The 288,358-nt window shown below is 38.8% G+C and overlaps 6 protein-coding genes and 2 long non-coding RNA genes across 29 annotated transcripts in view; 4 read left to right on the top strand and 4 right to left on the bottom strand.

The window, feature by feature from the left end:
- LOC122568765 (protein groucho) overlaps positions 1-94,884 on the top strand; it is a 112,764-nt gene extending 17,880 nt beyond the window's left edge. Inside the window, exons 3-16 of one of the 7 annotated variants that reach the window (XM_043728905.1) lie at positions 8,047-8,153; positions 11,984-12,059; positions 23,295-23,339; positions 35,048-35,110; positions 35,189-35,275; positions 35,452-35,484; positions 38,076-38,435; positions 86,015-86,068; positions 86,859-87,047; positions 88,070-88,288; positions 89,616-89,683; positions 90,644-90,919; positions 92,246-92,849; positions 93,569-94,884. In XM_043728905.1, the coding sequence (XP_043584840.1) occupies positions 8,047-8,153; positions 11,984-12,059; positions 23,295-23,339; positions 35,048-35,110; positions 35,189-35,275; positions 35,452-35,484; positions 38,076-38,435; positions 86,015-86,068; positions 86,859-87,047; positions 88,070-88,288; positions 89,616-89,683; positions 90,644-90,919; positions 92,246-92,849; positions 93,569-93,676 (2,289 nt within the window). In that variant the 3' untranslated portion in view covers positions 93,677-94,884. Of the gene's footprint in view, positions 1-8,046; positions 8,154-8,591; positions 8,673-11,983; positions 12,060-23,294; positions 23,340-35,047; positions 35,111-35,188; positions 35,276-35,451; positions 35,485-38,075; positions 38,436-86,014; positions 86,069-86,858; positions 87,048-88,069; positions 88,289-89,615; positions 89,684-90,643; positions 90,920-92,245; positions 92,850-93,568 lie in introns of those variants that run through there. The other 6 variants (XM_043728907.1, XM_043728906.1, XM_043728908.1 and 3 more) reach the window with 6 other exon arrangements.
- A 2,720-nt stretch (positions 94,885-97,604) lies between these two features.
- Positions 97,605-105,075, bottom strand: LOC122568764 (integrator complex subunit 3). 2 transcript variants are annotated; one of them, XM_043728903.1, is made up of 10 exons: positions 104,750-105,075; positions 103,694-104,292; positions 103,051-103,612; positions 102,789-102,984; positions 102,209-102,374; positions 101,571-102,116; positions 101,405-101,498; positions 100,916-101,283; positions 100,258-100,834; positions 97,605-100,167 (listed from the first exon to the last, which is right to left on the bottom strand). In XM_043728903.1, the coding sequence occupies exons 1-10, from the start codon at positions 104,822-104,824 to the stop codon at positions 100,093-100,095; spliced, it is 3,258 nt and encodes a 1,085-aa protein (XP_043584838.1). In that variant the 5' UTR covers positions 104,825-105,075; the 3' UTR covers positions 97,605-100,092. The 2 variants fall into 2 exon arrangements, with proteins under 2 accessions (XP_043584838.1, XP_043584839.1); XM_043728904.1 differs by having other exon boundaries at positions 102,209-102,347; positions 104,750-105,074.
- Positions 105,076-105,239: 164 nt separating this feature from the next.
- LOC122568772 lies at positions 105,240-109,501 on the top strand. Its single transcript, XR_006317196.1, has 2 exons — positions 105,240-105,579; positions 105,659-109,501. It is a non-coding gene; the product is annotated as an uncharacterized LOC122568772 (long non-coding RNA).
- LOC122568767 (tetratricopeptide repeat protein 31-like) lies at positions 109,419-110,997 on the bottom strand. Of its 2 annotated transcripts, none has more exons than XM_043728915.1 (5): positions 110,760-110,997; positions 110,346-110,555; positions 110,121-110,274; positions 109,942-110,042; positions 109,419-109,855 (listed from the first exon to the last, which is right to left on the bottom strand). In XM_043728915.1, exons 2-5 carry the CDS (start codon positions 110,493-110,495, stop codon positions 109,613-109,615), a joined length of 648 nt encoding a protein of 215 aa, XP_043584850.1. In that variant the 5' UTR covers positions 110,496-110,555; positions 110,760-110,997; the 3' UTR covers positions 109,419-109,612. The 2 variants fall into 2 exon arrangements, with proteins under 2 accessions (XP_043584850.1, XP_043584849.1); XM_043728914.1 differs by having other exon boundaries at positions 110,770-110,992.
- Positions 110,998-122,897: 11,900 nt separating this feature from the next.
- On the bottom strand, positions 122,898-269,561 carry LOC122568766 (RNA polymerase II elongation factor Ell). The gene is made up of 10 exons (XM_043728913.1): positions 268,678-269,561; positions 221,266-221,313; positions 135,361-135,485; positions 133,816-133,932; positions 130,611-130,853; positions 129,988-130,058; positions 129,697-129,903; positions 127,837-128,740; positions 127,284-127,461; positions 122,898-127,171 (listed from the first exon to the last, which is right to left on the bottom strand). The coding sequence occupies exons 1-10, from the start codon at positions 268,807-268,809 to the stop codon at positions 126,953-126,955; spliced, it is 2,244 nt and encodes a 747-aa protein (XP_043584848.1). The 5' UTR covers positions 268,810-269,561; the 3' UTR covers positions 122,898-126,952.
- Positions 145,108-150,891, top strand: LOC122568770. The gene is made up of 2 exons (XM_043728919.1): positions 145,108-145,358; positions 150,594-150,891. Exons 1-2 carry the CDS (start codon positions 145,160-145,162, stop codon positions 150,716-150,718), a joined length of 324 nt encoding a protein of 107 aa, XP_043584854.1. The 5' UTR covers positions 145,108-145,159; the 3' UTR covers positions 150,719-150,891.
- On the top strand, positions 210,897-216,706 carry LOC122568771. 2 transcript variants are annotated; one of them, XR_006317195.1, is made up of 5 exons: positions 210,897-211,044; positions 215,334-215,559; positions 215,625-215,803; positions 215,898-216,323; positions 216,410-216,706. It is a non-coding gene; the product is annotated as an uncharacterized LOC122568771 (long non-coding RNA). The 2 variants fall into 2 exon arrangements; XR_006317194.1 differs by having other exon boundaries at positions 215,625-216,323.
- Positions 269,562-275,035: 5,474 nt separating the features above from the next.
- LOC122568763 (protein unc-13 homolog B) overlaps positions 275,036-288,358 on the bottom strand; it is a 377,765-nt gene continuing 364,442 nt past the window's right edge. For 10 of the 13 annotated variants that reach the window (XM_043728897.1, XM_043728898.1, XM_043728901.1 and 7 more), the window contains 9 exons: positions 286,428-287,162; positions 285,888-286,109; positions 285,314-285,757; positions 285,107-285,238; positions 284,764-284,989; positions 283,878-284,030; positions 281,969-282,073; positions 281,549-281,711; positions 275,036-281,345 (listed from right to left, as the gene is read on the bottom strand). In XM_043728897.1, coding sequence (XP_043584832.1) covers positions 281,048-281,345; positions 281,549-281,711; positions 281,969-282,073; positions 283,878-284,030; positions 284,764-284,989; positions 285,107-285,238; positions 285,314-285,757; positions 285,888-286,109; positions 286,428-287,162 — 2,478 coding nt within the window. In that variant the 3' untranslated portion in view covers positions 275,036-281,047. The remainder of the gene's footprint in view (positions 281,346-281,548; positions 281,712-281,968; positions 282,074-283,877; positions 284,031-284,763; positions 284,990-285,106; positions 285,239-285,313; positions 285,758-285,887; positions 286,110-286,427; positions 287,163-288,358) is intronic. The other 3 variants (XM_043728894.1, XM_043728896.1, XM_043728895.1) reach the window with 1 other exon arrangement.

Here is a 288,358-nt window from a genome sequence, read left to right as displayed (position 1 = left end):
GTCGGTCCTCTACTCCGCTGCATTGTGCGCACTGCCATGAAACGTCTAACCTATAATAATCATACCGATATACAAGACGAGCTCCGTGATGCTCGTCCCTCGTACATGCTGCACACGGTTGTTTCGCGTGTGTACATGTGCGACCTGAGCGGTAACGCGGCCGTCAATCCGCCATTGCGACATGGACGTGAGGTTACGCGCGTGAACGAGTGAAGCGAGCTTCAACTCTCTCGTCTCTCTTGGCCTCGTCTCTCTGCCACCCAGAATGCATCACGGGTCTTGCAAGAAATGGTAGCAAAAGCCGGCTTAACGTTCGATCGCTTGCATATCTTCGATGGATTCTCCGAGGTTCGTTGGAATAGTTCCAGTAATACAGTTCGTTAATGGACGAGGAACAGGCATTCGCGTTCGAACCGAAGGCTTAGATTCATTGTCGAGACTTGCTTGGATGGGTTATCTAGTCGTATATGTATCTTCGAATCTGACGTTTGACACTGTTCGTTATTCTTAAACCGTAACTGGTAAGGCGAGGTCCTGTGAAACTTCTGGAACTTTTCGAATTTTCTCGTAATTTCCAAGGTACACGTTTCGCGGTGTTGTATCGTTAACCGGTGTATAGCTTAATGACTATCGGTGTATTCGTAAGCCACAGTACCAGCTTTTGTAAACTTCTGAACATTTATGTCTACGTGATAAAGTTATGATGCAAGGTACATGCATATTGTACCTATCTTCTATTAATTGGATACAAAGCGTTCGTTGGAAGATTCTACCGCGGAGATTGGTCGCTGAATCGACGCTTTCACGCGAGCCTACGTATACGCGACATTGGTGATTTATCAATTAACTAGATGTATTCATTTTTGCTAGAATTGTCCTCAAATTTTAGCGCATTGTAGCTTCTTCACAAAACTGCTCGCAAACGTATTTCTGTTATTAATAACTAATAAAAAAAAAAAAAGAGAAAAAAAAGAGAAAGAAAGAAAAGCACAATTTTCTTCATAGACAAAAAAAAGAGGAGTTGTTCTGAAGAGGTTAACGACACGTTGAGATTATTTTCCACAAAGCAGCAGTTATATATAGAATGCTTTAATAGCTTTAACCACGAGAGCTCTTTACCTGTAACAGCTTTAAGAATTTTGGCGATTTGTATAAAACTCTTCGTTGTTTTAAATATGGATGCAACGAATGGGTATAGCTACATCGGATCATTTCTGTAATTAATTAAATTAATTACTAGGAACTAGGACTTTCTTTCATTCTTCGATTGCTTTTATTTGTCCGGATATAAACGAGAAGTGTTCTCGCAATTAACGCGTTTTTATTTCTGTTTACTGTACAACGTTCTCGTTTACCCAGCATTGTTTACCGTTCAGAGCAATTTACAAACGTATACAATTTGAGCGTAGCTCACCTACGCCAGTGTTACAATTACAAGTCTCGTTTAATCGATAACTTTGCCAATAAGGAGACGTCAGTCAATTCACTGCTGTTAATGGACCGCTCGCTGTGTGCCGAAAACTACTGATATGTATTTACACTGCACGTGACAGTACTAAACCATACAAATCTTCGTGGCAAGCGTAATTCCAAGTACGGTAATAAAAAAAGAAAAAAGAAGAAGAAGGAACAACGGTTATTCGTTATAATTCATCGCGTAATTTAACGCGTAGATGCGAGAAAAAATTATGTAAAATGTGTTACCCCTTTTTATCAGTTGCTCGCTATCGCAACGAAGATTTACGTATTCTAACTGCGCACCTCTGAACGGCAGGAATTTCACCACGTGTTCTCCCTCTCTCCCTTTCACCTTGGTCTTCTTCTACGAGCAGTCTCCCTCCTACTCATCCACCCTCTAAATTCAGTCTAGGTTCCCCTTACAAAGCGTGCCGGTATTTGTTAGCACATTTTATGTCTCGACATTGATTGAGCATACGTTTTCCTTCAAGCCGTTTCGCAGGCAGACATTTCAAAATGTGTTCCGTTTTATTATAACGAAGTTGCCTTCTTTTTCCCTCTGTGAAACGTATCCTAAAATAAATTGTTTACATAGGAATAGAACGGCGATGATCGAACAACGTTTCAAGATAACTTGTTAATTTCTTAATATTTATATTCTTGGAAATTGAGATCGATCGCCGCTACTTATTTCAGTATAAACGATTATCTCGCACAGTATTTTTTTTATACTTACAGTGATTTGCATTATATAGGTATAATTTTTAGTTTATTATTCTCCTTGATAAAACAATCTCTTCGGAATGATTATAGAGAATGATATTATGATTCGATTTGGTAGGCTTTCCTCTCCAGTTCTTACTTCTATTCGCAGTCTCAAACACGACCAGCTAGTATCATTTCGCAAATCGCCTATATTATCTTCCCGACAATGCAATTCTATTCGCATGTATAAAATCACGAAAAGAAATCACCCATAGCTTGGAAATTATTTACGACTTCTTATGACGTTACTTTCCGCGAGCTTTACGCGTTCGATATCGTCAAACGTTTATTTTCGTTTCAGAGAATTTCCTTTCAACTAACGCGATGAAATATCATTTCAAAAACGGAAAAAGAAAGAAAGAAGAGGAAGTAGGGAAGAGGAAACGAGAGGAGGACAAGAGAAAAGGGAGGGAGTCTCGATTCTTTTTCGACCGTTATCTTAAGCTTTCTCAAATCCCACGTAACTAGCCACTTTGATCCTCGTTTCCTTTATTTATCGTTTTATTGATGAACCACATGTGTAATTCAAAGACGCGCTAGGTGCTTCGAATGGCCTGGCCTGTTATTCGTACCGATATACATTGACTATGTGGCCGTGTACGTATAGAAAAGTTGCGCTTATTCGTCAGTGTTCACTGCATATCGATACATCGATGTTTATTCAAGTGCAGCTACATCGGCTTCGTACGTCTGACTTTCAACAGCCTCGGAACACGATTTGAATAATTCCCAATAGCGTTGCCTCATCCAATTAGAATCCTTTCCGCGATATAAAATAAGGGAACCGAGGAGCAAATTCGCGCGAATAAGATGAAATAATGAAAAACAAATTTCAGCATAGCCCCTCCCATCAGCTCTATTTCCATATAGATCTATAGATGTTGAGGCGAATTTTTTTTCGGCTGCAGTAACTCGAATCCTTCCAGGTTTGTTTTTCATCGTTAATCTCTTATTTCGTGATATTTTTTGTAGACACGAATATTGTCGAATATATCTGGTCAATTCATAAATTCGTGTATCCCTTGTAAAACTCATTCTACGAAGGAACTATGTGGTAGATCGAAACAAATCGTGAAATTTCGTATTTCTTTATGAATTTTTCCTACTTAGAAACGCACACGAATTTGTAAAAACGTGTGCAGTGTATTAACACTGTACATAAACTATACGCAATGAATCTCGCTTTATAAACAAGATCGATTTGAAATTAAGTTCATAAATTCGTGTATCTCTTGTAAGACTCATTCTACGAAGGAACTATGTGGTAGATCGAAACAAATCGTGAAATTTCATATTTCTTTATGAATTTTTCCTACTTAGAAACGCACACGAATTTGTAAAAACGTGTGCAGTGTATTAACACTGTACATAAACTATACGCAATGAATCTCGCTTTATAAATAAGATCGATTTGAAATTAAGATTAAAACACTCCGCATTCGTTACGACTCAAGCACGTTGTATCCACTCTGAGTCTACAGTTTCTAATTGTAATGCCTATTCTTACGAAGTATAATCTACATAATGGAGATGCGATAAGAGGAAAGACAAGATTTATATTTTATAAAGCAGAAAGTTAAAACAAACTTCTGGAAACTTTATAATCGCAGAATTTGACACTCTTTTAACGCTACAATTGCCCATTTTTTAATACGTACTTTGGTACGATGACTACGTAGGAAAAATGACTGAAAGAAAGTCTTTTTTTTAATTTCATGTTTTCATACGACTTTATAATATGCGATTGAATTTTAAAATCGTTCTCGTGAAAAGTGCGACTTTCGCTGAATAGTATAGTTGAATAGGATCAAAGCGATGAAAATAAGCAAGTCTGTGTAATCAATCACGTTTCCGTTTCGATAAAACGATGAACTTTAACGCTACCAGAAACGCTTCCGTGTTTCTTTTTTTCCTAATCGAACAAACGAAAAATATCCGATATCAATAACGTTAACCATACAGTCCCGTAATTCTAACGTTAAATTTATTCCAAACCCATGTAACCTTAATGCACGACTTTCTTGAAAGTTGTGAACGGGCCCTTAGGGGGTTTCTCGCTTACGTCATTCGATCTTTGGTCTATCCTCGGCCCTGCGAAGACCTATTACCTTATTTACGATTCGCATGGCCATTATCTCTTGGCAACAAAGTGAACCAGCCGGTTTTTCGATACGATCCTCCGTATACACCACACACACGACACGCTATACCATGCCGTGCCACACACATTTACACGCGTGTGCGCACGCTTACACGTATATAGATGCGCTCACGCGTGCTTCTTCATTGATTTCGCTGGTGTGAAAGGGGAATCGGGCAGACAATGAATACAAAGGCCCGTGGTATATAGAGGCTGGGCAAAAGCGTGCTCTTGTCGAGCCGCCCCGAGAACGGAAGACTTTTGTCTTCGCTCGTTAATAACAGTTTTGACATAGTGGGAAAGGCATGGATGATTGGACGGCTTATGGGAGGCAAAGAAAATTATTGAAAAATTGATTTTTGCCATTCGAATCCGTTCTCTTTTGATCAGGGACCGAAGCATCGGTGCGTGACTCATCCTGTGCGCGCGAGCACACCGTGAACATTCGATTGCGTTGCTTTACGTGAACCTATATATCTATATATACGTGTACATACATACATACATACATATGAGTATGTATATGTATATATGTATTTGATTCGTTAAGCTGAAAGAACTAAATCCGATGGCCGCGTGAAAGAACGGTCGAAAAAGTAGGGAAGAAGGGAAAGTAATTAAAAAAAATAAAGAAACGAAAGGGACGAAAATTGATGTCCTCGCCGTGTGTCGCGATACGCGCCCGATATCCAATATTGCGTTAATGCGTAAAACTCCCACGAATCGTTGTCGTTAATTAATGTCTTCATGTCGAAGGGGATTATTCGACGATGGCAATAGTCGATATATTGGCTGCGTTAAGGTATCTTTGAATAGGTAAATTTTTTTGCTTTCTTATCGCTGCACAATATTCCAGTTTCGGAGTATAAGGTAAATTTAATTTCGTCCAACGATTTGTCATTTGTACTATATCGCATTCGATTATAGGACTGTAATTTGGTATATCGTGTCTAAGATTGCGTATCAGAAAATACGAATCGAGTATATTTAAACTCGTAGCAGAATATTCGCAATAGTTTTCAATGATCCTTTGCGAAACACGCTAGAAATAAAAATTGATTTCTTCGAATATCACGTATTTTGAGAAAAATACATTACAGCGAGCTCGCGCTAATAATGTCATTTACAAATTAATTTTAATGTCGAATATGACAGCAATAGAAAGCCACGAAGGGATACGTTTAATATCGATGTCGGGAATTATCGCGGATGGTGAGAGCACGTTGGTCAGATCGTACGAAAATTTTCATGAAAACGAATTGTCGTCCACCGTATCACATATCCGTTATGTGTACGCTGGCGGGTTAACCATCGGAACAACAACCTGTTCGATGACTGTTCCGTTTGATGATTGCAACAAGTGAGGACCACCGTCGTCCTCTTCCCCAGCTTGTTCCCAAACCATTTTACCACCGACAGCCACTCCCCGTTTCGAATTCAACAAGTGGCCAAATCATTCTACGCGAGACTACGTAGCGTCGAAAAACTGGAATTTTCCAGCCGGCGGACAGTCATTGACCATTTAACGTCGTGTCGGAATATTTCTCTCTATCGAGAGATTTTGTCATTCAGCCCGAAATTCTACTCTCTCCCTCTCTCTATTCCCCGCTCCCAGCCATTCTCTCTTTCTCTGTCTCCCATTTTCTCTTCGACGCACAATATCGATGTTCAATGATGCTACCGTAATCGTATCGGATTAATGATTTGATTGGAAAATGGAATTCCGTCCATTCTCCCGACCAAACTTCTCTCTTTGCACAGTAATAAACAAATCGTTTTATATCGAATTTCAATAAAGAGAACACCGGCGGATGTGTATTATAAGAATGTAAATGAACGAAAATAGGTATTGAATGATTGTAATGCTATTTAAATGTTAAAACAGTGTACGGCATCGATATTGCTTTGAGCAAATGTATTTCTGTATCGGGTGTCAATAAAGAAGATGTTATTGTATCGGTAGAATATGACGAGAACACAAATGAACAAATAATTAAAGGAATCGTAAAAAAAATATTCAACTTCGACGATTGTGATTCTACAATACGCTCTATTTAAAGTTATTAGAAGATTAGTTTTTCTTAATAATCCCTTCAGCGCTTTTGGACTGTACTTACGAAATTAGACTGACATTGTATATTTATATGTATATTTAAACACATAATGTATATATATATGTATGCACACGTATACTCTACGTAAAAATGCGTGTGTATGTGTAACGTAATCATTACTGTCATCGGAAAGCCTGATCCTTTCCTTCGTAATTTCAACCGGTAGAGCGGCGTTGGTATACGTGGCTGAAGAACCCGTAGACACAGACCTCGCGCTACCTGGTGGAATGGGTCTCATTAAGGACGCCTTCATGGTCCTTCATCCTTGGCTCTTCAGGCCTCGTTTCTCCCTCTTAGGCAACGGAGTCGCTCGTCTTTTATACCTGGATGCCCTCTGCTCGCGTTTCTGAGCTCGGTTTCTGTGTTTGCGTGCGCCTTATGCGGTCGAAGGCCATTTGATAGTGGTTGCTTGTCATCTTCGACTTTAACCTCGTTACCATTTTACAGGCGTTTCTGGAACGAACGAACGAACGAACGCGTATACCGCACGGTTTTCCTTTAAATTCGGATTTGTTAAGATTTATTTCGGATTTATTCTACGGTCTCACCGATCTAAGGACCAGGCGTAATGTCGACTTCTCTTTTGCTTTCTTTTCCTCTTGCCCCCTCTCTTTCACCGTGTATACACGATTTCCGGCGTAACGAGATTCCTTCGTTGCCTTTGCACCCTTTAACGAGTTTTTTCCCTGTGTATTTCGCAAATAGAGTTCCATCGTTGCGGCAAGACTGTTATCGTATCGTCTGTTTGAATTGTGCGAGTCGATAGAAATCTTGCTTGTTAACTCGTCCAGTTTTCTTACTCTCGATGAAGGGAACGCGTTTTTCTATACCACGAGTTGCGCGTAACAACGTTACTTGTGAAAAAATGTTGTACCATACTTTAGGCTACAAAGCTTTACGACGATTGACAACGGGATCGAGATACGAGGTATATTTTAAACGTCAGATAATTCTGATAATATAAGATTCAATTACAGCGGTTCTTGGCAATATTTTTCTTCTCTTTTTAATACCTCGAAAACATTGTTCTTATAAATCTTATCGTAGAACAAGATTAAATTTCAGTTTACGATCGACTAAATTTTTACTCGCATACCTCCGTAATACGATTTTCCAAATATAAATTTTTAAAACGAGCGAGTGTTTCACATCTCTTCTTACTTCTTTCCTTTATTTTCCTTAGAATATAAAAAATGAAATATCTCGTCGAATGACACGAGGGCTCACGTTATCGTTTTCGAATGTACATATCTTTTTCGTTACAGCAAGCTACTATGAATGAATAACTACGTTTTAACAAACACCACTATATTATATATCTAAATAAAAGCACCTTGTTGCTTCAAATTACGCGTCGATTAATCACCATATAGAAAAAGTGGACAGTAACTTTTCTACAGATCGAAGCGTCTTCTCAGCGTGTACACGCCCGTACGACCATAACGCTTCGCCGTTTTAGCTGATCTATTTTTCGTTCTTTGTCGCGGCTGCTTTGTCGTGTATGCTAATCGAATTCCCTCCTCTTATTTTCTCTTTCATTTTCTTTCTTCTTTTTTTTTTATGTTGCAGGGTGGCGGAGGAAGCGGTGGGGCTGCGGGAGGTCTGAAATTCACGGTGGCTGACACTTGCGAGAGGATCAAAGAGGAATTCAATTTCATCCAGCAACAGAACCACTCGTGAGTCTTTCTCTTTTCTTTGACTCTCCTCGTCCTCGTTCTCTCTCTCTCTCTCTCTCTCTCTATCTCGCTTACTCTTTGTTTTTCTTTCTCCACCACCTCCGCCCAACTCCCCCTTTCCAGTTTTCTCGTCTATTCATCCCTTCCGTCTCGCGTTCGCGTTTCTCGAAGATCCACGATTATTGACGCCGATGCTTGCCTCGGCTGTCTTCTACCCATCTTTCCTCGCCTTTCCTCCTTCGTCCCGCTGCTCCCTGTTTCGAGGTTGTTTCAGAACCCACCCCGTTGAGGCTGTTGCACGCCGATCGCTTCGAAGTCTCTTATCCGAGAGAGGAAAGTTGGAATTGTTTGCTCACGACGTCCTCTCCTCTCCCGGCTCCTAATAACGCGTCGAACGTTTCGAACGCTCGCGGGCTTCAGTCGCAAACCGGATACGCGGATAACAGGACGATCTCCAGTTGAAAATCTAACGCAAAGATCCGCACTGAGTTCGCGGCGAATCTACAGTGGCTGACAAACGTATATTTCGACGCTTATCACAGAACATTTTCACGTATATGTTACGCGTATCGTATAAAACATTTTGAAACTTTATTTAATACCGTAACAAGATTCAAAAGTAACGATTATATTGATAAAAATTGAAAGCAGCGTGGAAATGTACATAGAAGTTACGAGATGTTTACTACATGTTATATATATGTTTGGTAGAAAATTGGTATACAGTGTAAATAGTCCTTTCAAACGTACGTTCCGATGATTATGAAAGTGGCCTTAGTCAAGGATCTAAAACAAACGAGTTTGTTATTATTTTGCGTTGCGTCTGTCTCGCATTACGTAACATTACGATAATCCGAAAACATGTTTGTAAAGTAGTGGAAAGTGAACCGTCGAATCGAATTGGCTGTGACGTCGTTAAATAGGATTCAGTTCAAACGCAAAACTTTAAATATCTTGTAACGATAAATACGACGTATGACTTGGACCTCTTTCATAATCATCGGTACATACAAGTGTTGAAGATGATTCCACTGAGTTTCCTATCGCGGTTTACCAATGCGAATGGATAACTGGCTGTTTAAATTCTTTTATCATCTCTGCAAAATATACTTGCGCTAAATATCTTGTAGTTTCTATGTTACATTTGCAGATTCGTTTCCAATACCTTACCAGCATAATCACGACATTGTATATTTCATTGTATTGTTAGTATTATCTCAAAATGTTTCTTATAACGCGCGTAATTTATTCGCAGGAAATTTCTACAACTGTTGGAGTACTTTCGCGAGCATACGTAGTACACGTAGAACGTTCGTTATTTATATATCAGCTTCTCGGAAGCTAAACCGATCGACACCACTTTTCATTCGTTTCTCGATTCAATTACACGAGAACACAGTTTAATATTCAATTCTGAAGAAACGAGTGATTTATTTTCTTTCGATTCGTTATCCCCACAGATTTATCGCAAGCAGATGACATAAACAATAGTAAATCCTACGGTAAATTGTAAAAGGCGATATTCGCAACAACGCTGGTTCTCCGTACTTTGCAACGGAGTTTCGATCGCGTACCGGGCTAACTTTTAAACTCAGTTTTTCTCAAAAAAACGAAAGCTCGCGCGTCCAAACATTACCCTACATTTCGCGCTTTTTCTTTCTTTTTTCCCACGAGAAACCACGCATTCCCTGCTTTTATCATCGGTTACCGGTTCACGTGCTGTATGCGTATCTTCGGATTAACCGGTGATTTCGTTTGTCTCGTCGGAGGTTCGCTTGTACGAGGGCCGGTTAAGCGACAGTCTTCCGTACTTCGAATCACGAAAGTGACAAAACCGTATACGGTTTCGATCGCCGAGAAAGAACTCGCGCGACATCGCGTGCATGTCGACGATTTATGGTAATTGATAATCGAGGCCCGGACACGGTAATTAATCGACGTTCCGGCAAGTAGTATCCAGATGCAGGCGATGCTATAACCGTTAACGTTATTGGAACAGTGCTCACTTTCGGGCGGACGCCCGTGTAATGGGACCGTGTGTACAAATGTCTGCGTTTACGTATCATTAATTATCTCGCATGCCGCACTTGCGATACCGTTGAAACCGTCGGATGGACGGTTAAATTTGCGTTTCGTTGTTAACGCCCAGCTAGTACGTGCAACGCGTACTCGCCGCTAGTCGCCACCCAGTGCGCGTATGTCTGCCCCGGGACGTTCTGGCCTCGACGAAATTTTCCCGGTAATTCACGAACTTTCTGCCTTTGGCAATTTTTTTTTATGACCTCGCGGAATTGGCCGCCCGCGAAAATTCAGCGACGTGCTTCCTTTTCCTGAGAAAAGCCACGGCTTTACAAAGCGTACGTTCTACTCCTAGACGGAGTCTTATTGTTGCACGGTCCTTCGCAATCTACGTTCTACAGTCTCGACCATTCTCGCCGTGAATCGTACTTCTTTTATTTCGACTTCGAAACGCTTGCAATTTTTATCGCCGCGTGGTTTATTGTATCATTTTTGACAGTTTTATGAATTTTGACCGATGATATTAACTTTCTTGTAAGATACAAGCGTCGCATTACGAAGTGACGAAAATTCATGTGGAATCGTACTGCGATGGCTGCAGAAAGTATTTACGTTCCATTGTTTCTGTTATACTTTATACTAGTTTTCGGTCGAATCGCGTTAAATTCCACGTCACTCGCAGGTATCTTCATATGGTTACAAAAATACAATAAAAATGAAACGTAGAATTCGATAAACGAAACGATTCGTTGGAAATAGAGATAGACACGCGCAAATATCTTCCACGGCTATTGTGCGTGGCGTAAATGAATTTTCTTAATAATCATTTTCATACCAATTTACATAACGATTCGTACAATCGGCGGCTGAATTTCATTATGCGAACAGTATTTGTAAACGTATGGGTTTCTGGAGTCACGTTGATTAGCTCAAACAATTGAAACGTAGAGAAAAATGACCATCAGGAACATTATTTTTTTCACTTACCTGAAAATACGCGATTACTTACGTCATCTCCTGGCAAGAATTGTTTAAAAAGCGAAGGTGATCGATTCTTTCCGAGAAGCTCGTAAAGTACCTACATACACAGGCCATGAAAATTCGATCACAGCCAATGATTAAGATCCACTTTTGATATTCGAATAACTCTAGTTATAAATAGTATATCAATTTCGAGCGAATCAACGTGGACCTTATTTTCAAATTTAACTCATAATGGCTACCGCGTAAAATTTATTTCTTTAATAAAAGTAGGAGATACGTCGCGTTAAAATTGCACGCGAGCGACGTTAAAACGATTCCAAGAGCAACTTTATACCATACGTTCCGATCGATTTTCCTCGGTAAATAACGCGTAGAACGATCGGATATTTGCCAAAATGTCCCCGGCAGGTTCCTCTTCCTTTATTCATAGCCGAGCTTCTTTTTTTTAGATTTCCAGTGGTCGGGTCGCCCGCCGCAACCGCTAACACCGCCATAATCTCATTTCTTCTTATTCCTTCAGCTTTTTCGCCGGAGAACTCGATCTTACTTTCTAGAGACATACTGCGTTCTCTTCCTCCTCGAATTCAAGATGCTGCAAATCCCAAAGGGAGAGGAAGCGGTCTTGCCCTATGCGCTTGCACGTATTTACACGTACACACACAAGCGCCCGCACACGCACATTATACAATATATATATATATGCGTTTAGGCACACATATACGCGCGTACAAACACACGCATACAAAATGGTCCTGAACGAGTGCGCGCGATTTCTGCTTTAACGCATGTCTGACTGGTTCTGTCCTCAATCGTTTTTCACTTTTCAGACTGAAGATCGAATGCGAGAAACTGGCCAGCGAGAAGACCGAGATGCAGAGGCATTACGTTATGGTAAGGCACTTTGTAAGTTCATCTTCATGTCTTTTTATCTTTGTATCGAGTACAGCTTATTCGCGGCAGTTGAAAACATCGCTTTGGTGATACTCGGACGAACTCGAGCGGATTCGATGAATCGTCGCACTGTTATCGCGCGTGGTTACGCGTTTCTTCGGAGTACAACGTCTCGTGTGACGAAAGTCGCGAAAATTAGCAAAATTCTAGGATGTAGAAGTTAGAAAGATCGAAGGCTCTGTCCATCGGAAGAGAAAGAAAGATATAGACTTTATATTCGAAAGCGCAAAAGTTACTACGAATATTAGTCGACTGTGAATCCACAGCAGGTTTGGGGAAGTGATTTGATTCTGATCAACTTTCAGGTGGTTTTTCTTCGTCTGTTCGAACGACTGAAAGCCGAGTTTCTTTCTTACCGCAGCTGCCTCTTCGATTATTAAGATTCCTACGATTGTCAAAGTTGTTGAAATTATCGAGGTTAACGAAATTGCCAGGACGTAAATCGAAGGCGTGTTAACTTTTGCGAATGCAGAATTGGTTCAACGTTATTATGTTTCTATACGTACAAATCGAAACAAGGATCGAATAAAAACGAAATATTGCGATTACACATTACGGTACTGCGATACATCCTCCGTTAGTGTATATCTTTTGTTGTTATCTTAGTTATAATGTACAGACTGGAACTGTCGAAAGTTCTGTGCCGGTGCACGTGCTTCTATTGTTGAAATTATCGATAGAGAGGGTAATCGTAGCCACGGAATCGGGTTTTATAAGCAACGAGGTTACAGGGCCATTATTGAACTCGGTAATCTTTGTCGCAACCCTCCCCGACACGGGGCAATGGAGAAAAACGATCGATATTGTTCTCGCTTCATATTGCCGGCTCTTCGATTCAGTTCCCATCAGCACGAAGGCAATTAGCTCAACCAACCGTACTAATCGTATCGTCATCGGTAAGGAGCTTAACTTGGACTTACCTATATTAAAGTGCGGCATTAACGTGGACCAAAGTATTTGCCACGGGAGTCCATTTCATTTCTCGCTTCTTTATTAAATATTTATTATCGAACAGTTCAGAAATTCGTTGCTCTTTCGTACATCTGACCAATCGATGCGAGAGGATCAAAGGAGAAGTGGTGCGGGTAACAAAGTCTTTGAAAAATGAGGGAATCGCGAGCAAAGTTAAACTTCGATGGGAAGATGTAACAAAGGGGAAGCTTAGAAATTCGTAGTACAATTTTTGAAATAAATTTCTCAGTTTTACATCGATGATTCTCGTTTTCCGTGTTTACATCTTCTTTTTTTTTGAAAAAAAGTACTCTTGCGTGATTTTTCCCTCGTATCGAGCCCTTTCCATCGCTTTGAAAGTCGCTCAGGGGAATTTCTAATTTTTCATAGGTCGCGTTTTCACGGGTCACACATTGGATAAAAAGCGATATTTTGTTCATTAAAGAAATAGTTTATCATAATGTTAGGAATACTAAAATTTCTTTAAATTTCATAAAACTGTGGAATCTAAACGGAGGAAGTAACAACGGAAAGAACGCTACACGGATCCTTGGAATGTTCTTTCACAGACACGCTGTTACAAAATAACGTTTGGTAACGTAAAATGGTTGCAAATATAGTTTGCGGCCCAGTATACACTACGTGTAAATGTATACACTACGCAAGTGTACAAAATATTCAGAGCAAAGTACTAGATATAATCTTCCATAGCTGAAATAAATTTCCATCGCGGGTTTCTTTAAAAATATGGATATGTACGAAGATATGAATTTGTATAAACATTCATGTATTAACTATTATAGCCCAGTACTGTATCGGAACAACTTGGAGAAAAAGAAAGAAAGAAAGGGATAGACGAGCTAAAAGATTCGACCGTTTGAAATGTTCAAACACGTTGCACATCTTTATTTATTTTATTTTACCTTTTAGTCAGTAATTTGCTCTTGTAATCCGCGCTTTCACCTCGTAATTACGATTGTACCAGGCAAAATATTTGCCTATATCTTTATTTAAGTTGCACGCTAAGCCGGCAGTTCCTTTGGAAAGTAATTTTCGCGTGTTTTGATAGTTCGTGGGACGCACAGAGGGAAGTGGAGGTTTTCGTGTAACAGGCAGGCGAATAGGCGGGCGAAAGAAAAAGAAATCGGGTCGTCTGCTTTATTCGCGTGTATAAATTCACCGATATTTGAGAACGTGCTTTTACGCTGGCTGTTATGCTGTTCTGTAAACTGCTCCCTCCCTTCTGGTATACGAAAACGTATACGTTCCCCAGCGGAGTAGGGTCAACAGCCCTGTTACGATCCTCGGTCCTGGATTTATTTTCACCTCTGCCCTTCTCTTTTTTCAAAAAAAAAAAAAAAAAAAAAAAAAAAAGGAAAAAAGAGAGAAAAAGAAAAAATTCACCAATGGAGAAACCCCCTATTATTTTAAACGCGTCTGCGAAACACCGTCTGCGAGCGTTATCTCGCAACGCGATCGTTTGGCGGAACCCCTTCGTTTCTCCTCTTCTCACCTGTATTATTTCGATATATCGCAATAACACGTTCATTTTGTCTCCGAGAGAAACATAGAAAAGATGAGGCGAAAAACAAGAGATAGGAAGGAGAGGAGAGAAAGAAAAGGGAGCGGAAAAAATGACGCCGGATGAGCGTGTGCGGCATGCAATGATCGATCCGAAAGCACGGAGCAGTTAGGCGACACGACTTCCATCGCAATCCCTCATCCCCGGGTCGCGAGATCGTACGCCGATGTTAACTGTACGTTTGATCGTAATTGTCGCGAACTGTACCATCTCTGTAAACTGCTACACCGATGTGACACCGTGCAAGCAACCAAGCAGCAAGCTGGGCCGAGTGGTTGGGGCTTGGGTTGAGGGGGAGGGGGTGTCAGTGGGAGTGGATAAGGGGTGGGGGGTTGGAGGTGACAGAGGGGTTGATGGGGGTTGAGAGTTGAGCCGGTAATCGATATCTCCAAAGTAAACGAAGAGAGGAAGCGAGAGAGAGAGACGAAGAGCCGAGTGACAGGGTGAAAGAGAGAAAGATAGGGGAGGGTTGTTGGGAAGAGTAGAAAGGGAGAGGACGCGACAGAGAGAAGGACAGAGTCGGAAGGCAACAGAGGAAGGGGATGGGGCGTAGGGTGGCAAAGGGAAAAGGGGAAGGGAAAGAGACGGGGGGAATTAGAGACGGAGAGAGAAATTGATGTCGAGGGTTTGTCAACTACCGACAAGTATTATATACGTACAGCTTGACGAGAAGGAGTATTGGTGTAACGTATGTACAGACTGCGAACGTGTCTCTGATATTCTAATTCCACCCCTGTGTATTCCAACCAGCCACCTTTCCATCCCTCCTACAATTCATCCTCCGCGATTTTCATTAGGGTAACGTGCCGCGTAAATCCGAGCGCCGCGGCCGCTTCAACTTTTTCTCCCTCCCTCATCCCTCTCTCTCCCTTTTTTCTCTTTCTCACGCTATCTGTTTTCCTCTTTCTCTTTCGCTCCTTGTCGTTCATCTTCTTCTCGGAATTTCTCTTCCTGTTTCTCTTCTTTTCGCTACGCCACCCCATACATTCCGTGCTCCCGTCCTTTTCAGAACTTTAGCGCACGGATCATCGCCTCGCGACATCTCCTTATCCGATGCATTCTTCTCCAATAGACGCGACTCGTTACGTTTGCGGATTTTTTTTTTTTTTTTGTTAAATCGCATCAGCTCTGAATCGATGCACGAATCGTCATAGTTCGTGCAGTATATCAAACACTTTAATAAATGACTATGTCTAATATATGGTAATATGACTATGATCGATACTATCTGCCAGTGTATGTGTACCATAGAAAGATAATAATTTTGTTGTACGTTTCATTAACTGCGAAAACGGAAGAAACACTCGATTATCTCCCTCGGAAAAGGTTTCCGGTAGCTCCTTCTCTTTCTCCTCTCCCCCCTCCCCCCTTTTTTTGGCATCATCAGAAACGATCCTGTGTGCCCATTCGAAGGTATCGCGAAGAATCCATTTAGTTTTATCGTGCAATAACCTTTCCGCCGCGCGCGTTGTTCCATTTTTATCGCGAAACGATGGAGTACCGTTAAATTAATTCCCTGAAAAGTATCTGGCGGAGAAAGCGGGGTCGTGCGCGCTCGGATTTATTTCCTCGTTCCTCTTCATTTTATTTGACACTTTAGAAAAAGTTGTTAAATCGATAAGAAATTAATTCGATTTTTATTATGAAAGCGGAACGATTCGCACCGATGAAACGCGCGCGGGACCGAGAGTTCGGGGGAAGAGGGACGGCCGGTAAAGACGTGAAAAATATTCTTATGAAAGCAGGTTGCCGTCGGTGCGCGGCACGTTTTTCACCCTTTAAAAACGCAGACTTCCCGATTACCCGCGTTTTCCCTCTCTTTTTCTCGCTCCTCTGCTACTTCCCTCCCTCTCCCCCTCCCCTACGCCGTTTCTCCTCCGCGTCCTCTCTTTATCTCTATTTCGTTTTTCCGCAGCGTAACAAATTAAACATAACCCACATCCTCCGGGCACGTTTCTTGATTACTTCTTGTTTTTCCCGTTTGCGTTCACCGTCTGCTTCTTTTTACAGATTTTATTTCCGCCTTTGAAGTTTCTACCGTGCAATTTAGTGTTTTTGTTTTTCCACCCTCCCCTTTTCACCGACGTTTACGAAGTTTCATAACGGTGCACCAACGTCCGTGGGGTTAACTGTTTTCACGAATTTACCGACCCTTCCTTTTCCCCACCACGATGCTTCTCACCCGGGTCTCTCTCTCTCTCTCTCTTCCTTTTTTTGTTTTTTCCACCAAAACCCTTCCCACCCTTTTCTCTTCTTTTTCCCCTCTCCTGTCTTCTCTCCTTTTTCCTTTTTTCTTCCTTTCTTTGTGGCAACCGTGTCTTTCGCTATTCAATTTTCTTAACGCTGCCAACGTCGTAACCGTTCTTTCCTGCGAACTTTGTGACTTCTCCCTTTACGTAGCTATCGATCTCACTTAGGTCGACGCGCATCCCTTTCCGTCGCTTTACGATCCCGTCGCCCTGCGAACAGGACAAGAATTAACCGCAAGAGCAAATAAATTTTTTCCTTCGCTCGTCTCTTCTCATCTCCTGTCCTTCTGTTCCACCCCCGCCTCGTCATATTCAACCCTCCCTTTTTTGCCATCTGACAAAGGTAACGACCCGTATCTCGGATTATCGCCGCGTTTCTCGCATCGTCGCGGTCGAGTTTGGCTGATTAATTGTCCATTAATTGTACGGAAGCGCGAGGCGCGAGCACTCGCGGAAAACATTCGGGAAAGGATGAAAAGGAGAAACAAAGGTAAAACGGGGAGCGACGAGGTGGAAGGAAAGTGCGCGCTGAGTGGTTACGTGGAGTTGAAAAAGAGAGGAAATGGGAAGAGACGAAGAATATATATGGTAGACAGAAAGATATAGACGAGAGTATAGGGGATGCTGGAAAAGAGAGTAGGCGGTTCAATCACCCTAGCAAAGGCTCGCTACTAAAAGATCCATATCGAATAACCGGAGGGGGTGAAATTATCGGTACAACCCCTATTATTGGGTTCCGAACCACGTGAAAATAGAAAAGGAAAGGTTGCCAGATGAGATCGATACGACCCCCCCTCCCCATACCTCTGTCGACCACCGACAGTTTCTCTTCATCCGATTATCGACTTGGCCCGGCGAACTCTTTTCTTCGTGTTTCGGACTTTCCAACGAACCCAATATACGTTCCGCGATGCGGCCAAGAAGCATTTTATTACGTCACGAATCGAATTAATTCCCGTCCAGGATGTCGATAACGCGCAATTTAGGATGGCTTTCCTCTCTCTCTCTCTTTCTTTCTCTCTCTCTATCACTCTCTTTCATCGATAATCGCTTCGAAGGATACGATTTTCTGTCTTTTATATTCTATACGATCGACCGATCTATTCCGTGTTACATAGTGTATATATAGGGTGTTTCGAAAAGGTTGGCTGACGGTTTGCGTACGAGTTCTGTGCGTCGCGATAAGCGAGTTAAGTTTCGGATGAACATATGTTTTATAACAAATCTTCATTGAAATATACAAGGGACGTATAAGCAGAGTATGCTCGGCCGTACATTCAACTAACTGTATCACGGAATGTCTTACGTCTGTTTCTCGTCTTATAATGCGAAATTTCAAAATATATCTCGCGTAATTCGACGCGATGTAAATGTAGAGTGGTTTTGAAATGTTGATCACGCGGAATAAATAAAATATATTTGCATATTTATCGAACGTTGCTTTCGTTGTGATAAGTATAACAATATCATTTTGATATAACAGTTGAACAAACATGGCAGTAAAATATGTTTCGCGATAAGTGTAAGTTGCTTTATAAAATGGACATTTTTAATCGGTACGATATCGATTCGAACCGATTAACTCGGTCGAGAAGCGATTTGTTAATTCCTATTTGAACGTTCTATCGCGAACGAACGTGGAATAAGTTATATTTAATCTGGCTATGTTTTTTTCCACGGTGTTCTTCCGTTTCTACCGTCACATAATACGCCAGCAGGTTAATTGATTGCGTTCATTTAAAATTCATCTGCCTTCCGGCGGATGATCGGTCTCGTTAATAATTAATCGCCAAGAAGTCATTTAGTCTATTTTGCAATTTCTTCGCGCACGTGTTTGTGTAACGATATTTACGTTCCGTCGCTGATGTCACGATTGTATCAGTTTTATCACATATTAATTTCCGTACTCGCTAATGATAAAATGCGGAGAATGAATAACGTTAATCTTAAACTGCTATAATGCAGGCTGATAACCAAGAAGAAAGAAAGTATCAATTACCAAAGACCTCGGCTAAGAATCGTTGCCGCATTAAAAGACAGCTAGCGACGAACGTAATACTCGGTTAGGAAGAATGGAAAATGATGGTCAATGAAAGTTTCACATCTTTTTTATCCACGTGTTCGTATGATAGTGCGATACGTGTATTATATCTAGCATCCTGAAATTTGCGTTTCAGGCGAGTCTCTTGCTATAGTCTTACGCTCTTCTAAAAATCGCTGGGTCATAAGAAACCAGAGACCCGACACATTCTCACAAATCATAAATATTTCAAGTAACTTCTAATCAACGATCGAACGCATTTTTGTCGTTTCTGCCGCTCCTGTCGTTTATTACGCGATATATTTAACTTTTCACTTAATGTTTCCGCCCCAACGTTCAACAACGACCAATACGTAATGCGATTGTTACGCTCGCAACATAGATCCAATATCGAAACGGATCACGTGTCGCGTTCCACTTAGCTATCGCTTGTATAATAATCGTAACCGTTCGCATATTGTCGATCTACTTAGATAATGGACGACGAGAGGGCGGCATCCAGCTCACCGACAAAACTGATATTACGATAAAGCGGGTTGCAGAGGAAGGAAGGCAAGGTCTCTGTGAAAACACGCGTTAGAAGTCGTACTTAGCGACCGACCGATTTCTCTTACCGTTACTTCTGCCATCGTCATCGTGCTCTTTCATCGTGATTATCGGCTGCATTATTAAGTCGGTGTATTTCCGTGGTCGATGTTATCGATCTCCCTGGAGTATTATCTCTCGACCTACGTGTATGCTTTCTCTCGACGGCCAAAGCCAACCCCCTTACCCCCTGAAGCCATTCGTCCTGGAACGAGGGGCTAAAGGCGGACACGCAGCGCTAAGCGACAGTCACTAACCGATTTACGATCGCGCAAGCGCGCTCACGAATCGTATGATACGATGCACTTTAGCGGAACACCGACCGGATCGAACCCCCGTCCAGCCTTTGGACGTGACCCTTGCTTTCTCTTCGTGCTTACCAGCTTACCTCTGTTCCAACCTACCTAGGGATTATCGCTTTTGACTTGTGCCTCCTTCCCGTAATGTTTATAAAAGGCATCGTTCTCGTTCGATACCGTTCGTTATATTCGACACCACGATACGATCTAGATTTTTATGCGAGACGATCGCGCAGGCCAGATTATTCGTTCTTTCATTTCGAAATTTTGCTTCAAAGCTCGCTTCGTTCGCGTGAATGTTTTCCGCAAAGGAATACGTTTGAATAATTTGTATCGAGAATATTTTACCGAACTTCGATAGAAGGAACCGAAGAAGCACGAGAGAGAAAGGGGGACAAGAGATAGGAAGAAATGAATGCGCGGAAGAAGAAAGGAGGGAAGAAACGCAGGACAGAAATAAAGAAGAAATTAGAGGAAAGAATGTAAAGAAGCGTAAAGTATAAGAAAAGCGGAGAGAGAGAGAAACCCGTTAGGTATTTAGGAATTTTTTAAAAGTATTTTTGAGCAGATACACGTTTCTGCATAAAGCGCTCAGCTTCTTGAAACAGCATCTTTGAAAGCCTGCAAGTAGCATCGGGAAACGTTCGATGATAATCTATACAAGTATTTCGCAAAACACGTGGCCGTAAATTAATTACGTAACAGTTATAAATCGAAGAATTTGCATATCTGTGTAGTTCGCTTCGTTTCTGTCGATCCTCGTTCCATGCGCCTTCTACTCAAACATTTTTACGAGCGTGCTACATATAACGCGTCACGGAATCATCGTGCCGGTGCTGTAATGCGTCCCAGAGCGGGTGGCTGGTACTCGAGTGACTTCAGCTACTAACCAATTTACGATCAGGCGGCCGTACCCACGAATTGTATGTAGTTAACCCAATTGAAGACGTTCGAGTTGCAAGGAGAATCTTGTCGCGAGTTTACTCGTCTGGTGAAAAATCTCTTCTCGCTTCTGCTGCTGTTTATACTTGGAAATTAACAGGGCTCGCTTAACGTTCAACGAACGATCTCGACGGCGTTGGTTTCACGCGACAAATAAAACCAAGTTTTTCGTAGACATCGACGATGAAACCTTAGCTCGATCGATCGTGTCGCGGCAGAGAAACACAGGGTAATTTATTCGGTCGTTGGCGTCGTCGATAATCAATTTTAGCCCTCAACCGGTGGGGTGAAATACTTGTTACATAACTAGCCGGCTGAAGTTAATTCTCCCTCCATTACAAAGCACGCTGGAATATGCCCGATTTATCTGATTAAATACGCAACTGCCGCTTGACGCGGATTAAGTTGTTATAGAAGCATCGGCTGTAAAATCCGATGTGGAAAGTATTTGGCAAATGGTGGATTAATTTTATTGCTTTCGTTCGTGTATTACGTGGGCGATATACGATCGTTAACGTTGCGTTATTTCAAACGGGCACAATTCGAAGAACCGCAGATAAGATAATACGCCAAATTTTGCAACGATGCTAATGTAACCTCTCTCGTTAGGGCGGACAAGATTTTATATCGGGCCGAGTTGAAAAATAGTTTTAGGATTTACGGGGTACGCATAATTTCGAATCTAGAGATTATTAATAAACGATAAACGATAAAGATTCGATACAGCGGATATCCAATAATAATTTTTTTATCGTAAAAAAAGGAAGGATGGCTGATTCTAAACGAACGTTGGAAAGAAGTGGACTTGTATGAAATTTTAATTTTGGAAAAAGGTAGAACCGTTGACCCAGGTAAAGTTGATCGCGATATAACTTCGGTCTACGCTTTGCGATTAATTAATTCCTACTTAAAAATTCAAATGGCGCAATATCTTGTCGATACTTGAAAATTTCACTACTCTTATCGCTGCAACGATCGCGTTACGCTGCACCGTGTATATTCAGGGCATTGTCAATACGACGATCGTATAATCGAAGATCGGCAAAACTCGCTCGATGACATTTCGCTATCGATCGAATAGCACCACGAAACAGCAACTGTTCGCATAAACTCAATAAAATTTCTTTCGAATGGTTGTCAGCTTTCGTCGCTCGATTCGTTCTCTGAATATTCAAAATGATGGAATACTTTTCGGATAATTCTCGTACGTTTCCAAGAACTCAGTTTCTACGTAGAAAGTATCATGACCGAAAAAGAAAAAATATTTTGAAACAAAAATCTCCTCGTCAGTTTCGGTATCAACCTACCGACGAGGGATTAACATTCCAAATTCTACCGCTAAAGTGGTTTTTCTTTTTCGTCTCGACGTTAGGTCAGTTTGAACCTTGGCCAATGCTCGACCGAGGCAGCATGCGAGTCTCGCGCGTTCAAGGGACAAAAGTGGTCGGTTGATCCGACTCGTTCGCAAGAGAAGGTTGTAATGATCCTTTCTTTTGTACGCTACCTCCGTAACAGCGAAGAAAGGAGTGAAAGGGAACAGGAAAGGAAACAGTGGTACGGTGGTTCTCGTTTCGTCGAGATTTACGAGAAGCCTGTTGTATTTATTAAAAGTTTTGTACCAACCGGGTTCCCTGCTTCTCGTGAAAACTCTAGAACGTCTGAAACGATATTGTGAAGAAACAGAAGTTAAGTATCGCTAATGAAAGAAAGGACAAGGAGCCGGTTGGAACTCCGATTTCGCCAACGTTTCGCTCATTCTCCTAACCAGGGCCATCGAACGTTGACAGAATTCACTGTTAATCTATCGTACAACATGATCGGTACAAAAGATCATCGTGATTAACTCTTGCTTTGCTTGATTTTCGATCGATTCGTATTTTCCTATCGTTAGGAAAGTTCTGAGATTTCGATCAGGCCTGAGAGAATGACTATTTTTACTAATATAATTTCTAGTTTCGATCGAATGCCGTAGACTTTCTTAACTAGCGAATGTAGACTTTTTGTCTTTGGTTAAAACTGGAGCGAGATTCAGACGTAAAACGTTCGAAAATCGTGGTAGGATTAAACTTCTTCCGAAGATGAAATGATATTTTTTGTTTGGATTAGAATTTTGAAACAATGGCCGTTTCAGATCGTCGTTGCTACTTGTTTTAAGCAAAACAGACAACGATAACAGTCGTTTGAAAAACAGAAACTGTAATTCTACGTACCCATGTATATCAAATATTTTTTTTTGCAACTTCAGCTTTAAAACTCTTTTCATTCTCTGGAAAAGCAATGCAGCAACCGTTGTATTAAAATTCGACGATCTGTCTCGATTGTACGCTGTATATCTAATGCAACCTCTACTTTTATATATTCACGCGCTATGAAAATAACATATCGTGAAAAAGTGCGGCTATCGAATCAGAATGTCGCGATTTCTCGGTCCAAAACGATCAATCAACAATCGCACGAATATTACCACGTAGCTTGATCACGACTCACGAACGTGCATAAAAAGCGATAATAAAATATCTCTGCTTCTTTCTGTTACAGTACTACGAAATGTCTTACGGCCTAAACGTGGAGATGCACAAGCAGGTAAGCGAAAATTCCGTCGAAACAATTTCTTTCGGCGCTTTATCATTCATATTCACGCAGTTGAGAGGAAGAGCTCTTTATCTCTGGCGTAAGGTAGCCGAAAGCGTATACGGTGAAGTTACCAGACCATCCCCTTTTCCACGAAGTTTCCCGGACGAGAGACGTTAAGCCGGAGCGGCTGCCGCTTAAAGAACGTCGGCCTGATTTCTATCGCGCTACCGCGCCAGCGAGGGTAGGAGTTTAAGGATCAAAAGATTTCTCGTTAATTAAGTTCGGAATATGCCGGCCGATCCTCATGGTGTCTAGCGGCCGCCCCGTAGTCACGGATCACAAAAACGAAAAGGGGGTGACGACGCATCTGGTCCGGGAAATCGTGTAATTTTGGCTAATTAGGGGAAACACTGGGCCACATCCCCCTTCTGTCAGCAATTTTCTTAAAAGCGACCACGACCCCTCGTTGCACGCGAGCTACCTAGATCTCTCTCTCCCTCTCACTCTCTCTCTCTCTCCCTCTCTATCTCTTCCTCTCTCCCTCTGCGTTGTGAAACGGAGGATGGGGAAGAGAGTCCTAAACTCCCAAACAACCCTCCCTGACACGACGAGCTGATATTCATTAGCATTAGCGGCCGATCATTTCTCACCCTTGTACCCAGGGGCGTTGCTTAATGGGGTGCAAGCCTGGGGACAGGGTAGGGATAGGGCCGTCGCGTCGTCGAATAGGCCGGTCCACCATTAAATCGGCGCGAAATTGCGTCCGGTGGCTCAAGTGGCAAACTAGTTAGCTCAGGATGCTTTATAGCCGCGTTGTTATTGCCGTGTACGATTTGCGCTTCGAATTGATACGTAACCGTTAAAACGTGTACCGGTTAATCGACTCGTTAGACGATCAACGATTGTGTTTAACCTTGCGATGGTTGGATGTACGAGCGCAGGATATCGTTACGTCATGTTGGTCCGCGTTACATTGGAAAAGTTTACGCGTATCATCCGTGGAAATACAATTTTATCGACGTAATTGGAACTCGGAACAAGTTGCGATTCGCAACTTTCGATGTTAGGCAATTTACCAGCAAGCATAAATAAGCTTCTGATAGATTGGCTGGTATAGATTATTGACACATACGTTGCACCGAGGAGTTTATTTCATTATCTCGATATACCTCTTCCGAAAGAAATTACCACCATAAGCTTATTTATCATAACGAGACGACAGAAACGCATAAATTTCCTGATAAATTTAAGCGAACGATACTTATGCCTGATCGGTTTTTCTGTGCACCAAGTTGAACAATGTGGACTCCGAACGGCTAATATATTCATAGAAGGTTTGTACAAGTGTTGGAATTCTTTCACGAGCCGCTGTACGCGTTATTACGCGGCTGAACGACGTTAACGCGATAAAAATCGCACGATCGAAAAAATAACGTGCTTCAACGAAGGCCTCCGTTTGTTTCAAGCTTCGTTCGAACGCCTGGAAACGATATACTATTTTGTGTCGGGGGAAATGAGAATAAGTGGTTACTCGATACGCTCGTATAATTGCTAATGAACTCATAGGAGGGCAATAAAAGTAAGAGTAGGAAACGGAAAATCGCTGGTCGCCACGAAATCAATCCCCTTCGGGCGTATCGGCGCGCGACGACAAATTGCAGCGAACGCCGATGTAACACGGTTGGACCGGCTCTCGAGCCTTCTAACGCTAATTAAAGGAGAAATGAAAAGTTATTGGTTCTTGGCGATCGGTTAATTAGCCGTGATAACCGTTGCGCTAGCGTGATTATAGAAGATCGCCGATTTTTCCACCGAATTCACCCTTTCCCTTTCTCTCTTTCCTTTCCTCTTTCTGTTTTTATTTTTTATTAATCGCCAACGTTTAAGCAAACAGATAAACCCGTGGAATTTATCCGAACGTGTCCGATCAATTCATCGTTGTATCGTAAGGGTTCGTTTTTACAGTTATAGTATTTACACTATGCCGGTGAAAATAGAACGAGACGAAAATTGATTTAGATTTTGTCAACCGAACTGTTAGTGTAAATATTCGCGCTCGATCCTCCATCCAGTTATCTACGATTATTCGGATAATTATTTTATACGCGATTCTTGCCAATCCCCTTAACCCTATCGCGTCTTCTCTTTTATTTTCGATCCAATCGTATTTTCTTATTATCCGAAGGCTTTTTTAAGTTCGAGAAAAATATAAAACAGCTGCCGCTAACTTCTAATTGATATATCGTGAGATCTATGAAAGCTTTTAGAAATATTATCAAATTAACAGATAATGAAAAAAAAAAAAAAAAAGAAAAGAGAGGAAACAAACAGTTGTTCATCAAAAGTAGAAATGTAAAGAATATTAGTCATATTACTTTGTCAAACAGATATCGATAATCACAACACTTTATGTCAGATATTTTAATTGCGATAAAAGCAAAAATTGTCACGACGCGATAACGTTCGTCTTGCTATTTATCAGTGAACGCGTGTAATCTGTCGTTTTATTTTTATGCTAAAACTTTGAAACCAAGATTTTCGAAAGCGCGACGATTCTCACCGAGCGAATTTTCTCTCACGATCTATCACCTAACGCGTGTAATTCTTCCTTTCGATCTTACGATGAAAGTTTTTCTCCAGACTGTACGAAAGCTATCGGTTGAAACGCCAGATAGATCGCGACATAAGAATCCGAAAATCATAGCAGGTTCGATTCCTCGACCACTCGCACCCTTCGTTCGCGAATTAAAATGCGTAAAAAAAAAGGAAGAAAAAATTGATTACGTTGCCACTTGTACGAATCTCAAGCTTCCCGTTCTCAGCGCTCCCTCTCTCTGTTTCATCGTTTTAGCGTAAAAGGAAGTTAGGTAGAGGAGTTGGTGGAAAGGACGCGAGAGAGGGAAGAGAGAGAGAGAGAGAGAGAGAGAGAGAATAAATCACCCTCCGTTTGGTTGTCTCCGGCACTTAGCCGGCTTTCGAATCGCGGTCTTCGGTCCTCGTTCCTTTTCAATTTGAGCACCGAATGAAAACAATCTTCCTCTACGAGGTTAGACCTCTCCCTCTTCATCTCTGCCTCTCTCTCTCTCCCTCTCTTTCTCTCTTTCTATCCCTCGTTCTCTCTGACAACCTTCCCCCTTTCGTTTTTACCCTTTTTATCACGGCACCGTTGGCGAGTCTCTCTGATTTCATCCTTCTCGTTCTGTCACTCTCGCTCCCATTAGTCCTGTGACGCTGCTTCCACTCTTTCCCTTCTGTTCTCCACCCTCTTTCGTGTCCATCCCCCATTCCACGTCCCTCTTACCGCCCCAAGTCGACATTTGCCTCCCACTCGGCCCGTTCGAGCCCGCAACCACCACTTTACCACTCGCTACTCGACTAACTCGAATTTGTTGGCAATGTCCCAGTTCTTATGCCCGGCTCTTTCTCTCTTTTCGCCGATCCCTCCCACGCTCTTCGAATAATTGTACAACGCGGCCTATACACGCGCTCACCGACGCCAGCCACCCATGCGATCACGTGCACGGATACTTAGAGGAATCGACCATGGTATACGGTTACGACCGTGCTACAAGCAGGATGGCGTAGTTAGCGAGTTGGGAAATCGATCAGCCGATGATTTTTTGGTTCCACGAGACGATTGTTTTTATCGAATACAGGCTATGAGGGATGATTCATTGGAAATTAGGGACAGACGGGGAGCGAGTGATTTCTTGCGCGATACTGTCGCATCGTTACGCGTTAAACGTGTTTATCGTGTGTCATGCATCGTACGAGATTTATTTGGGAATTATATGAAGAAAGTTGCGTGATGTATACAGAGGACGATAGGATAATAGAAGAGTATTATACAGGATGCGCGGTAGAATTATCTTTAGATATATTTTCTATTATTTTGTACAGCTTGGAATCATTGTGCCGGTAAATTATTAATTCCATCGTATGAAGGTAGGTCGTGATTTAATGGTGGAATTTGATATAATAGATCTCGCTACGTGTTACCCGAGACTTTTACTTTGATGTGATTTCATGTAATTTAATGTTGTACAGAAGGTGTGGGCGACGCGGTTATTTTGTTGATTTACGACTCGTTGAAAATGTGCCAGCATCGCTGCTCACAAGACCGTGTCTCTGTCTGTCGTGTTAAGGGACCATAGATAAATGATATTTCGAATCTAAATACCAGTTTTTCATTTTATTAATTCCGTACGAGATATACCATTATCTTTTTTTTGTTCTTTAATAAAATAAATACTCGTGATTCAATGTAATCAATACAATGTAATCACAAAAATGAGAGAGAAACGTGGCAAGTTGAGAATTTGACAGAACCAGCATCGTTGTATCACGTAGTTTCTTAATAGATCTTACGATAGTTAAATTTATTTATTACTAGTTAGTTTCGAGCGCCGACTAGATCAGATGGCGGAGACGATCAAAAGTCCGCTGTCTTGAAAATAGAAATAGCGCATGGAAAATACTCGCTTTAGAATCCTTACCATTTTAATTAAAAAGATACTCTGCTAAAAATGTATTAACGCTAGTTCAGCGAAGATGGAATCTATTGCGACGCGTGCAGATACTTCACTTCATCGCTTTCTGCATTTGCGTATAATTATTTTATCGAACTATATAGTTAATCGTAATTTTTAAATGGATGTTATTATCTGATATTATCTTTGGTAAAAATTCTTTCCTTTTACCTTTTTATAAAATAAAATATTCGACGTTCATGACGAAGGTAACGAGAAACGTTGTATTACTTTTTAACAGTTAACGTTATTAGGAAATGTAATATTGCTTCGCTTCTATAGTTAAGTAATTTTGTTTTTATTACTTATGCTTGTCCTCGCGAACGAAATATTAATGCTGTACAAACTCTTGAAGTTCGACGCAAATTAATTTAATTTCTGTGCTGAAAATCCAAAAATCCATTGTGAAAGACATTACAATCGCAAGCTTCTTTTCTTTGTGTCTCGTTCATCGTGCTTCTCCTTAATTGTCACCAGCTTCAAAATCAAAGTACTTCGTTTCCAACGGAAATACGGAAAGCATTTTATTAAAATACGTTTTAGCATCGGTAACTAAACGTTACTTTATCGAGTTCCTTAGCGGTCGAACGATAAAACAGCCGGATGAAAAATCCTTTACGCGAGGCCGTGGGGCCGAGGTTACGTCTGTAGCAGAGGTAAAAACTTTTATTAGCACGACGCGAACCACGCGCTCGTAGGCAAGAGAGAGCGGCATTCGATAAAGTTAAAAGTTACCGGAGTCGCGCCTCGAAGAACGGCCACTCCACTGGCTGGAAACACGACGACAATGCCATCGAAACGGGCATTCTTAGCTCTGATTAATCGTTCTCTCTTTCTCGATTCCGTCGATTGTTTTGATTTTCAAGGGTGCTTCGACAACAAGCGACGCCGTGCTTCACGCTATCGTGATTTCCATCGGAAATGAGATTTTTCCGAATGGCGTGGCGCTTAAAAAAAAAAAAGCAAAAAAGAGCGAGAATGAAAAAAAGGAAGATAATAAAAAGCGCAGCCGACTGTGAAAAAGGAAAATATGAAAGAAAGCACGGACTAGGATAAACTGGCTCGCGTTAAGGGGTAGGGGGTTGAGATTTAAAAGGGGTAAGAGGGTAAAGGTTGGCAGAGGGTCGAGAAAGAATGCACAAGCGACGAGACTGGCACGTAACGCTCTTGCTTCGTTCATCCAACGAGAACTCGCTGGATAGGTTCGCAGCACACCTATCCGATAACGCTTATCGCTTAATTGAAAGGCTCGTCCTCGGGGCCGGCTGCGTGCTCGTTGTGTCCTGCTCAATTAAGCCACGATCTATGGCAATATGCCGCGAATCCGTCACGCCGCAGACTTTCCATCGCTACGCAAAACATCGTGCGCTTAACGATACGGCCTTGTATTAGCGCGCGCTGAGCAATTTACTAATAAATTTATTGCCGTTTCTTTGTCAAGGAAATTTCAGTACTTTCGTAGTCGGAGAACGATAAGCGTTTCGTCGTACTCGTGAAATCGTGGTACGATGGTGGACGCTTAAAATTATTCGACTTACGCCCAAAACGGGTCCCCTGTTTTTAATACTCGTTTGGCGCGTTGCGAATTAACACATCGAGTCTCGCATTGTCTCCGAGCTTTAAATAGCTCTAGGTACATACGAGTACCATCGGTGGTGTATCTTGTATATTACTCATCTTGTATATCTCGGAAACGTAGGTAGCTCGAGCAGAAGATTCAACGATAGGATACGCGAGATGTACGCGATATTAAACGCGATATTAAACGCGTTATTAAACGCGTTAAGTAGGGTTAACCGTATATTCTTGGAATTTGGCCTGTTGGAAAACGGAAGGTCGTCCCTCAGCGAGAAGAATATTCGTATCGCCGTCGGCGTTCGTCGATACAAGAGTAACTACCATTTCCCATCGCGGGTGCGCCCGGCGTCCGATAAAAAATGTGCAGGCTGACCAATTGCATATAACTCACCCTGCCTTTCCAGTTCTTCCTGCCTCCATGTATATATACGTCTATCTATCCGCGTGCGTTCGCATCTCTCTCTCTCTCCCTCTCTTACTTTCTCCCTTTTTCTTTTCCTCTTTTTCCTGTCTCTCTTTTTCTCTCTACTTGCTCCCTTCCCCGGGATTCTCACGTTCTCTCTCCCTTTCGGTAGTCGGGGCTCGCTTTTCCAGCACTCGGCCCCGTCCATATATACACATATTCCGGTGATGCGCGCGCGTACACACACGAGCACCTTGGGCGGCACACGCATGTCGACCTACGGACGTGCGCGCGCGCACGTGTGTGTGTGTGCCAGCGTGTGCAGGTTTACACGTATACGATATCCACGGCCACGTACACGTACGCGTTCCAGGGGTCGTGTATTCGAGTTCTTTTATTTAGCCCTGCGGGGGTAGCAGAGGGTTGAGTTGAGCGAGCGAAACGAGGGTGCGGTGGGCTGGGGGCGATGACATCGATTTTTTACCCGTTGCTAATCTCAATGTTACCTCCTCCTCCTCCTCCTCCTCCTCCTCTTCTACTCTCTACCTCCTCTTCCTCTTCCTCTTTCCTCTTGCCGTTCGGCCACCTCCATCTACCCTTTTTTCACCCCTGCTACCACCACCCTCTTCTATATCCACCGCGACCCTCTTCGTTCTTCCCCTTCTCTCTTTCAATCTCTCCCCTGCTTCTCCACCTCCTCTCTCTCTTTTACCACCTCCTACGCCTCCTCCACCCTCGGACCATCCGTTCTGCGGGAAAATGTGCATGTGCATCGGGCACATTCGAGAAGGAATAACCATTTTTTCGTACCGGACAACACTTGCGCCGCGTCGCCCCGCTGCGCCGCGCGTAAATTCTCCTCGTCTCCCGTTCATCGCCGTTCTCTAACCCTCTTTCTCCCTTTCCATCGTTCTCTTCGGGATGTATTCTCCGTCTCGCTTGCGTGTTTCCTGCCTCTCTGTTGTTCGTTGGACTTCCGCCTTTTTCTATCTACGTCTCTCTGCTTCTCTTTGTCTATCGGCTTCTCTTTGTCGGTTTTTTCGTCCAGGCTTTTTTTCACCGCGCACCCTTCTTCTCCGCCACCTCCCGGATTCGGACCCAGGCCGAAATCGAACTGACGTGGACGCGGCAGTTTTCCATCTTTCTGTCCCCCGTGGGAATAATGACATTTTTTCGGATCGAAGCTTTAGACGCGCCCCTGCGACGTCGTCCGCTACTCTCGCGTCATAGGAAAATCATGAATATTTCGAACAGTCGTGGCGCGAGTAAGCCGAAGATCGTTCAGTTCGAGATCGACTTAACGGAACGAAGATAAAAGGAACACGGGTATCGAAATCGTGAGAAATTTCTCGGCAATTCTGTTTTACCGCTTCCTTATCCTTGTCAATGACCAATTCGATCGAAACGATCATTTTGTCGATACACACGATTCGTAATGTTCCGTAGCAATTTGAATTTCATATTTAGAGATTCGTGTGATTCGCGGTAAAATATGTGGATTAAATTGCATTTGTACGTTTCTTTTTCCTGTATCTTTCGTTTCTATTCTTTTCTTCTTTTTCTCTTTTTTTTTTGTGCGTGCTTCTCCATTTGGTCGTCGATATCTTTAAAGTCTAACGATATTTACGATAGAAATTATGATTTCGTTGCGAAGAACGTGAATAGTTTTCGTGGTATCGGACGAACGAGATACATACGTCGTCAATGTAATTTAATCTTAATTTATGAAACTGAAGATAATTAATTAAGTAATAAATTAGTCGACAAATTTCCGAGTTTTTGGCAAGCGCGTTATTGTTATCTAAACGTATGGCACGTGTTTATTCTTGCAAATGGAGATTGAAAACGCCGATTTCGTTGCAGTTTTCATGAAAACGTAATGTTAAGACACGAAACAGCAGGTAATGATGGAACGCAATATAAAAGAAGTGTAATGTATCGCGGATGAAGCACCATTCTGCAAATAGAGTATTAATTTGCGCACGGGTAATGTTATTAGTAAGCTCCGATGCAATTAGGCCGTTATATTGGCGCTTTGCAGTAGATGCTCCGATTGCGTGTCGATCTCCGTAATGTTGATTACTGTACATATTTGATCGCATTCGTTGAATTATTGAAACTAATCTGTTGAAATCGCGTAATAGACGCGTATGCCTGATGCTGCTGTTTGTTAGCTGTGATTCGATATAGGTGTGTCAACTGTTTGCGGTTCGATAAGTGTTCTTGCTGTTTGTCCGTCTCTATGAAATACTTTCGGATATGTAACGTAGGACTGTACGATTAAAATGCTGAAGAAAAAAAAAAAAAAAAAAAAAAACAAAAAGAAGTTGGAAGGTCTTTTCGCTTGAAATTATCGCGGCGCGATACAGCAAGAAAAATTAGAATCAACAAAATCTCAGAAACGGTACGCTTTACGAAAGTATGTGCAAATTTTGATTCATAAACGTTTAAAATATATTCGAAGTAAATTCACATGGAAGCACCGAGAAGAGGTCGTGACTTCGTATCCTGTTAAAAACGTTGCTATTAAAATATTTGAACGAGATACAAGGACACAGGCTCGAAGCAAGCGAGCAATCAGGTTGCAGGATGACGGAAATCAGTAGAATTACGCGGTGAAAAAAGCCCTGTCGAAACAAGGCGCGCTCGATATTTCAGCATCGGATGATTATGAAGCGTTTCAATATCGAAACGAGTTTTATGACGTTTCTCCGGTCGCGTTCGTCCCCTTTCTTTTGTAGTCATTGTGAACGCGTCACGTGGCCATCGATGTAATCGTGAATCGATTTGATCAACGAGCATTAACGAGTGACTCTATTCCGCCTTCGGAAACTGTGGTGCAGGACAAGCCGGGTTCACGTGCCCGCTAAACGCTCGTCACGTGTCGTACGATCGTTGCCGCAACGTTAACCCCGAATTTCATGACGTTTGCAGGATGTTTTCGCGACTCGTTGCTCTGGCCGCTCTTCGATTTTTCAATTAATTCGTCGTGTTATCGGGGATGCGCGCATTGAGATTCTGCATATCGCGATATTAAACTCTATTATTGCTTCCCTTTTTTCCTATCCTGTTTGTCTTTTGTTTTTAGCTTTTTTTTTTGTATTTCATAAACCATAGGAAGCAATAATACCATCGTGTTTGATCGCTAATAGGCTGTGACGGTGTCCCGACATTGTCGCGCTTTATGTCAAACGATTAAAGCGTGAACGTTACAATTTCAGCGATTTAAATGGTTATTAACAATTGACATACCTTGTCCCTATTGTGGATTTATTTATTAAGTCGAGTCAGTGTCGCTGGGCTACTTTTATTTGACGATCTTTGCGTTAACATTTGAAAGTTTGTGAAATTCCGAGAACATGTTTCGTAATACAATGCGTTTCTTTATTTCGTTGTTTCGGTAGACGAGTATTTGTGAAATTGGTGCATGGATACCGAGACATTAAATGGTTATTAAAAATCGATATCCTTTGTCTCTTTTATCGATTTATTCGTTAATTCAGGGATACTGTTACGCAAACGTTTTAAACAAACTCTGCGTTAACCATTTAAAAGTTGACTAAATTCTAGGAACATGTTCGTCGTTTCTTTATTTTATTATCTTGTTACAAAAGTACATATTTGCAGAGTTGTGTGAAAGATTATTTCTTTTGGGTACAAACATCTATTTGTGATATTATTATATCAATATAGATATTATTCAGTAGAAAATTGACTAATTACGTTAAACATACGAAGTATACGCAGCTTCGTAATATCACAGAGATAAATTTTAAAGAGGTTGAATAGTTAATAAAGAAACGGTGGTATTTTTCAGTTTCCACTCTTTTTTACGTAATTTCCTGCAAGCTAAGTTACTAGCGTATCTACGATTCGTTTTAGAGCAAAATGTGTACAGAGATATATATTCGTTGATAATTTATAGAATATTTACTTTGAGAATTAATGGTATAATTTTGTTACGAATGTTATACGCAATACGTATTTATAAAAATATTTTACGACGATACGATAAAATTGATCTGTGTTGTGCGACATTTAAAGTACGATACTACAGCCTCGATTCGTTTAATATGATTAAAAGATATTGATTTTGTAAGCAGTGTACGCATAACGAAATACGTAGAAAGTTTTTGTTTTGTATCCTTGATGATTTTAATGCATACATTTGTCACGTTACAGTTTGCATTTGATTTTTTTACAAAGTCAATCGTTTGCTTTAATCATAGTCGGACTAAACATACTGCCACATATTAGTTTGCCTGTTCAACGTGTGGATTAAACGTTCAAAGGGTTAAATATACATTGTCGGTCAAAAGTAAGGGATAATCTGCTTTAAATGCAGATTATAGTTCAGTAGTACGTGGGCCTCCAATTTAATAATTTAACAATTTAATAATTTTAAATAGGTTTATTGGATTACTGTGATTTCAAATTAATCCTTATTTTCCCAATTAAAATTGCGTTGATATTAACTTAAATCGAAAGAAACAAAGTTCCGTCAATTTCAAGATTATCTAAGGGAGCTACCTCGATCAAAAGAAAAAAAAAGAAGTTTAATACGGTAGAACATTAATCGATCATGCAACCAAGCGTAACCAACCGGTCGTGACACACATTGCTGCGACGATTAAATTTTTTTGATAATTCGACAACTTTATTTTCGTAGAAGAGAAAATCCTGTACTCTAAGTTATTTTACAAATAGTGACATCAAACGAGAGTAGAAAATTTATAATAAAAATGTGACAATTTGTTTCGCTTTTCACGCTTGTCTTTCGTTCTTTCTTTTCATCCCTTGACCTTCCATTAATCGATGTTCTACTGTATTAATCGTGATATCTTTCACTGATACTAAATATAAAGAATATATAGAATATATAGAAATCGGTACTCTCATTGAATAATATGAAAAATGTTCAAACTACCTCTGTTTAAACGTCGAGTGATAGCTAACTTTCGAAAGGTATTGTATCTAAACAATTGCAGAGAGGTTTAATAAAATTGAAAAGTTAGACCCAATGAAGGATCGATTGTAGCGTCACAATGTCAATTTGCAACGTCATCTCGCGCTTCAGACATTTTCCATTTTCCAACGAGCTCTTTAAACGTACTACAATGTTTCACGCGAGAGGAAAGTTGGAAAATGTCAAACGTATTGATCGTAACGCGTTTTCTCTGATGTTGCGTTTCTATTCCATTTTGCAGACCGAGATCGCTAAGAGGTTGAACGCGATAATCGTCCAGCTACTCCCATTCCTGGCACAAGAGGTGAGTCTTTGACTTTCTGTTTGGCACGTGTGCCGTACAATCTCACGATCGAGAGTGACAACGACGCGATAATGATAGCATGGCTTGCAGCATCAGCAGCAGGTGGCCAATGCCGTAGAGAGGGCGAAGCAAGTCACGATGTCCGAGCTGAACGCTATTATTGGGGTGAGCTTCCTTCTTTACAATTGATTCTATTAACTTCGTACTTTTGGCAAGCAGCTGGCCATTGATCTTGGCACGGTGTGCGTTGCATCTCGATCTTCTTGCGTTCCAATTTCACTCTTCCGTCTAATTCACGTACAATCATCGTCCACTAATACTTGTTATATGCTCTTTTACAGCAACAGCAACAACAGGGTTTGCAACAGTTATTGGTAAGTTTATTTTCTTCTTCTTATGGTTGGTTATTCGTACGTTATTCGCACAATAATATCACGCGCGTAGATATCTGAAAAGTGATACAGATTGGGGCAAGCTTTTGAAAAATTTGTCTTGGGAAAAGCAAACAAGATTATTTTGCAAGCTTTCGCAGGAATTATTTCGTGTAAGAAGAAATGAAAGATTAGTAGTGCCACGTGAAGGAAAATACAAGAGATTGACGAAGAAAAAGCAGAAACGTGTACGCGAGTAGCCAGTTTCCAACGGTTAGAGTTAAAAAGGCGTCGAGCGAGATGGAACGATTAAGGGGAATAAACGATTTGAAGGGAATTTCAGTATTTCTCGGAGTCTAACTCGGAACTTCTTAATTTATACCGTGGCAATTAGAAATTAGGTTAACTCGTTTGAAGAGGGTCGCGGCCACTTGGGCAAGCGTGAATGCACAATCATTAAAACATTTATTTCACGTTGATCCGTGTTTCTTATTTCGTAATTGGGTCGCTGCTTTATGCGTATTAATTCAAACGGGTACGAAGATATTCCGAAGTCATTTTGAGAACAGCTGCAGAGGTTCTTTTTCGCCTTGATACTAACGAATTATCTTCGTTTTTACAACGTATTCAGATCAACGTATCGATTGTGTCTGGCTTACGAGTTTTTACGATTCACCGACACGCGACTGCTTTTTAAATCTCAAATTCTTTCTCGCACTCTCTCTGAATGCAATCTCAACGTAATCTGAAAAATAAAAATGGAATATAAGAATTATGCGAGATAAAATTACTTCAACGAATTCAGCGTAATTTTTGTCAAGCTTAGAGAACGCTATATCGAAGTTTAAGAACAAATTCCTAGATTGTAGAATTTCGAAATCCAGAGGTATCTAACGTTATTACGTAATTGGTTGATCAACGCGAAGAATGAAAAAGAATCATTTACAATCATTTTCTGAGTAATGTTACAAGCAAAACGATACGTACGTTTAAATGTGATATTTTAAAAATTATGTACAGAAAATAGGGACATACAGGATACTGAAACATTTTAATCTCAGACGTTTGATCGCCGTTTAACTTTTATCTAAACTCAATCGTGCAAATCGTAAGCTGAAGCATTTTTTAGTTAAAATTAACATTTACCGGTACGGTTTGGTGCATTCACGACAAACTGAACACAATAGCGTTTACGTGTGGGTATTTCGACGATACACAGCCTGCTTCATCAGAATCGGATGAGACATTGATACTAAGGTGTCTATTCTGATGTGTTCCTATTTGTAGTTGAATACAAATACACGGCTCTAGCACGAGTGTCTCGTCTAATCCTGACGAGGCTAGTTTCAATGGTCAGATGCTAGTATACAAATGTTATTGGATGCAGTTTACACCTGGGAGTTTAACATCCTATTGAAACTGCTTGATGACAAATTCGCCAACGAGATCTATTTTATAATTTCGAAAATAATTACCTCGAGCGTAGTTCTCAAATTTATCTCTCTCGCTGATAAAGTTACTATTGCCGAGAAATTATTGGCAAACAGTTGCATCATTTTTGATTTACATATTTTCGAATAGCTGTTTTAGTCACGACTTAGAATCACACTTTTGTTATCTTATGTTGGTGACACGCTTAAATCTGGAGTTACACGTTGGTACTTTAATTTCACATTCGTTCAATATGATTGCAAGGAGGAACCTAGATATACCATATATTGCCAAATATATCAAATTTACGGTCATAATAAAAGTCGTATAACGATAACAAATTGGCATTTATAACCAAATTTCTATCTTGATAAAATTCAACATTAATTTCACCAAACGTATCCGTGTTTTTTCAACAATAGCAAAAGCAAGAAACTGGAACCCTGTCATTTCGACAGGTATGTAAATCTAATCTTTAAAGCTTTTGTTTAACGCTTAACTGGAACGGGAAGAAAATCTAATTAACGAAGTAGCATTATATGAAAGTAGAATCGAATTTTGCTAGGCACAGTCTTTAATTTACATTCTTCTCGTGTGAATTTTCATACATGGTACCAATTAAGGGTCAGCAGGAACCTGAATACGCATGAAAAAAGAAATATTTGCTATTGTTACGAGAAATCACGAGACGTTTATTGTTAGATTTAACGTAAGTTGGAACAGTTACCGATTGCTTTCATTAGAAACTCGTTATACGTAATTACTAAACGATGTTGACGCTTACTAACTACGCATATCATACACAAACATAAATTCCACCCTATGTCGAATACTCTATTACACACGACGCATGTTATTAAACCTTACATCTAAAAGTAACAAATATCCTATGGGATATTATGGGATCAGTTATGACTGATAGACGACACTGTGCATGCCACCGCTAAAACTACGCTTCAACTACGCCCCGCTCGAACGATTAACCTCATCATCCATCTAGAAAGTTTTAATTCCATCCAAACCATCGTCAACCCTCAACAAAAACAGAAAACAAAAAAAGACAAAAAAAAAAAGAAAAATAAACACTACAAAAAAAGCTACACACAAAAAACCACGTAAGTCATGAAGAAAAATGTAAGCGAATCGATTGTCGGTTGTTCTAGCAACAGATTCACGCGCAGCAGCTGCCACATGGTGCGGTCGTCGGCGGTCTTCCACCAGCGGGGCTATTGGGCTTCGCAGGTGCGGCCGCGGCAGCCGCAGCCGCGGGGGTGCCACCTCATCTAGCTCCACCACCGCATCCCGCGGCCGCGGCTGCGGTCCAAGCACAAGCGCAGGCGCTGCTGAAACCTTCAGACCTGCAACAACATCGAGCGGCTGCGGAGACGCCCGAGGATCGTAAACCGATCGCTCTCACCGACGAGAGACTGAGACGATCCGTGTCGCCGCCGGAGAAATTCCGCAGCCGTACGCCTGACCTCGAGAGCGATCCCAAGAGGCGGAAGGAGGAGAAGCTCGGACACGTGAGTTTAATCCTACTACTACCCTCTTACTTACAGTGTGCACCCACGCCACGGAATAGAACCGGCTGCTTTTGTTTTTAAGCGACCGCGCGTACTCTTCGATCCACCTGTTACGCGCCATTTAGGAATCCAAACACCCAGCAAGGATCTCGCGCGCGCGCGCGCCTACGCGCATTACGTATCGTAATGTATAGGCTGGTGGTTACGAGTATTAGGATACGTTCGTCTTAGGATACGTTTATTGGAAAACTGTGAGCCACGAGTCGGCTGACGGTTTAATAAAAAAAGTTTCCGTGAATTATTTCTACAATTAGCGTCTATGATCGGCGAAAGAATTTCCAGTAAATTAACAGATAGGATATATCGTAATCGTAGGTTGCCAGGTGGGAAGCAGGAATTATGGCAAGGCAGGGGAATTTGTCGATGAAGTTGTTGAGGAAGAAGCGTCTGTTGGAAGGAAAGAAGCTGTCTTAATATCAATGACTGGCAACGCCAATCAGAGATCGAGCCTAGTTCAGACAGTTTTTCAAACAGACGTTTAAAATGCTTCCGTCGATTATGACACAACGGAGATTCTCGTAATTACGCGGAACAATCAATATTACTAAAACGGGACAAACTATCCGATGATTCTAAATCGCATTACACTAGCGAGTTTAATCACTCGTAAAGTAGCTTCCATTTTTACGAATCTTTAAATTCTGCTGAATTTCTACGAATGAAAAATTCTCAAAGGCGAAAGAACTCGCGCAAATTTTCTGCGCGCAAAGAACGGCTGGAATAAAACCGCGAAATGCTCGCCGAAGAAGATATCGCCGCGTAGTTTTTATGGTCTCTACTTGGAAACGTCTTCCTCGAATATACATCAACCACGTGGATGCACGATGGGTTACTCGAACGACTCAAAGTCCGGGTAAATAAAATTGGAGCCGCGGTATCGTTTGGCCACGTGTAACGTATCAGTCGAGTATTTCAGCCAGCGCTGCAGCAACGATAAAACTCGAAAACCGTCGGATGGTTGGTGGCTTTCGTGGCCACGAGCAACGACCGTTACAACCGAAAGGAGAATTCATTCCATTCGGGACAACCAAGAAACGGAAGGAACAGAAATTACTATATCTTTTCGTTTCCAAATACGATCTTTCGGTAATTATATAGAGAGGAATATACGTTCTGTTGATTTTATGATTTTGATATACATATACGAATATATATGTTCGTCTCCGAGCTTTAGATTTCGAGATATACACAGATTCAGGAAAATATTCCATTCATATTAATTATAACGTACTATGAAATTCTATATAAATCCTACCTTTTCTTTTTTTTTTCTTTTGATTTTTTTGTTTGCATACTAAATGATGTTGTGGATGAAGAAATGGACGAGCGTGTAATGGCCGAGTCCCTGTACGAAACGCTACCTAAGCTAAACCTGTTTTAAACTTAATCCAAGCATTAAAAGTATTTAAACGTATCTCGATAATTAAAATGGAATTAACCAAGAAGATCTGTATATAAAGATCAACGAAATCGGCGTGTATGATTCTTTCTCTCTGTATAATTACCGATCTCTATATAATTTTTGTCTCATTGAATCACGCAAGTGAATCACCGAAACGAAATAAACCGGTCCCACACTTTCTTCGTGCAAACGTTAAACGAAGAGAGAGAGAGAGAGAGAAGGGAGAGTTGGCTAAAAATTGGATTATTTTTGTCCATCGTAAAATGGAAAACCGGGACCGGATAATACGAGACAAACTCTCAGGTGTAGCATTCGTGGAGTCTGGAGGCTGCAACAAGCTTCGGCGTATTCGGCGAGCGAGTCTCTCCTCGGCATGGCTCCGTGAAATATCCGTGAAAACACGCTCCTTTGTCAGGATCGCGACGACAAAGTGCGCGCGCGAGCTGTGCCCGCGCGGAAGAGGGTGGAGGCGCGAGGAGGCGCGTAATTAAAAACCGTGAAAACAGGCGAACTGCAGGCTGTCGCTTCGCTCTCGCGCTCTCTCGCTAAATTGGATTATTTTTCTCAGCCTGGTTTCTCCGTCCCACTCCCTTCTACTACGTTTCACCCCAAGGGTAGGAGGAAAACACAGAGGAAGAGAGAAAAAGAGAGACGAAGAGAGAGAGAGAATAGAGGAGGTGAAACAGGGGAAGGAATTGCTGCTTCCGGCGCGTTTCCCTCGACCTGGCTCTGCTTCCCGACGATTAAAATACTCCTTCGCTACTACCTCGTTTTCGCGTAATCTCCATCCTCTTCTATCGCTATTCCACTCTCTGCTTGCTTCTTCCACGTTGCGTTTCGTTTCGTTTCGTTTCGTTTGCCTGTGTACCCTTTCGCCGGTCCGGCGTCGTTTTCTCGTTGCCAGCAAAGTGACGCGTCGACGTAATGCGCGTCGTGTCGCGGTCAGGAACGACGCGTCGCGTCGCGAGTCCGTGGAAAGCGCAAAAGCGAAGTCGTCGCTTTCGTTCTAATCCCCTCAACCTTCGTCCCGCTTCTCCGTGTGCCAGCGCGCGAATTCAACACTGTGAAAATCAAAGGAGCTTTACCGCGGTTTCCTCGTTTCCCAGGTTACCCGGATTCTTTAAATTTCGTTGGCTAAGGATATAAATGGTCATTCACGGTCGTACACCCTCCTCGTAGCTCTGATGTTATAATTAGCGCGCTAGGCGAACGATGAATGGACGATATTTCGCGACTGGACTGGTTGCGAGGAATATCTTTTGGCAAACTCGTTTGTCTAATCTAAGACAGCGCACTTGTTTTTCCATGGTTTCGCATCGTCAGCTGGGTGAACCTTTAGGGAAACGAATTGACGACACTTTATACGTAATAAATGGCACGACAGGGTGGAGAGTTTGGCAGGTATTTGTTTAAGAACGATAGCTGTTTGTAATTTTCTTGTAGATTTACAGGGATGTCGCCCAATGGTTAAAATTTCAAGTATTAGGTTGTCTTTCTTTCGCAAACGTTTTTTTTACAACAGTGCACCTTTATACAAACGTGAAATCAAGTCTGTGAAATGTCGCGGTGTTTGTCTCAACAGAACAAAATGCATCGTACGTAATTCGACAAAATAATATAAAACAAAATACGTCGCGCATCTATCGTCTCCTTATAAAACGAAAGAAACTTTTCGAACAACCTAATACGAGCGATATTTTTATCGTTACGATACTTGAAGGTAAAGCTGTTAGGAGAAACGAGTGTTCTCGAAGAAACCAAATCTTTTTGGTATGTTTTAAAAATTTACGCGGATTATATAAAGTTTAAAGAAGATTCGGAGGAAAGAATGATCGCGTCTTCGTTTCAAATTACTCAAATTATACAAATTTGAATATCTTTTTCATATTACTGTATCAACTGCCTGTCGGTACGTACGGATCATCTGCGTATCACGCTATTAAAAAGAAGTAGTTAGGTGCTGGTTTATGCGCGAACATCTCGTATAATACTGAAACGAACATGTTACAGCGTTGCATCTAAATGTAGTAAAAAGGGCATTTTATTAATACAACGTTTTTACTATTATATAATACTCTCTTTGCGCTATATAACGTTAGAAGCAACTTTACCGTTAATTCATTCGTCAATATCGATTTAACGATTCAGACACACTGTTGCATACCATCAATTTTTCCTATTGTATCGTTATATCGTTATTACGTCGATATACGGGGAACATTAATACGTTTTTAACAAACGTATATTTCGCATGTATTTATACGCATATTGTCAAAACACAATATAAAACAATTTGGAAAATCTCTTTGGATCGCGTGCTCGTTTAACAAGATTATATCAAGTGGAGAAAATTAATCGAGACCTTGTTACTCGCTCGACTAAATTTAATATACTCGGAAATACAGTGTAACCTATTTTTTATTCCAAATATTTACAACGCTTGTAGGTTGTTGAACGTTGTTCCCATTTTCTGGACAATCCGCGTGTAAACATTTTACCGCGTACGTCGCGTTGACGTTCCCGGTTGATAGAAATTTTTGAGTTGTTGGAAACGTTTACACTCTCTCATTATTCATATGTTTCTCGCCGCCACTTAGCTTGGGAATCGCGTGCCAGACTCGATAAAAATTAAACGTAGTACTGGTACATTTTATCTGCAATGTAAGGTAGCAACACGGAATTCGCAACGCTCTCTAGTACGTCGGTTTTAGCAAAATAGAACTTAACGAGCCGATGTTAACTACAACGGTAATTGCGAAATAAAAACAACGACTCTGCCGTTTGTTAGACAGTCTATTTCAACAAGCAACAGAGTTCAGTTTCTTTCTCTTTTTCCTTCTCTGCAATTATATAATAATTATAACGCAACTTTAACTTTTCAACGTGAACCGTTGATGAAGAGAAAATTGAATATTTATGATCTTGCGTGTGTATTTATCGAACAACGTTGACATAAGAATTTTCCATTTTGCTATGTTACTGCACCTAGGTAGTCTGTATTACGAAGTATATTTTACGAGTGAAAATCAAGAGCATCGGGGTCCGCTGGTTTTCCCAGTCGACGTTAAAGCATGAATGAAAATGCCGATAGAGTAGTCATTCGGCTATGAAACCAAGTTTTCCTAGAAAATGGAAGCTCTACGAAAGATCGATTCTATGCTTTTACGTTCGTTTCTACGCAAGAATTTTCTCTTTCGCTTGTGTCGTCTTGGCAATAATAAAATTGTCATATAAACATCTTGTGCGACGTTGTTTATAAATTGTAACTACAATTATTAAATTATAACTACTACAATTATTACAATTACAGAGATGGCAATAATTGATTAAAAGAACAAGAATTCGTCATAATGCTACAAGTATTTCAATTTCTTTAAACTTTATACGATTATAGGACCTGGCAGAGAAAATATTGTATACACGGTGTCCAAAGGAATATTAAACAAGTTCTTAGAATTTTACGATACCAGAAGGCAGGACTTAATAATGAAAATTGATCGATGAAACTATTACGAACGAAACGCGTTAACGCAACCTTGTTCCTCGATGAGTTAAATCACTGTACCATAATTTCTCCCCGCTTCTTTTAATTATATTTCTTCTAATTTATATTATACATGTAACCCATAGAAGTTTTCTACATCAGATACAGCGTATGAAAACGCGTATAAAAGCGGTAGAAGTGACAGAGTTAGTACCGGATAATATGTACAATGTATATTTAAATCTGCATGCCCTGCACTCTATATTAATCACTATAATCGTAACAACCCGATAAAATGATACGATACGACATAGAGAGGTAGGTATCGTAATATGATTCCATCTCGATAAAAGTCGACATCGATTCTCGCTAAAAGCGCACGATTTTATATTACGATCGAAAAACTACAATTCCGAAGATGCGTCGTTTTCACCGATTGTTTGATAGTTCCGGTGTTAAATTGAGACCTACTTTCTCTATATTTTCGTAATAATTTCCGTAGAGTTTCCCGCGACAAGATCACAACGTGGCATTGCTCCGCGTTTCACAGTAGAACGTTGAAATTGCTTGTGAGCTGGACACAACCGGATACGCGTATACCTGTCTGGCTCAATTGTCGCGTTGAAGCTCGAAAGTCCCGAAGCACAAACCCTAAGTCACGCTCGTGCGAGTTTGCCCTCTCTTTCTCCCGCTTTTCACTCTTCTTTCCCTCTTTTTCCCTCTAACCTTTCCTGTAACCCGGCCCGGTGTCTTTCTCTATCTGCAGGGAAGTAACGACGCGTCGTTTACACGGGCAATCCCTCGAACCCCAAGGGTGGCTGGAAGTTTGTTTGAAGTTGAGGCACTGACCGGACTCCGTCATCAACTCCATTTACCGTGGCGTAGGTGTACGCGGCCATCGGCGTGTGAGTAGTAACACGAACAAGTGCGATCGACCGGCACCAACCTGTTTCATACACGTGTGTAGTACGGTTGATATAGTAGCAGGCGCGATTGTATCAGCGAAAGGTAATCGAGAATCGAAAATTGAGATTTTCTAACTGGGTCTATGATTTCGGGGTGCTGGCGGGACGCGGATGGAAAATTAGGGAAAAGTGGTTTTGTCGAGGGGATGTAGGTCGTCGGGGTTGAAAGTAACAAGGGACGAAAGTAATAGGCGGAGTGTTTGGAAATGTATCGCAGTTAGCGGTGCGAGCGTTGGTTTTAGGTTTATTATTCTACGATTAAAATTGAAATAAGAACTTTGATATTTTAGCAGTTTACGAATGCTCGATAGACGTTCTAACGAAAGAGACATCGTTTCGATACTGTGAAGTTTCGTTCGCTCGCCGTACAGCTTCCTGCTGTAGATATTGTGTATTTCATAAGGACTAAATGAGGTTCTATATCCGTTGCGTTTTTAATTTATCCTACGTATTCACGTTGTGCATTGATCCTCATCCACTTTTCATTTATCTAATTCACTTCGCTCTTTGATATAAAATTGACTCACGGTGGTGAGCATTGGTATAATATCAACGCAATAGAAAGATACTTCTGTAGGTAAGATAAGATAAACAGATATATTTTTATAGATAGGTTATTATGCAACGAAGGATGTAGTGTTCGTAAGACAATTATGATATGATGAATATGTGAAAGTTAATATCGGTGATTTTATTACGCTGCAAGATTTTTTCTACTTTGGTTTACGGTCTTTTCTATGACTTTATATGTAAAACCGTAAGTCTACTGCACAGGAATCCGCAGAATATTGTGAGAGACAAAGGAGTTCAAGTATTAATACCAATCCCTTTGCCTTCTCGCTGCTTCTCCTTTTCATTGTCTACTTGGAAGTTGCATTTCCTTCCATCTTCCTGTACCTTTTCTTTCTCCATTTTAGAATTCTTACTCTTGTATGCGTGTTCTTGTACGTATTGGTTTGGCAACTAAGTGATTGCGGATTTTGTCATTAGGTGGTATTGACAAAATCCGCAACCATTTAGTTGCCGACCCAATATTACTTATTCTCGAACTTAATTACGCATATATAAATAGATCTTGTCGTAAACAATTAAATTAGAACAGATTAGATTGATACATCGGACGTACGAAAATTTGTACACGCAGTGTCGTATATAATATTCTTTATAAATTTGCGAATCGTTAAGAATATAGTATTCGGTTATTTCTAAATAAGATTCTCGAGTCGCGTTGCATCGAAACACGAGTTGTATACGTGAAGCTTGTAAGCTTCATGAACTTATTTCTCGCATTGTGTTCAGCATAGTATCGACTGAAGTGGCAAATGTAATTTGTTCGTGGAATTCGCGTGCCGTGGCAAATTGTCCCTCTGACACTCTGACTCTTCCAAAAGTTATTACCTATTTCGATGAAAATTTAAAGGAAACATTGGTTCGCCATTCGTTGTTCGTCATTGCGTTATTTTCCCATTGGAAGATCTCGCGAAATAGTTTAATTAGTCGTATTGAAAAAAGAACCTTATACCTTGTAATACGTTTATTACAGTTCTTCGTATTACGAATCTCATTTTAGCAGATTTCAAGCCTAAAGATCGTCAATTTCAGCTAACATAATTCCCTTCTAACGTCACAATTTTCCTTCACAAATTTTCCAATTTATTTACCTTATCGAATACCTATATTTTTCTAATCTCTAAATGCGAATCCGCGATAATCAACGATTAACATTTACGCATTTTGAGAATACTCACGTATTTGCAGAGTAGTCTAGAAATGACATACGATTGCTACTTTCAAGATTTCGCATTGAAGTAACGAATTATATAATTCAATTATACGCGAAAGAAGGTTTGACAATCGCGTATATGGCTTAGTAACTTTCCTACCAGTAGGCAAAATTTTATCGAAACTCTTCGTTTTCGCGTGACAGCGAATCCATCAGTGAGCAAATAAACCGAATCAAAATGATTGGCGACGCTAAACTCACGAGAGAGAGCTTAATATGAAAATTTAAATCTTCCTATTTTCCCTTTCTTCGTGTTATACGCAACATAGAAGCGTGAAACGCGTATCCAAAGATGAAAATTACACGGCAGGCTTAAAGAGAGAGGTAAAACTAGCTTGAACGAGAGGCATTCAAGAAAGATGTTAATAGAATTGTTGGCTCGCGCGGTAAAGTTGCGTGGATGGTTGCATGCGCGCAGGGGCCGCCTACCTCCGTGCTACGTGCAGGCATACGGTATACAAGTGGAATTCTGAGCAGGAAACTGGGTACGTTAATTTTGAACACTCGCGGCATATGACGCGATATGAATGCAAGAGATATGTGAATTACTCTCCATTGTCTTGAGGACACCGCTCAAATCACGGTGTGGGTACGGACAAAGCGCTCGAACTAGAAACTAAACGCTGCAACTTCGCTCGTTCAAACATTTCTTTCGAACGATAAAAGGCGAGCGTGTAAGTTTATCCATACGTATATTCTTATCTTATTAATTATTAGGTCAGCAAGTAGTTTTTTTGTACGGTTACACGCTAGCGTGAGTCACTAGGCAAATGCAAATTTTCTGCTAATGTGGTTTCTAATAAAATGTTTATCGAGGTGTACGATCACAGGGTCCGAAGTTTTAGAAAATAATGCAGTTTGGTTTTCACTTAGTAACATTGAAGCATAGGTCTGTCTTTATTCTTTTAAGCTCATTATGTTTGACGTTGCTTATATGCTCGTATTATATTCGAATTTTAATTAGTCGCGAAATGACTTCACGTACTATTTTTCCGTGATAAAATTAGTCTTAAATCTTAGTGTATTATGTTTTCTTGTAAAATCGTACAAAGCATATGTTTCTGTAATATACGTAATTAACGAAGAACGATTTTTCTCGAAAGCTAGAAAAGAAGATTTGGTTCCTATGGATGAAATTATATCTATATTACGATATTATATCATAACATTACATAAACTGGTCTGTACCGAACAGAGACTATTCGTAAAAAATATATCAAAAACACTGTATAATATTGCAGGCAATATAACGCGTGATATAATAATGTAAGAACATTGTATATTACGACGAAGTACTCATAATCGACCATTGAGAGAGATACGAATGAAATTTTAATTGAAACTTCGACACGAAGGCACGGATATCTAACGATATACGAAATATTGTAATTGTACACACCGTTCAGTGGAGCCGACTTTACTGCGTCTCTCGTGAAAATCAATTCCTCCTACGGTAGACCGTTGACTTAACCCTGCGTCTTCGCGTTAAGTCGGTCGATCCCATTAATCGAAACAGTTCCTCGAAATTAGCTAACAATGGACTCCCGCAATCGATACGGCCACTCGTTCGTCCTGGCCTTTAGAGCGCCGAGTGTTCCGCAAGATTTCAGATTTAACGAGCACACATAGAGCGAGGAAGACAGAAACGAGAGAGAGAGAAACCAACAGCTAAAGTCAAAGAGTACACGATGCAAGTACAAGTGCACATATACAGAGAGAGAAAGAGAGAGAGAGAGAGAGGAAGAGAGCAAGAGGGAGAATCATACAGAGAAACGGCTGAAACACGCCCACATACGCGGGCGCGAGACAGTACGTCACGGATGGTCGCATGCAATTCACAACATTCTACGAGCAGAGCTTAAGTGTGTTCCCCTCGTGGGTAACGTTCCGCCATGGTTCGTGTATTAGTGTCAGAGACACGGACGGGGTTGAAGAGAGAAGGGTATAACCGGAAATGAGTTCTCGCGTGTCCACGCTTGGCTCTTGGAACTACTATTCAGTCCCTCTTTCCTTCTCGGTTCTCCGCTTTGCCCCCTGAGAGGATTAGTCGTAGTTCTCTGCCGCCTCTGCCTTCACCCTTCTCGCGCCGCCACCTCCCACCCTCTCTCTTTCCAACAGAAACCCACCTCCGCATCCCCTTTAACCCCGTAGCACTACCCCTTCTTCGACTCGCAGGAAAGCATTAATCAAAGGAGCAGCGGTGCACCCTGTTACCGGCACGACGAAAGATGGAAATACTGCGCACACGCTCGAGATATCACGGGAGCGGGGTTAGGTTACGTTTTGCTGGGTGTGCGCGCCCATCTAACCGCTGTAACCACCTTTGTGACACCGTGTCTTTCATGCGGCCCTCGCCGCGCTGCTACGAGAATAAAATTCCCGATCTGTTTTACAGTTTGACGCGCTCATAGCGATGCCGCGTTGCGCGAACACGTGCGTGCATACCATCGCGTATCATCGTCGGGGGATTCCAGGCGGGAAAACGAGGAATACGTAGCCTCGTGGGACTACGATTTTGTCGAAACAAGCATTCCGTGAATCTCGCCAAGCACCGGCCATTAGATCGTTTCGGTTGTCTTTCTCTTTTTTTCTTTTCCACGATTGGAATTTGTAGGATTTTATGTAAAAGGGCTTAAATTTTGGTTGCGCCGACGATCTTCTATTTTTAGCATTTGTTTGGAATTTACGCGATTTCGCGTACGAAGAGAAGAGTTTCTTTTTCTTTTTTTTTATTTCCTGTTTTTTAAATCCTACCATGGACCAGGTATTGGACTGTTTGTGTCTCGCTGTTCTTGTGCTTGATACTCGATAGGGATTTATATGATATTACGTAAATTTTGAAATCTCGTCGAGCACCTAGTGTCGTCGAATCGCATGTTTTATGTTCTTTCTTCTTCTTAATCTTTTTCTTTTTCTCATTTCGGTTTATTATTTGAATGGAATTTATAGCGTTATAACGTTACGGCTGCTAGTGGATGTTTCGTTACATCAAAGGCAGGTGTGCTAGAGCCTTTTTAACATGTTTAACGCGTACGTCTCGGAGTTGAGTCGCTATGTAGTTTTACGATGTGCATGTGACACCAACTAGTATGTGGAACGAAAATTAAATCCTTGCCTAACTTCTTGACGGATACCAGTACATACAGGTGTGTAGTATAGATTTATTTTTCTTTCATTTTCAAGCACGATTCTGAAAGTTGTAACAAATATCGTCGCGAGTGAAAAAAAAAGAGAAATAGAAAATTTTTTATTCCGCGATTCTTACTGAAAAAATTGAAGCTGAAAAATCATTATCATAAATACAATCTATCCTTGTTTTTATAAGCCGCAGGGTTAAAAATTATGAAATTCGGCAAACAAATTTTCACGGTACCTAGTCAATATCAAATTTGCCAGTACAAAAATAGATCTTGCGCGTGTTACCGGAATTATTTACTAATGCACGATACTAGTAATTATTTACCAACGCATAACTGTGTTTGCAGCTGTTGAAAATCCTATCAACACGTTAACGAGTTTCATGCTAAATGTCCTACAATGCACAACTAACAATAAAGTAAAAATAACATTTCCATTAATCAATAAATATAATGTTACAAAAAATCTAAAAACCCTGTATGTTGTCTCAAAAATATTCAAAAAACTTTTTTTTATCGTTCAACTTTGAAGTTCGTTCGCAAAACGCTTACTGGCGTTCCCTGGCTACGTGCTTTAACGCGCTGTATAAACGAAACGTTGAGAATGATGATTGGTCCCTAAAACAAAGTTTTCATTGAGGAAATTTGATATTTAGTTGGATGATCCGTAGCCGTATCCAGAGAGAAAAGCACGAACAACGAGCGAAGCGCGCGCCGGAGAAGTCAGGCCGAGTTTCGTGACTTTCGGTCGTGTGCGCGAGTGACCGCCGGTGATTTCATTGACGAGCACGGTGCCCTCGCTCAAAATGCCTGTGGTTGAAAATGGGGATGGGTGGGTTAAGGTCGGTGGTCTGATACACGACCGTCATTACCCTGCTAGTTTATTGGGCTTCCATATCAAAGGGTCGGTTTTTATCGCGCGTTTTCCCCCGATCAACGGCGTTATTCGATGCAATTAGACAAAGAAACCGGATACGTTTCCTGCTTAACGCGTTGTCCAATAAATTTCGCGCTTTTTGCTTACAGTTCTAACGTAGAACTTTAACGTCTAACATATCATACACGTGGTATACGTTATATCTGTATGCAACGTGTAAAAAAGATTTTAAATGATTTTTAAAAATATTTAAACGGAAATTTTCTAACACTTGAATATTATTAACTCGTAACATATGAAATATGTTTTATTAATTTTACTTAATTGATATAAATATGTCCCTGTTTTTCGTTTTTAAACCCAATTTAGGAAACACCAACGACCAACATGCAGCATGTTCGTTACTGAAACCTTTTTCAACAGTATTATCATACGTGATTCTGTCTACAGAACGACAGATTGCGAACGTTGCAAGCACGTACACATACGTTATATCCTTGCAGATAAAACACCAACGAACTTTCAAACATCGTTTCTACATGCTTGATGCAATCTAGACGAAGAATCGGAAACATCGGAACCGGCGTTTCCTACGCTGTGTTACGACTAATGAGAATCGTACAAGCATCGTCATTTGTCCAAACTAAATGCGTGGATGAATTTAGACCATCGGTGACCAGTATGACAGTCTGTGTTACCTATAAATACCAACGCACCGCTTTGAAACTTTCGTTCGTCGGCTTAATCGTTCGAAGGTTCGTCAAAGGCGAGAAAAGTTTTACCAGCGGAAAAAATCGAATCGGCGGTAGGTTCGATCGCGAGCGGAAACGGAACGTGTGTATTAACGGTCTGCTTAATAAACGGCCGGTATTGGAAATTTAGCCGGAAAGCCAGAGCATGGGCCCGATTCGCAATCCGCGAAACGTTAACGAGCATCTATCGTTGGCAAAAACGCGACCTAAGGACGGCCGAAATACTTTGTCCCGGGTTATGTAGCTATAGAGGGTGGAAAAAAAAAAAAGAAAAAAAGACAGTGAAAGAGGAAGAAAGAGAGAGGTAGAGGGAGAAACCCCCATAGACATCTACATGCAGATGCGTAGATTCGTCTGGTGGGAATCCAGCCGGTTCACGAGGACGGTGAAAACGTACTGGTGGTAGTAAGAGTGGGTGGAGGTAGAAGAGGAGCTTGGGTAGGGAGGATGGGGGTGGTTGAATTTTTCATCTGACCACGTCGAACCAATTAAAGCGGACCGCGGTACCCACCTCCACTCCGACCTCTTCCACTTTTTTTCGTTCTCTCTTTATTTCCGCCCCGCGTACTGGCCTTTATCCATTCTATCTTGCTCGCTTCTCCCTTTCGGCTTTCTCTCTTTTTTCAACCTCTCTCTCCTGCTCGATTCTCTCTTCTTCCCATTCGTGGCCTCCCTTCCTTTTTTTTCTCTCTCTCTCTGTCTTTGTCTCTGTCTGTCTGTTTGTCTGTCTCTGTCTCTCTCTCTTTTCTCTTCCGTCGCTCTTGCTCTCTCTTTTGTAACCCCGTACCCCTGCCAGCGACTCCTCATCCTCGGCATCCGCATACTGTACCCTCTTCTCCTCCTCCTCCTTTTTCTCCTCCTCTTCCTCCTCGTCGTCTCTCTTTCCTTTTCTGTTTCCTCGGTGAGGTCGTCTTCGTTGCCGTTCAGCCGCGCTCGTTCACTCTAGCGACTCGTTGGATTTTTTCGCGTCACGAGGCGGTGTAATTTATTTGGCCGAGCTAGGTACGGCCGCGCGGAGGTGGCCGAGGAACGACGACGCCAGGTGGGGTGACTGTGTAGAGTATGAGGCGAAGTGGGACGAGCGGAAGGAGGAATAGCTGGAGGTGGCAGAGGTGAGGCGGCCACGGAGGTGGAGGTGACGCGGCTAGAATGAGAGACCAAGGGATGGGCAACGAACGAACGCTGCCGGACAGGGAAAAGGGAGGTGGTTTCAGTTTATTTTGTGGGTCCTACCTACCCGCTCGTCACTGTCCAACCCCGTTGGTCGGCTGACCAGCCGACGTGTTCTCCTTTCTCTTCCTCCAACGCATGCTTCACGGAAACGCGTTCCTCCTTCGACCAAGTATCCTTTCGCTTTTGCTTGTTTTTAGTTTGATCCTCTTCGTCAACTCTATTGTCTCTCTTGCTTCTTGCTTATCACTTTTCTACTTCCACTTTTGCTTCTTTCTTCGATCCCTTTCTTACTTCTACTCGACCGCTTCTCTTTATGTACCTCCGTATCTCTCCTTCCTTTCTTCTCTCTCTTCTACTCTTCTTCTACTCCGTCTCTTACTTTTACTCTTACTCTTACTCTTACTCTTACTCTTACTCTTACTCTGTACTCCTGTGTACGTTCCATGCTAGCCAGTTAACTGCATTCGCGTATGCACCTGACGTATATCTTGTCCAGTCGATGAGGTAACAGCCGAGCTGATGTAATATTAAAAAAGCCACGGCTTCCTGATAGATTCTCTGCAGCGTATTTTCAATTAGCTTCGCGGAACAATTTTTTCTCTCTGATTATTCGGCCAATCTGTACGGAAACCGATTTTTCGATCTGTTCATCCGATCTACCTATCAACTCGGATGGAGGTCGTCACCTCTTCGCCACAAGAAATTGTACGCTGTCTTGCACGTGCGGATGGAACTCATCATCAGCCCCTTTCTAAATGTTGGGATAAGAGATTGTGGCGCTTAGGCTGGACAGGCTTTAGGCTTTCCCGCTACTTTCGCCTTTAAACGTGATATCCTGCTTGTCGAGAGCTTTTACGTTTTTATGGTTGAACCTGGCGTTAAACGGCATCCCGTGTTCACGCTCGTTTCGAATATTATTCTCGTCTTACTGGAAATATATCTCGTTAAATTCATCGTATGCTTTATTTAAATACATATTGTATTGAAATGCCACGTCGAATAGAGATGTGTCGCGTCTTCTGTACAGACTGAGTTAAGAAATTGCCATCGATGTATTTGTCATGTTCGAAAGGGACGCAGAAATCGAACGAGTTTATACGAATTGATCTCTTTGGCGGAGTATGAGATTTATTTCTGATTAAATCTTTTGTCTTTCCCGTCTTAAGTGCGTGTAGGAAGAATCTACGAAGAAAGTAAAAGTAGTGTCAAATTTTAGTTCCTATAAATCAAGCCTGAACCTGCTATCGCGTCCTTGCGACTCTCTAATATCGCTGAGTGTATCGTGTAATCCAGTGAACAACAACATCCAGTTAGAACAACGACAGAAATTATGTACATGTTGATAGAATCTATCGCAAGTAAAACACAATGCGCCATTGCGCATATAATTTTAGAGTCTTATTCAAGGCGCTAATAACGAAAGGGGAAATTATACTACTTTTCGCTAACTTTACAGACAAACATAGTATCTCGGAATAAAATATGTCGATTTAGACAATCTTACATAATTGTAATAATTTGAAAAGTATTTTAAAAACAGACTAAACGTACGATAATTTTCAACGATTAGAACGGAACGTAAAGTCAACGATTTCTGTACCCAACGATTAAACATTATCTTTAATCCGAAAGAAAATCGAAGAAGAAAATTACGTTGATCTAACATTGATGCGATAACTATGACTATCCCTTATTAACAATCGATTCGCTGAATCGAAAATACAATGTTTTCCTCTAATTGATTTCTGCTCGAGAGTTTAATAGCAGCGTGAAAGCGGTGAAGCGATAAGATCATAATTTTCTCCCAATGTCTGTCATAGACGTCATAAAGCCCGGCTATTCTAAACGGCACCTATCGATTCGCGGCCTCGTATTACCTGCAATCGATTAAATAACGGTAATTCAACGAAACCCGAGCATTAGGCAGCGTCAGCTATGCGATTCTTGCTCAATTATTTTCTGCACTTTCATGCTCGTTCCGTGAAGCTCGAGTGGCTATGGCTCGAGTGGAAGCTTCGTTTACCATGGTTATAATGAAAATTGCTCCTCTAGGATCCTACATCCATCATCTTCACGACTAGATCTTTCAAAATATCTGAAACTAATCGTAAGACATTATCGCTAACCTCGTAACACCGATAATAACTGTACCAAGCGTTAAACGTTGGCTTCGACGAAATTTTCCGGATAAACAGACAATTTAAATATATTACGTGGAAAAGTGATTTATAAACGGCGAATTTTTATGTTTTTCCAGGAAATTTAAGCGTTGAAAAGTGCACATAGCACGTAAAGACATAGTATAGATTATCCAGAGTGGATCGTATTCGACGAAGTAAACGGTACAAGAAAACATCGCAATTTTAGAAAATGGAATTACATTTGAAAAACGGAAGGAAATCGTGAAACTTTGTCGACGTGGTGTAGAAATATCTACCGGAAAGGTTTTTATTAGCGTGGTGTTAGCTTTACGCAAGTCGCAGTTGTAAACCTTTATCTGTCCGTTACTGTAATTTTAGCCTGCTATCTATGCTCATAAAAATATAAATTCGCATAAATATCCGCACTTTGGTGATTTATTACGAGCAAACCGATAATTCCTTCCCTCCTTGAATTCGACGGTGAAGGACAATTTAAAGAGAAACGGATCGTTTCTCCTATCGTGAATATTCTCTTCAATAATTTGATAATTTTTCGAAAATATATTTAAGTTAGTTAGGATAAAATAATTACCGAATTAATTATGGAAAGTAACGCTGACATTCGGAAAACGAAATTATTATTCATCGGCCTTCGAATAATTTTCTACCCATTACGTAAACTCGCTTTCAGAAAGTTTATAAAAAGCTGTCTTGTTCGATGTATTTAGTGGCGTAGTTCTCGATTGCAGGTTGCCAGCGCAAGCTTACTTTCGATTCCGTTTAGTTCGAAGCATAACGCGAGTAGTCTATAACTGGAAGCCGTAGTTTCGAATAAGTGGAGTCATCGCGACTTGATTCCGCTTTGGTTCTTGCCCGATGCCTAGAATAACACGGTAACCTGTCTCCGTTAATATTTGAAGCGCAAGAAAATTCGCGTGTAGGCCAACCAGCTTGCCGGTGCGGCACGGGGCGCTGCGAACAAACAAGTTTCTCATTTCCATGCTATAGAAAAGCCGGCGATCAATTGAATAGGTTAGCCGCGATACCCGTGCAAAATACGATCCGTGTCACGATTGATATCGGTCACATGGCTCGCCACCACTTTCAATCGATAACACCTTGATAATTAATTTAAAAGAAGCTTCGTGCACACGCTTCGCTGTTCTATGCTCTTCTTAACCCTTCTTTCACCCTTCTTCGCCGCTTCCTCGTTCCATTTTTTACTTTTACCACCGTCCCTCTCCTCGTCCTCCTCCTCCTCCTCCTCCCTGTTCCGTTTTGTTATGCATTCATCTTCTATCCACTTTATTATTTTTTCATTCGTAAGGCTGAAACAGTCGATATCCCGGGGCAGGCTCTTGTTAAACGGTCTGTCGAGCTCTCGCAATTGTGCCAAGAGGCGTCGGAGACGTGTCTTCCTTGCCCCAGCGGGCTACTTCCTTCACCCGATCTCCACCTCCTTCTATTCTTCTTTTCTCTTTCTCCATGCTACTCCTTTCTTCCGAATCTCTTCTTCATCCGCCCTTTTCTTCGCGCCTACCTTTCCTCCTCGCCCTTTCTTATTTTTATTCTTCTTTACGCTCCTCTGTCTACTACCCATCTGCCGAGGCGTATATAAAGATCCCAAGAGTAGATCTGTCGCGTTGCAACGGGTGTCTCGGCGACGCTCTTGTTTTCAATCTTCTCGCGTTTCTCTGTAGGACGCGCGGTACAATCGGGGCATAGGTTGTTTGATTGATTTCTTGCGCGAAAATAAATTGAAGAGACGGAATAAAGTTTGTCGCCGCGAGTGTTTGTTTTTCGAAGAGAATCGCGGAGGAAGAAGAAGAAGATGGCTCTCTCGCAAACTATTTTTCGGTACGAGGTTTGTTATCGCATGGTACCGCCTTTCATTATCCTGCTATACTCTTCTATTTGTTTGTTATCTCTTGGCATTTGTTTGATACGATAAATTCGATATATTAGCTTGTCCGAAAAGTGTCTTTCTTTTACAGACACGTCTTTTACAACGACGCATCTTTATACAAACGTGAAGCCTAATCTGTCAAACGTTGTGATCTTTATCTCGATGGAACAAAATCGATCATACGTAATTCGATAAAATAATATAAAACGAGAAACGTTTTTGTTAATTCGGTGTAAACTCTATTGAACCACCCTCTATTATCTTAACAGAAATAAGGGGATCGATCATTTCTCGGCGTCGATTATCTCTAATCGTAACGGGAATTTACGACTCCCGTTGACGCGATCTCTCGCGATCGCGTCTCTCCGCGAATGGTCGACTAAACAGTTGTGCATCCATTATTTCCTTATAAAACGAAAGAAACTTTTCGGACGACCTAATAGTAAGAATTTAGCAGGATTTTTAAACACGATTACGAGGAAAAAGAAAGAAAAGAAATTCACTATCGTGTATTATTTTCGCGGATAGTTACCAAAGGTATTTGTACAAGTAACATATTCTATCTTATACCCACAACCTTCGTGTCGAAAGGTTAAGCCATAAAAATAGCTTGGATTTTCTTTTCCTGCAGCCCGCATGCAAGATGTTGTACAAGAAGTCGATGGAATCTTCGCCTCTGTTGTCAATTTTGAATTTCGATTTTCTCCAAAAACGCAGGCTAGCGTTAAGAAAGTTTGTTCCACGCTGACGATTTATTCTTACGCGGGGCATCGTCCTTTTCCACGCGATGCCGATTAAAGCTGGTTTCCGTTTCCGTTGCTAGAATACAGATGAACGATGCAGCCCGCATATTTCGGCTCGGTATCGTTTATTTAATTCTCGTCGACGTTCTAAAGCGTGAAACGTACACATTGATATTCAATGCATAGAGAATCGTTTTTCAAAGCGGATCTCTCGTTTCCCAGATAATTAAACGACTCTGTCTTATTACCTTACGATCTCTAGCTCGCCGAAAATAAATCTTGAAGATAAGTATTCTGTTTCAACGCTTAAGTATCTTCTCTCTAATACCCACGAATTTAGACCTAAAAATCCGTCCAACCAAACCTCTGACCGTTACCCAGCGATAATTTTTCTTTTAGCAAAAATTACACTTGTATTCTTACGAATCACCGATTCTTTGTATCGAATTTCAGAAAGATTTCCTCCATTTACTGTCGCTCGTTTATAGCGTAATATCGTTGCGTGTTTTCTTTCGTTCGAACGTTGCCAACTCTAGTCCGAATTGCAATAAAGAAAGAAAAACTTGAAATAGCTGGTACTGCACGACCTTGGTAACGTATCGTTGGCATTCTTTTCGGAAATTCGAAGAAGCTCTCTGACGTGTCCATTATGACGGACTCGACGATCGTTAATCAAAAACGATCACTGTAATCGGTTATGCTCTCTGCAGGCACAATTGGACGAGTGTTGGCGGCGCCTCGCCACTTCGCTCCCGCTCGTCGACGATATTCCGTTGATCCATTGTATCGGTCAATCCATTAGTGCATCCGTATTTTACCGGTGCACCAGTTGAGCGTCGTTCGGCGAATGTTCGCAGCTAATTTGGAATGGCGTGCGCTATAGATTACCTTCGAAGTCTGCTAATTAGGTAAAAGGGCGGCGAAGTTTCAGTAGAAACAACTGCGTGAAAAAAAGAATAGCTTTTGCTTCTGTACGTATGTTCGACTGGAAGAGTAAATTCGCGAAATTACGTCGACAAGAATGTAAGATCATTTTTCGTTACATCTCGGAACCGTTATCGCTTCCGAAGCATTTCGTAGTTCGTATTTCTTTCGGAGAATTTTAGATTTAGGCGAGAAGTTTCTAATCTTTCGTAGTAAATTTATAGATTCGTTAGGTTCTCCATCAAATGGCACAATTTTTCGATCGCGTTATTCGATCACATCGCCTTTTCCACGTGTATTTTATTCTGATATGTTCGACTCAAGCTACACGAACTTTAATCGTCGTCGGTAGTTTTATCGTTAATTTGCTCCCACGTTTAGATCGGTATCGTACACGTACGAAAGCACACGAACACCCAGGGCAAACAAGGCATACGCGGCAAACGTGTTAATAGAACTCCCATATTCATACAGGGATCGTTGGAAGTGTTCGTGACCGAATGATTTCCCAGTAAATCTACCTTCGGCTCGGTGGAATCGGTTGCGCGGGCAACGGTAACGCGGCAGATAATTAAACGCTCGGACGGAACGCGATGAATACGAGCGCAAACCTAATGGGTCATAACATTTGGGTCATGAACGAATTTTTGCCCGGTGGGCGATTGCTCGCGAAGCCGCTGTGTATCGTTCTCTGGAGCGCGCGCATATACATCCAGCCAGCTGAACCATAGACAGTTTTCTCGCGCAGTTTCCCAGATACGAAAGAGGTTCCACCCATCCACGGTATACGAGACGAGAGAAATCCCCGACAAGGATCAGCTCACCCACCGACAAGGACGAGTCCTAATTAAAAAGCAAAAGAGTTCTAAAAAAAGAAAGGGGGGAGAAAAAAGAAAAAGAGAGATAGCCAGGCGATCGGTGATTCGAAGCGGGAGTTACTCGTCGACCGCGTCGAAGCGAAGTAATTAATTAATGAATTAATTAATTAATCGGCATCACAGTACCCATCAGAAGTACCAATCAGCGTCACCCCGCCCGCGCCGCTCCATACTTCTGCGGCCGTGTAAAGCGCCTGTCTCTCTGCTCGCCCCCGGAACCGTGTACATACACACGCGTATTTATGCAGGCGGGCCCGTGTGCACACGGACACGACAGAGAGAGAGAGAGAGAGAGAGAGAGAGAGAGAGAGAGAGATAGTCCAGAGAGCTCGTTCGAAAGTCTACTACTATCGGAGATACCTTTCGAAAAAAACTCTCGGCCCCACCTCTCCTCTGGCTCTCTGTTCCACCATCCTCGTAGCATCTCCTATCAACGCCGAAGCCCATCTAGCTGGCCTCTCTGTGCACCTGCCGGTGCACGCGCGAGCGTCCATTCGCAAAAAAGACAGAAAAAGAAGGAAGCGAAAGAGAGAGGTGGAAAGAGAGGGAAAAAAAAGAAACCGACGACCGAACGAGAGCGAGGAGGTAGAGGAGGAGAGATGGCTGAGAGGAACGGGGAGGGAAGAGAGAGAATACCCGTGGTGGTTGGGGTGTAGGGTGGGTGGTGGCACAGAGGCGAAGGAAAAAAAAAGAATACCACCCCTCGTACCTCCCGGTGTTCTGTCGAAGTCGCGGGACAAAGAGAACGCGAGAGAAGGACAGCTGGATAGCAGAACGAAAAGGAAAGAGAGAACCGGGCCGTCCTCGACGCTTTTCGAAACCGTGCGCCGTGACGAGCGGCGTCGCCGGTCACCCCTGAAAGCACGATAGAAAAGGGCAAACACGTTGGCCCACAGAGCGCCGGGCACAGGTAACCAGCAGCTCTCCACGCGCTTACGCTCGCACCACTACTCACCTATCCGTTTGGTTCGTTGTATACCGGTGGTAGTGTGCACTTAGCGTAGGCGCATACGCGAACACACACTGGTATCTCTGCTCGCACCAGGCAGGCTTTCGCTTCTAGAATTTACCTACGCATCGCGTGGTCGTACCAGGCAAGGGGTGTACAGCGTATGTACGTATGGCTGGCAGCGTGCTTTTCCGTAAGTCCGCGTACTCCGTACATACGATCTCGTGCATGTACGTTAAGCGTGTATGCGCGTATACGCGAGATACAAACACGTGCGTAAAAGAGATATACGTGGGTGCGTGCGTACACGCACGAAACAGTTGGCATAGCTAAAGCGGAAATTCGAGGTGTGTACGTGGTCGCAAGTGTATCTGCCGTGGGGCCTTGGGGGCAGAGAGCTGCCTAACGGGGGTGAGTGGCCTGTGGGACGACTGACGGGATCCGAGAGCAAGGGGAATGGAAGGGGGTGGAAAGAGGGGCTGCTGGCGCCCTGGCAGGGCGGTATGATGACAAAACATTCGCTCTGAGCTTCCGTAGAGGGTCGCGGTACAGCGGCTGTGGTGGAGAGAGGAGGATGAGGTGGAGGAGACGGAGGAAGAGAAGGATGGGAAGGAGGGTTAGATGGAAGCTGGGCGTGCGGCGGGAGCGGTAAAGGAGGCGAACGAAGAGGATGAGGATGCAGGGGGTGAAGGGTAGGGGGGTAGGTTAGGTTCGAGGTTGCTCTCGGGGCCTGGGTAGCCCACGGGGGTGTGGGTCGAGCGGCTGGTGTGGGGAAACGTGAGCGCCAGCCGGAAAGAGACTCCCCACCCCCTTTTCTGTAAGCGAGGTGAGGTTGCCGCGTGTTCGTGTGAAACGTATATTCGCCTGTGTGCACGTTTATACGGGGTGTTCCGTTTTAATGTGTGAACGGCTGCGTCTTCCGCGGGGATAATGGGCAGGAGGTGGCGCGCAGCCCGAGAATGCTTCCGAAGGAGACTTCATTGGCTTCGAGGGGATGACCGGTCACGCGTGTTAGACCGCTTTTTAAATCGAGTCCCCCTTTCGTTACAGACACTGCTTTTTTTTCTTTTTCAAGGTTTGCCTCGTCTACGCGCGTCGTTCGCCTTCGTGGAAATCGAAATGATATTATCACGTTGCGTATAGGATCGACGATCGGATTTGCGATTATCGGATCTATATGGATCGGGTAATTATTTCGGGCAAATGTCGCTCTTACCGTATCGCGTAGGGGATATTTTGGGGCGAGTACGAGGTAATAGGAATATTTGTCCGAACGATAGGAACAACGATTTCTTGCTCGAGCACGTTCGAACGTGCGTTCGAAAGTTTCTTGAAACGACAATAGCGAAATTTTGTCTCACGCGATAACGTCTCGAGAGATTATCCCCGATACCCGTCGGACGAAACGTCGGAGAAAGGCGGTCGAGGTAAATACGAGAAGCGGTACGACATCCTTTCTGCGTATCCCTGTTTCTTAAACGCGATCTAAACGATTAAGCGTTTCGCCATTTGCACGATGATTGGTCTACAAACGGCACACCCTGTACACGCGCACACAGAGAGGTGTGCTCTCGCGGAGATCAACGTCGCTGTGCACCGGGTAAACTGTGTACGTCCTATTCGTGAGAGGGTGTACGATGGTGAAAGCGTTGGAGAAAGGGAGAAAGGGAGCAGAGGAAGAGCGAGAAAGTGAGATAGGCGAAAGCGCGGCTGCGAAGAAGAGAGAGTAACGGAGCGGATAGGAGGGGTGATGACGGTGGAGGAGGAAGAGGTGCAGGATGGCGGCGAGGCGAGGAAGGTTTATATCCATCATTTTGTATTTCTCGCAGACATAAAAATCTATACCATCGTACAGACCGCCCACCCGCCCTCCGCGCCACCTCCTCATCCCTTCGACCGACCAACGTTTCGCCACCCACCCGCATCCTCTAAACCTACCCTGTTCCCTCCCCGCTAACCCCGCGGCGTAGACCTCCCGCTTTGCCACCCTGAACGCCACAGCCGCCCTCGTCCTCTAGTGTCGGAGCCAAAGCCTGGCTGCACCAAGCCACCACCTCGCTCTTCTATTCCACGGTGGGTGGGGTGCAAATATCGTATTTATTGTATGACGGGTCCGCGTATCCCAAGCTAACGCCTCCTGTCAGCTCACCCTACCCAACCACCTTCTCTCTCTCTCTCTCTCTCTGTCCCTCTCTCTCTCTCTCTCTTTCTCGCCCATCTCTCTTACTGCATTCCGCGCTTTGGCACACTGTCTCTCTCTTTTTCTCTCTTCTCCCTTCTGTTTTTTTTCTCTATCTCCGTTTGTACCATCCCTTTCTCCCGAACACACTCTGTGTGGCCGCGCTTCTTTTCCGCGCCACGCCGCGTCTCTCCGTCTCCGTTCCACGCGCTTTAGTCATCCTTACGTTTTCTCTCCATATCCCTGCGCGTGCTTCGTCTACCCACCCCAAAGTCTCGTCCGTTCGCACCCTCTTCCCTTTTACCTTGATTCTTTCGCGCTCACCCTGCCGGATTCCTTGCCCACGGCATTCCCACTTCTTCAGGCCACGGTACACAAGCGCACCGTGTCGCACCTTTCGAGAATGCTTCTTTCGCTTTTTGCGACGAGCGTCGCGTGGATACTCGCACCCGCGCGCCAGCAAAGGGCTGTTTAAGGGCGGCGAACGACGGCAAGCGGAGGTGGGTAGGATCGTCTCTCTCGCTAGGCGAGTGCTTTGTCACGAAACCGTTTGAAAACGAGGATCGCAGCCTTCGTAGTCGCGTTCCTTCGTGGCCTGTTGTCGTTCGGTTTCCTCGGTTCTCCACCCACCTTTTCGTTGTTGCGAGCAAAGGATAATTGTGAATAATGTTTGCGTCTCTCGCCACCCGTAACGAAAGCTGGCTCGATCGCAGCTTTTAACGAAAGGCTTTACGATGCTTTGATTAGCACGCTTCGTAGATTCGAGCGCAGATTGGCCATTGTTCGAAACGGATAGATCTCGCACGCAAGATTCCATATTTCGTGTGTCGGATCAACGGATTGTTGTTTTTCGACTGCGGACGGTTAATCGTAAAATTCTTTGTATTTCTATATTTTATAACAAGCTGTAGAAAACGTGTAACGATATATTTATTTCTTAGTATATAAAGCAATAAGAAAGTCGAAAATCTTCTAGTCGTTTTGACACCACAAAAACATTAACTTTGCGGGGAGATTTCGTTTAAAATAAAAGTATTTTGTCGCAGTAAAAATATCTTTTTTATATGGTGTTCGATGACTTTGCTGGATGACTGTATATAGAATTCTATCGCGACAAGTCGGCCAATAACGCGCGATTCGTTGATCTTCTTCGCCTTTGTGCGAGTCCATCGTCTGATGTCTGATCGAACAGCTTTCGAATCGATTTTGTGTGTTTCTGAAATCCCACGCGTCATAAGAGAATTACCATTTTATAGACACCGATCGCTTTCATTCACATACCTCATCCCTGTCTTCAAATATTTATTCTTTTATCTGTTAAAATGTAAAAAATATAGAGCATATCGCGGGTTTTCATAAAATTGTAAAACACGAATAGAATATTGTATTGACTAACATTCTGTTATCGGACACGAGAATGTTAGAAGAGGTAATTGTCTCTGTGAATCTTTCAAATTCAAACATTTTACTCGATATAACTACTTTACCTGGTGAATTTTCGACGAACACGCTGTATATCGCGTCTTTGGTATATATACATTTCTGACTATCTTTTGAGAGATACACTTATCTTGCCAGTTTAATTTTTCCAAGTTTTCCAGTCTCCTAATGCGCATCTTTGCGACGATTTAAAACTCCATTTAATCAAAGAACGTTACGTGCTGTTGAAAGCTCGCGTATCTTAGAGCTTTGGAAATAAACACGCTTATAAAATTAATTCTCAATCGATCTCTAACACGTTATTACGTGAAAGACGTTTCATTTTCTATTAATAAACATAGTCTGTACGTGAGAACGTATGTACCTTTTTTATTATGAAATTGCAGCTTTTTACAGACATGGGAAATTTAAAGATATAAAAATGCACGCAAAAACACGAAATATCGGGCGTAAATTATATTGAACGTTAAAAATTGCTATAATATATGCGAGCGAGATAAGTCTCTGGTTAATATTCCTTTTATTCTTGTATCGACGAAAATATCAATTCGCCTAGAAATCCGCGTTCCACTCGTTTTTGATTTTACATCCTACAAAATTTATTAACGACACGCAAAACCCTTAATAACGGAACCACGAACGATACCACGAGCCATTTGAATAAGCGATCCTCTTAATTGCTTGGAGCGAATATAAAGAAAAAAGGAGCAGCTGTGAAGAAAAAGAAGAGGCTATTTATTTGGTACAGTTAATCGCTGGAATTCGTGGCGCTTTAATGCGTACTCTAATTGAGCGTAGGCGGCACGTGCTCTCGCGTCAAAGTAAAACGTCCGCGCGTGCTTTCGAAACAAATGGAATTCCCCGCGGCAAGTATGGTCGAAGGAGTTTGTAAATTTTCGTTCGTTGTGCAGAGCCGTGACATGATTTACACGAACCTGCAAAGCAAACCTCCATCGTTTCTGCTTTGTCTTTCTCTCGCTTCTGTCTTTTTTCTTGTTTCATCTGCTGTTGAAAACATTTGATACGAATTATGTGAAACGCACTAAAACACTATGATTAACATTAGAACTACCACACCAGTCCAATTGACTTGTTTTACCATTTTATTTTAAAATTCCTACTTCATGTTATATTTTTTCCGCAATGATGTAACAACTTTCGCAACGATAACTAAACGAATAATAGAATAAATTTTATTTTGTTTTTTTATGTATTCAAACTGAGAATAATTTTGTATCAAGACTACTTGTACCAATAGCAGTCAAAATGACTGGTACTTGTCAAAGTGTAAAAGGGTCCTGCAATCTGTTTATCGAACCCCAATTAACCAGTTTCCGCGTTTTGTACAACTTGCCACATGTTTTTATCATTTTTACTGCGTATCATTCGATACGATGATATCAGTCATCAGGAAAATTGCGGATCGATCGCTAGATTACTAGATGCTAACACTGGAATTACCACACCAACTAAATTGACTGGTTCTACAATTTTATAAATATGTCAATCCTCGTTTAGGGATCACCAGATGGATTAACAATACCAAAAATGTACTACATAACATGGAACTTCTTCTTTAAGAAAGTAACAAATCAATGAATATGTTATGTCGCGCAAGACGTCTGCACTGCAAGACTAGTCATTTGCACTGGTTTTGGTAGAAATAGCTTCGTGTTAACTATCGGTAGTTCTAGTGTTAAGATGTGAATCTATGTTGTATTAACAGATGAAATAGTAACGTGGATATCGAAATTCGCTAAAACAGCGATCGATACACGCGTTGTATATGGACAAGGAAGATGATAGCTAATTTTTATAATTTAACGTTTCAAGTAATTCTCAAACATCCTGATAATTTCCCAATGATTCTTCGGGCTTACCAAAGTTTCTCCAAGTGTCTTCAGCGCAACGCGAAGAAAGAGATTCGCAAAGTATAAGAGATCCGCAAACGGAAGCTGTAAAAATGGGGAAAAAGTGGAACAGGAAGTAGAAAAAAGGCAGAAACGTGGAAGTAGTGGATGCATGCGTTCGCCTGTGAACGGATGGAACTTGTCTGTCTTCCACTGAACGATCTTTCTTGAAGAAGCGTCGGTGAAAGAAACAGAAGATGGTTGGATTCGAACGAATTCACTGTGAATAAATGTACTAGTTTGCCCGAAAAGTCTCTGCACTCGGTACGCAGTCCGTTTCCTAGTGTTTTGTTACTTCTATGTCAGATCGCGATAGCATCGACTCAATGTCGACGATACCTTCGAAATGGAAACTGGTCTTAAGCGAACACGAACGTGTCGAATATATTGAGCGCTGTCAAAAAGGTTTCCATTAAGAAAACAATTCAATTTTCATAATTCATTTTCATATTTTGCTTGTACTTCATTGTCGATATCAAGGTACTTTTTTATAATAATTTGACAACTAACAATACCAGTGAATTAACGGGTTACAAATTATAAACAAGTTGCACACTGCACGGTGTTGCATGTGTTGCGCTTGTTGATTCCAAATTTTCAAACTGAAGTAGCCACGAAAGATTCTATTCGATTATTCGTATAAACGAACAATATTGTAACTATAGGCCCTCCATAACGTCTCAGCCCATGAAGGGTAAGGATGGAAAGGTCGATGGGTTTAAATCGTATAATATTTATTGAAAGAAGAAAAAAGATTGTCTGGCGTTCAAGAAATGAAAAGTTTGTCATTACGAATGTTAATCGACTTTGGATTTATAGCCCGTTTGAAAAAAATAATTCCTTTTTGATCGATTTTAAGCTAGTTTTTATTGGTCTACCGAAGCTAGTACGACAGTGGAGCTGCTTCCTTATCGCAGCCATCCCCTCGGTTGTCTACCTGTGCTTCTGTCGTACCAGCTCCAAACAATAGCCGATATATTCCGTTTATCAACCGTAAATCAACAGCCATCGGCATTGAAACACGTTGGTCGATCGAATCTCAAGAAAAACTCGACCAACGAACCTCCTTAAGGGGTCTCGACCCCATCGTTTGGCTTACAAATCGCGTTAGTCATTCCCCGTCAGAAAATTCAGCATCCGACTATAAAAAGCAGCGAGCGTCGAACAATCCTCGCAAGTTATCCCGTTCGCCGACTGGAAGACACGTTTGATGTCGGTGTAACGGAGATCGGGATACGGGGCTCGTGAGGGTGGACAAGAACGAAGGAGGAGATGGTTGCATTCCGTTGCAGAAGCCTGGATAGAAATGACAGGGCGCGTCGTAAAAGTTAAATTGCAAAGACACTTCCACCCGAAACCTTTTCCCCCCTCGTCGTCGTAGTTGTCGTTCGTTCCGGTGGCGCGAGTTTTTCCATCCCTTGAGCTCGTCCGCCACCCCCTGACCACCCGGTTACACGTGTAAAGCATAGAGACGCGAAGAAACTAACTTCGAAGCACCCCCGATGCCGCGAATAATAATTCTCGGCTGGCGGATGAACGCAGCCGGTTCCCAAAGTAAACCGATGATAAAAGTTGCCGACTTGGCCTTCGCCTAATGAAATGCAAATTGCAAACGGTAGTGGTGGTCGCGCGTGTCTGTTATTGAAAGAAATGGAATAACAAGCACGAGCTACGTGGCCGATAGTCCGATTGCTCTTTAAAGCAGGAAAAGAGCAACCGTATCTTTCCTGATGATCCGATGAGTCGCAGTTTGTCGTGTGGCATAAACGTGCGATAGTAGGGAAACGGAAGAATCGACGATCTTGTGAATTTTTATGATTTAGGAGTACAATTGAATTGGATCGCGGCAAGCAGAAACGCACAGGTTTCGTATCTACGCATACGAGTATGCGTAGATCAATCGATTATGAATTTATAGCACGTTTCAAAAGGTAACTTGCATTTGACCGATTTTGGATTGGTTCTTGTTGATCTGCCGAAATTGCTGAAAAGCGAACGGGAGCGAAAAGGCTCGCTCCTTATTGCGGCAATCGTTTTCAAACGATTATTCGATTCTACGTATACGCGTACGTCGGATCATGCTTTTTGGAATATATTTTGAATAACATTTAAGGAGAGTTGTAAATATACGGTGAAACGGTCTGACAGATCAGGATTTATCAGGCGCACAAGTAGGAACAAGAACGATTTTTTGGATTTCGAATGATTAGCAACGTAATCGACTATTGGATTTCGAGTTTGTTTGCGCATCGTGAATAATTTTGAGAAGAAAACTTATAAACGTATTTTATTATACGTAGTCTATTATACGTATTTACACGGGTATATAGAAAAAAATACAAAAAAAAAACGTATAAATGACAATTTACACGAAAAAAGGAGAAAACACAAACGACAACCGAACAAGAACAACGTCTACGCTACATAAAAAAGCACGATAAAATACCGATGAAGAAATTCTGAATCCGTTGGCATAGGAAAAAAGAACGTGCGTTCCCGTTACACAAGGCGTATCGATTAAAAATATACAAGGTGGCAGTGGATTTCGCGATCGTTGGACGTTTCACGGTTAACAAATTATGTCGGTGGCAACAGGAGGAATCCCGCTGAACGGAAGGAGGGCATAGCTAGATAGAGAGATAGAAGAGAAGGAGCTTGGTCGAAGCGGGAAGGAAGAGTGAGAGGGGGTTGAAAAGCGGAGGGTACGAGCGAAAGAGAAGGTGGCGAAGTAAAAGGGTCGAGGCCGCAATGAGCCGAGCTTCCACGCTTCCCCTAATTACATTTTCATACGAACCGTTTTCCCCTTTATTTTCTCCTGCTGTCCTACGACGACCATTTTTCCCGGAGCCAACTCAACTTCCCAGGTTCCCGTTTCCCGTCAACGTGTCTGCCTCTTTCTTCTGTTTCTCTGTTTCTGTCCAATCGTGTTCACCAACTCTCATCCCATTTCCACTTTCTCTCTCTCTCTCTCTCTCTCTCTCTCTCTCCGTTCCTCTCACCCTCTGCTTTCCCCGTCCACTGGAAAAACGCTTTAATACGTTTTTGCTGGTCGTCGTTGCTCGTCGCAGAGGAATATGAGAAAGTGGGTGGGAGCGAGAGAAGGAAACAGCAAACAAAGAAGAAAAAGAGATAGAGGTGAAACGAAACAGGGGGGGGGGGGGAGAGGGAGGAGCGCCAGGTTTCTCGTGGCGGGTCGAAAAGTGCAAGGTGAATTTTTAGTTTGCATCGAGCGGAGCTTGCGATTAAAGTCCAACGAGACCGAAGAAGATCCGAGTTGTTGCAAATTTTTTTCTTTCCCCTTATTCTTTTTCCGTTTTCATTTTCCCTTCTTTCTTTCGTTTTCCTCCTCTTTACTGCCTTGCCTCCTTTCTCTTTTCTAACGTCTGTGTCCGTTTGTTTGTTTGTTTGTTTGTTTGTTTGTTCGTTTGTTTCTTACAATTTCTTCCCGACAGAGCCGCTCGTTCTTGCGGCCTAAATCGTATTACGTTACCTGCCGAAAGTATGCGTTCTGCAAAATATCTCGTGCAGGTCCTTTTTTCCAGCGAGAAATGTCGGTAGACTGGATAAAAGCTTGATAATTCGACTGCAGGGAAGGAGGTTTACACGGGTCTTGATTGCTAGGTTGGCTGCGGAAGAAACTTTTTCTGGGTTAACGAAGAAGAGTAGAATTTTAACGAATATCTACATATGTATCTTTGAATATCTTCTCCTACATTCTGTATATTTCTGGGCAGATTTGCTTAGATGTTTACAACAACTTTACACATTAACGGGTTCTACGAAAAGGAATAAAACATTTACATATTTTAATTCGAAAGGTAACACAATGATAAAAGCGAAATCGAGGCTAAATGATTAAAAGGTAAACTATGAACCGGAGGATCATAAATTTAATGCGCTAATTCTCGTGAAATAGCGATACGTACGCATGTAACTGAAATTAATATCCAATAGCTGCTACCTACGTACGCTTCCGTTATTATCTTAATTCCTTCCTTTTTAATTCTCACGAATAAAAATCGAACGAAACGTAGCGCAGAAATGAAATATAGTAACCGTTAGAGTGGATTGACTTTTAGAAGTTCGTTCTTGAAGATATTTTAATTCCTGTTAAACGAAAAAGATTTCTTTAAAACATGTATGTATGTACTCTGCGAAATAATAAGAGTTTTCAGTTTGCGCTTAACTTCTCTGAATCCCGTAATAAGAATCCTCCGGCTTTTTAAAACCGATTAATCCTCTATACTTGAAACACTTCGTCGCTAACCAACAGGATTACTATCTACCTAATTTCAAATTGAAAATACTTTCCACTATTCCACCATATCGCGATCTACGCTTCGTTATCTCAACAAATTTGGAATATTAAACGAGCGTAATTTTTCTCAGCCTCCCGCTTCTACCTTCGTCTCACAAACACGCGACCTCTTCGTCGCCTCGATTCGCCAATGCGAAATACGAATACAAGCGATTGATCGCGAAAGTAGAAATCCTATGGACGGCAAAGTTTCGCTGTAGATTATCGTTCCATTTCTCAACGATACACTCGGTCGCGGCGAAATCTTTTTTACGCGACTACCTCGGCGATCCCTTTCCAGATACGTGCCACATTTTCCCTCCGTAAAAATCCATTTTCCGGAGCACGATACGTTCGAAGACGCGGCCCGAGCGGCGCATTACCTCTCTCCCTCTCCCTCTCTCTCTCTCTCTCCCTCTCTCTTTCTGTGCTCTCTATCCGCTTCGAGATAGTTAAATTCCATCGTTTCACGAACTATCGATCGCGGTCTCCATTACTGCGCTCAAAAGTCGTATTGGCTACACGGAGCATCCGTAATATTTTTTCACTGTTCCGTTATAAGGAGAGATTGCGATCGGAACGAGCGCCTTTTCATTCTCAGACTTCCACTTAAATCGTACTGGATGATCGCTATGGATGAACTGCGAACAGACTGCCAGAAACATTTCTGACCATTTGCTCTCGTATCATACGAAACTGAAATACGTCTGTGCCGAGAAACGGTGGGACGTTGGACGAACGTTCATGCGTTTGCGAAAATTTTAAGGTTCAAGAACGTACAGCTATATGAAACATTCAGATTGAAGAAAGTAGGCCCTGGTGGATGAAACGAATTTACGTTCCATTCGTTTGGTTACGTTCGTAAAGATACGGAATTGCACGAACGTTTGCAGCCTACGGTTATTACAAGAAATTCTAATTCTGAGCTACATGTACTTTTGTTAGAACTGTTTAACGAAGCATCTGTCATTCACTTTTATATTAATTTTCTTTCTACTGTATAATTAGAGATTTATATTAGATATGTTAACACTGTTTCGTGGAAGGGAATTGGCACACTCTGTACATCCACGGGAAACTTCACTGCCATTTGTGTACAAATGTCCAGAATCGTTGGATATAAATATTTATGAGGAAACTTCAATTGGACGATCAATTATTTCATGGATTGCTGGAAATGAAGGTTTTAGCACACCCGTAGTTTTCATAGAGCGGAGTAAAAATTGCATAATCGACGTAAATTACAAAGTCAATTTTCTCCGATGTAAAATCTGCTTTTATATTTACGAATGTTTGACGTCATGCGCGAGTCTCTTCTCGATGTAGACGGAAAGAACGACTCGAGTTTCTTTTTGCGAGAACTCTTAACCACCAATCGGTATCCTCAATCATAGATAAATCGCTTTTTACCTCGCCAACTCGCTTTCAGCTCTCGATTTATTTTGATAGAAAAATTTCTACGACGATTCGAATTTATTCCCTCTTCGTTCAGGATTCGAATGCCGGATACTTATTTTCGATTCTTTATCCTACATTTATATCTCAAACCTCTCGTCCCGCTTTTATTTTTATTTAATCAACTCAGGAAACGATCTTGCAATTGGAAAAATTATTTCCAAATTTCTATTTAAGTTCGTCGTTTTTTCCGTTTATCCGCGCTTATCGATCAACCGCGATATTTCAAGCTATTTTACTCGTCAAACTAGCTAACCATAATCTCGCTTAATATTCTATAATTCATTTGCACCCGCCAACCATTCTCTCTTCTTCCTCGTTCTTTGCTTACCGTAATACTACAATAAAAAAAAAAAGGAAGATCATCTTTTTCATTCGTTCCATTGTTCCCACTCTAACCTACCCCGTTTCTCTCGATAAAACGGCACAGAAACGTTTCGATTTTACGCGAATGTCAGTTTTATTCCATTCTCACTCCTTCCATTCCGTCAAGGATAATAGCTTTAATACGTATCCAGTCGTGTTCACGGTGCAAGACGCGAAAGCAGTTGTCTCGTAAAAATTGCAAGACCTACGATACTAACCGTGCCCAACCCCTCGACAACGTTTCTCTCGCCCCTTTTTCCGCCGGTAGAAAAAAGCGCAATGTTACTTATCGATCTGTGTTGCCTTTTCAATGTTTCCCTTTTAATTTCGTCCGAGAAACGAGCTCGTGGCTGCGGTATTATTAAGTATCGAGTAAAGTGGTTTCTGGGTGGGATTAATCTTGCAGCAGGGGCCCTTCTCTTGACCATCTTCAGGGTGGCTGCGATGATTATATGACGGATAGGATCGATCGTCGCTTCAATCGAGGCGGAAAGGATGAATAAGCTGATCTGTGTGAGTCATCGAACGTGGTTAGATGGAAAGTGGAGCGAGTTTAACGCCTGTATTACTGTCATTTAGAGATACGTATTCGTATATATCTTCGTCCATGCGGGTATTAAGGATAATCACATTGGTCCCGTGTAAGAGGTAACGATCGATCCAGATTATTAGAGAAACTACTGGTCGATCGAAATTTTGTATTCGCCCGCTGTAACAGATCGGAATGGATCTTTACGATGATGGGGAAAAGTTCGTGGAAATTAGTTTCAAGAGTTATAGAAGAGCGACAAGTTAACGATTCGGAAGCTTGGCGGGAAGAGGGTTCAATAAATTATTTCAATAAGCAATTTTGTAAATTACGCTTTTAATTTCTTTAAATGTTAGCTACGTTCGGTTAATAATCGTAATGGCTCATAAAGTTCAAAATTCGATGGATCGACTAAAAAATACACGCGTACATTTACCATACGTGGTATAAATGTGTACGCATTTATACGAATCGTTCTATGGAATAAATGTAGTTCTGTGGAGAAAGCTGCTCGATTGCTCGTTGAGGGTCGTGACTTATTACGATCTAATTAATTACGATCGAAAAGGTTTGAGGTGAATTAAGCAAGAAATTTATTTTACACTGTGCAAGAATTAGAGACATTACAAGAAAAATTCTTAGAGCAATAGTAAACGCCCCATGGTACGTTAGAAATGAGGATATTCGGAAGGACCTGGGAATATCAATGGTAAAGGAGGAGATTACCAGATGCGCGGAAAAGTACAGAGAAAGAATAACAACACACCCAAACCGCCTGGCTGCGGAAACGATCAACACAAGCATAGAAGAAAGACTGAAAAGGAAACACCCAGCAGATCTCACAAAGGATATAACCTAACAAACAGGAAGATAGTACCCCGCTGGGGGTAACCATCCACATGCTATGTATATTTAAGCTATAATATTTTACCAAATGTCCTACTGGACAAATTGTAAAATTTGAATAAACAATAAAAAAAAAAACTGTGCAAGAAGTTTCCCAAAAATCTGAATTTATTCAACGGAATCATTCGAATCTTATCTTGTACCTGACTTGTTAGAACGAATACGGTAGAAAACGTGGACAAAATGTGCTATGATCAAATATGACAATGACAAAATTGGTAAAAGCTACTTTAGTTAAATTTCATATTTTAATACTAAATTCTGATTCAACCATACAAACGTTGTTACTTTTGTGTTATGTCGCGCAAGACAGCTGCACTCCATCCTGCGCTGCTTCACCGCCGACGGTCTACGCATCGTCCTTCCGATCCTCAATAAATCCAAGGACCCACCGTAAGACGTTAACATTTTAACGTCATTGTTTCGATATGTTTTCGCTTCGCATCTTTGACCCGAAGGAATTCCTCATCCTAGAAATATTTTCGGTACATAGCTGGTACTTAGGACGGTCCTTGGGTTTATCATACGTTCTTACAAAGTACGGAGAAAGCGGGTAGTCACCTAACGGAAATGTGGATAAGTGTCCAACGGGAAAGCCGGGTTTTCCTATGAAAGCCAATTGGATTGGAGGCTTCCTCCTCCAATTGTCATTTATTCACGTTGGCTATAACCAATGACCATCGCGGATAGTTACCCTCACTTTCTAACGAAAAATGTGAACCACGAATCCACGTCCTTAGTTCAAAAGACACACCCACACCGAGCTTTCCTCCGTAATCTCACAAGAACGAAACTTACTTGTTCTCGACGCGAGAGAGCAGTCACTTCTCTCCGCTCTCTTTCTCAAGCTCTTGAACAGTCAAATTCTTTTCCCCGGTTCGCATTCGTCAATCACGCTGTATCTTACATAACGTCTTATACATATTGTATACAAAGTTGTTGGAAATTTATAAAGTTTATAACCCTGCCAATCGCAGTGTTATACTACATCAATCACCTCTATTATCCTAAATAAGGGGATCGATCTATTCGTGGTGTCGATTCTTGCAATCGTAACGGGAATTTGCGACTCCCGTTGACGCGTATTCTCGCGACCGCGTCTCCCCGCGATTGGTCGAAAATACGCTTTTGTACGTACAGAACCTAATCTATGAACAATTTATACATGCGATACGAATCAAACGCTTTTCATTGTTTTTATTTTAGTTAGTCGATGGACTATTCTATTACAAACCCATCGATTCTATACGATTCTACAGAAATTGGAATTCTTTGCGGCTTTCGCTTGTTAACAACCTTCGAAACGTAAAATTGTGTTATATTTGCGTGACGAAGGAAGATAATAATTGTCAATTTGATTAATTTATATTCAAAAATGATGTTTTACGTATGAAATTCGCAGTACCCTGATACGTCGCAACTATAAAATTTACTGTAAGATGCACGAGCGAATTTGAAGTTATTTATCCATTTTTCCTTCTCACGTGTATTTCACAACAGTCGTATTTACAGTCGTTCGCAATTATTTAATCGACTTCATTTTATTCGCAGAGAATATCCACGATCTTCGTCACCGCTTTGACGTATCAGTCCCCTGTCTGTGAAATTATTTCCAAAGAGAAAAAAGACGATACCCGTGGCGTTAAGAAAGAAATCACGCGACACAAGCGAAAAGTAATCGAGCGAAATTGACGCAGCTCTTACATTTGATTATCTATTTTTTGATTATCTAAAATTGTAGATTCGTTGACAATCACCTGTTGCAGCCAGTCAGCCTGTCAATTCCCGGTTCGTATTATATTTCGAGTTTGTTAAAATTTTCAAATAAATGCAACGAGCAGAAGCCCTAATATTTGTAATCGATAGCGTACGTGTACGACAGTTTATTTGTTTTCAACTTGGTCAAATTATATCGTTCAACGTTCGGTGAAAAAAAATTGTATAGCATCGTAGTTGTAGAATTTTTACGTAGACACGATATCAGCAATCTGTTTGATAAAGTTTCCCATTGCTTACAAAGCTAACTTGAACGCCAACTATTACAAGCGAATGGTAGGTACACTTTGTAGTAGATGGTGAGGGATATGGTACAGTGTACCGTGAACATTGTGAATATGTCATCAAATTTAATTTGACTGGAGCGCAACCAGCAGTCGCTTCCAGCAGTAGCTAAGGAGAAATTTTAACAACATGTGCAAACAGAATATTATAAATGGTAAAAGAACCATTTACTCGAGACGGTTATGGAAAGGAAATAACATTCCAACTTCCTGCGTCAAACTACGAATGAGCTACGAACCGAAATAAAACAACAGTTCTTTAACAATAACGTATCTTACGTATCTATGATATTTTTCTCGGTTTTGTCGTATCTATAATTTACATATTTTCTTCTTAGCAGATTTGTATTCAAAATTCCTGGTATTTCCTGGTGTTCCAAAAATTTGATCTTAACGTCGTATAAAAAGAGATCTCGTTTTTTAAAACTATTCTGCGAGTTACGTGCTGAACCGAAGCTCGATAAATTTGACAATTGTGGCTGGTTGTCGAAGCTAATTAGAATTAGCTTTCTTTAAATAATAGTCTGTTAGGTTAATAAATACAGAGCGGAGCGGTAAACGTAGTACGGCCGAGCAGAGGATGATTCTACGTGAAAGAAGAAGAAAAATGTTTGGTACAACGTTTCTTCATCTGAGACTTTGTTCTCGAAAAATTGCGAAAAAAAAAAGCTTGAAGATTTGACAAATATACTTGAATTCTGCTAATTCCGCACTGAACGAGAGCGAATAAACAAAATTTGGAAACAAGGCAAAATGTAGAATAAAAATTGTCCATAAGATGCTTCGTTTTTTAGAAAAATAGATGTAAAAATGTATGGTGCGCGCACGTGTACACGCCAGACCGGTTCGTTTTTAATTAAACACGTTTAAACTTTATTTCTTTGAAAATGAGGCTTTCAACGGGAAAATTTTTATTTTACATTCTTTATTTATTTTCGCATGTATAATAACCTGCTGCTGACTGTTCTTTCATAACCAGTTGGTACTTAGTCGAGTCAACGTATACTTGACAAATTTTTAAACTCGACTTTCTCAGAAACGAAGCGTCACGCGGAAAATTTGTATCGCACATTTTCGACTTATTTTTCCACGTAGTCTCACCCCACGCTCCATTGTGCTACGACTACCGCCCCACCCGCTCTATATGTTGTGTTATATCGTTGGAAAAAATCAAAGCTTAAAAGTATCCAACCCCATCGACATTTTTCTTTAATTTCGATGCAACTTTTCAACAGCCGGATAATTCATCTTCTGGTAGCAACGAACATTTTTACAAATTTTCTTCATTGATTTTTCATCTATAAACATCGCCGTATCAACTTTCCAAATAGTCTTTTAACTAGTTTTACGAAATCCCTGTAGAATCAATTAGCAACGTTTCTATCAAAAGCTTTACAAACTGCGCTTTTAATAAATTTCCTACGGCGAGCTAGATTATACGACGACTCCGAAATTAAATTTACTTTTCAAGATATTTTTTCTATCTGAAAGCTGCAATTCGAAAGGTCAGAAATAACGCGATAACATTGTTGTCGCTCGGTGCTCGCTGGTCAAAACGATCGATCGAATAACCCAAAGAGGCATCGCGAGCGGCCGGTACTTTGAACACAGTCACTGCCTTGACTTCGGCAAAGTTAACGCGGGTAAATGCAGAGATAGGGGGAGAAAGAATGGCCGACCGTTGGGAAACTTTTCGTCGCTTGTTTTGCTCGTTCGCGTTTCCTTAAGAATCGGATCCGGGAAAAGGGAGCCAGAGAGAAGGGTCAATCCTGGTTGCTCGAGCAGAGAAACTCGTCTACAAATTTTAAAGAACCGACCCGCCTTCTCGATCGTCGAATTCCACGTTGGCCGTATTACTGGCGTTGGTGTATTTCGTGCTTCCGGTCCGATCGAATGCACCCTTCGATCAAAATTTCGTAACTAAACTCGCAAAAAGAAGATTCGTTGCATTTTAAAAGAGACACAGCGTATATCTCTGTTTTTGAGCATTTTTCTTTTTTAATTCGTGGCTAGTAAAGCAACGAACCTTTTTGTCAATTGCAAAGATTGCCGGTGCGCGTTACATTTATCGTGATCTCTGCAAGACATTTTTTGTATTTTTCGAAATTTTGTCCGAATACGATCTTTATCTTTGTTATTTGCCATGAATGGGAAAAATATCAGCGACTTTGAAAGTCGCAATTGTTCATCGTTATATTTTTCGTATAAAATTGGAACGCTTCATTTCCCTTACGTTTCTTTGTCAAAATCAAATATCCCGAATAGCCACAATAGATCAACGGGCAATCCTACGCGAAAGGAAAGAGAATTTGGCAAAATTACTGATTCGAACGTCGAATAAAAATTCTATATCGATTATTGACAGAGAGATAAGAAGAGGAAGAAGAGCAAAAGTAACAGACAAGTGAAACGAAACGATCGAGACCGGATCAAGATCACAAATTCTGAATGAAAAGGCAGGAGAAATTTAAAACTATACAAAATTCTATATTAGATCGCGGACTGAATGCCAAACAACTGTTCGCAGCTAATTAAGCTACCCTTTCCTCCAGTTAATTTTATACCCTCGTGTCAAAGTGATCACATCAGTTGGCCGGTCATGTTCCATCGTTTAACTTCGCTGAACTTATCGGGTTGACCAATGAAAGGGGAACGTGAGAGAAGAAACAGACGAGGAAAAAAGAAGAAGAAACGAGGAAAGAGGAAGAGAATGGGAATGGGTGGAAAACCTTCGATTCTTCTTTTGCGCTCGTGCGTTTGTTTACATTGGACCCAAAAGGAGAAGAGTGGTTACGGGATGGGGCGCCGGGAGTTGGAGTAAACCGAAGGGGGTGAGGCAGAGGAGAAGGTGAGCGCCAGGGAAAAATACGCGGAACATTGTATACGTAAGAGAGGAAGAGGTGGAGAGTGTATAGAGGGGTTGGGCGGAAAGGAGAAACTCGTAGGGGTTGGGTGAAAGAGACAGTGAAGCGGGTGAGAGGGATGGAAGGGCAAGCGGAAAAGGGAGATTGGGGAGGAAGGAAAAAAGGATTCGAGGATTCTCGAGACGAAGAGTCGAGTGGTTGGGTGGTCGAATAATAGAGCTGCCCTTAATACCGTCATCCTCGCTATGCTGGGTTAAACGAGGGAAGAAGCCGGCGCGGCGGAGAAAGCGGTTCAGGTTAGACCTCTCCTGTCTCTGTCTCTGTCTCGTCTCTGTCTTTTCGAAGAGAATCGCAAAGTGTGGAAGAAGACGGATATATAGACGAAGGAAGAAAGGAGAAACGAAGGAAAACGGTGAGAAAGGGAAACAAAGAGAATATATACATATACATATATATATAGAGAGAGAGAGAGAAAGAAAGAGAAAGACAAAGACAGAGAGAGAGAGAAGAGAATCGTGGTCGCTGGTGGTTCGTGCCGCAAGGGGCGGATCGGGGGAGGAGGACAGAATAGAAGGGATGATAACATTTGTATCATATTTAACGCTAGAACGAGCAGGTTAAGGGGAGGAAGACACTCTCCACCTCCTTCGTCTCCTTCTTTTACCTTTCTCTCCGTCTTCTACTCCTTCTCTTTTAACCCTCCGCCCTACCCCTTTTCCTCAACCTCTTCGTTTTCTTCCTCCTCCTCCTCCTCCTCCTCCTCCTTCCTCTACTTCATTCTCTTCCATCCTACTCAACCACCTTCCTCCATCTTTGAGCGCCCTCCACCGGCCGAGTAATACCACTGAAATCAATACCACCACACTGGGCTTCTATTTACACACGCTCATCGTCCGTACACAAATTTATTGCGTGTCCCTAGTAGCTGGAACCGCTACTCCGCTCTCTCCTCCGCCGGAAATGGTTCGCGACGAAGTCACCGTTCCGAGCTGAAACACAACGTCGAGCTTGGCTGATTTGCTCCGAACGAAGATCAGGCCGTTGAATTTCCGCGATGTCGCTGTCATTGCGACCTGATGTCGGTCGTATTTTGTTCGAGGAATGCGAATGACGACTCTCCTTTTCGTAGAAATCCTTCGAAGGATGATTTTATATTTACAATCTACTTTATATCTTCCCTTGCAGAAGAACGTATCACGAGAGCAAAAATCTTGCTTTCGATTACTTGAGGTTTAGAGTTTGGCAAATGGAAGGTGAGATTGTCTTTTACGCTGTAATTGTGAAAAAAGTTGTCCCTCTTTGTCTCCTTCTTCAGTGTCGCGGTATAAAGTTGACGCAGATTATTACAAAATTATTAAAACTCTATGGAAAGTATACTAGCGTCTGCAAAGTTAGATTGTAAAAATGTTATTTAACGTAGCGATTACGCGCAATAAAACTATGTTCTTGTTGGTCTGTATCCATCATATTTTACGATTACTTTAAACAATTTTGACGATTATACCACTGCATTTTTTGATAGCACAGTTTATGATACTACAGGTCAGTTACAGATTCAGGTAAACTTCTCGGAGCTCTCTACTTTATTCGTAATTTACGTGTAACCCTTCCAAATAATTTTAAACATTTCTAACATATTTTTCGAATCTTATCAAACAAAATTATCTTACAAAATTATCTTACAAAATTCTATATAACTAATAGTTAACTAACAGGCGTTATAAATAATAGTTGTGAACGAAGTTAATATCTAGGTACATACTTACAATTAGATATTTGCTACTACTTTTAGAGCAGCTGAATTGTTTTCGTGTAAAATTGAAGTTATTGTGTGAATTTTACCGCGATGTCTCTTTTTTTACCGTTTTATTTGATAAAATTTCGCTGTAACACAGGTCGCGTTAATACTCCTACAACTGTAATTCACGTGACCATTAACAGCGTTAATTTTTTACTGACCACAAGTCGGTATTACTTTCCCCATGATCGCAACTCGCATGACCACAAGTCGTACTAATTTCCTTCGTAGCTACGATCAATTCCGGCGCGAGTCTTGCTAATTTGCGTATAGCTACGACTACAGGAATTCGTTCGCAAACCGCAAATTTTCCTGTAAGCAAATCGCACGTCAATTTACTCCATAACCGAAACTTCGATGCCCCTCCAAGTGCATGGAGCAAATTACGTACTACCTTCTGCACTAATCACACGAATCGTATCACAGCATTTTTCTAAACTAGCTTTATTTTTCATTTCAATTTTATAATCTTCGCGTCATCTTCTCGCTTATTTATAATCTTTATATACGTATTATATTTAGTAAAATTAATGAGACATCAACGAGACAAAGAAAGTTTACGTTTTCCTTGACTCGCGTAAGATGCAAAATCTCAATTTCACTCGTTCGACTAATCGTTCTTTCACCGTTTCACTCGAATATCTTTTCACGTAGGGCGACTAGAAATAAAATAAATTATTGTCGAAAATGACAACTCGCCATCCATACGCAGATGCGCTAGTTACAATAAATAGTAACTAGAAGATAGTTCTAAGTATAAACGATAGATTTAATCGACAGGTTTAAAATATTCCCTTTTTTTATCCCTAGTCCATGAAAAATGTAATAAAGGTTTTTCGACTCAGAACGGTGAGATAGATTTATCCAAAGAATAAAATAATAGCTATTGTGATCCTACCTTTAAATACGGAAATAACAATAATTATTATGTAAAAAAAAAAGAAGGAAGAAAAAAGGAAGGAAGTGTCTTCCTTCGAACGTAATGCTTTTTGAACCATTCATCATCTTCCTTTCATATTTTTCTCTAACTTCATTGATATCGGAATTATGACCTCGATCAATTGCGCGAACCAGCCTGTATAAAGCACACAATGTAGGTACGTACGATTCCATGTAAGATCACACACATGACCTTCGTGTGTTCTACGCATCTACTCTGTGAAAAAACTAGTCGTCTTAAATTATATTCCCTCGAAGCTACTCGCCTTTTCTCTACTACGTTTTTCATTTGAAATCGCTACTTAATTACGTCATTAAGATGTAAGTGGTTCCAGATACTTGCTGCTGTACAACCATAAAAGGCTCCTTTAAGCGTTCGCACACTTTTCTCAGTGGCGGTACACGTATGAAAGTCACAGACGAACAACGCGATACACAGATAACTATATTTCTGTTGACTTTCTGATTTTAATGCCTCGCTCTATGATTATACGACAGAATTTTAATAGAGGATTATTGAAAGTGAATACAATCTACGTCGGGTTCGAAGTTTCAAAGATAGCTGATTAATCATTGGAGTTTCGTAAGTACCAAGGGTACAATTACCGAGACGAACGATACCTTGATATTTGAAAAATGTACAAAATAATGAGAAAACACGCGAATTAAACAACTCGAAAATCGTATAAGGGGACAATTTCTTGGTAACGCGTGATCGAGCGATTATTGAATTTTGAAACTACTTTGGAAAATGTCGCTTCTCACGTTCCTCTTCTATAGTCTTCGTACGTATCCGATGATGAGATGCGCGAAGAAATTCCTCTGAATCGTGCAGCAAGTAGCGAATTCTGCGGGATAATTCTCTTTTTTCTCAAGTAGTCTTGGTAAATCATTTTCAGAAGCAGAGACGCACACAGGTGGTTCTCCACGTCGATAAACCGTGCATGTGCACAAACACCTTCGACACGAATACACAGTATATACCGCGTATGTGTGTGTATGTGTGTATATATATATTATATATATATTATATATATATATATGGTCTAGCAGACGCATAATGGATGGATGGGCGTTGTACACGATATTACGTCATTAGGAAGGCAATACTATCGTATGCGCCGCTTTGAACGCGTTGTACGAGGCTCATAAGGCGAGCGGGGCATTACAAAGAACGTGCAACTAGCTACCGGCAGCTCTACGATAATTAGGATATGAACCACAAAACGTTCTTGAATTATTAATCGTCCCTTGACACCTAATCCGTCTTCTTTCGGCGCATCCTCTTGACCCTGCTCGGCTTCCATTTGGAACTAACGTTTCGAATCGTTTTATGGCTACTCCCGCGGAGAAAGAATTAGTAACGAGATACCACGCTACGGTTCAGTTTCGCTCTTTAATCCGATTAAATTGATTAGTTAGGATCGTTTACTCTGCGAGTGATGAGATGGAAGAAAAATATGGAAGAAGCGGTTTTAGCGTGATGTACTTACCGAGATGTAGCTTTCGCTATAATTCTACGTGTTTTATTCAATCCTTTGGTGGAGTAACGCAGCCACGTGAAACGCGGATGAGATTTTTAAAATATCTGCTTTTGACGTCATCGCCAAAATGTCACCTGGAAGATAGAAAGATAACTAACGCGAAACTAGGAAGATCTTGTAAGCGATCAGGCTCGATAAGAGAAACTACGTGCTCAAAACTAAATAGAAGAACGATTTTCGTAATATCAATTGCGAGGATATTTAATTTTGAAAATAATTCTCTCGCAGAAAAACGAAACATATTGAACGTTCTTCCCGTGTAATCTTCGATCGTGTGCGATAGATTTTACTTAGAGAAGCGAAATTTCCTATCTCTGTCGTTGTTTGTGACTTCATCGATGCTAACGATAAGCGAAATAGAGAAAAAGTTTGAAATCTCGCGAGAAGTTTCAGATTTTCTGAAAATCGACTTCGTTTATGCACGTTCGCGTGCGTAACTCTGCAAGAAGTTTCCGTGAAAATTAAATGCCTCTCGATGCATAATTCTTCTTCTTTCTGGCCTTTATTTATAGTTCGGTTAAGCGCACGCCTATCGTAGAATGTTAATGCGATGATAAATATATTACAAAAAGTTGGCAACTGACGTGGCTGCGGCCGCTTTTTTAAACTTTAAATCATTACTTCTTCGAGGTTTCCAACGCTAACTTTCCATCCGCTATCTCGAAAATTTAAACAGCCACGTAGTTCTAAATAAAACCGTAGAATTTATTACGCGAAGACGGACAATTCGACTCCTTACGCTGGCAATCTTTTCTACAAAATCTTATTTGCGATTACAGTTGGCCCGCTGTTAAAATATCCATTTTTTAAACACAGGCTAACAAGCGCTACAAATGTGTTAAAATCGAACTGCAAACAACGAACGTTTCTTTCAAATATAAATCATGCGAGTCCTATTTTCCACGTTAGAACAGACAGGAGGGTAAACACGAGCAATTTGTCTCGCGATCGATCTAATCCACCACTATCCCTGTTACTCGGTTACATACTACCGATCTAATCTACCCATCGATAACAATAAAACGACAACGTGCTGAAACGAAAGCGGTCGAACGTACACGCGACTAACTCGCGATGTATCCGTCGCGATCTTTAGTACTATGTAAGTTTAAGAAAGAAACGAAAGAACGAACAAAAGGAAACATCTTGAATATAACAAATTAAAAACCAGTTTAAGGGACACCTTACCGTTGCAGTCATCTTTTCGTTCCTAACTTAATTTTATCGCCAACGCAACCGAAAAGAAAAATCTCGTTTGCCAATCGTTAACGACAGAAGTACGCTGTTTCGGATCTTCTAAACTAAAGAAAAACGTAATACGAAAATTAGGACGAATTTTGCCGAAAATAAGTACATTTATCGTTTGATCGGTCAGTAACATCGTTAGAGCGTAACGTCATTTATACGCAATATCGAGCGTGCAATGGTGAATAGTGGAATTTATAGGCAAAGAAATGGCGTAAATACGAGGATAAGGTGGTAAAAGGTTTTGAGTAGCAGGCGGCAGTTGTAACGTTTTGTTGGCGTAACACACGAGCAACAGCCGCGTGCCCTGTTTCGAGCTCGTTACGTGCCGACGGCCGACGGGGGTGGTTGTGGCCCGGGAACGAGCTGCTTGTAGAAACTGAGCGATAACTGGTAAATAAACGATGAAAGATACGTGAATTACAAATTGCACTTTCCTAGCTGTGCACGTTATTTACCATTCCTCTGGTATTCGGTGTGTTGTTTATCGTCTTACGTGGAACACCGTTCATACGTGTATCGCGGTGTTCGCGATCGCTACGTTACACGTTAGCTACGTTACGTGCGCGATATTAGAGTCGTGCGCGTCCCAGGCTTTTAAAATATACACCGTTTAATTTCGCTGGATTTTAAGGTTATTACCCGGGGAATTTCGATCGCAGGCTGAATTTTTTCGCCGCGATTCCAGCATCGAATGGTTTATCGAGTATCCGGTGTATCGTGAATCAGCTCCACGAAGTTAGGAAAATTGAAACGCCGGCTAAGAATGAAAATATAAGCTCAGCTATATGAAGTGTCGCAAATAAGCTTGAAGAGGGAGAAATGAACCGCCAATTAACGAGACGCAGTTACATCTGGTTTCAAGGAACGTTTCAACGCGGGGAAAAACATTTCTTAGCGTGAAATAAAAATGAAAAACTGTGCGTCGTATCGACTGCCATTCTTCCGTACAACGTCTGTCTGGAAATTAAGAAATTTTTTTTAACGATAGAAAATCACGATTGCGTCGGCAATGAGTGAAAGAGCGCAGCAGGCTCAATTAGGCAGCTTCAGGGCTGCTGGTGTTTTCGGAATGACGAATTGTCAGTGTCGCGGGTATGGGAAATCACCGCGGTTTTAAACCGTTATACGACGAAATCGGATGCCAACGACGCTAGAAACTCGAAAATAACGGACAAACAGATGATAAAAGATACACGAGTCACAAATTGTGCTTCCGTATGCGGTGCATTATCCACGGCTTTCGATAATATATTAGCCGAAGCCTCTAGCCTTCTGTTTATCCGTGTTTCTCCACGTTAGTGGATTCTCTCCTCGCTTCCCTATCCCTGTGGCTCACTGTTTGCGTAGTCTCTTTTTCGAAGCAAATGGAAGATATACTGGGTAATGGAGTAAACAGTGACACGCGGTATTACTGATTTGATGCAGAGCATGTTGCGTAATGCGGCCTGTAGGCTGCAGGATTGTTTTAGATACCATATTGAACGTATACGATAATCGAGACGCTGAAAGAATTTTCTTTAACGGAGAAAATATACCAATATCATGTGCGCTATACTCGTTATAGCGCGATGTAAGAATATTCGGAGGGCAGATATTTCTTATCATATTTATTTAATTAAATTTGATAAGGTTTACACAAAAAGAAATTATCTTATTTAATGTTAATTCATGCGTATTTAAGAGTAGTTACGCGGACGTTAGAAAGGAAAGTATTTATGCGTTGCCAATTATTTATTCCGTAACTTGTCCCGATTATGCGAGAAGGTATCCATTAAAATCGACAACTCGTCGTAACTTGTTTTGGAAAAGTCACGTCGTGGTGATGTTTAACGCAACGAAGCGTTAGAGGCCCCTTCAACCAGAAATAAAAAATATCGTTATCAGCGTCGATCAACTTAAAATACGCACTAAAATCATTATCTATCTGTGTCGTTTGACGTACGCAAGTCGCACTCGGATCGTCCCGTAAACTACGTTTCAACCAGACAAGACGATCTACATAGACAGATAGCCGATCCCTAACCGACACACAGCGCAAAATTAACGTTCTCTTAATCATTTCATCATCGACATTTGTAATATATATATGTATACGAAACTATACTAATCTAAATTCACGTCGTTAATTAAGTCGTAGATAGCGGAGCAGAAAGATCGAAGGGAAACGTTACGCGATGTACCAAGGAAAAGCAATCGTCGTTACGACGAGCGACAAAGATCGACGACAGTGGCGCTGGGTCTCGTCAGCGACGAGCATAGCGAGATCCAGAATTGACAAACGATCGGTCGAATTTTCCACGCTCCGCGTGTACGGCCACCAGCCACACACATAGAATCTTGATTGCGAAAATACCCTGAAACCGCGCGACCAAGCAAAGCGCATTTACATCCCCTCTTTCTCCACCCTCCGCCTCCTATTCCATCAGAAACGCGCGGCGCGGCGTGGTATGGTGCGACGTGGCGTGGCTTACACGTTCGCAAACGCGAGCTTTCTATCCGGTACGCGCACTCGTCGAACGCCTGGCCATTAAGTTGCTGGTGCAATCAGAACGTTTCGAGAGAGGCAGCGAGCTTGCACGAGTGTCAAGATTAATAATATGTCTCTGAAGATGCATCTGCTAGTCAGGCGCGTCGTAAATGTAGGTCGAACTCTCTCTCTCTCTCTCTCTCTCTCTCTCTCTCTCCCTCTCTCGATGGTTCTCGCGTTGGATTCGTCGAAAATATATTCGCGGCTTTGATCGTTAACGTATCGCACAAATGGCTGGAATTACAGCGTACGTCGATATGTATCGCGACGCTGTTGCCCCTAATCGCGAATGGACACGGTCTCCCCATATCCTTTCATAGGCATGTCATTTTTCTGCTTTCAGGACAGCGACGCAGAGAAGAGCGATCAGGACTTGGTGGTGGATGTCGCGAACGAGGTCAGTTCATTTTCCTGCAGTGGAACGGATTCGATATTTTTATTAGCGAATTCATCGAGCAAAAGCTATTTGAAAGTATGCACGAACTGCGGATGAAAATGAAGGATGTTCCTTCATTTGAGGCTGAGGACGATCACGGTTTGCGGTGGATACCGGCGGATATTCCTTTGTCGTAGAAGCCTGTATCGTTGATTGAAAAGACGCGTCCAAGTGATTTTTCTAACGTTCGATTCTTTCATTTCCTTGATATTGTATTAGGTATAAACCGTGGTTGTCCCTTCCTCTTGTCTTTCTCAGTTTTACGTTTTGTCATCGCAGGCCGTAGCGTCAATCTGAACAGAGAAGATATTTCCTTCGAGCAACTAAATGCAACAGAATTGTACTTAGAACTAAACGGAAGAATGAAATTACAATAAAATTACAGTTGGTTGGAAACGAAAGAGGATACGATACGAGAAAATTAGAGGAAGATTATTTTATAAGTTAGTTTGAAACTTAGAAAGTTTCAAAATTCTTTATTCGGATATCTGAAACTGTGGAAGCTCGCTCTTTATATTTATTGATATCCCGTACGAATCTATCGATGTTAATTAATTTAATAATAGAACACCGTCAATATTTGTAATGTTCGTGATATTCGACATTTGCATCTACTCCAAAACATGATTACTTGCGTAAGACATTTCCAAGTATTTTAAATTAGTAGTCTACGTCTAAGAACGAATGAAGCTTGGATTTGATATATTTTATAATAAGCTTCTTTTATTTTCCTGTTTGTTTCTCATAAAAGGAGGCATCATCGCCGCACGCGAATGGTGACCATTCGGATCCACGTGAGAACGGCACTCTGGAGAAACTGGGCGCCCCAGGACACGTAGGACCTATTTCCGGTGCTGGCTCCACATCCGTAAAAGACAGGCCACCGTCGCGGAGTGGAAGTTCATCCGCTCGTAGCACACCGTCTCTGAAAAGTAAAGATGTAAGATCTCGCGGATAGCAGGCTTATTCGATGACTAATCGGTCCTGTTCTATTTTTCTCCCCGGAATTATTTCTACTTGCATTTCTTTCCTGGATCTTGGAGAAAGAAAGTGAAAAGATGATCGTTTCGTTTCGACATGCACGCCGAATTGCCCAAGGGTGAGCGTTTCAATGACTCCGTGGTTTTCGAAGGCAAAATTTCTACCTGTTACGCTAGAAATAAAGTCCAGTTGTTCGATGAACTAAAGGAAATTCTTTTATCTAAAATCGTAATGCTAATAATGCGAAATTAGAAGACAACGAACGGTACAACGATATCGTAGACGATGTTCTACACTCGGTTCCTTCGTTGTCACGAAATTCAAGCTTTACAACGATCATTTTTATCGATGACAAACTCGATGTATTTAAAATGTTCCTCGAACCATATTTAAACAACAGAATACACGATACTCTGGTCGATCGATAATAAAATAACGAAACAAAGGGAACTATATAAAAATACGATTTACGCGCAGTCCCTATAAACACGTTCGACGAATAAACGAGTTTACACCGGGTAGCTCCGTAACTCTGTATTTTAAAAGCTAAGAAACTTCAACGAACCTATCTTCTATTGGAAATCGAAGTGTGCTAAGAAAATCCAAACAAGACAACTACTTCCACAATTTCGAAAACAACGAAGACATTTTGGTGGTTGCCCTTGGCGTATAGCGCGCATGTACACGAGCATCGATAGCGTGTAGCTGGAATTCGTGGCGCGAAGTTACGACAAGTCAATTTGCGCGGACGATAGCAGAGGAAAGCAAAAGCTCTCTCGTTTCGAAGCCCGCGCATCCCTTTCTTCCTCGTGTCCAGTGGTATAAATCGGTGAACCGGAGGTGGCCGCTTACGCCGGTTTGCGACAAGGATCGATATGTCTCGTTGCTTTTGTGCGAAAGTCAAGCGTGAAATTTACAATTCCTTTCTACGATTGCGCCCGATAATAAACCGGTGTACCCCGTTGGAACGAACCTCCCCAGATCGACAAGCCGGGTACACCTGTGGCGGCGGCGAGGGGGTCGCGCAGCTGTACGCCAACTATGGGAGGAATCCCTGGTCCCTTGGCATCGCGGGTCTATCATCCGCCATCGTCACAGCAAACGCCACCGCAGGGCTATCAGGGTTTGCCGTCCCGCGGCAATGAGCCGCCACAATCGCCTTCGCCGTACAGCAACTTACCATACGCCAGGACCTCGATGGTACTTCACCCGCTCTAGCTGCTCGTCTTTTTTCTTTCTTTCTCTTTTCTTTCTTTTCTATTTTCTTGTGTCTCGTAATACTTTGCAGCTGTACCCTGCCACCGATGCTATAGTCTATGAGCGTTCTAAGGAGAAGATAAAAACTCCGACTCGTCTTAAATATCTTTTTATGTATAAATTTCAGTGAAATCTCATAGTTTACTTGTGACGTGGTACAGAAACGTAGTAATATTCAGATCTGTGAAATTGGAAAATTCTCTAGAATCTCTCTCTCTCTCTCTCTCTCTCTCTCTCTCTCTATCTATCTATCTATCTATCTATCTATCTATCTGTCTCTCTTTCTCTCTTTCTCTCTGTTCTTTATAAAATTATGTAAACTGAGCAAGTTGGAATTTGTTGAGAAGAGGTAACGAGAATGTGTGTACCAACCGAAAATCGTTTAAAGAATGTCGTTTGACAGTGACTTTAGACCCATTCTGATTAATCGCAAAGAAATCAGAATCATCTATCGCCTATAGTTAAATCAATGAAACGATTGAAGGCTATTTAATACCGTTTATTATTATTCTTATTATTAAAACTTTTCGGGTGCCTCAATAGATAGCTCGTTGAAACAATTTCCTTTTGTGCGGAGTATCAGTTGGGTAATGTTTCAGTTGATTGTAAAATAAGTAGCCTGTAATAGATGTATAAGCGTAATAATAGATAGTAAGTTCTAAAATGATGTACTTTACTCGTCGTTTAATGATACGTATTTCTGGTGAATAAATTTGGTAAAAAGTACTACAAATTTAGTAGACATTTTGAGGATTAGAATCGTAAATTAGTATTTAAATAGGTAAAAATTTTCTGCCGACAAGGTGTACAGGCAATTACGTTAATTATGGTTCTCAATGTTATTCGTAATGTAAAAGAATGTTTTTGATATAAAAGCTCGAAGAAGCTAGTTGAAACATTAAAGACGACTTGCAAAAATTCTATAGAACAAAATTCGTTTGTACATATATCGTCTTCCTTATATCATCAAGTGATTAGCATTCAAATGTTTTGAAAATTGGATTGCCAGGAACTAGAAATATCTACAAAGCTTAATATATAGAGTATCGTTTCTTCTATATATATATGTCTTCGTTGAAGCTTGCTACAAATCTGAAAATCTCTGTTGATGCAATCACAAGTAACGTTCTTCTGGAATGCAAATTACATTTCCTTGATTCTTTTCTTCGTATTTATGCATTTGTTATTCAAATATCGTGACTCAAAATATCGAGATTATTAATGAAAGAAAGTTGAAGCAAAAACTGATATAGTTTGTTCTCTTCTATAGCTCGGCTTCGACGGTCACGTGAGGATACCATCGAGTAACGGGATAAGCAACATTCCGGGTGGCAAACCGTACGTAATTTTCATTAAAATTAATCTTTAGATAATAAATATAATAAACTTGACGCAAAAAAATTACGAAATATTTGCAGCTTGTACAACTCGAATTGCAACTATCAATCGTTACGTGTGCAATTCTACTCAGAAGTTCGGAACACCCTTTACTTCTTGGACGAAACAAACGTTTTCGTACATTCTTTCGAGAAATAACGATGTTATAATGATAACTTTCACTTTTAAGTACAATTAATTACAGTCTCAACACTACCAAAATAATAATAATACAAATAACATCTACTTAAGCAAGTTATTACTTCTTTGAAATCCTAAGATATTCCAAACTTCTGAACAGGAGTGTAAATCACACCCATCCTGATTTTAAATATAAAGCTTAATCAGACAAGTCTGTTAACAAAATCTTCGTAACATAGTATCATTTAGTTTCCCTTGTGACATTATAATTATAATTATCATAATTAATAAATCCTATATAAACGTATTAGGTGACTTAAGGACATGTGTTTCTCGAGTAACGATCTACCAAACGAGAGACGTCAGCTTCTCCAGGACAAAATAACAAAACCGCGAAATATTTCTCAAGCAATTATTTCGAATGATTTAGCCGAGAAGTAAAGGATCGAGACACCTTCAGAAACGAATATTTTTAAACGCAGTTATCGCCACGCCGGTAACTTCTATTCTTTCTACGCATCTACATATCGCGTACTTGACATTTCAAAGAAAATAAATACACGACGACGCGACCAAATTACACTTGTAGATCGTTCAACGCTTCTGGCCGTTTCTGAAAATGTCAACCCGCTACCGCCGCTCGCATAAGCTAGAAAGGTGCGGCGTGTGAAGCATTATCTTTTCGATGGCCGCCTTTCGCCGCGGCGCGAAGCTTTTAAGTAATCGAAGGCATTCCATTACGTAAAGACAAAGGCATTAATGTTTTGCATTCCACCACAGAGCGTACTCGTTCCATATGAACGGCGAGGGTCAGCTGCAGCCAGTGCCATTCCCCACAGACGCTCTGATAGGGCCGGGAATTCCACGTCACGCGCGTCAGATTAATACCTTGACTCATGGCGAGGTTGTGTGCGCCGTCACCATCTCGAATCCGACCAAGTACGTCTACACGGGCGGCAAAGGGTGCGTTAAAGTCTGGGACATCGGACATGGAGGCGGTGGCAGTATCAAGCACGTATCGCAGTTGGACTGCCTACAACGTGACAATTATATTAGGTCAGTTCCACGGTCTCTATCCACGTTTGCACGACGCGTCCGAATCTTTCGACACGCCGCTGACACGTATCCACGGATTATGGTAAATTTGTCGCATCAAATCGAGATACAACGTTTCGTTCAATTTTGCTCAACGCTTTACCGACCGATAGCCGATTAATCGGCTTTTTGTCACCGACGCTAACCGACCGATAGCCTATTAATTGGCTTTTTGTCATCGACGCTTACCGACCGATAACCTAGTAATCGGCTTTTTGTCGCCGACCATGTTTCTCATTATTTGAGCAATAATTTATTATTTAGTACTAAGGTACTTTGCTCAGTTGCGTCAGTTGCGTCAGTTGCATTGTTTTGTAAGCCCCCACGGTTTTATACCAATTTGAAAAACGTACCGTTCGCGATGAACAAAAAGAATGGTATCGGAGAGTCTAAATCGAAACAGAGCCGGCACCAGGGAGAATCTGCGCCTGAAATGGATTATATGGCGATTCGACTAGTAATTTTGACAAATAACGGGATTTGTTTGGTAATTTTAACGAACGTGGGCGAACAGAAGATGGCACTACATGCTTGATATTTAGATAAGAAGTTTGTTAACGTAGTAGGAAAGAAGAGTCTTGTTCTCTTCGTTATTGGATATTGTTAGCGACTCGATTGGATAATCGATGATCGGTCGTACGTATCAATTGTAACGAACGGGAAGGAACTTTAAATAGGATGCTAGGAAGTTTCGTATTAGAAGACAGAATAGCGTTTCGTTATCGGTTGACGGTTTAGATAAATATTATTTTTAATAAACGAAGAAGAATAGAGAATATATAACGTTTGAATGAAATTCGAATAGAAGTGGAAGAATATTAATGAATTCGCATTAAAAAGAAACGGGCTGGCTCGTTTTATTACGAGATAATTGATGAATCGGCCAACTATCAATCTTAACGAATCACGAACAGTAGGAAATACGAAAATTCTATATTTGAGCGGAACTAGAGGTTTGCTTTTACATTAGGAAAGAAGGAATATCTTGTTTTAATTTGCGAATGGTTAAACCTATTATACTTACGGGTTGAAATCGACGCTTCCTATTTGTTCGTGTAACAGAGAAAATAGAAGATAAACTATTATTTGTTCGGTCGGAATTCTCCCTTAACTGACCAGTGAGCGAAAGGAGTCAAAGGTTATATATCTAAAAAATTGTATTTCGTTCTTTCAACTCGTTTTTACGTTACTCTGTGATACTGTTTATACGTGCTTTTTTTTTTTTACATCCTCGTTCATCTTGTTATTCCATGCATAATTCATTATTTTCATTATTTCTGAAAACAGATCGGTAAAGTTACTGCCGGACTGCAGAACCCTAATAGTTGGAGGGGAGGCGAGTCAGCTGATCATCTGGGACTTGGCTAGTCCTACACCGCGAATCAAAACGGAACTGACGTCAGCGGCACCGGCCTGTTACGCGTTGGCGATCTCGCCAGACTCGAAGGTCTGCTTCAGCTGCTGCAGCGATGGCAACATCGCCGTGTGGGATCTACAGAACGAGACGTTGATTCGACAGTTCCAAGGCCACACGGACGGTGCCTCCTGCATCGATATCTCGGCGGACGGTTCGAAGCTGTGGACAGGAGGATTGGATAACACGGTGCGTTCGTGGGACCTAAGGGAGGGTAGACAGTTGAAGCAACACGACTTTACCTCGCAAATATTCTCATTGGGCTATTGCCCAACCGGAGAATGGCTCGCTGTGGGTATGGAAAATTCGAACGTAGAGGTGCTTCACGCTACCAAGTCCGATAAGTATCAACTGCACCTACACGAGTCGTGCGTGTTATCGTTACGCTTCGCCTCTTGCGGCAAATGGTTCGTCTCCACCGGCAAGGATAATTTGTTGAACGCATGGCGCACACCGTACGGAGCTTCGATATTTCAGGTATGCATCTCCACATTCTCGTTGATGTTATCGAGATAAGTTGTTTCTTTCGTTTTTCGCTTCATCTTGTTAGCTAGGTTAAAGACAATGAAATATAATAGCTGGAAATGACTTGAAACGACGTATAACTCGAGACAACTAGTTGAATATAAATAAAGAGGGATCTTAGTCACCATTTAATTTTGAACGAGGCACACTGCTATCTAGAAGCGGTTAGGACGTTTCGTTACATTTATTTGGAAAACTCTGATAAATTTTACTCGACTCGAGTAACGAAATATTTCATCGTTTTAGGTATATTTAGGTATATTAACTTTCGCATCATTTAACTGCACATACTTTCGTACGACTACGAAAATTTGTCACTATGAAAATGAGAGGCGTAGAACCTGCTAAACGTTGAAGAATAAGAGAACGCGCAGATGCTTTTTGCCACTGTATACATATGTGTATACAGTGTAACGTGTTATACACAAAATACGCAAGTCCCCAAATTCTTTTCTTGTTACGAGTTTTAGTGAGTTAGATGTCAGCCATATTTTTTATAATTCGAGGAAAGAACTTCGCGTCCGCTAAGAGTTCGTTGCATGCTCATAAGAGATGAACTATTCTCTGCGTGTATCGTTGGACGTAATTAACGCGTCATGTTGCGCGGAAGTAGCACAAAAAAGCAGATCCCCGAACAACCACATGAGAATCCGTATCAATTCTTTTTACAGTCGAAGGAGTCTTCGTCGGTGTTGAGCTGCGACATCTCTGCCGACGACAAATATATCGTGACTGGATCCGGTGACAAAAAGGCCACTGTATACGAAGTGATTTACTAGACGTGCACGGTAAAGACGTTTCACGCTTTCCTCCCTTGGTCGAAACCTGAACTCTATAACACGCTCTCCCTTTTCACGGGGGAGATCCTACAAGTGAGACTTTTTAGCAACCTTAGGAACATAGACTGTTACTATATTGTGTATATATACATAACAAGTCTGTATTAACGATAGAAACCGCGTTCGAAAGAAACAAAGCATAGACGAAAGAACAGAAGAAAGAGGGAGAGAGAGAGAGAGAGAGAAATAGTGATAAAAAGAGTAAACAAAAAAAAAACGAAAGAGAAGAACTAATACTAATTATGACGACGGTCAAGAAACCAATGTGTGTGCCAGAGAAAAGAGCTGTACATGTATATTTAGGAGTTGCGTGTGCGTGACCCAACTGTACGTACGATCGTGTGATTTAAACGTAGAGAGAACTTTCTTTGTCGCGTGTATACAACGAGAACGTGTTAATGGGACGTTACCAAGCGATTTTGCATGCGCGTTAAGTGACCAGGAGAGCCTTGCAAATGGTGATGCTAGATACGGTTTCGTATTAAGTACCTAATTATAGAATCAACATGCCCAAGATGACATCATACGACAGATAAAACACGTGAAGAACGAACAGTCGGAGCCTGTCTAACAAAAAATTATACTTGTTCTCGCCTATTGTAATTTTCTTCAAAACTTTTACAACTTTTGCAATCGCTGTCCCTTTAACGTGTCTACGACCACGTTAACGAGTCGACGAATACTATTGCTGTATACATAGATGTACACGTGGAATCGTTTCGAGAAAATCGTTGATCGTAGTTACATACCTTGGATAATGCGTTTCGCTATAGACTTCAAACAAAGTATAGCCGATTAATACTTTATGCTGTCGTGAACGAGAAAAAAGAAGGGAAACGAAGACAGGTGAAAGATAAATATACATCGAATTTATTTATTTCGTATAAAATTGTACGTTTCGTTGGAACACTATAGTCACGAGAGGATTCGGTCGTTCAAATATTCGTGCATCATCCAAACTATCAAAGCAACGACTGGTATAATATCACGAGAGATTCGTTCTGAAGTCATTGACGGAGGATGATCGCGCTGTTTCTCCTTAAAAAAAAGAAAGGAAAGTAAACACGAGACTTGTACCATGGGAGCAGTGTTGTGTATTCTCTACATCCCGATCAACCATGATCATTAATTAATTTTAAATATATCGATAAAAAACGATTGCCTTTTCTGTTCAAGAAAGCTTGTGTGAATAATTATCCGAATCTTTTTCAGCGAATACTTTTGCATCCATGGGTAAGTAATTGCTTAATAATTTACAACCTGATCAAAATCAATGACTCTATGCACATTATAGCACATTAAGCTCGAATGATTTGTAAGCATGAAGAGCCAGCTAGAAAGAAACGGTTAATTCGATTATACAAATCAGAATGGTGTGTTAATATAGAAATGTCATGGAATATCAACTTTAATTTTTCTAGCGTAAATGTTTTAATATTTTATTCGTTTTTAAGTCGTCAAATGAAAATAATTATTTTTAATTAAAGATTATTTTATTAAATTATTTAATTTAATAATAATTATATTATTATTTAATGTAATAATAATGACATTATTATTTAATATAATAGTAATGGCATTATTATTTAATGTAATAGTAATGGCATTATTATTTAATAACTTAATTAGAAATAATTTTCTCAATAAAGTAAGTACGCAAAATTAATCTGTTATAAACAATGTTTGAACGTTTTGATTTATGCGCATCTACGCTGCGCAGCACGTGACCAAACACGTTATAAGTGCGTTAAAACATGTCCTGTCACGTCTCTTGTGCCAACAAATCATTCGATCGTATCATAAATTATTTTACTGTACGTCTATTGCATTTCAAATTATGCAACCAAAGTTAACCTTTTATTGTACACACTTGAAATATATTTAATCCTTGAAAATTGTATTAACTATACAGGTAGCAACAAGATACACGATGTTACTACAGTATTATTGGCACAACGTTAATATATCCTTAGTGTTTCTCAAAATTTGTTCTCAATTCTGTTTTGTTTTAACTATATTTGTTTTAAATCGTTTTGAACTACTTGAAAAAGCATCGCATTTTACGAACCAACCGTTTAATCAACTGTGAAGAGAATGATGCATTAGCTTCCTGCTAAGAATATAGCGTTTGTTACAGTCATCTCTGTTATTGATAACCATACTAACGCGTGATCAATCAAACCACCATGCGATTGTGCGCGTATGTGCATATGAATAATAGACGGAACCTTGTACAAAATCCCTCTATATTCCGATCGACGATTTTAATTCATTACTAATTGTTTGAGTCATGCGACAGCTCAACATTTACGTATACATACATCTCTGTAAAGTACAATCATATGCACAAACGAGGCGAAACTATTTCTGTATTTGGACTAAATATTAGTTCCGTAGACCAAACTTAAATTAAATCGATCAATTTTTAGAGATGAATAGTGGGCAACAGGTGTCATCTGCCCTAATTGATGGATTGTAAAAATTAGCATGCAATAAGATAAACGTAATCGAAACATTTAAGTCGTCCCTGTAAAAGTTATAACATAAAAGAATACAGGATTATAAAAAATATAAGTATAAATATGACAAAAAGTATTTTGAAAGTAATCGTTCTTGAAAAAATACCTGCACATAACCTTAATGGAATGAAGTAGTTATGGGGTTACTTTTTATATGAACGATTTAACTGAGTCGATTACGTGCCGATAAAGAATCTCTTGCCTAAATGTTTAATTAGCGATAAAAAAAGGTAACAGGTAAAGAGATGTACAGATAAATCCTATGCGACCATGATCATTATGCAATATGCACGAATACCGCTTGAAAATGCCGCCTAACGAAAATTATTAATCTTATTTCATTTTCTTTTTGTTCAAATTTTTCGAGTAAATACAATTAAGATTATCGATAGCAGGACAGATGTGTATTATGAATTAGTTGAGACGAATCTATCGATCAATAGAAAGATCCGTTATTTTTCAGCTATACGCTGATAATGTTAGGTTGACATTTAAAAATGCGCTTTCTATACGCTTTTTCCATGCAACAATGTTTACGTTGGAGGATATGTACGTGTGCACGTGTGTACGTAAAAGATAGTAAGTAATTATGTCATTTCTATCTTACCTGCGATATAACGGTGAATGATGATTTTGTAATCACGGTACACGCAATACACATACACACATGTGAAAGGAAAGAAACATTCGAATGAAAAGTGTATACAATCCAAAAGGATGTATATGTACATGTATAGCGGAAAGTACGTATCAAGTAAAAATGACGCATCTTAAAAAGTGTTTTTTGAAAAAAATGAAGATCTATTCCATTTTTCCTCTTTAGCTGTAATAATACGAAAATTGAATACGTATTATACTTTTATTTGTTATTTCGCATCAAGACAATTGCTCCTTCCTCTTTCAGTACGACAACAGAATAAAAATACTAACCCATGAAATAAATTCGTTTTCACCACATAGTGAATAATTCTATGGCTCTTCGATGTGTCAATGAAGTAAATTTGTGTTACGCCACGTGTCAAATTGGATAAAATAATGCGTGATTAGTAAATGGCAAATAATAGAAGAAACGTATTTCATCGAATTATAGGTGTTTCCACTAAATACTGTTTGTGATACCATTGCATTTTAGCCGTATTAATTCATTATTAGCCTTAACAAGTTGGTACGAGCGGTTCTCTCTCTTTAATTTAGTAGTTACGCGGAGAATAGTAACGTAAATGGTGTTTTACTATTAATCGTGCAATTTTAATCAAATGCACTTGATGCACGATTTGTCGATATTATGTAGTGTGATGTAGCAGGATTTAATCCTACAGGGAGAGGGAAAGAGAGAGAGAAACAAAATATCTTATTATCTTTCTTTAATTTGTCACTATTTTGGTAAAAAATTGTACATATATTACAAACAAGTTTAAAATTTTTTAACATTCATTTGTTTGTTACACAATTTGCGCATAATTACGTTGTTTTGTGGTTATCTCATATTGTTCGCATTATGTATACAGGTATCTATAAAAAAGAACAGTACTATGACAAATACAATCTTGAAAACCGATTATTCGTTCGACGCTGAAAAAGAATTAAAATAGAGAGGAAAGGAAAAATCCAGAGAAAGAGGAAACAAACGATAGGAATCACAGGTTTACTTCCGGTAATTTTTCGATGTATTTACATTTACGTGTATCTATGTATACAAGATCGTTAAAAACATTAAATGTTTATGCTCGCATTACGATAATATATTCATGTATTTACATGTGTATCCATGTGTACAAGGTCGTTAAAAAACATTAAATGTTTACAGGTTTATTTTTCGTATTGCCCTACGCATCATTAATTTCGCGATTTCTTTTTTTTCTGTTTTTTGTTTTTTACTTATCTGTGTCTCTGTGTTTGTCTCTCTTTCTCTCCCTCTCTCGCGTACACACGCGCTTACTCATTCATATTTCTCATATATTCTCTTTTACATTCAATCGTCGTCGTTTTTAAATATTTTCTCACATAACGTCGCAGTTTATGTACAAGTAGAAAAAACCTAATAACAATATCAACTATCACACCTTACACGCCATTATAAACGGTTGATACGTACATCACGCGCGTATTAAATAAAGAGACTTTCGTACTGGCATAGAAGGCTCTTTTCACCTTGTTCGCCTTATAAATGTCCATAATGTCCATTTTCATAGCATTGGAAATACAAAATCCCCTTATGGAAAAAAATTTTTTATCGGTTTCTTGAAAAGATTCATCGCACATATACATGCATACATACACATACAAATTCCGTTCTCTCTGGTATGTACAACTAGAAAATACATAACACAGCTACTTATATGTGTACAAGTAACCGATTTTACAGGAAATGTACAGGAGATGAACGGTGATATTTCACGCTTACGTTCTTTTTAGGACTTAAGTGTACATGACGCCTGGTTCTATACTCGTTGGAAGGTGTCTTTCCAATTCATTACTGAATTGATATACTTTAGATAGAATAATAAATTCAATCTACAAAAGTACTAGAGAAACTGTGATCGTTACAAAATTATAAACAAATTTATAAGAGTTGAAACATACACGTTACCTGAATTAATAGAAATTAATAGAAACCTGTAGTAAATACTACTAGCTCGTGGATGTAAAAATATCATAAATATTACGATCAAAAAAAAGAAGTCGTACGTTATGTTTCCTCTTTTCTATCAACGTGAAATTTGTGCATTTGCATTAAAATACTTCGTAACAACGAAAACAGATTCATTGCTTTAGATCAAAAAAATCTATTAGCAAAAATCGACAACCTTCCATCGTGCAAAATATAAAAATTCTTACGTCTTGAGAATGATTTACATCTTGAGGTTGCTTTTACTAAGCGCAGACGTAAAATACATTTGGTCGTAAAACTGTACGCTTCATGCTGGAGTGAGACATTCTCAATATATCCTTCTCCTGCAGAAGGTCCTTAATCCTAATAAAAACCTATCAACGAGTCATACAAATTGCGTTCACAGTTTATGGCAACAAAAAGTAACCATGTTTTCTTTGTTAGCTATTGTGTGAGACGCGAGTCTTATCGCAGTTATCGCATAATGAAAGAGAAAAGAAATAAATTTGGACAATAGGATCAATAATTATACTAATCGCAAAATCAGTAAACAAATAATTGGTAAGCACTATCGTGCTGCATTCTTTGATATCAATCACAAAATTATATGAAGGTAACGGATTTTCATTTCTTTTCTTAGAAATAAAGTGACCACATAAGGAAATACCTTACTGTCGCTTTATCTCCTACAATATTGCCAGATTCAATTTTCAACTCTTAAATTCATATGTTTTGTATGTTTAAGAGTGTATCAAAATAATTTAATTTATGACTAGTTTTGCCTCTCGGTAACCTTATCTGACAGACCATGATAAATTCCTTTGTCTCTGAAGAAAACACCCAGAGTATCGATCTGCCATGGCAAGTTAATCTGTCATACATATTTACCTAGAAGAGCTATAACCAGCATTTATAAATTTATCTTCTTCTCGTTAGATATCACATACATTCTAAATATCTTTCGATAGATTGCGTTTGACACAAGTAATGAAATTCATGAAAATACAGAATCTGGCAACGTTGTTAGCCTATGCAACAATGTTTGTAAAGTATGTGCAAGATGCTTGTAATCAGTATGTTTCGCATTCACTTCCCACATACTATATATACAAGTCGCGCTAGATAAATCTATTACGTATACTATATTATCTTACTATTCTTAAGGCTAATTTAGCTTGCTGCACACACGTGACGTGGTCCATGTGACATCTGAAGACACTGGGTGGTCAGTCGCTATCGGAGCCCACTGGATTAATTTTTTTTCTCTTTTTTGCTTGCTTTACATTCACAATTGATTCTTCCTGCGGCAACACGATTAAATTCAATTAATAAAAAATACAAACATTTAAATAGTATCAAAAATAGCTACTGTAGATTATTTTTAAATTTACTTCACTACTAGATGTACTGTCCAAATGGTACCGAGGAAGCGGCCTTTTTGAGCTAGACCTTTCCCTCGTATTAGCACCAGTTTTTCTGTGGCTTCCTTTACCACCAGCACCACCGCCACCTCCAGCCGACGCTGCTGCATGTTTTCGTGCTGAGCTTGTTGGTGGAGGCGGAGGAGGTTCATTTTCCTCATTAACTTCCGCAAGTGCAAATAAATCTCCATAACTTTTTCTTAAAGAATCACTACTAGCTGCTTGTGCTTGTTGTAGAGCTCTTTGCATTCCTTCAGAATGATAAAGCTGCAATTCAGCGGACGACATACAATGCTGTCGTAATTGATCCAAATGACCAAGAACTTGTTCGCCAGAGGGTGTACCAGATTGTTGATTATGTTTAGGGCCAGATCGTTTCCGTTTGTTTGGACTTGTAGCAGGGTAACGAGTACTCAAAAGATTCGCAAGTAACTCACTGAGTTTTTCTTCGTAATCGCGACACCAGTAACGTAGAGCTGCTACAACAAACATGTCCCCATCCACGTTTTGTCGTGCAAGCAATTGTCGCAGAAGTTCTAACGTTGGCCTATTCAATTATTAATGTTATTAATATTGAATTAAATTTTTTATCTTATTCGTTTTGTTTCCTAGTAAATGATTTACTTACTTTTCTTGTTTAAGCATAAACAATATCGATGTTAATGCTTCTGCGTGATCTCGAAATTGCAATTTGGGTAAGACAGGTAATACATAGTCAATTGGAAAATCATGGGCAAAAATAAGCTGCCAAAAACAATATTGCTCAAAAGTTTCCCAATTTAAACTTGCTGTCAAAAGTGATGTAAACGATTCCTTTTTTAACATCTTTAAATGTCCTTGCATTATTTGACAAACCAATTCTTGTAATTGGCATGCATCGACGGTCGAGACAACCAAATGCAATAATTGAACATTTCCAAGAGCCACATTTTGAAAACCCATGTATACATCAGGCACAAGGTAACACAGCATAAATATGTTATCTTCATGGCAGAGCTATAAAAAAATGATACATTATATACGACTAATAAAAGGATATATAAAACAAATTAAAACAAATTACATTTTTTACAATTGTTTGTGATATTACAATTTTTAACTTCTAAAACTTACATACCTTCAAATCTGACACTAAACACGCATCTAATTTTTTCTCTCGATGTGCACAAAAATCTTTATATACAGATGCTTTAACGTCATTTAACATATTACTGCAATAAAAAATAATATAATAAAAAGCACACTTTCATTTACTTATGTGTAATTTGCATTCCACTATGAACCTTGGTTCGCCTTCCCGTTTTTCTTCCTCCCTGCCCCAGACTTTCAAAAAATAAAGTAACAGGTAACCTATTCTTGATTGAACGTTTTGTATCTCTGCAAGTACCCGAGCTAGCAGCTTCCGCCTATTGTCCTCTTCTTTACACAACTGAAACTGATTTCGAAACATAACAAACAATGGTGTACTTATACTATCAGTCAAGGCTTCTTCATTCAAATTATCTGATGGAAATATTTGAGATGTAATTTGTGAAGATAAGATCGTTGATATGCAAGAAGCCAGTGCTGGTATAGTTTCTACATCTATTTCATCCTCTACAACCATTTGTACTATCCTCTCCATCGTTTGACATCTCACTTCATTGTCTGTTTCACTGTGCAAACTTTCTACAGCAGTCCTTAACTCTTCTGGTTCTAAAATTAAATTTAACTGAGATGTAATATCTTCTTTCTTCACAATACAATTTGCATTTTTTTGTTCGTTTTTTAACTTCACATTTGCTAATGGAACATCTTCTTCATCTTCTTCCTCTACTTTAGTCACTATCCTATAATGTTAAATATCCTTTAGTGATATAACTATATTTTTAAGCTGAAACATTTGAACTACTATGTGATAGAAATATAAAGCAGAATTAACCTTAATGATACTTCGTCTTCTTCATCACTAAAAGCTGGTTCTGAGTCTTGATTTAGATGATTATTTTCAACTGTTGTATTCGCTGCATTTTCCAGTGTAGCTCCTGGTGTAAGATCCTTATTAAATTCCTCCGTTTTACCTGAATATACAGGAACCTTATTTCCTGCTCAAAAACATCATGCAAAAACCAAAGTTAGTAAGCAATGAATGTGCTATAAGCTTAAGGGAAACGTGAATAATAAAATTTATTAAAAGGCCAGAAAATGAGTTTTAAATGATGTTTAAAATAGAAAGATTTGTTAAAACCATGATACATAAACCCAAAATTAGTATACATAAATATTTTTCTGTGCTTATATCTATTTGATATGTACATTTGAATATCATCAATATTTATACTACATATATTTTCAAAACTAAATATGTACATTATATAAAGAATAGCATGATTTTAATATGCGATGAGTACATAAAAATAAATAGATACATGTTTATACATGTGCAATAGTAAGCTTTTTCAGTGCTCAGATTTTGAATGGTCTATAGAAAATAAACATGCAATATTGTGTAATAATTTTACCAGGATCTGCATTAGGTGGTAAACAGAATTCTTTGAATGTTTCTCTTATCTTGCTTCTTAATTCACGATCTAACTTGGGACTATCGAACAATGGGTAAAGACTCGGCAAAACCCGTTTCTCCAAAATTTGTCGTAACGACGAAAAGATTCCATTTCTCACTTTCTCGGTTAAAGGTGGATAGAAATTTGGTATTATCTGTAAACAAAAATTACGTAAATTTTAAAACTGTAATGAAGTGTTGAGATTTACATTATCGCTTACTCTGCATAAAAAGTCTAGCAATGTGGCAGTGACCGGTGGATGCGATCTCATGGAATTGTGCATGACAAGGATTGCAGGTTCAATGTTCATTATGTTATCCTTCTCAGGTTCAAAAAACAACCAATCATAAAATAAAGCAAGTTTAGCATTACTTGCAGCTACAGTTGATGTACAAGTTGTAAATAACCATCCTATTACTGCCCATCGTGGTATAATGTCTGAACATAGTAGCTCATTTGTTGGATGAATAACACCAACAATGAATCGTATAAGATCACATCTCAAAGATTGTGATTCTGGTGTAGCCAGGTACTGCCTTTGAAACCAATCTTGATATCGCTTATGATTACCAAAACGGACTTGACTGGTTAAAAATACTAATTTCCTTTCCATATCTGGTGTAAGTCTAGATTGCAGAAACCTTCTAGAAGTCCTAGTTTGTAAAAGTTGAAGGACACCACTGAAATTTGGACAAAGAGACTTTGGATTGAGAAGTATGTCTTTCCAAAGTGACTCAAATTCAGGTATCCGTGCCACATTTTGTAATAGGCGTACTAAATCTCTGCAAACATTAATTATCATTTTGTTTATTGCAGTCTGGTTTGCATTATAGATATAGACAAAAATATTTCATTTCATTTACCTTCCAATAACCAGACAATCAACCATACGTTCTCTTATTAAGGATACAGTAAATGTAACTTCTTTTTGACGTAAACCAGATAAATGTGGTGCATTATGATCTTCTATTAATCGTAAATAGGTATAAACAATGGATGCTACTAGAAAAGGGAATTTATCCAGCCAAGGTCGATTTTCTTGAAAAATATCTAAAAGTGCATCAACTAAAAATAAATTCCGTGGTGAAATATCACCACCAGCTGCATGCCTTAATAAACTTAAACAAAGGTTATCCACACTAGCTACACTGGTTCTTATCATTTCCCTTAACAGCCATAATAACTGACTTCTAGTCACATCGTTCAATCGTAGATATCTTTCAAGTACTAATTGATTAAGATGTACTAACACAATTGCAAGACCATCTCGTGTAATTAATGTCAAGTCTCTGTAACTTTTTGGAGCATTTTGAGGATCTGTTAAAATGACTACCAACAATCCTAATGAAACTTCTTCATGTGTTTTATCCTTACATACAGCATTATTTAATGTATCATGGGCTTCTTTTTCAGATAGTCCTGCAGTCAGGTTTTGGAGCACTGTATAACATCTCTCAAATTTCTGAAAACATAAAACAAGTTTTCAATATCTTGTAACAACAAAATATTTTAAAAATATAGCATAAGGAAATGTAAAAAGATATAAAAAGTGTAACATATTTAAAGTTCCGTACTAACAGACTATAAAATTAAATAAAATTATTAATATTGAGAAAACATCAAAAGCATTTTAGTTCCAGTATTAAATTGGCAAATTTGATAATATCTATCATTCATTATATCTTTTATCGGATTTTAGCGATTAATATTCAATTAAATTATTCATTAATATTCAATTTTCCATCAATAATCAAGAAAAATGAACATTAGAATTATGCAAATGATTCAAATATTGCCGCTAAGACGCGTGGTACGACGTGTGGCGCCGCGCGGTCAGCGACGTGCGCGACCGTCGCAACAATGGCGGAACCCCTAGCACCCGATACGTATCCAGTGACTATTTAAAATATTTATGTTACCTCTTCCAAGTCGTCCTTATTCTCTATGCAACTTGTGCTGAGTAGGCGGGACGCGAGAGTTTTCGTTTGTTCCATAGCTGCTGACTAGCCCACGGCCGTCCCGTGAACGTTATTCTAGGCCCTGTCGAGCCCTCAGCCCTCAGCCCTGTGCCCCTGGCCGCTTGTGCTTGCCTCCGTGCATCGTGATCGTCTCACTGCCTGTTCGCTCTCTATCTTTCTCGCTCTCTCTCTCTCTCTTTCTCTCTCTCTTCCACCTTCCCCACTCTTCGTCTCTCGCGCGGTCTCTTCACTCTGTTTATTCCTTACCACGGACCTCCCCGACTCCGTGAACTGTCCCGATGCGATTGCGCATTGATACATGCGCCTCGTCTCTTCTCGGCCTCGCTTCGTGACGTGATCCCTCCCCACCACTAACACCTACCAATCCGTATACACTGATGGATATAGGTGGGGACACCGTAGAAAAGTAGTGCGACTAACAGGAACGTATTCATTAAAGGCGTGCATCCAGAGGACGGTCACCTCAAAGTGTCTCTGAACCTTCGAAGCAGTGTACTCACTATGCCAAACTTCGTGCAAAAGGGTTTAGTCTTCCCGCGTTTAAACGGTTCGTTTCAGGTGTCACACGATCGTGTATTGATTATTTTTTTCTTGTACAGACTATAGAACTGTATGTACGCATGTATTCATACAATTGTATTGCAAATACTTCATTACGCAAAGACACACTGATGTTTATTGTTATTGGAACAGATGTAACGTACAATGCATTAATATGCACATATCACTTTGCGTTACAATAGTATTACAATCGAGTGAAAAATAATAAGGTTCTTTGCAACTTGAATTGTTAAGTTACGAAATACAAATATTAATGTATTCTAGTAAACCGCTGGATGCATTTGAAAGTTTCAGGTCAACAATAAGACTTACAATAGAAGATACACGTACATACTCGTATACGCAACTATTACAGTATCTAACTCTAAAGACTAAGTAAAATAGAATAACACGTCGTTAAAATAAAATCAATAATAAATTTGTAGGAAGTGAGAATGGTACCACGAGGTCATCGGCATCTTGACTTCAAATTACGTAGAACTTTATAAAAATAACTCACTCATTGTTATAAAATTGGAAACTATTAAAAATTAAATTTTGTAAATAAATGTATATAACTTTCTTTAAAAATTCATATGTTTTAAAAAATAGAGAGACATATATTTAAACAACATAGTTCATAGGAAGAATTACGCCAAAAATTATGAAAATTGTTTACATTGGTGACACTTAAGTCTACCATTTACTTTATCGTAGATACATCCCTGCGCCTTGTGTCTGCGCATGCGCGTATCTGTACGCACGAAGAGGTACTCGACTAATCGCATCGGGTGCCCCGGCCACGCTTCCCGCTCTTCGTTTCCTCGTGTTATTTAGTGAACGTCTTTACGTTCTTTTCCGAATTCCTGTCATTTTGTGGTTACCCAAACGTCACGCGATGCCTTTGAATTTTGCGCATTAGTTATAATCGTATATATTAAAGACATCCTCTGGGTATATAGAATTTCTGCGCATCAATACGTTCGTGCAACGTCAACCTAACCCCCAATAAGTGCAGGAGCCACGGACCTGACATTCCATTACGATGTATAAGGCTTTCCTCCAGGTATCCGTGGTGCTATAACCCCATTTTCCTTTCTCTTTCTTGTTCTAATACACATATGCGTATGCATACTCATTTTCATTTCCTATTACGATTACTTTTTCGTTATTTGGTTATGATTCGACTCGAGGTCATCTCTAGCTTGTTAAGTTTGTACAGATGTAGAAACTCTGTTGCTTCGAGTTCATAGATATTAATAAATAAAATTAAAAAAGAGTTATGGTATTCGATTTTTATCGTTTTAATTTAGTATTTGAACAACATATGTTGATTCGTGGCGTTGGATCGCAATAAAAGTTAATTAGGAATACAGATATTAATGTACGAGATTTTTAAACAACTTTCTACTCGACGTTGAAATGATTGTTGTAACGAAAATTTTATTAAAGAAAAACGGTTTTATTCAAATTGCGTACTAATATATCTTGGTTTAATTTTTAATTTATTCAACTATGACTCAACTATGTATATTACTTTCATATCTTATTTCATATTTTATTTCATATTTTACTAATATTTTTTATTGTAATACGAAATAAACAGCGAAATAAGAAAGTGTATATTATCAGTCTTTTTACAAACTTGATAAAAAAAATGCTTGGTTTTATATATTATTAATCAAACACTCAGATATATACCCTTCGAAGGTTCCAAGAGGAATAGCCCTGCTGAACATTTTACGATTGTACAATGCTTGCTTACTTACTTGTAAACGTCAATGAACGCATGCGCATAAGAGAGTACCGTGAATAGTCTGTCATCAGGATCGTATATAAGATGGAGACACAAAAGAGGGAAACATACCCAAAATATAGTAAAAATAATTTATCTCAATTTCATTAGTAAAATTTACGACTTGTTCAAGTGATTATATCATTTCACACGTCATAAGGAGTTAAAAATAGATTAAACGTTTTAGGAGATGAAAGAACGTTATTCTATAACAAAGTTATTGATTTTTTAATATTCTATAAAAACCTACTGCTTGATATATTAATATTATTTTTTCAATGAAAATTTACAGATTATGTAGGCATCATAAACTTTGATCTATCTCATTAACTTTCTTGCGGTGATCTATCGCGCTGTTATATTTATTACCTCTTACAATTACGTATAAACGTATAAGCAAATTTAATATTTATTCAAGAAAAGATAACATGTGCTAATAGTCTGACGCGCAATGTTCTACAATTCATTCAAATGTTTTATGCCAACAGAACTATTATATATCTATATTCGTTGTTGTATACTATGCATCGTAAATAATTTGAAAGAATATGTATGTACTTAGTAAGTAACAGCTTGTACATTTGAATTTGCACTTAATGAGCTCTCAGTGATCTACGGATAACTGAGTTCGGAGCACCTGGCGCACAGCCAATGCGGTTGAGAAAAACGTGTTAGTATCACTAACATCTTTCATTAAGGACAGATACATATTGTACATACATATATGTATGTATTCTTTGTATTTCGTATATAACAATTTTATATTTAAAGAATTCATATAATAATTTTTGAACAATATGTATTGTTAAATATATATATGATGTATTTATTATATTTAATATAAAAACTTTTTTCTATTTTTTTCATTTTTCTATGGAATGTCAAAAATTTCGCGGGTTTAATGTACACGAAAATGTATTCTCATCATATTCGTAGTTGAATAATATATAAATAATGTTAATAATTAATTTACAAGAGATTCAGCCATGCATTTGCTACGATATTGATTCGTTACATTGGAATTAATATGATAATTCATCGCATAACGGGTTATAAATGGAAGAATAATATAATGATGCTTATCGAACTGAGTATAGTATATGTATTGCGGTTAAATAAAAAATTATCATTATTATGTATAATTGCTAATTACATGTTTTTACGTAGGTGAAATACGATATTAGTGACAATATGTATACATATTTCAGCCGATTAATTTTAAAATGATGTACGGGAAAATGGTTAATTTACAAAGGGTTATAATATAGTGTAATTGTCACACAATAATAGCTTAGTTCGCGAAAAAATTCGATAAATTTCAATAATTTAATCTAATCGACATTAAAGAATAATAGAAGCACATCAAATAATTACATGAAATTCCTGAATCTAATATTTCTGCTTCTAAGTGTTACTATTAAATATTCACGTTTTTCTATCTATATATATAATCTATGCACATAATTAGTCCTCACGAAGTAACTTAATGAGATTAAGCTTACTATTAGTCATATCTATATTAAAAATTCTTGGATACTTAGCAACAGTATTGAATTACTAAAATCATTAAAATAAAACAGATATACACAATTCTATAGAGGTGTATATGGGAAATTTAATATTAATTGTGTTTTAACTTATGCACATTCATACTTTTAATAGAGACATAGTATGCAATATATTTAATGTTTAAAATTTAAATAATATGGTTTATTGTATACGTGTATATGAAATGCATATATTAAGAAATTCTGAATTTTCATTGGTTATTATATCAAACAAGAAATTAAACAGTTGTTATGCAATTGATTATATTTAGTTAGAATATTTCTTATGTTTATTGTGACAAGTAGTGTAAAAAGTTGAGTGTAAATAATTATTCTTTATATTAAGAATAAGATATTCGTTGTATGAATCAGATAAAGGTAATGTGTTTCAATTATTTGATTCTACGATATGACTATGACATAGTATAAATGGCATAAATTACTTTTCGCCAATATTTATCAAAATTGAAACATTTCATATTTTTAAATATTGATATAATTTATATAACGATTAAAGATCTTATGATTTGAAATTTAGAATTATTTGTACTACATAACTTACCAATAATTATATTATCATTGCAGCCTTATTTCCTGTGATACATCTCAAAAGGATTAAAATATTATATTTGTAATAGATGGACTCAATTATTAATTAGGAAATGTTGCTCTATATAAAAAATTTCTAAACATAAAATATAGGGAAATATAGAAATTCTGGCACACGTTCTCAATACTTTAAAATTGTTTAACAGTAACTGAAGTATAAAATGTAAACAGTACCAATAAAACTTTTTGTCAATGCAATAACATTGATCATAAACATTTAGTGCATTCTTGAGATGCTAGAAAGTGTATAAATTTAAAATTTACATAAAAATGTATGTAAGTCATTATTAATATCATTAGTATCAAAGCACACTACGATTTTCCTTTCCTGAATCTTTGTCGTGCTTGTGCTTTACTATATTTTGAATGCTTTTCCTTCTCGTTATTCATTTCTGCTTCAACATCATCAAATTCTTCTTTATTACCACCAAAGAGATCCGTTGGAGGTTCCAAAAGTGATTTTCTTTGACACTTTACAAAATAACGGAATCCCTTTGCAATGCCAAAACCTAGCATTGCTATAAACATCGTTAATAAGGCCATCAAGAAAGGATGCTGCACCCAATGAAAAAAAATGAAATAACCATTATAAGTATTCATCTCAACATTGATTTCTAAGAATATTAAACTGATACATATACCATTAATGTGGGTTTATTTGTAAAAACATTATCAGCAATTACAACTATTACTCCAAGTATGATACCAACACCAGCACCAAGCCAGGGTATTTGTTGATCAGCTACAAAATAATTTACCATATTAAAACCTCATATGAGACATTTTCATTATAATTATCTGAATATCTTGAATGCTATACCTCGTTTGTCTTTAATTAATAATTGTGTTACTCTGTTCATTGCTTCTAAAATCGTTGGTTCATTTGGTTGAAAGGATAAAGCTTTATTGTAAGATTGAAGTGCTTCACTGAAGCGGAAGGTTTGTGACTCTACTTCAGCCTTTCTAAAATAACCCTACAAAAATTTTTGATATACTTATGTTACAATGTACTTATTGAAGTGTTTTATAAAAAGCACTCTTGTACCTTGGTCCAGTCAGGTTTTAATTGAATTGTCATTAATGCATCTTCCATTGCAAAATGATATTGTTGTAATTTTAAAAATGCAAATGATCGATTACTATACAAGGAGTAATTTTGTGGATCTAGTTTAATGGCATGAGTGTAATGAAACATAGCCTCTTCATATTTTTGTTCTTTCACACACGCGTTTCCGCGTTCCTTAAAGATTTGTACCTTCAATGAAATTGAGATAATGTAATAAGTGAATCACTGCAATGTTAACTTTATAAATTCTTTCACAAAACATAATATCATTAATATAACATTCTGTATCAATTTATATCATAAAATCTTACATTCTGATTATCAAACAATAAATACAATTATGTAATCACCAAATAAAAAGTGTAAATACTAAAATACAGATATGAAACTTACAAATACTTACCTCTGCTTCCCGTGTGTTCGACATAATTTACAATGACTTTGGCAATCGGTTACTTAAAATAAGTTTTTTAAATTATGTAACATACGCGTTATCATTGTCCTTCGGGCAAGTTCTAAGTAACCTGTTATTTAAATATAAGAAATAGTCAACAATAAGAACCAACCGAAACACCTGCCATGACTTTTTCACCGGTAAGTACATGCGCAGCGAGCATTGACATGTGATACTGCACTGCGCATAAGCCTTCTACTCGGTCGTCGCGGTCGTCAGCTGCAAACTGTAGTACTTTGTTGAGTTTAACTAGAACAAGAACAGACGCTGATTCTATTCTTTCTGGTACTTGACGTTTTCCCATTGGATATTGTTGAAGAGACATCCGTATAAAAATGAGTTAACAATTTTCACAAAGTGAGCATAATTTTGTGACACGATCTTAAAAAGGCGATTGAATAGTTGTCAATAAAAGGTTATGCTTATACGTACGTTTCGATGAGAAACATTTTTGATTATTAAATTAGATTATGTACATATAATGTAAGATCAAGATAAAACGAAATAAAGATATAAACTTATTTATCTATGTTATGTTTATACAACTCCTCTTAACGTACGATGAAACTTATGCAAGAGAAGTTTGCAAAGAATTTCGAGTGATGCAGAACGTTCAACGGCGAAAGAATATAAGAACTAAGAAAAAATAGAAAAGGAAATACAAAGATATTTTTTGTCATCATTTTAATGTTTGAAATTCTCCATTTCATACAAATTAAGTGGGGGCATTATAATACAAACTTAAAATATATACATCGATATTTCGTAAAACATCTCAAATAACTATGCAACTCATTCATTTAATCCATAATCTATAGATCTCTTTCCGTTATTATTGATTTATTTATTTACTTTTTTTTGTATGCTCGAACCTACTTCGTGTATACTGTGCAACGAAACTGGCAAGTCGTTTGAATAAATATTTTTTTGTTTTTTTAGTTTTTTTTTTTGCTTAATTAGCCGCCAAAATGAATCACGGCCGTTGTATTTTTTAATAAAGAGCGTTCATAGTAAATGGAGAATCGAATACGAGCTCATTTTTTGTCAGTTCGACGAATGGAACTTGAGGTTTCTCGACATTAATGACGAAATGAACCTCTATTCGGATTATCGACGAAACGACAGGCACTAATAGCGAGTGTCGAAATTACTTTATCCAGATCGATTATTTACATCGATCGCTCGAGAGCAATAACCTTTATCGTAAAACCGTAGTTTCGGGTCGATTTTTCATTTCTTTTTCTTTTTCGATGACTTAACTCGATGACATTCGCTCGGTCGTCTTCTACTAATACATATATCATCACGATATTTTCGGCCATGAATAAATCTTAGCGAAAATAACGGATGTAGTGGCCATTTCTCGAGCACAATATGAAAAAAAGAATCGATACAGCGGACAGATTAGGAATTCTTACGATTATCGGAGGACAAATGGCAAACATTTGCTTTCTCGCCAAGTTGCTGTACTTATTATTGCCCAAGTGGGACGGAAGTCACGGATGATTTGGCACTCCTGTTTTAATTTGCTAACGCCTATTCACCTGCACGTTCCTTTTTCTTCCACTTTTCCCTGCGTGCTTTTTTCTTTTTATTCCATCATTCTTTTAATAGACGCAAATTATTAACAAATTGTGAAATAGACATATATGTTGAGAAATAATTACTATTCAATACAAAACACATTTATCAATTAGAAGTCGTCCAATTTCGCTTGCCTGTTCTCACCAAATCTCAACAAAGAAATTAACTGATTTTGAAACAATGTTACGCAAGTTTGTCGGATACAATGGAATACGGTTGACTTAAGTGAGAACAGGATGATTTAAGTATGCACGCAGAACGCGACAAAACAGAACAAAAAAGAACAAGCAGGAAAGAGATGAATCCGCACCGGGACGAAAACTCGTTTTCTACGCGCAATCACGTGCGCGATTCGATCGTTGAGTCGATCCGATTCTCCATTCGCCGTGTTACGATACGCTTTTCAACTTTTTTTTCCTTTTTGTTTTTCTTTTGTTTCCTTATGCACAACCCACATCAGTATTGTTATTCGTTACTGTAAATTGTAAGTGTAAATTGATATTTGTTTTGTTCACGCTTAAAATACATTTTATACATACTCCGTCTACATTCTCTCATATAGTTGTCACCATAATCGTCGTCGTAATCAATAAATCGTTAAGCAGTAGTCGTCATCAAGAAAAAAACACAATGTACCATAATACATACATATATAATATATAATTATATATGTATACATTATATGTATATATTATATGTATACATATATAATTATATATATATATTAAAATTTGTTGACATACTCGCTCTCTTTCTCTTCATTCGGCAAAAAGAGCATCATCATTCTTTTTATGCGTCAATCATATCTCCATTACGCTCGCAAGTTCTCTCATCGTCATCTTCTCTTACTTCTTTCCCGTTTTTTCACCGTTTCTTTTCCGTATTTTATTTAACACGCACGATTCTTACTTTTCTTCTTCTTTTGCTCTCAAGTAAAACAGAAAGAAGCATGCGGGGGAAACGGGCGGAAGTACGCGTGAAACAAAATCATAGCAGGAAGTGGAGGAAGTTGTTTCGCGCAATAGTGTCTCGGTTCTGTGTGCGTCACTCGCCGATAATAACAAACCGGAGAGTCCACCATAGAAAAGGGATCTCTGCCTTTTGCTCTCTTTTTCTTTCTCAAGTTCTATCTCACTCCCTCTTTCTCTTTCTTCCTCTCTAGTTTTCGCTCTTTTTCCACCGATATACCGTATTCGTTGCTACTACCTACTACTACACTATAAGCTGTATGCTTCGTCGACGATTTATGATCATCTTACCAGGCACGTTTCAATTCTTGGACACACGAGAGATCGCTTTACTCCGCGCATTACAACGATGCTACACGATCATATTTACGGGGAATGTCTACCAATATCGAACTCAATTGTGTTGAACATACATTATTTTAGGTATTAATTAGACATTAGACATTGAATTCATTTACGTGTCTATGTATATGTATCTCAGTAGTAGCTGAAGACATAACCTTAACATCGTTACTAACATATTTCCTTTTTTAGTGTTTTAAACAAAAATTGTTGTATTCATTCATTCATTCATATCATGAGAACTATCAAAACTGAAATACTTCGCTGGTATACTAGTGTTTTTATTAGTTCGAAATTGAGACACAAGTATAGAGCAAGTTTGATCGAGCGACAACTTCATGTTTTAGCGAACGATCCCCTAATGACTTCGTGCGACGTATCCCGAACAGCCACAGCTACTACGGAACATTATATTGCAGAGATAATATATACACGCTCGCATAAGGCAACAATCACACGAGCGTTATCTAGACTGTTATACTTTTTGATTAAAACACCTGCTTGCGCTATTCGAATGATATGATTCAATGAACAACTACTCGATTTAGGTGCTTGCAATACGTTTACAGAATGCAAACAATCGGTCAAACAATTCAGATAATCGATACTCGTTTTGCACTTTCGATGAACTTACAGATGCCGAATGTTTCGTGTTGTTTAATTACATTATTGAATATGAAGTTCACTGTACGGTGTCAGGATTTCAGCTACTGACGTCGATACGACTTGACAATTAATCATTGATAATTTTTACAACGGGTTATTTGCACTTGGAATTGAACATTGATTTCAAAATGCTGCAACATTGCACGTCCCAATGTAAAACTCGAAGATAACTCAATCGAAAGGTTAACATATGTACGTAATAACATTAATAATAATAATGAATGGTAATAATAATAGTTATCGTAATAGCAATAATAGTAATAGTAATTGCAATAATTAGCGGAAGAAGAAACGAGGAGTTTGACGAGAAAAAGGAAGCGAATTGGAATATAATCAACAGAGGAAGAAAGAATGGATCTTGTTTCTTCCTTTCCCCCTGCCGTGTTTCTCGTGATTGTTCAGGTAATCGGAAAGGGATATACGACGCATCACTTCTTCCATTTATAATCGTTTATAAATCGATTTAAATCGTTTTCTTCCGTTATCGATAATGTTCCACGCGGTCGTTCATCACGTTCATCATTCTTCGCCAACAATATTTAAATTCTTCTCTCTATCCACATCCATTTGCCTTTGTATATATATACTATATATATGCATAGGTAATAATCGCAAATACAACTATATAATGAATATACAAGCCTTTGTCAGGGGGGGCAATGCAGTCGTCGTCAATAAAAAGAGTCACGGGTTACATTATACACCTATCCACGAGACAATCGTTCCCGTCGGATCGTCCAACCGCCCTGTGTTGTATACCTGCGTATTTTGCGCATTGTGTGTATGATTGTTGTACCTCCATTTTTACTCGTCATGTCGGACCTACACGAGTGCAAACCGAAGGAAAGAGATAAAAAAGAAGAGAATAGGAAAAACAACGCTTTTCGTTCCTTCTTCTATATTCGTCGTCGTCGTCATTCTATTCCCTCTGTTCCTCTTCATTTTCACAGATAATGGAAAGGAATCGCTCGTTTTCGATCGTCGAAAGACAATATTGACCTCGATCGGTAAGGACGAGGTTGTCCTTACAAGGACAATGAAAGCTGCCGAAGCGGTCATGCTGCCTTTCATACGTTTTCTTAAGTCACCGTATTCTATAAATCGATTCAGTCATCGAGTATGCGAGGTGATATACATACATACTTAATAAGCACTTAGAGAACACTTCCCTGATAGTATGCAATACATATTTTTTGTGTTTCTCGATAGTACATAGCGAGGGATCGGTTTCGTAATCGTCCTATGAACAAAAGGCAATTATCGTCGTATTCCTCGTCATTGAAGCCGACGAAATCGAATTTGATACATTTTTTTTATGATTACGACATCGGTCCCTGATTTTTTGTTATTATTCGTTTTGCTATTTTTTTTTTTTTTATTTTTGCTGTTACTTTTCTACTATCTCTACGAGCTAACCCTTAGTTTGATATGGGTAATAAAAATCATGTTTCTTCGTCCTTCTTCATGACTTCTTCTGATGTTCTTCACCGTTACAAAATATTGTGCGCAGTCATACGTGATCTTTAGTCATTACGCGTTTTCTGTACTTTCTCTTTTTCGCGTATCACGAAGCTTCCTCTTTTGCGTTTAGCCCGAGACTTCGTTCCCCGCACAAGTATTTCATGGCAATAGAAGGTTTTCACAATTGGGTAAGTTCCTCGAAGACCTCGATACAACGGGACGAAAAGAATTATCAAACGAAAAAGATCGAGTATTACTTGTATTTGGTTTTGAAGTTATTATCGATCGATATACTATGTTACTAATAATACCAACTATCCGGTACAAAATAAATATTCGTCGAATCTCTTTCGTTTCAATTCGGAAGCTTCATGATGTATTTGAGTAAAGTTTCAAGTCATCCAATATCTATATGTACCCCTAAAGTTATTCATGTACTATACAAATAATATCGCATAGATCTTCAAGATTAATGAACGTTATGTACAGAAAAATGATGAATTCATTACAACCTAACCTCTTAGATATATTTTAAACGTCGCTCCTCCTCTACCCGACACATGCTCGATACACAAATATTAACACGAATTCTATGGTAAGGTTATGCAACAATATATATTCTCTACGTTGCACATTCGCAAAAATCGATTTGCACATACTCAAAGGTCAGCTCGTACGACGCGTCGTTATAATTAACTAAACCTCAGGCATCAACGTTTTGTCGTGATAGTGATAATGTTTACTATTAATTTCCAGTGTGTATCAGATGGAAACGATATAACACGCACGAAAAATCAATTAGGAGCTATTAATTTACATTGTTTCAAGTGTATAATTCAAAACGTTTTCTGGGAAATGAGGATTTCAAGCTTCTCTGAGAAACGTGAGATATTAACCTCTTTTTATCTCTTTTAAAAGTGTATATGTTATAACTTTTAACAATTACAGATTCATTTTTCATATGACAATTATTATTGAGCAAGTAGCAACAAAGATTGTCATATAGATTTAATAAAAGATCTCGATTTGGAAATTAATAATGTTTGCACTTTAAGATTTAAAATAGTTTTAGAAAACGGTGCGTTCCTGAGTATGACTATATCAATGAACATTGGTCCATTTACGATCGCGTCATATTATTTCCACCTCATATACGGGAAAAAATTCAAAGATCATTTATCTTCTATTGATATACTCAACGCATTCATTAAGCTATGAGAATTGCGAAATGCGTGTATCCATTCCACGATATTGTGTATATTTCATCATCCGATTTGAAGGCAACGGCGAACGAACAATTCATTTCACGTCATCATATCAAAGAAACTAACACTCCGATTCACTGTGTGAAATCAGACAACAAACATGGAATCAACGAAAAGAGAAAATGGCGATGGTCAAAATGAGGTTCCATTGCATCGTGTCGCGGACGAAACAGGTCTTCGGCCTATGAGAAACTCCGCCACACTGAATCATCATCGAACGAAATCTGTACGCAACCTACGTCATTACAAAGATTCTAACATCACAGTCAAAAAATATAGTACTACGCGATAAACAGACGCGTTACAGTAGTACTTCGCTAATTAACCACGGCTCAGGATCTTATTTGACCAATTATAGGGGAAGATATACTTCTAAGAAGTCTCCAGTATCTTCCTTTTTATAACCAGTTAAATATGAGTGAAATGCAGATACCTGACGTATTTGGTTGTTATTTCGCATACGTAACACCAGAGGCTCTCTCCAAAGATTAATAGAGATAGCAACGGCCAGTTAATGAGGCACTACTGTATTAACGCTCACCCGGTAACTCACTCATCGGCAATGCCAGCTACCACGTTAGCAGGGAAGAAAAATAATAACAATACTAAGCAACAATTCCAGGCGCAGCTTATGCCCATTTTCTTGTCCAATCGTTTGTTTTCACGATTACCCTCTCTCTTCCCCCTCTTTATTACGAACGATGGCAAACGATTTAAAAGTTGTAACGATAAAAGAATCTAATTCGAGGCACTCGTTGGGAATATTTCTTTCGAGAAGCAACGTTAGAAAATTTGTTCGTTGTACGCGGTACTTTTTAAAAAGCATTCGCCATGTAATGATTTGAAATCGTGTTTCGACGAGAAACTATGATGTCAATGCAACAGACTATGTACGTACAATACGTGTATTACGTACGTCACGCCTAACGTGTCAAGCGAAAAAGAAAGAATGCGATCAGAACTCTCTTTTTGCCGGCGATCACACGTATGCATGCACGCGATATCGAACTAGTTACGCGATCTATATATCCATTAATAAACTATTTAATTCGCTCCGTTCGGAGTGGCATACTCCGCTGTATCGCGTATATAAGTAGAATGTTTTCCAACTTAATTGTCTGAATTGATAAAAATAAACGGAAATGAAACCTCTTTTATACGAACATGTAATCTTCTTTGGTTTACTATTTCCGGATAGTATACATGGACTTAGAAAGTTTGTTATATGATTCTAACACGCAAAAAGAATGATATATCAAAACGTGATATGTATGTTTCACCGAGATACTAGTTCTTTTCATGTGTACTGTTTTAAAGTGATGGATAGTGTAGTCAGGAATCGGATCTGAATTGTGTACCCAGATAGCTACATACTGTGTTTGATATTTCCGTCTTTTAATTGCAACTTTAAGACTGAAGTTGAAAAGAGTAAAAAATTAATAACTCAATATCTACGATTACAATTAAATCACATATATTTTTGATAATTATTCGGAATAGGGACGATCCTGTTGATTCCAATGAGCTTGAGATACGTTGTCAAATTCAACATTCTAAACAACTTTTTTCCTATACATACAACCGTCGCCCGACTTTAGTTAGCAAAATGTTCGTAAAAAAACTTCAATTTTTTGGTTACGATGGCTTATTAATGAGAGAGAGAGAGAGAGAGAGAACTATTCTTACCATCGTATAAATAAAAAAGAAGATTATGTTATAAGTTAGGTTAGAATAGTATCCGATCGCCTTCAGGTAGTCAGCAACGTCAGCGCGAAATAATTTTCGATGAATCGATGGATATTTGGAATCGATTTGGAATTTGCACTTTATTCTGATCTACAATTGGTCAGAAAGGTAACGAATATTCCTAAACGTCCTTGAAAAATGGTTTAGAGAATAAAAATGTATGAAATAAATTGTTAAATAATACGTGTAGTATTAATGATGATATGCTCACTTTGACAACATATTTCGAGGTCATTAACGGCGAGGTGGTGTTCCTATTCCGAATATAATATTTTTATATCATAACGATCGTAAGTAATGACCAAATATTATTTATTGTTCAATCTATAAACATAACGTGTGTTACCTAACAAAAATACCTGTTAAGTTATTACAATAACGAACTTAAATTAAAAATATTATAACGATTTCATAAATCTATTGCTAAGTACAGTTTATCGTATTTTAAATAGGATTAAGGTCCACTACAAAATTCGATGATTTATTTGTTTTGTATTTTCTGATAAATCACGCGCATTGAGCCGACAAAAGGCAAGTTCACGCAAAAAATTCTACTTTACTCTGAACACCGTGTCGCCTAAATTTTCAATGGACGTTGATGATAAATCACCTGTTGCTTAAAATATTCTGGCGAGGGACTTCAAAGTAGTACAAACTTTGTATATTTTACAAATAACCATTAAAACTGAATACCTTTTCTCGTAAAGATAATACGCTTTTCATGGTTACGGCAAGACGTTTGAGTCTTACGAGTCGTTTTGATTTTCTGTTTGAATCGTCCTTTTCGCTTGGCTACGCTTCGATTACGATGGAACAGTACATTCATGAGTCGTTATATAATGAGAAATTTTGTCTGTTGTGCCAGGACGGCCGAAAGAGGCAGTGAAGACATAGAATGGAAGAAAAAACTGATGTATGTAACTTATCATTAACCTTGTTCTGTATCTTAATGTGAATTTAATCAAAGGAAAATCACGATAAACGATATCGATTAACGAAAATAAACTTCCAGTAGTACATAATAAACGTTCAAATTTTTTAATCTCTGCTGCGCTATTTTCTTCGTTTCTTTGGAGCCAGAGAAATTTTATAAATACTTTAATGTTAATTTTACCTTTAAATTAACCTTTTTTTTTCCTCTTAATGGTATTACACTTTTATTATATTCACTTTATAGTACATTTTAAGTAACATTTAAAACGTAGTCAATCTTTAACAAGTGAAAACTTTCATGAAACGTTCACAGATTGTTGAAAAGTTTTTCAATTTCATCCAAGTACTATAACGAGGAATTTTCTACTAGCAGGAACACCGACAAGTTTTGTAGCCCTTCGCGAGAAGAATAATCGAAAGTAGAAGAGACCTCGTTTACGGAGACCATGTTCGAAGAATATTCGAAACGCTGACAAACTGGCAGAACTCATTCGCGATACTTTACCAATCGTTGGACGATTAACAATTCAACATTTAGAAAGAGAAAGGGAGACCGTGAGAAGTATAGAAAAATCGATAAACACCAATGACATTTATTTAGGGACTTAATTTTGAATACCCATGCGCTGTACACCGTTTCACTTCTTTCCCAGTTCTCCATACAACTTTCTCGTCTAAGACACGATAATTCTCTTTTTAAAAATTTATCTAAATGTACGTTGTTTCGATAATGATACGTTCCCCCGTGAGTACGGAGGAAACAAGGAGGAGTAAACGATTCTTTCTTTGTCTATGACGCGGTTTCGAAGCTCGTTAATGCATATCTTTAGCGAGTTCCCTTTTTTTTTTTTCGACGTCAAAACAAAGATATTCTTGAGACTTTTCCTCCTTTATTAGCGTTGGTACGTATTAATATCGTTTACGTAAGAAATAATGTACGTAAAATTACGCTAAATATATTGTATATATATATTTCGTATATTATATGTATATTATATGTATAGTCATTTACTCTCGCTTTGCTAAAATTGGCACTTGGATTTTCTGCTTTTCTCTTTCATTCTTAAGCTTTGAACAAATCAAAAGAGAGAGAGAGAGAGTGAGAGAGAGAGAGAGAGAGAGAGAGAGAGAGACGAAAAGTTGGAGCAGGCGTCATAATTGATAGAATTTATATATAGTGGTCGAAAACTTTGATTTGCGAGAACCTCGACTCCTACTCTTTCCTTATTTCGCGTTAAATATCACTCAATGACACTTACATGGTAAGACACTACGTATATGATTCCAAGGATCAGCGATAAAGCGTGAATCATCGAATCGCGATTTTCCGTCGGTTCAACGATCCGTATGTGATTATTCTGTCGTGCCAAAGATTACTAGAGAAACTAACCGAAAAGGGGAACAGAAAGAGATACGTACCACACTTTACGTACGTAATTCGTAGGAAACGGTACGAAAACAGACATACAAGTACACATATAGGCGAATATACCATTATCCGATAACACCGAGTAGAGAGTGCTTCGCAACGGAATGAAAAGAAGGCACTATGCTCGTTCGAGGACGAATGAAACACAATGGAAAGAAAGTTTTCGAACTCGGTGAAATCTAACGATATCGAATAACGATTAATATTTAGAAAAAAAGTGAAGGATAAGAAAAAAAGGAAATAAAGAGAAAGAAAATGACAAAGTGAAAGCGAAATACTGATCTAAATGTCAATTATATTTATTAACTTCGAAGACATGTATTGGTCATACGATCTTTCCTCCTAAACATACTCGACGATATTAAAACGCGTTCTTAGCCATCGCAAACGGCGAACGCATATGCACGAAGCTTAATCGAATGTTCTCTATCGAATATGTTGAGGGATCAAATCTGATACAACGTAAAGGAAATAAAGAAAAATAAAATGCAGGAATAGTAATAATAACGAAATTTCTCGAAAGGTTTGCTTCACGTTCGAAGCTCTGGCAATGAAACCGATAACGGAGCTATCGGCAATCGGAACTAATCGTTACGAGTTACCAAATGCATTTTTAAGAGCACTTACATTCGCAAAGACATTACTTTCTGTACAAATACTACTTGTTCCGACAGTTTCGTCGTTCGTTCAAACGTTTACACGATCCTGAAAATGCTGATCATAGGACAAGTTCGATATTATGGTTCCATTCTTCTCTGACAGATACTCTGTTCTTGTTCCACCCATCTCTCATTAAGTATCTCAGTCCGTCGAATATACGTATACCGACTCTCTTGTTAGAAACGCGGCGCAAATTAGAAACGCGTTTATTGCAGGGTTTACTTAAGTTGCACTTGAATTTTTAGGTATTTCCTTTACGCGCCGAGTTTCTTTTAGTTCAGTCTCTTTAGTGCATTCTGTTTTCCGCTTCCATCGATTCGTCCATTAGATAATGGACTGCTCTCACGTGTACTATCATCGTTGCAATGTCTGAATGATCGGTGGATATTTTACACTCTTGATCGATACTATTTGTACATGCGTTGATTGTTAGACTAAAAGAACGTGGGATTTTGAGAAAAACTGTACATACATAACTGTACATAAGGTTAATAAAAAATTAAACGAAAAAAATCAAGGAAAATCTTAAACAATATGATACTTATTTATAAGTAAATTAATAATTCCAATCTTTCATTTCTTGGATTATTACTCCACTACGGGATTATTTTTAAATTTAACAACTGCATTCCAAAGTTTATTATAAATTTATAATAAAGGAATGGTCTGAAAATATCCTTACGTATAATTTCTTTTGTTTAATAATCAATGCGCGAATATAATACAAAAAGGAAAGTCGGAATATTCATAACCCAGATACAAACTTTTTACTGAACCATCGTACACCGAAGTGGATATGTATGGCACAGCATGACAGTGTTGGAAAAAACACGCCGGGAGCTTCTTTTCTCTTTTTTCTTCTTTTTTTTTTCTTTTCTTTTCTTTTCTTTTCTTTTCTTTTGCGCGTTATGCAAATACCTGTTGAATTTTATAATTTCGTTCTCTGTCTCTCCGTTATTCGTCGGCTACGCTATAAAAAGCAGTGAAGTGTAAATGAAATGAGAGTGAAAGGAAACGCATAAATTAATTATTTTATAATTTTTATTACATTTTTTTCTTTTTGTAAATGCAAAGGGGAAAAAATGAGCAAAAATAAGATTCCCTATCATTTATATCTACAAATGAACTGATCGTAGTTCAAATCGAATCACAACGACATATATTAACGATTTCCCGTACCTTTTAGTTACATTCATATATACTTCGATATTAATGTTCTTACAGTTCTCATTTATCTTCATGAACACGCACACGATAGATTCTGTAATCGTATATATGTATAATATTAATCAATTAATTAATTAATTAATTAATTAATTAATTAATTTTTTATTTAATTTATTTGCTTATTCATTTATTTACTTATACGTATATTTTTATATATAAAAATAGGTTAAATTATTTTACTCTAAACAGGCTCTTTTCGTGTTGTTTTGCATTTTAGAAATTCGTTGCAATCAGTAGAAAATACTTGTCAACACTGTGCCATTCATATTCTAGCAGCGCTCAGTTACCTCTCTTTTCTCATAACAAGACATCATCTAACATTTCAAAATTATCATTCATTATTCTCGTTTTTCTTTTTCTCCTCGACCGCATCAAATGCATTTTTCAAATCGAGGTTTCTAGAAATTTAGGTTATAATATATTTAGTAACTTTGCGTACTTTCCTCTCATTAATTCTGCCACTCAACATAAATATAGTACATAAAAAGAGCGAAACACATTGCACAGAGAGTTTTAAGAGTAGCAAACAAAGAATCTCTATAAAATGGGAAATAAAAAAGTCAAAACTTCTTTTTTTTCTCTTTGCTTCAAAATATTTTTTGTCGATGGAAACAATATTTTATATTACTAATAAATTTAAGCTAATACAATGAAACCTTGCGTTGCACACAAGTTCAAACATAATTAATTATTCTACAATGTACTAAAAGACTACGATAAAGGTATGTCTTTTTAAAAATACAACAACTAAATTAAGTTACTAAGGCGCAAAGACCTTTAACACATAGAATTCTAATCGTTTATATGCAATTTACTTGTATTTTCTTTAAAATTATTGACGATCAAAAACATCGAGCGATGTTCGTCAGTAAATAAACTGATTACAAATAGGATATTTAATTTGTTAAAAACAAAAACAAAAAAAGAGAACTAGACGCGCAAGTTACGATGCACGATAATATCTCGATAAAACTAAAATACAGACTTTCCTTTTCGTTTAAAACAAACTTAGTTTTACATTTCATTATTAATATTCTAATTTTCAGAAAAAAAGAACCGTAACAACTAAATGATTTTCGATCAATTGATATTAATAAATTTCAAATTAAATTTCTACGAAGCTAAATAAATATGTACAAAGCAAAAAAGAAAAGACTCGTATTACGTTTAAAAAAAAAATGAACAAAACATCATATTAAATGGGTAATTTTTTAAACTGATTTTGTATAGATCTGCGATATATCAGAAAAAGCTGCTATCAAATGATTTAAATATTAAAACTTGTAACACAAAGTATTTACGAATTAATATCTTTTTTTTATACTTTAGAATAATTAACTAAGTGAAAGAGAAAAGTCGAAATACGTATCTTGTAAGAGTGTAAAGTTCTATACATTAATATTTAAAAACTTTTTAAGTATTATATTTCATTCATACAAACGACGATATATGCGCAATATACCGAGTTAATACGAGTCAAGTTCCCTTCCTCTTTATCACCGTCTTTCACTTTCTTCACTTCCTATCACAAAACACTCACAAATAACTGCAAATGTTTACTTAATGTGAAACAAAGCAAGCGTGAAGTAGAAAGACACACATCTTATATACAAATCGTCTTGAAGAAGAGAAAAAGAGACAAAAGAATGAGAATGAAAAAGGATACGTTTAAAATTACTATGTATGATATCATAGTAAACAGACAAAAGGATGTTATAAATATTAACATCATAAACTTTCGTTACATATTCAATGGAAAATTGAAATTGGCTTGATATATGTAATATATCTTTCTTTGATTCCTTCGTTCAGTAACTGCAGGTTCTCCAACGAAGGTTTCGAATTGTATCTATCTCTCTAACTATCCGAACAATAATAGTAGTAATAGCATCAATAATTATATTAATAGTATCTGTCATAATAATAATAATAATAATAATAATAATAATAATAATAATTATACGAAGAAGGTATTCATTCGTACGTATAATAAATTGGCGTATACTGTACAACGCACTGTATATTATATTTATCGCTGACGACGATTAATTATTACTATATGATACTTGTTCGTTTTTAATATTTCGATCTTACCGTTTTTCTTCTTATTTCATTTATAATTTACTTTAACTCTTTTTTGGGGGGGGTTTTAATTTGCTGCTTGTTAAATATTTTTCATTTCATATCGGTGATGGCTCAGTACCATCTGCCTTTCAATGACTAACAACAGTTATGAAATCGTATAAAACGGATGTATCCTAGCATAACGATACACACAACTGGAACCACTACGAGCGATCGTGTGATTTGGAAGGAACGAAGCCAGTTTTATGTTTCGTCTCATTCTCATTTTCCTAAACTTCAATTCTGCTTCTTTCGTGGATATCTGAAACGCAAAGTGCGGCCATAGCTAACCGTTGGTTTATTTTCTTTCTTATATCACTTTATGGCAGATAATTCTAAAAAGAGTGCTTAACGTATTCTCATCCTTCCTCTCTTTTGTTTTATTACGCTTATTATTTCTTTTTTTTTTCGTTTTAATTGTTACAAGATAGATTCCCAAGTTATGTCATTCTTTTGCCTATTAAGTCAAGATACACCGACCGAGTCCCTGATATAAGAAATGGGTCGTATGGTGAAGAAACAAAAAAGAGAACGAAGAAGTAACAAAGAATCGTTCTAACCTTACGATGCATATAACATAGTCTCTCTCTCTTAGCGGAAAAAGTTAAGGATTCCCTTTGTTCTTTCTTTAACAAGACAAATGAGAACAAAGAAATAAGATAAAAAGAAAGACACAAAAAAAAAGATAATCATAAATGGAGGAACAAAGAGAACAAGAAAGAAAGAAAGAAAGAAAATGGCGAGCAGCAGATCATATATACGATTCCCGGCAGCTCGTGGACAGTCTCTGTGCTAGTCTCCTTCCTTTTTCCTTCCGACGGAAAAAGAAACGCAGTGTCCTCAGGACGTGGCACGTGATAAGCCCTTTACTACCTTTTGGACCCTGTTCTCGCATTCGCACTGTCGATTTTTTCTTTTTGTTTTTAATCTAATGTTAAATTGGACGACACACCTGGAAGTGCGCACCTGGACGTGTGCACGGTAAGTAACTAATTATATAGAGTTAATTACTTTTTTCTCAATTGTCTTCTTTCTTCGTTTTTTCCCTATTCTTCTTCTTCCTATCTTCCATTCGAGGACAGAGCTCTTTCTTCTCAAGAAAAAACGTGTCTATGTTTTTTCAGTTCACGCATACATATCTAGCTCTCCGCGAATGCCCTTTTTCCTCATTGTTCTCTCTCTTTCTCTCTCTCTCTCTCTCTCTCTCTCTCTCTCTCTCCCTTCTCGGATGGACTTCTGGCTTTTTCTTCTTTTATTTCCATTATTCTTATACTTCTTCTTTCCCTTCAAATTGTACCGATTGTCGTTAAAAAGATCCTTTATCAATCTGGTTACCATTGGTCGAAGTAGCACGCAAGCGTATCCCGATGATCGCTCACGATCACACAACGTAAGTCGAAGAGATCATCACAGTCGCGCGCACAAATCAGTTACAGAAGAGAGATCCTCGACTTACACGCAAATTTTTTCAGCAACAGCATTGAAGGTTCTTCGTGATATACGAGTTTATATATATAAATATTTATATATATATATATATATCCTCGCAACCCCGGTTCAGAGAGTACTTGACTTTGTTTTCGGCGATACAACTCAGGAACCATGTGGACCGTTTTAGATCAGCCTTGGAACATGCCGAGAAAATGCAAATTCTTCGACACTGAAGATAATAGCATACCGACAACCGAAAAAAGGTAGAGAGTAAAAAGCGGCCTTTTCAGTTTGTGTCAGTAGTGCAAACTATCCATTTCTTTTATGTCGTTGCTACCAGCGACGTTGCTGCTGTTAGTTACCATGCCACCACAGTTCTGCGTGTCATATTCCAATACCAGTCGCTTGATGTGGCTTAGCTTTTCATGCAAGTAATGAAAACGGCGTTTCGTTTCCTTATGCTTAGGATCGCTTTTAGTCTCATTGTACTGATCAAGAATTTGCTGCCGTATTTCCTGTAAAACACAAAACACATATAAATAAAATTGTTACATCTTCCATTGTAACAATGCTTCTTGCGATATAGCATCATTGTGTCTTGTATATTATTTACAAGCGATACGGTACCTGGTATTCGTCCCAATTTCCACACGCTTCTTCTCGTTTCAAACGATCTTGAAGCTGCGTAAAACGTTTAGATACTTTCGCCACTTGAGCATGTAACCTTCGATATTCCTCGTAATCAGCATTGAATTCCGCCTTGTAACGTCTTCTCTGTTCCGTACTGCTTATTGTCGTATAATACCTGTAAGAAATTCGAGCGTAAGTACACCGAGGTATATTTTGCTCAGTAAGATCCAAATTAAGCTCCACAACAGCAGGAAACTCCACTACTTTATCTCCATTATCGTAACAATGAATCGTTATCGTATGAATGTAAGGGCGTATATTATAGAGAAAGAATAAATAATATATATCAAGACAACTATGGAGCCACGATGACGAGTCTTTCTCTAGCTCACAAAGCGTCCAGATCGTGTTGTCTTTTTTTACAATAAATAGATATCGATATTAATAAGCGCTACAATATATGGTAATTAACAATAACGGAGACAAAATCGTAGAAAGAATTACTGTACTGGGTATTCTATTAAATTTTATTAATTCCGAAGATACTCACGTGAGGTAGTCCGGATACTCCGATGATTTAGGACTCTCCTGTAAGTGAAGACCGTCAGGATTATGTTCGGTGGCGGCATAGTTAGGTACGATTAAGTCGTTATACGAGTTAGCTGCTGTTCCGTTATTCTTCTTTCTGGGGTCACGATCCCTGTCGCCAGCGCGTCCCCTATCGTTCCTGTCGCTTCTATCTCTCCTGTCAGCGAGTATTCCATTCGAACTACCACTATAACTACCTGCACTACCACCGTCACTCGCGGCACTCGGCATCGAACGAGCCACGCAATTCACAGCCGTACCGGCACTCGCTTCGGCACCAAGCATCGCAGTCTTTCCATGATGATGACGACTGCCGCTCAAAGAATTATTATGAGCTACACTACTATGGCCAGTGGTCGCATTGTTAGCGACATTGCTCGCAGACGTTCCGGTGTTCCCGTCCCGATGACCGTGCTGGTTGGTCTCTTCACTATCACTGGTTGGCGTCAAGCACGCTTTTCCATGGCCATAGCTGCCACCTTGTACCACATCACTGTTCGCTGTTCTTTCGGGTCGATAATCGCCACGGCGATCACGCTGATGCTGTCGTTGATCCCAGCCGTCAATTACACCACCGCTGTTACCACCACTGCCACCATTCGCACTACTACCACCGGCTGCACTGGAAACGACACTAACACTGTTACTATTTCCACCACTACCAGCCGTCCTTCCATTCTCCCCGACATTCGACGATCCGGAATTCAATTCTGACTTCTTATAATGCGATATCCGTGGTCTTTTTGTCGGTAATCCATCATTACCCTGATAATATCCTGGTCGCTTGTTGCCCAACAACGAGGGCGGAGGTGCTGTGATCGCAGGCGGTGAACCTGGATGAGTGGAATTTGGGGATTGTCCGCTGCCTGTTATCATAATCGATAATATACGTTTAATATGTTATTCCATATTTTATCTGGATTATTGTTAACGCGTTAGCATGTACGAATAAATTGTTGGAACAATTCTTTGAAATTATTGTTAATACTATGGTAACATTTTAGATTTGAAGCTTTTACGACGATGGATGGATGCTACGACTTGGTTTTTCAAGAGAAACTGTCGCAGGTGTATTCTGAAGACGTGGACTGCGATATTCGCAGAAACGTAGGCGTGAAAGTGCGACTCATCATACGATTGTCTCTCAAAATACAAAATCATGACGCTATAGCAATAAATAACAATTTTGATCGAAAAAATACCATTCACAGGAACTTTCGGTGTGAAAAACTTAACATGCCAATGGATTAATACACTGCATAATATTTACATAAATCTAAATTCTTATGAAAACAAGAAATGCAATGAAATCCAAATACAGATTTGCGTCATTCTCTAAATATCATAATTAACTTTGAATATTTTTTATATTTTTTATCCTGTATATTTTTGCACATTCAAATTTCCCAATAACAATAAAATTAAGTTGTATTAATTATAATCACATCACTGCATTAAGTTCATGTTAAGTAACCATTGTTTTCATTGTTTAAATCATGTTATAATAAATAACTTGGTAGAGATCAAACATCAAAGAGAGTGTGTAAGATTTCTACTATACTGTAAACAATGAGTCTACTCATTGATATAAAAAAGACCATTATATGTTATTATTCGAGTGCGTTTGGAAAAATATTTTTGTCGATTTGCCAATTTCATCGTCATTAGCTTCAAATCTTTTAACAAGTGAATAAAAGTATCGAGCAACTATGTACTGACAATTGTTCCCGAATGAATGCGAAATATAATCAGACTTTCATGTTGCTCTGTCGCAATGAATATTCGGCGAGATGAGGATTTAATCCGCGAAAATGTATCGTACCGCTGGATCCATCGCTAGAACCAGGAGGCGTTAGATTCTGAGGTTTTCTTCTTTTCAACATTGTTTTTTCCTGTTCTGTGTAATAAGGCCAATCTTCTAGCACGTCATTCCAGACGTATCTATGCAGATGATACGTGTTGTCCCTCATGAAAGCTACCTGTTTCAGAATCATCGGCATGGCGGTACGTTCTCGCTCTTTGATGCCCTCTGAAAATAAGATATTAATTAATTAATTCGCGCCAAAAATTGTATGGATAATCTTAAGTTTGTATTTTTCGTTTATATTCTTACCTCTGTTTATACGATCGTACAATTCCGGCTTTTTGTATGGCCTCAAAGCAAGAAGATGGATAAGCCTTTCCCTGTAGACGGAAAACAGAATACTCGTTAGAACTAATGGATACTTAGATAATTATTTAGACTTTTATTTTAAACTTTAAACCACTTACATTACAAACTTTACTTTGTTTTCGTTCTTTTACCAAACCTTTACGACCGTATTTATAAATGAAGAACACATGGGCAGAATATAATAAAAAGACACAAAATGTTTATGATAGAATTTAGAATTGTTACTAAAACTATCGTTTTATTCCACTGTTGAATTAAACAGTAAAAATATTGTTACTGCAACATGATATATATTCCTGTTATTGTTTACAAAATTTCATAGACTTATCGCGTATTTTTGAAAGACCTGCACCAGTTGCAGCTAACAAATTGTTTTCTCTGCAAGTGTTTTAGCTACCGAGCGATATCAAAATAAAGGAAATAACGTCATGTCCTTGTGTGCTCTTCAAATATTTGCATTTTTCTTAAATCTTTCTTGTTTCGTTCTCCGCTTTATCGTTATGAAAGTAAATAATGATCACACGTTCTTCGAGTTACGATTATACGGTCTAATCGAAACTCACTTCAGTGGTCTACGCATTATCTCAGAGACTTTCTTCTCCGGTTGATTTCGAGCTGCCGGTTGATTATTGACAGCAGGCTTGTAAGAGGAAGACAGTCTAGGCTGAGTAACGGAAGTTGGAATGCTCGTCGTCGATTCCCGACACCTCGAGTTCGATGGTGATGGAGATGGTATAGTTCTTCCGGTAGTTTTCACCTTTACCTTGCGCCCGATGTCCGGTCCATTTGGTTTGATAACTCTGGTGCTGATGGAAAATAAAACGAAGAACGATAAGAGAGACATGCTGATAAATATTACTATTACTATTTTTCATATTATATTATACGATATAGTGAGTAATATATTTTCTATACGAGAATAATATATAAGAATATGGTATACGAGATTATTTACAATCTTAGAATGTTCGAAAGCGTTATTGTTAAGAGAAGAAGAAGATCGAAAGGAATAAACGAAAGTATAGTCTTTCGTAACGTGAGTGAATTCTTATTTTCGAAATGATACACGATATAACTTACGTTCCGATAGTTCTACCTTACTTTCCTACAATTTGCATGATTTACCAAGTTGATAAAATGATTGATAGTCCCCTACATCGTGAATAAACTAGTTCCCTGGTACATTAAATATTCATAATAGAAAGTACTATATACGAAACTATGCAAGCATAACCGTCTACGGTTGTTAAACGAAAGAGAACAAAAATAATGGTCGTTAATGCCCACGTTTTTCCACTGTCATTTCCAGTTTCAAATCATTACAACGTTAATAGTGCGTCCCTGCTATATATCGATGGTCCTGAAAATCCTTTTCCCGCGGTGATTAGGTACCATAGGAACTTTGCGATAGTAATATATCGTACCGTCAACTTAATATACAGCGTCAAGAATGTTTATATGACAGAGGAAAGTGATTAATCAATGAAATCTTCAAGGAACGTTTTATAGTTGGCATGCAGCTATTTCATTTAATAGACTTCTATTTAATAAAACGGCTTATTTCGTGATTTCGATACATGCGTATGACGTGTTTGATATAAATCTAGGCTCGCGGGATTTTTGAAAAATCGATATCTCTATATTTACAAGAATTATTGATTACACGAGACTCTTATTTTGGCGGAAAAGAAGCGCTAGTATTCAACGTTCGAATAAATTACCGAATACTCTCGGTGAAAGTTATCCGCGTTGCGGACGAAATACTTTTTCTTAATAAAAATTAATGATTTATATACGGCACTACTGTAATTGCCCTTTGCACTCCGGGTATCCCGATGATCCACCAGAAACTCCGAATCATTTTTACTATGGGCTGCCAGTTACTCCGAGACTACTTACAATCGTACTTAGAATGTCGCCACGGCGACGACAACGGAGCTGTTAATTCCATTTAGAATATCACCACGGCGGCGATAACGGACTTGTTAGTTTCATTTATAATGTCGCCACGATGGCGACAACGGAGTGTAAAGACATATTATTCGCAATTACAATCTCCGCAAATATACAGAAGTATACAGAAAATAAACAGATTTTCATTTCTTTCTTTCGTTTATTGTCGTTACTAAGAAATGCACGCGTATCATCTCTCACACTAATGAAATAATCTCAAGCGCGAGGGAGGTAGAAAAAATTGATAAACGCATATATGCGTCCATAGGAATCAAAGGATTAATTCAAGCTATGTATATACAGCACAGCTATGATTGTATTATTCTCTGTAATTTAAGTAAGGAATATGATAGTAAAAATGCAAAACGATCTAAGATACTAATCATTGAAAATATAAAAGATAGAATTCACCGTAATGGAAGATCAGCTAATTGCAAGTAATTCGCATAATATAATCAGCATAAATCGATTTCGTATAATATGATCGGTATAAACGACTGGAATATTTTACCGTATATCGTATCAGTTAACGAGACCATTTCTATCTATCTCTTAACGTCGACACCTAACCAACCCACGCTTGACGTCAGTAGACAAGGTTCTGGTTGACGCCAGTTTCCCACCTAATGTCCAGCTCTAATCTACAGGAGTCGTTTTTCCGCGGGGAAAGTGATTAATCGGTTTTCCTTTCTGACGCAAGCCATCACCGGGAAAACCCATTATCAGCTTTGCTCTGAAACGCGGAATTATGTAACCGGTGCTACCACTAGACAACTATAGAGAATGCAACTGGTCCAAACAATGCAATGCCTCAGGTTACTCTTTTTCTTCTTTCTCTTTTCTACGTTCCTACGATGGCATTTTATTTAACAGAATTTCATCTATCGGAGATATCATTTTATTTATTATTTTTATTATTTTAGTTATTCTTAATCGGCAATTTCTATACCTACAAAATTTTAAGCTAATAAAAATAATCGAATTAACTGCAGCGAAGTGGATTTTACTTCTTGCAAACGTGAATATACAAAAACGATGCGACATATTGATGAATGAGGAATTAAATATATATTAAGAAATTTTTGTATTCGAAAGATTGAAAACTCGAGGGATGAATCTTCCCTCTATCGATTAAATATACCAACAAGAGGAATCATTAACATAGAAATCCACTATTCGCAATAATTTGTTACACGACTTGTTTACGTAAACCGTGTATCATAAAATATATCCATGTACGTAATAAGTTTCATCCACAGCGACAGATACCAAAGATTTCGGACCTAAGTCGCACCTGCGGGGCTTTTTTAACCTTGACTGTTACGCTGTTAAACAAAGTAACTAATCTTCCTGCACGATATTCATCCATTGTCTTACAATTCGAATGATCTTTTCTTTCTCGTTCTTTAGTTACATCTTACACGATAATGTCTCTTGTAAAATGAAGATCGGCTTAACTCCAAAATTCTCATTTCTTCCCTCCTCGTTCCCCGTAATTGTCAATGAACATCGTGTAAACGATAACGAATAAACAAAACTGGCATCGAATTCAATTCAAGAATCGTTCGAATCCTCATGAACAATGGATCTAGAAATAACGTGATTCGGGACGAGGGTCAACTTACTGAGCACGGTGAAGCGTATATGAATATGACACAGAAGCCACTCGAAAAATAGAATGAGCAATAGAAAGCATATAAAAGAATGAAACCGTGTGCGAACTCGATAACGAACTCATCGAAGAAAAATCGGCCTCCATGGAGGATCGACGAAGTCGAGCCTTCGACGTCCGTATCTCTCCAAGGAGTAAGTTACCATTTGTTCTTGTTATTCTCCTCGGCGACGGCCATCCGATGCCTGGTTGTTTCATACACATCGTCGTTCGCTTGTATCCGCATTTTACACGGCAATGCGCCAAGACTCTCCAGGCTTCTGCACAGGAAAAATGGAACACCATAAAGAGACCGATAAGTCGCTAGAACGAGTTTTGACGTCGTTTTTCTCTTTTCTCTTTTCCGCGTCGTTTCCGGTGCCTTGAAAATGTACCACACGTTTGAAAGACGTGCAGTCTCTAGATTCGAGCAGTGGAAATCGATTTAATCCTCCCACGAACAGATGGTTACGCGATGAAATTTAAGATTGGTTTTTCCTCTATATATAATTCTTGCCAAAGTTACAGACGAACTTTATCCACGGAATAGAAAATTTAAGATCGTTTCTCTTGGTAATTTTGAGGATACGTAATATCTTTGAGAATTAAAAATGAACTTTAGCTTCATGGACTTGATACATTATCCGTCAGGAAATAGATCTTTCTTCAGGATCGTTAGAGATTAGCGTTGGTTCTATGAACCTGATATATTGTCTGACAGAGATTTAATTTTCTAACTGACAAGATACGGTAAGAATAAAGCTAGTTGAAGACTGATGGAAGGAATAAGAAATATTATCACACCGTTGCAGAGAGTAAATCCGAATTAATTCTTACGCTCTTTCGTCTTTGTCATAAGTTCATGAAAGTAAGACTAATCATACGTTCGAAGGACAGTTTTCAATTATCGAGAAAATGTTTCATTCATGGAACATCGGATCGAACGCGATTATAAAGAGACGTGTATACTTTTCAATTCCAAGCATTATGGTAACGTTAAATTTAAACCAATTTCAAATTCTGTCTATCAAAATCACACACGTATATATCGTATATCGATAATTATACGTTATAGGAATGTTATAGAAGAAAAATTCTGTCGTATTTATACAACGATCGCGTGTAAGTAATGTGCCTATTAAGTTTAACGACAAAACGATAATGGTTACTGATCGTTTCGACACGATCCTTCGTTTGAGGTACGCAACTATGTATTCTACACGCCATTGACCTCACTAAAGAAATAAAATAGACAAACTTAAGCTAGAAAAATTTACCGAATGTCCAGCTGGGCAAATTCTAAAGCACAAACTAAATAATAATAAAAAATAAAAACTATGTATTTCTGTTACAGTTTACTATTATTGAAATCCCGTTCTTCGGACAAGACCACAGATTAGCGTCAGCTGCGATCATTTTATCGACGTCATATACGTATCGAGTCCAAATCCGCGTGAATTATACAAAATTTCCGGAACCGTAGTAGTAGAATCGAAAGGAAGGCGATTCCTCGTGCGAAAGTATGCAATAATTATTGACAATATTTTTTAACGTGAAGCTTCATTTTCGAGAAAATCGAGTTTGAATCTGCTCAGTTCACTCGAATCTGGCTAGCTTACCCCGTTACTTTTATTTACGTACGTTCGAAAACGATAACAAGCTGATTTTCCGGACTGATTACACATGACATAGATAGTAACTATACTTACTTAGGGCCCGTTTGTTGGATGCACTCGAAACTACCCTGAGGACCCTCGATATCTTGATTGCCAGAAAGGCTAAACGTAAAACCTGTCGATCCATGGTTGGATTGGGTAGATGGAAAGGAGAGTTGCTGTAATCAGAAAGCCACCGGTTATTCATGTGCCTTTATTCTGCTAATAACTTATTATTAAGGTCGTATTAACTTATGAAACAGCTTATGGTGTAGTACTTGGCGTGTACGTGACACAACCAACCATATAGTATTCTCATGTTCCTATACCAGCGACAGCTATCTATATCTGCCGGTTACATGAAACTGTGCAATGTACAAGCATATGTATCTCCACTTGCCTATCTATCTATCTGTTTATCTGTCTGTCTGAGCTTTTAAATAAGATCTGTATAAGTAGGATCTAATGTTCCTCGAGGCAACGTTTTATACGTTGGTCCCGTTGTCGTTACTCGCGTTACGCGCTTTAATCTGGTATCGTGTGTTTCGTTTGGTCTCCTTTTATGCACCTTTTCCTGTACCTCGATATTGCGCGAAAATTGGGCAATAAACACGATAGAAACGAGGCTAAATTAAGACGAAATGATTAACCTATTTTTATTTTCTACATTAGATATAAACAGCAGTGGTCTGATTGCTAGAGTTCGTGGACTGTTGCCGAACAGGTTCCCCGATAATTATCAGAATGAGAGAAATACGATTCTTTTTATGTTTTTATTATGTCATTATGAGAGAATTTTATTGGGATGATCGAGGCGCGTGCGATGAAAATAATACCAAACACGACTATATTTGTATTACCTTTCGTGTTAACTCTAGAGGTAAAAACTGACCTGACTACCAATACTATCTCACTCGCATTGACTACTTTTCTCGTTTATCCTTGGCGCACGCACAGCGCTCAGAAATATACCTCACCGGATACCATTGTGTTCGTTGGGGTTCGGGAATCTTAACTACCAGTGTTCGCCAGCAGTGGTCATAAAAGTATACTTAAATGCTCAAGAACACGTTCGCAAATAGCGAGGCCAGCGAGGACCGACCATTACACGAACTACGGACTATTAGCGTGACATTATACGAAACTGCGTTACGAAGGAACGCGCTATGCATAGCGCTACTGTATTTCGTAGTAAAGTAATTCCAATATTATCAAGTTATTCGAAAACAGTCATTTTAATATCCTTAATTATACAATCATGATGCGGATCAAATATAATTTACAGCGAATCACGTATAAGCTATAAATTATATCCGATTAACATCTTTTTCAACGTGACACACGCTACACAAAGCAGCATTCCGATTTTCCATTGAAACACGTCCTCTCGTTACGTAAATTGATGGAATAACGTTGATTAGAAGCACCCTGTCAAATTACACCTAACCATCAACGATTAAGCTCCAGTGGACATCGTTTGGCCGGCTTTTAACGCGGTTCCCGCGCGACCATAATTTCCACGGATAACAAAGGTGCGCTCTGTGCGCGGTTATCGGCGTGCTGCGATAATTTCAAGCTCGTTCAGCCTTGCATTCAGCCAGCACGCGTATGGATGCGTCTATTCGCCAGCTACGAGTAGCGATAAACGTGGCGAAATTGGAACGACACGAACGTAAACGAAGCGGCCGTGGAATTTGGAGAATTAGCGTGTAACGCTAACGATTACGCAGCGATGTGTGTAATTTAACCTCGCTCGGTCCGTATGCATCAATTACGATATCACAGTGATGGTCGCAACTGACGACGCGTAATTGTCGATCCGCCTATCTTAGATCGTTATCCGTCAGCCGTCCCGATTGATCGCAGAAACGAGCAAGAAAAATTGGTGCCGAGCGCAGTTTCTTTTACACGTGCTCGCGACGAATCCTCTTACAGTCGTCCGCGAAATTGTTCGAATACTTTCAGGAATTTTTTGCGTATGTATTACGCACGTTACGTGAAACATTCTGAAAATTTATTAGCGCTACAACGAAACGCGACTATCGCAATCGTATTGATAAAATTCGAAACCAATCTGGAAATGTATGTGGGCGTTACGAATTATTTATTGCCAGTATAAACTTGGCAAGTTATTTGAACAGTATTGTAGGTTTAAGGCCACCATTATATTACTATCACGTAGTAATTTTTTGCTAAATATATTTCCGAGATACGTGTTATGACCTCTACACCCTGCGTACGTCTTCGGATTGATATAGTCATGATTGGTCATGTTTCACTCTGGCTTTAATAACATTTCAAGATGTTTTGTATCATGCGCATAATATACCCATAAGAATTTGTTAGGTTAGGTGCTCGCACACTTTGCGAGCTACAGTACATTCGAAATTGCGAACGTAAAATTGAACTTGGCTGATAGGATACATTATAGTAATAGATATAGATAATAATAATCGGGTTAAGGATTGAAAATGTTGAAGTGGGTCTCACTTCAAGAAAAACTTCACATTTTCTCAAGTGTTCAATTTTCTTAGTCTCCGAAGCCACTGAGTATTGTTTAGCACTAAATTAATTTGAAGGGCTTCTCAGCCTCATAGTCTTTTCTAGAAACAAATGGTGCAGCGAGGTACAGAAAGATCGGTTTTTTCGTAATTATACAAATACCCATAGACCCACGACTTCCTTTCTCTATTCCGAGATAAAACCTCGACAGGAAACAATTTTGATAATTTCACTTTTAGCCTCTAGTGAAATGCGTATTGATTAGCCACGCGTTGTTTTGTTTCATGAATGGTGTTTGCATTATCGGTAGGTAACGAACACTGTCGGTAATAGATGGTAATTGCATTCATAGAACTAGAGTGTTTATTTTTGCATAGATCACCAACATCGTAAATCTAATTAAAAATTGCTGTATAGCGAAAGCGTTAATAGATAGAACATAAATAAATATTTTGTCTTCGTAACGAATACAAGTTCATTAATTTGTAACGATTAGCAAATTATAATCACATACTACAAGATCACTTTTTGTCCATATATTTATAGGAACTTTCCTTAAGGCAGTGGTCAATATCAGGAATATAAGCAGTAATTTAGATTATTCGAAGATTGTTTTTATCAAACGATGATATTATTATCAAAACAGGTCCTCCTTCATTTACTATCAAATTCCACAAAATTAAGATTCCATTCTCCCATAAAAAATTCCATACATCTGCTACTAACTGCAGTCTCGCTTGAAGATTTCCCATGTGTCACGAGGTCATCAGACACGCTCATCAATTAACAATCACGTTTCCAGGGTCGATCGAGCATCGTATAGTATGGTCTTGAAGATACCTAAGCTATTTCGAGATACTATAACGTATAAAAGTATCATTCTGACAAAATACTACGCCAGCACTTCGACGTTCGACGTGGTTCAGAACGAGATGTTTCGCAATAATATTTTGTCAGTTGCGCGATGACTCGTAAATAACGATCGGCAAAACGGTAGTCGATGGAAAAATATTCCTTCGCTTCGTATCAACGATGAATCGTACGATTAAAATTCGTGTAAACGGGTTGTAGTAGAAAAGCGAATAGAGCCGTATAGAGGTTACTGCGGTGAAATTTTGTTTCAGATATGCGGCGGAGGATGCGATGAACATTATCGTATCCGGTGTGCATCGAACGTGGAAATGGCAAATGGTCCGGCATGAAGCCTGTGCAAATCCGTTCGCGGAAACATTTTGACGTTTATGGTAACAGAAGTCTCCTTTGGTACGGGAACAACGTACATACATCGACAACTACGGGTCTATATCTTGTCGGATTCGTGCTATAAGGACTATTTGCATCGCGATGACGACGACAGAGAGTAGACACATTTGTCCGTATTCAGGCCTATGACGAAAACGAGATCAAGAATCCATTCCCTTTTAACCAATACAAATAAACGTAAGCCTAAAGTGGATTTAGTAGAATTCGAATCATTTAAAGGAAAGTATAGAAACTAGAACAACAAGTACAAAACAGTGCCTGTTTTTCGCTATATTGTGCGATAAAGTAACGCCTTAACACATTTATGATACGCAATTTAGATATTAATATCAAATTTTGTAGGAAGAATTAGAATGAATTCGGTCTATGATTACTAAAAGAACGAATCTAAATACGCGTTAAATACGTCGATAAGTAAGTTTTAAAGTTGTTCGTGTAAATTCAAATTGGACTACGTACGGAGTTCTTATTTGCTTGGCTTTTTACTTTCTATAGTTCATTTTTATACCCGATTCATTCACGCGATGTATTCACAACCGCCAGATATAAGAAACCCGGTTTCCATGCTTTCGAGAATTAACTTCTCCTCTGTCGGTACATGCACACGAGAGATCTGCGCAGCTTTTTCCCCGATTGAATTTCATCGAAAGTCAGTCGAGCACGACCGACTATTTCGCAACGTCCATGGTTGTACCTCTGCCCCTGCGCGTCTCCCACTCCTCTACCCCCTACCCCATTTCACCCCTGGCTGTTCCTTTCTCTTCCTCGATTCCTACGAAATCCTTTCTTTTTTTCTCTCGCTGCGCGCGGAACGCCTCTTGACATTTGGAAGTAAATCGGTCGGCGGACCGATTACTTTTCGGATAACGCGTTCAACCTGACAATTAACTCGCAAGTTGAAGGATATAGAGAAGAAACGATCCCTGTCTAGATTCCTCTTTTTCCGGCAAGGACGAAACGATGTTCTGTAATTTAGAATCTTTCATTTTTCTTCGATATATTTTAATTTCTCTTTAAGAGAACGTTTATCGTGTTACATAGTAGTCGCAAGCGTATCTGTAATTACGTCTATGACAGAAGAACTATGCACAACGAAGGAGGGCAACCTTCGCGGATGAAATCGTTGGAAGAACGATTCGTAGAGACGAAACTCGAGCGTAAAAGGCTGACCGGTATCACGCATGCGTAGAACGCGAAAACTCGTTCCGAAAATTTAACCAACCAGGCGGATGGTAACAGTTGCGAAACGTTTGTCGGTATGACATGACCGTGCAAGCGAGTTCAAGCGATATTATTCGCTTTCGATAATGTAACCACACCGTCTCGGTTTCCACGATATACTTGTTTATTTTTTTGCTTTCCTTACTCTATATATATATATATCCTTTTTGTCGATTTTCTTTACCCAGCCACCAAAAACCGGTCCCCGAAGCGATAGCAAATGACGAAACGATTAATGCGTATGTTTACCAAGTATCACGGAATTACGACATTTTCAGCTCACACGACTCGATGCATGTTGATCTTGGAGGGTTCAAAAAAAATGTTTTTGTCGGCCGACTGTCATTCGCTGATATGTTAATGGCGGATGTTTCGAAAGTTAGTGGCAGCAGTGGTAGAGTTAATAGAATGATTCTTAGCGAGGTAATTTTATTGTTACGTTTGTAAATGTCGTTTGAGTTTTGAGTAATATGCGATTGGTCCTATTATCTTATCTAGCTAACAAATGAAAGTTAATACGACAGATGAATCTTGAGGATTTTCAAAATTAGCAGCATGTAGGATGATGCTGAAATTTCAACGTTGACATTTGATGAATGTGATTTAACAGGAGTAAAAACTAGCGTAAGAAATAACGGGAAAAGAAGAAGATCGCCAAAAACGTAAGATACAGAAAATATTTAAAATCAAAATGAAGAAGACAAGAAACACGTAGGGTATAGGTAGGATACGTGTATGCGTGTACGCATTTTTTAAAACTTCTTAAGTTTAGATTAAGAGAGAGAGTGTCCTAAAACAGGGGGATGTAGAAAGTCTCTACAAACAAAAATTTAAAAATAAATGACTAATTTTTAAAAATAATTTTTTACATAAGGCGGTCTTACGCTGGGCCAATAGTTTCGGGCCACTAAACTTTTTGATCCAGCATTGACTAAAATACACGATTCGTCCTTTTTTGATTAGTTTTTCGAACATGAACCTCGATGGACTTGACTGTTATATGCCTTGTAGGAAACATCAAGTAATTGCGATGCAAATTTGATACGAAAATTTGAAAAAGAAGATAGTGATCCAAAAAGGAAATTTGATAAGACACGTAGGTACGTTAAATCGTGGGTCGTCGATCGGATGAAATCGGTATATAAAAAGAAACGGGGTAGGGAGAAAATGACGACGAGAGACAAGTGATCGTAATCTTCGAGGAGGAAGGAAACTTCTCTCACGGATATTCACATATCGAGGACACGAAGGATCCCCCTTCTCTTCTTTCCTCTTAAACGAAAGGTTGAACCGCGCGAGAATGCGAATGAAAGTTTCGTGAAGGGAGCAAAGCCGTTCGTTTAAATTTCACTACTCGAAGGACGACTCTTTACTCGTCACGGGATATTTTCTGTGACGAATGTTGATTACAATCATTCTCATATCATTCCCTTATGACAAACAAATATAGCTTTACAAATCGACTTGCATCGCACTTGACTTTTAATCTTTCTTTTTTTAGTTTTCAAATATTTTTACTTTGAGTCTCGTTTTCGAAATTTTTATCTACATGCTGATGCAACGTATTGTATAGGTTTATCTTGTAAATATTTGTAGAAGATTAAGAGAATACAAAGTTCCGAGATTATTCCATTTCTCTAAAATTCTTAAATACTTGGCACGATGCTGCGATTAAAATAGGTATAAGAGTATTAGAAGAAAAAAAAAAAAGAAACGCGTAGTATCTCGATTTCTTCTTGTTATTTTAGATTTTTATTTGCTTTCCGAATCGACTGTAAGACGAGGCTATTAAATATTCGAATCTCGACAAAGACCGTTCAAAATTGTTTCAGCGAACAGGTAAAACCGTAGACGAAGCTCTACTCCTTGAAATTTGAAATTGAAATGACGAGTATCACATTTATCGAGGTCTAGGTCGGAAGCCAGACGTACGTGCAGGCTAGAGTATACACAAGATACGTGTCGTTGTCGTAGAATTTAAAGTTCAATGAAAAGATAAAAAACACGAACGAATACGAAACGGATATACAACAATTGCCAAAGCATATTTATTTGTGCGATAGATATACAGCAATGTCCAAGTATCGGAAATGATTCCGACCGATTAATTTATTAACAATTATATTACACATTGAGCCAGCGTTAAGAGCCATGCAGTGAAATAACGTGCAAAGGTTGAATGTTCTTATAAAATTGTGAATAAAATAAATTATTGCTCTTCAGGGTTACAATAACCGTATTAGAATAACGAATACATGGCGGCAATTTATCGTGTATATAAGATTGTTTATTACACAGTATTATAAAATACTTTGATCTATACGAATTTCACACAATTATAGGACGTAGATGTAAAAAGGGATGGCAAGGAAAAAAAATATCGAACAAATTTTTGAAATTCCTTTTCATGATCACAATGTAAATTCAATATATGTAATTAGATAATTACAGATCAAAAGATAAAGGAATTGGCAATGAAACACATATTACGTTAACGCAACTTTTAATGGCTTGGATTAAAATTCAATCACTTTTTGAGATTAATCGAATGCACCACACTGTTATATTCTTCTCTTTGTGTGTGTGTGTGTGTGCGTGCGTGTGTCAACAAATATTAAATTCCATATTTAAAAGAGCAAGCGTACAAAATGCGCACACTTTCAAAGGAACGAATCCATTTTCCTTTGTACAAATCCCTTTGTACGCGAGAACGACGCTTGTATTCGATGTAGCTGACAAAGAACCGCCTCGAGTGGTCTACGTTATCAGAATCTCGATAAAAAGGCGATAATCACGGTAGCGATTTCAGACCGTAGAAGGAAAACCCAAGAATCACAGTTCTTTCTTTTTTTTTTACGACTTTGAATACGACCAAATATAAGGAGAAGCTAAGAAGTTCAAAGCGAAAAGAATTCTGTAAAATTCAGTAGAAACGATCTCACTTAGTAACAATCTCACTGTGAGATTAAAGTAAATAAATTAAATATAATTAAATGGATATAACTTTACTAATCGAAAAATAACGACGATAAAAGTAATTTAAAGATTGTAGTAATCTCGTAATCTCCAGCTGGATCATCGATCAAGATGTCAGATAAATCGACTAGAAAAACCATATTGTAATAAAGTAGTTACGATATCGTCGAGCGCTGTATAATTTATCCAGTATATTGCATTCGTATGAGAATTTTACATATATCGTTAGCTTTCTTCAAATAAATCCCGCTCGATGTGGCATTTCGCTCTACAACATACAACGTCATACCACCGTTAAGCGATTCGAGCTAAAAGTCGTGTATGTAATCGCGATAAGGTCCTGTTGCAATGCATCTTATTAAAACAGCAGTTATAAATGTATACGCTCGAGACACGTAAACATGACATGCAACTTCGCCAGACAATATTTCGCGCTATGTAAATTGTAGCTTTATTAATGTTGCATTATCATATTTTGTTGCAAATGTATATGCGAATAAACGGAGTTGCGCTTTCGTATTATACGACAAGGCTGCGATTCGACGGATGGAGACAGATGTGACAATTTGGCATGGTTTAATTGCATTGCAAGTTGTTATTTTTTTTTTTTTTTCGCTAATTCGAAGATGACACTTTTCATGCAGGTTTTTCAAAAAGCTGAGGAACCAAGTATTCGTTCGGATAAATTCGTTAAGATGGGATTTCCCAAGTTCTACAATTGATACACTAGCTTGAACATTATATACGACGATACTTGTATTCGAATGAAAATTTTGCTTCTTTTTTAATCAAAGAGAAAGATTGAACAAGGAGATATTCCTGTTGATAGATTATAGAATAGATATAAATTACAAAAGAGGCAATCCAGATGGTAAATTAATTTGTACTTGTTCTATTTAGTGATATCTTGGAATATTCAGAAGATGCACAAAGGATACTGTAAATCCTACTATTATAGAAAATTGAGGAAGGCTACGAATAAAAAGAACTAATCTCCAGTTCCTCATCCAGGAGGACCGACTGAGGTAGTGAAAATGCTACAGTATGTCTTGACCGATTATTTGTAGGTCGCCCTTTACTTAGAAACTTCTTTAACCCTAGAATCGAAAACTTAACTTCGATCAAGTTTCATTCCAGTATCTTATATCGTAAATATACAAACGTAATGTATAAGGAAATGCTTCAGACAGAGTCTGCATAGAGTTCATCCAAAATATTAACGATCCTAACAACGCGAGATGATTTTTCTGTTTTCATCTAAAATCACGTCCAAGCTAAATTCAACGTTCCATAACCAAGATAAAGAAATATAAAAAATTGCCTAACGACGATCATGGGATCGGGATGTCCACCTTCTTCGTAAGACCATGGTTTCTGTTATAAACCCAGAGACTAATTTTAAACGACGTCAGTCAGACCCGATGCACACGAGCGATACGACATCGTCGTGACACGCTCTGCAATTCACTAGATTTATGGTCGTAGTAATTCAATGCACACAGAAGCGGATAATTCGTCAACGTGATCCGTTCGAAACGTAAGGCTACCGAACGCTATGGTGTCGCCTTTACAAAATCGCAACCGCTTCGCATCGGTTGCATCGAGGCCTTGCGATTCGCGCGATTACCTTTCCATCTGTTTGCCAACTCGCCCACCTATTCGAGCTGCTGGCTTCGAATTATTTTCGTGCTTAAAGCCACGACCAGCCGAGAACAGAATCGTTCAACAGCCGCATACGCTGCATTCCCTCAAACGTGGAATCGCGCTGTGCGAACGCGGTTTTACCAAATCCCACGATTCACGTTTCACCGCGGCGAATTTTGGTATCGATACGCCAGCTCCAACGGAATCCTCGTGTACTCTATCGTTTCACGCGTGGAAAATCCAGAGAATGTACGAACGCTCGATTGGCATTTCGAGCATCGCGTTCGATTATTCCACTTTGTTTGGAAGCTTTAAATGTTGCACCGAGGATCGTTGGTTGGGGGACTGGTGTCCTCACGGTCGCCTTTCTCTAATTGCCAGGGGGTACGATTTGTTTTATGAGAGGGAAATTTGGAGAATGCTGGAGTACTGCATTAGCATCATCGGTATGTGCAATTCGTTTTCCACTATTCTGCTTTCCAATGAATCGTACTGCATGTGCCGAAGGATGCACTGTTTTGTTGGCTGATTTTTTATTGGTAATAGACCGTTTATTTTACGAAGGATTCGCAAATTTTCGTACAAGCGAGTGTTAATAAGGAAAAATAAAGGAGACTGTGTAACTGTGGAATGCTTCACATTAATATTATATATAGGAAAAAGATATGGATCGGACAAAGAGATGGAAGACGTATGTTAGCAGACTCTGAACAAATTATTATCGGCATTTTCAACTTTCGCAAATTGAAACTATCTTTAATCGATAAAAATTCGGTGACGTAACTTTAAATAAGGCGTCTTTGTAAAAAAGAAAACCTCGACTAACGGAATTTCGGAAAATAAAAACCGCTTCATAGAAGGAAACGATTAAAGTATCAAGAGAAGACAAAATTGCTTAACAAAAGAATTTCCATGTTAAAAATAACCGTAAAATGAAAGACGCGATCATGAATCAGAAAATAAAACGAGATGAAAGATAACGTAAAACGTTCGAGACACCCAGTACCAAGAAACCACGATTAAACAAGAAGATTAAATCTGAAACGTAAATTCGAGCTAAAGGTATTTAATTACATTCCATACGGTGATGGCCGTTTCGCGTGCGGAGGCCAAAACAGTGCAGTGATCCACTGTTGAACGAAAACTCGTAGGTGGCCGCGTCATCTGTACATTTATAGAGTGGAATCGATCGACAGGAATGTACGTTACAGCGATTACATCACGTATGCAAAAACGCGGAGGAGGTACCAGTCTCTTAGCCGCGAATTTAGGCAATTACGTGAAATTGTTTCCCATAAATGATTACTACGATGAAACGTTTAATATTTTCGTGTGATATCGATGCAACTTGATAACCTGACCACCTAAAACGTGGCGTAGGATGTTGCAAACATTTCATTGGTTCTAGACATGGCAACGCATTGAGCAAAAAGGAAGTTTTTAATTCTTTTTGGCAAAAATTAATCGACTCTAAAGGTTTGCAAAAAATCAAACCATCGAGATACGATGGAAATTCTACGTTGCAAAACACGTTGAAAATTTAAAGAAAATGGGATACGTAGATCGGAAGATTTCGCAGCGAGCAAGTCAAGAAACATAGTTTCCAGAAGATCTGAACCTGAACGCGTCTGTAACTTCGTCAGGAATTTCAACTCTGATAAATCATTTTAGCGCAATTTCTACGGACTATATGGAGTCATACGAAACAGTAGAATAATATTCGAAGACTATAAGAAAATTGAAAAGAAAAAGTTGGAATTTTTGAAACTGTTAGGCTGGTGTACCCCCTTAAAATGTCTTTCAGCGTTCAACGACGCATCGCGTCACATTCCTGAATGGTACCTCGCTTTCGAGCGAATAAATGACGATGAAGCAGCAAGCAGTCGTCGACGACGCGACCATGCGTTCGCGAGTCCTTTCAGAAACTTCTTTGACCTTTCCTTTCGCGCTGCATGCCCACTCACGGCAAAACATGAAAGGGAACATCAATCGGAGCTGCCTTTTGTTCATAAGCTCGCGCCACGCTTTGTTGCTGCGTCTCGTTAAGCCTTGATGACACTGTTAATGACTTTACAGAAGAAGAACGAGGAGAAAGAGTGGTAGCCGTAATGCCAACAGTTTTGCACAAGGTATTATTTTCAAAGGTATCGTGCCGTACGGTCGTTCTATTTAACTTGTGCAAAACATTGACATTCCATTGGGATTGTTATTCCAAGATCGATACTCCATCCGGTTCAGTTAGCAAAGTTTCGATGATTTCGATGACCGTCCTTACGTATTACCTCCTTATCTGTCATGTACATATTTGGTGACTTTGGAAAAGGATGCTATTTATTATGGATTTTTGATAAAAAAATTTGATAAAGAAAGACGATGAATCGGGGCAAATGTCACCCTTTGTTGGAAGCTAAATAGCAGGGTTTCAGAAGAAAATTGTAAGTCGGTCGATAGAAAAGGTGTAGCTTTCCAACGAAATATACACAAATAGTTCGTCGGTTATTTCAATATTTGCGTAATTTTTCTTCTGACGAGAAGCTGAATACTTTAGAAGACACGGTATATGTATGCATTTATTTGATTAAATGTTAATTTTCCGGAGTTACATCGTCTTTGTTGGTAATTGAAGTTGATAAATGCTGACAGGAAATAGCTAGACGAAAGAGCTATCGAGTTTTGGCTGAATTCCATTCCATCGAATCGAATGATTAAATTAGACGCCAGAAAGACGATACTTGCACTCTAAATGGAATTATAATTGGAATTTTTGTTGCCTCGTTCCGCTCCGCTATTTCCGCGAATTCAGAAAAGATAAAAATAAGCTTTCACGTATCGCGAGGCATCGTTCGTTCCTTGAAATAACTACACCTCCAAGACCATTGTGCGTATTTTTACACTCGACGCACACTCCATTTAATACAGCGGCCGTTTCTTTGTAACGGAGAATTAAATCTCTACGCTCCGAGTTCCGATTATGTTTTAACCTTCTTGAAAATGAACTTTAATAGATAGGCGTCAACGGTAGCAGTACGTCGCAGAAATCTCACGGTTAATCCAACTGACTTACAAAATAATTTAGTCAATAATTCACAAATATTACGAAATAATTTACACGATAATACGTGCGATAATATTCTCCCGAAATAACGTAAGATAGAAAAATGAAAATACCGCACGGTTCAGGAGAGCAAAACAAGAGGGCCGTTAAAAGCGTCTATAAGCAATTTCCTCCAGCCATGAAGCATTACGTACTCGACAAACTTAACGAGAAACTAACTGAAAGTTACGACGGGTCGTGTTTTAGCATCGAGAAAATCACGGGCTAATTGAACTGAACTTTTCTGACAATTTCGTCGACGAGAACGGGCCTTGAAGCGTCTCCAGGCGAATGTTATAAGCTCGAGCTCTTTTCGCCAATCACACGCGAATCAAAAACGACGAGACGAAGTAAAAAAAAAAAAGCAACAACGATAAGATAAATAAATAAATGAAAAGAAAAATTAGCGAAAGGGAGGAAATAAGAGACTAGCTTGAAGCGAAGTAAAAATAACGTTCTTTTGGACGTACAGTTCACGTTTGACCCGAATAACGCAATTTGGAAATAAGTTCAATGGAGAGAGAGAGAGGAGGGGCTTCACGATAGGCGCGATGTATCCTGGATCGAACGACGATGAGAGTGGCTTTCACTGTTCCGCCGATGTCAGGTGCATATAAGCATGAATAAAAAATGTAAGTGAAAAGAAGATAAAAAACGAGGAAACAAGAAGGATAAAAGCGGGATCTTTGGCTTTTTAGGCAAAGACAAAACGGCGGCCACTTTGGACGCTAACAGTGCGCCCTGAATATTCTACTAATTTTACTATCTAATTTTTACTCTTGGTCTTACTATTAATTGTCAATTAATATCGTTAACAGCCACGTGGAATTATCAGAACAGTAGAAACGACGGATTCCTGTAGTTCTTCGTAGAGACTTTACGAATTTACTACGGTGGATTTTTGGCAATTTCTACGATTTCCTACAAACTATGCGAAGGAAGGCTTGTGTTTAGCCTCGTAGCATTTATTTTGTCTTACCTTTTGTTTCTACTTCTCAATGGACAAAGGGCGATCTTTCGAGATCAGAGTAAAAAGCGTGAAATACGGGAGAAACAGAGAGAAAGATTCGTCGTCTGATCCATTGATTCTGTGCAGTTTTATCGGTGTATTTCTAGCGTGACATTGAATCGCTTCTAACTTGAAAATGAAATCTCAAACGATATTTTTGTACGCGGACTTTTTTCATTGTTTCGATATCTGGATTCGATCCTGTCAATATCCTGCGCATATTTTGGCGTACGCTACAGTTCTACTGTATTTGCCCAGTCTTTTAACCCAATTTTGTTTGACAGTAACAGAGACCGACCTTCAACATCCTGTTGGTCATTCGTCACGAAATGAAACTACCGGTTCCTCTATCGTTCTACAGCCGACGGTCTAAACACAGCTTAGATTCTGAAGGTAAAAGAACGCGAGAAAATTCTCGTTCCGTCGCGAGGCGGCTTAGAACCGAGTCAAAGGCACCATGGGTAGCACGTAACGCAATTGAATAACGAAAACTCGATGAAATACGAAGGCACGTGGTACTGCGTAGGTCTCGCTCGCTTTATCTCGCACGAGGCAACGTACGTGCTCGCGAGTCGCCCGTATGAAATAAGAGCTGAGAGGCTTCTACGCTTTTCGCCGCGTTATAAATTCACGCGTGTCATCATACGCACAGGTGAATCGTGTACGGTGGATTTTTCTCTTGCTCCATCCATTTTGTCATGGTGAACGCTAGAGACCTTGATGTCTTAGGTAAAATCATGCTTTCGTGTAGTTATATTTGGAAGAAGTTAGAAGTCTGAGCACAGCTTACAAGCTACGCGTTTAAAGAATTCAACTGTGGTTAATAAAATATTCAAATATCTATGGAAAAATACGGGCGATGTCGAAAGAGCAATTGATATGTGGAAGATAGAATGAGTCACGAATTTGATTTTAACGTAATCAGAATTTTAACGAACATTTAAAAAGTGAATGGTATGTAACTTTCTTTTCCAAAAGCGACATTAACAACGCAATAATCTCGGAGAACAACCTCTGGAATACTATATTTATGGTGAAAATACTCGAAGTATGAGGTCATGGCGTCAATGCCCCGCATAATCGACAATTTTCTCCTCTTCTACTTGATTTCCGTTCCTCAGAACGAAATCGTCTATCTATTTGGAAACTTTCGAGACTGGTTGGAGAACGTATAGAATGTTAATTCTCGACATCTAAAACAGAACATTTTTTTACAGTTTAAGTTTCGTTGACCCTTCCTTACGCTTTTAAACAATCTTTTCACGATATCTTCTTACGTAGATTATATTACAAAAATTGTTCTGCTATTGGAGATTGTATCAATAAAAATTATTTATAGACGATCAGTGGCGAAAGAATGCGATTAGCATCTATTATCCATAATCTTTCGCTTAAATTAAAGCTAACTGTCTAATTCCACGTACAAAGCCTTCTTTCCTCATCTTCGACTAATCCTGTTTTGATATTAATTTCTAGACTTAAAAATGTAAACTTAGATTCTAGCAGTATCCTTGCTCGCTGTCCCATTTGAATTTAAAAACAAATATCCCAGAACTATTAATTCTGCTTTAATTTTAGCACAGCCGAATATCGGAAGAACGGTAGGGGACAGAATGGTCACGAAGAAATTGTTAACAACTTCGAAAAACGCTAGGAAGACGACAGAACTTCTGAAGCAAACGAATTTGTCAAACAACATCTAAAATGCTAAAGACGTGGGCGCGGTTGATTGACTACATTAAAATCACAAAAATGAAAAAAGGTATCATTTCTATAATAAATGATGTACTACGTATTTAAAAAAACAAATTTATTCTCGGATGACCAAAATCGTTCGAAAGACCGAAAGAATGTTACCTCTGGTTACTTTCGTATGTTTTTAGATTCGCGAAATCATGCGAAAGAATTAGCAATAAAACGGCTAGTTTCAAGACCGTCGTGTCTCGCACGAACAAAAAAGGAAAAAAGAAAAGGTGATATACGTAATAGCCAATCGGTGATCAGGCGTCCCTGACTGAGGATGAAACGACATTTGGCACAAGGTCGGTCGTGTATAAGTTACACGTTCGTTTCTTTTTCGCTGCGTGCAGCACACGTGAGGCAAAAGCGCGCACGCTTTTACTTAACGTTCCACGATGACTTCATCGTCGCGCGTTTTCGCGCCTCCTTTCTACGTTTCCCCGCTCGAAATCTCTCGGCTTCGATCGAAACGCGCGTTACGTCGTTAATTAACGTTAAGCTTCGTTTCCACTGGCGCGACGCGTCGCACGCCGACGCGACAACGTTCGTCGAATCCTCGAATTCGGTTTCTCTATTTTCGAATCACACTCATAAGTGGATGTCGTCGTTACGAACGTAGAAAATAGATTTTAGTGAGAAGAATCTATTCGAAAAGAAAGAAAGAGGTCAACGTCGTCGAATTGACAAAACCTTTTGGTTAATTAAAGAGTCTCCCGTGAAATTTCCATGCAAACGCGTACATGCAAACGTTTTCAAAGAATTGTGCTATCTTTTTTTACGAAACAAACTTCTTCGAATTTGAAGAAATAAGAATATCATCTTTGTTTCCGTGTATAATCAGCTACAGTTTCGATACAATAAAAGAATACAATAAAAGACTGGAATATTTATTTGTTTAAGGAAATCGCTGTTCCTCTTGAAATCTCAATATACACGAAATTTGTACGCCAGCAGTAGAGACTTTATTGAGTCGATTTTAAAAATTATATTACTACGAGGTAATATTCTCAAGAGGATGAATAGAGAAGTTTGATTTATATGAGATTAATAATTGACGAAATATTTACTTTCAGTCTGCAATTTTCCGATTCTTTACATCTCTCATTCTTAATTGCGATCTTAAAAAGGCTAGTTTTTATCGCTTCTCTTCTAGCAATAAGCTTTGCGTACAAAAATTAATTACTTGGAAATAAAATTGACACTACAATCGAAAAGTGTTCTTCTCCTAAGAACGAAATATTATACGTATGCTTGTTCGCGATTGTTCAACGTGGAAATGGAAACGCACCCTTAAGCGTTAGTTAAATCAGTTTCGTGCGCGCATGCGCATCACGCTACAGAAAATGAATCGCGCCAAGTGAAAGTAACGCTGTGTAAATACATAGATACGCGTACATGTAAAACGCCGAGTTGCCGAAGGCCCATTCTTGTACCCCTACCATCGGCAATGACGTTTGATAGCGTCGTTCTAATTTCAACCTGTCTCTTATCGCTTCCACGATAAAGTTAAATTCACTGTCAAACGAGTAAAACTGTTCACAAGAGTACACCTAAAGAAACAACATTCTACCGTACAAATTTTTATGGTAACAGACTGTATTACGCATCAAGAATTATCGAGCACCGAAATTCAATGCATTCATTACGTAACAGTCGTGGAAACGTTAAATTTGAAAGCTACGCTACTATCTCTTTATCGCGAAGTGAACATATTGAACTTGATCCAAACGAGTAAAACTGTTCACAAGAGTACAGCTAAAGAAACAACATTCTATCGTACAAATTTTTATGGTAACAGACTGTATTACGTATCAAGAATTATCGAGCACCAAAATTCAATGCATTCATTACGTAACAGTCGTGGAAACGTTAAATTTGAAAGCTACGCTACTATCTCTTTATCGCGGAGTGTACATATTGAACTTGATCCGATCGCCGGATATTACCTCGCACGCGCGCATAATCGAACGATCGAAGGCAGAGAAATGATACAATCGGAGACAGAGAGCGTCGTGGTACACTTGAAAGTACATACGCGAATTAAATCGCGTTAAGTGAAAGCGAGCGTTACGACACGCGACATATAAAATTCGTCGCCAAGTTAAGGATTTAAGGAAGTCCCGGGTAACGTGGCTGCTTTCTCGTCTAATTTATAAATATCACGTCTGACTCTCCAACGAATCTCATTACCTGCCTTCGTTTCGTTTCCTGTCTTTTCTTTTTTCTCCCTTTTCCACTCCTTTTGGAAAAACGTAAACAAGCCAACGACGAAAACTTTCAATACGCCAACTAAACGAAAATTAATCAAAATTAAAAGTAACCGGATACAACTACGATATTTCGTCTGATTCTGATGTTCAAGGACAACTCAAGGTCGCCACGTTACAGAACCCAACAAAATTTCTCTTTTTATCGGTTTACAATCTTTACTAGCATTAAAAAAAAAAAAAAAAAATAGTACTAGTCTCGGGAAACACCAATGTCACTCGTCTCACTCGATATCTTAGGAAATATAAGATATACAAAAATTAAATTACATCTACTCGACCACGAGTCTCGTTTAACATATTTTTTTTACACAACCATAAGGCGACGAGCTATATTAAATATAACTTTTTTACCGACTCAGCCTGTACAGTTAGATACGCGTGTTCGTAATCGAATACATTTTATGTGAAAAAATAATTCACATATTTCGCACGTAAAATTTCATAAAATACGTATTTTAGCAATATCTATCCGTAAGTTTATACATTTCGTCAAACGTGCGCGTAACGAATCTGGCTCAAACCACAAGGAGCTAAATACGACATAGCAAACGTATGAAAATGATATTAGGCTGTTGGCGCTATGGTAGGCGTTAATGTTACCGACTTACGAAGCCCTTTAGGGGCGGTTTACACGAACGGACAGCTTGCTGGTACAACTTGATCACAGGATGACAACCTTCCACGAATGATCCGACCGTTAGGAGAATCGCGTTAGACGTAAAGGTTTGTTTCTATGGGTGCACTCGGCGGTGCAACATCCCGATATATGAGACTCTAGCGGTTTTAACGAGGACGTTTCACAAAGACGACACTATCCCAGAGAAAGGTGACGCAATCATCTTTGCGATCCTCTTGCGCAACTCTCGTGATAAATCGAAACCGTAAACGCTCGCTAAATGTTGCTCGTCTTTACGAACGTTGATCGCCATTGATTATGCAAGATGGAAGCTTAAGAATCAGGGGTGGAAAAGCGACAGAAAGATCGAGATAGGAACGTTTGAAATTGTTCGTCGACGAATTCATGGGCGTTCGATGTGTAACGATCGATGTATGTTCGATGTACAATACGTCGATTGTGCAAACTTTCTTCCGTGTAAATCGATCTTTATTATCGGAAATAAAAATGTTTATTTTCATTTTAAAGAAACATCGACAGTTTATTCAATTATTTGATTTCTAAACATCTAATCACTTATCTGGATATTTGAAAAATTGTTTGATATTTCATTTTCTCCGCGTCTTTAATTTCTCTTTCAATTATTTGTTATTATAGATATATAGATATAGAGATCAGTGTGTGTACACTGGTTGCAAAATTAAGAAGCGTTAAGAAGCTGAAATTAATCAATTTGACTTCTACGTGGCTTATATAAGCAGTAATTACGAAGTATTTTATTATTTTGTTGATGTTTACATCGATGCCATTAACTAGGTCGGGCTATAATGCCAGTAATGGTGATTTCGAAATACGTTGAAGTATCTTCGAAGAGAAAAGGAAGTTGTGAGAAAACGAAAGATCGTATTTTAAAGTTCTATCGAATTTACGTAACGTTCGAGATATGGTCGATTTATAAAATCTTAATAACGAAATCTTTGCACTAAGAGCAATGCATAGTATCCTTATAACGAACGAGCATGCAGGAAGAAAAGAAAAGCAAAAGTTTCACTTTTTTTCATAACTGAGCCAATATCTTATCCATAAAAATCAACCCCCTACTTGTTACTCAATCTTATTTCCGATATGCGTTAAAACAATGTTATGTCTTAAGAACTGTTATGTTACACCTCGTTGAGCTAATACGTACGTGTACAATCCATTTTGTATGCTTCCGCTATTAAGATTATTTGAAATTATTTATCTATGTTCGTACAACGATCATCGAAAATCATTTTCTTATTATCTTGGAAATAACACAAGTTTCAGAAAAATTCTCAGAAATTTGATTTCGACGATGTTTCGATTATTTGAATATGATAATTATAATAATTATGATAATAAAATCGCATTATTTGTTAAATAATAATCGTATCGATATATTCACTAAAATTTAATTTTTCTCTTTTTTTCCTAAATAACCATATGCTATATTTATTAAAAGAATATTTAAACGATAATCATACATCGCTACAAACATCGCAATCGTCAAAAGATTCGATAAGGTATCGGCATCCTACGGAATATTCTTCGTCTCAATAGCAATCATAGTTAATAACTGATTACATCTATACGATACAAAGGCATAAAACAGAAGAAACGAGAAGACCCATAATCATCATCTCTGTTCTAACTCCACGGTAACTCATAAAAAAAAAAACCAAGGTGAACATTTTCTCCTTTCGTTCCATTCGCCTTGCGCCACACGCTAACTAATTACTAACTATCGCTACAACCTCCGATACTGAGCCGTGGTTTCGTGAAAACCACCGTATTACCCGTTTTCTTCCTCGTTTCTTTTTTTCATCAACAGCGAATTCCTAAAGCTGCGTCCTCACGAAAGCAACAACCAGAAACTGTTGTTCGTTCCCTTCTGTTGCCACGTGCTCGAAACAGTACACAGCAAATATCAACTTCTAGAGAAGAAACATTATCTTGTCCACGGTGAAGCAACACGATTAGAGAAACGTTCGGATTTTGTTCTGGTTTCCAAGCGACTTCTCTTCTCGACAACAAATAGTCTACACGCAAACACGTTATGAAACAGTCAGGAAAATTTGTTCGTTGTGGCGAGTTGCTGCCATATGTTTCTTATTTATCCTTGATCTTTACCACTTCGAACGGAAACTGGTAGTCAACAGCAACTTTTGTCACTATGTGGCAAGAGAATGGCGAATAGCAACTTTTTGAAAAAAGCATGCAACACGAAAATGAAGCTGTTCTTTGGCGTCGTTTCGATGAGACGCGACCATAATCCATCAGATACGAACATCGCGTTGATGACAGCGTTTCGTTTGAAATTTCTTTCTAGACGTTTCACATAATCGAGTTGTATGAGCCAGTTAGCTGTTTTTGACCAGTATACTCGTCATCGTTTACTCTTTGCGACGCATTTTACGTACAGTAGATTTTTCAAAGTTTTCGAACAGGTCGCACCAGCTAACTCGTTAAATTCGTATCGTGACTGTAAGAAATGTGACTTTCAATGCGATATCGTGTCAATGGACAGTTCTTGCTGAGTTAATTGCGGTGCCGTGGATCGTTTCCTCGCGTTGCCAACGAACAAGGATCGATCGGCGGCGAATTGAAGCCGCGAGGAAGGTTCGTTTCGCGTGTCGCAATCGCGGCCGAGTTGCGAAACGCCACAGAGAAACGTCGAAATTCCGTGAACGCGGCTTTAATAAACCGATAACACCGATGAACAGCGGTCGAGGAGTTTCTAATTGCTCGCGCCTCGATCTGGGGCTACCGTTGCGTAATCGCCAGTGCGCGGATAGCTCGCGATCGGTTGCGAAATTTTTTACGTTAAAAAGTTCACGACGAGCTGGAATGCGCCGCGGATCGTTAAAAAGGTGTATTCGCTCGGCTCGAACGTTTTCGACGATTAACGCGGCTTAGAAAGCATCAACCGCTGCACGTCGTTTACGGATTCGCAAGTCGCTTGTACAACACTCTGCGAAACATCTGTTACGGTTTTAGTTGCCGTTCGGTTACCAAATGAGAATGATCTGTCGTTTCACGAATGGACGTACGAACGTACTGGATACGAAAATTAATTCGGTGCTCTTTTTTTCAGGTAGATTTATCACCTGAAAAGTATAAGTTCGCAGTTTGAATTGATATTTTACGTAGAAAAGAGAAAGTTGGCGATAAGATTTCGAATCGCGAGAGAGTAATGGCTGGATGATTTGACATCGACGTGGTGATGATGATAATAGAATATACGTATTACGACCATCTATTACGATTAAATCTGCTTTTACGTTCTGCATTAAGAGGTATACGACTAGATTCTAATATTTAACGTCAAACATATGTTTTTCTGGAAACTGATACGATTTTCTAGCGAATCGAGATACGATTATGTATTGTGTTTGAAATATAGCAGAAATTGATAAGCTGAGTTCACAAATATATATATATATATATATATATATATATACGATAGCTACTTAAAGAAGACCGATAACATAGAACTTTACCATCGTATAGGTAATTTATTGTAATCCAGTAACAGTCGGCTAACGAGGCAAGAAAAGGATTTTTAAAAGCGAAACTAGATTCTGTTAATGCTTTGCTAATTTGCTGTCGCTGTAATTACATACCCAACAGATAATAAATATACAGATAAATCTCAGAGGCTATAAACAGCATTAAAGTGAGAGTCTATAAAGTTCACAGTGAGAGTTTAGAGAGTCCTAATGAATAAGGTGGTACTTACACGATTAAAGCTTGCTATAATCTCATTCGTTACTACCTTATTACCAGCGATTAAAACACGTTTTATCCATTTTCTTCGATAATATAATCTTCGTGTAAATAAACCATCCACGCGCTATACGAACTTGAATACTTAAAAACGCAGATATTTCCAAACAGATGTAAATCAGACAGTTACCAAAATCTTCGACAGCTTAAAAATTATACATGGACTTTCCGACAGGCTTAGGCATAGCAAATTAGTATTCCTTCGGTGAAAAGGACCTAGACCCAGTATCGGCCGTGGAATTGCCTAATACAACGTCGTACAGCAAGTAACGCACGGAATTGGGTTAGAAAGTGGCTGAAGGAGCGTTCAAGAGCAACGAAAAAGATATTTGTCGAAAGGGAATTGGGTAAGTAGAGGAACACTGGCGTCAAATGGGACGAAAAACGGTACGATTAAGCGGAAAACGAACGGCTCTGTTTCTTCCATTTCTCTTTTCGATACCTTGTGGTCGAACGGGTATAGAGATTGCGTAATTCCTGGTGAGATTGGTCATCGACGAAACAGTCGAATCGAACGTAAGCGTTGTATATTCAATAAATTGCATTCGATTATATACAGATTATGCATATATTGGATATATTTACAGGAGTTTGAACACAAACATGCCGATTTTGTGGGCATTTTTATCGTCTACTATTTTTAATACCAGAATACGATTTTATGCAAATTTATATTTTAACGAAGATAACCGAGGGATAAAGAAATGTATCAGTTAGATTATTGGGGTATTATACTTCTCATATTTTATGTATCTTCGCCTATTTCGTGCGACGCGTATTTTATGCACATGCAAATTACTCATAAATGCATGGACATTTACAGTCTATTTATTACATAAAACATTTCATTTGTTTGATTAATATAGTAAATATTACACCGGAGCTACCGGACACGAGCTTTAATACCAGAGCTAGCAGAGCGGGTAAAACTGTTATATAATTGTTCATTTTTTATAGGAACTTTATAAATATTCAATGCTCTATTCTTGGTAACTGGAATAATTTTTCCCGTGAAATACGCACATGGATAACATTGTATTATATAGCTTCTCGTATAGATACTCTTTATTTCGATTTGTTCGATACACGTCTCGTACTTCAATCATCGGTAATTGTAGCGTTAAGTTTGTGCGCGTGTGCTCTGTCTCTCCAAATAACGTTAGTCTACGTAAGAAGACCCACGTCTATAGCCCATTTTATATTCAAATGTGACGTTCCATGAATTTTCTTGGAAAATTCTCCCAGCAACACTCGGTTAATTAATAATTAATACGATTGCTAATGAACCAAGGTTCCTGAAATTTTAGACAATTTCATGGACAAACCCTTTATTAGTCTGCGTAATATCTTTCTACTTTACGATCATCGTGCCATTTACGGATATTGTATCGTGCAACTTCACGTTATTGCGCGTAGATATTCATAAGAGGGAAATGATCTCTCGTCTGCGATTTCATTTTCATCTCTGATTTCAAACAATATTCGCAAAGACTACGTTCAGTTAATATTATAAGCCACCGACCACGGCTTCAAAGAGGATTATCGCGTATTCAGCGTTTCGAAAGTTTGCCAATGTTCTTCGGTTAATGCCTGACGAAATTTGCTCGAAAGGATTTGCGTCTCTAATAGACTACCTAATGAAACACAAAGCCGACTTAATTCCACGTTATCCCGTTTAACTGCTTCCTTTTTCTTTCTTCCTTTCTTTTTTTTTTTTTCGCGAGTAAAAGTACACGAAGAATGGTCTTTTGTAAGTTAGTTAAAAGAGACTGTTTAAAGATCGTAATCGTCTTTGAGGAATGCGAATAATAAAACTGATGTAGGAAAAGTCTACCTAAGAAGCGGGAATAATGTCTAATATAAACGGAGGAACTGGATTTCATATATGTTACTGATATTCATAGATAATGAAACAGATTATGAATACAAGAACTACATTTATTAAAACCTGTTCACATTTACATCCTCCTCGAATGCAGAGAAAAGACAAGGGTGTCAAGTCATAATTGACGTTTCGTATCTATTCAGACTCAGACGCGAGAACTGAGTTATTCTAGATCTAAAATTAATTCTCCGTTACAAACAATTTCTCTAATCCTTATTAACCAAAAATTAACTGCCAACGTTTATTTCTTATTAATCTAAAATTAACATTCTATAACTAAAATTTTGTCTGCTTGTAAAAGAAAAAAGAAAAAAAGAAAAGAAAAATTGTAGTTTCTTGCAACTTTTAACTTCAACGCGAAATCCAGAGAGCTAACAACTATTATAAAATTGTTCATCGCCAATAAAACAATATATCAAAAAGTCTAATCGCAATGAAAGGAAATAAGAAGAATATAAAATGTAAAGAGCATGTACATAATATACGTATATGTACATCTAAATGCATAACTTTCAAGTCACATGGCGTGGTAAAGAGTTAAACGCGACAGTCGACGATCGACGATCACTTTGACATGTTCATGACGATAGCCGCTCGTCACAGACCCCTACGATCTTTCAGCATCTACTGATTCTCGGACACGTTTTAAAATAATTCCAAATTCTCCGTATTCCCTTCGAGATCACGCTGCACGCGCTCCATACGTGGGAACAGGACGAAAATGGAGCGAATCGCAGTGCGCGTGTGCATGGCAATCGGCGTTGCTCTCGATAATCGCGCGAGACACGGCGAGTAGGTACGAAGGATCGCCGGTCGCATGCGGAATGAAGCCGATTTGAGTACGCGGCACAATTTAGACGAGCAATCGCATCGCAGTGGGCAGGGATGCGTTCGACGCGCACGCAATTTGACACGTGATCAACGCGCACGCAGCCGTGTGCTCGATATACATATGTATGTAACTACACTGAATGTTAATTGACCCAGCAGTCGCGTGGACTTGTTCCTAGACACTTTTCTGTTATTTCGATTGACACACCATATTGGCATACTCCCTCTTGGTTTTTAATTTCTTCAAATTAGAAATAATGACGTTCGATGCTGTTATTTTAGACGGTTGATTGGTCATATAGCGATCTCTTCGAGATTGTTATACGTATTGGGCTACGTTTAGTTCAAGTTCTCATTTTTGAAAAGGGAGTCGATAGTGTTGCACGATGCTTTACTTATGCGCGGTTTTATAGTACTTTATTCGTACATAGACTGTTCGGTTCTATGAGAGAAGATACGCAAAGTAAAAGATATTAGCTCGTTGTATTTCTTTCGACATTAAACGGTTTTTTATCTTATTTATGGTATGTATATAAATGTTTGTTCTGCTATATGAATATCTATTATGTATATATCTGTCCTTTTATATTTACAGATTAAAAGAATCCCACAACGTTCTTATATCGTGGTTTGCTGATGATCTTTCGAATCACTCGAGCTGTTAATTTAAATCGAACTTTTAATACTGTTACACTCTTGTAACGTATTTCTCATTTTGTTGACAAATTAAGTAATAACAGAAAATTTGTCAAATAAAAATGTAGACACGTAGATATTGCGTTTACTTTCTACAAACAGATCGGCGTCCGAGTTTCGCTAGAATAGTCGCAACTAATAATTAATATCTTACTCGGAAGAGGCGACAGACTTGACGATCACTGAATTGCTTCTTCATACAAGTACCGACACGATATGATTCTCTAATGTACCGACGTGTCGGTAAACAATCGCAAATCGTCAGAACGATGATAATTATACGTCGATATTACTTTGCCAACGACCTTCTACGTCGTGAATGCTATTACCAACGATTATTCGAAAAGAAGGTCATTTTCTTCCACGTATCCCACTTTTCATTTTCGCGCATTGTTACAGAAAGGTGTTTCTTTAAATTACTTATCTGCTAGCCAAACACACGTGGAAGAATCAGGAAATTTTCCTTCTATAAATATTGCATCGGGCTTTTCGAACTTTTCGCTCCAGGCAATGTTAAACCACAAACATCTGGTACAGCATCAAGCGTGTTTAAAATTCACACGAAGCCATAAAACGTGCGATTGTTTAACTCAATGAAGTAAAAAGATACACTTGTATAATACTTTGACAATCGTTCGCGCAATGGCGAGATAAGAAACAGATAAATCTGGAATAAAACACACAGCTACAGAGAAACAAGCCTGATCACGAGGAAAGAAAAGTATCAGCAACAAGGAGAAAGATTAGAGCAGCCATCAAACTTCTTTATTACGGAACTTCTGCGACTCTCAGCCGAAACAAGCATCTACACGCTAGACGCACAGGTCACTTAGAGTTTACTACTGTCGTCACTTCACGCGAGCTTCGCCACGCGATCGTCTACTCCAAACAGACCGTTTACTAGCCCATTCATCGAAGGGATCAAGATCCCCCCATGGTATTTTCGTACTTTTATCTGCAATAACAGCACCCCGTAAACCATTCGCTAACCAGACCAAAGCTCGCCATACACCGTTCCCTTCTGTGTTCTCGGGTTATTCGTGGATCACGCGCGTATAATCCGACTCATATTTTCCAGTCAATGGTACATCGTCAAAAGGAGTGTTCGATGGATTCGAAGAGTTCGGAGGAAATTGAAAACGAATAAAGTAGAGACTCTTTGTTCGTACGAGATAAGCGGTAACGTTTCTTTTTAGACTGACTTTATGTTGTAAAATAACAATCATATTCGGTTAAAAAGCTTTCGGAATTTTTCTTTTTTTTTCGTAGAATCAGGAAGATTTCGGTTCTTTTATTCAAAATAGAGAAATAAGGTGCGATATATTCCCGAACAAAAGATTCTATTACAACTGATGGACCATGTAGTTTTATAAATTTCAGAGAATATAACAACTGTAGACCAAATTGGTAATTGAATATTTTTAGTTTATTGCAATATCATTCGTTTCCTAATCCACTGACGAAATGTTACTTTACTACACTAGTTGGTTACTGTACGTACAATTCACGAACCTAATTACCAATCCGACCTTAAACAAGGAAGAGCCGTTTCATAGATTTTCGGCTAGAAACTGTATTCGCACGTTCGTAAAGGTATCTTGTTTTAAATATCACTACTTCAAAGAGAAGATAGAAATTAAGCTAATAACGAGCGCCGAACGTTCGATCGGTATACGCGTAATAAACGTTTGATTGATTTTCATTTCCTGTTGCAAATATAGTCAAAAGGGAATCGAGAGAATAACAAGGATGGCTCGAGTTGCAATTTCATTTTTGATGGTCGCGAATCGAAGTTCTGCCATTTCGGCGACCGCGGTCCCGAAACGTAATCATACGCCTAAAATTTACACGCGCTGTTCGCGGAATTCGAAAAATCCGTGGACTCAAGCGAACTTGCGTCAGATGGTTGGTCGATGCATGCCGATATTTAATTCATATCGGATCGTTCGTTTGCAAATACCTTGAAAAATATTCGTATCGCGGTGAGCTAACAGAATTATATTACCGATATACAGTTATAATATATCGTTCGAATCAATAAACATATTAGTTTGCACAGGCGGTATAAGGCTGTTTTATTTGCATACATATTGAATAAAACGTTGAACAAATATTATTCTTTCCTGCCGTGCATGATCATACCTCTTTTTATTTAATTACACAAAGTACGTATATTCTGTCTGCACTTATTTTCATGCGCATACATCAACGTTCACGGTCTTCTGGGCACTTGCATATTTTCGACGGAATGCGATTTAATTATAAGGTGACCAGCAAAAATGATGCGTTGCCCGTTAATTTATTATCACGATACGATATCATTGATTTTACAAGCCTAATATACACGCGATGAAATATTGGCATCCGCGAGAGTAAGACAATTTTTGCCCGAAAAGTTTTTTACTCCAAAACTATCTGCAAAGTGTCTTAACAGGTTCGCGAATCATTATTGTATAATTGTAGAAAAATACTTTTTAAGAAAATCTAAATCTACCATAAAACTGAATCTACCATGGTTATCGAATCTTTATCGCATTATCTTGATTTACTTTGTACACGTATGCATTATGCGAATTTCTTTATCCATCGTGCCATACGGTTACAGAAATCGGGATTACAATCATTTTCTGACCATTCGCTTTCACTGGATCGTTAGATCCAGAAATCGCCGCTCTTTCCAACGCATTTATAAATCGTTTCACCTCGGTACAACATTATCGCATGCAGCGATCATTTTCCTCGCGCATAAGTGGCAATTAAATTAAAAAGAAAAGAGACTGAAATCACGTAAACGTGATGGCAGCCGACAACAAATGTCGGAGCGAAATTACGCTTACACGACAACGGCCGTCAAAGCGCTAAACATACATCGGCTAAGAACGATTTTTATAAACCTATTCGGAAATTGCAGCGGTTGAGTCACGTACCTATTGTATTTTAACCATGCACCTTTGGTCAGTCTTCAAGCAAATAATTAAAATTTATTACTTGTTGCTTTCCGCTACTAGTTTTGTCGCTAATTTATACATTTTACTAAACATTCGTTTACCGCTATAATGTATTCACAATGGGAAAACAAATGGTCAAAAGCGTAAACGCCTTGATGGATGGGACGATGATTGTTGCTCTATCAGCGACACGATTTTTGGAGAAACATCTTTTTCGATCATCGCCCACCGTCCAACGTAATTTTTCCCTCTTTCTTATTTCTCTTTTCGTCGATACTCTCGCGTTAAGTGACTGCTCGTGGAGACCAGATAACGAGACAAGTGTAACCGAAGAAAAAGAAGGTTGTTTTAGACGATTGTTTTACTTCGCGTGTTATTCAACTGCGTCGCAACGACGCGATAAGAAATCGTAAATAGAAGTGATGAATTTCTGATATTTCCATTAGAACACCCTGTCCTTCCAACGTCGTATTCGATTCCATGTATATCGACAGTAATGAGTGTTACTCGAATCGTTCATTCTCTCGCGTATCATTTGACGTATTACGTACGCGTTTCGTAACTTTTACTTTTGGATTTCGAAATCTCATATGCCTTAACTGTACTTTTCTTAAATACAATCTTATTTATCTTTCATTCGTGAATTTTACGTGGAAATTTCTTCATCGAAGAGATGGGACCTGAAATGGGACCATCTTGCAAACACATCTATTATTTTCTAATGGATTGTAATTTCTATGGATTAATCTGATTTGCACGTGGTGGAAGGGATGCAACGAGATTATAAATCGAAGCATCGAGCGAACACATTGATCGATCTGGTCGTGTACGAAGTTGTTGAAAATGACAACGTGAGTTCGTGCTCGCCGTCCATATGCAGATCCGTTAGTTACAAGAAATCGTAACTAGAAGATAGTTCTAGTTACAATTGATAGATTTAATCTTAGATTAATTTATAATTGATAGATTTAATTTAGATTAATAGATAGGTTTAAGATGTTCTAGAGACCCCGGGGCACCTTGGTAAGCGTCAAAGAAGGACCACCGTGGAGTTTTAGTCGGTAAGGGTCCGACACTACTCGGCTGTTGCGAGGCAACAGTGAGTGTCCATGAGGATTTCTCCACGAAAAAAAAAAAAAAAGAAGATTTAAGATGTTCTTTTCTTTTTATCCCTTCATCCACGTAAGAGTATGCAATAAAGGTTCTTTTTTCAAAACCTCAGAACGGTGTGATAGATTTATCCATTCAATATAATAATGGCTATTGCGATCCTATCTCTGAGTAAAGAAGTAACAACAGAAGTAATATTCGAAAGTATCGTTCACAAGGTTCGATCAAAATAACGCTCCATCAAACCACCTCTTTCTATTTTCTAAATATTCCACGCAATTAGATACCGTACGTATCGGTTAAAATTAACCTGCAGGTGGAAAAGAAAGAAACAATCCTTCTTGTACCACTAATAACGGGCTGACGTCTTATGATCCTAACAACAACCTCGGGTGCATATTTCTGTTCAGAGTTCCCCAAACTTCTGTCTTGGCAATGAAAATCCATATCTCTTTCACGAAGATTACATTAGTCAACGTACATTTATAATCACCAATCCCACCCGGACTATTCTCAACGCGTTTACCTTGCCACTTTAACCAAACTAATAAATAGACCGCAGACGTTGCCGCGAATTTGCGCTCTTATATGTACAACTGGAAAGAAGAAAAGAAACTGAAAAGAAATATCGCAGCCAATACCAAATTTCCTATATCCCGTGCGATCTCGCATCTCACGTAAAACCTTCGGTGCATCCTTGCACCTCTAATTTTCTACCGATGCACGAACATCCGCAGTTCGCTGTATCAAAAATCGCTGTACGGTGTGGGGCTGATCTTTGAATCGCGAGCTATAGCTCCTGAAGAAAGCTGCACATGTAAGCTTTCCCCGGGCAGCGCGCTACGGCGCGATTACAGACCCACTTTCGGTCAGGTTCTGTCGCGTCGGAAACCAAAACTCTCGGCCGCATAACAGATACGTAACAAGGAAGGAATTCGTACGAAAGGAGGACGCGGGGGCAAAAAGGCAGCGGAAGACGACGTGCGTAAAATTTCTCGTCACTCTGGTCGACCGTAAATTGCTCTCTTTCTCTCTTTTACTTTTCATCTGGCGGAGCGCGTGATTCACTTCGTCCCACGGCAGAAACAGAAGAGCAGAGAGAGAACTCTATAAATACATAACGCGTTTTCTGACTCATCCCGGTGGATCTATCGCGATCGTTGAGTGGCCTCTAAAATCGTCGGCCCCGGCCTTTCCACGCGCGTTTTTTATAATCACTGTGCAAGCACCAGCCGATTTTCAGTCAGTCGCGTGTCGATTGACTCGGCCACTGGACTCTTCTGCGCATCCAGTCCGTTTCGTATGGTTGCGCTCTGGAATCCGATCGACGACGACTGAATTTCCCTTTCGGGACGATCCGATTCTTTCATCGCGTCCGCGAGTTTTTCCTCCGCGTCTCCTTAAACGGTTCTGTCGCTGGTTTCGTCTAGCAGCTCTAGGTCGCTTGTCTCGCGGATAGCAAGGCAGCTGAACGTTCGACGTTCGCAGTCATCGTATAGAACCGTGTTGCTTTGCTTAGTTTCAAAATGTCCCAGCTAGCCGCGCGTTCTTTCATCTTTGAAGGGACAGTGATTCATTCATTCATATGTATGACGCGTTTCAAAAGCTTTTCGTTTGTTTCTGTAGTAAGAATGAAACTTTATTCGCAGGCAAAACCGAGAAGGGGTTGATACAATCGAACTTGGCGTGACAGAATTATTTATCGATCGTTCTTACTGTCTATAATTTTTCCTCCAAACAACGGTTCACGTTCGTACAAGTTGAACGAATAAGAAACGAGTAAACGAAACTTCTCGTGATATTTATAATATCGCAGAGCCTTGAAACACGTCGGAAAGAGAATCTTCGAATCTCTTAACCGATTCTCTGGAACGTAGAGTATAATGTTCCTTTACGAATTGCCAGTTTAAATTGTAATTAAGATAAGAAGAAGATGATTCGAAGAAAACTTGTTACACGAAAAATAGATACATTTGAATCTCCTACGTATACGAATGACCAACACGTTGAATCATTCATAAGTCGACGATTTAAATGGTTCTTTCTGTATGCGCATTCTAAATAAGCTTTGTTAGACCTCGTGTATTCGCCACTTGAAATTAACGATTACAAATCTCAATGGATTCTCGTTCGCGTACAAGATGGGTCAAACGTTCACGTTGATCGTAATACCTATTCCTTCCAGTACAGAGGGTTGCGACACGAAATGTAATTAGGCCGATGGAGAAGTATCGGGATTGCGTCATCAGGCGAACGGTTTCAAGTCGAGAACAAGTCATTTTGCACGGTCGCCTAATTCGGCCTCGAGCGAACGCGATTTCATGACGGAGCTCGTCGATGCGCCGATTAGTGTGTCAGTAGGTTGCCAATTCCATTCGCGAGTCGACCGAATTTGGTGCTGCTTCGAGGACGGGGTTCCGCGTAGTCGCGTCACGCTACTGCGCGTTGCGATTTATATTCGCCTTTATCGATCATACTTTTCTAATCGTTCTTTCTTTCTTATTTTCTAGTTTTCACGTGAATTTCAACTTCGTCAAATCTTTAGAACGTTCTCTTTAACTAGAGAAATTTTGTACGTAAAATTTCGATTGAAACACGTATTTCATTTCTCCTACCTCGCCTAAGACGCTTTTAATGATATTATCGATATTTAAACGAGAGGCGGGAGGGGCAGGATATAGCGGAAATTTGAATCTCTGTGCATCTTTGTCAAAGAGTTATCGGTTTGATAGTAAGAATAGTGGCGGCGTGATATGAATTTGCCTCGACCGTGTAACGCCTTCGCGCATACTAATAATTGTAAAAACACGTACACTGATCCTGTCATACGTTCCAATCTTTATCTTTTTTCGAAGGATTTTCGATCGTGAAATGGAATAACTCGAGGATTCAAAATGTTCGAAGACCGAAAGTTTGAGAGTTTTAAAACCTTGGAATTTTGAAATTCGGAAATTTGAATTTTCGACATCGACAATTGCGACAGGTTGAAAATTGAACTTTTCGTAAATTTATAATTTGGAAATTCGATGGTTGGAATACTTGGAATTTCGCAAGTTTCGTAATTCAGAAATTTGACTTTTCATAAGCTTGCAATTTGGTAATTTTATCCTCTGAAAACTTACGTAAACTCTGAATATAAAAGAATAATTCCGCAGACATTAGCAGTTGACTAGTTGGGAAAACGTCGATCGGATCGAATAATTTTACAGAGAGAAAATACATAATTGGCAGTCGCGTACGAATAAACATGCGTCGCGTGTCAAACGACGTACGCGCAAGTTCGTGAGGTTGTCAACTCTATTATGAGTTCGTGAAAAACTAATGAGCTGTCTTTTATAACGCAATTAGGTACGCGACTTCCCGTGACATACTTTCCCATATTTTCTTACTGTTTTGTCGCGGTATTATCGGTGTTACGTGATAACCTCTGGCAATCTGTTTAAATGAAGAATAATTACTATACACGGCTGTAAGAAGTGTGATAATGTAAGAGGAAAAGTATCTACGTATTATTGTATTAGTATCGACATACTAATTAAATAGGTCCATATGTATTAAATTTCATATTATTTAGTAGTACTTTCACGTGGCTACATACTATGATAACGAAACGTAGAAACTGATAAGAAAGGTTTCGTTGGAAAGTAAGAATATACGACGATATCTTTTGCACTCATTGTATAAACATACGAAGATTACGTGAAACTGAAACCAATTAATCGATACAATAGTCGATCAATTATTGGTTAGTTTCGAGTCGATTGTTTTACCTTTTATATCTTTTATTCTCTTTCACTTATTTTATTGCTTAGAAAAGATGAATATAAATGTTGTAATATTTGATATAAAAGCAGATGGTTATTCTGAAGTGTCATATCGCCAATTGGTATCAGAAATTATATCAAATATTGATATTTGCCGATTGAAGTATTAATTAGCAGGAAACATTTTGATAATCAGAAATCAGATAAGATTATCGTTCGTCAATATCTTAGGATAACTAACTTACCGGCAACGTTATATTCCTCAGTAACGCGTCAATAATATAAAAATCATTAACTATATCGCTAATGTCGAAAATTATACACAGACCGTCTCGTGGAATTGGAACAGACAATAGCTTCAAAATGGTATTGCGTGGATTACCTTGTGCAATAACTACGTACGTGTAATTTTCTATAATTTTAGACCATTACAGAAGGTTTAACGAAATGAAATACACGATACATCCGAACAATGAAAACCGAAATATCTTGGGAAAATTTCTTTCCATTGAATAAACGCGCCTTTATCTTAATATCGTGAATGTTTGACGTCAAAGAGTATTTTTGTAGGTTGTAATAATAACGAAACAATACTCAGGAAACTTTACATCCTCCCCTCCCTCCTGCCGGTTTAAAATAAAACCAAGCACGTATATGAGCGAATATACGCATGTGTGTGTGTATGACGTAAAAGATAACTGGAAAAAGTTTATCATTATCAGAATCGTTAATGAATCGATTTCTTCTTCCCCCTTCGTAGAATTTGAATCTTTCGTTCCACGAATTTTAATCGCTTCCTCAAACACGCGTTACATAGTTTGACGCATTTGGAATCGACGCTATCGTCTGTAACTCGCGTGCCTGAACAATAATACAGCAACAGTAACGACGAACAATTTATAAACAACGAATAATGCATAATAACCGGATAATAATAACCGAATAACGCGCATTGCCCAATTTTCGCCGATTACAAGCTCTGTGACGATTTCACACGAATCGTGCAATACGGTGGAGCGTGACGCGTTTATTTTCCTCCATTTTGATGCATCGCACGTGTGTTTCAAAAGTGACACGAGTCAAACAAGGTCTTCGGGAAGAACGAAAAACCTATTTCTGAAGCAATTTTTTCAACACAGAACGTTTTGGCCAGAAAGAATAGACTCGAGGAAACAATGGTCAAATATTATTATCGTAATTTTCTATTTTCAGCCCTTTCGACGCTTCTTTCTGACACATTTGAAAATTTATATTTTTATGAAGTTCATAAACATACATGGAAATATAATTTATAAAATGAAACGTACACAATTGTATTGTTTATCCAACATTACACTGCATTTTGTATATTTTATATACATTGCATATCATGTGCATTCTATCCATTTTTGCATCATCGAATTTCTCATAAATGCATGAAAAAAATTCGCACGTAATAAATATCGATTAAAATCGATAGAATGATAGAATAGAATAATCCAGACGATGGGAGAATTATCGGTATCAATGTCTTTACGGGTGAGGTGCACACGATATAAATTGAATAAATTAAGCGAAGTTCCCGCGGTAACGAGGAAGAAGAAGCTGAGAGCATAACGTCGTAGGAAATAACAATAAGAAAGATTATCAGTGACCCGACAAGGGGTTAAAAGGATTCAACGCGTCAATCTGCCGGGGCTCTTTGCGATTCAATTTATGCCAGCCCTGGTGTCCGCCTTTTATATTTCGTTGTCGACCACATGATTGTGACTTAGACCACGAGGCCTCCTTCCCACGGATTTTGAGAAAGGGAACACAAAAACACAATAAAACTTTATGCGAATAAAATTCATTTCATAATTTATATACATTTAGTGTAAAATATTTTAATCAATGAAGACCACAAGATAAATTTCACGATAAAGATGTTTCTATTTTTTGAAAGAGTTATTTAATTCTATGTTATCAAAATTTTCTTTTCATCTTACTTTGAAGCTACGCATCTATATGATCCTCTTTGTAATTTTTAAAATATTCTTCCTCTTATAGTTGTATTTTACATTTCTGCTTCTATATTCATCAACCGTATTTTTGGACCTGTTTCCATCTTTAGCTACGGTATCCAGTCTAGTCTAGTCATAGAGACAGATTTGTAGTAACAAATGATTCAAATAATGTTATCTATTTCTTAATACTTCAAATGACGAAAGCGCTTTGTTAGATTGAAGATAATATAAAACACGTTTCTTATTTGCTTCAAATACAATATTGACTGCCAATATCGGGAACGAAATTCTTTTCCAAAAGCATATTTATCTCTTTCAAGCGTCTTCAAGCGTAATGGGCGAGATAAATTTACCAACGTATGGTAATATCGGCCGAGTTAACGATTGTCGGCCAAAATCTTCCGTTTTTAGAGTAACAAAAGTGTCGGAAACCGCAGCTGTCAAGCTGTCGAATACGCAATTAATTTTATTGTAATTGCATTGACGTCGTTAGGTGATGATAATGGAAACATATACGCAGAAAAAGAAAGAAATTTTCTCGTGCAGCTGCTCCGGTTGTTATGAGAACTAAGCGTGTACCACGTTTTGTTCGAATGCACAGATATCGTGTGTAATTAAATCTTTGAATATTGGTCACAAACATCTGTTCGGTGACATTAAATTATTTCCATCTCGATGTTATTGATCTATTCGGTTACGTGGTTGCTGTCCGTGCTAATGAGTACGAATTATGAGAAAATTGCAAATTGTACATGATTCGATGTGCATGAACAAATAATATGTACCATGTTATACGACGAAACCGCATTAAGGTATGTTATCGCGTCTTAGTTAAATATACTTGTTTTTATGGAGAACGATAGCGAGCCTTATTTCTCATCTCTGTCTTTCGACGCGGTCTGTCTTGCTCTTTGTAGTCGATAACGACCGATCGGGGCTCGGTCTTGTTACCATTGCCGTTCACTTCGACGTGATTTCAATTTAAAATATAATTTTTTCTCTTAATATATCATACGTCGATCCATTTCTTCATATTGTATCGAGACTATCAGTAAAATCATTTTTGTATGTGCATTTGAAGGAAATCCGTGTTCTTTGACCATGGAGTTATTTATACGTAAATTGAAAGGAATTCGATTTTTCCTTTATCGCAGCCAATACAAAAACTAAGGATGTAATTTCCAAGAATCGTATCACGTTATTGGCGCAAAATCGCGGAAACGTGGAATGTTGGAACGAGATAAATATATTGCTACTTTATATGAATAAGAAGAAACCACTTACAAGAAAAATAAGATAAATATTGTAACACGCGTGTGTCTGTAATTCATGCCACTAACAGCCTTAGCAGCTGACGCGACACTAATTAATAATAAATAAATAAATAAGATAATACGATCGAAGTTGAGAAATCATGGCCTTTAGAACTCAAAGTCACGATGTCTTTCATAAAATCAGCAGAAAGAAGAAAGTCATGTGAATTTTACATAACGAAATGTTGATTATAAATCTTATATCTAAATACAAATTATGTTAAACTAGAAATGGCGATCGATTGAATACAAATACCCTACCTAACCTCCATTCGTGTGATTCAGTTCCATCAATTTTCACCATATTATTAGGAGGGCGATCAAACTTCAAATTAAATTCAATTGGTCTCTCCTTTACGTAGTTGCACGCCAAAACACGAGTAAAAATAGAAAACAGCTTAAACAGCCAAATGATATGATTCGAAGCATTCGATGAAAACGATCGTCTCGAGTTCCAAGCGGCCGTTATCGTTGTCTCTTTCTGTCCCACTATCGGAGCCACTACGCGTGAACGAGAGAGTGAACCGAGCAACGAAAAGAGAAAAAGCTAACAGCACGTTCAATGGCTTTTGAAGTAGATACAGATGTGTTGGTCGCAGTCTGTGCATGTAAGTTGAGTCTATGTAGGTATACGTCCTTCGTATGTCCGTGCCTGTCGCTGTTTGCCAAGCCGAGCGTAATGTTGACAAGGAAGAAGGGGAACGAATGGAGAGAAAAAGACAGACAACGGACAAGGAAAAGGATAGGGCGCAAGTTTTACGTATAGTTCCACTTGGTTACAAAAGACCATTTTCTGTCGCTTAACCGGCTTAACGTGGAGCAGTATTAAAGTTATTTAATAAGAACTACATGTTTTTTCTTTTGAATTCTGTCGCGAAACAGCTTTACCACATTAACGAGCAGACAGTACAGTTTCATGCGTTTTACCGTACGGAATAAACGAAAGTCCTGTCAACGAAAGAAATGAAATAAAATTACGTTCGCAATGGCTACGCGAAATCTATTTCGCGCAAATTTCAACCAAACAAACGAAAGGTTTAAGTACACTACGGCTGTGATGGCGCGTTTATCTCGTCACTTTTACTGCGAACATTTACGTCACGAACTACAAATTCACGGTAACGTCAATATATCTTGAATAATCAACATTAATTTTACGTTTAACGTCCTCGTCGTATCGTATACGAAGTGAAAAACAAGTTTTCTTTTATGTATACTTGTAAATAATATTTATATCTTTAAAAAAGCAGTTTGGGAAACAACGCTCGTAAAATGTATCGTCAAACGATGGACTGCAAACAGATGGCGTTGAATGTATCGGTGTTCATTCGGCCATATTTTTACATTTGAATTTCATTCTAAATATTCGCGATAAAAAATTGTTTTACGATGAAGAGTGTACGAGTGAAATGCCTGATCATCGGAGAAACGATCCAAAATAATATTCCGAATAATGTTACAGATTCCAACATACTTTGATCGAGTGCCAAGGAACGAGTTTCTAAGTGCACGTTTCGACAGTCGTCTTTGTACGAATATCAAACTATCTTTTATCGCAAGATAAATCGATCAATTGCTGAACGCTAATAGTAATTATCTACAATGATTACACAGATATATACGTGTGTCTGTGGTTAGGAAAGTCGGAAAGTCGCGAAAAGACAATACTCGATGCAGGTGTTCCATCTATCTACATACGTATGCTGACCCTGAACATTTTGTTAAACGAATCGTCGATGTGTAAGAATCACGACCATACACATACGATATGTATGCATATGTGTGCGTGCATATCGCGCAGACGTCGGGTCATTTAAAGAGGGAGACGGAGAGAAAGGAGAAGAGAGAAAGAAAACAAGATAGAAGAACATAGGAGGTAAGTATGGTGCCAAGGTAAAGAAAGTGAATTTCCGTTTTCTCAACGTTCCCTAGAAGGCCCCGGCGAGCCGGAAGTAATTACGATCGGATTTCTCGTGGTTCCCTGCTTTTGCTAAACGAGCCAGAGAAAACTCTGTGGCCACACTGCAGCATACATATAGCGGTATAACATCTATCACGCATAACGACCGTCGGGCAATCGTTCCCCGATATACCTCTTCGCGCCGATTCCGTCTTATTTGTCTATCCTCAAGCGACCTTTCCTTTCTACTGGTAAAATAAAGACACGGCCACGAGAAAGGCAGATTACGGACGGTGGTGGAGAGTATGGCCACGGCAAAGAGGTTAACGTCGATTAGTATTCTCGTGGACGCGTGTTTCTCCAAGAAACGATACCGTGGCAACGTTCGGCCGTGAGTAATCACGATAGAAATTTCACGATTTAATTAACGTGGTCAGGTTAACGTATCGATTCTCCATTCTAATGATCCTATTTACGGACATTTCTTTGTCGAAAGTGAATACGAAAGGCGGAAACAGCGCCATCGAATGAAAGTTAGATAGAAGTGCTGAATAGAAGTAAAAATGATGATTTTTAGAAAATATATAAATGACGAAGAAGAAAGATCAAAGATAGAGAATATAGTAATACGAGAAGACGATAGTACGTTTCCTGAAGGCTCGAGACAATCAACCTAGTAACTCGTTACTCGAAAGAAGCTGTAAATAGCGTACGAGTTCGGTCGAGAGAGTTTCTCTTCGATTTCGTTGCACCAGTGCACTAGTGCGCGGCCGCTGTAACTCGCGACAACTCATCCGCGGCAAATTATTATGTTTGTGCATTCGCGCGTGCACACAGCGATCCATCGACAGTATCGAAAGAAGAAACATGGATGCGCGCATACAACAGAGGCAGGGAGATAGAAGATAGATAGATAAATAGATAGATAGATAGAGAGGGAAAGAGAACCTATCCTTTGCTGTCTCTTACCCGCCCCTTCCACTTTACCAGTCTATGTTCTTATTATTATCTACGGCGCAACACCAATGTCCACGATTGCGCAACGTCTTTTATTAGCTGACTCGCAGTTAGGGCAATCACGAAATCGTCCGATCGTTTCTTCGTTTGCGCGTTCCTCCGCCATTAAAACGATCCGTAAACGTGGATCTAATACGTCTGTTATAAATTTAACTGTCTCTCGACAATCGCGATGATGTCTAGGTCGCGATTAACTATGTTGAACCGAGCATTCGACATCAGGAAGTTTCTTCGAGGACAGACTTTCATCTCTCTCTTTCTCTCTCTTTGTTCTGCACGACTACATACTACAGAGCTTCGAATATAATTTCCAAATCTTTTAATTTGTTGCTAACTTTTACTATTAACTCACGAAAATAAGTATGCCTTTTAGCAAATTAATATTCCGTTGGTTTTTGAGATAACGACCTCAGTTACATTTATGGTCGGGTAATGAACGGTTTTTGCAAGACGTAACGAGACTTTTAAGGACGTCGTGCTCGGTAGTTACTATAGCACGTAGCAAATGCAAGCTAATGCCGGAAATCCCCTATGAGTCAGTGGGTCAGTATATTTTCCATCCGGTGTTAGTGTCTCAGTTGGAGGACGCGGGAATTTTTTTCTCGTACGGGTTCACCTTGAACGCCGGACAAAAAGAAGTTGAAATCCTCGGGAGGCAGTGCTCGGAGAGAGCCTTGGAACCGATGCACACAGTCTGACGCGGCGTCTTTCCCTATCTCTCTTCCTCAGAGTGTGGAACGCTCACGCGTTCTACCAGACGTGAAAAATATATGCGTATAAAACGAGATTCTAATCGTGGCAGATCTTTCCGCTTCGAAAGTATGTACTCCGCTCAGTTTCTAACCGGCGTTAACGTCGTTCTCTATACACATAGATAGTCTGATCGATTGTCGATATAATTACGGAGTCTCCGAATCCATATTATATTAACCACGTGTGTATGCGTGATCGTTGACTACGATATCATGTTCGGATATATAATATTGCACATTATGTTTCAATGATCTATAGCGTAGAAGGCATGCGCATCCGTGACATACATATATGTGTATGTAGGTACGTGTCTCAGCTTCTCCATTCTTGCTAAGGGGCAACGTTCTGCGCATGCGTGTCACCCGTTTCTCTATGACGTTCAAACAGCCGATAATCGGACTACGTCATTTTTCTACCGGTCATCAGTACCGACGACCTACCTTAAACAATTCTTATGCGAGCCTTTTCCCAAGATTCATTATCAATTCACGTACGTATGCAATTCTCCTCCCTTCTCACTTTTCTTTCGACAGTATCGGAAGCAATAAAATACAAAGCCATTTCTTCGATAGTTTTCTCTTTCTCCACCTCTGTGCTTCGAGATAAACAATCGTATTCGGCGATTCTCGATCGCTATAGAAGGTACAAACCACTGCACGAACCTCGGAGCCAGTTCTCAAGTGGCTGATTCCACTAGCCGTCGGTCGTCTTTATATACCCACAAGGCGGCGTCACGTGATACTCCACTACCCGGTAATTCTTAGAGCGTAACTTATACGTGTACGTCGCACGACCACAACGAAAGATCATCGACACAGCTAACGGCAGCGCGGCGCTGCTAACAACGTTGGGTAAGCGCATCGGGAGCAGCCACGAGGTTGGCGAGCGCGTGCGCCACAGCCAGAAAAAAGAATCAGAAAACGCGTTATGCGGTCACGATGCGTGATACCTCCCGCACGTACCTTGCAAAATCGCTGTAAGTCGTTATGGATATGCCGCGAAAGTGCGAATAAATATTCATGCCAAATAATTTGCATGCGCAGTATATTATAACATCTTTTACTGTATCATATGTACATTTATGGTTTCATTCGTGAGAGCCACTATTGTCCGGTCTAATATTTCACGAGTTTAAACTTTAAAGTCATATTAAAATTCGAAGCTGACCTGGGGGGTTTTATTGTGTAGTATTGTGTAATATGGAGCTAATTCATCGAATGATTTGGAACGTATTGTTTAATGACGATATGGTTATACATACAACTCGTATGTACGTCTCGGTATTGGAACAATATTTGTTTTTGTATGCCAGATCTCGGTATTTACGTAAATTGGTAATCCTTTATTCTATTTGCAAAAAAGCATAAATATGAAGTACGACCGGATGTAGATCCGGATGCGGATCATTTTCGAGATCCTCTGATCCTATTTGTAATCTTATACCTGAAATTAACACTCGAAAAAGTAATGACTATTCAGAAAATTATAAGTCTCGTGTGCTTCTAAGGGAAAGCAGGGTAATGATACCTAGTGGATAATTTTATTACAGGAAACAGTGTGACTCGAATTGATGACTGTTTCTATTATAATATTTGTCCTGGTTTCGAAAAATGTTCGTCTCAATTATAGATGTATAGATTCATTTCTGATTTTTATTTTAAAACACCATGCTGCAATTTAAGGTTTCTCTGTGATCAAATAATTCGGAAAGCAAATCATACTTTGCGTTAGAAATCACTGCGTTGCACGTTTTACCCTACAGTTACTAAAGATGCCTATTTTTTACGCGAAACAGTCATTTCAAAAGGATTACGAAAAACGGTAAAAGAGTGAAAAAAAGAGGCGAAGGAAGAAGATGATGAAAGGAAGAAGTGGGTTCGGGTTACGCTGTAAACGACCTTAAAGGCGGGTCGAGGAGGCGCAGACCGTTGGGATAGTAACCTACATAGCGCCGGCAGGCACACTGGACTGCTTAAGCTTGTTTACAACGAGACGATAGCACCAAAGATGACGAGTCGAGTTACGGTTATGAATCCACCGAGCTCTGATTCTCACATCCACGCTTGACTGGTATACCGCGCCAATTTAAGATGACACGACATTGATACTCCATCCCACATATTACGTTCAATTGAAAATAGAGCAACGCTTCCCATTCTGTTCCTATCTAGCTGCGTTTTTTTCGGATATTTAATTTAAGTATCAGTATCAAAGATTTGTTACATTCAGAATTAGCGATAGTACCTGTATAATGTAAGTTATGTTAAGTATATAAATTTAAAATAACTGTGCCTGATACTGTATTTGTCATTAATAATACTTTTTGAGAAAGATTTAAATAAAAATATAATTGTAAATACAACTTAAAGTATAGATACTATATTCTGGCATAGCTTAATATATGTATGTAGACGTAACTAACAGCTGGAACAATTTCAGAACGAATAAATTTCTTTCAGACAACAACGCGACGTTACACGTATAAATCTACGATGCAAATGTTCTGTAAATTGAATGCAACGATTAGGTGGTGCGACGTTCGAAAGCGGAACGAAAATTTCAGTGTGCCAGTGTAAGTTAACGCACGGTGCATTTATAATGATTATGCAATGGATATACCCTTTATACAGATTCGTGTGTGTACAGGGCACTTGACTTCTCGCTTCACGTATCCGTGTCTCGATACATATTGCGTATGTTTATGTGTTTAGTGGAAGAAACACACGTCGCGTACGGTACGACGCGACGCGTTGAAATGCGACCATGTTCTTGCTCGTAACCTCCAGTGGATTACTATATGGGGAAATCGGAAATCTCGCGGATGTCTATGTATTTCTTCTTTTTTCTCTTGTTTATCGAAGAACGAGACTTTTAATATGTTGAGCATCGTGTGGATTTTATCGAAACTTTTATTGAGATACAAAGAAAGATTAAGAAGTTCGAAACAACTTACGCCATATGTCGCGCTTCATAACCTCCTTGCACGTTATATTTCATTGAAAGCAGCATTCTCTGTTTTGCCAATTCTGTTTATTCAAAGAACTAAATGAAACGGCAAAAAATTTGCTTCCTCTCTGATTCCGATAATTTTTGCACTACCGTTTGTATTCATGAACAGAAGATAAGTATTAGGTTTCGATCAAGTCATTTTATTCGATCCCTGACAGCTAATACAGAGGCATACGTTACCACGGACACACGGAAGGTAGCGTTTCTGTAGTTTCCCCCAATTCTCGTATCAATACCTACGTATCTCCAAAAGGGATGCAAAGAGTAATACGTTTGCGTAGAGTTCATGATTACCATTGTAAACAGAGTGAAACAGAAAACAATTATCATTCTAGAGCGACTTTAATTAAAAGCTAAGAATTTTATTTATCTAATCTATCATGTTTCTCGACAAATGTGAGAAATATTTAAGATACTACAGACAGCAGCCTACATTATCGACAGAAGAGAACAACGACGTAACTTTCGATAAACAGCAACTTGTACTTTGTACACTGTCACGCGATTTCGTCGATTAATGTTTTATACAGTAACATTGTGTTTCTCTCGGCATTGTTTCCTCCTCTTTTTCTATCTCAGTTTATCTTGACGTGCGTTTAATCATGACCGATAAACACAGCAATTTATCTCTCTGTCGGATTTAAACTGGCTTTTACTGGTTGCTGAAAACCGTCCATGAATTTCTTCAAAGACGAAACTGTCTTGCGCTTTGAAAGCCATCTATTAATAAAAATATGGGCTTCACATAAATAGCTTCAAATGAAAATTAATCGATATCGTTCAAATATTATTTCTATTTGATTTGATATGTACATTTAAACCTATATGTATCAAATAAGAATCGTTTCGTAAACTCTAATCACGTCGATACGATTGCAGCAAGTACGATACGTAATGTAATTTCAACATTTTTCTCTTGCACAGATATTACACTGTTACAACATTATTCGAAGTGAGGAACTTTTTTAGTTTCATTTTGAAGTACTCGTAACGAATTTTGGTAAATTTGGATCTATCCGCAGAATAATTCCACAAAGCTATTCCATCTCTACCGTAATTCAATTACATTTCCCCGCGTAAAAATAAACTTTAATCATGCTGTTGGAGGGTAAGTGCAATATTTAGCATGACACGGGCGGCATTAAAAGTGGCGCGTGGGAGTCCAGCCCGACGTGCCAAAAGAGAAGGGGATGCTGTACGTATAATCCGACAACGGGGCGTCGCGTGACGTCACCGCCCGTCAATATTACACCCTTCTTCAACCATCGCGACGTTTCTGCTTTTGAACCTAACGTTTTCCCAAACTCTTCAAATAACGTTGTAAATGTAACACGAAGAAAGATCGAAACGGCTCGCGATTCGTTCGCGAAACGATCGAATTATAAATCGTTTAAGCGTATGTATGTATATCGTATCAAACGATGCAACATGGCAGCGAAGTGACGTCATCGGTCGTCATTTACGACTTTCTCCGCATTTTCAGAAACCGTAATTTAACGATGTGGACGTTAATTGACCACGTTCGCGTGACACCAAATTCGCCCCGAATATCGCGTTTTTTTCGCTCTTGAAACAGGCACGTAACCAGCGCGGTTGCGAAATCGATCTCGGCCCGAGAGAGCCACGATAATGACCATAGGCATCGAAAAGCGCGTCTCGTTTCTCCCGTGAATGTTAATTGCCACGGTTGGAGCTCGTTAATAAAGAAAAACGGCGAGCGTATCCTGTCCGGCGCGGGCGTTACGTAAAACCGTGTTCCTACATCGAACACAATCCTTCTCTGCCTCTTTAGAGAGATACACGAGTTACGATTGGAAAGTACGGTACTTTCGCGGGAATCCGTGCGCCCATTATTATCGCGCCGCTGATTTTACCAACCAACATCGAACCGAAGAACCAACCACTAAAAAATTCTCTTTCTTCAGCCGAGTGATACGTTTAAAGGAACGCGATGTAGAAAAGAATAAACTTCCGCGAGGCGACTAATTAAGCGCTCGCCAAAGAGACAAAGGAAGCTACTTGACTCGCAGAGACAACACGATCTGTCAAACGATTTACCGGTAATTTTACGACGATGTCGGATCGTGGCTGCGAGCTGCGACGCGACGGTGAGAAAAGCGTAGAGAGAAAAAGCGAGTGCGGTGGTGGGATGGGGGTCGGTGACAGCGTCATGAAAACCGAGAGAGATTCTTTGTCGACGCGCGTTGCGACGTTGCGTTTATTTCAGTCTGCCGTAGCTATTTCTAGCCGGCACCAGATCGAATATGCTTTTTCGTTCTGCTGCGTCCACACAGCCAGTGAGGTACACAAAGTCTTTTCTTCTTCCTCTTTCCTTCCATCTTCTTTCTCTTTCTCTTTGTTTCCTTCTGTCTAATTCTCTCTCCTCTTCCTTCCTTCATGATATTCCGCACATATACGATCGCATCATCGTCTTTCTCTGTGCGAGGCGATCCTGTGTTCTCGGCTGGCCGCACAAAAATACAGGCAAAGAGAAAAGGTAGAAGAGGACGCGCGCTCGCGCGCCGGAGATCAGCTGTGTCGACCAACGTATAAATAATTCTCGGCCCACTTCCATCGTGCTACAGCAGCGCAAAGGCTACGTGACCACAGCGTTTATGTCGGCGTCGTGTAACGCGCGACACGCTGCGTGAAACGCGCGCCGCGATATGCCCGTTATTTAATGCTCTGTCAAAGCGCGATTCCCAGCATTTCAACGCTTCCTCGTCCCTCCAGCCGTTCCGTTTTATCCCTCCGCTTTTTTCCACACTAATGGATATACCGGAGTAATTGAGAATGGCTCGCTGGTAGAAAAGGAGAAACAAGGGACGACAAAGGTGCGAATAATATTTCGTAGACGAGGGCAGCCCGAGACCTTTGCTATGATCGAGAACGCTCGACTCCCAGTGACATAATAATTACACACGTACTAATTACGCGTGTGTAAGAAGAAGGGGCTCGGTGTGAGAAAAACTGCGAGATAGACACGTCGTACAATACCGGTGATTCATTCCTTTATTCTGAATTTCCGACGTGTTTTAATTCGCGTTCGATGGTCGAGAAGATCGGTGAATGACCAGTTTATCGCTGGCAGGAAGTCCTTAGTGTAGCTAGTTCGTGTGATTCTCGAGCAATGCCGCTATTACTTTCTGTTTTAAACGTGATTTATTTGGGTTGTAGCATGGTAACCTAACATGGTAGCTTCCAATGCGTCATCCGATATTTCAATGTGAATGTGAACTTCTGAGAAAAAATATCAATTACGCGCGATAATTATACATAGATAAGAAAGATCGTTATAGAACGGAAACTATGTTGACAATTGTGATAATTCCAGTAGATAGCTGCGAATGAAATTACCGACACGGTGGAAGTAAGATCTCCTGTAATCTCTTTTATTTCCAATTGGCAATTCGGAATCGAGCCCGATTATCGTGACTCGATCTAAAGTAAAGTCACTTCATATTTCGGCAAATGATTGGGGAAAGTTTTCAAGTAAATATTTTGCAGGACTTTTTATCGTTACAAATAATACGTTTTGCAGACCTTCTTGCCTGTCGACTTTCTCCGTGGTTTAAAACATCCATGTAACAATATTGTTTACACGTATAACTTTGAAGTTACGCACATGCACACACAGATTTTAGTATTGTACAAAAGCTGCCTGGAAAAAAGATAAATCTAAAAATTTTGAAACTGGCGTTCCATTCGTTCGATTGCTTAATAGCAAAGACGAGTAAAATATTTTTTAAAGGATAAAAATTAATCGAGCTAATGGCAATGGTCGAAATATGAATAAAAAGGTACATCGATATGAATAATTTAAATAGTTAAAGAAAATGTGATTTTCCGCTTGGATCGCTTTATATAATATAGATTGCGTTTCTTCGATTCGCGTCAAATAAAAGCGGTTGACAAGTAACGAAAACTCTATTGGAAAAACTAGCCAACGATGGGAGAGAAGAAAGCCAGGTGGCAATAAGATTTCTCGTCGCTAAATAAGGAGATCAGAGTCAAGGCGTGTGAACGAGAATTCGGAAATCGGTGGAATGTCACTCGCGATCAAGTGTCCCACGAGGAGACGTATCGCTGTGCGAAAAAGGCAGAAAACACGACAGGCAACTAGAAATCGAAAAACTTAAGAACATGCCTTTGTATTAAGACGTTTCGCTGAGAACGTTCCTGCTTTACCGCCTCTGTTCTTCACTTTACTTTCAACGATAAACTTCAAAATTTCTTTCGATCAGAGAAGCTCTGAACTTTAAAATAAATTACGAAATTTAATTATATCCATGTCTGAAATTAATTATCAATGTATTTTCTCTACAATTCGATGTTTCCTTCAATTTTTATTCGCCCATAAATTTTCTAACAAATCCGATAACTTCGATTTTTATATATGTAATCAGATTTACTACCGAAACAAGTTGTAAATCTTCTTCAAGGCTTTTCAAACCATAAACGCTTTTTACATTTAGGTTAAAGTATTTCAATTACGACATTTTTATTAATTACTCGGATCGGTTCGACGTAAGAATTTTCTACGATTCTAATTTATGCAGATATCTCAAGGACTCCATTTACGATACTCCTACAACTGTGTGTTCGCGCGATATTTCAGCTATTCCAGGAATTTTTGAACATCTTCGACGGTCCTTGGCAACATCGTTCCGACTGAACGCTTTGCTGCAAAAGCAATTACCGTAATTGTTCTTTAATGCAGTATGTCCTTGCGACACCTTTTCGTAAACAAAAACTTGCTCGTACATCGTAATGCAGACGTTTCCAAATCCATGTTTGCATTGACGGTAAGTAATAATTCAAGAAATTGGCTACCATCTATTATCAAATATACATATGCATTCCTTGCTTACGTAACAGAAAAATGACTCAACTTTTAATTATTAACTTCTTCAATGAAGCTTTGAATGGCTTTAAACGTTAAGAATAACAAGCACGACAACGAATAATACACCGGAAGCTTGCTAAACCTTGTACGAGGTTATCAGTCGACGATCGATTGATCGATCCCCGAAGCAATTCGCCTTGCATTAATTACTAACACCGATGCCTCGTTTAATAATCCCATAAAGAAGTGTCTCTTTTTATTCTGGACGTAAATAATAAATCCATTCATTCATCTTCGATAAATAATGAAAATATGAAAAAAAGCTAATCAGATCAAGAATGAGTAGGAATGACGATTCAAGCGATAAAGATAAACAAATTCTGACTCATATTGTATAATTGAATGATTAATGTCGTACGAGCGACGAGTTATGAATTACTAACAATAATAAATTAGCTTTTCATAACACGGAATTGTATGCAAGTAATTGTTACGAATCACAGCTTATCTAATCGGCCTATTTGACAAGAAACTGTAAAATCCATAAGAGAGGAATCTACAATCTGTAACTTATAATCTGTCGACTTACCGATATCTATAGTTTGATTATTACGTAAGAAGATCCCAGATGCCTACGATCCCGGTTTATAAATTGTCCTTTCACAATCTCATAATTTTTTTACCGCGTAGAATAATCAGACGATTTGCGATTCGAAAATTTGTAAAATTCTGTTTATTTCATTACGAAGCATGTCGCTGCTGCGCAAGAGTGTCTTGTCGATATGCATCGGTAACTTGTCGGTAACTTGTAAAATTCCACAAAAATTCACTGATTTAATTGTACGGGAGAGGTCCGGTAACAAGAACAAGATCGAAAAAAGGAAACGATTTCACGGAAGTTCGCGGACGAGGAGAGATGGCGCCGTCGCTAGTAACGAAGTCAAAGGAAATTCGTGTATGGGGAACAACGGTATGGCGAGCTTCATTCAGTGTAAAGCCAGCAAGGTAACGGTTTCCGGGCAAGGATGTGGCACAGCCTACATACCTTCGCCACAATGTAGGAGAAGGAGGGTAGGAAGAGAGGAAGAAGCGAGAACGAAGCAGGCAGAAGGAGAAGAAAAAGAAAGAAAGAAAGAAAGAGCCAGCGATCAGCCACCGGCGCGGTACGCGGCGGACCGACGAGAAAGATACGCCACGCAGAGAAGAAAGGAAAGAATAGAGAGACAAAAAAAGACGGCTGACCGGTGGCTACCAAGCTGAGAAAGAGACGTTCCTCCCGGTTTTCTGTATCTTTCGTAAATCTAGACGACCGCGGCCATTCGAATTTCACGAAACGTGTAATTATGCTCGGATTTCAAAGCATCGTCAATGACCATCGTGAATTTTGTCGTCACGTAACAGCCAACACGTTGGATAACCTCGCTCCTTCGAGTCCGAATTGATTCTGTGGCTCGATCGGTAACTACTGTCCAATAAATATTATTTGAAACAATTTTTACCGGAGAATTGGAATTTACAGGAGATTTTAATTAGTCATTTGGTAATTATGATATATTACACTGTTTTTTTTTTTTTTATCGTTAACTAAATTGATGTATGAGAGAATATGAAATTCTCTTCAGATCTACGAATGTGTTTTTTATTTCACGATTAACGGCTGAGATAATTTGGTATAATTGTAAATTGAGATTGTAGATTTAACACCGATAGTTCCATACTGATTATCTGATTTCCTCCTGTACGTTTTTACGATTCTTTATCGCTGTGCACCGGTACGAAGCATATTTCTCATGCTCGCTTTAAAAAATTAGAAGATAAATCGTAACACGAAACTAAAACTTTAGTTAATTTCAAATCGTAGAATGTGTGCTTGTAGATTTTCTAATAGGACTTTGAACTCTACTTATGTATTTAAGAAAAAAGGAAAAAAGGAAGCTTGTATCTTAAGCAGACAGTTCAGCCAAACGAATCGATAAGTTGCTGCCAAACCGACAATTTAATTAAAATTAACGGTCGTATTCGACTTACTGGAATTTTATCGCGCTGCACGCTTCAGCGAGAAAGGAAAGGTTTATCTTTGCCATTAATTCGATTTTCGAGTCTGTTGTCTTAACTCTAGCGAGAAAAAAGAGCGACGCGCGAGACGAAGAGAGAGAAAACAATCGCCAAGCGACTAACTTCGTTTCTTATGCGCGCAAAGTTCTGTAGTGAAAGGAAGTATAACGCGGCTGTGGTACATAGTTACTTAATCTCCGTTTGACAGAAACGAGGTCATTTTTATCGAGGCCCTCGTGGAGAGCCAGCCGCTACTGTGGCGCGTTCCCGTAAAACGAATCTGATCGCTGGGAACGCGTAACGTAACGACGCACACACAGGCGCGTATACGCGTGTACACGATCGTGTAGAAGCCCACACGATCGTCGTCGCACTCTTTCTCCGCTACGAACGGAACAGTGGTAGAGCAACAACGGCGTCGCATTATGTGCCGACTTCGTTTACCACGACGTGGTGTTACGCGCAATTACGCGCGGAATTGCGTTCCTTTCGTGAGAGGAACTTGTCTCCGCCAGTCGAATTTCAAAGCGCGTACATTTGTCGCGTCGATCTGATCTCTGCCACTCGATGATGTTTTCATCTTTATGAAATCTTACGATATACGTACTGCATATAATAGAAGTATTATATATTTTCAGATCAAAATCAAACGAAATACCAGTATCGTTAATTTCTGTGTGTTTCTTCACCCCTAAAAAAAGTGTTCGACAGATCGATTATGATATCGATCTTTCTGTTAGATTTGACGACGACGAAATGAATTACGCTACAACGTTTGAAAGAGGATTTAAGAAGTAACAGAATTTCAAGCTCGGTCGATAATAAACCGTAGGTAAAAAGATTCGTCCCGGACCTAAGAACGCGATCGCGTTAGATTCGGTCTTTTTCTTTTCCTTCTTTTGCGGCCGCCATTAAATTTGTTCGATGCTGGAGATGAGGGCCGACGAGTGCAATACACAAGAACACTTTCGCCGACGTACTTGCTTTTCCCTCCTGCCGATCTAAAAGTCCGTGCATCCCCCTCCTCAACCCCTTCTTTCAACCTCCCCTTTCCCCTTCTGCTCCGCGGAACGACAAGCCGCAGCTCGCAGCTCTTTTAACCGAATAGAAATATATCCCTTCCCTTCGAGTCTTTCCTCCTCTCCTTTTCACCGTCTTCATTTCTCTGCTCGATCAATCTGTCTGTCTTTCTCTCTCTCTCTTCAATTGGTTCGTGTTTCGGTCTGTCCTTGTCGCTCGTCTTGTTACCTCCCCTTCACTCATCGCTTCTCAAGAATCCGGATCTAGTCTCAAGGTTTACATAAAGGAGCTCTCAGCCGCGCTATGATTAGCTTCGTTCTCCACCAAAGAATTTCTATTATATTTCGTTTGAAGACCCGCTAACGATTCTCTGGGGTTTCCCCGGCGAGCCCGAGTACTTACGCCTTGCGCCTATCTATACATAATAATATATACAGTGGCAAATCTCTCCGCGTAGCCGTGGAATGTAGAACTCTTCGGAATCGCAGTCTGTCTTGATAGTCATGCATTTCACGTATGAAGTATCGCAACTTGATTTCCAATGGTTATGAGCAATGTTTTATCACGAGAGATAAAAATATTTGTCAAGTTAGATTTTATATTTGTAATCGAGCGATCTTTGAATTCTCTGTTCCTTTTTCAGTAAGTACGACCTAAGTATTATAACTACCTGCTCGCGGTTACAAATCTTCTAATTCGAATTACGCGATTGGTGCGAATTTTGGATACAATTTGAATAAAATTCCGTTACAACTTGTCAATAGTAGTTAAATCATGTATCTCGAAAATTATCGAATTTCGTCGAAAATGGTCGACCAACAAATCAGATTTGGACAGTGATACGTGACAGCCAGAACGGACGACACCGAGAGTCTTCCGGTTTCCTTGATTGGTACGAACACGTTGTATATGTACACAAACACACACACACACACACACGATGTTTCGCCGATCGCCTTCTCTTTTGCCGTGTTTCGCAACGCAACGGTCTATATACAAAAGGAGTAACGAAAGGCGAATCGTTAACCGAACGAAGGAAAACGAACTGTGTTGGTCTACCATTGCGACACAATAGCCATCCAGTCGGTATATATTTATGTACATATATATGCGTATACATACATATATAGAAAGAGAGATTACTTTCTCTGCAGTGCAATCGCGATATACACGGCCTTTGTAAACCACTCTGTCGGTATGTGCTCCGAAAGCGGTTTGATTTTAATTGACTCACAGTGAGATGCACACGGACATTATTGTCGAAAGTTCGTTTTTCCTCTGCCATGTATGTATCTTTGATAACGCAACGTTACCGACCGAGTTAGAAACTACTAACCTGTCAATCTTAATGGAAGTACCGAAACTCTCCGATATCCCATTTATGCGTGTCAGTAATACCTGTATTTCTCTGCTTGCCTCCATCTTTAGAATTTTATTCATTTGTTAACTGGGCTATCTGTTTACCAAAAATATCCACATCTTTGAAATGAAAGATATATACGTATACGAAAGTTAACAAGTCGACTTAGAATCTGTTAATTTTAGTTTTCCAATTGTAAATATTACTTTCGACAGAAATTAATCGATGCATTGAAATACAGAGAGTCGAAGTGAAGAAATTATCGTGTCTAAGAGATTAGGGATCTGCGTGAAACCATTGACATAGTTCCTTCTCTCGTATTTTATTCAATTACGTTTAATGCGATGTACCTGGTATAATATATTACTATTCTAATTCTTACTAACGAAGCTTTTGCTTTGCGTTTAGCGAATACTAAGACGAGCTAAAAAAGGCAACGAGATTTATAGCTCAACTCATACCGACGTCGAACAGCACTCTTTATTTTTTTCCTCTTTTAGAAGACGCATTTCGCGGCAACAGTTCGCCCCTCGCGATGCTACGCGTCCGGCAAGGCAATTTATATATCGGAATGATAAATGATAAGGGAAAAACGTTGATTTTGGATAAAGAAGAAAACTACGCGAGAATCTATTCGCTGTTTCAATAGCTGCGAAAAATTTTTATATTTCTATAATAGAAAGGTACTGTAAATAATACCATAAATAGACTAATAGACTAGATATTTAGTGTAATTTGAGGATTGAAATTAATTAATCCTTCAAGAAGATTGATGTTCGGAAAATATCACGTATCTTTGATCCTTTTCATCTATACAATTTTAGTTTTTCATGTATACAAATGTACAAGTTACCATTTAAAAAGTTGCCATTTTTATTTCCAATTAAAAAGATTCTAATCTCCTCGGAATAAGATCAATTTCAAGCTTCTTGTACAGTGATAGCGTTAATTTCCAATTGAATTTACTAGCTGTCTGGATGATTGAGTATCCTTTTTACGTTCCATTGAAAACACGTTGTTAATAACATTTTTATACGATTCGGTTAAACAGTGGACGACGATTATCTGGCTTGGCGAGGTTACCTTTTTTTTTTTTTTATTCCCCTCGGTTTATTAACAGGCAAAAGAAAAATGTCGACGATTAATGCATTTCACCATGGCCGTGATACGGCGCTGCCCGTGCACACGTGTTTCATCACGGATATTCATCGTCTTTTTCAGCTGCTACTTCTCGCGCGGGTCGCCAATGTAGGCTGACATTCTTCACAATTAAAAGAAACGAAGAAACATTGCTGGTTACAAAGGTGCCGATAATCGCTTTGGTAAACACGGAACGCTTCTATAGCAAACAATCAAATTATACACCTGGATTTTTTCTATACAATCCAATGTTTACTCGAGATAGCTGAACTTTTGTTTAAAACTTTTGTTTCGCTTTGAGTTCCATTCGGTTAGACTTTCTACGATGTTTGGACAAATACCTTTTGCGTTTCTCGATAGTAGGTTTTTATATATTTACGATATCTTCACGCGTTGTAAACATTTTAACGATCAATCATTCATCAACCAACCAAACATTTACGAAGAATCATAACTTTGTCTAAGGTGGCCGTAGGCTACGCTACTCTGTTTTCCAATGGTGAAATCCAACTAAAACAACGTGACGAAATAAATAAGCAATTTTTATAAATAAGTAAGAAAGCAAATAGATAATCGTGTTCTATAGAAGCAGCGACTGATTCCACCGAAAATCATTTACACACTTCTAGCGATAGTAGGAAGAAAAAAGTCTGATATCGGTCGTTTCCACTGGTTTCGTAGTTGTAGAGTTAAGTTTCTCGATAACCGTGATAAATATATCGTATAAAAAAAAGAAAGAAATCTTTTCAAATTGTATAAATAGTTGAACCCAAAATGTGTTAACACGTCCCAGCTAAATTACCGATTAGCTTGATTTAGTTAACAGTATCACTTAGAACGCGTGTTTTAACGGCAATTTAATCAACAACGATGGTAAGAAACATCGGGGGAATGATCGGTATATTTTAGAGACAGCGTATCTCATCAGAGAAGCCACGACCGTGCGTTATCGCCGCTTCGTTTCGCTGTTTACGCTTCGATTACAAAACTTTGCCTACGTCAACGTTAAAATTCCGCGTTCGGCCGAACATTGTGTTTTCAATTTTCGCAGTACGTCACCAGCGAACTGTAAACGAGCCGCAACTTTCATTGAGAAATATATTCGACGAGAAAGAAAGTCGCAGCATCGATTCACGGATACTTGACAATTACGTAACGATCGTTTTGTCACGTGAATGGCCATTCTGTTGCGTTACAATTGACGCACCACCGCCTTACTGTATCGAAGAGCAATCGTTTTAGCGATACAAAAATGCCATCCGTTTTATAACTGTATATAACGTGGTTATAGTACTTTTGCCAATTTATCTTTCTCTAAGGTTTAACTGCAGCAACATGATCGATATACGAATGTAATGGCAGTTAGAAAAAGCTGCTCAAGGTACGCGATTAAATTCACGATTTGTAAGCGTCTTGTGTTAATAACTCTTGCATGTTAATAAAACCGGTATTTTTTTTAGTCGGCACATTTTAGTTAACGCGTTACACAATGACTGACAAATGAAGCAAGACTGGCCAGTTCGAGGTTTTCATCGTAGATAATCACGAGCTTGCCTTTTTACACGTTGTTTTTACTGTTCGATGGCCTTAATTATATTCGATTTCCCAGTGCGGCGCGTAATGTAAAATCGTCGACCTAGAGGAATATTCCGACTGAATGTACACGAACGATAATGTTGCGTCAAAGACTTCGAAGACGCGTAAAACTTCTGGAATGCAAAATGCGCCTTAGAGACTAGTTTTGAACGAATTCGAGAAGAATAACGCCGCATCGAGCATGTAACGGTACGGTTTTCAGAGACGACGATGCGTAATATGCCATCTATCGAAATCTAAGAACAAATTTCAAGTAACCATATTTCCATAGTTATCGCGTTAAAAATCCGAGCCTGTACTTTTGAACCAATGAAAATTGAAAATCTCGCATCGGCAGCCTAACGTGGCGTTTCTAATCGACCAACACGCACGATGTTTCATCGAAATTTTAACATTTTTATCAAAAATTGTATTTCGAAAGAACGCGCCTGACACGAAACCTCAGGATATTGTATTAAATTATACGAGAGCGCGTTTCCAACGATGTTAAACGCGCCACGAAACGTGCGTTGCCGCTTGTCCGTCGCAAATATTGTTCTATGGTCGAATCGATGCACGATGCACGTCTGCGAGCTATTTTCTTTGAAGGCAACGTATTTTACGTCGCCGGGGCAAATATCGACGAGTCGTTCGCAGATTTCGTTCAAATCGAGTCATCAAGTGTGTTTTCCTTACACGTGTCAGACCGATCAAAGAAATCTGTTGGTAATGTTTGGCATAGAATGACGTGCCTTTTTCACCAAACACGATAAATCTCTGACATCGAGAGGGGTTGTCGATGCCTGAGAAACAAATCGTTTCATAGATTCGCGTACACTGCCATTGATACATTGCACGTGTAGATCCTTCGGACGGTAAATTTCAAGCTTAGAACCTCTGTATATATATATACATCGTCGTTCATAAATACGCGAATATTTTCATCGATTTGTATTGGAAATACAGAAGAATGTTACTAAAATGTACGAATACACAATCGAAAACAACAATTTACTATCTTTTCTGCACAATCACCGAATGCGTGTAACGTATATCCTATGAAATTGAAATGGTCTATCTGAAGCCTTATGAACGCTGTATTAAGATTTTAAATAGCCGATTTGTCTGTGTCAACCGATTTTGAACATCATTTCTGGAATTAATCGTTGTATAAATATGAAACAGCGTCTCCTCTGCCTGATACTGTTACAGTTCGACAACCATACGAATCAAGGATAATGATGTTTTTAAATAACAAAACTGCTCCGCAACGCTCGACGCTTATACTTAACTCTTTTAGTGCGCGTTAATATTTAAAGATAAATTCTGTCGTGCCATAATATTCTGCAATAACCCCAACGAAGGACAGGACAGACAGGATCGTCCTGAATGGTTTTATTTCCGGTTTTACAAGTAAATTACATTCTGTCAAAAATAATCAAGCGTCCACGTAGCCTGTAGAACGTAGAGGAAGGCAGAATACGACACTAACGTCCGATACACTGACTTGTTTTTCCGACTTACGATGAGTTAAGTAGGGATCATGCCGCGATACGAGTTAATCCGATATATTCGTTATACCATATCGCAATTTCTCTTCCGCTGTTATTACCGCCAGGCATTAGGTGTTCTCGAGTTGATTGCTGCGTGCTATCTTTATGGGCAGCGATAAGGCGATGGAACTGCTGTGCCTGTGCACCCGTGTATATGATAATGGCATATGATATATTTAGCATTGTTTTAAATATATCTCCGCCTTACATTATCAACGAGGAAGACGAATTAACTGGTAATTCGTCAATCTCTTGGACGTTCTAATCCTTTTGTTTACGGATTTTCTATCGTTCCTTTAAGATCTTATTTCGTTCGTCTTAAAAATCGATTTCATCGTATTTACGTTTCTAACGATTCAACGTGACGTAGTTGAAATTGATCTGTCTTTATTAATTTTTTCTTTTTATTCGTTATAGATGTATGTATTCGTTTAGCGGTATTAATCAACGCTTGATAGATCACCGACGAACGATACGTTCGATCGCGAAAGAAATAACAGAAGACTTTTGCGCGATTAACTACGATGCTCTAGATAATCTCTTCGTAATATCTCGGCATTCTCTCGCACGGTAATTTACTGACTAATGATATTAGTGTTATACCAGAAACTACAAGTTATACCAGTAGATTTCTTTTTTCTTTGTGATTATATAATTTGTCGCCAGATAGGATCAGATGATCTATAGATTATTTGTAAAATTTACTTGTAAAATTTCATTTTACTTTGTACGATCATATTCTTTAATCCTGTGCGACTATATTTGTAACTTTGTAACTTCTGCCTTATGAAGTTTCATCGATGACACATTAATTCAGTAGAGCAATAGAGCAAATCGAATATTACTAGTAAAAATTTGTAAATGTCATTTTTTTAAATTAAATGAACCAATGCTGTGATTTCGTTTATCAATCATAACATGAAAATACCTGTGAATAGCCTTAATTTCTCCACGAACACGATTGCTCTCTTATCATCCCTTATCGTCCGCAGAACTTTCCACGTGCTTTTATGATCGCTCGATCGACTGCACGAGGTCGTTAATTGATCCCCAGCGAAGCGTAAGAAAACGTTTCCTTGATACGACGAGGAGGGAAGCAATCTCGAGCGATCTCCAAGTAAGAATACATCACGGTCAATCGACGCGTCCATCGTTCGCCGTGTAAACGACGTGACGCGGAAAAATTTTCCACGGAAAACGCTTCGCGTACAGCGGAACGCCGGTTTAACCCACTAACACGGTATTTGCCTACGCGTCATATCGTTAATCGTTGATTCATACGAGCTAATTCAGGCTGCGTCAACTTCACTTACCGTAAGATATAATTTTGATTTGTTAAATAAGTAGGTGATATATCGAGTATAGAATCGAAACGAGGTGGATCGATGTTTTAATGAAACAATTGACAGGAAGACCGGTGAAGTAGGATCAGAAAATTGTCGTTCAACGCGCTGTCCGAATGAAATGTAACAACGTGTTGACTTCCATGTTGAATGATTTAATTTTCCATAAATAAAAATCGCCAATGTACTAAGTGTAGATTTAAATTTTCTGGCTTTCTCATTTGCCCGAGATAAAGCTGATTCGAAACACAGTCCGACTAGAATTAATCCATCTTATCTTATTCTCAATGATTTTTAATCTCGCGACTATAGAAGCTGTTGGTTAATCTTCTAATGCTCGGTGCTTAGGCTTCGCATCATGTGGTACACGGGTAGCAACTAATATGATATTTTATTTAATGTCGCGTTCCCATGACCCTCAGACAATCTCGTGTATCCGATCCAACAAATGAACTAATTTACTCTCTTCCTTTTCTCACCAAACTTCTAGATGCGATTCCGGAGCAAAAATACTTGTCTTTCCCACACTGATCGCTTTGCCCCACTCCCACCTTTGCCGATAGATACCGATCTGAGAAATATTTTACAAGTAGAACGAACGCTGCTATTTGTAAAATTTTGTATAAATACAGGGCCCGGGGAAAGAGAATTTCCCTCAGTCGGACAAAGGAATAAAACGTCCTGCTAGTAAGGAAAGTGTGCGCAGAAATTGAGAAATTTGATTGAAAAATCATTTTTCCATAAAAGTTTGTACGGAGAAATCTGTCATTCGTATAATTTCGCCTTCATTCGCATACATTCCATGGGAGCTAGCTCGATATCGTGAAAGTAAGCAACCAATGTACACACATATGTACTTACAAATGTACTTTAAGACGGTAGATTCGCTGGACTTGTACACACCTCTCATTGTATGCACAAATGTATAAATAATGATAATTTTGATGATTTTCGACTTGAGTATATTTTCAACGCGATTTAGGGCTTCGGTTATCAATGTGAAATAACTATCTCGAAATAACATTTATATAGACGCGTACGTATCTGCATATCATAATGAAAGATCATTTTTCCTATTGTTGCTTCTTTCCGTTTCTTACGTTGCATTTCTTGTTTTATGTCAAACGATAATTACGTAGCGACATAGTATTACATAGTAACACGTGGGAGAGAAAATTGGCCAGTTTCTGCTATTCAAAAAAAAAAAAAAAAAAAGAAAAGAAAAATAGGAAATGTAAATATGAAAGATCTAAAACCCAGCGTCTACGCTTTAAATTGATATTTCAAATTCGTGTAATCTTATTCTACTATAAAAACAAAGTTTGCTAAGTTTCGTACGAGATTGCACAATTTTTATCGTACAGAGAACTATATCAAAATCCAACGTTAACGTAGAACTCTACCGTATTATAGTTTCTATCGACTCTGTAAATATACTTTGCTTGTTTCCTTACTCTTTTTCTTTAGTTTTCGCAGCATGCTCGTTTTAAAAACGACAAACGGAAGAAATTTATCGTTCTCGTCACGTTTTCGTTCGTGACAACGAATTTTAAAACATGCGGTCAGATAACGCAACGGGGATTTTTTGCTTTGCATAACATCGCAAGCTTACACCCGCGGGGATTTCCCCGCTGTTCCGCATCTCGAAGCACGCAAACACAGCTGATAAGATAACGCTATGGAGGGCTAAAGGACGAAGATTACGCGTCTATGATGGCCAGCTTTCACCAGGCGATATCGTGACAATTGCGACCGGTGGAATTTGCAACGCGACCCGCGAGCTTTCGCGATCTTCGTGAAACCCGACGCGTATCCTCGTGCTTTTCACTCGACGATCGACCGGATTTCAAACGAATGACTTTCGGTGGAAGAATGTTAAGAATTGCGAAATTTCGCAAAGTAGATCATAGGTTTCTCTTTTCCTTTCCTTTCTACCTTCTCTTCTCTCTTTATTCCTTAGTTTTTGGAAAAAGCTAATTTTACGAATATCGTATACCTTATGCTTATCGCGTTATCTTACATTAATAAACAATATATAATTGCTGCAACCATTTGCTTTAAAAGATACATTTTTTATTACGAAATATTTATTTTTATCAAACGTTACTCTCAATTATTCATTCGTGCAAATCGATTATTTACAACGTTTTAGTTTTGGTTGTACTAACAATAAGAGTTCCTTTCTGTCGTTCACGTTACTTTTCATTCCGAATTTTTCTATCGTTAAATTTATCGTTTCTTAAAAATCCTTCTCTTATCAGGAATTTTTCTACTAGAAATCGTCGAACGTGCTTTTTATTTAGAAGAAGGTAAGAATAGAAAAGAAGAATAGAAAAGAAGAATAGAAAGAAGATAATTACAAGAAGATAATTGTAAGAAGATAATTGCAAGAAGATCCATGCTGTGTCGCACGATTTATTTGAGCATTACGATTTATGGCCTAAATTGGTTACGATTTATCCATCGTTACAAATTTCCCTCTTACTAAAAGTATTATCTCTCTAATAAAACAATTAAATTTTGAAAGAACAGTTAGCTTGGGTAACACTGGTGGAAGTAGCAACGATAATTCTCAAATTACAAGAAGTATGACATGATAATAAGAACGTTGCGCACGATGACTGGTATAGTCTTCGCGTAGGAGTGAATATAATCCTTTGATGCGTTCGAAGAATGCGCAGGTGTTCACTTGCATTCGCAGATGTCATAATACCGCTCATTCAAACGATTGTTTTTAGTTCTTTTCCGTTTTTCCTCTATTTAACTTGTTCCGAATAAAAGAACATTGTATGCCACGCTTATGTCACTAATTCGATACTCTAAAACTGTTGTTGTCACTAAAACAATTGGATACTTAAAACGCGATACATGCGAATGATATAAAAGACGCGAAACAACTTAAAGACGTTACGGAATTTTCTTCTCTCCTGAAAACTAGCCGAAGAGACCAATTGCACAGTATGAACGCGTAAAATTCAACGAATACATCCAACTTTCATCAAGATTAATTCATTGAATATTAAACTCTGAGAATACGTTCGCCCAACATTTTTCATAACGCGATGATGACTACACTTTTATCAAGTACTACGTACGCCGACCAAACTATAATATAAACCACTTCTTCCGGAACGATAGTTTACTTTCCTTTAAATAAAGACAAAAGAAACTGAAAAATGAAGACCGAAGAAGAAACGAAATTTCACGCGATGAAATTCGAGGTAGGCGGGCGAAACTGTAACTACATCTGCCGCGTAGTTTACCATCGCTGTGTAATTACGAACCACGGATACGCATTGTTCGGACGTCAGCAACGATGTTGCTGAATCTTGGTCGACGCATTACCGGTTTAATAGTCAAACACGGTGCATCAGCGAATTTCAGTTGATTAAAAAGATCTCAATTATGGCGAGAAATCGTAGGAATGAATCTGCGAAAATACGATATCTGTCGTGATCCAGCACCAGAGACGCGTACCAGAGACGAAGAAAAATATATCGGGCAACGTTCGTGAAACGGACAAACGATCGTATTTAATCGTTTCTTACGAGACTTTCTATTATTTCGTAATAGAACAATACGACAGTATCGTAAAGGGAAAAGAAGGCGGACGAAGCAAAGGAAATTTCGAATTTCGTTTCGAGGAAGAAGAAAAACGACAGAAAAGAGATAGCGAAAGAAAGGAGAGGAGAACTTGCAACAATGAAAATTTATGCGCAAATGGAGTCCAAGGTTTCTCCCCAATTATTCTACGATTCCACTGATATTCTTCTATTCACTTGGACGTTATCAAGATCCGTTGCGAAAAGAGCAGCGTCAATCGCACGAATAACAATCGACGAATAAAAGAGAAGAAATCAAGCAAGTTTTACGCTGGTAAAGTCTACGTTACAAAATTTCGAACAACCAAGTATCGATGACTAGAATTGGTGCGCAAACGGAATCCAAGATTTCTCCCCAATTGTCCCACGGTGCCTTCGCCCCGCCGTTACCAGAATTCGTTACAAAAAAAAAAAAAATCGGGTTAATTCGATGCACGGCGATTCGGTGGGGTCGCGGGGGGAAATCCGGGTGCACAATGCGTGCGAAGAAGCGACGCGCTGTTCTCGGCGTCGCGTCGCGACGTCGTTCTCGCTACGAGTGAAAGTCATCCGCCGGTAATGAATTCGGAATTTCAGCAACTATGCAAGATCTCATGCGTGCGGGGAACAGGTTCGAAAGCCGTGTTTCCAACGGAGATGCAAAACGATGCTGAGAGAGGATTAGCGTAAGCAAGAAGGAGGGAAAATACGGGCAAGATAGGATGAAAAAAGGAAAGAGTAAGAGTAAAAGACGTATAGAGACGGATACATAGAGAGGGAAAGAAACAGACAGAGAAAGCAGATACAGCGAAGAGAGAAGATGGAAGAAAAGGAAAGGCTTGGCCAGGAAAAGGAAGACGGGCGAAGTAATCTGCGCGCCGGAGCGAGAAAGAACGAGAGTGTAAGAAGGATGTAGCACAGTATGTAGGATACAGAGAGGCACGCGCGCGTGCGAACGATCGTTTCTACCGGTCGCGCTCGCACGATCGCTCGCGGAATTTCCGGCCTAAATCGTTCTCGCGGCGCGCTCGTACGACCTTGCGAGGATTTCACTACTGGAGGACTCTGAAAGCGACTGACGAACCGGAGAACCTCCTCTCTCGTCGCCATCGCCGTATAGCCGTATAGTATATACAGTATACGGCCTACCTATTTGACAAGTCTATATAACACTACGTAGACATTTTATTCTTCGTATTCGTATTCATACGTATATACGCACGTATCTATGGTCTTTAAGGTATCATTTTATTTATTTATCAACGTCAGATATTTTTATTAAACGCATCGTTCTCTTCGTATTATTTTTTGAATCTCTTCGAAAGTGGATTATCTCTTGCTCGTGAGAAAATATTGAGTTTTTAACATCAGAAATATGTACTCTTCGTAATATTCGATAAATTCTTCGTGATATTCTTCAGAAATTCTTCAAAACCACGACGAAATCCAATTCGTAAGTGTCGACGTCGCGAGCGATTTGGTGATCTCGAAGATAACACAGGATAACAGAGAAAGAGATAATCACGCGGAAAGATGATCTGTCGAAACGTGTCTCAGTGGGCTAACAGAACTTAGCTCGTATCGAAACGATCGATAAACGCGTTTCATTCTCTCTTTGTTTCCTTCGTTCTATCTCTACCGCTCTCTTCGTTCTCTCTTCTTCACGATAACAATTAATAATGACGATACGCGTCGTTGATTTCGATTTAGACGCGCCACAGCTTGTCGACGCCTCCTACGACTTTGCTCCCGATTAATTATACCGACTTCTATTGATGCTTCGTTATTGGACACGCTTGTCACTCGCGATCATCGTTTAAAGAAGTTTCACAGGGGGTGCGAACACGATGCGAGAGATCACGTGCTGCGAAGACAGGGATGTTCAGGGGATGGATGTGTCGATTAAAACGCTTCGAATTTACGAACGTAGTTAGGGGACTTGTAAATTGCAATGAATATTAAAGAAGAGGATATATGTTCTTGGGCGAACGGCGAGCGGATAGATTAATGGATTTCGCAAGTGGATTTTGCAAGAGAATGAAGTTTTTCCACGGGAGTTGGCGAGTTACGAAGATAATTTTTTATATGCGCAGGGTGTAAAGGCAGTTTGGAAATTTGATTTTAGAAGTTAAACCGAGGCAAAGTATAAGAAATTAGTAGTAGAATACTTATTACGCGGTGATGTAACAACGAGAAAAATGTAACGATACTTTTCTTACGTTCAGCCAATTATCCGTAATATTTTTCCTATATTTCAACGATTATTTATATCACATTTTCGACAACAGTGAAAACTGTTCGCGCCATTAAATATACCATTACAAAGATCCGTGTATTTTTTATCAAACATAAATCCGATCAAAGGAATGTCTGGCAATCGTTGGAATATAAATTTAAAGAGCGTTTATTTTTATACTAAACACTGTACGATAACGCGTACACGTGCAAGTAAAAGTTGCTCATTTCCTCGTATCCCAATTTCAATCGAATAAATGCCAGTCGTTCCACCGCGAACACCAAGAGAGAAAATTTTGTTACAAACAGATTGATCTCTTCACGCCTGACTAAATTGACTTGAATAGAAATCGCGACTGACTTTGCCGTCTCACGATTCCAGATACGATTTGTTTCGGACAATTTTGCTCGCTTTGCTTCATAAATACCGCTACTTCTGTGTACAGAGTATTTGATGATTCTAACGGCATAGTCGACTAATGATTATCCGAAAATCTGTTTAACGGTATCCGCTGACGCAAACCACCTTTTCTAAACGTCTTCGGCCATCGTATGGCTCACGATCGAACCTTGAACGCACCTGCTCGATCGAGCGGTTTCACCCGCTCCGCGTGACTGCACCGAAAATACGATTCGGTCGTTTCCTCAAATTCCTTGCGCAACCAAAGTTTAATCTATGCATTCTCAGTTGTAATTCCAGATTTTCTGATCGATAGACACCTAGTAACTTGTGCGAAGATGCTCGCTGTTCTCAGTGAAAATACCTGTACGAGGGTAGAATCGCCGCTAGCAATTGTTTTACTTGCTATTGTTATTGTCAATCCGGGAATTTTTCTATCCGCCGTCGTACATCGTCGCTCGTGAGAGCGTTCGAACACTCGTATAGCAACGTTTCCTGAATATATCGAGTATGCCATACGGAAGATTTACAACATTGTTAAATGTTTAAACATATTGGCAATTCAACAAGATTTTTAGAGCAGCCATATATTTAACAAAATATAAAAATGTTCAAACAACCAATTTAAGGCAACTATTTCCATATTACGTGTCACAGTTTCTAATATTTTTACTAAGCTCGCGATGAATGTTTTTTAAACTTTTATATGCCTTTCTAAATCGATTAGTAATCGTCGTCATTGAGTCTCATTACGATATTCATGAAATTCCAGAGAGATCTATACCACGCACATAACGTATTTATACGAATTTTCTATCGTAAATGTTCGAACGTATTCGTGTGCCACCGTGGATCATCACTGGAAATAAGTCAAAACAAATATGACAATTGTTGGACAGAATATTTTATACGGAGAACTGTCGACAGAGAAGATTAGCGTGAAAAATCGTCCGATGGAAAAATATTTGTCCTAAATATTCGCCACGCGTGAAATCTACCGTGAAAAATCTGTATGTATCGCGAAAATTCGCTGCCATGTTCTACGCGAAAGCTTGTTCCATGCGATCTTTGCTACGAAAAATTATTCGCTTCGATATTAATTCCAATCCAATACGACACTTACTACAAAACGCTATCCCACGTAAAATTCATCGCAAAAAATCATCGAGTAGCGATGGCAAAGACGCGATTGGACGCGATTCCCTTCGATATCGTTTCTCTCTGCGGGATCATCGAACTGCGGTAAAGGTGGGAAAACGGCGTGACGGAAGATGACCGAGAAGGTGAATCGTTGGCTGGAAACAGACGTTTGAAATATTCATACGTCCGTTCAGGAGGGTTCGTTCTCGATACTCGCGCCGATGTCGTGGCCGAGGAGAGAAACTTGGTGAAACGAGGGCGCGCGTTGCCCCTTTCCAAGGGGAGGCAGGAAAAAGGGATCGGATGAGGGAAACGCAGAAAGAAACCCTCGACTGGACTGAAGACTGAGTCAGAAAAGGAGAAGGGAAAGGGAAAGAGGGGGAAGGGAGAGGGAAAGAGAGAGAATCTACTAAAAAGGGTATAAAATTCTTTGTGTCACAACCTTGATACACGGAAGAAAGTCCTTGGAAAGGAGAAATAGCGAAGAGGCAGGGATTAAAATAAAAAGAAACACAGGAGGGTAGATGTATAGCGAGGTAAACGCGGAGATACGTGAAAAAAGGAAAAGAGAGAAAATGCGAAGTTAAAGACTGATGGCTGGCGGTATAAACAAAGTTGGAAAAACAGAGCCTCGTGGTATACAGGACGATTCACAGGCAGCTAACTCACAATATTATTCCGTTATCAGTGAAGTTATTAGAGAGAACCGTCGAATAAGGAAGATGAATAGGTCCGACGGAATTAACGAGTTCGTTGAAGTAGTATTTTCAAATTTCTGGAGTACTCGGTACTTTGAAAAAAATGTTTTGTAAAAATCAGAGTAACACAAAGAAGGTTCATGAATAAGAAAGGACAAGTTCTTGGCGAACTAAACGTCTGTTACCTATTTTTCATTGAAATAAAGATAAAAATAAAGCCATCTTTTCTTACTCAAGAACGATAGTGTCTCTCTAATTTATTGTCTCTAAATTCAATCGTTTCTAATAAAAATTGTGACAGATTTGATATATTCCGTAATTTGAATTTTGTGAATCTCATCGTATGGAGCCGTATAAACCGCGTTTATGTTTCGTGGGCACTCTAACGGTGTACCGCCCTGTATAGTAGGGGTACTGTAGATATACTAGCGCAAACGAAGAGGAAAACTCGCGGAGAGAAAGCACTGTTCCGAAGGGAACGCGGAAATCGGGCAAACTGAATACATACATACACAGAGTCCAGGTATAACTATAGAGCCAGGTGTACTCGTCTCTGGTCTTGGCCGAGCCGGATACGAGAAAAAAGGGGGAAAAAGTACAGTGCGCGGTGGACGCAGAGGAGAGAAACGAGTCTGCATATTTCATGCAAAATCGTCCTCACGTTCGGTTGGAAGCTCGCGTGCAGCACGTGCTCTACTCGCCGATAGCTCCCGTCGGCGTCGTACCGTGGAAAGCACTCGGGTGCGCCTACACTGAACTTCCATACAATGTGACATAAAGAAAGAGAGAGAGCGAGAGAGAGAGAGAGAGAGAGAGAGAGAGCAGGAGGTGGTGGAGGAGGAGAAAAAGGAGAGAGTCTATTATAGCTGTAAGCAAGAGTAGTCGGTGCATCACAGAGAGAGGAGAGAACTTTACGAGCCTCTTCACGAAGCTTCGTTCCTCCTCTTCCTTCGAGCGTGGGTGGAGTTCGCTGCTACCTGTGTACACCGAGCTCTATGAGGGGACTTTAGAAGCGGAAAAATTGTTTTTTCTTTTTTTTTTTTTTTTTTTTTTCAAGCATGGAAACTTCGACGACTTGCACGTGGATAGGGAAACCGAGGATCTCGAGTACTCGCGATTGATGAGCGAGGGAACGATTAGTATGCCTGTAAGTACGTGGATGAACGTGGCTATGGATCCGTGAAAACAGGCGTGGTTTGATTGGTGGATGAACACAGTGCTTGCGTACAGGATGGATGCTAGAACGATGAGCTGGCTCGATCAAATACGCAAACCAAGAGATTTCTAAGTAGGATTGGAAAATTTACGGCAGATGTTTGCATTGGTCTTAGTTAATCGGCCTTGCACGGTATTCCATTTTTACGATCAACGTAAACTACAGCCGCATCACAGAGCAGAAGTATAAATACACTGGAATAATACGGTTTTTGTGAAAACAACGATTACCGTATGTCTAATAGAAATTTGGTTGACAGAATGCCTTTCATTATGAACAACTCTTGCTTTATAGACAATATCGAGACAATTTTACGTTTCGCTGAATATACATCATACAGCATAGCTGTAACGATATTTTACACCTGATTTTAAGTACGATGTTACGATAATAAATGGCCAATGATCCTTCAAACATCTGTCAAAAAATCATAGAGCATAAGAGGGTAAAAAGACACGAAAACGTCCTATTTTCCTACCGTTTCGCATCAATCCTCGACGAACAAATATACATCAACCTCTACGATGAATTATTTCGATCAGGCAGCTACAACCGATACACGGATAACATATCCGATTTAGCGTAACCCTATTATCCATACAATCATCTACCGACCAAACAATCAGACCAATTAATCCGATATTCGGATATTTATATGCGTGGCAAAACCGGTTCGACTAATGACTCAGATACCATCGTCTCGAAGAGATTAAAAACGATTAATTAGCGATCAATAAACATTACCACGAACGATATTAATAACGATATTAATAACGAACAGCACCGCGAACGTGATAAATAAATACCGCTATCTGAAGAAATAGATTCTCCAGCTGTGTATCTAACGATCGAAAACTCGTTCGTTGTTTATTAATAAAACCGATAACCGGAAGCTGAAACTCACGACGGTGTCTATTTCCTGGCCGATGTATCCTCCTCTGAATCTTCTGCCGAATTCTTTCATCGGCAATTAGCACCGCATCGAGTCCCATCGATTCGAACGGTTAATATTCATGGGCTGTGCCGCGTCTTGCATACTTAACCGATCGCTTCGTAGCAGTTCCCAAGGAACGTAAACCGTTACTCAGTCACCTGGCTGCTTATTTTTCGAAGAAGGAAACGTCCCCTGCGGAGATCAACGGCCCAATGATCGTAATTATGTAAATTTCCGATTACTTTTGTTCAGAATTCTACGGAGATTTTGTTTTTGTTTTACGTAACACGCTCGCCGTTTCACGAAGTTCAAGTTTCAACAATTTCGCTACATGCTACGCGATTTCATACGATACGTCACACGTAGAAACTAATTCGCTGCTTTGCATCGAATTTTAAAGTAACAGCTTTAACGTGTATGAGACACGGTAAAATGTACGATGTCATAATTTCGAAAAGCATTAGGTAAATATTATATGCTTATTATATGTACGGTGATATATATATACGGTCAGTCAACGTCTTCGATATTGGTAAAAACCGATTTTTCTACCTTTCTGTCGCGATAAATATTGGTTTTGACACGTCACACTGTACCTGTTAAGTAAATACACACAACGATATCTTTATAGTCGACGACACATTCTTTGAATTCTTATTCTTCCTATGATAAAGTAGGATTCACCACTCAATGGCTGTGGGCGATCAACACATCCGTAACGTTTAGTACAGTTGTCACGATGAGTTGCGGATTACGATTTATGACAGCGATACCGACGCGCTGCCTGCTTCGACACGACAACAGGGGAAGTCATAGGTTTTACGATAACGCCAGTCATATTTTGGGTAATTTCGTTTGTATCAAAAGCGTGCACGTCGGAGTATCCGAGAATAATTCAATTATTTTTCTCTGCTCTTTTCAGTGAATTCCTTTTATACATAGTTTTCTTTCCTCGTGCTTGTTTCACTGTCTCGTACTTTATCGTTGTAATTACATTTTTTACGGATTCTTACTCATAACACTCTGCTTGTTTGCGATGCAGTGTATGACGATTTTTCCTCTTTAAATGTTTTCCCTGTGTTTCCTATTTTACGCAATTTTTTCTTCCAACATCCGACAATCCTTCGGATCTTTCTTTCCTTGATTTCTTCTGGCATCTTGAAATTTTCTCTTCTTTTATCCTTACTTAGATCAAATCGCCATATCGGGGGAAGTACTTGGCGTCAAACTTTTCCCACGTTAGTCCCACATCCGACTGATATAAAAACCAGTCTCGATGCTTCGCTTTTATAAAACTTTCCCATTCCATCCTACGCATTCCATCTTATTCTGGTGTTTTCTCCGTTTTCCATTTACGAGACATTTTTCGAAGTCTTTTCTCTTCGTCGTTCCTGAAGTTTAAATAACTTTCCGTACCTTTTGCAAAAAGTATGCTTGTGAAATTCTTCGTACTTCACTGCCAGCACACATGTGTGTAAACACAAGATATTCCTATTCATCGAATAAAGCCAGTAAAAGAAAAAAGCCATGCTCAATTCTCGGCAAACAGTTGTGAGTTGTACGAGCAACGAGAGGCCACGTTACGCGTGAAGTCTTCTTTCTGAATAACTCTATATCATGCATATACGTACGTATGTACTTATAGCTCTCTCTGTATGCTAGCGATAATACAGTTGGGCATAGATCGACTTAAAAATTTCACCTTCACTCTGCGCACGCCTACGAATGTTAGCAGAAACTTCGTCTTGTTTCTCAAACTACTACGAATTTCAAACCTCTACAGAGAGACTGATGGAACAAGTCGGACGGGTTATATATTTATCAGAAATATATTTCGCGCTTCTCGCAGAGAATCTAGTAGTCTCTGTAAATGATATAAGGACGTACGAAAAGTCAATGGAACATTGAAAAGGCAGACGAAGGGTTCTCTCGAACGATAAGAAATCTTTCACCAAAAAGACGAGTACGGAGGAAGAACTTTCTATAAATAAAGAAGATACGTTACGATGCTATTTCCATTTAATTCTCTATTTTCATCTTTCCTAAAACAAAAACCGTAACGCTAACAAACCACATGAACATCGCGATTCGTTCACCATACGTGATAATACGTCGTATCAAGTAACATATCGACGCGTTGTAATTACAAACTGATTGGATAAAGAGTTAATTTAAATTGTCTAGAATATATCGTGGGATGGCCAGCAACAGCCTGAAAATCATCGATCTTCTAAGGATCGCTATCGAGAATGAAATCGTAGCAAGCTAAAAGCCAACGAGACTGCAGCTCGTGGAGCTGGACGATGATATCAGTCGGTGGACGAGCGGCTAATTTCGATGTGTATATTGCACACGAACAAGGAGAATCCAGTTTTACAGGTTTCGGATCGTTCGGCGGAACCGTTCCCTCGTCACGATCGCACACGTACGTATGTATACTGTATACACACGGTTTGTACCTAAAAATAGGATTCGCGTTCCAAATTGCAACGAGATTCGCGGCGATGCATGATTTACAAGGACGACGTCGACCGCGCAGCGCAACGACCAACGAGGCTAGTTATCGAGTAGCTCGGCCGTTTTTCAGGCGAATCGCGCCAGATTACCGCACGATCCAAAAACAGCCGAGCAGCAGTTGGATAAGCTGATCGAACGAGCGTTCGATGCATGAAAGTTCGATGAGAGTTCGATGGCGTCATAACTCCGCGTCAATCGCAGGCTTTTCCGCTAAAAAGGCTCCACGTCCGACAGAACGCGTGAAATCGTCGAGAGAAGCAAAGCTACCGAGTTTCACGCGTTCGCGCGAATGAACGAACCGTTGCTTTCGGCGCGCGATTCCGCGTCCGTTCGCTCGCTCGCTCATTTTGCTAAAAATCTCGTTGTTTGCCATTTTTCTCGAATATTTCGCGATACACGCGTGGTTTCAGGACGCGGGGACACGTTTCTCATGCAACTTGGCGAACTGGTAAGAGGGAACGTAGCCTGGCAAAGGTCTTTGGAACCAGTTTTACCAGACGTCTCACGGTTCGCCGACTGAATTTTATAATATTCGCCTGGTGACCAATTGAGACGGTGCTCGCCTTTTTTCTCTCTCTCTCTTTCTCTCTCTCTCTCTCTCTCTCTCTCTACTTTATGCCGGTTAATTTAACGCAATAATAAAAGTCGACATATGGTGAGAACAGATCGAACATTCGCCACAAGACCATGCAAACGACAAATATAGTCGTTAAATAATAGGAGGATAAAAAAGATTGCCATAAAGTACGATCGTATCGTATCTTCCTCTCGATACCATTAACGTCTGCGAAAACAATATTTATGTAACGCTTCATAGAGAATTGCGTCACTCGTGATGTGTTTCTTTCATTAATCGCGAAATCCGTGTATTCTACTGTCATTGTCTGTGAAATAAAATATGTAAATTTTGTCTGTGATAAATATCCGTGGAAAAAATACAGAGAATACGGAGAATATCGCTAATACGATATTGAAAAATATCGAGAACATCCGAAGTATGGTGTTATAATACTTGGCGAGTGAAACGAATCGCTGCTATATTTCTTAAAAGTATAAAGAATACCTATCTTCATAAACATTCGCAATCTAGTAATGAGAATTCCTATCCTATATCTTATACACGAATTAATAGTATTGCTTGGTTATTTTTTCTATCGGCCGCTAAACTATTTTTAAAAATGTTCAATATGCCAATAAAATTCGATGAATTGCTTTACATTAAATTCAGATTGCTTTGCGCATGTAATATTACGAGTCTTTGTTTCCTAATTAATGCACGAACCAGCATCCTCGAGGCGCTTGCAGACCAGTTACAAAACAGGTATCGAAGTTTGCCTCCTTTCTATCGCTAGGGAACCTGTTCCTTTTCGTCAGTAAATCAAAGGCGAAAGCAACAATTCGAGCTTACCAGAGAAAGCAAATCGCACTGTGCACGGTATCACTGTCGTCACTATATTATTTACGACAATAGACACGAACGATACGCGTTATCTTTCGCGGATACGACTCGGACTAGATACCATGATATTACTTTACATAAACATATTAATGGCAGTGTAAAAAAAATATCGCGCATGATAATAGAGGCGGTCGTAATACGACTTTCGCTAATGCTTCAGTACACGACATATTTCGATTATTTTCTAACATTTAAATGTATATTGTATTACGTTAGATAACGTTATATGGCTTTGGTTGTTTCTACCTGGCGATTTGTAAAATTTGGTATCTTGACGGAGCAAACTTTTGTTAAAATACTTCTATGTATAGTATGTATGTAAAAATATTTGCTCGTTTTGCCGTATCAGAGCCTTCGTTAAGAATAAAAAAGTTGTTATACTTGTTTTCTTTAAGCCTTGAGATATTAATTTGAGTTATCTTCAGATATTATCGTTAAGCAGCGGATGTAACTTCAATTATACGTATACGAGAATTCACGTACAACTTTATGCTATTTCTATGATATTACAGAGCATCGAGTTCGTTTCTATAAAGCACGTAGTTGTAACTCGCAGCTAGAACTTTTGCAAGTCTAAGTAAAAAATTACGAGATTGATAATCTCGAACTATGAGAAACTCAAATACTCCGCGATATAAATTTTTATCTCCAGCATCAGGTGTACGTTCTCTAACAATAGGCTCAGTCGTGTGCCGCAAAACAACTGGAAAAGTTAGACACGAAAAACAAAGAGCATCCAGAGAAATTATTTTATGTGTGTCACGATATTTAACAAAACTTCCGTCCACCTCGGAAAAACGTCCAATGCACGCGCGTGTTACTCCGTCCTTCTACAGACGGCCTTTTGCCCGTGCTATATTTCAACGAGTGGCAAAAAAAGAAAGAAATATCTAGGAAAATCCCGGTAATTTCTCAGAATGGCGATAGACCAAGAGTAATACGTGTGAACGCGCATGTATAACACGGAATATTATCAAGCACATCACAGGCGTAACACACCGCGTGAACGAAAAAGGGAGGGAAAATTAATGGCGAGGAGCGCAACACCCGCATATTGCCTACATGCGCGCAAGGCCGCAACGATAAAGATACGCCTAATATACGTACACGTACGTAGAATGTGTCCCGTATTCGACGCTTGCGGATCCTGCCGATGCCAGACGATCAGCGTGATTCGTTGTGCCACGTTTTCACGCGCTCGTAAAACCAACTGTAACGATCCTGGGATAGGGCAGTTTTCAGCCTAAATCCTGTCATATTGCGTGTCTCGTTTTCTAAAGGGATACGGCGACAGCGTATCCGCTGTTTCTCCGTCGATTATTCTTTTATTCTTTTATCTTCGTCCAATAATTTTCAATGGTTTTCCGATAGTCTCGTTTCAAATGGGAAGGTTCTATGAATTTCGTCGGAATGTCGAAAGAGTTTGTTACTTTATAATAAAGAATTATTCATTGGATTAATCGCTAGATTAGCTACCAGCAAATAACGTCACTTTGATCGTATCTCGTGTTTCTATGGTACTTTGAACGTTTCCATGGTTTTCATTTAAAAACGAAAAACGTCTTGTTCCACGAATGATTTTTGTCGCTTCGTGTCAGAATTGCTTGGTATTTCGGGGTTCTGTTTGATTTTGGTCACGAGATACGTGCTGCTTCTTATTCGGTAACAAAACATGTACGTCGTATGGAGAGTACATATACATATGATAACTATCGGTTCCAAGAATCTTCAGAACATCAACGTCGTCTGGAGTTTGGGTAATTCGCAACCATCGACGTAGCGTCTTCAATCCTCGCATTCACGTCACTCCTCTTCTCCTAGCTATCTGATTATCTACCAAATTCACTAAAGAATTTGAAGATTTCCTCGATCGTAAAATTATTCAACTGTCGTACAGAAATTGAGCAGATCTAAGAAGAAGACAAATACGTCTGCATAAATAGGATATATTACGAACGTGTGCAAGAGGCCGAAAATGTCCGAAACTCGAGATGTTTTGGACAGGTCGAGTAGAGTCGTGTTGTCGAAAGTACGTATCTGGCGATTCGAGAATAACTAGAGTACGAGTCCTAGAAACGATTAAGATCTAAAATCTGGTTTGCTGGACAGCGATCCGATATTTGTTCAACTGGCCGAAAGATGGCTACTGGAGGCCCATTCGTCGGGCCAGCTGTTAACACGCGAAACAGTCAATTATTTCAGAGCGACCTACTTTTTATTGTAGTACTTAGATTCGACTGTTGGAATAGTAAGTGGGTCACGCGTAAAAGTAACTGTTACGGCAGCGATGTGTTTCGTACTGGTGGCGGCCGCGCCATGAAATATCGCCTTAAGCGAAAGAAACGTACGCGCGCGCACCTGTGCGTGTCGTGTGGGTAGGTAGCAGCGAGATGCGTGTCGTGTAGGTACATAGCAGCGAGGTGCATGTCGTGTGGCAACACGCGGGACGCGTGTGCACGCGCAAACACATCGAGAAGGAAGCGATCGCCGAGAGAAAAAGACAATAAAACGCGCGGAGTGGAGCTTCCGGCTATTGCCGGATACAGAAGCGATTCTCGTCTCGGCGTTTTGCCTTTTAATCGCCTGAAATCACGAGACTCGAACGAACAACCGTTCCCACGTAAAAGTGGAATACTTTTACGCATGCCGTTAAAAAGTCAATGAATTCTTCGGTATAAAGCGAATCTCGAACATACGGTTCCAAGTTGCTTTACGAATCGAATGTTTCAAAATTTCTTCGAATCGATCGGACGGCTTAGCTGACGATAACGACCGATACGACCGTTTATCCAGCAATATGTTGCCCTTTCTAGGAAGATTTTAATTCAAATCGTTTCGTAAAATGTCACCGCGAGATGCGCCACGGTGGATTATACGGTCGATTATCAGCCGGAGAGATCACGATTTCCTGGTACAACGTATTCTCGGTAGCGACCTGTGGAGTTCTTGGGGGGGAAAAAAGCGAGAAGCCCGACGTCTTGACGTTTGTCGAGCGGAGCCAATAACGTGCTGTTCTTGGATAAAATATACATACGTAGCGGACAGCAAGAAACCGAGTGAAAGGCAACAATGTGAAGGTAAGCCTGCGCATGCTCTACGTATGCTAACTACACACGTATACACGAAAGGCCGTCGGTATCGTTGAAGTACGTATTTTACACGGGCACAGGTCAGCAGCACGTGAAATTGTACTTCGAGAAGGGACGTCAAAGTGGAAAGAGACCGACGTGCATTAAGACGAGAATAAATTCCAACAGAGTCGAGAGACATTTACAGGATGGAGAGAAAGAGAGAGTGGTTGGTGGAGCGTAAGGTGCGAAAAACAGGATAGGTAACGAGCTAATTCGACGAACGACACGAGAAAAAGGTTACATTTCGATACGTACGTAGACCATACGATTGTTGTTAATTGTTAGATATGAAATCGCGTGTCGATACACGAGACACGAATAGGTAGAGAACGGAGAGACAAATCGGTCAAGCGAGAGACGGGTCGGTTCTTCCAGGATGCGTCAGCCGCAACAAGGACGTCTACTAAATGAGCGAATTATACTGAAATAATTGCTACGCTCCTGTTTGGAATTCGTAACGTAAAGGATAGAGCGATAGAAGGCGGTAGGCGAAGAAGGAGGTAGAAGGAAAAAGAAAAAATATTCAGGCCAGAAACACGCAGAGTCGTACGCGACTATCATCTCTTCTTCATTGCTGTAACTTTGCGTGCTTGGCGTAGCAGAGATAATGCGATAAGGAGAAGCGACGTTCTTCGTATAATCGTTAATCGGCCGCAAACAACAAAATTTTACCAAATCTACATTTTTCTTTTTTTTTTCTTCTTTTTTTTATCGTAAAATCGTAATGATTTGCTTCTATAAAGGAAGATTCTAGAAAGAGAACGCGATAAGTTGAATTTTCCAATGTTTCGTTCAAGAGGAGGAATTTTTAAAATCACTACGTTGTCAATCAAGTGAAAAATTTTACTTTTATTCGGGTTCGGAACTAAACGCGCGTTTCCTCGTACTCTGAAAAATTTCCAACATGTTGCGACAGAAAAATATCGTCTTAAAAATTCTATAAGAAATTTGGTCAACGTATCTACTTTCAAAAGAGTTACATCCGTGGACCAGGCAGGTTATTTTCCTTTTCAATCATATTATGTATCTATATAATCACATCGTTACATGAAAATTCTTCTGTTTAATCGTAAGGTAAGCGTCAAAATCAGTAAATCAACAAAAACGTATTTACGTACAACGTTTCTATTCTGTGATCTTTAACAACGCGCGCGTGCTCGCGTGAAAGATCGTGTAGTTAATCGTTTACATCGTGTAAGATAGATAAAATTTCGCTTTTAAGTTTTCTCCTAGCCATTCGATCTATTACTTTCTACACTACCGAATTCCAACGCGTGCAGCGCTTGCGCAACTTTCGACTCCGTTCATTTGATCATTGCGTTCTTGAATCAATATATTAGTATACTTTAGCCATAATTAGTATTCTGATACGTTCGCCCAATTTAGACGGAACATCTACCTCGGCTATCTGTTTTGCGTGACATATCACAGTACGTACTTGATTTAGATAAAAATATACTGGGTTTTTTCGACGATTGCCCCGAATCATACAACGTTTATAATCTTTTAGGTCCGATAAAATATAAATATTACCGATAAGAAATACTTAAAGATAAATTCGAGTGTTGTCTTACAAAGCATTTCGGATTTCCGAGTATTGGTTCGCTTTAGATCTAGGATGATATCTATGAGTACCAAATAGAGCCAGGAATAAATCCTAAAAATAACGCTTTTAATGATCGAATACGCGCGATGAATTCGGAACAGAATCTGATATATATATATATATAAATTTCGCTCTTCAGTCTAGTATAGCAAATCAAATGGCGAGAGAATTTCACAAGAATCATTGAACATCTAACGAAGAAATCTCTTCCTTATCGATGTAATCACAGGGATTATCGATTTCGTAAAGAGATTTTACATCTACGTCTTTTTATATTATCTATCAAATTTGCAATTGTATTTATACTTTCGTACTGGTCTATTAGAAAGAAAACATGAAAATACAGCTAGGTAGATATAAATAGTTAAATCATGAGATACTCGGGAAAATATGAAGCCATTATAAATAATAATTGGAAGGGAATATCAAGCGTTGAAACAGAGGAAATTACACGGTTCATACGTAGCGAAACGGACAAAGCAAAATAGAGAAATCACGGGCGAACGCGATCCGTAAGGACGTTAGACTGTGCTGACGAATATACGTGGCTGGCGTGTACTTGGCCTCTATTACAGACGCAGTACCGTCTTGTCTTTGTAACGGCTGTGTTAACGAGCAATACCGAAGATATAACGACCTATAAATAAGCAAAAATCGCAGGCTCGAAATAAAATATCAAGATGTCACGGTCGGCGGTTCATTACGACGCGACGTACGCGTGTACGTTTGGTTACCCAGTGTGGTCGACAGAGTTGGACGAAAATGCTACAGAAAACGAGGCACCCAAACGAAGAAAGAAGAAGAGAGGAGAATGTAGGTCGACGAAAGAGAGGAAAACGGGATTTCCGAAGACGAAGGCGCTTGCTGAAAATAACCATACGATAAACCACCGTGCAGAAAAGGGAACGAGTAAAAAAGAGTGGCGAGAAGGAGCCGACAGGGAACGCTGTAAATATTACATAGATGTTTTAAAATAAATCAGCAGATCCTATTGCGAAACTTGAAGAAGAAGAAAATATTAGAAGAAAATGATATTACGTATGGTTGCCATTAGTAATCAGCTTCGGAACAAGGTCTATTTTTACGGAGAACTGTCAGCGAGCTTCAAATGGGAATTCTCGCGAGTTTAAAATATTTTTAAATTTTTAAATACGAGCGACTTTCTTTCATCGAAAGGTACGTTCGACTACGACGTGTCGGCGTACAGTCACTGAACGAAATAAGCTTTCTACGTAACTTTCTTCTGATTCGCTGCAAGAAAGATATGCTAGACAAGAATAGAGCTATATAGCTACTAAATCAATTGCCAATAACGTTCTATTCTCAATATTTATACGAGTTTTATAGCGTATCTTGCCTACTAAAACATCTATGAGATTCCTCCGACTAAACTATGGAAACTTTTACGCAATCTCACACTCTTATTACTATCTAAGCGTAATTAATGCAATGGAAAGAAAAAGAGGAATTAGCTTCGCCATCTAAATATTATATTTTTTATTTAAGATCTCGTTGCGTATGTCGCGTAGAATTTATGATAAGAAAGGAGTAACTGAGCAAAACCTAAGGGTTCGCTGTTAGGTAATACGGGAGGACGTTAATTTGGGTATGATTGTTGTCACACGTACTAAGTACATCCTGTACCTTCATAAACATTTACGTTTCCCATAAATGCATACAAATAAGTAATCTATATACCTGCGAGTGTATAAAATTGACAACGTGTGGACGAAAAGCACAGAAGAAAACAGAGAGAACGTACAAATACCCCGAGGTGTCGTTTGTTCTGGATCACGAAAATATAGACATTGTTAATCTGCAAAAGGGAATCTCCGTTGGTCCACGATGACAACGGATTAAGGTCAGCGTTTGGCGCCTATATCGTACGTACGTGCTAAAGAAAGAAAGACAGATAAAGAGAAAGAGCAAAAGAGGAAGGTTTAACTGGAATTTGGTCCGATGTGAGAAAATACCCGGATACGAGAGAGCGGCTGCGTTTTAACAGCAGTTTCCTAGCACAGAGTTCGAGAGAAACCGTACAACTGACACCCCTTTGACCGTGTAATAACGCCCGACATATCCTGCGGGTTTGTTGGTTTTTAAATTGTGCCCCTAAATGGTGTGTTTGAAGTCAAGCGATAACCGTTCACACTCGTTTCGACTCGCAATAAGAAGCTTTGTCCCACTGCGTTAGACAGGTTTGTTCGTTTAATGGCAAACGCAGCACAGTTGTCGCTGCTTTTTATCAAGCTAATATTGATAACCCAGATTATCTTAAAGGAAATGTTACTATCTTCCTGTAAATTAATAGCAGCGCGCATAGCGTAGCATAGCAGTATATAGTAATTAATAGTAGCGTGTGTAACGGTAATATGTAAACGGCGAAGGTGAGAATTTATTCTACACCAAAGAAAAGAATTTAATCAATTAAATTTGGAATTCGCTTTTCGTAAGAGACGCAGCTTGTGATTTAGAGGATTTCGAAGAAATTAAAATCAAAGTTAGAAATTGGGCGATTATTCAGCGAATCGGATATCGAAGGACACGGTATATTTAGCTTTCAATGTTTCAGAAAAATATTAGATGGAGATTATCGTACGCTGAATGTAACGCACAAAATTTATATTGACATACAAAAATCATTCGTGTCTTTTTTATTAAAAATAAATTCAAAACTATATGTTATTAGGAATATTTAACCGCTAGGTTAGCGTAGTGTATCAAAACCAACGCGTATCTGTATAGAAACATTTTAAACAAGGAATTACACAAACAAGAAAAACCTATCTCGTAACTATATATTACACATAAAGGAAAAAAGAGAAGTAAAATTCTAACCAGTTCTTTCAAATTTAATATGTCCAGGTAGGTGAAAAGTCCGTTCTGTGTGAATAGGTTCTGGAGGAATATAGTAGTATTCTTGACCATTCTCGGTGACACGCGCTCCGCTACCACTTTCTATACAATGTTTCCTGCTCAAGGATTTTACGGCAGAAGCTTGTTGACGTTGAACGTGTTACGTAAAATCACAAGTCACAAATATTAAAGTTATTTTTATTACACTGTATTATTCGCTTAAATATTATACACTGTAAATATTATTCACTGTATTATACACTGAAAACAGCACTTTGCTCTAACTTTACATAAATTTAGTAGGCGACTGATCTAGTCTTCGAAAAATGAAAACTAAGTGAAGCTTAGTGACGATGATGTGACGGAGGGGGGAAAGCGATGAGTGGGTTTAAGGACGCAAAACGAGCTGATTTGTTAAGGACAAGTTCTCATTAGGAAAGTGAGGGAAATAGATCACTGCTAATTGGCCGATTTTCTAGGTGAGGTGAGGGATTGGTGGGTGAGGAAGGGTGTTTATCTTCCGAAATAAACCGATGTTAACCGAGATAAAAGATGTTTGTTTTTGTATTGAAGGAGCTTAACCATAAACATGCCAAGATTTATGGTGGTGCCTTAAGAATATTGAGAGTACGTAAAAAGGATTTGGTCGCCATCTTGCTCCTCGGTGTGCGGCCTGGTTTCTGATGTGGATTAAGATGTGGTTGATGTTACTAACGAACCATCCTTAGGAAATTATTTTCGAGACGCTCGGGGCGAGAACGATCCTAAGGAGTGCTCGTATCGTTGTAGCAGTATGACGAAAAGGTCAAAGTGGGCGCATCGATCTTCAGATATCTTCCAGAGTGGAAGCCAGTCAAAGGTCAGAATAAAGCAACCGGAGTAAATGCGGCTAAACAGAATCGGTTATGTGAATGAAGCCTTAGTAAAGCAATACTGTGGATGCTTTTATTTCTTCGATGTAAAAGGGAACGCCATGCTTTCTACCTTCCTCCGTAACAGGTGATTACTATTACTATTTTATTTCGTTTTTCTGGAAGATACGTGTTTTGCGATTCGCGAAAATATTATTGTATTACCTTTCGAAGGTATAAAGCGGATAACAGGTAAAATGGAAAGAGACATTTTATACGCGCGATACTGGCAACTGGAAGCCTCGTTTCCGACACCCGGTATCTTTAGAAATATCGATGGTGTGACAATGATCATACCCAAATTCATGCCATTCCATACTACTTGGCAGAGAACCGTTAGGTTTTGATTTGATCTTTGCACATGGCCCAACTTTACAATTACCCCATTGCGCATTGCAAGCGTTCGACCATGAGACTAGTCTTGTGCACAGTTTGGCTATGATTTGAACAACTATTTTAACTTCGCTACTTCATTGTAATATTATATCCAACCATTTTCGTGAATAAAAGCTTACAAAATTATAAAAGCACCGTCAAGTTAAGTTATTGCTCAACCATTTCTTTTTTATCATTAATTTTACGTGACAGTGGTGTCGTAAAAATTGTAGAAGCGAATTTCTATGCTAGAACCAACCAATTCATCCAAATACCGAGTACATAGCAAGGAATAAGAATCGCCTATGTAAAACCAATCTCCGCGCAGTTTCCTCGAATGCGTCGCAACAGGTGACGTTGAAACGACTGTTATTCAATCGAGTAATAACAATCGGCCGTAAATCAAAATTACCGAGCAGTTCTTTCCTTTTTAACATCTCTCTTTACCATCGCAACTTTCCCTGCTCGTTGTTCTCCCCCAAGCAGCATCTCGAAACAGCACTTAATCGATGAGACAGTCAGCCACGCCCGAAAAGTCGAGCGCGACCGGACGAAGACCGCCAACAGGTCGGTCACCTTCCTTTCCTTCTACAGGGAGAACCAATTTCGTATATGTGACAACGGCGCGGCTTTGTGAAAGGATATGTGAGCAACCGCGTGCAGCAGCTTTTACGAGACGATGGCAAGGCCACTTTTTCCATTCCGCATAAATAATAATCAGAGTCTGAAGCAGCGTGTCTATAAAACCAACAACATATTGTAAAATTACTAGTGCTTGCTTTAAAAATTATTCTAAATTATCATTTATCCAGTGCGTCAACTATTCGTATCCTACAATACTTTCACTTCGTTAGCTTCTACTCCAAAATTTTTGTTTCTTTGTATTTTAGTATTCTTTCATAGTTGCACGAGTGAAAGAGTTTTGGTACGATTAATGGAGAATCGAAATAATGGTTTAATCGTGTATTATATGTAGCAGATACTACGTGTGACTCACAAGTAGACGTAATTATTTCAGTTTTGTAGAGCGTTCTAAGTAATCACTTTTAATTATTAATAAATCGACTTATTGTTCGTACGATACGGTAATGAAAAATTGTTTTGAATACAATCGCGAAAAAGAAATGATTAAACAGAACGAGCAAGAAACACGAGCTATTGGAAAATGTTCGCAAACCACTTGCGGCACACGGTAAAGCTTAGCGCGGCTGGCCACGTTTTCGGAAATCGTAGCTGATCTTAAAATACATCGTCGCTGCGTTCAATACGCGAATCGTTCGGAATGTTTCACGGCAGAAACTAAAGATAAATTACGTAGTAACGGAAACGAGCGTAAGATAATCACCTGAAACATTCACGATTATCATCAAGCAGTTCTTTTATCTGTTGGAAAAAATCAATATCCTGCAAGACCAAGGTCTCCGTGTCGATAAATCGATTCTCAACATCGGGATTACGATATACAGCTAGATAACGTTTACAGATAACTGGCACATATTGTTCATTTTGGGGAAAATATCGATGTTTCTTGCGCAGTAAGAACTTTATTGCCACTTTAGTCAGCCGTATCGGTTCGGCTTTCGGGCATAAACAGAATTATAATTCCGTAACAAATTATCTTTGACATTTCAAGTGATTCATATTCACTTAATCTGTCGTGTATTTGAATATTTTAGAAATTATTGGAAGATTTACGTTGCTCGTTCTTATTAGCATTCTATGCTTAAAAGATCTTTTCTCTAATTTCAGAGAAATTCGAGAAGGTCGTTCATCTCGATGTTTTCTTATTCTAGTAGAAAATAACACGATAAAACTCTGTTTGGATTAACTATATCTCTGCCAATTGAACCCACTCGAACTTTCAGTAATAAACAATGGAATTCTACAAGCCGAAAAAATACAAGTTTCCAGCAGCAAAACACTCTCTTCGATGCGTATAAATAGATACAGATTTGGTAATAAAACGAATGAAATTTCAAAGAGTTAGAATTTTCTACGAACTATCCGATTATCCTATTGTAAACGTAAAATTATAAAACTTATACAACCTGTAACTTGTCAATTTTCCGATAGTATTAGTTAGGAAGTTATTTTATAACAGAGCTCAGAGCTGAACTTCTATCGTATTTTCTTATCGAAGAAAATTGGTAGATCCCAATTACAATGTAAATTGTCTCCCAAATTCCTACAAACAAAACTGAAAAGTACAGAACTCTTTAAAATAAACGAACGCTACGAACGTAACGAGATAAATACATTTACAAAACGATCGTCCAGTCCAGTTGAATGTAGCGAATAGATCGTAAAGGGTTAATCGACGCATAAGAAAGGCTTCTCGAGCATCCGTAATAAACCATTTCAAGATCATCGAGTCTTCACAGGATCCCGGAACCGGGGCGTCATCGATGCAACCTCGAAATACGATCTCCTTCAGCCTTCGAAAAATCGTCGGCGAGAATGAACCAAGGACCCTAAGAAGTCGGCTGGCAACTTCACCGCCGTGTTTGCCGGGTATTCGAGCAACGATCGACGCGACCAACGAACGTACGAGCGAATCAACGAACGGCACGGGAGAAAATGGTGTATAACCTTGCTCGAACGACCTCGATCGCCTTCACCGTAGTAGAAACCTTCGACGCCGTGCCTGGCCACGTCTACGGACACGCGCAGTAATCACCACCGATCCTCCGATCCCAGCGCGAGAAGATCTCTGCGCGCGCGTGTCTTCGTTCTTGTAACGGGAGAGGATCGTGCACGCGATCGATTATGTGTCACGCCTCTCACTCTCGTTTCTTTTCACAAAGGGATGCGGTAAAGAACGTTCTACTTCATCATCTTTCGTATTTTACCCCCTTGAATGATTACCGATATATTTAATCGTTTAAGGATAATTTGTTAACACATTTATCAAATAAGATGGCGAGTCCACATTGTGGGAAAAATGTCGTAAGAATTCGTATCGATAGACTGTGGGTGCTTACGGGAAATTTAGAAACGCGATAATTGTATGTAAATTGATATAATATAAAGATTGCATTATAGGTAGTAAAAATCGGACTACAGCGAACGTGTTAAAAAATTTGTAAATGCGGCTAAGTTATTCTGCGTTACGTGGTCGTCGAAGGTTCACAGTGGCTAAAACAGTAATAAAACTTTAATGGAATTTTAAAAAAAAGAGAGATTTTTTGCGCGTGTATTTGTTACAGCTAAATCTATAAGCAAATACACGTTTCGTATATTTCTGTAGTTCACGTCACCTAGAACTTTTTCTTATTTTAAATTATTAATATCTTGATCCTTCATCTTTCATTTACGAAAATACGAATATAAGTAATAATATCTTAGAACGATCTCTCTCCACTAACAATCTCTTTGTCGCCATTTTATTTACCATTAGAGCGAATTATAAAAGGATTTTCGTCGAGGAATCTTTTTTACCCATACCTACACGATAATTCCGAAACTTTACCATCGGCATACATTCAGCGCCGCGTATCGACCCGCCTTTGCGACATAACATAACCTCAACTCTCGGTTTTTCCTCGCCTACTCTAATGCCTCGTAATTTCCAGTAAGATGCGTGACGAATTTCAAAGTTTTCATAACGAATCGCAAAGGCATACTTGCGCTCAAATATAACTAACAGAGGCGGAAAATCTTCCGAGAAAAGCTTAACGGTCGCTAAACGATGTTTCGCGGAAAACGCGCGAACGACGCCGCGAAGTTCATGTACTGCGTAGCTGGCGCATGCGCTACAGGGCAATTTTTTATTCTTCATCTCGCGAACGTGATTATACGGATATAGCATTTTTTAAGTTCCTGTCGCTTCTCAGAAGAATTACGTCTGATTCTACGTGAGCGTAGTTCGTCGATGCGGAATCTCGCGAATTTTATACCGCATTAAAACCAATGGAAACCTGGCATTTTATCGAGAAATTCTCGACTAATAAAGGGTTTTGTTGAAAATTACTTCAAGTTTTTCTGTGCACTTTTATAATATAAAACTCTGTATAATTGTAGAGGTTGCGCGTTTATCGGGTTTCCGATTTCTCAGACAGACAGACAGACAGAAAATATGAGGCTGATAAAGGTCTCTACGAAGATACCAAAGGGTATTGTATTTATAAAAATTTTACTCCTTTTTGAAAAGAGAAAGGTGTAGATCTAGGTCGTTTAATTTGTTTCGCTTCCTGTGACTGAAAACTCTTTTCTAATTATAGCAATAATAAATAGCATGCTATAATGATTCGAAAGTAACAAATTTTCGAATTAATTTCTCAATCATAATTGACTAATAAAAACTTGTATATACGGATGTTGTGAAATTTTGTTAAATCGGTCTGACTTGTGAAACCATTCGATATCGTATTCTGTATCAGCCCGATTTAAGATACTGAACGTGATAAACCAAAGCATAAATGACTTTGTAAGATAGGTAATCTCTTTAAAAACAAATTAAAAATATTTACAATGCCGTTGAATAAATATTTGCTAAATATCGCCTCTATCACGATTTGGAAAAACAAAACAACGATTTACGGTTGATTTATGAGACTGGCAGCAAGTAGCTAGTTGATTTTTTGTAATCTGTCGCATAAAATCTACCGATTCCACCGATGCAAGTATGCAAATAATGGAAAGTGATTTTCACTTACCCCTTCATTTCCTAGGAACTGTATAGTAGGATTCTGGGTGGTCTTGTTCTGCAAGTAGAAAAAATCAAGATTAATTTAACGTCAATTTGTATCAGAAGTTATATTATGCTAGTAGCGCTATTATATCAGTAATATCTCAAATTTCTTATTTTTACTATTTTATCTTGTTTTTTATTAACAAGTAAATTCGATTTACTTCCTTGTTTGACAATAAATAATTTCTTCTTGTATTACAATTTTTTATGCTCATTCCAACATCGTTCTAATTCAAATTTGCATAAATAACTAGACAGTGTGCGGTATAGAACGTACAAAAATAATACAAAATACCTATAGACGCGTGTGTTATTTGTCAACTACCTCGAGCTATTGTCATTGTCATAACAATTTCATAATAGCAATGGAATATTCGTATCCTCTTCATTAGTAAACAATGGTCACTCTAAAAATATCTCTGCTCGTAGAACAATACTCGAATATAGCGAAATATTTTATTCCGGAGAGAGATGACAATTTCCCTTACCTTAATCTCGGAATCGGTATAAAGCTGTATAAATCGTCACCGGTGCGAAATCGACGTCACAACGACGCCGGTGGTAGCAAGTCTTACGTGCGTGCTCTATCGACTCGAGTATCGTCACGTGCATACAATTCGGCGATAAAATTCGCGATAAGCGTTGACTTGCTTCGAGCGACCGATTATACCACGTAACGTGTATAAAATTCGGATTTTACGAAATTCTTGCTCGTGATACGATAAAGGAATGAAAAATCTGACGAAAGCCGGAATCGTGGGCGAGTTACGCGCACCATGTTCAACGACTTCCTAGTTGAATTTTATAATTAAAAGATTTTGCTACGGATAAAAGTAAAGAAAAATTGTATATGTGCAGTTGACAAATAAAACTGCTCATCTTGCTATGGTTTAATATGACTATTACTGTGTTTACTGTGTTTAGGCATACTTATTTGAATTATTGCACCAGGCTAGAAATGTTGTTTCAATACTCCAGTTTTTTCTCGATTTCCATACAGCCTACGATGCGCTCTATCGTTGTATCGTTCAATTATTTGCGTTGTTTAATTTCCGTGATTATTAACTGTATAAACAACCGTATTTTTCTCATTTTCCCTAACCTGTATCCTCTCAGGTATTACTCAATATTTTATTTAATAAATCAGTATGTTACAAAGTTTAAACGAAGATAATTTTTTCTTTCATGAATCACACGTGGTTCTGTCAATATCTTTTATACTAGAAGATACTTGAATGCTGCTGCTTCTAAAACTCTTCACTAGATAAATCGGTAATAAAATAAAAATTCACGTTTATGGTGCAGGGTTGAAACAAGATTAATATATGGCACCGTGTATCTACAGATATGCGGGTACGTAGTTGGTAATTTGACAGAAATTCGTTTAATTACGAGCTCAAAGTATCTTTCTACGCTACGTTTCTGTCGCTCGTGAAATTCAACTGCAGCATGATCTCATAGCGTAATATATGTCGACTTAAGATTGGAATTTTGGGCGTTCGACGAATCTTCACTCGCATTGATACAGATGTGATGATTACAAGAGGTTGCAAGTAACAGCGGTAATCGGACAAACGAGATGTCGATGACGATGAATTTAGGTTCGGTAACGAATTCACGGCCAACGGGAAGACGAATCCGATGTCGTACATGATCTAGGTGTAACTCGACGTACAAGTCGTACTTCTCTCAATAACTCTCTCAATCTCTAACTCGATAACTAACGCAGTAACTGACCCGCAGCCCAAATGAAACTGCCCTTATATAGTCCTCTCCCCACCTCTCGGGTCAATCTTTGTTTTTAAGGAGATTATTATTACACTCCATTATTATAGGCCCCTACCGTGACTGTGACTACGTTCCGTGACCCGTTATGTCACTTCGAACACAAGCCCATCGTCAGAAATCTTGTGTACCCACGCAACTATTTCTTAGTTTTATTACTTGAGTGTAGCTATAGTAAAAGTCTGGACTATGGTAGTGGGGTTTTCCCAAACATTGCAAAAGGGAGGCCCCGATGTCCTTTCATCTCCGACATATATTTTGCCGCGTTACATTACCAGCATGTGCATATACGACGATTTTGCGTGCTGTGCACACGCGCGGGCGCGCTCACGATCGTTTGAAAAGGGAAAGTTGCCGGTAAGAGCTTCGTGCGCCTTTGATCGCTCAGCTCGACGAAGACGTTCGTAAAAACGAAAAGCGCTACGATTGGCGATATTGTCGGTGATCGGTAGAGTTGGCGATGCTAGTAGTAACAACGAAGCAAAAATACGCATATGTAGATATATCGTTGATTAAGACTAGCGTGATAATCGCGTCCCGATAAGACTGTACTTTTGTGAAAATAAAGAATTCTTTGTTTTGTGAAACGATTCGACGAAAGAATTCACGTTTCTAGCTATCAGTCGTTCTTTACGTAAAAGAAGCTTCGCGTTGTTAAAATTTGTAAACTTATAGGAATATTAGCTTAGTTTCGGCTCGTTTGCTCTGGTTATTCGAGTCTTTGCGAATTTATATCGTGTCTGTTACGTTTCTTATTATTATTAATTAATTTCCGATTCTCGCGACATTGTAAAACGTTATGCTCGTTACTCAAGCTCGAGGCGAAGTGCCGTGACCTAGCGCTTTTAATTTTAACGTATAGAGACTGCGCTCTACCCGCTTTCGAGATCTCTTGAGTTCTCTGGGAATGAATGTTTGTAAGAAACGGTTGCATTTAGGAGAAGCAAAAGCAAAAACGTAACAATTTACGATCGTAGATAAGCGTCGAGTAATATTTAATGGGCGTAAAACTTCCACGATAAAAAAGAAAACAAATTTTACTCGAACCTATAGCAAACGTAATCGATGCAATAACGTTATTAGTTAATAAATTATTATGCAAGAAAGTTCTGGTGTTAGAAATGACGGTATTGGGTAAATAATTACGTAATTATAAGTACACGACGTATAGTCAAAAATGTTGCTAAAACGTAACGAGTATTCGCTGAGACACACACGAAGAAGGACGCTTCGCATTCCTTCGAACAACTGGAATTCTGGAGTTCTCGATCGTTGTCCTTCGAAAGCAATACCAACGCATGGTTATTGGATTTTACGAGCGATTCGACGCCGCTCAAAATATATGCGCATGCATTGACGTCTGAGCTGAGTCGCGTTTGAGCCGTTGTCGCGATTGAACGAGATTTAAAAGCCGAGTCGAAGCGGCAGGCCACGCGTCTCGGACAGAAAAGCGTACAACGGGTTAGCCAACGAATACCAGGGCGAAGTAAAAGAGAGACGGAACACAATGAAATAAATTAATGACGCAGAAGACGACCTGTGGTCTGACCGTTAAATGCTCGAATGTAAAATTCACAGCTCTATACTGAATTACGTACGTTTCGTACCGGTGGTCTCGAAATTTAGTGCGAGGATAGAGGAATTAAATGAAATTTCAACGAATAGCAATGTCTGTTGAAGTTTCGCGAAAAGAACGGAAACGTTATTTCATTTAATGAAACCGTTTCCTACGTTTATTTTTCTTTTTTTTTTTTTTTTTTTTTTGGAGAATTTTTAAAGGTTTTGGAAAAGAAGATAATGTGCACGTATTATTTGTTTTATATTGAGGAATATTGTACTATTCTTTTTCACGTGAATATGAACGTGAATATTTTATAGTCTTCAGTTTCTACTATTTTGTATCGTCAAATATTTCATACTTTTAAAAATTCGTATTATCAAAATCATTATGTTAAAAAAATTATATCTAATTACTAGAGTCTCTCGTACTTGCTTTGAAAATAAGACAAAATATAAACCGAACAAGATAATGTTTAAAAAATTATAAATCGATATAGACACGTGGAGCCCTGAACTCGACCACCGGCCATTCTATTTTGACGATGGTAGAAGGAAGCATTGCGTGATACATTAAACGTCATCAAGGCGGTTTCTTACGCGCGAACAGCTACCCTGTCTCGAATAAGAGTCACATCGACAGGTTGGTCAATAACTCTTTGATCTACCACCACTCTCCCTTTCCTAGTCTATACATCCATATTTTGCCATTATTCCTGTTTCGATCGTCAGCTATTCTTAACTGAATTCTTCAAAGGATGTAAGTCGCCCTTTTTCTTCGTTTCTATCATTGACTGTTGTCGCGTTTTCTTTTGGAATATCCAAACTACCCTGTTTCTCTCTTTTTTCGATCATTGACGATCGTTTTCTTTAAACTACGCACGATTGTTTAGGCTACAAAATTTATAGCGTCACTCGAATACATACTAGTGAAAATTTGTCAAATTTCAGAGATCCGTAATCTTGTTAATATCTATAATATAATAATCTAGCAATTTGATGCAACAAGATGGAAATCAAAGTTCGAATCTTCTATTTTCTAATCCGTTTGCTCGTTTCATTTAAGTCGCTGTTCAAGGGATAAAGTACTTCTTTCCAGAAGAGTTCGTTAAATTGTAAAAGTATCACAAAACGATGTTTTTGTGATGAAGCTACCAGTCAGTTAAAAGAACTGCCTACATTTCCGTGGTTTCTATCCCTTCAGCGTACACGGCTGACATCTCCCTTTTACGACTCCTAAAAGATTTTAATCTGATTCTTGATAAAGATCACTGTAAATGTTGCTTAGTTTTATTTTATTATCATTTGGAGTAATAATACAATCAACGTATCGATGCAACGCATTGAATTACGGTCCTCGTATAATTAAATTATCAACCTTTTCAAAGCGTTTATCGAATCATTCTAAAATCATTCTACAGAACGCGCGATTAATTGATTTAGATTCGCTACTTTGGATAGATTATTCACAGATGCTGTCGACGATTCCATGTCCCCAGAGTGCGAGATTCGCAAGTCGTCGGAGGAAATGGAGAGAGCAACTGAACGGAAAGGCGAGTGGATTTCAAACAGAATCTGAAAGAATAATTCGTCGTGGAACAGAGAAAACGGGCAGTTCTGCACTTGTTGAATTTCATTTTTAGCGATAGAGCAGAATCTTGGACGATAGATAAATTATTCGCAATGAAACGTGGATTCGAAATGATAAACGTGGGACGCCCGCATAATTTATCGATGAATCGACGTCAATCGAACGTACAACAACACTTTGCCAAGCGCGTTCGATAAAGCGGATATAGTGCGAGGAGGGTTAATCGGTTAAATGGTTAGCGGTTTTTCCAATATTTCATATTTATGGACGTGACTTGGCGCAAAACATAAATTCTATTATTCTGCCTTGTTGCTTTATAAAGAACAGCGTGTTCTTTTTTATCAAATACGCGCCATTTAATAATTGGAGCGTTGGATATTTCAGAGTAGCTATCTGTGAAGATAGAACCATTTAACGCGTTTAATCGAAATTACGTTCCAATCATTCCTTAAGCCTGTTCATCTACCTGCTACTTCTTCGTGTATGTATCCGTCCAGGCAATTTTTTTTAAATAATAATTTACTGTATTATATAAATAAAATTTAAAACAGCATGGAATACACAGAATGTGGTAAAATCACGCTACTTAGTATTAACACCTAAAATAATAATATCTGTTAAAACGTATCCATTTGAATCCACATAGAACCGAGGAGAACAGAATAGTTGGACCGTAAGAGAACGAACTACAGTTATCATTCTGTCATTGGTCAAGAGACAGAATTTATCATTAATATGAAATTAAAAGATTCTGTAAGCGCGATTAAAGATAGTTTCCATTCTGGCCTGCGTATAGCACATATACCTCTACCTTAAAATTCGTAAGTATGGTAATTAGTACTCGAGATAAGCTTAAACCTCGAACTTAGACATTAAGCAAATCACACATGTTTCTACCTGGAAACAAACTCGGTCTATATATACCCAACTAGAGAACAGATGCAATCCATCGACTTAGGAAACGAATAACTTCCTGTGCTGAATTTACACGTATTTTCCCTCGAGTAGTGAAGAGATGGTTAGGGTAACTTCTTTTGGAAATTCCTAAGAACAGAGTATTCGGCAAGCAGAGGGAAACGAAGGGAAAACCTATGTGATTTGTGGCTCGTTTCGCGAACGCGAAGTCCTAAAAGAAACCTGGTGCGATGTGGACGCGTCAGCGTGTTCGATGTGTCCGGTTGCATAAGCGCGCGAACGGTTATGTTCATGCATTTTTCATCGCATCCCTGTATTCGTAACGCACAGTTCGTCGCGTCTACGAAATTCTAATCGTTCGTATCAACCGAGAACGCAGTGGCGTGTGCGCAGTCGTGCGCGCTCCAGGACAATGAAATAACGACGATGCATTTTGCAATTGCCTGGAGACGCGGAAACTAGCCCACCCATGGAGGCAAGGGGGGAAAAGAAAACCAGCGCGCGAGCTCGCCTTGTTAACTCTATTTGCGTCGTGGGCATGTAACGGATTTGCCGTTTCCAGTCGCCGTCTAATTCGCGGAAAAAGGAACGTGGAATTTATAATGTCGCTGGCGTGGCGGCGGTCGATCAAGAAGTCGCCACGATAATTGAGTAATTAAACCTATAACAGCTACGTGCATCGGTTGGATAAAGATCTCGTTGTAGCGTAACTGTTTGCTGTTAAAAGATGGAACAGAACGTGTTTATTTGCCGTTTATAGGGACGAAGAATGCTAAGTTTAGAGACGCGATTTTTCAATGTGCGTTGTTTTCGTGGTGGTAGGGATAGTAGAATGATCGCCGCGATATTACGGCTAAGGTTACGGTTACAGCGTTAAGCTGTCGACTGTTACGGAACAATTATTTATTTATTTTATTTTTCGTCTCGAGATAACATTCGCGCACCCTCTCTTCTTTGCTAAATGACCAATGGCCGTCAGTTGAAACAAACCTAAGTGATTCTCACTTATCTATTTCAACCGGTCTCGAAGGCTATCTCTAGTCGAATATATGTAATACTCGTAAATATCCTGTTTAAGAGGATGATGACAATTTTCCTCACCCCTCGATCTAACTTCCTGATCCCGAATATCGTTACACCAACTTGAGCTAGATCGTATTGAGGTTATGTTAGGTATACGATCAGATGCAGTATCCCGGAATGAAGCGTGCACTTAGAACATCGCTTCCTTATCGGTGTTACGAGACGAGAGAAAAGATTTCAGAGACAAATCAGGTTTCCTTAATAAAAGACGAAGGAGGAAAAGAATATATTGGTGTTCAGCGAATACCAGTGATAACCTTGTACGGTATCGATGGCGTTCAGCAACGTATAAAATTACAGAAACGGTATAATTTGCTTCAACGGTGTCCAAAGGAGGAGATAATGTTTCAAGGAAGAAGAATGGCGCTATGAAATACAGATGGACGTAAACATCGAACAGTTCTTCGACTTCCTCTCATCCAAAAAACATGTATGCCATATATCAAATAGAGTACGGCATTTATCAACTCCATACCATAAGAAACAGGGAAAAATGTGTTCTTCTGATTCTAGGTTGCCCCGTCCTCATAACTGCTGCGTGAACTTTATTGTACGCAAATTGGGTCGCGCGTGCCGAATATCATTCATCAACCTTTCTACAAATTTCTACCTCTAGCGGGGTAATCGTTCACGATTTCTCGATAATCTTCTCCCCTCTACAACATTTATTTGTAAAATTAATTGACAGCAATCGTGCGTGACGGAGAATTTACGTGGTATCAAAATTTGCATCGAATCGGGCGGTCAGCGTTAGCCGTGGAAAAAGCGGTTCATCAAAAATCATCGTTTAGCTCAATTAATCAGTGGACGAGAGCGCGGTTGCCGGCTCACAACAGGTAGGCAACGTCACGGTGCAGCTACCAGACAGGCCACGCCGAGAAATTCGGCAACGCCGCCAACTGGTTCACTTTCTCTCGGCCGGCGAACTCGCAGACCGTTCTGGCTCCCTTCTTATGACGCGTGTGTTCTCCTGCACACGCGCGCAACATAGCACACACGGATATGTATCGAGCAGACGTGAGCGTTCGTGTCCCCTCGCGTGTCACGATGTGTAGGCGTATACGTACACGTACACGTCCGACGTCTCTACCAAGGTTGTGACAAACCGATGCGATAGAGATCCGGGTGCGAGACAGTGGATCTCGAAAAGATTAGCCGCTCGAAACTGCGATCGAATTTGCTCGGATCGATGTCGTTGAACCCTGGTGAGAAGCACGGCTCATCAACTTGGCGTCGACGCGACGCGACGCGACGTTGCGTGCTCGTCTGACTTTTCGAGAAACGATCGTTTTTTCTTTCCTTTACATTCTCCACCGTTTCCCTCGGTTCTTTCTCGTTTTTTATTCCTCCGAAACTGACAACGATAGATCGAACGGATAACACCCAGCAGAAGCAGATAACGACTCTAACGCCAGGCCAACGAAACATCATCGAAACCGCGCCTTATCGCCGCCGTATAATCTCGATTTTACGACCGTCAGGATAGATGCGCGTGCGCGTATTGCGCATCATACATACGTCCCGGTGATTCGCGTTAATTGGTCGCGCAACAAATCGTCATTCGATCCGCGAACGACCATTTTACGCGCGTAATTCAAGTTTATATCGTTACGCGACTATCGCTATGTACGATGTAAAGGGTATAACTGTTATCGAATGCGATCTATTTTCCGATCGACGTGGATCACGCGATGTTTCATCGGACAGGTGTCAACCAGCGAACCGTTTATATCGAAAACGGCTCAGACATCGTAAACAATGCAATGAATCTGTACGCGACGACAACGTTGAGTTGCTCGTGTCTCGTGTTCAATACCGTTCGGTAAACACAGCTCTGATGATCTGTGGTAAATATTTGCCCTATACGATAACGGAAAACAATCGATCTCTCGACGAACAACCAGGCTACTTGATACCAGTCTCTGCTCTATGTCGCCGTCTGTCACGTGGATAATGACACCGATAACGAAGATACGGTTAATTGGTATGCTTTTAAGTGGGTTCCATCGTACCATACTGACCGCTCACTTTCGTTCATTAGAATTTCCGAGTAACATTCAAAGTTCGAATCAGCGGTAGCTCGGTCGTTGAAACGTCGTTTATCGAAACAGGATAAGATTGTGTATTGCAAATAAACCAATAATTATTATCTCTGTGATGCAACGACAGTTTTAACGAGTATATAATATCGTGAGTTTCTTCGTCGAACGATTTGGAAATGCACGAGAACAAGGAATTACGCATATCGTTGATTTGCTAGAACTGACGTAAAAGATCATCTCAGTTTCAGGATTTTTGGAAAAATTAAATGCAAACATAAACTACGTATTTATTAAGAGAAAACCCTACTTCGAAATTCAAATACAATTGCTCAAGATATAACGAGAAGTTTTCAACGTTAATCGATCATTTTTCTTGCTTCAAACTTTTTATATCGAACCAATTTTCTGAAAAATTTACTCTTCCAGCAAATCAACAGATACGTATTCGTTCAATCGTTACGTCACTTTTGAGTTCAATTTCTGTGTCAAGTTACGCCCGGTTACGTCCAGTATCGATAAGGTTGGCATTTAAATCGACTGTTTTTTCCATAACGTAAAACGATGTTCTAATTCTATCGGTAATACACTGGCTAATGTTATTCGGTAATTTGAAGATGCATGGAATCAGTGTAGCGTCTCGAGGAACGAGAAATATGCAAAGCGTGCATCGAGGAAACTACTTTTACTCGTGCATGTGTATTCTCGTTGAAGCTCTCAGAGAGAATTTTAATCCACATCGTGGACTCGAGTAAACACGTTTATTTTCAAGCGTGTTTCAGCATTTTTCAGCGAGCTGCGAGGAGTCTCGTCGTCGCTCGTCCGTCTGCGTGAAACCCATTGAAAAGCATGTTTCAGGAGCGACGCGAAGTAGACTCGAAGGATCCGGGACTCCGCGCCGGCGGTGCCGTAATCAGAGCGATTAGGCGTGGCCGCGATAAGCGTATAGTGCTCTGCGGTCGTTGCTTCAGCACGCGATAAATTGTTTCTGGGTCTAGATCACGTATCGTCACTTTCGAATGCACCCCACGACGTGACCTGTAAAAGTGGGCTTGATAAAAAAAAAAAAAAAAAAGAGGAAGATAAAGTTTGCATAAAGAGGAAGTCTTGTGGCTACGGTTAAGTCCGATATGATCGCCTTTGGGTTTCTATAAACATGATAGTCGAATACGAAATTGCTTGTCCCTGCTTGAAAAAGGATATCCGATATAAAGAGAGTTACTTTTTCGGTTGTTTTAAAACGAAATTGAATTTTCTCTGTTTTAAATATTCGCAATAAGGTTGTTATTTAATGCCTTAAATATTTGAGTACTATAAAGATATACAAGTTTCCTGAAAAGTAATATTCGATTGGCTCTTTTAAATTCTTCATAAATGCGTCTTACGAGTCTCCTACTTTGCAAATACGCATAGGTATACACACTTTTGCCACTTTTCGCGAGCAAGATTTATATTGTATTTTAATTTTCTTTTAATCTATTACGAACCATTTATAATTCTTCTTCTTTCTTTCTTTTTTTTTCCTCAATCTTATATCATAGAATTCTGGTTTTCAACATTGTACGAAAAGGAGTATATCCTTTGTACTTTGAACAGGCTGCTTCATTTTCGTTGCTTCACTTTTACGTATGCTATTGGTTATTTCATTTGAACGACTTGGTGAAACAATCTCCCGGTGAAGATATCCGACCGCACCAAATTATATACAAGTGGAAGGAAAGGATAGATTTTACATAATGTAAAAAGCGCCAAACAAAGGTTGATAAACACGACGCGTTTCGCTGAATTCTGCCGATCGGAATAAACCGTGAAACGAACTTAAAATTCAATTAACGATCACGCATGAAACTAAATGTCAAACGGCCTCGTTCGGTTTTCCGGAAAAAAATTACGCCAGCACAGTTCGATCAATCGGCTACGATCGATTTCCAGGTCAAACGAAATACACGAGCGAAAGGATTGTCCCCCCTCCCTCTTTCTGACTCTAGGTGCATTGCGACCATCAGTATGCAACGAGGTATATTTAATTCGTTCGAGGAATACAAAATGTTATTAGGGTTGCTGGCATTAAATTGAATTACGTCTGGAGAATAATTTCGCGAATAGCGTGTTACAATTTTCGTTGTATCGAACCCGTCTCGCTCGTTTACGTAGTTCTCTGTAAAATAACAAGCTGCGAGATTCCTAATCGAACAAAACAAAGTAAAAGTTAACATTTAGTTCCATCGATCCGATTGATTTTATTTGTTATTTATTTATCGATTTAATTGATCGAATTGGTCATTGTCGTGTTTTCTGTTTAAACGTAAGTCGCTTTTCATTTCTGCTTCCGATCTTCCCAGAACCGTAGGCTAAAGTGGAAAGGGAAAACAAAAACATCGAAACTGGAAAGTGGAAGTATGTTACTTTAACGAAGCTCATTGTTGTCGACCTTTGGTGAAATCCGCGATGTTGCTTTTTCATCGACTACGCCTATTCGACCACCGATTCCACAGTCTTTCTATTTATCTGCCGTTAAAAGGTCATAGAAAATAGTCCGTTAAACAACGAGAAAGAGAAGTTTCGCTCGGACGAACTTGAGAAAATGATAATTTTACGCTATGTTTCTAATTCGAGTGGCGATCGACTCGTCAGATGACTAACACTGTCCTCCTTAGAAGGAAATGTCATCTAGTATTTGTTCGTCTCTCAAGATACGTTGAGATTGAAAACTGAAATTTCCCAGAATTTGTATCACGGTAGGTAAGACATTTTATTTGAACGAAGATTAACAACATATGGAATTGAATATTGAATCTTCGGAATTGCAAGCCACGCAAATCTTTAAACACCTAAACGAAACGATAATTCTAGTAAAAGCAAAATTTCGAAGTATCCAAACAAAACACAATAAACGATAAATATCTAAATAAACGATAATATTTAATCTTTCCCAATCCTGCACATCTTCGCTTCAAAGCGTTATACGTACGTCCAAAAGGCAACAAAATTTCCAACAATTTTTTTCCAAACCAAATATGTAATGCCAAACATAATTTTCGACCGAACCACGAAATGGAAAGTCCCAGCTGCATCGATCTTCGCCGTAAGGTGGCCCAACGTATCCTTTTCTTTTGTTCGACCGCTCTAAAATTTAAGAATGTCCTGGGTCGAAGAAAAATGGAAGGAGGAACGAAAGACGATCGGACAACAGGAATCCATTATGTTTGTATTACCATGTCGAGGGTAGTCGACAAGGACACATGGTTGGTGGGGGAAGTAGGTACAAGGGTGCCTCCAAAAATTCTTCAAGAGTTTTCCTCAAAACGAGAATTTCGAGCTTCTAAGATAGCCTCATCTCGACTCTGTTAAACCACGCGCTGAACGAAAAACCTTTACCAACACACTAACTCGTGTTCAACGGCGACTATTCGTGTTCCTAAAGGTCTGATGATTCTGCTGTTTGCGTGTGTCTGTTTACGTGTCGGAAGCACCACCTGCCTTATACGAGTGTATTATTCCACCTTGGCTCCGACAATTCACTCGCTGAGTCTCTTTACAGACGTCGTGTGCAGAGAGCTTCTCTCTTTCTTTCTCCCTCTCCCTCTCTCTCTCTCTCTCTCTGTCTATCCCTTAGGGCCGACGTTCTATCTCGATCACGAATCACGAAGTCCTTTGAAAAGAAAATCCTGCGCACACGCCGCACGACACTCTCTCGCCATTTCGACGCGTTCGTTTAATAATAATCGTGGAGCGCGATTCCGGTGATTGTTCGAACGGCGATATTTAAAGTACTCGATCGTTTCTTCGCGAATAGCGGACAACATGTACGATCGAGTTCGTTGATGCGAGTTTCGCTTGGTAAAAAAATATTCTGGAAAGTTTTATAAGGATACAGTTTGTATCAGAATATACGAGATTCTTTCATTGGGCACAGAAGATAAATTTTCATCCTTTTCATTACAGTCTTCGATTATAAATTAATATTCCATCGATATTCTTTATTCAGCTAACGTTGCCTCTCGAACGTTTCTATAAATTTTTGATTCATTCGAATTCTTTTCCTGATTTAATTTAAAAGAAAAATTAGGCAGTCACGAGAGGGCTATCTTTATGTTGCTATTTGTGTTGCGTCATATCGAAATCATGTTGTGTAAGCATCTTACGACTAATAAAGTAATAATAAGTGTTAATAATCTGTTTTAGAATGAATATATCGTCACGAATCGTCACTATCGTTCGATAGAAATTTCCATAAGAAATTTATAAAAAATAAGAAAAAGGAGAAACATTCTTTAAAATTAATAGAACATACGATTCCTACAACTGGAATAACAAACATGTTTGTCAAGGAAATATATGTGTACCTATAAGCAAGTTAATGCGAAAGAACATTTGAATACAGTTTGCTTCAATGACGAATGAATTTCGAAGCTGGTTACACGGACCTGCTAAGAGGCTAATTAACACGTCCACGTATTCTGCGCGATGTTGCTCAAGGTCTCGAATTCGCGGCGATTCTCGAGATCACCGTTTCCACAAAAGGTGTGATATTTTTCTCGCGGTTGATGATAGGTCGAAGACCGTCTAAGTCGAGTCATTTTTCGCCCACAACTCACCGATGAGTCACTCGAGACGTAATAATGCACTTCATTCCTCTGACCTACGCAATTTATCGTCGACTCGCGATAGAATTTCAAAATAACAGATTCTGCAAGTCTGATCCATCCGTTTTCCCGTATTTTTGTACTTGTTATCCTATTTTCGCTATAACATACGGATTTTATCGTAATTACCACGCCAGTTTCCTCGATATCGTTACACAGTGCTCATCACGTCTTCGATAAATAACGTAAAGAGAGAAATAATCGATCCATTAGCTTGCTCTAACTACAATGACTTAAGTAATGCATGCAATTCACGCGATAATCGACGTGGGACGTTTATTAAATAGCGGAGACTTTGTTCGGTGCAGCGATGCAACAAAGAGCAAACAACCAGATGAAAAGAATAAAACGAGACAAATCGCCACTGATAGAAAACGCAGCTGCCTTGGAAACACGTTCGTCCGTACGATCCTAAAAGTGCATCCTCGCTTATATCTAATACTCTTCGTATCCATTTTCTTTTTTTTTTCATTCTTATCGGTTATATCGTGTTCGATATAATAATTCGTCTTGCGGTTGGTGAATTAAACAAAATTTACGTCCCGTACAACTTTTCACGCGCAACTTCTTCTCCACGGTACATACAGACGTATGATGCGAGGATATAGTTGGCGAATGTTTGCAAACGACACGGGTAAAGTTATTCCGATATAGAATATTTTAATATTACGTGTGATGATTTTGAAATTAGAAACAGGGTAGGAAAAAAGTGTACGTCTCGTTCCAAAGTGAAAGTGAACGAAAATTCTGATAATACAGAATCGATCGACGAGTTACTCTACATGTTGAAACCCTGTAAAATCGATCGATGTACGAATGAAAAATAGAATGATAGACGAAAACGTATTACTGCGTTCTATGATGTAGTTTTTAAACGTTGGTAAAAATCTTGTCCGGGGAACAGCATTCGCGAACGTTCTTGCTGGCGAGTACGCGCCTTTAGATTACAAGAAATACAGAAGGAAAGAAAGAGCGCACGATAAACTACAATATTAATTCACCAGATAAACGCAATCAGCAAATAAACACGACCAGATACTCGCCAGCCGTTGTATGTATTTGCCTTGGAGCAGATAGAGAGAGTACGGAAAACTTGAATCGAGTCGAGTTCACCCTCTTCTCTCTGACCATTGCGTTCCACGCTTATTATCTGACGGGAGTTTATAATAAAAATAACGTTATTAACGCCGGTGGAACGCGGACTCGTTGCGGTCGGCGCGGCATTTTTCGTTCAAGTATTTTAATTCAAAAGTTCCGTCGTGAAATATTTCGTACTTTGCGCGGTTGCTGGAATGTTCAACTTCGTTCAGGGAACAATCATCGTCCAGCGTTTTCCCGATGCTCTCCCCTTTGCGGAGAAAACTTATTGAGGAACAAATGCCAAGTGTTTTACGCAAGTTATCGCTCGTCGAATGTTCGTCTCGATTTTCTGGATCATTCGAAAGATGCGATCTCACGATCGTGAATGGAACAATTTGTTTAGATATACAGATGGCATCGGATAATTTTGTCGCTTCGTGAATCCCGCGAAGGACTTTATACGAGCGTTATCATAGGTCATAATATTCAGGATATCAGGATATCACCCTCCTGTCTACGAGCGACAAACAATTTGATGGGAGTGACGAGGGCCCCTGAATAATACCATTTAAGGTGACGGTGAAACGGATAGCGTAATATAAGAAGTGAAAAGAAGAGGGAAAAATCGTAGACCGATTTTTTTACATCTCGGGTCTCTCCACAACGGCAACATTTTTATATCCAAATAATATACGATAAGAAATAAACGAGAAAGATACGTCCCGTTTTATTTTCTCAAAAATATCGGGCTCGTACTTCGATCGCGGTTAGAAGCGTTATGCAGAAAAATATTTCACAATTTCTTCGGAGAAAAGAGAGTTCCGTGGGCCGAGTTAAAGTTACTAAACGTAATTTACTAGGTTACAGTTATTAAATTTAATCAACCAAGGTACCGAGTTCAATAATTCTCAATGAACTCAAGGGCGCAGCTTTTCAGCTGCGAACCCTATACGACCAGCGTACGAGTCTCAATCCGTTCTAAGTTTCCAAGTAGAGTGGTTAAGCCGAGCCACAGATGTCCACTCGAACGGAGAGGAATTTCATTAGACGCAATCGTTAACGCCGGTAACATTACGAAATAGGACATAACGGACGCCTTATGTGAAATTACCATCGCGATATCGGGCATTTTGCACGGGGACTACAGTTATTCGGCCAGTGTTGCGCAACGAATCATCGCCACCCATGTTCCCACCGAATCGGGTGGCAACATGTGCGGCCACGAACCGATATTTCCTAGTTCCATGAACGAAACGGTTCTCGGGTGTTCATTTTCATTTACATATGTGATTCCCTGTTTTAAATATGTAATTCTACACTGGGAACTCACACAGTTCCAGCAAGCGTTCGTGACGTGCTTTATTCCTTATGCAAACTACGCGTAACCCTTTCCCCTAATTTCAGCTCAACTTTCCAGACACTCGATTGTCTGTCTGTCTGTCTGTCTGTCTGTCTGTCTCTGCCTCTGTCTCTCTCTCTCTCTCTCTCTGTTTTTCATCAAGCTGCGAGCGATATATCATTGCTATCGGTATTAGACGTATTGCGCTATTCAAAATATGATTTGTCTTATTCCCTGCGTTGTCCGTGACAAATACACGTAAGTAGGTACGCGTGTCAACCTATTATGCGCCAAGAGAACAGAAATCGAGAACCGAGTGGTGTGGTGTGACGCGCGATTATACCCGGCCAACTGGAACGGCACTTTCGTCGCTCGGCTCGGGTTAAACTATCGTGACGGATGCGCGGCTTGGAAGATTCTGTCGCGTTCAATAGAACGTGGAGAACTTGTCTGAGCGGTTTCTATTGTTCGCTTGTTCTCCCGTTCAACGCACTGGGGAACATTCTTTTCCATTCTCCGCCAAATTCCCCCGTAAGTTGGTCCAACTCTTAATTGAACGCAGTTTCAACGCCTAAAGGCACTAATTGGCAACGTAATGCCGAGAATGTGGCTGAAACTCCAAAGACTCGGCGAGAAACAGATAGAAAGGTAAATTCGAATGTAAATATCAATGCAGAGATAAGAGTGACGATTTAGAGAAAAGTGAAATTTTGATAGAATCGTTTGATAAGGAAAATTGTTCGATAAACGAGGTTCGTTGGAGAATTTAATCGATGAAAATTAGCGATTGTACCGAATTGTTAGAATTCTGTTCAAATGGTACGTCGAAGAATGTTTTCGATTTAGTGAGAGTTAATTTAGTGAGAATATTGTTTGTCTTAGGGCTTATGAAAACCCCTTTTTAGTTCATAAAAATATGAATTTTCATAAAATAACGAGTAGAGCTGTCTATTAATTGCTCAACGCGTATAATTATCTAGTAAATACTCGTACTATTACGATTTAAAAGTAACGTTGCGACAAACATGAAGAACAAACCTCGGGATTAAATGATACTACGTATATATACTACGTATATAACGTTTATATAAAATGTAGACAAGTTTCGATCTAAAGTAGAGAAATTGCATTCGATCGAGCAAATGTTGAAAATTCAAGCGGTTCTCGATTAATTCGATTCGAAGTCGACCCGATGGATTTGCGTAACTGGCTAACTAGCGTCGCGTCGGTTGAGTCAGGTCCGCGGAGAGACAGCGTCGATTACGCTCGAGGTTCGATCAAACCGCGAAAGTTGAAATGGCTGACGGTTCGGTTACTCGTGTTTCTGCGGACAATTTCTTCTGTAACGACTCGATGATTTTTATTGCGAAAGCTGCCGCACGTTTCTCGAACGTATTGCCTTACGTTCGCAATTCTGTTGCTATTTTGTATCGTTATTTCTTCAGCGAGAAATTATCGAGTTATTTAGTGCGAGTATATAATAAATGAATAAATGTAATATGCGTGGTAATGCTACAACCAACGAGCGTAAGAGCACGTTTTCATAATTCACGTGAAATATGTAGCAGTCGTTTTTAAATTACATACCTACTATTATCGCAAGTGTATAAATGAAAAAGATTTCGGTCCGATTGTTAGAAGTACTTATTTATATTTTCGTCACTGTATATGTAACGACGTGTGTGTATAGATCTAGTATGTGTAATACATATTAGGTTGTCCGAAAAGTTTCTTTCGTTTCATAAAGCGATAATAGATGAACAACAATTTCTGTTTTATATTATTTTATTGACTTAGGTATGATCCATTTCGTTATATCTCTATTATTATGTTCGTGCATGATTCAATAAGCTAATATAAAACAGAAAACATTGTGCGTCTATTATTTCCTTATGAAACGAAATTTAATGTACAAAGCGTGTTTAGCGAAGAAGTTGATCACTCGTATATTCTCAGAGAATAGTATTGACATTTCATATCGAACGAGAAAGCTAAATTAATTTAATCAATCGAGCGCTATAATTCTATTTTCATACCGTGTATTTTCGAGTTGTCTCAGTATTAGAAGATGTTAAAAATCGCGTGGAAATAGATTATGTTCCTAGACGCGGTAAACTTCCTCAAAATCATATTGGAGAAGAAATCGTTTTGAGTATGGAAACGAGCCAAGTACCGAGATATTTGGAGCAACTTGGACAGTTCTGTTCGATTATTCGAATTGTTGAAACAAATTCTATTCGTTGGAATAGTTCGTTCGTGCAGACAAATCGTATAAATTTAAGTCACGGCGCCCGGACAATCGATTCGAATATCGTAACGAAAAATTCGCTTTATATTTACAAGCAGGTAGACTTGCCGTAATGAATGCAATTAACCTTTAAATAAACAGCCTCGGATTCTTTACTTCAAACAATAATTACGAATCGAATGAGTTCGAATTTGATACGATATCTTTCCTTATTCAAAACCTACTGCTTTCCACGTATCAAACTTCCTATAACCTGAAATCACGCGAATACCTGAACACGTGTTCTAGAAAATTTGCTTATCAACGAAATATGCGAGCGCAGAGGCTGAAATTGAAAACGTTCAAATCCACGAATACGTGCGTGTACGTACTTGCACATTCGCCATAATCGCGAACGCCGTTCTCCCGTGTACAGAGAGAACACGTACCGAAGAAAAATAGCGATGATATCGCGGCACGCAGGAGTAAACAGGATCGTGCAATCCGGCGTTATCTTTCAGATTTACCGATGCTGCGACAGCGTGACCGTTCTCTGTAGCCAGGACGTTGCTTGTTAACGGCGGTTTGAACGCGTTGGTGGAACGAGGATGACGCGTGGAGACGACGGCAGAGTGCCTAGGAGCGCATTATCGATTCGTGAAAGGAGACTCGCGCCGGTTACTGCGGTTTCCACACGGCGGCAGCGGCGGCGGCAGCGGCGGCGACAACGACGACGCCGTGACGCGACGACGGTACAACGAGGACGACGATGGCGACGACGACGTTAACGCCGACGCCAGACCAGTCACTGACAGACATCGAACAGCAGCCCGTTAGCCGAGTATTTTGATAACCTCATGCCACCGGCCACCGGAACTCTGTTTCCAGTTGATGGAGAATTGACACTGTTTGCACACCACCCACGGGTTTATTTGTTTAACCAGTGATATTTGTAGGGGGAATGGAAGTTCATTGAATTCGTAGGTGGTTACGTTCGGTCCTCCTAGGTAGATAGATTCGTAGATTGGGTTAATCCGGCTAATGCGCAGTTTCTGACCAAGTTGAAGTTACGTCACGGAACAGGGAGCAGGCAAATAAACGTAAAATTTGAGTAAGGACAATGCGTACGATGGAAAAGAGAGCAATAAAGCGACTGAAACATTGCTTTTGCCCAGGTACGAGAAATATATCGAGAAACGAAAATCTATTACGTAAATGGCAGAACGGTTTTATGGTTCCAAAAAGGAATAGTTTGTCGTAGTAATACTTTGTAGTATCGTGAATATAGTTCGATTGCTTCACCTTCAAAATCTAGAAACTTTATATCTAAGTCCAGACGGGAGGAAAAATATGTAACAAAGTATCAGAGAGATCTTTGCAACGCTCTTTCGTAACTACGATTTAAACGATAAAATTTAATAATGTAAACTGAGAAGAAACCGAGTTGAAACGAAACGTTACGTACGATATGATTAGAGTACTTGTTTTACGTAAAAATTAATTTAAGCTACGGGATGAAAATAGAAATACTACTAATACCAGAACTATTTTACATTTTCCTAAGAATTCGAATATTTGTCAAAATAATCGAGAAATCAATTTCAGATTGTCATTTTTACTCGTTTGGCGGAAAAATTAATTTCATACTAAAGTATTCGAAGGAGATATCATGCCCAGGGGGGAGTATGCATGTTCGTGTATCTGGTGAATGTAGAATTCGACGGCGGTTTCCTAGAAAAACTTCTCTATCTGCTCATAGACATCGAATAGGAGCGGGGAATAAACATCGAATTTAATTACGATCGGCACCAGATATCTTTGTTTCACCCTTTTACTATTTTTGTATGTACATGTATATATTCGGCTGCGGAAAAGGCGATTCACGATTACGATGCGACAAGAAACAAGTGAAATCAGCGATTAGATTTAGCGTACGAAGATAAGCGAGTCAAGTTGGCGATCATTTACGCTCGAAGATAAAGCAAACGTGACTTCCCGCAACAAAAACCTCTTTGAGGGTTACATATTTCGGGCTACAACTCCACGAAATACGATTAATACTACTTGCAATATGATTTTTCTAACACATTTCTTAATAGTGAGGTACGCGTACATGTTACGATGATGTAATTATTCAAGTAACGTTACCGATACGACTTTAACGAAAGAATGGACAGCGCGTTGAGACAATATACATAATATAATAGTTATCATTATTTAAAATAACGTTACTTCTGACGAAAAAGTGTAGCATTATTGTATGCAGTTGCAAGGATTTTGTTAGTTGTTTTTCAAAAGTGGCGAACGTATGAAAAATCGCTAATGTAATATAATAGAAGAAGCAATAAATAATTTCATCGAGCAAATCTTTGAGAAATATTATAAACAGATAGAAGAAAAGAATGCCACGTTATTTATAGCAAATAATCGTTTATGTGCAGCCAAACAATTACATTATGTAACATTTTTAGACTTCTTTAACACGATATAATGACATAAGAAGCAAAGTACATAACATAATGTGCCATATCCGTTAAAACGACCAACAATTTTTCATCGATATCCTCGACTATTCAACGATGTTTACCATAAATTATCGCGCTGTGACTCGGTTATCTCTTGATACAAATGATTATTGTATAAATATGAGAAAAATTATTCGACAATCCATAACTTTAAATCTATTTTGGTATTTCGAGATTGTATTATTTACCAGCGATTTATCATATATTACTGATTTTGATAATTGGAAAAATATAGTTACGTAACTAAATAATAAAGAATATAGCGTCGCAATAGAATAAACAATCTATACAAGTAATTTTATATCTGCGAAATATGGATGCGCTCAAATATAAATATATATTATGCGAGTGTAAGTGTCACTTATCCGTCTCTATTTCCATGTTTGTGGAAAAATAGGATCTTTGGTTAAAGCGAATGTTTTCCCATGAACAGTGACACGTACTAGTTACAATTTTCTGTCTCCCGTGCGGAAACAATTAACCTGTTCGCATTCAATTTTACGCTTATCGCGAGAGTATCTGCGGAATAATTAATCCACGTCATTCTACCTCGTTGAATTTTGCTAAGATACGCGATAAATGAATGGAACAAAAAGGACAGTTTCCATCGAAACGAGATTAAACTCACGCCAAAATCTACGATATTTACGTACAAAGAAATCGATTCTAATTACGTACATTCCATGTATTCAAACGCGCATGATCGAATCTCAACCGTATTTAATTCTTTTCATACAGATTTGCTGCAAGGAACTGCATCGTTACGCAGAAATTCCTTCGATATTAAAATTTCTTTAAATTGAATAATTTTCATTTTTATTATTATTTTTATTTTTCTATTTGCACAAAGGAATATGTTTCATCGCTGTACCAATCTGGACAGTAGAAGCTACTATGCCATTTGAATTGATTGTCAAAATAAATTGTCAAATAAATTATCGAATAAATCTTACAAATTAATCGCTAAGTAACTTACAAAGCAATACGAACAAAAATCGTCATAATTTTCAAGTATTTCACGCGGTTATCGTAAAATTTAACGCTTCATATCGCAGTTATATGGAAAAGATCGAAAATTTATCAAGAGCGGAAGAGAAGATAATTTTCATATAATGAAAATTTATGGTAAATAGGAGAGAAGGACGATCGTAAAATCACGGTGGTTTTCTAAAGCGTGTAGGCGAGAGACCAGAAACGTCACCTCGTAACGGACACCTTGTAGTTCGTCTCGTCGTGTCACGAAGTTTCATAATCCCTGCATCGTATTTAACATTTTAACGATTTAGCCGGCCGTGTGCATAATACACTGACGATCGGTATCTATACGTGGACCTGAGAGTGGTTCGAGAGAACAAAGTGAAAGGAACGCCGCAAATTAGATACAGCAACGGAGGGTGCGGGGGTACACCGAAGGGGGCACACAAAGCACTTGGTTCGTTTGAGGAACTTATTCGCCTGAAATCGATTCTCGTTTCGTCTTACTCCCAAACGCTTTCAATTATTAAATTTCAATGTGTAAACAGTTAATTCGTCGCTTAATCTCTTGGACGTTATAAGTTCTTTGTTTGTAGATTTGTTGTATTTGGACAACTTTTGGTTAAGAATTCCGATATCTTATGGCGATTAGAAGATCGTTATGCAAATACCCAATTTGGGAGAAACAGGTAGTTTCGTGTTACATGTTCAAACAAGTTTCACTGGATACGACGTTTCTTATAATTATTCGCTGCAGGTATTTCTCTGTTTCATACGTATGCGTGAACATTTTTTGTTGGCAAAAGAACGCGACAAATGCACGTCAAATTGATACGCAAAGTGTTGGCAAGTGATTATTTAAGAATATTTACAAGCTGTCTTAATAGTTACATTAGAAATGCAATTGATTCCGATGGGAGTTAAAAAACGTTGCGTTATCGATATACTCATTTTGGTTATCGTCTCGTTATCTATTCTCATGCCGTGATAGATCAACACCGATCGTTAATTACACAGCTGATCAGGCAAATGTATATCTTCGTTATCGCGTGATATAATATTTTTCTTTTTTTTTTTTTTTTTTTTTGAAATTGATAGAAAAAGTTGTAGGTACTATTTAATGGAATTATGTTTAATCATTACCGATATCTGAGAAACGATTCTTTTACGATAATATTTTATTCTTCGTATTACAATTAATTTTTTCTTTTATCTCATACATACGTATCCTATCTTGTTTTACTTTTTATTACACTCCGAGACTACTTGTCACAGGAAAAATTCTTCCACCGTTACAAGAAAATATCATAAATTTCCCGTATCTACTATAATATTACACGTGATTTACAAGAGATAATATTTACATCAATGCGCACACTGATAAACCATATATGGGCACGTTCTTCCATTTTATCTTTTCGATTATCCTACTATCAACGTTCATTCTCTCTACGAGCTTACTCACAATTAATCAATCCCCGGAAACTTGTTTCTAAGTTTCTGTGTATCAAACAATGAACCAGTAATGAACGTTAGTTGATAGCGAATCACGACTTTCCAACAAAAGCTAGTAATTAACCTTAAATGGACAAGAACAAGAATTCCGACAATATCTCGCTCAATTTGCCATGAATTTGCGAGAATGTTTGCATTGATGAGATAACAAAGGCGGGAAAGCTGGCGGCAGGCATCGAAATTCCTGAAATTCCAATAATTTTCAACGACTATCTAACCGAGTCCAATTTCTAAACAATGGAATTCAAGAAGGTTCCTGTTGAATCGAGATTCCTGTTTCACGATCGCGGCTTTCCGCGATGATGAAACGTCTCCGTCGATGTCGAATAAATTAGACTCTCTTTGACACCGTTATATCTGCGATATTCCGTACGAATGACACGGAGTGACCGGTGTTTTAGATCGAGTTAACGGACGCTGAAACGGATTTCCTTCGGAGATAACGACGAAATTGAAACTGTGTTAATAGGATGTTGCAAAATTTATCGGCAATTTCTTCTCGCGGCTTCGTAGCAACGAAATTCGTCGCGAGGAGCAGTTCTCAACTTGAACGCGCGTTCGTAGCAAATTTTCCATCGATCTGATAGACGATATTCTGAGCTACGCTCAAGTATAGGTAAAAGCTAATATCTAATGATAATCTACGTTCTGATAAAAGAAAAAAAAAAAGAAAAAAGAGAAAGGAAGAACTATACAGGAGAGTTAACTTTCTTTAGTGGAATTTATATATCTTTATAAAAAAAAAAGAACGAATCTTTATCTTTTTCAAATACCACGCAAATGTGGATAGAAATAGAAACTGATTTAACCGATTCAAACATTAGATTATTAAGCTAAGAACTATCATCTTAAGGGGCTTAGATTAAAACTTTTAACGAGTGAAGTTTATTACTCCATAAACGTAAAGCAGATTTTAAGTAATATAGACAGGCGTAAACGTAAACGTAGATTACTATACCATCTAGGTTCCCTACATTCTTATATCCTATTTATATGGAAATATCAAATACGGTTTTCTCTTCGCCTGAAAGGTTTGAAATTTCAAAATATTCTTCATTAATACATCAGCCGAACGATTCAACCTATTACACATTCCAAACGTTTCCAGTAGCTGAGATTCCAAAATATTGAAGTGGTCACCACTTCTAAGAAAACTCTACACCTGGTCTTTGTAGTTTTCTCAAGCACCTAAGCCATCGACACCGTATAAACAATAAACTGGAACGAAGGCAGACCATAGACAGTAGACAGACGACGATGGCTTCGGAGTTTTCGGTTATAGGGTAACCGTGCGGATCGAGACCAGCTCAAATTATATTCCTACTTGTACTTACACTTCTGTATTAAAATATATTTTCTACTTTACAATTTATCCGCGCGTTCCTCTCTTCATACATCTAATAACCTCAACACAAAATATTCTTAATACCCGCAACAAGTTTCACAAAGGATATAACCTAACAAACACGAAGATGGTACCCCGCTGGAGGTAGCCACCCACATGATAATCAAACGGCTAAAAAATTCTACCAAATGTCCAAATTGGACAAATTGCGAATGCAAAGTATTAAATAAAAAAAAAACCCCGCAACAAGCAGCTTGACGATTGCATCCACTGTACAATCCACGTTCTTTAGATACCTCTACTTGTTCCAACGGTTACCATATAAATATTCCGAGTCTCTTAAATCCCTTTGAATCCAAAACTTACAAAATATAAATCTTATAATTTCCAAAATGTCTTTCACCCATTTTAACGATTGCGTCTAATACTCGTGTACGTAGAACACTCGAAAGTGTCTCTTGCTGTTTGAAAGCAAACTCGTAAGATAAAATTCCTCCAGAAGCTAAACTAATGCAGGCAACGAGAAACATCGTTCAACGATAGCCGATTCGTAGCTTTTCCTTTTTCGTTTTCGATATATGTATATATATGTCGGAGCATCGTCAGGAGAAAGGTATTCAGCGTATAACGATTCTTTTCTCTTGTAAAATTGAAACAACTTTTATTAACACTAATATGAGTTTACAAAATTAACAAACAACTACGCGGATAAAACACTTATGACAATGGCATAAGATTCGATAACGAATCCACGGTCAACAGGATAACTCCGTAATAAACGTAAAATACTTTAACGCAACACACGTAAAATGGAACGCTCTGTAAAACTGCTTGATGTGAAACTCTCCAAGGTGATCGCATGAATAATAGACTGATGGAATTCTTTCCAGACTTTTCGATTGCGTTCGTTTGTTATATATTGGTCCGAAGCTTCGAGAAGGTTCCAATCGCCGTTGCTAGGCGATCTTTGCTTGGAGTTTGATTGTTAATACAACGTGTGTCCCATTATATCGACATTCCCAAGGAAAATGTCCATCCCGTGACCGCGGCTACGTTCGGCGACCAGTTGTGTCGCCTCGAACCCCATCCCAATATCACAAGTCTTGAACAAAATGCAATGAATAACAATCGTTTAATTACGGCTATAGTAGAATATAAATTACAATATTATGGAATTCCCATAGTTCCAAACGGGAGGCTCCAGTGTCCTTCCATCTCCGACATATATATATGTGTGTGTGTCGGAGATGAAAGGACATCGGGGCTTTTCTTTTGAAATGTTTACGAAACCCTTAATATCCTAGGCCAGACTTTTATTTAAGTGTCACGGTAGGGATGTGTAATAATACTGGAGTAATTATGCAGTTCTTAAGCTCTCCTTAAGAACAAAGATTGACCCGAGAGGTGGGGAGAGGACTATAAGTCCCATTTGTACTGGAGTTAGTTAGTTATTGAGAGAGTTATGGAGTTAGTTAGTGCGTTAGTTATGGAGTTAGCGATTGAGAGATTTATTGAGAGAAGTACGACCTGTCCGTTGAGTCACACCACGATCGTGTATCATATCGGATTCGTCTTCCCGTTGGCCGTGGATTCGTATCGAACCTAAATTCATCGTCATCGACATCTTGTTTGTCCGATTGCCGTCATTACCTGTAATCTCTCGTAATTATCAGCTCGGTACCAATAACGATCAGCTAGAATACATAACCACGACGGTCAATTCGAGTGAAGATTCGTCAACCGCCCAAAATTCCAACGTTAACCCGACATATATATATATGTATATATACAACACGAAAGGCGGCCTGTGATCTTCGACCCAACACGCTATTCTTCGTGAAATGGCGGTAAGTAACAATGCGCGTCCGCAAAGTGCATCAATGATAGGCGCATTTCTTCTTCGAATGGACTCGGTTGTTGCTCGCGTAGCTTCCGTTATTCCGTGTAAAATCCAACCTTATGGCGCCGTCTCTTGCGCAATTTATAGTCCGGTTCGTAAATCCTACGTCGGAATTCCCAGATAATCCCGGGCTCTTCTGGCGACCGACGTTGTCCCCAAAAAACAACAAAAGATTATTACCGACTACTGCCGTCAAGGACAACAGCGATTCTTGTCGTGACAATTTATTAATTGCTGCAATCGAGTAAGTGATCTTCCATAGAGAGCTTCTTGGTATTATTATCAGACATGCACTTGAGACACAGTTACGTGTTTAATTTTTGAAAATGGGTTGAAGCATATATTTCGATGCGTAGTTAGGAGCACGCACTGCCTCTGTCCTAAAGATTTACCTTGTTTTAAATAATAAACGCTGTTGGAAAAAATTAAACCAATCACCGCTATAGATAATACCATTTCATCAACGAAAGAGAAGCAACGCTCTATAAGCTTAATGGATTGGCACGTTATTATTTGAAATATATTTTGTTGTAATTAATTGTGATTAATTGAATTGATGATTTGACAAGGATCGAGTACAATTGTAATGAAATCGAAGTGGAGGGAAAAACGATCCTCTTCAATTGTTACGAGCAGTGTGTATATTATGTAAGATATTCTTAGAATTGTTTCTTAGAGTTGAAATAGATTCGTCACCATCGCAATTCGTCCGTCAAACTCGTGTACCATAGTCATTTCTTTCCTGCAATTTCATTTCAATTATATTTCGTCGACGATTTAGCTTCGAAAGGTTAACCCTATTCTTTCGCGATAGCATGTAATTTATTGATCATTGATCGTTAAAACTTGCTAGTATTTAAAGTAATAAATGGCACGTAGGATTATTCTCCAAATGACATTCTCAGTTAATAACGCCTCTATAATATTTTTTTGTTTCGTTCTCTCATAATCCCCTAACCTTCTTCGATTGTCTCTAGACGAATTTAGGGAGGAGCCGTCCTTACAAGCCTCGCAGGCAAAATATATAATACACAATGGAAGTAACAGAGAACAGAGACCTCGAACGGTGCAAAGATTTCCAATTAGCTACTAATTATATAAAGGAAATTGGACAAATTGTGAATTGTGAAATTATTAAATCAAAAGAAAAATTATACAAAGGCGCAAAAAGCTCGCTAAAAGAAAAATATTTCTGGGTAAAGCGTAAGTAAGAAATTATAAGAAGTAATCCCAAGATTAAAGTGGTAAAAACATTGCAAAAATCTGGAAACAAATATCCAGTCTGTTGGCATGAATTTAATCCAGCTTATGTGTTTCGTTTATACATTAAAAAAAAATCTTGAACCCCTGAATTCTCAAAAACTCGAATCACATGATAGATATACATAAACGAGTTATTAATTAATTAAACGATAATCGCGTCTGTTTTCCGTAAAATCTGTTCTTAAATTTCATAGTGTACTATGCCTCGTTTGCAAAACATGTTTCCATGTTTTTATTATCAATACGTAGATTTTATGTATCTAAATGTATCGTACACACACATATATATATACAATTATGCTTTCCACCATGTGAAAGTCAACAATTTAACTTTTCTAGCAGTTTTTGCCTGATTCCACTAATTACAGACATCTCGAAGCGATTAAGAATGTTTCGAAATGAAAGACTGGCCGAAATTATATTCGGAAAAGAACTTTCCAACATAATTATAAGGAAAGAACGATTCCAGGATACTTTGGAGAGACGATTCGGTGGATGAGAGAATTTTTTGAATGGATTCTCAAGATTATCGAATCGACCATCGCCGTGACACATCGTATAAATCACCGAGAGAGAGAGAGAGAGAGAGAGAGAGAGAGAGAGACAGAGAGGGGCAGAGAAAGAGAGAGAACTTTCATCGATGGGGAAAAAATGCTAAGTGAGCGGTCAGAGACGGTGCATTAAAGTCAACGACATAAACCGTGACTTTCCATCGGTGGTCCAACGGCCTTAACGCGTAAATCATCTCAAAGAAATTTCTTCGAGCATGTCCGACCTGTTTTCATCGAAAGCCGGAAGCGTGGATCGACCCAGGGGCTTGCACGCGTGCCTTCGTGTTCCGCGTCCGATTACGAGAAACAATCCGCGTGGGGCAAGAAATTCGTCTTATCGATATATCAAAGAAAAGTGTCGTTCTATCCGACGCACGAAAAATTCTAGAAGGGATCGCGTCGATCAAAATTTTCTCCGTAAATATCTCACCCTCTCCTCTCTGTTCTTGTTTAATCGCCTAATTTCTCCGTCTACGCGCGCCATGCGCCGATTTTACACGTAACCTCCTCCCAGGAATTTCGAGGAATATTCTGCGAACGACATTTCCGCGAGTGCGCTGGAGATAATCGCACAAACCGAGAATCAACTATTTTTATCAACATAATATAACAACGTTGTTAAATTAATTACTTAAATTAATAGCATTATTATTCTTACGATATACTCGTAGATAGTAACAATTATTGGCTTTAGAGAGATGTAGAGAGAAATTGGCTAGAGATTCTGGGATTTGTTAGCAGCAACGTATTTTCGAGACGATATAGCAATTTACGTCTGGGCACCGCTCGGTAAGGTTAGAGATTCGTTAAAGCTAAGCCAAGCGAAGCTCGGCCTGTACACCACGCTAGGTTACCACGATTTCTAGCATCGGTCTTTTGTTCGTAGCTGCTTTCGTTCGCTAAACGAAGCTACGGTACGAGAAAACTCCTTGAGGGCTTGCTGCTTTACGATGCGCATGACCTACTGCTTTATAACGCGCATCGTCTGTCGGAGTAATTAGATTCGCCGTATTTAACTTATTGCAAATAGTAGAATTTTCTAGGTTCTGTAAAATTTTGAACGGCTTCAGGATGATCTCGGCAGGATGCTTCGGCGAATGTTTGCAAAATCGATAGCCGGTAAATCGAAGTTGCCGAGTTATTAGGTATCGTTATAACTTGTATTTGCTCGCATCGGTTTCCGGGCCTCTCTCGATCGCAGCCGGGACAGTCATCGTGGAGGTTTTAGTCGGTTAGAGTGCGGCACTACCACGCCGCTTTCCCCAGAAGCAGCCTGGTGTCCGCGCGGATTTCCTCCACGTTAAAAAAAAAAAGTATCGTTATAACTATTTCAGGCGAAGGAGGCGTCATACAACTAACAAATGGCAAATTGAAGAATCTGATCATAAAGTGAAGAAGGCAGCGATGCTTTTTGGTGAATGTGAAGGACATACACCAGAAGCACGAGCGTGAAGAGCGATTAAGAGAAATTTCTGAGATAGTTGCACTTATCTATCGACAACTTCTGAGAAATACGAAGTTTCTTATTTTATTTTCTCGCCTGGTTGGAAATTCGATATTTAATTTCACTGTAAAAATGAAAGTAACAATAGCAAATATATCTACGATATAGATAGATATACAAGATATAGAAGCAGGGATAGATAATCGCTAAGTATAGAAATTATACGATTACAGTTTCGCGTTTAATACAAATGAAGCGTATCGTAGAATCAGAAGAATAGGAAATAAAAATATGGAAGAAAATAAGGCATTTTATGTAGCAACCGCGATAAAGCGCTCCATTAATAAATATCCCACGTACTACGTATATTAATCTTTCTATCCGTAACACGAAGTAATTACAAATTTATTGAAACGATAACGCCAACTATCATTCTACGGAATAGGCGAGCTACGTCTAACTTATCGAACTACCTTCTCTTATTAAAACTTTTAAATGGAAGCACTATGCGCACTAATGAATGTGTCGACTAAATCAATAATCTCGAAAGTTTCTTAACTCGACTGGTTCGACGTAATAGATATAAAAAGCGAATTCTACGAAATATATTACGCTGCCGTTTTCGTAAAAATACATAAATACAATAGAAGAAAAAAGCCTATCTATTGCTAGCCATCTACGTAACAAAATAGGTAGAGCGGGAACAATACTGTTTGCCCATACGTTTCTCGATGAGACATTCCGATAGGCAATACGATTTGTATTTTGTTTACTCAATTTCAATTCCATGGAATCAGATCGAACTATATATACCCAGGCTAAAGTTATCAGTGCATAAATGCCAAAATAAACAGCATGTACAGTCTTTGTATCCATCGTATTGCTCGCGTAAGATTATACGTGTGTAGTTCATAATTTTCTCGTTAAGATACACCAACTAACCTACATTGCGTTTTCTAAACTTAAAATCATCCAAAGGCATTGTCACGTTCAAATTATAATCTATAATATCGATATAGATATCAACGGATTTTTACGTGTTAGCGCGATAAGCGTTGAAATATGATATCGGATGGAGTATCAAGAACAACAATTGAGCCTTTAGCTCCGCGAAAAGCGCAGAATAACATTTACTGGAAAAAAGGAACACGATAGAAAACTAGTTTATTGCCGTTTGGCGTAACAAGTATTTTATTAAATGAACATTGAACTCGATATACAACAGAATGAAATTCTAACAATAACTTATACGAGTTCGACCGCATAACGCGTGAATTTTATTCAGCCGGTTATTCTAGCCATTGGTCTTTCTGGATGCAAAAAGTACGATATCTCGAATGCGCGCAAAAATGTCTATACTATCTTACGGAAAATATATTGCATATGAATTCATCGATAAATTCAGGAAAAATAAATGTATTCGGTCAATTAAGAGAATAGCTTCTCGAATGTGCATAATTCTAATCAGGTTTTATCGCGTGTATCTCGTACCTTCGTAATATCCGATCGATGCTTCGTGTTGATTATATGGTTATGAGCCTCGATTTACTATTAATTCAGATTCCCAGTAATTTTCTACAATCACAACGAATATCGACCATCGAACAGAATCCACCACCCATCTGACGCATTAAAGTTCTCCGCAGAGAATGCAAGCAGTGTATAGCGAGACCACCAAAACCGCAGCCATTATTCTTTCAAAACGGTTTCATGATCCGGGGCAGCATTGAAAACCGACGACGAGACTTCACGTTTGCGACGATAATATCGATGCGGCCCAATTTTACCAACCTTCATCGCCTGATGATCGCGCACCGTTAACACTCGATCGAACGAACCGTACGAGGCGCCACGGAAATAATTGGGATGGGTGGTAAAACTATTTCAGAGCATTCACACGTTCAGAGCGTCCATAACGGGAAAATGCGTGATGCGGATCAGAACGAACCTTCTGGAAAGAAATTCGAATTAACTGTCTGGTATTTATGGATGAGATAGACACCTATCACGCAATACGATTTCGTTTATGCGATGCTATCGCGAAAATCGATCTTTCAATGACTCGTTAACCACTTAAATCGCATTAACGAAGTATTTCATCTACTACGATCCTCTTTCATAGCCAATTTGTGCTATGGAATTTTCGAACTTTTAAATTTCCCAATTGCCAAACTTCCAAGTTTGTTAATTTTCCAACTAGCAAATTGTAAAAGAATTCGGAATTTTTAGAATTTTCTATCGTTCGAGGAACGATATTTTGAATTTACCCATTTTTTACGCGTTATTACGTTTGAGGTTGCCAGGACGCAAACCAATCTGCCGTTTTTTCTTCCATACGGAAGGAACAACGTTTATTTATTTATAAACGCTTAATAAGGTATTTCAATGTCGGGCGAAAAGAGATTGATCGACAATGAACCATCAAGTCTCTCCTGTTTTTATGTCTTAAGCATCTTCTTCCTGTGTTCGATAAATTTGTTGATTATTATCTGACGCGACGTAACTGTACGCTGTATAGAGTTGCATAAAAACGACCGCATAATTACGTTTCATCGGAAAATGAACGGACGTGTGTATACGATAAATACGCGGTCCGGTCAGAGAGAGGTCGTACGGCGTAACAAGCACGCTTTAAATCGATAATCGTAGCTCGATTAAAAGCAGTGCACTGTAACGCGTGTTAATTAAGTGTTTTAATTATCACCGGTAGCCCGTGACGCGGCCAACCATGGATAGATAGTTCTTAGACCTTAAAGGCCACTTGAAAGGACAGTATTTTAAAAGAAAAAATAGAGTCCAGGTCGAAGCATTTTTTCACAAAGTGATTCTTTTTCAGAGAAAAAGAGTCAGACTTGTACAAAAGGCAATATCCACGAATATTTGAATAAAACAAACCAAGAATTTGTTCGCAGATATTGTAATTTATTGTTGCAAAAAAAAAATAATCGAGAAAGCTCCTTTCTTGAATTAATTATTGATACCTGAGCTATTTATAATAATATTAAATACATTATAATATCAAATAATATTAAAACACAGGCACGAATTGAAGAAAAATGTATAATCGTTGGCACATGTAATGCGAGAAGCATGTAACATAGTTTGGGTTACGTTGCGCGAAATCCCCGATTATATCTAGTCGTTCAATTAAGAATGACCAATTGTCACGATGAAAATCTCACGAATACCGCGAACTCGAATCGCGGATCACGTTTCCTCCGAGCACGTCCGATCTCTTCGACACGTTTCATAGATTCCCGCATACTCGTTATTTTCCATATTCTCCGTGGATTAGAGGTATAAATATTTAAAGTTATCGTAGATATCTTATTCCTGATACTGATAATCAGACTTGGATAGTTTTTAAATAGATCCAATAATATCTGCGTAATACTGCGCGCCTATAAAACGAACTGCAACCTCGGCAAATCACATGTAAACAACTACGTGATAGGGAAACACGTCGCATAAGAGATACAGGATATGAAATATAAGGATGCCGAAGCAAAGTTAAAAGCTACAGACGTATCTAAAATTTTCATGTATCCGGAGGATCAATAAGGTATTTTTAGAAATTAATTATACGCAAATTGTTTCAAACGATATCCATCAATTTCAAACGATCAACACTACGGACAAAACATCGCGTACGCAAATGTGAATATAATTTAATATTGGTACTACAAATATTCCTCGATGTGTACTTGCCACATATGATTCTTTCTATTGCAATAATTTACAATACAATGTACAGTATAACTTGTTATTCACGATTCTCAATTCTCAAAGCATGTAATATTTTTCCCAACATTTGGCTCCAGGAAAAGGTACGTTGACAAACGCCGCACTATTTTTTGATAGTTTTCCGCTTTCTTTTTTTTTTTTTCTTTCAATATCTATTTTCAATTCTCGGAGTACGAGCGATCAACGAGTTCCTGCGCAAGTGTATCGACCTTGAGACGAACTCTCACAGCACCCCAACGTCCTTAGAGAGAAAGGACGTCCCGCAGGCCTTCCTCGGAGAAAGCATTTGCTCGCTAAATAAACACACAACGCTCGTACTGTCTCAACTATCGTGCAGGTATTAATGACATTTTCCCTTCACCGATTATTTGAATGCGCGTCCGATCGAGAAGACCTATGCCACGGTATAATTCTCACGCGAATCACTACTTTCGATCGGCTTCGGTCCTGCTCACCTTTTACAATCGATTACTTGATTTCCGCTCTGTTCATCGGGATCCTATGCTCGAAAATACTTTCACCTATTGATCCAGTTACCATTCAATCGAAGTCTTCGTTCGATTCGCGTCGATGTTTCGCGCTTCTCGCTTAATTAATTTCGAAAGAACGGTAAATGGATCGTACGTATACGTATACGGTTCGATGAACGTCGATCTGAAATTCTTCGCTTTTTAGATTCGTAATTATCGAACACGTCTCCTGAATCATTAATTATCCGCGGTGTTTATTAAAAAGCGAAACTTACACTTTCTTGCGAAGCTTTTTCTTCTTCGATTGGATGTTTTACTTTACAAGTATGAATATTTCTACGATGCGCGAAAACTATCAGAATACTTAAAATGACTAATCTATAGAATAGAAGTATAGTCCGAATAGTAGTATCATCGATAACCGACATAAAAGAAACGTTTGTCACAATCTCGGAGAAAGATAGAATTTAGTCTGCCAAAAAGAGTTAAAATCTAAATAAAACAGCGGCAAATATGTAGAGCAGATCGATTTTCGTTGGAATCTGCGAGGATCGGTAGCAGCGTTTTCCTTAATCGCTACTGGAAGCTAGCGTATCGATTTCCATTGCAATGAAATTCACCGTGGCCTCGAGAACCATGCAATCTCGCGTTTTCCCCTGGTGCAGCTGCAAGGACGCTTCCTCGATGAAGTTTCAATCGCGTTACAGTTCTATCAAACCGCGCCAGATGGAGGCGAACGATGAAAAACAAGCGAGAAACGCCGATAACGAACGGAAGGAAGGAAGCGTGAATCCTCTGTTTCGAATTTTCTGGCACGGAGAAAAAATAAGGACGCAAAATGCAAACATAATAGGAACACAGGAGAAACTTTAAGGAACGTAAAAGAGCAGTAGATAGGGAATTTTCGGGATTTGTATGTGTCGTGGCTCGAATCATTTGAGCGTGTACGATGATTATTGTCCTGTAATCGAGTCGAACGGACGAGAACAAGAGATGGCGGAAAATGAAAAACGAGGAGAACCCAAGTGGATCGGAAATAACGATTCGGTTGGAAAACGAGTTCCGACTGAAAGATGTTGATGTGGACTTCGTGGGTTAAGTAGGTTACTCGGTGACATTATTTTTCTCGGAAGCTTGTTATTTACGTCTGCTGTGACATTCCTGTTTCTTACTTTGTATTCTTCTTCTTTCTTTATTTTTTACCTCTTTTTTTTTTGTGGAAGGTAATCCTGTTGACTTTTCTTCTTACGCCATTCCTCTTGGAATTATTTAATGGACACAAATATTTCTACGCAAATTTTCTATTATTATCTTAGCGTTTGGTATTAAGAATCGTTCACAGATGGAACCGAAGTTATTTGTGATTCTACGATCAGCCTCTGAAAGTAATAATTTACCTGGCAAATTTAAATATAACTATCTTACGAAACAGACGATATAAGATACTCATATGGAACAATCGAAAGCTCTTTGGCAAACTACAAATTAAACACGAGCCTTTCTACGAATATTTATAAAATACCTACACTTTCAATACAAAAATTGGAATGTACGGATACGAAGTAACGCGGTAATTTCCAACATACATATTTCCCAAGAAAATTGACTCTATTAAATCCCGAAGCCTTCGGATACCTGCGACGTCTCACCTTAAAATGCAACAAGAATAGCTAGAGGAAAATGTCGTAATACGTCGTTCGCCTGACTTATCGTGTCTCCTAGAACAGTTTTCCTTTGACGAGATCTTACCAGGAAGACAAAACACGTAGACAGGAAAAACACGTTTCGCCCAGATCTGAAAAATTCGTGTTCCAAACCACAGGAGCGGGAGTGGGAAATTTTATGTACAGAGAACAGGGCGGTGCTTGTATCTGAACGAATAGAAGGATTCTTTTGAGAGAGTGCAACTTTGCGACGGAGAAACAGTCTCCGAGAGAATAAAGAAGTCGCGGATCTTTTTCAGCGTGAGCACGAGCTTTACAACTGCATTCCGCGCCGTGGCACTTGCACCTTTTTACTGCGCTTTTACGCGGCGACTACGCGGAATTTATAGACACAAAGACCGCGGCCGATACAATGCAACGATGCTTCGACGTGCGTAAATAGTATATACGAGCCGGTCCATGCATTCCACGGATTATTTCGCGTGGCCAGCGTATAGCGACCATACTACGCTTCGTACGGACATTCATCAAATTTATCGATGCGCATTTTTCCGATTCCTGGCCGTGTTTGTCCGCGAAGACTCGCAGTTTGTGCGCTCCATCGAAACGAAACGATCGAGATCGATAAAGAAATTTGGAAATTGACGATACGAAGATTGGGATGAAAAGATGCACGGTGACGTTTACAAAGATGTTTTCCCAGTTAGAGTTTGTTCGTCACTGAAACAGAGAATTTAGTTTGTTTTATATCTTCTAGTTCTTTAGACGCGATTTTTCACCGATTTAAAATATTTCGAAGTTTCCGCGATTGAAACGAACGAAAACATATCTTGCGTCGTCTTTGCTCTGACCTATATCTCCTAGGATATTAAAAGAAGGTAATTTGAACTTGTATAAAATTTGTTTACGAAGAAATGAATTTTACCTTGTTTTATTTGCTTCGACAAAGTTTCTTCGTAGTTTCAGATTTTCACTCTTGAAACTGATGTCGGATTTTAGTTCTTTGAACATAATTCTATAAGAAACCTACTAGAAAAATGTTCGAATGTTTAGGAATTTTTACGATTGTAGCTGTTCGGACGAGATATTTTTAAAAAATTCACTACCCAGAATATCTGAAGATTGACGCAAACAAAGAAATTTATTTTTTATAGAAACATATTTTTTACTTAAGCCGCAAGAGATAGGTAAGTCAATTTGCAATGTTTTTCCGAGTATGTTGGACGAGGAAACAGGGAAAACGCATCGAACCGTAAACGGCTCGATAGAAATTGATGTTCCTCGGTTTTCACGCGTGACTTGCACGCAAAATAAAAATCATCGCGTTGAAAGAATGTATAAACAAAGGTATTCATCTATCGTGTACGTTCTATGAATAAATCTTCCAAATTGGCACCGTTGAATTCTTGCGGATGCCATCGGGTTTCTTACTGCCCGTATGGTCAACGGATTTTATAGAAATTTTCCAGGTTGGGTACAACTTTTGCGATATTAAAACCGCGTATATGAAAACTGATAAACTAAAAACGAGTAAACGAGTTTCATATACGAGGTATATGAAACACATAAAAAATTCTAATAATTAAATATCGAAGAATCTTTGGAAAAAAAAAAATACCAAAGTACATTCCCGTTCGCTACAAATTTTTCGAGAAAAATATCTATAAAAATTGTTCTCCGTCTATTTATCCACGAGTCTATTACCTCTTCAAAAGTCAAATAATTCTAGCAAACGCGACAAATTCGTAACTAACAACGAAATTGATCCGAATACAAAATAGATTCAAAGCATCAACCAAAAAAAAAAAAAATAAAATAAAAAGAAAAAAGAATTAAAAATTATTACTGACAAAGATAATCCGAATCTGATGAAATTAATCTGACGATCGAAGACAGTAATTTATCTCGACAACAAGTAACCAATTTAAAAATCATTTTCACGGGAATTCAGTTACAATGTCTTCCGCAAATATCCATTGTTCAAGACACATTTATTGTTGTTCTACTCGTGTACGAATCGATTCCAGTGAATTTACGCGTGCCCAGTGAGAATACCCTGAACAGAAAACGGTTCGATGGAACACAAATCGTCGCATGAATACCATTCCCGCGGTAGCGAAACTCGATTTCTCCGGCTCTCATCGAAATTCGTGGACGGTGAAAACGCTACCGGCTATTGGTCATGGTGGTTTCGTCGAGGATACAATTCGTCGGGCACAGCACACGAATCTATTGCAACTCGGATGATTATCGCGAATAATAAGAGCCGATCGATCTGCAGTTATCGGGCTCCTCTTACCTTTTCGACGAAAAAATACAAATATCTTTTGCAATTAATAAATTTTCGTCTCCTCGCGATACCAAATACAGTTAATTTAATTCTAAATACGAATTTATCGTTACGACGTTTCGCCATGTCGTTTTTATTTCAAGCGCTGCTCTAATGCGAAGAACGAACAAAATATCGTTTTTATTAATTATTAAAATTAAGATATTGTACTTGTAGGTTAATGCGACAACTTTGAATATTCGAAAAAGCATAACATTAGAGCTTATAAATAATTGACAAAGTACATAAATGAATAAACATGTGTAATCGTGAATTGATAGTTAGTAGTCGTTTGTAACTTTGATCTTTGTCAATCGTTGAAAACATGTACTTTTTATTTTTCACAACATCATCCGAGCCTCTCATTTGGCGAATGGCGTAAGCACGATTCAGTGGCGTACTAATATTCAGTGGCGTAAGATTTAATTCACTTGTCAACCAAGTGGCCCATCTTATCGTATATTAGCGTCAGTAGAAATTTTACGTGTAAGCGAAATTCATATACAGAGCAAAGGAAATCTCGAATAAATTATATTCTATCTCTGTTCTAATTATCGCACGTACATCGAACGTCTGTACGCATTTATTGGGTTGGCAACTAAGTGATTGCGGATTTTGTCATTAGGTAGTATCGACAAAATGCGCAATCTCTTAGTTGCCAACCCAATAGAAACCCTCATTACGTTATCTTCAACCTGTTATTGCGTTTTATTTATGCTAATGTCCTGTAAAGTATCACCACATGAAACCATATATTTTCTTATCTTTTCTTTGCTTTACTTCGTTCTACGTAAACAAACTATTTTTATCGCGTTACTTTGATGCAAGTCTGAAAGCAAAGTAGAAAGTTGGTACACGTACAGTGCGGAATATCTTCGTTCGACTTTCATTCACATTTTTTGGTGATTCAAAGCGAGTTGAGCAAAATCCTTCGAGGAACCCGAATAAGAAAGAAAGGTCAGACAAGGTACGTGAATCTGAATAAAATGAAGCTCGGAAGATGGAAAGGAAAGATATCGTGGGGTCCCTAAGAAAGAGACTGGCCCTTATTTCAATGTGAATCTCGTCGAATGCACGTGAAACAGGCAGGTGGAAGCTATGCTTCGTTTCCAAAGTAGGTATCGTTTTAGGCGATTCAGGTCGAACAAACGAACTTGACGAGCAACTTCACTTTCTATCGTTATTCGATACAATTTAAGCGCTCGGCTCACCTTTTAGCTACGCGTAACGGTATCTTGATACCAATTTATTCAATGAGAATTTCCAATGAGAATAGATAGCTTTCGGTAAATTGGAATAACTCGACAGGTTGAGAACTATATTGTGAAAATATTTCTTTCTATCTTTCACTATGATATAGGACGATGTTTGAAGATATATTTTTTTATTTTGATTTATCACGCTGTAAATGTAGAACAGCTTTCGAATTTTTGTTTATATATTTAATTGATTTTATATCGTTAAATTTGATTTAGAAATTTTTCCTATTTATATACTCGCTATTATATAATTGTCCGAATTGTAAAAATTGATTTCTCCATTTCTGACAAATTTGCTAATAAAACTCGGAGAAAATGCAACGATATTTGTATTCGAAGAATATTCAAGAAATGAAAAATTTTAAATCTCTACAGCGTCTCTGTTTAATAAGAATGATGTAACTGTAGATGTAATATATGATACAGATATCCGCTTACTTTCATCCTTTTATCTTTTTATGCACTTACCTCCACATGGTACAATAATAGATCACTACACACGTCCTTTCAAGGTTAATAACAACAATCGCATAATCAGATTATCGACGATACATCATACTTTAAAACCCGTAACACCCTAATGCTCCTAGAATTTTACGCGAAATCCTTCGCTCTACCGCTTCCGACTAAAATTACAAACTTTACTAAAACGAACCAAGAGATTTGTTCGATGCTAAATCACAAATATTTAGAAAATTCGTGGCATCCTACAGAGTTTTATCATTATCTTATGTCTAGTTAATGATCTAACGTATTATTTGTGAATAATTTGATATCATTTGTAACCGATGAACGCTGTGGCAATGCGAGAAGGTTGCAAATTACAATTGACTTTTTTTTTCGAAAATTCTCGCGTCTCTTTCAAAAATTCTGAACAATCTCTATCAAGTTCTCTTTGCCCATCCACATAGATCTCTAAATTTTTATAAATCGTCGACGAGTCAACGTCAATACCAAGTAAACGCGATTTGAATCGGAAAGAGCGACTTAATATCGCTCGATCTGCATCGATTTTATTTAATTGCGTAACGACCACGCGTAACGATGATTCCTCGTGTGTACTTCGCGATTGAATAAATTTGCATGGCGTGTCATGAACTATTCAAGCGTCTCGTTTCCTTTTCCGAATTTCTGACTATCCGCTGTCAACGATCGTTCGTTTTCTGCACGCGCGTTCTCGTCCACACACGCTCCAAATTAACAACCGTGTCACCGATCAAAGTCGATTTCTGCAAACAATCGGCGAACTAACGTCCAGTAGAAGGTTCGATCCGTCTCATTTGCGATGTCGAGCAAATAAAAAGCATTGATCCGCTAAATCCATTGGAGGCTTCCACGTTAATACGGACACGATACGATAATTCGATGGGTTACGTACAATATCCTAGTGAGCGAAAGTGAGATATTTATTTTATATACTTTTATACCTTTTCTTTTTATTACTTTTACATACGTTTCTCCGTGTAACCGTGGTTATACTTGTGAAAATTCACCGTAGAAGGACATTGTAGATACATATTTGACATTCTTGTAAGTACAAATATACGTAAATTCAGATCGAACGTTTGTTTTCCACCGAGGATGTATGTGTATACCTACAGGACGAAACGCTTAATTCTATTGTTTTAACCTTTTCTTTGTGAGAAAGTCAGTCGTGTGGCTGTTGAAGCTATGGCTATACAAAGCGCTACGTAAACGCGAAGTGATACGTATAACGTACACCAAAGATAAAATTATGGTAAAATAATGCATACGTACGTGTGATACGTATTAACAAAAAAAAAAAAAAAAAGTATGTACGTATGGTACGTTCATTAAACATAATATAACGATTTAATTTAGATAATAATTATAATCGACGATAGTATCTGCGTACATTTTATATCGTAATTCGAAATATCATGGAATAACGAGTATAAAATTATTAAGAAACGGGGATTCCAAATCTATTAATTATCGAGATATTCTTTGGAGGCTTAAAATATCGACTAATAGCGCAAGTGTAAATGAGATGCCGAACGAGTACGAATAATATGCGTCACGAGCGTACTTGATGATTTGCGAAAAATTTCATTCATTAAACGCCTTCCTCTTATCTCGGCAGTTATTGGCATGCGAGCATCGTCCACGTTAATAACGTTCTTTACTCTGCGATATTCTACCTAGCTGGAAAATTAATTTCACTGAGAAAACGTATGTCCCAGCGTTGTATGTCTTATCTTATCGAACCTTAATTTTCATACTCAATTTTGATCTCGACGATTATCTTTTATCAATTCTACTATCTGGTAGCTTCCCGGGCACGCTATGGTGAAATAAATCTGGTTATTTCTAAATTCAACCGGTTAATATCGATATGAAGGAGAAGCATTTAACGATATGTACTGGTTTAAGGCTACTTAAATCGAGTATCGACTTCGAGGAATCTGACTATGCATATGGAAACACGCAATATATTCGTAATGACGATAAACGAATGAGAATCTTCTGCAACAACATCCTTCAAGTTTTATTAAAACAAACGTGTTACGTGTTAGAGTGCATTGCTTCCTTTCTAATCGCGCTATGAATGTATAAACGCATAATACAGTACAATCGTACATACATGTATCTACATATGTATGAAACATTATGTATGTAAAACCATACAGGAAATCCCCTTAAGAAAAATCTGTACCAATATGAATCAATTAACGTAACGCGTTCTAAATGAATTATAACAGGACGTTTCTATTCTAAGTATGCTACTTACAAGCCGAAACTGATAAAAATAGCAGTTTCCTTTTAGAAAATGATCGTCTTAACTCGTAATTCAAATAGGAAGATCTTCAGCGAGAATATAAATTCTAAGAATATACAAACAACAGTTCGTTCATCGAGTCTAACTATCGTACGTATTAGCAAAATTTACGAAAAGAAAAATTGACTGAAAAGTTAAAAAATTGATTCCTCCGAGATTCACATTATCCACTCTCATGCTACGCGATCCATCAAACCTAAATAGGAAAATAAAAGCAAAGAAAGAGGGAGAAAAGAAGGGGAAAAAACGCAGAAAATCGATAAGTTTCTCCAACGATTTTGATACAAAGAAACTAACGAGAGAAAAAGGGGACCAAAAGATCGGTTCATTGGAAGACACTTTCAAGGCTCTCGACCGTTGACATTATTTCTTGAAATATGTACTCCTCCTGAGATTCATCTCGGCCGCTCACTTTCACTTGCCGCAATTTGCCGCGGATCGCGAGTCGAACTCTAGATTCACCGATTCCATGGTATTCCGTAGCGTGTGGCCGTGCGTAAGTAAGCGGACACGTGCTCCTTCTCCTTTACGCAGTAACGACACGCAGCACTGACACGCGCGTAATTACATTCATGTCCGGGTCGCGTTCCCTGCATGCGTCACGGCGTCGTTAAACTTCGCGCTTCGACCGCGGATCGTGTTACCTAATCGCGGGTCTGATAAGCGTGGCCTCGTCGAACGATCAACATGACGAGGACAATTCCAGGCGAAAGGGGAAAGTTGAAGGAACAAGTTTCGGTACCATTCGACAGAGAAATCGACGTATCGAAAGGAGAGAATTAAGGAGAAAAGTGTTCCCTTTTTTTCTTTTTCTGGTACCGACGAATTTATTAATGCTAGAGGAAAGATAATTGTTGTAGAGGAAGGTTACTCGTTGGAGAAGAGTGACACGTTCGTATATGGTTATTGCGTGTTAAGAGTAGAGTAACCGCAGTCGTTAATGTGTTTTTAAATATACTACAAATAAATAATTATAATCAAGATCGATGAAAGTAGAATAGCTAAGTGTATGTGCACGATCAAGTTTCGATATAAATAAAAATGAATATTGACTTTGTTAAGGGCATCGACATATTATTAATATGTAGCCACAAAGAAAATAAAAGATGGAGATTTGATATTCGTAATTATATGTATATTATCTGCTAAACATCAGCTCGATTACAAATTTTCTGAAAACTACGATTATATCTTCCATAAGAGCTACATTTACCATCCTTTTCTTTCAATGCTTTAGACATGTTCCTCTTTATATATTTCGAGAAATATTTCTCTCTCGCTACAGAATTAATTTTCCTCGAACGCTAGAAACTAGAAGCATCTAATTATTTGGAACAACCAGTAGATTTACTTTGTATTAATGCGAGATTGTAAGAAAACGATAGGCCGGTGAATACGCTCGGCAACCGGTTAATGCCAGGGACCATTTTACGACACCTTGATTCGAATCACGCTCAGAGGCAATACTTATTCTTGGTTTGTAAAATTTCCAGCCGTCGGCGCGGCCTGTTCCCCCGGATCGTTATTCAAGTTTCGAGGAACAGCTGTGCTACTCAAAGAGGGCCCCACGCCTCTTTTCTTATGGGGTTAGGTGCCACGTACCCGAACCAAACTGGCCTCTGGGAGAGTTTAGTCCGGAAGGCCTGTGAATCTTACGTCGCTTTTTAAAGAACCCTGGCACATACATTCTCCCTTAACCCATACTCCTTTTCCCTAGTCCAGAAGCATCAGCTCGACAAAATAGCCTGACACTACAATAAGAGACTGCCATTTTTATAACGCCAGCTTTAAGTCTAAAATCTGAGCAATCGAATAATTTTGAAACTTAATTACGATCCAGCAATTTTCCAGTAAATAATAAGCAGGGAATTTTTAAAAAACAGCGGATCAATATTTTTGCGTTAGTCGACGAGGAAATTGAAATTTCAAAAGATTTCCAACGTATCTTCTTGTATTCCGAGGTTTACCTTAATAACGAAGGGATTTTTGACGAAGCAATGAATTAGAAGTTTGACGTCGGTCGAAAATGAGACGAGATTTTCGAAAAGAAATAGAAATTTGGCGTCTGTGAAACTTACTTAGATGAAATATCGAATACTCTCAGCAATGTAAATTTTCTACTTTGCTTTCACCATTCAAATCTAACTCCATGTTTTAACATTTTCGATAACAACCCCAACTCGGGCATAATTCCTCCAACTTTCAACTAAAGCTATCATTTAAACTAACAAGCGAATCTAACTACGAAAAATCTAGCTTAAAATCTGATTCATCCAATTAATTTATCCAATAATCCGTAATAAATAAAAATTTATCCAACTGTAGGTTGTTAGAAGGTTGACTAACGTTGGTGACGGAGTGCCGATTTTCAACGTCAGTATCATTTGTCATTAACGCACAAAGTCTCCGTTCTGTTACCTACGATTTGTAACACCGTTTCTCTAACCGTCCTCCTCTAGCCGTTTCCATTTTCCCTGCTCAATAGCGTGTCCTCAACCATAAGTGTGGGAGTCTTGGCCGCAGTATTATGCAACTACGCCCGAATCAGGCAGATTCGAACACGTGCCACGTTTCTGCGTCCCATCGCGCCTTTCTCTATTCGATCGAACGACTCGTCTCCTTGGTCATTTCGTTCGAGACCGTTCCATTTTCCACCAATCAAAACCATATGCCACGATCATTCACCAATTATGTAATATCAGTAAATGGAAACAGTTAGAAATCGTAGATCATAGATTTTTCTTTTACAGATAAAATACCTCTGTGATTCTATATGAGAACTTTTATTTTTTTCGTCGAAACCGGTTAGAAAGAAACATTATAGAAACACCTTATTAAGCGCTGAAAAAAAAAAAAGAAAAATAAAACACCTCAGAGTTCCCAATTGATCAAAAAAGTAAACAAACTTAAGCAATATTAAGAATGTAAATGTCGTTCAGCCGATATAGGATCGCAATTTGTTTATAAAGAAGAAAAAGATGATAATAATAATAAAATTCAACAGGTGAACAATGCAACTTTGTCGAAATCGCTGCAATTCGCTATAAATTCGCGGAATCGATGGAACTAATTAAAATAAATTAGGTCATTATTGGCGGTACAATCAATTATCCAAATCTCGAAATGTTACGCTGAAATTACATCAATGAATATCGAAAAGCAAATATTTATCGGCGAGAAAGGACACGCTCTGAGTAAGTTTATGGCGGCCAACGAGCATAATATAATCGCTTCCTGATGTGGAACGAATAAACGTTTTACAGCATTCCGATTGCAATTTCGCGGATTCTTCGTGCACACTATTACTACTTATATGCCTTCAGGTCGTTTGCACCTACGAAGCAAAATTTCATCTTGAATATAAAGTCGAATTAATTATTTCCTATTTCTGTCTTAACCAATCATTTCAATTCCTCTTCTTCGAAAAGATGATCTAACTACGCGGTGTTCGTTGCGAACGAAAATACAAGGAATGAAATTAATAGAATAATATTATATATTGTATATTGTATTTATAATAATATATTGTATTTCAATTATATGCAGAGTTGATCAACGAGCGATCATGAAAAAGCCAGAAAGTTATCAAAAGTCGAAGATAATTTATTTAAACGTACACAATTATTTTGATCTATAGCTTGTAGAAAGATTTAAAAATGAAAATCTTCAACTTATAAAGGAAACACAACGTATGAATCTCAAACGAGTGACGTACTCGATTCGTGAAGAAAATGTTGGATAATATATAGTTACACGCGTTAACATCACGAAACGTCGTAGTTTTCCCAGTCGCAGATAAAGAAAACACGAAAATAATCTACTATTCGACCAACGCATCGACGATAAATCGTCGAACTCATAAACGACAAGGGTAACATATGGAAAGAGACGATTCGTATTCCAGTTTAATAGCTTGAAAGATTTGTCGTGCAACTGATGTGAATTGGATTTTGAAGCGCAAAATTACTCCTGAAATTGCGTTAATCGAGTCGAATCTCGGACACGTTTAAAAAACGCACGATCGAAAGCTACGAGGAACCTGTGGCAAACTGTGAATCATGCAAAACTCGCATGCAGACATTTTCACGTCATCGTCTTTTATTTCGCCTGTTTGATCCAATTTTTGCTTTACACGTCTATGTACATATTAATAGTACGTGTGTGTCAAAGCGTCACATGCATATTGCAACGCAATCTGCTTTAGCATCGATGTATTTTGACGAAAGGCATACGCCCCTTCGACGACTTTACTTTCGAATCTCGTCCAAGAGGTTGGAATACTTATGTCAGGTGGTGCAAGAATCGTCCAAGTTGTGACGATATTCTTTGTAATCGTAGCGACATGCTCGCGTCTCGCTTTTCTATTCTCTATTTTCTTGTTTCTATACACTAAACAATTGCTACGAAACAGATAAATATGGATGCAATGTCTTGCGAAGAACACAGATGGTGGTCAAACATAACCTCTACGAAAGCACGAAATACCGTCAGTTAGCGGAAGCGAAAGATATTTCAAGATATTAATTACGATAATATCGGGCAGAGATAAAGAAAATCGAAAGAAAAATGTACTACACGTTTCGCATTACTGTAAATGGAAGAGATGATTCATCGATTTTCACGTTTTGCAATGGCAAAAATGTAACGCTGTTATTTTAATGAATTCTTAAATCAAAATTAAAATATGCAAGCGGACAAAACATTCGTTTTAATAAACTCAGCCGCAATCTGGAAATGAATCTAGCAAGTGAACTGCCTTGTCAGTTCTCTTATTACGTAATGTCGTTGTCAAACCATACGGATATAGCGTAATGATATAGTCGAACAAATTAACTCGGCGAAAAGAACACTCGTAATCGTTTTAAATTGAATCGTGTTCGATTTTTCTGTCAATCGCATACGAAAGGGCTAAGAGGGAAGAAAATACGTAGAGCAGTAAGCAGCTGCTAACAAGCCAACGTGGCCTGGGTTAACTCTCGATTCCAACATCTTTTTACTAGTGTTTTCACCGATGCCGTAATATGTTTCGAATAATAACGTTTCGCGGTAATTTCCGCGGGCAAACATGACAATTTTTTGATCATGTAGTAACGAAATACCATACAAAATATGGCGAGTGAGTGACGATCGAGTGTCTCTTTCCTCGGCACGACATTACGACACATGTACGCACACATGACTGCTTCGTGACGCGTGCAGAGCCGCGTACGTACACACACGTCTGCACGTATATACATACAGATATACGCGCACGATCTCGCAATTCCTAGCCTGTACATAGGGAAAAGAGATGGCGAAGAATGGGACGAAATAAGAGTACGATTTACTTACCCGATTTCTGAGGAAGTCCTCGATGGCACGTTGCGCCGAGTCGGTGAGTTTCACGAAGATCAGGGACTTGTTTTCGTGAAAATTACTATGCGACGACAAACCATACTGGACACCTGCCGCCAGCGCCGCCATTTCTCTGTCTCTCAACAGTGGGTTCTCTCTCGCACACGTCCCCTTCGTAAAAGCGCACACAGCTGACGTCCTTGTTAGTTAAACGTATCACTTTTTTTTACCTTTACTTGTTACTCCGCGATACGAGAACGACGCATACAACGCGATGAGAAAACACTTGCCGCAACGAGATAGATACTTTCACTCGGAACAAATCGAAGTAACGATGGAGAGAAACAGAAAGAAAGAAAAAAAAAAAGAGGAAAGTAGAGAGACACAAAAAGAGAGAGAAAGATATATACAACCCCCCCCCGAAATAGAGGATTCTTTTTGCACGTAGCTCTGGCACACACGCGTTTTTCCTTCGTTTTCTCGACGCGTATCTTTTTTCACGATCTCCACCTTTGCCACTTCTTTACGTGGTCCGTTTTCTTCGTCACGCTTCGAAAGTGGTAGCACCCGCGCGTAAACCACCCTCTCACACGTTCCTGGTCCTCGTTTTCTCTCAACCGTCACATATTAGCGCACCGATACGTCTCATTTCAGATTTTCTCGCGATTGGATACGTCGAGGAGAGAGCAGCGCCCGTCGTTTCGTTGTAAGAAACTACACAACTACACTTTCGAACGACCACCTGGTAGGTGGGGCTTACGGGAGAACCATCAACCAATCCCGATTTATACTCAGATAGCACACGACTGCGCACCCTACCGACCTCCTCTGGTCCCAGTCAATGATCGACTGACATTCTTCATCCTACCGCTTCATTCTTTGGATATTGGTGCTGCCATCTGCTTTCGATTTCGATAATTCCACAGGTACATATTAATTCCGTGAGAAGATAAAATAATTTGCAGACTTAAGCATTTAAAAGTCTAATATATTTTATGTATATATATGCATCACAAATTGCTAAATTAAAAAACAATAATAAAAATATATGATGTCTTTTTCCTTTCTATATATTCAGTAAATCATGTTACCGTGTTTGCTCTGATTTGACAAATTTATTTATAGGAACCATTTTGCCCAGTTATCTTTTTATCTATTTATTTGTTTATTTATTTATATACTTATATATTTAGTTATTGACGACAATAAAGATTTCTTTCAAATCAAATAATAAATTGTGAATTTTATTAAAAATGTTTTAAAAATCACTTATTTGGTTATCACGTACCTCGGTTAATGAAACATTATGGAATGTATTTAATTAAATACGCCTATGTATTATTTAAAAAAAAAACCATTCTTTTGTGCGAAAATAAGCTATAAATTCGATAATAATTCAACCAATTGAAAATATGGTATGTAAAATCAGAAAGGGACTTACGTAATTCGCTGGTGTGGCAGCACTGTAGAACAGTAACCTTATCAACGTTAAATATTATATGTTCTTAGCGTAGTTATATAGAAAAGTTAAAGTATAAAATTTGAAGATGATTGAAAAGTTTACACCGCTAACTGTTCTGATGACTGGTTGGATCGGCTGGTTATTGTATTCAGTAACGTTCGATTATCGAAAATATCGCTTTTCCACAATGCCTTATTTGTACTCTACTGCTAATTCTCATGCTCGTCAAATAGAACTGGTAATATACAAAGAACATTTCTATCATCATAATATTTAATAGTTCATTAAAACAAGCTGTACTGAAGTGTATAAGTGTAATAAGTGTAATAAGTAAGAAAAGATCTGGATTTTTTAAATTTATTATTAAAATCATCAAATACATCAACGTTATTTATGTCTTCAAAATGATTTATAAAATCTTTAATTTTATTAAATTGTATAGTTACTGCTTTATGTAATAAGTAAATCTATATGTCTCTGAATGTTATGTGTATTGATTCAAATTTCAGGCCTTCGTGAATTGAAGAGATTTGTATCTGTTATTTTAAGAAATGCACTCAATTTTTAAAATCTTTATTATGCGTTCGATTTGTTTGCAATTGTTGATGTAATTTCTCAAAATCACTGAATTTGTGTTTTGTATTATTTGTATATGTTTTATTAAGTAATAATATATCACTATTTGTAAAAATTGATATCTAATGTTAATTCAGCAGTATAACGAGCAAGTCAAATAAAATACTGATGAATTTTAGTATTGGGTTTCAACTATTTCAATCCATCAGCGCTAATAAGGAGGTTTTTAAAAAGTAATATAAAATTGATATGCCAATGGGGATATAATAAGCTCACAATTCGCTAACAATATATTGTCATTGATATTTGTAGTCAAATAGGTTTATATTTTATTTTCATTATTTTCATTAATCTTCCATGATTCAGAAGTACATTGCTTAGTACCGCTGTACCACAATATAAGACTGTGATACTAATAAGTGTTATTATTCTTTGTAGGAAAAGTTGGGTAAAGTGTACAAATTCAAAGAGCATCTAACCAGGAGCATGTACGGAGGAAAGTGAAGCATAAAAATTTTTTATCTCATTTAAAATATATTTAATAGTATATATGTATATATAAAGAATTATAGCTGTTGTAGTTATTACAACATTTAATAAACTACAATATGAAAAATATACTTATTTTTAATCAATATATGTGATATATTTTGAATAATGCAAGTTTATGTAACATATTTGCAATGTGGCAAAGTTTTTCTGACTTGTGATTTTAAATTTTAATGTAAATTTTATATGTTACATTTTTATGCTTTGAGAACATATACATCAAATAACAAGAAAAGGTAAACGAAAAGGAATTAGGTATTAATTAAAAGAGAAATCAGGTATTTAGCAATTTATTTTTTTTATTCTTATACTTAATTGTTTGACTGAAACGTCTTTATACCAAGAAGTCTTGTTCTAAAATAAATTCAATGAAATATTATTTAGTAATATTAACGTTAAATTTAATAAAAGGAGGTATTCAAGTAAAATATTTTGAGATTGATTGATTTTGATGTTTTATTAGATTTTTGTGAATTACCTTCCCCTGAGACAGCCCATTCCTTTAAGAAAGCCATCCTTTTCCTATCTCTTAACATTTATCATCTTATATCGCATAATTTTTGTTCCACTGTCCATTTAAGAGCACCCATTGGATATGATAAATTTATATGAATGAAAATTTAGACAAGCTGTGCAAATGGTTAATAGAATGAATAAACATAAAGTTAAATATTTTATATCCGAATATATCATTCGTTAATGTTATTAGATAATTGTATCAACATTGTTTGATTAAATTCTACTTTGTGGAGATACAATGATTGAATGTTACATAGTGGTTCCTCTCTTGAGAGATTAATTAAAGTATATTATGGTTGTTTACTTTGCATACAGAACAAATACCACGACAAGGAAAATCTTGCCTAAAAAAATTGCGCCTCCGCAATGTACAATAAATAATGGCGTCTTAGATACTAAGCTTTATTAACATTTACAAAAGAAAAGCAGGTATTCTATTAAGTGCTATTTCTTTCTTTTAACAGTATTTCCTTTCGGATAGAGTATAGTATCCGGATTGCAATATTTTTAATCTGAATGCGTCTTTTTGGGGGTACTTTACGTCGCTAAAGCTGAAAATGAGAGTCATTTTTCACGGAAATAACGATTTTGAAAATTCGGACTCATGAACATTTGCCAGACAAAGGTCTTAACATAAATCCGCGTAAGATGATTTTATAAAGCGCTAAGAGGTAGGTTTGCAAAACAACTGATGGCACAGCCATCAATGCCAATGTTCCAAATGCCAATTTTGTCGCTTACCGCATACCGTTTTCTGTATGAAAATAAAAAATAAGTTTATTTCTGTGGAAAATAACCCTTATTTTCGGTTTCAATGACCTCAAAAACCGTTAACAAATGTTATTCTAACCGAATATTTTCCAGTTCGGATACTATACTGAGCCTTCGTTTCATGTAATAAACAAGGAACTGTAAAACTCCATACAGAATATACATATGTCAAATGAAAGTAGAAAATATGAAAGACTAACACGTGATGAGAAAGTATACATAGCATACATGTAAGCATAAGTATACATGTAACAGACAGAACATAATAACAAGACCATTGATATACCCAGAACATAAGAATTTTTAAGTTCAACGAACTGTGAATTTAGAAAATGCTTCATTTTGGTTGATGCTTCGCGTCCCAACAAGATCTATTTATATGTATGTATGTTTTGTAAGTGAATTTTGTGAAAATTACATAAAGACACGTAGTTATGTTAAAGTCATCGGATAGTTGCTAATTTGCTGAAACACGAGGCAACATCAGATTGTGAATTTATAGCGTGACCGTGTACATATTATGTATGTACAAGTGTTATACTACATATACATATATACATAGGTTGACGCATATAAAATGTTGCAAGTCATTTGGAACTAGTGTGGATAACAGCAAAATTTCTCTAGATACTAAATGATTTAAGGTATATGATACGTACACTTGTATGATACGTTTCCTCTTTCTAAAATCATTAAATGCCAGAAATCAATTTGGCGCTATTCCTAGCAATTTCGATGTTGACAACTTGAAGCATTTCATATGAACCATTTATATGTATATATAGATATATATGTATATATATGTGCAACTGTATATGCAATATATTTTGCGTTTATACGGTTATATTTTACATATGAGCATATTGTTAATGCAGAAATTATAAATTACAAAAAGATAGCCGAGACAATAAACGGACGCTTCGTATAACATGAAGATCCATGTCGTAATATACAGTGATAAAGATGATAATGATTGTGGCAGAGAGAGATATGATGAAAACAATAGCAACAACGATTAGATGTATGAGCATTGTTTTCTTATTGATTTCGCTAACTACCAGACGAAAATCCAGAGGTCTCTAATAAAACTTACGAAATGATAATTATGATTCTTACCTAATATTAGCTAGTATCGAAAGTAGAAATTTTTAATGAAGATTATTACAATGTGTATTTATTAGAAGAGAGATCACTAAGGTCATTTCACAAACGAAGCATTTTATATGTATTTTACTCTGACACGCGTCAATTGTATTTGAACACTTCTGTACAATTGAACACTGACGTATAAAAGCAGCATCGATTGAAATAAAATTAGACAAAATCAGATGTTATTAATTAAACGCGAGTCCTCTAGATTGTCGATGGTCTGTATTCAGTAAATTTCGTACAGTAATTATGGTGATAAAACATCGAGTCACATCTTAAATTTTATCTAATAATTCGTGATAATGAAGTGTTACTTCGATTGTACCTTTCACGTAAAATACGACGATATGGAATGTGGCACAATGATTCAACGACGATAAAACTCTGGTCAACTTTCCTCGTTTGCCTTTTATTCGCGCTCTTATACTCCATTTAACTACTTCAGTTGATCGACAGACATCACTGTAACAATCTTTTTCGTATTCACATTTAGTTCGCGTAATTCTTGTATAGCATTGTCACTTAATAATTCTTTCTTCCGTTGGCTTATACTATATCACGTCATACACATTTCCTAATTTATCGATCGAATCTTGTTAACGTTTGCACACGTCGCCAAACAAAATTACCTCTTTCGTAAAATTTGTTTAAGGATGATTCATCATTATATACAAATGATTACAACCAATTTTCCATATATAATTTTATCCCTTATGTTGTTACGAACTAATCACGATGCACGTTATTTTGTAATTTGCATCAAAAAAATTTAAAAACTTTGATAACTGTTGGAAGTTCGAAAAAAGAAGCCATTACGTATTGAGCTATTTCTCTAAAATGGAGATGAAAAACATTATTAATGGTAAAACATATTCATTTCCTTAATCTTCTTTTTCTTACAAGAACATGAAGTAAGGATGACAATAATGTATGTATGCGTGTGTGTATGTACGTCGATCAAATATGATGAAATCGGCGTGATTTCAAAATTGTTCGATGACGTATGTATACGTATGTCTGGAGAAGTACGGCAAGAAACGACGATGAATTTCACTAGAATTAGCGATAATAATTATCTCGGCTAGGATTATCAAATAATTAATAATAATGGTGAATAAATAGAACAAAAACGTGGAAGAAAATCAATCGATGAAATAACAGATTCGAAAAAATACCTGCTAATGCTGGCGTCGCGTGCGTCGATCGATCAAGAGAAATAAATTCTTCAAGAGTAGAATCGCAACGTAAAATCATGCACACACGTTCAGAGCTACTTAGATGAAAGAGGCTTCAATTATACAAATGGTTCAAAGAATAATAAGCTCTTCATGCGAGTGAACGAACGAAAAATAAACGTTTATTAATAAAGATCTGGGCTTATACGTATTATCATTTTTTCTTGTGTTGAATGTGCGTGTTTGACTCTGATACAATTGCTTTTAGGTTCACCTATGTATACTCAGAGGCTGCGCAACGGTATGCCGTAATTATAACTCTTTTTCCTCATCGTTCGCTTGGTTTCGCGTTAAAAATTTTGATAATAACAATGGTACACTCTTTGCGGGGATGATGAAAATGTACTCATTACTCGTTGAGATATAATACCTAATAATCACGCAGTCATCCGCACGTACGCACAGAATTACGTGTTCCGTACACATTATTGTTTTCTTTTTTCAAATGCGTCTTGTCGCATGATTACAAATTTATTCCTTAATATGCTTTACTTACGAAACACAAACATTCTGCCATTTTTTTTTTTAAATATATTTGTTAAGTACAATTATATACGCGTCGTACGATTTTTCAAGCATAGTATTGTCAACAATTGTGTATATATTTGTTCTTTTTTTCCTTTTCCCCTTTCGTTTGTTAAATGGTTTCTTCTGCTACACGTCCTCACGATACAGCAATCTGAAGTCTAGTTTTTCGAATGATTTCTTTTTTTTTTTGGTTTTGCACCCATGGTCAGTTACTGAACGCAAAAGTTCGCGGTGACATCTCGCGCTCTCGTCGAACAAGAACTACGAACACTTGACCTTGTTCCATAATATACGCGTCCCAATCTCTTTTCTTCTGATTAGATGTTCTGTGAAAAGAATGATGGATCGATCCGTGCAACGAGACGTTTAATCACAGAAAGAAATATTTACGGGTTTTGGATCTTTTTCACGACTGTATAAATATAAATGTTTAAACGTTCGTAATATACTGAAGTGATCTATGGGTATACGTTTTCATTATGTAAGGATAGTAATACATTCCGTTTCCCACTTTTTTCTTCATTACTGGTTTTTTAACCCTTTAGGGACTGTTCCTTTTCATCTTTTTTTCATCTTTTCTCTCATATTTATATATATATTTTTTTGAATTCAAAGTTATTCAAAGTAATGAAATTCATAGACTAAAGTCTAGTTCTATTATTAAACACTCATCTCTAAACACTCACAGCATGCATCGCATTACATTATAATAATCTAATAACAATATGCATGTAAATGTTATAACACTAGAATGATATTAACGTTACAAATTATGTATTAGTACCGTAATTATATTCGATATCTTAAGAGAGTAGAATCCAAGATAAAGCACTTGAAAACTGAATTCAGCGCGCGAGTCCCAGCAGGGTTAAACTTTTATTCATTTCAGATCAGTTTGCCAGCGTCGTGTAAACCTTCGTATGTCAATGCTTCTCCTCGAACAGCGATACGAACATTATTTATCTTCTGCACAGTACTATTTTGAGGTTAAACTATACTAAACAAAAAAAAAAAAAAAAAAGAGTAAACGTCGTTAAAAAGAGTAAACAACGATATTTCCTTGTTTTTTCCTATGATTGCGAACGGCATAAGAACAAACATGGCTCACGTGTTACCGTTTCTGTGAATTCCAATGAAGATATCACTATCGAACGGCACTGTGTAAAATATCTAATTGTTGTCTCCCGCTCCCTCGTTGATCGTCGAAATCGTTCTCTTACCTTTATCATTCATTATCCAACGAATACTTTTGCGTTCCCTATTTTATTTCGTGTCGATATCATAGTGTTCTTGTTCTCGTCATGTTACCGATCGTTCACGTAGACATTGTGACAGGTGACAGATCATCACAATCTCTATGTAATATCGCGACGATTGCCACGGTATCTTTCGTTATCACACACCAACGAGACTCTTCGGACGTTTAACGAGTATAGAGAATAGGAATCGAAATGTTGTTTAAAAGAGAAGAATACTGTTACTATTGGGATCGGTGTATTACGTGCATGGTACGTGTAATTTTGTATGCATGTATGTATGTATGTTGTATTGTGTATATAGAGTACATGTACGTATGGTATGTGTATGTCTTATGCGTGTTGTATAGTAGTACAACGATAACCGGCCAGAATTTCGTTTCGTTAACTAGCTGTTAATATTCCCATTAGTTCCTGGAACTGACTTTCTGGGCCTCCGATGTTATATATATTTAAAATAAACAAATGTGTCAAGTATATCTTACTTCAGTCATCACTTGGATTTAATCTTTAAAGGAAAATCTTTCTAGAAATACACTTCCTTCGATAACTGGCTAGTCGAAATCCCAATATGTGACCAATTAGAGAAGCACTACTGTATTGTGTCTTGTTTGAAATGCAGAGTATCTCGTGTGTTTGTTTTCTGGTGTAGTACGTATAATTGCGGGTATAAGTGTAAATATATTTGTCTGTAAATGTAAACGAACATGTAAGTATGTGCAAGTGTGTACGTGTGTATATGTACTTTAAGGGGTAATTATCACAGAATACACGAGATATTTTTTTTTTCATTAAGCTTACGAGATATTAATCGAAGCGGAGAGTAGGAGGAAAAAGTGGCGGTCAATTCCGTCCACGAAGCGCAATTGTCGACCGACATGGAAGCTTCCCAGCGGAAAGAAACACACAGAAGGTTGTTCCCGTTTCGTCGACGGACTTGGCCTGGTTGTCGAATTCGCCAGCCCTTTTTCATTAATTAGTATGTAGTACTTAGGCAGCGGAGAAAATAGACACTTTGACAAATGAAGATGGTGGCGAGATCGCGGATCCGTGTTTTTCTCTTCCAATTCTACTTTCCCCCCTTACGTTTCTCTCTTTCTTTTTCATACGTTGTTTTTTCTATTTTCTATTCATCTATTTCACTCACGCCATGCTGTTTCTTCATCTGCATTCGATGCTCTTTTCCAAGCCCGAAATCGTTTCTCATCGCATTCGCTTTTGAATAAAGAAACACCAGGATTGAAACAGCGCGAACGTTGTAAAAGAGACGAACCGCAACGCGTTTTGTGCATGAGGAGCATTTCGTCGAGGGTCGTTTAGATCGATACGGATACACAGATCCGGGCACATTTGAATCTACGCGCTCTAACCACGTCAACGAGTAACGTGCTAAACCTGTTCTTTTATGAAACAAAATATGTACGGTAAAATTATCACGTAAACTCTATTTTGTCCTACGATTTTTCGTAATGAGATTCAGAGGTGCATCGATTCATGAATGATAAACCATTATTTTTTCCTTTGTCTCTTTCAATCGTGAAACGTATTTGTATTCCTGATGTAAAGTTACGTGGTAAGAGGTAATTTTGGAAAGATATGCGCTTGTATGTATATGTATAACGTGTTAATAAACGGAATTCTATTCGAAGGTTCTGCGCCTGACCTGTGTCGCGTGTAGACGCATGCATCATCCGGATATGGTAAGCGCCTGGTGTAAATATGTAATTGTAAAGATAGCCGAATTTTCCTTTTTTTTTTTTCTCGGGTGGCTTTCTCTTCAGACGAATATCCCGCGCTCGCAGCTACATCAGCATTTATATACTATACACAATACGTAAGTATATCTAGACGTACTACGTAGTAGAAACTTTTCTTGTGGATATAATCATGTAATCTCTGGAATTGTATATCTGGTTTGACCTGCGAAGGTCAGAGAATGAAATTTATTTAGTTTTAAAGTCGCGTGCATCTTTTTTTTTTGTGTTATTAATAGTTTCCATCTTCTGCTTCTTTCTTCTGTCTCTTTATTTCTTTTTCTTTTGTTTTACAGTGACCCCTTTTCTTTGCCTTCTTATTCCCATATGTAGGTTTCTCGGGAGATCCGATCGAAGCTTCGTGCAAGAACTGCGACATGTGTTCTTAAACAAGTGTTTCCAGAGTTTTCGAACGACATTAGATGCGAAACGAAGAACGTTAGGATGTCTTCCGCGGGGATCGTTTCCGTTTTGTAGCAGATTGAGGGACCGTTTAACGCGTCCGCCCTCGATTTTCTCGATTTTTCGTTTTCTTTTTATTCTTCATATATAGTGGGGGAAGTCTTGCATTAGAGAATCGCGGGCTCTGATCTTCGTAACTTAACCAACTGTTCCCACGAGTGGACAATGTTTGATCTATATACAAGAGTAATATCGATGAGATATTTTTAAGCGAATAGACAAAGAAGTATCGATGTCCGTTATTTTCGAAGCTTGCGTTCCACCTCGTCGTTTACATATTTGGTTTTGCACGTTCACACAAAAAGCAATGATCGTCGAACGGGGAAAGTGTCGAAGTTACATGATTATTTAAGTTACCATACATCTACCACGATATAAAGTTTAATTTCGAAAAAGTTAGGCTGTCGATTCGTAGAAATAGTAGTTTCTGGCTAGAACAGATCGAAAACCGGATTCTCTGTTTCACGATATTGTACGTAGAATGAAAATTGAAGGCGGACGAAAGGATCCTAACTCGTATGTTTCTTCCTCTTCTTGTTATTCTTTCTTTTTTTATTCTTTTCTTCTTCACTGGAACGGAATATCGGCTTCTTGTGTACGTGAACATCTTCATCGTATTAAACGTCGTATTAAAGGTCTTCGAAGCGAGACCCAAAAGGATGATTCACGGGCAATGATCGAAGTCTTCGAGCGGACCTCGTAATACGTTCACCACCAATAATCAGACTCTTACGATCTCTTGTTAATTCTTACAATAAGAACGTACTTTACATTACAATGCCTATTTTATTACTAACGGCGCGTCCCGAGTAACGTCGTGACGCGCCTATTGGTCGTACGCAATGCTACGTTAAACTGTTATTTAGAAAAACTTTTTTTCGTCAACAATGTGTTTCACATATCTACAAGTAAACTCGTCATCCCGAACAAACGGTCTAAAACGTCGTCTCTCACGAGTGTCTATATTTTATATGTAGTATTACATTTTCCTCATTGCAGCGCGATTCGTATTTTTTTAGTTTTGAAAAAAAAAAAAAAAACACTCCCGATTCACGTTTTATATTTATATTTGCAACGTATATTTGCTAGCGATCACGGACCCCGATTCGATCGTTCTTCGTGCTCTTCTTCGTTTTCCTTTTCCTCTAGCTGCAGTCAAACTGCTTCCGTTTCTTCTGGGAGTCCGTACACGTCGAGGTCTAACCGCGCTGGACGTATCATCTACGACTAATTCAACTCCTTTCCTCTCCTTACGTTACGAATATTTACCAAATATATTACGTACTGGCAGCACTGTTTTTACGTGTCGCGTCTGTTCAGAACACTCTTCGATACCTGAGGTTTCATATTTTCCATTTTTACGACACTTACTTGAACGAAAAGTCTGTCCGTATATCTTCCCATATTCTTGACCAATTATCATCCTGTTATTCTACATTTCTATCGCTTTTACGAAAAGGTAGGAGGAATCACCCTTTCCCTTTTCTACTCTCTTTGTCCGACTTCCACTAGCTGGATGAACGTTTCGATTCGGGGACTTGACTTTCAACATGTTTACTCGAAAACCCTCTTTCTTTTTCTTTCTTTTGGTTTTGTCTTCTTTTTTTTTTTATTCTCGGCTCATTCGGTTTATATAGGGGACGGGGCTAAAGCTCTGTGATTCGTAAAAAAGAGAGAAGAACACGCTCGACCGGAAGCTGACTGCGAAGGAAGCGAGAAGAATGATGTCGCACGACAAGGTCTCTCGTTCCCTCATTGACCGACGTTAGCGTTGGAACCGAAAAGGATTCGGCCGATCGTCCTTATCGGTGATTTTTCTCGCTTATGTGTTTGCTGCAATGTGTGTTTCTTATTTTTATTTTGTGTCTTACGCGTTCTCGATATCGCATGTGTCTCGCGGTGTTGCTCGTTTTTTTTTCTTTTGTTTATTTGCTGAATTATTTTGTTTTGTTTGCTTTTTAAAGACTTCGTTCTCGACAACGACGGCCGAACGCTTCTATGGTTTTCCCTATGGACAACGCCCCTCTCCTTCTCTCCTTCGAGCTCTTTCCAAACTCGAAGGACGCATCGCTTCGCTGTCGTGGCTTAATGCTGTGACCCTGAGCCTCAGGTAGGGTTCGGTAACGGTGTCTCCTGCCTGATATCACTCTTCAGTTTCACGAACTCTTTTGCGATCTCGTCGTTGTTCCTCTGCGAAAGAATCCTTAGGATTGTCCAGCCGGTCTCGTCCATCTGGATTCGTTTACCAAGCGACAACCAGCAGGCGCACGAGCCTTCCTCGACGATGTCCTTGAGCTGCATTACTGCTACACCGACCAGCCTGTCCTCTCTCGCGAAGCAGTAGTCCTTCACGCAGATATGCAACTCGTAGAAATCAAGTTGCTGCTGCTCATTGCCGATCATGCTAGATACGTCGAAATAGATTTGTTAATATCGATCGAATGTGTGAGTATTGCATGGAAAAGATCAATGATCATAACTCTAAATTTGTTTCATATGTAAAGAGTATATGAAAAAGTTATTAAAATTGTTAGTAAAGGCTTTGATATTTTTTTAACTAAACGGAGGACAAGTAGGATCTACTAAAAGATAGAGAGAGATACTCACAAGTCAAAGCTCTCGTTGAATTGCGGCGACCAATTATTGCTCTTTGATTTTGTCGATTGCTTCCTCTTCTTTCCAGTTAGATGCGGTCCGATCAAATTTACTTCGACGTACGGTCTGAACATTCCCGTAGCAAGCTGCCACTTCAAATCGTTCGCAGCGACAACTACAGAGTAAGATGTATTAAATATGACAATGTTTCACGATGCTTATATATATATATATATATATATATTATATTCTACCTATATTATACATATAGAATAATTATATGTATGGTAATATCATTTTTTATACGAAACTATTACAAAACGTATGAAATAATAGTTGGCAGGCACCTAGCTGACGATCTTTTATAAGGTATTAATTTAAACTATATAATTTATAATAAAATATCGATATTTTAATGTAAATAAAACATACCTTTGACAGTGACCTTCTGTTCGCCAGTTCCAGGATGTGTGAAAAGATCCACCTGTATACTGACTTCTCCGACCGAGCCTTCCTCCGTACCGGCAGTATCTGGAACTTTATCAACGATAAGTTAGATTTCATCTGAAAATTTCGATTTCAAGAGGCTAAGTACTACGAGAGAGAAAAAGGGAGCTTCGGTCACCGCTATCCGAGGCTAAAATTCTCAGATCTGATGCTAAGATACTATGACCAATGTCTAGTTCTAGAGCAGATTACATGCTCTAATCATATGCATATATAGAACTTTGTCTCTTTGAGTATTTATCAGAGAAGACGAAGTTGCTGTGTTGTTAGAGTGTCTCGGACACGCATTAAATACCTCAAGCGTATACAATTTCAAAGAGTTTGATACAATTGGTTAATTAATCGGCTTCATCGCTTTCCGACCAAGGATCAATTGGCGAATTCTGAAAATCTACATTTGCCGCTCTGCTTGACGTGCAGATTATAACGTTTGATTATGCGTTTTGTAGCTGATAATTAGTCGATCAGTTGTATGGATACGTAAAATAGAATGAACCATTGCATAGGTATTAGTTGAATTAGAGAGCTGCATGTCTCTTGAAAGAAATAATTAAATTCGAGTGGTGAAATGGTGAATTGGCAGTGATAAATTGAACAAAGGTCTATAGGTGTTTATGTGTAAATGTGTAAAAGCTTCAAAGAAGATGATTAAAGAAATGCTTAGTGTAAAAGACAATGTTAGAAAATGGCAACCCTTCTAACACACGCGCAATTTTTATAAATTGCGTCTAGAACATTCGCCTATGAGATTTTATAATCTATGTAATGTGTAATTTTACATTTATCGTCAAATAAGAAAGCAAAAAGAAATGAATTACTGAATGTCACGATCAGAGTCTGATAACGTCTAATCAATGTACAATACTATCTTGTTTATCGATCGATAAACTATTTACTGAATCATTTTCTTCGTGATCACATAAATTAAGTAGAATACACGTGGGTGCAAGATAAGTCACAATGGGGTGGCCATTTCCTATGGTCGTTGTTTTGCAAGGTTTTCGGTAGTATCTAGCAGCAACAGCGGTAGTAGTGGTAGCAGCAGCGTTACCTAGTACAACTATCGATCATCGAGAAGTTTTCGGGACGCTTTTGACCCTTCCGATACTAATTGTTCATGAACATTCGGATGATTTAGCCTCGCGTTATTCCTATAGCTCGTAACTGAACTCTTACAAGCAATTATTTTACCGAAAGGGTCGATTCTGTTTAAATTAACGATTTAAGTCATAATACAATTCAAGTTCAATAACACGTTGCTAATATTAGTAGCATTTGTACATGAGCATTCAAAGATTACTATGTTCCAAGTTACGCATCTATTTCTTAAACCAATAAACTATTGCCATGCTTTCGTCTATATAGTTAAGCAAATTTAATTAACTTCAATACAAAAAAGCCATTTCTTTATTTTATAATCAGGAACAAGTAACGTAGATGCCAAATTTTCAATATAAATTCTTTCCGAAAAATTTTGCAATTAATAATTCCTCCAATAATAAAAAAAAGTATTACTAAAAAAATCAATATATATATATATATTTAAAACCATTGATTAAATCCAAGTATTATTTTCAAAAACCCCTTTTTCTATTAACCTATTATATTAATTTTGGTTGGAACGAAAGCATAGAGGTACAGACCATTCGAGTATGAATGCCCAAAGACTATCAGCCAAGTAGCCTATCTAGTCCCGAAAAGACAGCTCGGTGAATAATGCAATCACAAACAGTTCACTACGTCCTAAAACGAGCGCCTAGGTTCGAAAAGTGGCCAGAAGTCAGCGAAGAATTCCCGAGGCTTCTGCTCTAAGGTGGCTAGTGCTCTCTGGTACCTTGTCGACTCTCTCGACGAAGAGAGGGCTTGCTCTGGCGAAGGGGTTCCTCGAGGCTTTCCATACCCTCGGCTCCTTCCCCTTCGTCACCACCTCTTTCGCTGCTCATCGAACGCTGACGCTGACGCATCTTTGACGCATTGTTCAGCGGCACTGTCGCGATAATTTTGGTTACGTGGGTTGTATTCGTACCTCGTGACGAATTTTCCAAAAATGTCGCGCTGTGTGTGTATGTGTGTATGTGAACGGATGATGATCGCAAACGAGCGTGCATTGCGCAACGAGTTAATTTTCACGTTTCAATCAGACTTTAAATTCGATCTTCACGCGTTTGGTATTTGGTTGCATGTGGTACCTGTACGAGCGTCTTATTAGATACCGTTGATGAATAAATTTATGGAAATTGACGGTAACATGTACGTTCGTAGATAACGTTCGTCGCGATACAGCGGAAGCCAATTTTTTGATTAATATCTTCGCAGCGTTTAATTTAGTTGATACATCGATCAAATTATAGATTCTCGCTTCGACTGGAATTTTGCTAGTCATATATGATGATATGTATGTACTGTGCGCTGGACAACTGTGTTTGTCTTTTTACGCGATAGAAACATACTTTTTATTTGCCATCCAGATGCGAAGAAAGTACTCGTTTATTTGATAGTAGTTCTACATTATAGTTGCGCCCCTGTCTTTTTTATTTATAGCGAATAAAATTTTGTCTTTGCTCGTAATATATCATCATCAACGCTGATAAACGAAAAACGAATAAAACCGTGATTATGTATATAGTTCTGATTTCTAAAATCGATCGATGATTTTTTACCTGATACCAGATGAAAATGTTTATGAAGATATTTGATAAAGTGTTTAAGAATCGACTTACCTTGGTTGACCTGAGACGTAACAAAAGTCTTGATGAGGGTGTCTGTTGTTTGCGTATACAAGCTCAAGGCGTATCGTAAGCTCTGCAGTTCTGGCGATTTCTCTAAGAATGTCTTCTTCAGACCGTTTCCACCCGCGTGGAAGTACTGTTTGATGGTATCGAGGGCGACCTCGAGGACCGCACACTGTTTCGGGGAAAGATTCTTCTCTACTTCTTTAGAAATATCCTGTGAACGATATGAGATTAAAATAACATAAGGTTTTTTTTATCTACTAGCGATCGAACACAGTTTTCAAAATATTAGAAGGAAATATTAATTATACAATGTTTAAATTAAACACACCATTACACCGCTCAGTGCGTTTTTCACATCCGGTTTACCAACCATGTGGTTCTTGAACAGTTTCGACATGTCTTCTATCTTCGCATTCGCGGCTAAGTTCTTCGCATTATCCGTCAGATTCTTGAACATCATCTGTAAAATACATGTACAAATACATTTATCTGTATAACATACATTCATCTAAAGTATCGACAGTGGAAAACGTACGCTCTTATCCGACATAGGTGGCAACACCACCGTTTTCTCTAAAATCCTCATGACGATCTTCCACAACTCTTTCAGCAGCCTCTTCAGCACAGTCTTTTCACAAGATTCAGCATACAACGACAAACTTCCATCGAGAAGATCCATCAAAGGACGCAACACTTCGTCAGCTTCCACAGCTACGTTATTTCTTTGAGCAGGTTGCACCTGTCCACCTCCTTTAATGGCTAGCAATAGATCGCCTAACTCTTTCACCGAAGCTGTTATCCTTGGTTCCAAACTCTTTGCAAAGAGCATGGCTAGATCGTCGAGTGCTCCGTTCAGTTGCTGTTGAAGTTCTTTCAGAATGTTCGCCGCGTCCTCTTCCAATTTTTCTCCACCCATCGACTCGAACATCTTCTCTAATTGCACTCGAAGTTGCTGAATATTGTTCATGAGAATGCAAGCCTGAAAAAGAAGACGATTCTTACTTGAAAATGATATACGGACACAATGAAACTTGTTACTTGCAAAATATCCTGCAATGAAATACATCTTATCGATAAATATGATTGTCAAAGTCGACTGTTAAACGTACGATTCTTTCTTCCTTCAGGTGACTTGGGAATTCCTTCTTCACGATATCTGCATAGGCGACTAACACTTTCACGATGGTTTTCGCGAACCTCTTCATGTATCTCTTCCAGATCTCCGGATCAGGACATTCCAGCTTGGAGACCACGTCGAAGCACTGGGTTAATTGTGTGAAGACGTCGACGACGGATACGCTGAACAGCGCGTGTTCGCTGCTCTTTTGGAACTGCGGTGAATTTACACAATGTTAAACCATTCATAAATTTAAGTAAAATATATTTTGCTACATCGGATAAAAAAGAAAAAAATGTATTTCAGAAGGTTAGTAACTGATTAAACGATCAATGTGTTTTCGACAAAGTTAGTCTCTGATCTTAGCGTAGTATGTATTCTGTATAAAACTATCGGAAAAGATATGTTTCTACCATCAGATCTTCTTCTACCTCTCGTAATCAACGAGAATCATTTTTTTTTACAGATTGAGAAAATTTTCTTTCGAGCAAGTTAATCGATTTAATTAAACCTGAAGGAAAGGGATACTTACTCCGTCCTTCTTGTCTCTGCTGAAGGCACCATGGAGATATTCCAGTGAGACGTCATCGTTCTCGTTGAGCCACTGCATAACAAACGGTTCGAACCACGCAGGATATTCGGGCACTGCGCCTTTATACGGCGGTACGTCCTTCACGTAATTGGTGTGTAACCACTTGACCTTAAAGTGGAGGTTCATATAGGCCGAGGACTTGCACAGTCTGTGTTGTTCGTGCTCTTCTAACGCGTACTTCATGTCCACCGCGAACAGTGACCACATGGTGGCCGCCGACAGTTGACCGATATTCAATTCCTGAGGGAATTGGTTCAGGACAGGGGCATAACTGTTCTTATCTTCGTCGATCACCGAAACGATCAGCGCGATCAGCTTATGCCAGAAGTCCAACGATTCCAGGCGAGGTCCATGATCCTCGGCGTCTCTCTTCGCCTCGCTTGGATCCACTTGGAATTCTCTGTTGTAGATATCGTAACAATTTTCAAAAAGAAACTGATAGGTCGAACGAAGACACGCTTTCACGCAATCTTTCACCACGGTGCTCGCTCGTGGAGGGCTGGACAACTCCAACACCTTCATTCTGAAGAACGTGATGCTCGTCAGCAGGTCGACCGTGCTCTTCAAGTCCATCAGCTTTTCCTGGCTCGAGGCCGGGAAGTTATTTCGGTACATTGACAGATCGATTCGCAGGGAGTTGTGCAGTTGATCCAACAATTTCACGAATTTCTCTTTCTGGAACGGTAGAAATGGACCGTGAACGACCAAGGAGAATGTATTTTGTCGGTATATCGAGTTCCCATAAATTACGGCCGTCGTCGGCCAGGGAGAAGGATCTCGTCTTCGCTCACTCCAGCCATTTATACGTCCCGGGCAAACAGGAACGATCAAAAGTTATGTTATACTTATCTCGGCCGGAACATATATTAGATATGTGGGATTTTGCTTTTAGGCAGCTGCCGTTTAGGGGAGCATATCGACGAGTAGAAATGTTTTGTATTTTTGTGACTGATACATAATGCAATAGCGTATATAATTTATTATGTAATATATATTATTTATTATGTATTATATTATATTGTATATTACATAATATATATGTCGGAGATGAAAGAACACCGAAGCCTTCCTTTGGAACTTTGGGAAAATCCCGTAATATTGTAATCTAGATTCTACCATAGCCGTAATTAAACAATTGTCATTCAATCCGATTGTATTTATTCGAGATTTGTAACAGTGAGCATGGGCTCACGAGGCGACAATCGGTCGCCAACGTAGCCGCGGTCAAGGGATGAACGTTTGTCTAACAAAGGTATGGAGTAATAGTATAGCTCTCCTTAAAAGAAATAGTTGTAGGGACACTCGACAGTAAACATCCCAACGATCTCTGTCCCGTGGCTCGCCACACGCAGATCCTACTCCCCAGGTAAGATGATTACCAGATATCGATGCATCTCCACAGTACATGTTTAACTAGCCTGAGGACCCGTTATAAATCTTAAGATTTAGTTAACTAAAGTCCTTCGAACACACAAACAGTCTTTGTCCCAACTACGGGAAGATAGGGGAAACCTACTTTCTCACGAACGACGCTTCCCGCTAGCAACTTTTCCTCAAGGGCGGCCAGCATCCTTTTCTAACCACCGATATGGAAATTGACCAATTAACAGCAACGTCAATTTCCCTCACCTTCTGAACGAAGGCATCGCCCCACGAATCCGATGATCTCGTGCCCTTAGACACACCCCGTCATAGTTTTCCTCTGTGGCATCATCGCGACGGAAAGTCATTCTTTCGTGCGATCTCATTGACGAGAAGGAATAACGTCTTCACGATCAGTAAATATTTCACGTTTGGTTAACCAAGAGTCGGACTTAGATTTTGCGAGAGCCTACATCTATTATCCCGTTGACCGCGGATTCGTTATCGAA

This window comes from Bombus pyrosoma, linkage group LG6 (genome assembly GCF_014825855.1).
Source record: "Bombus pyrosoma isolate SC7728 linkage group LG6, ASM1482585v1, whole genome shotgun sequence".
Taxonomy (NCBI): Eukaryota; Metazoa; Arthropoda; class Insecta; order Hymenoptera; family Apidae; genus Bombus; species Bombus pyrosoma.
The sequence above is the reverse complement of the archived record's forward strand: the minus strand, read 5'-3'. Positions and strand labels throughout refer to the sequence as shown.

What these genes read in the sequence shown, in the direction of transcription:
- LOC122568766 (XM_043728913.1), bottom strand. Translation starts at nt 268,809, where the DNA reads ATGGCGGCGCTGGCGGCAGGTGTCCAGTATGGTTTGTCGTCGCATAGT. An exon ending in ATCCAACAAACGGGCCCTAA is followed by an intron (nt 133,933 to 135,360) that starts GTAAGTATAGTT and finishes TTTCCTGTGCAG; the next exon opens with AAGCCTGGAGAGTCTTGGCG. An exon ending in ATAATGCGTAGACCACTGAA is followed by an intron (nt 130,059 to 130,610) that starts GTGAGTTTCGAT and finishes TTCCGTCTACAG; the next exon opens with GGAAAGGCTTATCCATCTTC.
- LOC122568764 (XM_043728903.1), bottom strand. Translation starts at nt 104,824, where the DNA reads ATGGAACAAACGAAAACTCTCGCGTCCCGCCTACTCAGCACAAGTTGC. An exon ending in ATAAGGACGACTTGGAAGAG is followed by an intron (nt 104,293 to 104,749) that starts GTAACATAAATA and finishes TTATGTTTTCAG; the next exon opens with AAATTTGAGAGATGTTATAC. An exon ending in GTTTAGTGTCAGATTTGAAG is followed by an intron (nt 101,284 to 101,404) that starts GTATGTAAGTTT and finishes ATTTTTTTATAG; the next exon opens with CTCTGCCATGAAGATAACAT.
- LOC122568767 (XM_043728914.1), bottom strand. Translation starts at nt 110,793, where the DNA reads ATGTCGAACACACGGGAAGCAGAG. An exon ending in CGAACACACGGGAAGCAGAG is followed by an intron (nt 110,556 to 110,769) that starts GTAAGTATTTGT and finishes ATTTCATTGAAG; the next exon opens with GTACAAATCTTTAAGGAACG. An exon ending in ATTAATTAAAGACAAACGAG is followed by an intron (nt 110,043 to 110,120) that starts GTATAGCATTCA and finishes ATTATTTTGTAG; the next exon opens with CTGATCAACAAATACCCTGG.
- LOC122568770 (XM_043728919.1), top strand. Translation starts at nt 145,160, where the DNA reads ATGTACGAACGCTCGATTGGCATTTCGAGCATCGCGTTCGATTATTCC. An exon ending in GTACTGCATTAGCATCATCG is followed by an intron (nt 145,359 to 150,593) that starts GTATGTGCAATT and finishes CTTTAATTTTAG; the next exon opens with CACAGCCGAATATCGGAAGA.